We start from the raw sequence: 245,101 nt of genomic DNA, 5'->3' as shown, positions 1-245,101 counted from the left end.
TCAATGAATGACATACACTTAGTATATACCAATGGCTACCTATTGATGGTAGGAAAATACATATATAAACTATACTTAGCACAATGCTTACCTGTGTCATAACTCTTTTTATTCGTAACATTTCATATGTGAACATGATATAATAATATGATTTGGTCAATACTGTTTTCTGGTGTGTGTGATAACTCCTAATGCAACCCCTAGGCATGAGGAGCTCAGCGCTATGGCCAGACTGTCCTGACGCCACTTTTGGCATCAACAGCTGAGGGAAGGCTTCATGGTGGCCACAACTCAGGAGGTTTCTGAGGGCTACTGGGTGATGAAGTGTTGTTTGGTTGAATGACTCACATGGGGAAAGTGCTGAAATGGATTTCGGTGGCTGTCTTTCTCCCCCTTTCTGGGTGCAGACAAATGTTAAAATAAATCACCAGTTAGCTGTTATCTGAAGCTAAAAAGTATTAAACAGACTACACTGCTTTCTCTTCTCCCCCTCCTCTTGTACCTTCCTCCAATTGACTGTGAAATGGGCTAGGTGGTCTTCCTACCTGGGCCCAAGCCCTTGATGCACATGATTTCTTTTGAATTAGGTTGGGAGATGCTGACGTGTATAAATAAGCCTTTGATTTGATTTGAACAGAGATTTCATTGTATGTAGTAAATGTAGTTCCTTATGTGGGCAATTGACAGCTGTTCAAAAGCAGGTTATTAAATGACTTGCCATTTGTAATTGTGAGAACTTCTGGGATAGCTTCTTGGCACAGTCACAAAAATATCAGTGATTATCCTGTTAGAATGGGAAGTGTTCTCTCAGCCTTTCCATCGGCCTTCTCAAAAAATTCAATGGTCAAAGTGTCAGCACAAGACAACTGTTTTTTTTTGGCGGGGGGGGGGGGGGGGGGAGCAGGTTTTGTTTTTGTTTTGTTTTGAGCTACATCCTCAGCCCTTTTTATTTTACCTTGAGACAGGATCTTGCTAAATTGCTGAGACTGGCCTTGAACTTGCAATCCTTCTGCCTCAGACTCCCAAGTCACTGGAATTTTAGGTGTGTACCACCACATCCACTGTCTGCATTTTGAGCTAATCTGTTTTATGGCTTTTCCAAGATTAACAATTATAATACCATAATTTGCCAGTCCTTGGAATCTTTTAAGTCATTCAAATCAACAATTCAATGATTCTAGAAATTTGAGGAAAATTACAGAAGAAATAAATACTGATCTTTTTAAATAAAACTAGAATTGATTAAAAACATTGGAACAAACTCTAAAGTCAGGATTGGATTATATACTTTATTTTTTAAAAACTTTAAATAGAAAACAACCACAGTGACGTGTACCCATGTGGAAGAGAGGCTGCCTGGTGCACTTTTTATTGAATCATAATGTTATTTCAATCACCAAGAGAGTCTCAGAGAAAATGCAAATCCTCATTGCACTCCATCACAAGAAAGGCAAAAGAAACTGGCTTTCTTCCAGCCTAAACCAGAGATTTTTTCTGCATCTAAAACTTAGTGGAAGCATTAGCTACCTAAAGCGTAAGACTAGACTTTTTCAGATGTCATCTTTGAAATGTTAGAGATGAATATAATACATGAACAGGTGCTGGGGCATGGTGGTGCATCTCTATAATCCCAGCAGCTTGGGAGGCCAAGGCAGGAGGATGGCAAGTTCAAAGCCAGCCTCAGCAACTCGGCAAGACCTTAAATAGCTTAGTGAGAACCTGTCTCAAAATAAAATATAAAAAGGGGCTGGGATGTTGCTCAGTGGTTAGCGCCCTGGGTTCAATCCCAATATCCCCCCCCCCCAAAAAAAAGATACAGATAGGTCCCAATTAACAGTTTGGCAGGGACTGACAGAACAGACAACAAGATACTTTTAACATAGATGACAGAGGATTTTAGAGCACGGAGATGGAATAGGAGCTTGCTCCATCTATTCCATTCATTGACCTTGTATTGCAGTACCCAGGAACAATGCACCCTTCTCCACAGAAAAAAAGTAAATGAAGTAATAGGATACAGATGTTCCTTGGCTTACCATGGTCCAATTTACAATTTTTTTTTTTCTTAGAGATGGTATGAAAGCAATAGGTGACCAATAGAAACTATGTTTCAAATTTTGAGTTATTTTTTTCCCCAGGTCAGCAATATGCAGTTCAATAATCTCTTCTGATGCAGGGCAGCAGCAGCTGTCAGTCACCCAGGTGATCTCAAGGATAAATGACCAATACTCTGCAGTGTATTGTGTTGCCAGTATTTATCGATATTGGGGTGGTTTTTTTGCACCCGTCCTGTATAAACTGCCCATCTGTGTGTATACACAAGATATTGAGCACTTTTTTAACAAAATGGGCTTTGTGTTGTATGATTCTACTCAACTGTAGGCTAGTGTTAATGATTGGAGTATGTTTAAGGTAGCTAGGCTGAAATATGATGCTTGGTAGGTTAGGTGCATTAAGTGTGTTTTCAACTTAATGATAACTTTTAACTTACTATGTACTTATGGGCATGTAACATCATTGTAAGTCTAGGAGCATCTGTATTTCAATTACATAAAAAGCGTTTACTTCTACAAACATTTACTGTATGAAAATAACTGGCAGGCACTATTTGAGGGACATAATATTCATTACTATGATTAAAATTCATGGAGCATTTAATGTATGTCAGACACTTCACTAGGACTTTTCTTGCTCTATTTCTTGAACAAGAAGAAGAGGAAGAGGAAGAGAAGAAGAAGAAATTGTTTCTACCCTGGCAAAGCTGAGCCAGGAGGCAGGACTAGGGTAAAGTAAGGAAGCAATGGCCTTGGGCTCAGAATTTAGAATGGCACCAAAAAACTCAGTGACAATTAAAAGTAATATTTTACAACAATATTTTAAATACTATAGTTAATACAAGAATATACATGGTGATATGGAATAACAGGAACACTCTCATTCATTGCTGGAGGGAATACAAAATGCTACAGACATTTTGGAAGACACTTTGGTGGTTTCTTACAAAACTAACCATATTCTTTCTGTAGGATGCAGCAATCATTTTCCTTGGTTCTTACCCAAATTGGGTAGAAATGTATGTCCACACAAAAACCTGCACACAGATGTTTATAGCAGATTTCTTCATAATTGCCCAAACTTGGAAACTAAAGGTGTTCTATAGCAGGTGAGTGAATATAGTGGTTAATTTATTTTGTCAACTTGGCTGGGTCATGAAGTGCCAGATATTTAGTTAAACATTATTCTGAGTATGCCTGTGAGGGTGTTTCTGGATGAGATTAACACTTTGGTAGACTGAGCAAAGTAGATTGCACTCCCTTTGAAAGCATGAACAGATCAAAAAAAGGGTGAGGGAGAATTTGTTCTCTGACCATCCTTGAATTGCAACACTAATCCTCTTCTGCCTTTGGGCTCTCCTGGTTCTCAAGCCTTTGGATTGAAACTTTACCATCATTTCTCCTGTCCTGAGTCTCAGCATGCCAACTGAAGAACCTCAGGCTTCTCAGCCTACATAATTCCAGGAGACAATTCTTTATAATCAGCACCCCTTCCCAAAGACACACATACACGTGTCCTGTTAAAAAAACCCAGACTAATAAAACCCAGTGGATAAATAAGCTGTGGTACATCGAAAGGAATCTTACTTAGCACTAAAAAGAAATGAGCTGTCAGGCCATGAAAATCCATAAAGGAAATTTGAATGCATATTACTAAATGAAAGAAGCCAATCTGAAAAGGCTACATATTGTATGATTCCAACCATAGAATATCCTGGAAAAGGTAAAACTCTTGAGGCAATTAAAAGAGCAGTGGTTACTATTGGTTACTAAAAAGGGAGGGATGAATAGGCAGAACACAAAGGATTCGTGGGGCAGTGCAACTGTTTCTTATGATACTGATTATAAAATGAGCTATCAAATAGTGTATTACATTAAGGGAATTGTTGTAGTCTAAAAAGATAAGTGTGAAAGAGGATCCAGTAGAAGTATGGAAAGATAAGATATATGTACATGATTAAAATATATATTCTAAAATAATAAGGCTTACTAATATTTAATATTAGGTTTGACAATATAACCTTTACTTGGTTCATGTGTCAGCGGGGGACATGTCCCATTCAGTTTACAAGCTACCTCAAAGGATGGCAGGGTCAGAGAAGGGGAATTGACCATAGCAAATTGTGATGTGTTGCAGATTGTATGCAGGTAAGGCAAGTTTCTGTATTAACCTATCCTGACTTTAGCCCTTACCAATTGTACAGGTATCTTAAAAATCTTCTGGTAATGGAGCTGGAGGTAGAAGATAATACTAATAAAGCAAGCATAAGCAATTTTAAAAAATGCCAGAGCTGACAGTTTTCCTTCTTGGAATGGTTGGAACTCATCATTAGCCAAATTAAGAGGTTAAAAATATTGAGGTTTTCATTAGATCTAATAAGAAGTTTGTCCTGAAGAAAATTCCAGAATTATCAAGATGATGGGGAAAAAAACAACAGGATGTTTCATCCACTCTGATTGTGGATGCACTTAATCTAATTGTTGGATTCTTTTGTTAAATGATCAGAGGTGGGAAATCTTTGTCTTCTTCCCCGTCATCTCACCACCAGATAATGGAGTTGGTCATTATAAAAATGACTCCTGTGAATCATCTCCTGTGGCAGAGTCTCTTTGCAATATGACATTGCTGCGGGTCCCATCACAGGACAGGATCTATTTTTCTGCCCCCTGAGTTTGTGCTGGCTTTGACTTGCTTTAACCAATGGCATATGTCAGAGTGATGTGGAGCTGGTTCCTCTAGAGACCATTTAGCTTCCACTCTTGGAAGCATGAGGTCATCATGCTGTGACAAAGCTTGGGGACTGACATATGGTCCATCTATTATATGTAGTGTAACAGAGGTGCCCCCATCAACAGCACCAGTAGCCAGGCAGGCTAAGGACAAGTCAGTGATCCAGTCAACAGATCAGCAAGTCTTCTAATTGGATGGGGCAACTAGACAACTCTGTTAATGGGGTCATTTAACCACATGGGGTTCTGCAACTGGGATACTACAATGAAGATATTGAGCTTTGGCATTTCTTGGGTGTTTATTGCTTTATTCTTGCAGAATAATTCTGTTGTATGTTATGGTTTGGACATGAGGTGCCCTGAAAACTCCTGATAATGCAGGAATATGCAGAGGTAAAATAATTCGATTATGAGAGCTGTAACCTAATTGGTCCATCCTAGTTTGAATGGACTGCCTGGGTGATAACTGTAGGGAGGTGGGGCATGGCCAGAGGAGGTGGGTCAGAAGTTGCAAACCCTGGTCGGATGCATCTTCCCTGAGGCCCACCCTCCTTCCTGATCACACCATGAGTTGAGTAACTTTCCTCTGCTGGGCTCTTCCCCTATGATATGCTATCTTACTTTAGGCCCAGAGCAATGGTGTCATCCATCTATGGATTGAAACCACTGAAATCTGGAACCCCAAATAAACCTTTCCTCCTCTAAGTTGTTCTTGTCAGATATTTTGGTCACAGCAATGCAAAAGCTGACTAAAACTTGCATAATCATAGTAACCAAACATACCTCTTGAAAACATTTGTTTTCCTCATGAAAAAGTTCAATCTAGCATCCCAGTGTTAACTAAGGAACCCTCTGGTGCTGAAATAGATGATAATATTTGGAGCATCTGCAGAATCTGAAGAGTGGACTTCAGTCTAGAGTACTTTACTTCCTAATTATCTATCCCTGAGTGGAGATTCCTGATTAGAGTTTGTGTTAACTCCCAGTTACCAGGGAGACTGATGTTAACTAACATATGTGTGTATCACTGATTTTGTTTCCTCTCTCTCTGGGCAACAACACTAACATTGTCCTATACAAGGCTGGTGAGCTTAAAGGGGATAGGAACTATTCAAGGGGGACAAGCAAGATTGATGGAGGAGGGGCCTGTCACTGTAAGGTAGTCCCAGGAGGGTTCTCCAGAGGTAGAGGAGACCTCTAATAGACCTCCCAGGCTCTTACCATGTTGCAGGAAAGAATTTAAAGAAGGATCAGATATGCGTAAAAGTGAAAAACATTTACTATAAAAGGAAAGTACACACAAGAATGGGAGTGCAGACAATCAGAGAGAGAGAGAGAGAGAGAGAGAGAGAGAGAGAGAGAGAATGAGTTATCTTGGTCTGAGATCTAACATTTATACAGGGACAGTAACTAGGGGACTGAACTAGAGGTGGAGTCAGTGCAGAATTACACAATTTTTCTCCAGTTTTCCGTGAGCATTGAATGATCTAATCATGCTACTTCCTACATTGCACATCTCATTAACATCTTAAGTCTCCACCCAGGGGTATACATCTTACTATTATAATGAGCCTAGAATCATTTCTGGGTTACCAAAGTCTTTGATGCATATGATTCCTAAAAAAAAAAAAAAAAAAAAAAAAAGAATGATTTCTTGTGACTTGTTGTTTGTTTGCTTTTTCAGCCAATCAGCAAGTTGCAGGCAAGAATGTGAGCACAAGGACATTTGCTGGGTTGCTTATGAGTTGCTTGTTCTGCAACTCTGCCAAGGGTTCATGGGCATTTCTCTTTTGTGACTCAGTGTTTTCTCTGTAACCTTAAGCTCCTTTCTCAGGCCCACCAAGGAGAAGCCATGAAAATAACAAGCAGGCCTGGGCTGTCTTTTGACTCTCAATCTTCTCTAGGTCTTGGCACAGCCACAAAAGGAAAATATGTGTGAGATTGTTCTGATTTGGATGTGAGGTGTCCTCCCAAAGCTCATGCGTGAGACAGTGCAAGAAGTTTCAGAGGAGAAATGATTGGGTTGTGAGAGTCTTAACCCAATCAGTGAATTAAACTCCTGATAGGATTTAACTGAGGGTTAACTGTAGTGGTTGGGTGTGACTGAAGGAGGTGGGAATTGGGACTTGGCTTTGGGGTATATATTTGTATCTGGCAAGTGGAGTCTCTCTCTGCCTTCTGATCACCGTGTGAGGTGCTACACTCTGCTACACTCTTCTTCCATGATATCACCTTGAGCCCCTAGAAATGGAACCAGCCGCTTATAGACTGAAACCTCTGAAACTGTGAACCCTAAGTAAACCTTTCCTCGTCTACAGTAGTTCTGTTCAGGTCCTTTAGTCACAGCAACAAAAAGCTGACTAAAACAAAAAATCTAATGGGGTAATAGGGCTAGGGTGTAGCTCAGTAGTAGAGCATTTGCCTAGCATAGGCAAGGCCCTGGGTTTGATGCCCCATACCTCAACAAACAAACTATAGAAAATAGAGACTACTGGTACTGTGTATCCAACCACAAAGGGCTGTTTTAGATATTTGTCTTTTATTAAAGAGTTCTAATTTATAGGTTTCATAATTAACTAAGTGAAAGTTAATTGTTTCAATAATCTGTAGGAAAATACCTCTTAAGTTCACTGGAAACACTCTATGCAGAGCACAGCCTAGTCTGTGGGTCTTGGATCCAACCAGATTTATTTGCAAAAATACTCAGTAGGGATGAGCAGAAGAGTGGAAGAAAGGAGACAAGTCTAAATCCATGGGAATTTAAAATTCTGTATTTTTGACAAAAGATTCCTTTATTAGTTCCATAAGCTATAAAATAGATGCAAGAACATAAGTAGCTATTCATGAGTTAAGTGAGAAGTTAACAAAAGGACATACAAATCCTAATTAAATCAGAAACAAAAATCTCTGAGCGTACCCATTAGCTCTCTCAAATTAGGTGGGTCTAGATGCAACTCAATCACAAGGGTAAGGATGAGTAACTGCTGTGTTCCAGGGACTTCTACTCATTCCCTTCAGCATGCTTTTTATGATGGGACAGTAGCCTGTCCCACCTCCCATCTTTTTTCTTTCTTCTTCTTCTTTTTTTTTTTTTTTTTGGTACTGGGGATTGAACCCAGGGGTGCTTAACCACTGAGTCACATCCCCAGTGCTTTTTGTATTTTATTTAGAGACAGAGTCTTGCTGAGTTGCTTAGGTTCTCACTAAGTTCCTGAGGCTGTGTAGTCTTGTAGTCTTGAACTCACAAATCTGCCTCAGACTTCTGAGTTGCTGAGATTACAGGAGTGTGCCACTGTGCCTGGCCCATCTCCTATCTTAAGACTCAAACCAAAAACATAAAACCCAAGTTCCAGAACCAAATCAAAACAAAATTTTTCTAAACTCTATGGCCCCCAGGGCACTGCTGCATTAGTCTTCTGATGAAGTGAGATCTTTTCAGAATAATTTCACCCCTCCGTTTCTTCAATCTCTGGAGTTAATTCAATGCATTTATCAGGCTTTTAACCCCACTCTTGCCATGGATGCTGCTCTTGAGAAGGTCTCCAATGCACTCCTTGCCAAACTCACTGGTCAATTCTTTATGATCTTCTTCAAGAATCTTTTAAAACAAGTGATGAGACTAGCCTGCTGATACCACACCCTTTTCTAGGCTACGGAGACACCAATCCTCCCCGTTTGCCTCTTGTCTCTCTGGGTTCTGACTTATCCTCATTGACACTTTCTCATTTCTTTGCTGTGTTCTAGCAACACTTGCGTCTTTCAGTTTCTGAAACATGCCAGTCCTTTCCCCTTCCAGACCAGCACTGTTGCACATGCTGTCCCCACTGCCTGGTGCCACATGGAGGTTCCGTCTCGTGATTCAGCTGAATACCATGACCTTATAGTGTTCCTGCTCTCATTATTTAATGTCACTCATCTGCCTCATCCCCCTTTTTACATTATTTCACATGTGTTTCTATCTGAAGTCCTTATTTGTGAACTTGTTTACTGTTTGTTTTCTTCCACAAGAATATGAAGTACTTGAAAACAAAATACACTCTCTGTAACAACCCCAAGGTGCATGCTGCAATAGCCAGTCTCCAAGATGGCCCTGGTGATCTTTGCCTCCTGTAATCATGCACTTGTGTAGTCTTGTTTCTTTGGTGTCTTTTTCTTTTTACTTTTTATCTTTTTTCTTTTTGTAATAGGGATTGAACCTGAGATTCTTTGTCACTGAGCTACATTCCTTGACATTTTTTATTTTTTAATTTTTAGACAGGGTCTTTAGCTTCATTGCTGAGAGTCTTACTGAGTGCTGAGACTGGCTTCAAACTTGTGGTGCTTCTGCCTCAGCCTCCTGAGTCACTCAGATTAGAGGTGTGTGCCACCATGCCTGGCTGTCGCTGAATCAGTGCTAACCTATGTGACCAGTAGAATACAAATAAAATGACGTAATGGGACTCTGTCTTGGTCTCTTAGATTGCTTCCTTTAGGTGGAAGCCATTGCCATGTTGGAAGGAGCCCTGTGGAGAGGAACTGAGGTCTTTGCTAATAGTTAGCACTAATTTTTTGGCCATCTTAGAAGCAGGTTCTTCAGGTCCAGCCAAGTCTTTGGTTGACTTCAGTCTGCCAATATCTGACTGTAAACTCATAAGAAACCCTAAGCCAAGACAGAACTGCCAGTTTTGCTGGTCCAAAATTCCTGGCATATAAAAACCATGAAGGGTGAAAAATGAATATTGTTGCTTGAAGCCACTAAGATTGTTGGTGGGTTTTTTTTGTGTGTGTGTTTGCAGCATTAGATAATTAATATAAATACTTATATTTATTCACTTGAGAAGGATGCTCAAACTATAAATGAATTCCTGCATATTGATTGATTGAATTTGGCTTCAACATAATATCCATCAGCCTATCAAGAAATGTCTATTGAGCACATGCCATATGACAAACACTACTAAGTTGGAGATACAGAGCAGAACAAGGTGGTAGCTTGATCTCAAGTAGCTCTTGATGAAGTTTGCAGGATAAGACAATATCTATTGATATAATTTGGAAGGCAAATAAGAGCATATGAAAGTTAACAAGAAATAAAAATATAAGAGATGATGATTTTAGCTTGACATGGGTGGTGAGTGCCTGTAAATCAGCTAATCAAAGGCTGAGGCAGAAAGATTACCAGATAGAGGCCAGCCTCAACGACTTAGTGAGATCCCTGTCTCAAATTAAAGTAGATATATAAAAGGCCTGGAGATGTAGCTCAGAGGTGGAGTGCCTCTGGGTTCCCAAGTATGGCCACTTCCCAAGTACTACTAGTACTAATAACAACAACAACAACAACAACGGGGGAAATGATGATTTAGAGGAAAGCAACAGATCTTAGCATCTTAGGGTTTGGTTAACATGAAAAGTTTTCATGGTAGAGATGGACAAAAACCTATGTGAAGTCAATCTAGGTGTAGAATATTTGTGGTTCTTAAACTTTGGAACACATCAGAATCACCTGTTAAAACTCATGGATCCTATTCCCAGAGTTTCTGATTCAGTCTGTCTGGGTTGGAAGTTCAAAAACACATTTATGACAATTTCTCTGATGATGCTTGTCCAGCGGCCCCACTTTGAGAAGCCATGCTCCTTTATTTGCCAGCTACTCAAAATGTGCAGTATCTCCTGGAACCCTGTTAGAAACGTACCCTCTAAGGCTCTACCCCATATCTACTAAAATCAGAATCTGTAAGTCAACAAGAAGTTAACCAGGATTCCTGGATGACTCTTGTACACATGAAATCTTAAGAAGTCCTGTTACATACACAAGGAAGTTGGGTTATGCTCTCTTCAACACAATTGGACACAATACCTTTATTTAATTTATTTATTATTTCTATGTGGTACTACTGAGTGTTAAGAGCTGGATTTGCCTTGCACATCCGCAGTCAGGCACAGACTGTAAAGAGAGAATTTTTCTCTATGGTCAGCCCCACTTGGGTTTCATTGATTTTCTTGGGCACACTTTTTTTCCTCCCTAACTCATTGATTTTTTTCTGCAGCCTGTGTCTTCCTCATCAGTTCTCTGTGTGTAGTTTCAGTTCATTTTGATTCACTTCCTCACCAGCTTGGCATTTCTCCACCAGCACTTGGCAGTACAACTAATAGTGCTTGCCTTCGAGTGACTGGATATGACACAATCATGGAAAATTGCAAAAGGTCAAGGGGCTACTGCCCTGGACAAAAGCAGAGAGGCCTGGCTTCTGGAAAGCCAGGGAATTTGAACCTGGGCCAGGCTGGGGAGCCCAATGATGTTCATGCTGTTGGCTAAGTGTGAAGCAGGTGACACAATGAGCCTGCCTGTGGCAATGCATGAAACACACTGAAGAATTCTCTGCTAACTCGAGGCAAATGGGCTGTCTTCCTCTGCTGATTTTGAGATAGATGTGGTGACATTAGCTGCTCCAACTTCAACCAAGGAATTTTATCTTGTGCCTTTTGTGCTGACAGGAAGTGGCCTTCCCACAAGCAGAGGAGGTGACTGAATCTGCTAGGTCATGTCAGGACACAGGGGAAGCCCCATTCCTCAAATCTTCTGATCCCAGATCTTCCTTCCCTTTTTCTTTATTGTGGAGTTTCACATTTTTGACATTTTTATCCCATTGACTGGAATCACACACGGGTTTCATTCTTCTGGGAATAACAAGCTCCCTCTTTAAAAAGGAATTTATGTTGGGCATGGTGGTGCAGGCCTGTAATCCCAGCTATAAGGGTGGTTGAGGCAGGAGGATTGCAAGTTTGAAGCCAGCCTGGGCAACTTAGTGAGACCTTATCTCAAAAAATAAAATAAATACTGGAGATATAGACCAGTGGTAGGGTGCTCATCACTGCAAATAAGTAAATAATTAGAAGAAGAGAAAAAAATAAAGCAAAAAATAAGCCATTTTCCCTCTTTGTTCAACAGTCTTTTTACTGGCTTTGGACAAAGCTAAATAAGACCATCCCTTCCCTCAAGGAGAAGAGACATGCTTATTTTTAAAAACTGCAAAATAGTATGCTCTATAGTATATAAATTCTGAATTTTTGCAACCATTCCATTCTCTTAGGTAGAGGCTCCCAAATGTTCTCTTTTGCAGAACACAGTAATTTTTAAAAAATTTTTTAGTTGTAGATGGACACAATACCTTTATTTAATTTATTTATTAGCATAATTGTAGCCATCTTCCTTTTCCCCCACCCCCCTTTATGAATACTGTTTGTATTCCCAAGAAATAGAACCTAGCCCGAGATAAAAACCTACCAGCCTGGAGACATACCAGTTTCTCCCTGTTCTTTCATTGAGAGATAGGAGACAACTCACAGGGCCCTGAGATGGGGACATACTGGTTTCCCTATTCTCTCCTTGAGAAAGTAAAGGGACATGCCGGTTTTCCTGTTCCCCCTCTGAGAGATAGGAAAACTGCCTGTGTTCCCAAGAAACAAACTTGCCTTCCACAAGATCAGGGGATGCTTACTATGTCAGTTAAGACTAAACCCGCCCCTGGTATGCAGCCATGATTCTAGCATATAAATGGTAACATTCAAGGGGGAGTTGCTGCTGCTGTCCCTCTATTTGTGCAAAGCAGCCTTGTCCGGCTCCTGATAATAAACCCACTTCTTATCCAAGGTGTGTGTTTGATCAGTCCTGCGCCACTTCTTTTTCACTAAGGATCAAACCCATTGCTTCCCATGTGCTAAGCAAAAGTTAGCACTGATCTATATTCCCAGCTTCACAGTAATATTTAGATGATACCAGAAACCTTAAAGAACTTTCTAATAGCTCTGCTTATTAAGTAGTTAGGCCCAAACAACTTAATCATACCCATATCTATATACTCGGTAGATGTTTAAACAAATACATATAAAATGACAGAAAAAAATTAGATGACCACACTTACTAATGGGATGTTCCTATTAGTTGGGAACTTAACAACGTCTTCAATTTTGGAAGCAGATTGTGTACCACATCCCTCAGTTTCTGTTTCATGCTAACTTTTGTGACCTAATGTTAAAATTGTGAACTAGCTGGAGTGAGCCTTTGATACAATGTCTGGCAGATATTGAGTTTCTCTGCATTTCCCTTGAAAATTTAAAATATTTAAGGGCATCCCTGGGAGTCCCTGGGGTGTTTTAGGGAACCATGAGGTCTTATGTAAATGTGGGTGCCCCCCTATGGCTCTGTCTCTTTATGGACTTAAATTTAGGGGAAGCAAATTTCAATTAACATGGGTAGCTATAAATGGAGTACATTTTTTTCTGGTGTTGTTGAGATTCATTATCCCAACAAATTCAAAATTTCACCTATTTTAAGGTCTCTAATATTACAGAATAAATAATTTTGTTGGTTCAGAATTATGCTTTGTCATGATTTTTTTGTTATATGTATAGTAAAAAGAATATATTGGCGAGTGTCATTTTACTGAATGTTTGCAGAGGTGTTCATGATTGACATTTGGGATGGTTAATTTTATTTTTGTGTGTGGGACTGTCTGTGTAGTTCAGGACTTTTAGTAGCATCCCTGGTCTCTACCCTATAGGTGCCTGTATCATGTCCCCTTACCTCTAGTCACATAATGTCTCTAGACATTGCCAAATATCTCCTGGGGCAAAATCATTCTCAGGTAAGAATCATGACCCTAAAGTTATGAGATTCAGCCAGTAAAAATACAAGATAACCAGTTAACTTTGAATTACAGATAAACAACAAATAATTTTTTATACCAATGCATCCTCAAAATTTGGTGGGGTGTCCTGTAGTTTATTGGGCAAGACTACACCACTAAGCTCAAGATATGGAACATTTCCAGAACCTTAGAAGGCTCCTGTGTGACCTTTTCAGTCAATACTCATGCCAAGGCAGCTGCCATTTTGAATGAAGTCCATCTTTATGTTCTTGTGAAACCCATAGCAGCATTTCTCAACAAATCCTTCCTCTATTGCCTAAGTTGTTTCTCCCCTGAATGATCACAAAGCCTTTTACTTCTGAACTTCAAGAATCTCCTAGACCCAACCTATGTACCTTTCTGGTCTCCCTCTCCTCTCTCATTCTCTGTGACCCACTCAGCTCTTTTTTTTTTTTTTTTTTTTTTTTTTTGCTTTTTCCGCCCCACTGATTGATTCCCTCTACAGAAATTAGGAAACAAGAGCTGACCATGCAAGCAGATATCATTCTGCATTCCTGTTGCCTCTCTCATGCTGTTCCTGCCACATATTTTCTGGATTCTGCATGACCACAAGACAGAGTTAGGCTGACAAAACCAGAGATCTCTGGAGGGAAGAAAGGGGTTTGGAGGGCATATTTGGGAAACCTGGTTGATAGTCCTCACCAGATTGTACAGCAGCTGTACAATATAATTGTTGATATAATCTTTAGAACTTTGAAAGCAATTTCCTGTCTCCGTCCATTAGGTTTCTATCTGATATCTATGGGGTGAGACTAAAGGATAAGGCCTCAGGGTCCCTTGTTCTAGGAAAAGGAACAAGCTCTCAGCCTTTATGTTGACTCTTCTCTATCATATATTCTCATTTTATGACACTTATTCACACCCTGAATTATTTTGTTTTTCTTGTTAATGCAAAAGTGTCATGTCAGTCACTTTTTATAGGTGATTAATGGGATAATTTAAATAGGGCTGAATTTGCAGAAATGAAGAGAATGTTTCTGAGAATCACTGTCATAAACTAAGATTTCGACATCAACTAGTGAGGAATGACCTTACTTGGGTGGATGTGATTCAGGGAAATTTCCAGAGGAGGTGATGCTAGAACTGAGGTTTTTCAATTAAAATTTTTATATTTTTGTGGTACTATGGGGTCCTCTTATCACTAAGCTACAGCCTATTTTAAAATTTCTATTTCAAACAGGGTCTTGCTCAATTGTTGCTCAAGGTTGGCTTGGAACTTATTTTCCTTCTAGAGTAGCCGGGATTACACAGGCATGTGCCACCACACCTGGTTTGACTTCAGATTTTGTTAAATGGTCACTGGTGGCTTTGGGTTGTAACTCAGTGGTATAGTGCTTGCCTAGAATGCATGGCCCTGGGTTCAATCTCCGGTTAAGGAGAAAAATAATATGTTGTGATAAAGGAAGTGTGCCCTAAGTTAAGAAAGTTTAGAAGGAAGGTAAATGCTTCAGTTTGTGTTCAATGACAGGAAAAAGAAGAAGTTTAAGTCCTGGGCAGATGTGTACCCAGATAGGGAGGATGGGATGCAGGTGGATTGAAGGTGGGGACTTGAACATTTTCTTTAGGTCACAGGAAACCACCAGAATCTGATCATGCTTTCATTTTCAACAGATCATCCTATTTGGCTCTATGGAGGTGGCCTAGAAGGCATGGGTCAGCTAGGAGTCATGCAATTTAGGTCAAACAAGTCATATATATGTATGATATATATATGACTATCAAAACTCTAGTTTTAGAAATGGACCAGTGGATATCGTTAGGTTGTTCAGGCTTGGTGGAGGAATGTCCCTTGCTGCAACGGTGCCTGCCCTGAAAACTTTCAGTCACTGAACACATAAAAGTTGGGACAAGGAGGTTGGGGTGGGACTAAAGGAAGAGTGGAATGGACCAAGGTGTCCCGGGTCATGAGTCTGTCTAGGGTAGGTATCAGCTCCATAAGTGGTTATGTCAATATGGGACTATGAAATACTCAGAATCCAGGGTGACAAAGGGGTGGTGTCCCCAGAACTTTTGTTCTGGTATTTATCAACATGTCCAGGAATGAGTACAAGATTAAGAGAACAAATAGTTTGGAGATTAAGTAATCAAGCACTGTTAAGGCAGTCCCCGCGGTGCCTCGTTTGATCAGTTTAGCAGAAGCAGGAGACAGTGGTTTACAACTGCAAAGCATAAAAGCTGCTCTTCCAGAAAGTTCTGAGTTCCTGGTAGAACAATGAGTTTGCAGGCTGGAAAGGTCACAAAGGGAAGTTAACCCATAGCGTGGAAAACTGAAAAATGACTTGCTACATCCCTTGTCACGGGTCTAATTTGTTTAAAATCAAATCCATCTGTTCATTTCACACCCTTTGTTCCATTTCCTTGCTGCAATCCACAGTGGACTGCTCCATTACTTTAAAAACTGGCTGCACTTACAATAAGCTAATAACTTACTTTGTGGTTAACTGCATCAAGATATTCTGGAACATGACCAACATTCATTCATTCTCTTTCTTTCTTTCTTCTTCCTTTTCTCTCTCCTCCTTTCTCTCCCTCTCCCTCTTCCTCTCCTCTGTTAGTGTGACACATTGACAGGGAAAATCCTTTAAGTCTCCTTCACAAAACATACTCTTAACAGGCTCTGAAGTGCCACAAGTAGGGGAAAAGATTCCTGTCGCTCTTTCAGACCTTTCTCTTACTCCTCAAATAACCTACAAACGCCTATTTACCTCCCATGGGCCATACATTACAAAGGACTTCTTGGCTCAATTGATTCCATTTATGATCTCCAAATCTTAATTTCAAATGAAGCTTGCTCCTTTTCAGGAAAGAATTATCTTCTGTGCAATAAACCAGAGTCCCCTGAGGCATGCATTTGAGATGCATTGATTCCCTTAAGGTCTCCTAACCCATTAAAATATGTACAGTATTTCTGGTTAACTAATGGATCATTGGAAAAATGGGATTGCATGCAAGATATAATTCAAAGAAATACACTTGGGGTTGTTGGCCAGTCCATTCATAGGAACATTTGCTGATTGGGAAAATATTTTATTTTTTGGCTTAATCCTTTGCCAGACCACACAAACTAGTAAAGGTCATTATTTTTTATTTGTTGGACCTAATTCTGAAGACAGAGCAGCAATGGAATTTGTGATTTTGTCACTGCCCCTCATTAAGAAATGACTGGCTTGCATTTAAACATAGTTGGGTTAGCACAATCCATGGACAGTACCTTTTTTTCCCCTTGTCAGGTCCAAATTCTAGCTAGATGTTATTGTTTACTCACTCCTGTTTTGCTCTGAAAGGCCAAACATTTTGGAAATATCATATTTATCAAACTGAATTTTAAAATGATAAGTGGTTTAAGCTGAGGAGTGGGTGTTGTGAGATCCCAGCACATGCACTAATGGTGATTTTTACATTTTCATTACTGAGGTAATTAAAAAATTCCTTGGGGCTGAATTACAGTGAAATTTTATGTATCCTTATACTAAGCATAAACTAATTTTCTTTCCCACTGGACAGAGTTAATTTAAGTAGAAACTATTTTTAATTCTATCTCACTTATTCTTATCAGGAAGAAATGTATACCTTACTAATCTATTAAATATCACGTCCTTCTAAATATCCTAGAACTTAGTAATATACATATAACATTAAAGGTTAAACATAAATGAAAGATGTATTTTTTTTAGATGTATTTTTTTTTTGTCTTACCAGTGACGTTTACTAATTTATTCCTAATTCTTGGGTGCCCTCAGAGAACTTATAGGGTCTAAACCATTTGTTCCTAGGTTTCTAAAAATGTGGTCATAATGGTCATAATTTTTTTTTAAATTTTAAGATTGTGGAGTATATGAAATGCTGTGTGATCTTGGGCAAGTCTTTGATGTATCCTTATGAAAGAAACTTAATGAGCTAAATTCTCTCCCATAATTAATTCCTGGTCTTCAAGTCGCAAGTACAGCCCTCAGTGAGTCAAAAGGGGGCTATTTTGTGTACTGTTGTTTCACTGGCATTCTCTCTAGGGCTAACTTTTCAATTACTTATAGAAAGAGAGAAGTGAATGCAGCATACAAGAAATGATACAGAATCTGATTAAAAACCATTATACCTACAAATGACAAGAAGGAACTGGAGGCATCTATTCACGGAGCAATAAAATTCCCTAATGGCTTGCTCTTTGGAAGATGTGCCCAAGAGAAATGCAGTGACAGAGGGTGGGTGGAGAGAGCGCACTTTACCTAGAGCCTGTGGTACCTGAGACCTGGGAGAGTCATTGTACTTTATAGTCGGGGGTGGCTGGGCCAGGTGAAATACCATTTCTAACCTGGGAGAAGGAGGTAGAAGGGAGGATAAGAGGTAGATAAAGAAGAAAATGGAAAGGAGAGGAAAAGGAAAAGGTGGAGGAAATGGAGGAAGGGCTTTTATGTCTTGTAAGCATTCCCTGTATACAGTGCTCCGCCAGTGCTGGCCATAATGGGGTGAGCTGCAAAACTATTGCCTCCTGTAATCGTTACGACCACCTGAACTGTAACAGATAAGGGAACAAAGTCTGAGCTAGGTCACTTGGCTAAATTCTCATAGCTCATAAGATAAAGTGGGGCTTTGAAGTAAGTGTCCATTGCCACGCTTGTTCTACAATGTGAACCTGCCATCCTCAGGGACTTGTTATGGGTGTGCGTTTAGTGGCCATTCTTCTCTTTACCCCATGACTATCCCAGGGGTTTTCAAACGTAGCTCTACAGCAGAAGGAACCAGGCAGATACTGGGGCCATTCCCCTGACCTACTCAGCTGGATTTTCCTCCAGTGGGGGTGCACAGGTAGTGACTGGCTTATATTGGAGAGTACAGTCAGTCCTTTGTATCTCCAGGGTCCACATCCATGGATTCAACCAAGGGTGAAACATATTTGGAAAAGAAAAATTGTTCTTTAATGAACATATACAAATGTTTTTGCTTGTTATTCTCTACACAATATAGTATAACAATTATTTACATATCATTCACATTGTATTAGGTATCATAAGTAAGTTAGAGATGACCTGAAGTATGGGAGGATGTGTATCGGTTATGTACAAATGGTACACTTTTTTTTCATAAGGGAACTTGAGCATCTGTGGATCTTGGTATCTGCAGGGGTTCTGGAACCAATCCCCTGTGCATGCTAAGGGATGGCTGTATTAATATTTTAGTTAAGGGACTCTTCATTCTCTTCAGTCAATCAATGTATATGGAGGATTATTAGAGGCTTAGCTCTGGACACTTTGAGATTAAAAACACTCTGTAAGACTCATGATAATCAAAATAAGTCTTCAGAATGTGAATAAGTATGGATGATGAAATTTAAGATCCCACAACTGGTGAGTAGAAGAGATCTTTTGGGGTAAGTGACCTTGCTGAGACTCCTTACATTTCTACATCTTGGGCAAATCTCTCTGCCTTCCTCAAGTGAGGCAAAATGAGCCCTGAAGAGCTCCTTGAATCAACCCGGCAAATCACAAGATTTGAAAATTTCCATAATTTCCATGCCAAAACTTGTTTCTTTTTCTCTTTGAGATGATTTTATTTTTTTGGTCTAATGTCATGCATACCTGGTATGATAATAAACTAATAAATAAAGCATCCTCATAGTACTTTTTCGACATATCTGCTGTATCAGCAAATATAGCAGAGACTACATGCTCCTTCTAGCAGCCAAGCCATCCAGAGAGAGGGGAGGTGTTTCTGCCTCATTGTTTACTAATCTGAAAAGATTAGGTGCTTCCTAATCTTTAGGAAGTGATTAACCTTTCTGGAGTCTTTCCCCCCCCCCCCCCAGAATTAAAGTTCTTTGGAGATAGATATCAGTTGGGAATGAGGTTTACAAGATTAACTAGGAATTCTGCATTTCTCTCTGGCACACAAAGGTTCTTAACCCCTAGCTGTGTGGACTCCTGTTACCTGAAGTCTCAATCCAGCCAAAACTTGTTTCTTTTTCCTCTCTGAAATGATCTTTTTGGCCTCGTGTTATGTATACCCAGTATGATAATGAACTGATAGATAAAGCATCATCGTGACACTACACCAGAACAGGTGTGTACAATTGCCGTAATGTTAGTGCAATCATCAGAGCACAGATTGGGCTGTCCAAAGCATTTGTTTACATGCTTTTCAAAGGACAGTCTCTAGATGCAAATAATCATAGAATGCATTGGTTACTACTTCCACATTAGTCATCTCAAATAGAATAAGGTTAGAAAAGCTGAGATGATTGAGTCTCGGTTGTTGATTTACCTGCCGTAGCTTCATCTGAGCTCATCAGCCTCCATCACAGTTGACTTCTGCAGGTGTCTATTCCCCCTTTCTTCAAAAGTAGCATTCAGGCAAAAGCCACCACAACATCTTGCAATTTATCTGTTTACAGGCCTGTCTTCTTCACTAGACTGTGAAATCCCAGCAGCAGGACTCCTCTCTTATTCAACTTTGCAGCTTAGGACTTGTTTTGCCTGCCACAGAGTAGGTCTTCTATAAATTAATTTTTAAATAATGCTTGAGTTACTATAATGACTAGATTTTTTCTTTAATCAGAACCATCCTCTTTAAATCTTTTAGATTCATCATGGATTATTTAAGCAATAAAAAAAGAAAAGATTTAGATCTGGGAGCGTAGCTCAGTGATACAGCACTGAAAAAAAAAAAAACCAAACTTAAATAAAATATGGACATTTCCATTTAATTATATGAAAAAAATCTCTACTGTTACATTAAACTATCAGCTTTAAAAAAAAACAACAATCTAGGCAAAGTGTAAATCAGTGTTGCTAACACATTCTGCAAGCATTTATATATATTTTTTTAAATGCATATATATAATATATGCCCACTATACATATGCCCACGGACCTACTACATGTAAGAACAGTCTATTTGACAGCCAAAGACTGCAACCTGCTGTCCTGTTCCGCCTTCATTTCTTTTTGGATCTTCTTTCCAACCTTCCTATACCACTGCTTAAAAATTACTGGCTTAGCCTTAACTTTGTAAACAGAAATTATTGAATGCTAATTATTTCTGGTAAGCATTCAGGAGACATTATACACACACACACACACACACACACACACACACATACACACACGCACACACACATGATCCCTCTTTTTATTGCAATTTCCAGGGAAAGTGCTACAAAGTGATATGTGGCAATAACAAATTCAGTAGGAAGGGAATATGAAATTCAGCGAGCAGCGTGAATGATTTGCTGTTAGCATGGGGCCCAATAACACTACAAAGCTATAAACTCTGTCGATCTAGATTGCCCAGTTAGGTGGCAGAGATGCAATTTGTCTTTTCTGAAGCCGCCTGCTGCTTGCTAGCTCCATCTCCTGTCACAGCCTATTAGCTCCCCAAGAAAATTGGTGGGAAATTGCCTGCAGATTGTAGGAAATTGCATCTCCAGGCCCTGGAAAAAATGTAGGATAGCACAACACTGACCCTCCCAGAGCAGCTATTAATACAGCAAAAACTGACCTTTGACTTTCCGGGAAACGACTTTGCTATTTGCTGAATAAAGACTGTATTATATGTGGCTGAAGGAGGGTGCAAATGATTATCCTAGTGAGACTCGTGGCCAACCTGCTTTTGAAAGCTTAAATATTAGAAGTTTGTCGTTACTGTTGTTTGGGTTTGGTTCTGATTTATTTGTTTGTTTTAGGCGGAGAGGGTTTGAGTGCTGGACCTCTGCAGGGGAAAACAGCCCGGTTAGCTTGTTTTTCAAAGCACCTTTTCCCGGAGTTAAAAAAGCAAGAAGTAAATTATCTTAAGGAAATGTTCACGAATCTCTGAGGCAAAAATCCAGGAAGTCAATCTTTCAAAGAGGAGATTAAAAAACAAGGATGAGCACATTTGAGCACTGTTCCGGTTCTCCCTCTGTTCTGCTGCGCATACACCTGGGGCTTTTCTTCCCCTCCCTAATTGCGTTTTACAATTCCATCTATTTCTTCTCACTTCTGAATTATTTTCTTTATAGACCATCCCCAGAAGTTCAGACATCAAGATAATTCAGTGTTCCACAGGGGTACATATTGTGCATATTTTAAGCATCATTAACTTTATGTTACAAAAAAATAAAGATCCTGACATGGTATTTACAGGCCTGCATTTCTACCTGGAAGGATCTGAGCTCCCTTTCACAGGTGATATTTTGGACAGGGAGAAGAGCAGCTTAGCGGCTCCTCAGCGGGGTAGAATGCCCTCACTGCTGCCATACCCTAAATATTGTCCCCTCAGCATCAGCCCCACACCCTCCCTGTTATTGTGTCATTTATTCTCAGTACCCTTGAGGACAAAGCTGAAATGAGGTGGCAGGATGAAGATGGTTACAGCTAGAAAGCAGGAAGATATAAGCCATGTTGACAAGAAGAAACCCCACTCAGGCAAAAATGACTCCAAAGGTAGCTTCACATGGACACGTGGTAGAAAGCCTTGTCCATCCATTCCCGTGCTCATGATTTTAGATCAAAATTACTCCCAGTTTTGGTTTTTCTGCCTTTGTGAAGTGCAGTATCATCCCCTTTATCATTTACACAGATTTTAAAAAAAATTCTGGGCAGAATTCCTGTCTACTTTTCCAGATCTATAGGTTTTCTTGAGATCTGCTGCCTTCTTACAATTAGTTTTTGCTTCTGGAGAGAAAAGTATTGGGTACCATGTTGTATTAGATGTAATGGATGTTGATGCTGTAGCTGTGATAGCTATGATCCTGAAAAGTTTTTTTTTTTTTTTTTTTTTTTTAACCTTCTAAGGCATCAGTTTGATTACTAGGGGAAAAAAAGTATGGGCTTTAAGAATTTTTCCAGATTCAAAATTTTGTGGTGAAAGGTCGAACCTGGTGGGAGAAATGAAGATTGAACTGGTAATCCTAAATCAGGCTCTGCCACCCTGCAGCTGCCACTTCTCGTGTTTGACTGACTGTCCTTGGAGAAGGGTTTCTGTTTATCCAAACCAATATATTCAGGAGCCTATGGTACCCAACATGCAACCAGCTCATTTACTAGTCATTATACATCAATGAATCCTCTTGTCTAACTCAGAAGAGTCCCAAGGAATTCTTAAGACATGGCCCCTGGAGACATTGACTTCCACAGTGAACTGTTTGGGTATAGAATTTAGGTACAGAGTCAGTCTATACAGCTCCACGTTACAGAATATAGGAAGGAATATCAAAAGAGGTCAAGTTAACCTTAACCTTGAAACATACGTTTAGTGAAAGAAGCCAGACATAAAAATGTCTCAAACTGTATGATTCCATTTATATGAAATATTCAGAATAGGTAAATCTATAGTGATACCAAACACGTCAGTGGTTGTCTGACCCTAAGGTGTGGGGGTGTGTGGAGACTACTTAATGGGTTCTGTTTTCTTCTGGTGCGATGATAATGTTTTGGAAGTAGATAGAGACAATGATTGAACAACATGGTGGGTTTACTAAATGCAACTGAATTGTATACTTTAACATGGTTGATTTTATATGATCCAAATTTTACCTCAATAAGAGAAAGCACTCTAGTTAAATTAATGATCGAAGAAACAAATGCAAGAAGGTATAATTATTTCAAACATAAACCAGAGACTCTGGCCCAGCAGTGTAACTCTTGGCGGGATACAAACTACCCTATCACCTTTCTTATCTGCCTTTGTTCCCACTCTCATCTTTGACCATGACAATAATGTGAGAAATGACTGGAAATTGTCAGGTGTCAGGACCTTCAATAACTCCACAGCTTCAAAGGCCAATGCTAGGGCTGGCTCTGAGATATTTCAATTTTCAGATGATTTATGGGCATCATTTTTCCTACAAGCTCCTTCAAAATCCAATTCCAGTGGCACATCTTTTCTGAAAAGTTTCCAATCCTTCCAGCTGAAAGAGATCTCAGCCTTCTCTGAACAAATGGCATTTATCGACCCTTCTAGGGCTTTACTCACTTCCTACTGTGGATTAGGGCTGTTTATTTTTCAGACATGTCTTACCTCCCCTACTTGAGGGCAGAATCAAATTCTCCTCACCTTCTTATCCTCCCAGCCACCAGGGCAGTATGTGCTCAGTAAACATTTGTGTTTTGGCTCTTGTTTTCTTTCTCTACCTGAAATGTGCTTCGTAGGAGAATTTCTCAGCAGTCCTTTCCCTCCTTCTGCTGACCTGCTGGATTTTCAGGCCCCGATCCAGATTGGGCTGATTGCCTCCCTGTTTACACCCTGTTCCTCCAAACCATCTCCATGGGTGAGCTCATCAGCAGATTCCAAATCTGAGACACTTTCCACAGTGATGGCAAATTTTGGGCCCACATAAACCTTGGACAGGCAAGTGACCATTTGCCACGGTGTGGAAAGATCCTGCCTGGGAATAAGACCAACATGAAGAAAAGCAGGGCCAAGCAATGGAGAGAGACTGGTTCCAGAAATATTGCTCAGATCCAGGATCCTGCAAACCGAGAGCTAAGCTTGCCCCTGAACTTCCTATTTTTATGAACTAACCATTTCCTCTTCTTTGCTTGAGCCAGCTGATTTGGCTTTCTGCCACTTGGTATTGAAAGACTCCTCCGATCCTATACATTCTTGGTAGTACCTCCTCATCACGGTACAAAGATCCTCTGAAACTCAGGTGAGGGCCAGTGTTCTCTGGGAAGCCCTTAGCATCTCATTTTTAATTTCATACACCATGTTATTCGTTATTCTACTTTCAACAGAGATTTATTAAGCAATAGAACAGAAGTAGATATAAAAATAAGATTTTTTTTTGGTCTAGGGAATCATATTTATAGGAAGCCTTATGTTTTGTCAATTTTGTATAATTTTTATCTCCTTTAATCCTTATATTAGTCTTGTGACATGAGCAGCACATCTGCACTTTATAAATAGGGAAACTGAGGATCAGAGAGGATCAAAGGTTATAAGATTATTCAAAGGAATATGACAACAGTTTGATCATTTGGACTCCAACTCAGACATCTATTTCCTTTGTTCCTATAGTCAGTCTGCCTTGCATTGTAATTTAGGTATGTTTTTCCTCTTCTCTCCTAGGCTAGGTTCCTTGAGGACAGGGACTATGGCTTACTTATTTTTCAATCAATCACAACTCTTGGCACATTCAGTGATGATAGAGTTCCACAGGAATTTGGGGGTGACTTGATAGATGAGTAAACCACAGCTGAGTGAAAATTTGTGTCCTCTGAAGTCCAAACCAAAATACACATCTTCAGATTCAAGAAATCTAGAGACACCAAAAAAAAAAAAAAAACACCCCATAGCTGCAATCCACAACACTGTGTACCTGTTCGACATGCATTTCCTGTGGGCTTTCCCCTGCTCCTTCAAGGGGCATCGTGGAGCTACGAGAACTCAGGATCGGGAAAGAATCAACCGCTGAATGAAAGATGCTTGAACTTCAGGGCTGCTCACTTGTAAGATCTCCATAAAATTGGCAAAAGTCAATGACTTTAAACAGTGTTTAAGATCATTCCAACTTTGCCGCCACTGTTCTTTCTCTTGTTCGAGATGGCATTGGGATGACCGTGAATGCTGGCGATCTAGGTAAGAGGAAGTTGAGTTTAGCAGAAGTGTTTCTGTGATTCACAGTCACTTCTGAAGACATAGTCAGTGTTTACCTAGAAGGGAAAATAGGCCAACTGTTCTGTTATGGGAATCTTCTAGTAATACTTTCTATTGACCTAATGTGCTAGAAAGATATGGGGAAGAATTATTGCACTACGAGTGTGTCTTGTAGAGCCCAGCATTGTAAGTATGGGAGAAACAGATGCAAAATGATTTGTTGTGCACTGGGGATTGAACCTAGGGCTTCATATTTAAGTGCTCTACCACTGAGCTACATCCCCAGCCACCTTCCCCTTGATTCTTCCTTGTCCCTGCCTCTGTTTTTTCTTCTTTGTTTTTATTTTGAGACTAGATCTTGCCCAGTGGCTGAGGCTGTTATTTAACTTGTAATCTTTCTGTCTCAGCCTCTGAGTAGCTGAGGTACTGGTATGTGCCACCATTCCTAGCTAGGTAGAATGAAGTTTGAAACATAGAGTCAGAAGCTGGTATGGAGAATTTGTCCAATCATGGGCTCTAAGTAGAAAATTTAGTTCTCCCTGAAGCCTAGCACATGGAAATTCTTTTTTCTCAAGAATACCATTCAAAAATGCAACATGCAAAATTATTGGGACACGGAAAGTTTTTTTTTTTTTTTTTTTTTTGTTCTTTGTAGGATTTAGGGGAGCTACAAGAGTAGTATGGAACCTTGCAAAGGATCCATGGGCGTGAGGCGCTTTGATGCTAGACCTTCATGGTAAATCCACCTCTGGAAAAAGTCTTTTTTTTTTTTTTTTTTTTTTCAAAATTGATGTGCTATGAAGACATGGATTGGGAATTTAGACAAAAAAATGTAGAGAAAATATAATAGCATACTACCAGACAGTTACATATATTAGTATCTTCGTGTATTTTGTGATATTTGTGATATTTTCTATTAAAAGTTTATAGTGTGTTGTGACTTTTTTCATTCTATAGACAGTCATTAAGTATTCCCTTTACTAAAGAGCATCTGCCTTTTTCTCACAAAAATATAAAGGCTTTAGATCTCACAAAATCTGGACTTGTCCCTGAGGGGAATAAGTATCAAACGACTTTTGTTAGGTCATTCCCCAAAACACTTGTGAAATTCAACTCTTAGTGTTTCCTCCCAAGAAGCATTCCCTTTCGGTTTTCTTCAGGGACAGGGACAGACAGGCTTGAGATCTCTATGTTTTCAATTCCAGAGTGATAAGGTTCCTCTTGCTTTCTAATTGTGTGGCAGTTTCTCTGGGATCCAGCTTTGGAATCTGATAGGGCATCGTTTTTTGCCAGTGAGCAGTACACAAGGCAAAGCTTTTGGGTTTGCCCCCAAAATGCTAAAATTGTATATTTTAGTGGAGTATTACTAGCTAAAATTTATGCCCAAATAGTCTAAGGCCCAGGGGAAAAATTTTGCTTTACCCAAGTTCATGGGATAATGAATATCAGAGCTGCAATTATAGTTTTCTGACTCCCCAACTGTACATGCAATTTGCAGGTTTACAATCCTGTATAAAAAACCGACAGAGAACACAGATGGGCTTCTAACCCCTGCTAATGAGAGCATCACTCTTCATTGCTGGGATAATTAAGCAAATATTTAGTGGTCAGAACCCACCCAGAGTTTAAATAAAATCAATCAACCCCAATCCCCTGGGAGATGTTAATTTTGGAATTTTTTTTTTTCCTAAACTCTGAAATGTGACTCCTTGTGTGTGTGTGTGTGTGTGTGTGTGTGTGTGTGTGTGTGTAGGTAGTTCTTATTTTTATTATTAAGAGCAGAAGAGGGTTAATCCAATAACCTATGTCTATTGAAAAGTCACATTGCCCAGAAAGGCCTTGCTACTGACACTCAAAAGACACAAGGTCAGGAGAGCATTTCTCTTTGTTGATTGTGCTTTTATCCCACTGAATTTTCGTTCTTCCTTATGGAATTAAACCCTTTAAGTAAATTGCAAACATTCCCCCCTGGTGTGGAGCGATGTCTAGCAGCTCATACTGCCTGACACAATCGTTGACATTTCTCGTGTAAATAACAGCAGCAAACTCAGCACTTTCAAGAAAGGGGGGGGTTGAAAAAATAATGAACTCGTGTTTTTCAAGATAAAATGTACTATGCTCTTCGGAAATCAGAAGGGTCCGAGGAAGGAAACAGGAATAGGTTAATGCATAATTCTTGTGCTATTTTTATTTCAACCTGTTCCTTCTGCTGTTCCAATTCTTTGTTCTCAGCTGTACTTCTGCTTTTTTTTTCCATGGGGCTTATCACCTTTGGACAAACTGTAGACCATATTTATTTATTGTGACTACGGTCTATTATCTGTCTCCACCTGCTAGAACATCTAAGGGGACAAGAATTTTTATCTGGGTGTATCCCAAGCACCTAAAATAGCACCTGGCATATAAGAGGAGCTTGGGAAATAGTTTTTGAATGAGAATATACTGTGTGTCAGCACTTGGAGAATAAAAACTGAGTATGACATTATACCCTCCCCTGCGGAGCTTAATTACTTTCTCCATGGATTGAAATTCTAGAATCAAGGCATTCAATATTTATGACATTCTTTCCTGTCCTTACTCTCACAATCTTGATTCTTCATTATTAATAATTTTTTATGAGCACTAGGATTGAACCTGGGGGTACTCTACTGCTGAGCTACATCCCCAGCCATTTTTATTTTATTTTTTAAATTTTGAGACAGTATCTTGCTAAGATGCCTAAACTCAACTCAAACTTGTCATTCTCCTACTTCAGCCTCCCAGCAGATTCTTTTCTTTTCTTTCTTTTTTTTTTTTTAAGATAGCAAATCATTTACTGCAAACAGCCCATTTCCTCAAATTTCTTGTGGTTTTTCTCTCACTTTATCAGCAAGGCATTTGTCAAATTTTGTTTGGAGTATCTGATAAAGTTTTTTTTTTTTTCTGATAAAGATATTCTCATTTCCTCTTCATCAATTTTTTTTTTCTTCTTCCTCCTTGGAATGTGGATGTGATGCCTGGAGGAATGACTGCTATATTGAAACCATGGGGATGAAAGTAAACTGCTAAAAGTGGCAGAGTAAAAAGAGATATAGAATAGGATGGCATGCACATTCCTGGACTTGTTATGAGAAACATTTAAATTTTCTTGGCGAGGACTTTTTATGTGGACCTAAATTACATTGACTGAAAACAAGCTTAGAAAATACACCCATGTCAAATCATGCCTTAGTTAACTTTAGTATTTTTCATAATTCCAATTTTTCAGAAGTTAAGTTGACTGGAATAATTGTACATCTTGGTGCCTTATTAATATGAACCCAGGTGTTCTCAGAAATAGAAGGGAGAATGCCTAGAGTGCAGAGGATGGCAGTATTATCTGCTTCAAGGCATCAACTTAACAAAGACATCTGGATTCATTTAAAATGTAGATGACGAAACATATCTACCATACTTGCTCTTCAAAAAGCAACCTATTTCTAGCAGATTTCTTTTTGTTTGTTTCCTCCCCTCTTCTGACACTAGAGTATGATAGATTTTTTTTTTTTTTTCCTGTGCATGTTTAGGGACCAAGAATAGTTCTGATATCTGAAATAGTTCTGAAATTTCCTATAATAAAGCTGAATCATCTGGAAGTTTTTTGTGCTAATATGACTCACACATGATTTACATATACACATGTATGTTGAGTGTGTAAGAATGTGAGAAGGTGTGAGAGTCTGCCACAGTAGACATTTCCTCCTTATATCCCTGAATCAACTCAAATATTTAATTCTTTCTTGAAAATAACCAGGATAAGCCGGGCACTGTGCACATGCCTGTGATCCCAGCTATTCTGGAGGCTGAGGCAGGAGGATCTTAAGTTTGAGGCCAGTCTCAGCAACTGTATGAAACCCTGTCACAAAACAAAAAATAGAAAAGGCTAGAGATGTAGCTCAGTAGTTCAGCACCCCTTGACTCAACCCCAAGTGCTGCCGAAACAAACAAACAAACAAAAAACCTAGGATAATTATTACTACATCACTGTCATTTAATGTGTACCACAGTGCATTTGGATTTTTCTTATAAATTACCATAAGTGCCATAGAATGAATAAACCATATCCCTGATTTCTGAGAAATCGTGCATGACCATATTGTGAGCTTTCTGATTTGTTGCTCTGATTTCTTTTTTTATTGTAAAGCTAATCCTGCAAAGAGAAATTCACAGACCCTTTTCACCAAGAGCATTTAAAACATTAACTGTGTGTTTCTTTAAAAGATGCTCCCTTATTACAGAACACGTTCTTTTTCAAACCTAAAGAATTTAAGATTGCATTTTTCTATTCATTAGTCAGAAGCCTAAGAGAAAAAAAACAAAAAACCAAAAAACAACAGCCCACTTTAAAAAGAAAGGAAGGAAGGAAGGAAGGAAGGAGGGACGGAAGGAAGGAAGGAAGGAAAGAAGGAAAGAAGAAAACCCTGGTTGATGATTTCCTTGTTTTTCCAGCTCTGTGGGAGGGCCTTGCCACCGTCCTCTTTTGAGGAAACTTGTGTTATAAGAAGCAAAATGAAAGGAAACAGAAAAAAAAAAAAAAAACAAAAAACAAAAAAACGTCAAGGCCGCCTCTGTTCTGATCTGCTTTGTCTCTCCTAGGGACTTCAGGTTCCCTGGAAAAAGAACTGTAATTTAATTGCAGCCTATATGATTTCTTGGTTTGGATTCTTCTCTTTTTCTTACTATTTAAGAAATTAGAAAAAAAGAAAAGAAAGAAATTGACCCCTCTGATTTCAAATATTTTCGAAACTTTTAAAATGGAACATTGAGAACAAACAAAATAAAACTGATTTATTTCACAATATGTCTACAAAATCCTATCTTACTCAGCAGAAAGATGTCCTAGGGACAAGCATTACCTTGATTCTCTCTTTGGGAGTCATCACAGGGTTTGAAGATAAAGGCAGAGCTTACTCCCAGTTCCCCACTCCCATATTTATTCTTCAGTTTTTCTTCATTAATAGAACCCTGGAACTTAGAATAAAGAAACATTTCCCAGCATTCTTGCATTCTTTTTTTGGAGGGGGAGTTGTGGTATTGGGGATTGAACCCAGGTGCTCAATCACTAACCACATCCTCAGTCCTTTTTACTTTGTATTTTTTTTTAATAATTTTTTTTTTGGTAGTTGTAGATGGACAGCATGCCTTTATTTTATCTGCTTTTTTTTTTTTTTTAATGTGGTGCTGAGGATTGAACCTACTGCCTTACACACGCTCAGCAAGCGCTCTGCCACTGAGCCACAGTCCCAGCCCCTTACTTTGTATTTTGAAAGAGGCTATCACTGCATTTCCCAGGCTGACCTCAGATTTGCAATCCTTCTGCTTCAGCCTCCCGAGCTGCTGGGATTACAGGGGTGCACCACTGTGCCTGGCCTCCCAGTATCTTTAATAGCTAGATTGTGGCCAGAATTGATACATAGAATTTCTGGGAAATAGAAAGGGCTCTTCTTTTTCCTTTTTTTCCTCTTGTATTTTGGCTGTACTATCTGAAGAAAACTTTTTTTCTAGAATGTCTTTCTTTTGGGGGAGCCACAGGGACAGTGGGAATTCTGACATTAAACCCACATAAATACAACTTATACTTAGAAATTCTTGAGAAGCTTTAATTTTTTCCACCCTACTTCACCCAACTCCAAGGCAAGGCCAACAGAAGCACAAATGCCAAACATCTCCTCTGTAACATGTGTATGTGGAATAGGTTTCCTCCTGGATTGAGAATGTGCATATCTGGGTGAACCAGCCTTGTGCCCAAGCTCTCTAATCAGACCTGTTCCCTTGCTAGAGCTTCAAGTTGTACTGGGCACAGCCCAGTAAACTATGAGCTGTAGGCCCCTTGAGGGTTGTTAGACAGCTTCTCTACTGTTAGCTTATCTTTTTTAGATTCACACTTCATCTCTGGCCTCCAATCCATCCCTATATTTTCTTGCCAGCCAAGTCATGCATTCAAATGACATTTTAAATATTTTATTCAGCATTTTAGTTCTGCCTGGAGGGATTAGTTTGCCATGTTTCTGGAAATAGAATTCTAAATCTTGTTTTGTCTCATCTTCAAAAATAGTGCTTACTTGATCACTTTGTATTCATTAGCATTATCAGACTAGTCTCTGTATGTCGGACACAGCTATGGGTCTCCCTTAATTTTCTTCCCTCCCCTCCTTTTCTCCATTTCTCTTTTTTTTTTCCTTTTAAGGAATCTAGAGCCCCAGAGCCCAAGACGCCAGTGTGTTTTAAGGGAGAACTAAAATAATCATTGTCTACTGCTCCAAACAGAAATAATAGTGAATTCTCAATTTATGTTCATTCATATTACAAGATGTCTTGGTCAGTGTGGGCTGCTATAAAAAAGGACTGTAGACTGGGTAAACTATAAAGAACAGAAATTTCTCATAGATCTGGAGGCTGGAAGTCCAAAATCAGGGTGCCCACATGATTCAGATCTGGTGAGAATCCTCTTCTGGGTAAAAGACTACCATCTTCTCATTATATCCTCACGTGGTGAAAAGAGGGTGAGAAAGCTCTCTGGGATCTCCTTTACAAAGTTACTACTCCCGTTCATGAGCTCCCACCTTCATGACTTAATTACCTTCCAAAGTCCTCACATTCTCTGAGAGTTAAAATTTCCGTACATGAATTTTGAAGGGACACCTTCAATTTATTCATAAGATATATTGTGTTTTATAACTTTGTATAGATTAAAGAATATGATTTATTTAATACATATCCATAAAGTATCTGCTATAAACCAGTGACGGAGGACCCAAGAAAACATGAGGCTTGGACCCTGTCTATGAAACCTTTACAATTCAGGGACATACACTACTTCAATCACTAAGCATTTGCCTCCTACAAAGTGTGTCTCTCACCTGGCTTCAGAACAGGGCCAATGATTAGAGACAGGAAGAATAGGACAGATAGCCTCTTGGCAAAGGAAATGAGCCTTCTTATCTCATCACATTGGGCTTCACTAGACTTTAAGTATCCTTGCACAATTGCCTGAGACTTTGTCTCATTTATATATCCAGCACACATTTATTGAGAGCCTACTATGTGTGAGGCACCATGGTAGGCACTGGGACTCCATTGTATGAGTAAGTTCCTGCCCCCAAATAGCAAGCTGCATGTTGTATACAGTGCACAGATGCTGAAAACCATAATGGGGGAAGCACCAGGTGCTAAGTGAACACGGAGGAGGGGCAGAAGAGGACATTATTAAAGGTAATCTGTTTATGGGTGTTCCTCTTTAAGAAATCCCTTCTCCCCCATGTGCTAATCATGAAGTTTAGGAATGAGTGACGGGCATAGTCTGATCCCTGGAATTGGGATTTTATCTGGGAAACAAACATCATCTAATTATTGCTTTATTACATTTGTATGAGATTGTTTTTAGCCTAAAAAAGAAAATCACAAAGCGTTTTTCTTGTTGGCAGTACAGTTAAGCTTGCTTTCACATTCAGGGAGAACAGAAGAATCTGCTTTGAATGATTGTGTAAACTGAGCAGGGAGCTCCGAATTAAAAAAATAAACCTTCAGTAAGTCAAAATGCAGACATCAATTCAAAGAATAAAAGAACTCTCCATGGGTTCTTTACAACCACAGCTTGCTGACCTCAAGTAGCTCTTTTTACAAGAGTTGGCACAGGCCATTACAAAAAGTATTATCTTACACTTCAGTATTTGAAGAGTTCTGAATTGGGATGGATAAAATAACAACCTAGAGATAGGACTGTTTCTACAAGCTCATTTTCCATTTAGCACAATGTAAAGTGGAAATAATTGTTTTGTTAATATCCAGTCTATTAGGATCATGCTTATTCTGGTATCCCATTACATGTGAATTTTTATTAGCATAAAAGTGCAAAAGAAGACCACAGATAATTCATAGAACTGTAGGTGGGTGGGCATTTCCCCAGATGTACTGCCTCTGTTCTTGGTATACCAGTTGGCTAGAGCAGGGCCCAGCCGATGACGTACTGCATGTAATCTTGGTTGTACATCACAGCTGAACAAACTGCTCTGGAGTCTGAAGGGTCAGCGCACTGTAAACAGAAATCAGCAATGACCTATGGAGTCGTCTCAAGACATAATAAATACTGTCTTCATGCTCCTTCCACCTTCTGCTGATTCAGGTATTCTCCTGCACCATGGGGCTTGTCTCTGGAACAATATTTCAAATCCAGCAGACCATTGTGTTTGGAGCAGATTTTCTAACTGTGCTTTTAATTTTGGCAAAATAGCTTCTAGCATCCTCTGAAAATGTCATCATGCACATGGAGCTTCATTGAGAAAGCATAAAACACTTTTTTAGAACACTCCATTAGCTTTGGCTGCCATTAGTTTTGCTATTCTGGAAGAATTTCTTCAAGGTTTAAGGGATAAAAACAGAGTTCATTTTTCAGTCCAGAATAAAATTTGTGGCAGAATCATTAACTTTTCATCTCCTTGAAATCCTTCAGTGATCCTGTATACCTTTATTAAAGGGTATCTAGGCCAGTATTAGCTCCTGCCAAAGTAGGGCTGGCGCATATCCATCCTGATCCCTTGCCCAGGACAGCCACAGATCAGCCAGGGAAGGTTGTTGTACTAGTCCCTGCCCATGTTGGTTAAAATGACTTTTCAGATTATGTTCAGCTACAGGGGATTATGCTCACCTATGGGGGTATTTTAAGACAGAGCTGCTCACCTGGGCCTGCTGACTTGATCTGGTGAGAAAACAACATATCTCCATGTTTCCTGTGCACCTCAGGGAAGAGGAGAAAAGGTTTAGGAGGCTGTACGAATCTACCTGAGAATATTTTCTGACTTCCACCATGGGCAAGATTCACATAGATTTGCTTATCCAGGGGGAAGCCCTGTATAAGGACTAAGTCTGTTCTCAGAAGAGTAATATCAGACGCTGTACTGCTAGACATAATGTAAAAGGGAGATGGGAAGAAAAACTTCCGCTACCCAAACCAAACAGAAAGCTCAATCCATAACCTACAATAACTTAATCCAGATGGTCATATTTTCTTTAGACTGTAAATCATTTCCAGTGAATTTACTGTTTCTTCTTTTCTATTCTTATAGTTAACATTTTGGCTTGCCAAGTTCTAGTCATCCAAGAAGAGGAAAGATCAGATGCTTAAGATTAAACAGTTCAAAGTCAATGATATTTGGTTAAGATAAACAAGTGGAATAAAATGGACTGCAGACACACAGGCCCCAAAGCTGAAACTTGTTGACTGGGATTTATGCTTATTAGATAGTTGGTTTTTACTTGGAAGTCAAATGGTTATGAAAGATTAAGCTAATGATAGTGGCACCAAGAAAAGATGGATGCATTATACTAAAGAGATGGTCTAAACTCACCGATAGTATGGCCTCATTTAAAATCCCAGCAGAATTTCCCAGTGAAATCAAATGACAACAATAAGAAATTAAGAGTGGCCTGGCATATGTCGATCATTCACATCTTGAACATAGAGGCCTGTGATCCTGAGGTAGGAAATTTTCATGAGAAGAAATGAAATTAGAAATTTTAAAAAGAATGAAAACTCAGAGAAGCCTGACTTCTGTTTACATTTTAGCAATTCTTCACTTTGCTCGAGATGTGTTTAAAATGAAAGCTGAGGGTTTTGTATGAACGGGTAAAAGTAATTTTAAGCTCATTCATCAGTCATTTTTACTGAACACCACTTGATTTTTAAACTCATTGCTTTGCTTGGCAAATAAGGATATTTTTAGCCTATTTAAAAAAAGAAGAAGAAAACGTATTTATTTTTATTCATTCATTATAATTATGCACAATAGTGGAATTTGTGGTTATATATTCATACATGCACTTAACATAATGTGGTCAATGTTATTACCCATACCTCTCCTTTCCCGACTCTCTTCTTACCCTGGATCCTCTTCCTCTACTCTCCTCTAGTCCACTGGCCTCTCTTCCATTTTCATGTGTATTTTTTATATTTTATATGTGGAAGTTGCGGGGGGGGGGGGAGAGTGGGAAAATAAAAAGGGTGGGAGGACTTTTTAGCTTACTTTGAATACCATTTCTTCTTTGGCCTTCCTGTCTACCCTGTGCTCACTCCCTTCACTTCCCATGCTCCCCTCCCTTGGCTTCTTTACAGCATTGCTTAAATGTAGCACCCGCCTAAAATGTTTCCCAGTTTAGAAGATTCTACTTATTCTTCAATACAAAAGGCCACATATCTTTCCTGGACATCCAGACATCATTCTGCACATGTCCGTGCGGTCTCAGCTGGCATATGCTGTGGAAGGGCAAGAACCATGTCTTTTGTAAGCTTCTGTGGTTTCTGCTCCTGTGTCATGACCCGTGTGGGTGCTCAATAAATGTTAAATCAAAGTGAATTGCTTTCCAGGGCATTTATTGGCACATGTACTCCGGTGGGTCAAGATCCATCTCTTTCTGCAGTGCTCAGTGGATTTTCTTTTTGAATGCATTCCCAACTAGGCCAGAATTGTTGGAGGTCTCTGAAAATTGTTCACAGCTTGCTGAACAAGGAGGCGACATGACGGTATTACTGTATTGCCTCCATGCTCCAGGTTTTACAAATCAAAGAAATTCCACTTAGGTCGTACAAATGGTTGTCCTTTCTCTTTTGTTCCCATTTGCTTCTTCTTCCTCCTGGCCTCCCTCCTTCTCTCCCTTGCTCCCTTCCATCTTTTCTTCCCCTCTTCCTCCCCTCCCTCCTCTCTTTCTTTTACTGTCTTTCTAACAAAGCTCTCTTGTGAAGCTCAGACACTCCTAACGGGATCAAGGGCAGTGAGCTGTCTTTTTCAGCCCCGCACAGCTAGACAAATGCATCTCCAGAAGCCGGGCCTCCCACCTCAATGGAGGAAGGAGTCAACAAGTCTGAGCTGCCTCAAGGTTGGCCCTGCTCTCTGCCGGGGTGGCATTGGCCCCATCAGCGGGAACACTGAGTTCCAGCTTCAGGCTTTCAGTTCTCCCTATAGCTTAATGGCTCACAGACCTTTTCTGAGACAGCCGGATAACAATGTACCTTTTTGATAGCCTGACTCTTTTTTCCCCCTGTTGAAATCTCAAACTGTACTGTATAAAACATTCTGTCTCCCATTGTTCCATCAACAAGGCCTGAATAGCCAGGCAAGCTCTCCTGCTGTATTCATGTATTTCCTTGGATCCCCCCCCCCCACCCCCACCATGACAATAAAAGAATAAGGGGAAAAGACTAAGGTTCAGGGTTTGTATGATGGCTGGTAAAAGCCTCTGTGTGAGGTCCTTGGCCAGATAATCTCATTCTAAAGATCTGGGTGACTGGAATTTCCCTTCCTCCCATCCCCCGCAGACATCCCCTCCCCAACATCCTGCTAATACAAATCCTTAAGCATTAAGTCAGGCGGAAAATGAGTCTACTCTACATTTATCTTCCTGAATGGCAGTCAACTCCTGCTTAATCTTTCAACATATATTTGTTCAATGGATCAACAGATTGTGTAAGCAGCATGACGGTTGGGTTTAGCAATGTGTCTGCTCATGTTTGGTTTGTGCTGAACCACTGACCATTTTGTTTGTGAATCCATCATAAATTATATTTCTGCGTTACCCAGCACCAGGATGGGGACAGAGGGCAGTGCTCATACAGGCAGAAAGGCTGTTTTAGTCACTGTCATCTTCCAGCACTGAGAATGCTGACTTGTTTTATTTTGTGAATGCTTCCCCCCTCAACTCCCGCAAATCTTTTTAAACTAGAAAATCTTAAATTTGTTTCTTTCTTCTTTTCTCAAAGATGTCTCTTATATATTCTTCTGCTGTTCTTTCTTCATTAAAATAGACTTTTGGGATACAGAGTAGGTAATAAGATAGTATGAAATATGAATAAGAAGGATAAGAATTAAAAATCTATGACTTTCCTAATTATAATTTCCTGATTCCCTATATGGATATATTGATTCAAATCCTTGCTTCTCAAATAAGAAGAATTTATTAGGGTGTTAGGAGATTGAAGAGTTGATCATTTGATTCATGGCATGATTGATTTGACCGTGTTCTTTAGAATAATAGTTGTTTTGCTGAATTTTCAATCAGCCATTATTTACTGAGCATAGAAAGACAAGAACAAATTTCTTGGCTTCAATAACTTAGAAAAGTAAAATCATATATATATATATATATATATATATATATATATATATATATATATATATAACAATATTAAATAAAAATGAGAGGAAGAGAAAATTTGTGTTATAGTAGCTCAGTACACAAGAAAGAAGTTTTCAAGAAAGCTTTTATACTCATTTAAACAATGTTCGGTAATATTAATTGAACACCAGTGTTTTTGATCATGGGGCATATAGTGTAAAGTAAAATAGATTTATCTTCCATCCACATGATGCTTAAGTTTGAATTAGGGAGACCAGAAGTAGAAGTATGGCTGAGGGGGAAAAAATTGATATCAACCATCATGTCCAAGTCACGTCCAGATCAGACCTGAGAGCAGGAACAGCAAGGAGATCACACTTTCTGATTATGAAGAGAAAAATTCACATGAAGTGGAGACTTACTAGATAAAAGGATATTCCTATACATTTTGAATGTCACAGTCTTGCATGTCAAAATGGAAGCACAATCATTACTTTGAAATAATCAAGGCAGAATTGTACCCAGACCAGTAAATAATACTAATATTATATTATACCAGTAAATAATAATAATAATAATTTTAAAAAGCCTGTTATTGATATTGTGTTTTAACTATTCAGTTACCTCTAATAACTATGTTAACAGCTTGGGAAACTATTGTTATCCTCAATAGAAAGGTAAGGTAATTGCAAGTACAGGGGGACAATTGCTAGTTAATGGGAGATTTGGCACCAGAGCCTAGGTCTCCTGATTCCTAGTTCTGGCCTTCTTCCTCTCTTCCTCTTCTATATACACCATTCTTCTACTAAGCTTCAAAATGAAGGATAAGAATATTGATTTTAAAACTCATTTATTGATTCTTTATTCTGCTGGGGAGCAATGACCAGTATTTTTCTAAAGAAAGGTACGTTTTATTATTTATCAGTGAATCCATGTACAGAGGTTAAGACAAATTCTTTGCAAATGGAGATAACCCTGCTATGATGATATAGCACTGACTTGTGCCTACAAACACATCGATTGTGGAGTAAGTAATAAAAGAAGTCACATGACATCTAGTAAACAAAATACCAACAAAAAAATCCTTTAGGAGGTATTGAATTGAGAGTCATTCAGGAATTGGTGTGTTTGCCTAAATTTGATGGCATTGAAAGAATCACAAAAGCTGAAGTTTTAGACCCAGAATTGGTTGTGATAGTTCCCTTGAATGCAGAAAGAGAAACTCACTCTAGCCATCCCAAGAAAGGAAAAGGGGTTCTCTGAGGTTTCTGAAGGTATGTTAGGAAATAGAGCTAACAATATGAACTTCTAGGTCCTATTTCTGGGAAGACATGGGAATCTTGGCCTTCCCTTGATAATGTGTTTGGGTAAACTTTGGATCCATTGGGTCCAATCATGTAAAGGTCCCAAGGAATTGTATATCACTTTGTCTCTTCAGAGGAGGGTGTGGGCAGAGTGATCTCTATCCTCTGTTAGTGATAACCTTTCTATTCTCTTTGTTTTACACCACAGCTGATGGACTTGATAGACTAAAACTTCCTCCAATTTGATTAAGGTTGATCTGGTTACTTATAATTGCGAGAAGCATAACATCATTTTGCTTGTACTATATTTTATTATGCAATATTTGATTTCCTCTAAAAATAGAGGAAAATTGTAATATTCAAAATGACCATATTAGTCAATGGCAGGGACAGAAATTAGAATGCTGCATACTCTGGCCATATGGACAATGGTTATGCCAATGTTTCTTAATACAAGAAAAGAATAAAATTATCCATTATTTAGTTATCTCTGATAAATAAAGTATCTTTGCTAATAAGGGAGAAAGGACAGAGAAAATATATGAGTTAAGTTTTCTCTTTCTCTACTCTGTTCTCTTCTTCTTTTTCTTTAGTAGCTTAAAAACCATGACCAGTATTTCCACAGTTCACAGATCAGAAATGGTGAGAAATGAGAAAAAATTAAATGTATCAGCAGGAATATGTTCTTTCTAGAGGCTCTTACCTCTAGACTCAGGGCATATAGAGTTGGAGGAACTAGAATTGAGGACTCTAGTAGAGTATTACATTTACCTTTCATCTTCTAGAAGCTTCTTGCATTCCTTTGTTAATGGCTCCTTCTCTATATTCAAAGCAAGCAGTGTAGCATCTTTCAGTCTATCTCTTTTCTGACTGCTACATCTGTTCCACCTATTCTCTTTTTCACAGAGAATTTCCCAAAATAATACTACTTGATTTAGTCTTTTCTACCTCTTCTTATTCCCATGTACATTTTAATGGAGGAGTTCTCATCATGGAATCAAAATTTCACATTCTTTTTTTTAATCCCCTTTTTTGGTACTGCGGACTGAACCCAGGGCTTGCTAGGCAAGCACTCTACCACTTAGCTATACCCCTAGTCCTTCTTATTTTATTTTAATCATAACTAAGTTTCCAAGGCTGGCCTCAAACTTGTGATCCTCCTGCCTCAGTCTTATGAATAGCTGCAATTGCAGGTGTGTGCCATGTGTCTGTGGATTCTAGTAAATCCCTTAAGGTGGGTGTTGTAGACTGGATTGTGCCCTTCAAAACTCAAGTTGAAACTCTAACTCCCAATGTAATTTTTCTTGAATAAAAAGCCTTTAAATAGGTAATTAAAGTTAAATGAGGTGGTTCCCTAATCCAACATGAGAAGAGAGAGACACCTGGATGCTTGAGCACAGAAGAATGTCCACGTAAGAACATAGGGAGAAGGCAGCCATCTTCAAGCCAGGGGGAGGGGCCTCAGGAGACAATAATTCTGCTAGCTCCTTGATTTTTAGACTTCTAATCTCCAGAACTATGAGAAATAAATTTCTGTTGTTTAATCCTCCTACTCTGTGGTACTTTGTTATGACAGCCCTAGCAGACTACTATAGAATGGGGATTTTGGAGTTATGTCTATTGGTTGAAAACATAGGCTAACACATGTCATACAATTAAACAAGTCAATTGAATATTTGCATTGATAGCTCATATTTTATTACTTATTACCTATAGCACATTTTTAAATAGAAAAAAATATAATTTTTTTTTTTTTAAAGTAGAACAAATAGAGTAGCCATGAACATGTACCTCTCAGACTTCAAGGAGCATAATCAACAGAGAACCTAAGCTGTTATACACTGAAGTCCATCACCAAAATCCTACTTGTCCTAGCTGTTCCCTGCCATTGACTGGGGTAGAGGTGCTAAGTCAGACCCATTCCGGGTGGAGACTCCTGTGATAGGAAACCTTAGCTCTAGCATACCCATCTGCTTTGCTACAATTTTCCCTGAATGGCATGGCAGTCTAGGCTTCCTCCTCTCTACTTTGCCTTTCTTTCCTCTTTACTTTATGGAGTCAAACCGACACGTGGTCTGATGGTTCTCAGCTTCCTCTGGCAAAGGGGAACTTTGTTATAGTTTGGATTTAAATATGTCCCCCAAAGAGCTCATGTGTTAGGCAATGTATAATGTTCACAGATAAAAAAATCAGATTTTGAGTGGTAAAGTTCATGAGTGGATTAATCAATTTGATGGATTAAGAATGTGAAGGGGCTACTGGGTGGTAACTGTAAGGCAAATGAAAATGGCTGAAGGAAGTGTATCACTGGGGATGTGGTTTTGGACTCTATTTGCCCCTGGCTCCTCTCTCTCTCCCTCTCCCTCCCCTCCCTTTGATTCCCAAATGCCAAGAGCTGAGCAGCTATCCTCAGTCACTCCTTTCTATCATGTTGCTCCTTTCCACCTTCATCCCAGAGCAAAGGAGTTGACTGACATGGACTGAACCTCTGAAACCTGAGTTCAAAATAATCATTTTTTCCTCCTCCAACTTGTTCTTGTGAGATCTTTTGGCCACAGTAATGATAAGCTGACTAACACATTCTTGCTTTCTTTCATAGGTGGCTTGCTTAGTAAACCCATCTCTTATCTTTTTTTTTTGGAGCGGGTACCAGGGATTGAACTCAGGGGCACTCAACTGATCCACATCCCCAGCCCTATTTTGTATTTTATTTAAAGAGAGGGTCTCATTGAGTTGTTTAGCCCCTCACTATTGATAAGGCTGGCTTTGAACTCAAGATCCTCCTGTATCAGCCTTCTGATCCACTGGGATTACAGGCGAACGCCACTGCACCTGGTTAGTAAATTCATCTCTTGCACATTAATTCTGTCTTGGTATCTGCTTCTTGGAGAACCCAATCTGACACTGTATTTTTCAAAACACAAGATTCATGGTTAGGGTGGTGATTAAGAAAAAACCTTGTTGGGAAAGTCTTCTCTTTTTCTGGAATTTTTTTTTTTATCTTTACCTTGATAACTCTTACTAATCATTATAAATTCCCTTTAGTATCATATCCTCTGGTAACACCAAGAATATAATTTTATTTTATTATATTTTTATCCTCTCCTACTTCTCTACCCGAAAGACATCTGAATTCATCGCCCCTCTCCTGTGCTCCCACAGTACCTCTATCAGCAGGAACATTCTGTGCCTTCACCGTTCTGTCCTCTTACACAGTGACCTCCTTCCAGCTTGTGACCTTGACTTTTTCTCTGAACTCCCAGGGTCTAGCTCAGGGAGTGATAATTACTGATCAAAAGGTGAAATGAATGGTGGTGGTGGTGGTGGCAGCGGGATCAACCCCTAAGTTAATTCATCTCAAAGAAGAATTACAAAGGACCATAGAAGAATAATCAAGTAAAGATGGGTTTTCAGCTCTTCTGGCAAAAATCTAATGAAGAAAAAGGTTTTGGTGAAGTGGTTTGGGCCTGTGGGCAAAGGCTGCTTTGAAGAAAGGTCTTTCTGAGAGCTGCAGGTCTTATCTCAGGAATAGCACCCTCAAAATGCACCAGCCAGTTATCAGCAGCACAGAGGTGATGACAGTTAGCTTCTTCACTTCCTGAGTGAGCTTCTCAGTCACTTAAAGACCAGTGGGGAATGTATGGCTCCACCCCCCACCTTGAACTTCTTTTCACTTGGGATGAAATGAGTGAATCTTGCAGCTCTATGATCTGAACTATTATTCACTGTTATGGGGCAAAGTGCCTGTTAAATATAACTACCTTGCTTGAAAGGGAAAAGGAGCTAATTCAAGGTAAGTACAAGGTCCTTGACTTACTGTTCTATGTTGTTCATAGGTTGTCTCATTTACATATTATACATACTTTGATATTGTTGTCCCATTTTTTTTAAATGAGAAGGCTGAAATGCTGAGAGACTAAGTAATAGATCACAAAGATATGAAGCAGAAAAATCAGAATTTGAAAACAGATCCTCTTTCCTGAATTATAAAACGAAGAGCTTATCCTACCTAGTCTAGCTACTTAGTACTCTCAGAACTTTTGTGTTGAAAACTGTTAGTGCCGTCATTGTTACAGGAAAATAAAAAAAATTTGACAAGGCCACTAGTAGGTGGTGAAATGCAGGATGAATAGGGTATGGTGATGCACACCTGTAATCCCAGAGATTCAGAGGTGGAAGTAGAAGTATCACCAGTTTGAGGCCAACCTCAGCAACTTAGTAAGACCTGCAAGTTAGTGAGACCCTATCTCAAAATAAAAAAAATAGAAAGAACTGGGGATGTAGTGGTACAGCACCCTTGGAATAAATCTCCAGTACAGAAAGAAAGGAAGAAAGAAAGAAAGAAAGAAAGAAAGAAAGAAAGAAAGAAAGAAAGAAAGGAAAGAAATGCTGTATGAACATGAGGCCAGACAGAGAAGAATAATAAGAAAATCCAGAACCTGCTGGCTATGAGGATGGAGAATTGGAGGTCCCTGGGAACTGTCCTCCAGGCAACATGTGATGTGGCACTGAAACTCCCTAAGGAAGTCACCACTTCCAAGAGGAGCAAAGAAATAGGACCATTTTAATGGGAGTTTAAAATGGAATTGGGGAAGACAGGAGGAAGCTCAGCGACCTCCTCCTGTGTTCAGAACTGAGGCTGCAGGAGCTGTCCAAGAAAGTAAATCTCTCCTGGAGGGGGCTGAGTTAAGAACAGAATTGGCAACAACATTGCTGTTCAGGAGATTTTGAAATGCTGCCAGTTAATTTAACAACAGTCTGCTTAAAAAAAAATATATTGCATGGGTTTACATAGCCTTCATCTGTATTTGCTAAGCAAAGCTTATCATCACACTTTCCCCTTAATTTTTTATCTTCCTGGTACAATGTTCAATGTTGAATTTCATCAATATTTTCTTTTTTATCCTTGGATGATGGAAACCTCCATTTCCCCCCCTTCTTTCTTCTTTACTTTAGAGAGAGGAGGAACACTTAGAATTTGCCCTTGAGATACAGTGTCTTCCAAATATTAGCTCAGGGAATAGAAAGGCTCTAAATTGCCATGTGCTGTTGTTTGCTGGAATAAATAATCATACAAAGGACTGGCTTTTTTCATTCCTCTTTCTTCCAGCAGAGTTCAAACCAGGGTTATTTGCAGGTATCCTGTTGAATCCAATTGAAAGACTCTGAGTATCTCAGCTTACAATCTTTTCCTTCATCACAATCTTTTTTTATTTCTTTATTTCTTTCAAATGATCGGAGCTCTCCTGTGTGTGAGTGCATGCATGTGGGCTTTTATGGGAATGCATGTATCTTTGTGTGTCTATATTTTTGTGTGTGGACATATGTGTCTGTGTAAATGTGTCTGAGTGTGTGGTGTTTCCTTCCTTTAAAGGAAATGCTGATTGCTTCACTGCTGAATTTCTAAAGCTCTGCCATCCACAGTTATAATTTAACAAGTATTCATAAACTGAAAGTCAAATGAATGGATGAACTGGTATATACATGAAGATCTTAAATATTCATTCTCCAAATTCATTGCTGTTTAGAAAGTTAAATGCACAAAATGCCTTGGGGTGCCTTGAGGGGGTAGAGGTCATGGTAGTCTGGGCTCAGCGTTGTCAAATGTTCACTTGTGCACCTGCTTTTTAAAAAGCAGGTATTTCTTTCCTTTTTGAAAGTGGGAACACCTTACAAGCTGAAAGTCATCAAAATTCTGCCTTTCCCTATTCATCATGCATTACACTCGCCAAGCACAGATTAAGGTACATTATTAACCTACTCAATTACAATGGAACTCCTATGGAAATGTCTATTACAACCACATTAATATCTCATTAGTTCATCATGTTAATGTTATTACAGTGGTTATCAGAGGAATTGGCACTGATTGGTACCTAATTTTGAAGGGTTGTTGCCCCAAGCATCATTGGAGAGGGAGGCTCAAGAGCAGGGGTGGAAATCTGCTTTCTGTCTTCCTCCCTTGAAAGAAAGGAAGAAGGAAGGAAGGAAAGAAAGAAAGATAGATAGATAGATAGGGAGGGAGGAACAAATGAACATTCTTGGCAAAAACATGCTTCAGAGGCTAAGGTTCAAGATATAAATCTATTTTGACAGGTGCAGTCATTATTCTTATCAGCTAGGATAGCATTATTCTTTTGTTTTAATGGCAGAGATAGCAAGAAGACAAAATTTATTTTCACATGAATGCCTAAGAATGTAATAACAATTAGTTAATATAATTAAATTATTACTAATGGTGATAATATCACGTCTGTGTCTTTACAATGAACATGCTTATTTACATCTTTCCCCAGAGGAGTTGAAATAGATTTACAGAAGTTAAACCACTCCTATTTTCCCATTAATCTGCATACATTAAAAGAAAGAAAGCACAGGAGTTGATTATGCCATTTTATAAGGCATAATGACTTGCAGTTTCAAGCCATTCATTTGGTTGGTAATCTTCCAGGCTTGAGCAGTGAAGTTTGTATAATGCTAAGGAAGTGAAACCAAGAGTCCAGGTTCCATGATTTAGGGGTGAGTTTTAATCTCCATATCTGCAGGACTTCTTCCTGGGGTGTCTCACTCGGTAAATCAGAGCTTACTTTCAAGATGGAAAGAAGAGAAAGTCTGTTAATGATGCTGCCTCTATTCTATATTTTCCCATCTGTCTCCTTACTTTTCTCAGGTATTCAGAGTGCTCTTGGTTTTCACAATGACATTTTGAGATGTGGTTAACCTTTTGGTTTGCTTTTATTTTCTTAGGAAAGAAAAAGAAAAAAGAAAAGAAAAAAAGAAAAAGCTGATAGTAAGGAATAGAGATTTGTTAGAAGTTTGTAAAGAAAGGAGATGATCAGTGGAGTAGAAGAGGATTGAGCCGGAGGGGGAGGGAGGATAGACAGGAAAAGGGGAGAATGGTGAAATGAAATCGGGCTTTATTACCTTATATGCAGATGACTACATGACCAGTGTAACTGTGCATCACATACAACTAGAAGAATGAGAAGTTATACTCCATTTATGTATGATGAGTCAAAATGCATTCTACTGTCATTTAGAACATTTAGAACAAATAAAAAGTGGTACCATATGTCAAAATGCATTCTACTGTAAAATAAATAAATCAATCAATAAATAAAATATAATTAATTATGTTTAAAAAAAAAGAAAATAAGAAAGATGCCTTGAAGGCATTGCAGCAATCAAGAGAACTCACCCATTCCAGGACTCAAGAGCCTATCCTATAAACTCATTTAAAAGACTCCCCAGCACATTTTTTTTTCATTGAGCTATCTAGGGAATTGTTTTTTGGATTAATTTCCCCTTGTTCAACTACCCAAGCACAAATAGGTGGCTGCAGCTGTGATCCAAACAGACTCAGCTAATGGAAGCAGACCTTTGTGTTATCCATGTGATGCTGGTTTTTATTTCATTTCGTTTTGGTACCAGGGATTAAACCCAGGGGTGCTTAACTCCTGAGCTGCATCCCAGCCCTTTTTAATATTTTATTTAGAGACCGGGTATCACTAAGTTGCTTAGGGCCTCACTAATTTGCTGAGGCTGACTTTGAACTTACAATCCTCCTGCCTCAGCCTCCCGAGTTGCTGGGCTCATAAGCCTGGCATGATGCTGGTTTTTAGGTAAGCAGAATGCAGGAGTTGGGTCATGAAGGATTCTGCAGAGATTTCAAAGGAAAGTGTGGGAAGCTAGGCAGAGCACGGCAGGGTCAGAGAGCTTGCAATTAGTCCCTAAAAGGGAAAAAAATGAAGTCCTGAGAGTAAAACTGAAGCTGAACTGGAGACCCCAGGAAATTAGAGATATCAGGAATGTGGAGCATCTACCAAGGAAAGCTTCAGACAGAGAGCAGAGTCAACCAAAAAGAGAGTTCATGTGGGCTTCAGCCAGCAAGGCTATAGGGGAAGAGCTGCTCAAGCCTTCTGGGGGGGGGTGGGGCGGGGAAAGGAATGGTGAAATGAACCTAAATTTTCCATACATATACGCGCAAGCGCACACACACGTGTATCTCACAGCAACTTCCACCTTCATGTATGTCCACAAGGCACTAATTTAAAAAATATATAAATAAATATCTATTCCCTTCAGTACAGGGAATAGAGGGAGGGAGGAAGGGTTAGAAAGGGGAAGTACCGGGTACTGAATTAGAGCAAATTATATTCCATGCATGTATATAATTATGTCAAAATGAATCCTAATATTATGTATAACTAAAAGGAACTAGTAAAAAAGAGAGGGAAAAAAGAAAAAAGAGACATGGCAAAATGGGCCCCCTAAAGTGTAGGAGAGAAAATTGTGTCAGGAGATTATGAGGTTTTCTTCTGCAGTGCTCAGGACATAGGTGCAGGCCTGTTGTTGGCTTGGGATTTTGCTAGGCGGGTACAACTAAAGGAGAGGGCACAAGGGCACAGCAAGTGTTTGCAGGGGAAACATGATGATGGATTGTGGAATCTCAACAGCGTGAGAAGACAAATGAGGTCATGAAAGGTATAAAGGACGCTGAAAAATGATAGGAGCGGCCAATGGGAGATTCCAGTGGCAGTTGAAGAATATTGAATCAAGATTGTTGGAGGGATACAAAAAAAAAAAAAAAAAAAAAGGAAAAGAAAAAGAAAAAAAAGAGATGATGATGGTGATTCAGGTTGACTCTTTAAAAAAAATTTTTTTTTTTTTTAGTTGTAGATGGACACAATACCTCTATTGTGCTGAGGATCAAAACAAGGCCTCATACATGCGAGGCAAGGGCTCTGCCATTGAGCCACAATCCCAGGCCCCAGGTAGCCTCTTAAAGTGAAAATTTTGGAGTTAGTAGAGGAATGACATGGTCTAGAACATTCATGAGTGGTAGGTAGATTATTGCAACAAGGGCAAGTTAATCTGAATATTTAATCTGCTAGTGAATGTTTCTATGTAACTGAGCAGGTTTAGAGATGGGGGCATAGTTTAGAAGCAGAGGTAAGGAGCAAGGGGAGAACCTACTCATCTTCAAGCCTTGTTGAACGTTGGGTGTGAAACACAAGCAGCCATTGCTTGAAAAGGCTGTCCTTGAAGTGGAGGTGAAGGCAACTTTCAGAGAAAAGGCTGCAAGCATAGGGGATTTTGAGTTGTACGGGGAACAGGGAAAGGTGTTAAGGAGTTATGAGAAGTGGTAGAGTCAGATTAGAGGAAGCACAGATTCCCATGGGGATACAGCGTAAGGAATGAGACATGAATCTGAAGAGTGGACTCTGTCCAGACTGCAATGGCAGAGTGCAGTCCATGATTCAAGTAGTTCTGATAATTTTGAGGAGCCATGGAAATCAGATCTTATCATAGCTTCCACTTTGAGAATGATGAAAGTCAGCTTTTCATCATTGTGACAAAAATACCTGAGAAAAATCCACTTAAAGGAAGAAAAATTTATTTTGGCTCACAATTTCAGAGCTTTCAGTTCATGGTCAGCTGGCTCCCTTGTTTTTAGGCCTGTTAGGAGGCAGAGACATCATGGCAGATGGAAATAGTGGAGGAAAGCTGCTCACTTCATGGCAAAGGGGGGGGGGGAATAGATAGATAGATGCGGCGGGGAGGAGTTAAAAGCAAGATATATCTTTCCCAGAGCAGGTCTAGTGATATACATCCTCCAACTAGGCCCCACCTCCTACAGTTTTGACTACCTCTTGATAGTCCATTGAATTATCAACCCATCAATGTATTAATCTACTGATGAGATCAGACATAATGGTCCACCCCCACTCCCTGTATTCTAAACATTGCTGCATTGGGGATCGCATGAACCGTTGGGGACAATTTCATATCCAAATTATAACAGGAACTATCTGTTACATAATGTGTAATGTGAGGTTGGAGTTGTGCCGGAGTGAGATGAGATGATCTTGAGAGGTACACAAAAGTTTCTCTGGATGTTCCTTACATTGTGTTATGGAAACTTTAAGAGTGGGTGAAGCTTTGCCGCATCTACTGCGAGAATGAAGACCATTCTCAGCAATCAGCCTGTTGACAGTTCAGAAAATGTCAATATTACTCTGAAGGGACACACAGTAATTGTGAAGGGCCCAAGAGGAACCCTCTGGAGGGATTTCAATCACATCAATGTGGAACTCAGCCTCCTTGGAAAGAAAAAGAAGAGGCTACGGGTTGACAAATGGTGGGGAAATAGAAAGGAACTGGCCACTGTTCGCACCATCTGATCCAGCCCAACTGATCATGTACAGAATATGATCAAGGGTGTTACATTGGGCTTCCGTTACAAGATGAGGTCTGTGTATGCTCACTTCCCCATCAACGTTGTTATTCAGGAGAATGGGTCTGTTGTTGAAATCCGAAATTTCTTGAATGAAAAATACATCCACAGGGTTCGGATGAGGACAGGTGTTGCTTGTTCAGTGTCTCAAGCTCAGAAAGATGAATTAATCCTTGAAGAAATGATATTGAACTTGTTTCAAATTCAGCCGCTTTAATTCAGCAAGCCACAACAGTGAAAACCAAGGATATCAGAAAATTTTTGGATGGTATTTATGTTTCTGAAAAAGGAACAGTTCAGCAGGCTGATGAATAAGACCCAAGAGTTGTCCAGTCACAGAAACACGTTCTGGAGTCAATTTGATATTTCAGTGATGCAATAAAAGATCTCTATTGACTTTAAAAAAAAAGAGTGGGTGAAATAAGAAGTCTCTCCAAATGATGAATTTTGTTTAGAAATTTAGAGGTAAATATTCAAAGAAGAATGATAAGAGACAGCTAAGAGTTATTTGAATTTTTTTATAATAAGCTTTTGGAGTTCCTTAATTGAAAAAAACTATATATTTTATGCTATGATAAAAAGCAAAGAAATAAAAAAACATTCATAATTTTTAGAGAGGATGTGAATTATTTTATGGAAAGAAAACTGGATAAAATGAAATGAAGCATATCTGCAAAGACTGCCAATTGCCCATCATAACATCCATTCACCTCTTCCTCCTTAATAATGGAACCTCAATATTTAGCAGGGCACATTGCTTTTCAGGAAGTATTTTCCCAGCTTCCCTTCAAACTAGATGGGGCCAAATTATTCTGGCCAATGGTGGATTCAAGATGGCCACAGATTCTTTGGCCCTCCTTCAACTGAAAGATGGTCTATAGCCCCCACCCCCTTTGTATTGGTCAGATGAGAAACACAAACTATACACAGAGGCCATGCACAGATGTCCTAGTTAAGAGTCCCAGGTGAGCTCTCCACTGACAGCCAGTTATGTGTGGAAAATGTCATAGACATCCAGCCCAACTGAGCCTTCAGATGACACAGCTCCATCTAACTGTAACTGCTTCTGAGTGACAACTTCCCAGTTGAACACAGTCCAGCCACAGAACTGAAGATAATAAGAAGGCTAAGCCATTATGTTCTGGTACAGTTTCTACACAGCCACAGGTAGCTAGCTGGAGTCTTTGTGGTAGATGGCACTGTTGTTTTCATTTTTAATGTCTTTCCTTGGAGAGGATTATACATTCATTCCTATCGCCACATTACATACAATGCCTCCCTCTAGGAGAAGTATTCCCTGCTTCTCAGTTAATGTAAGTCTAGTCACATGGTTGGCTTTGGTTAATGGAATATGAGCGCAAGTGACAAATGGCCCACTCAAGTAGATACTTTAAGAGAAATTGCGTAGATCTGCCATTTCCTTCCTGTCATCAGACTGAAGGCTGCTCTTCAGTTTGGGTTCCTGTCTGAGTTTTCTGAAGTTGATCAAATACCATTGAGTAGGTGGCTTAAATCGCAGAAATGTATTTCCCATAGTTATAAAGAACAGAAGTCATACATCAAGGTGTCCTCAGGGTTGGTTCCTGCTGAGAGCCACGAGGGACGGATCTGTTCCAGGCTTATGGAGGCTCACCTCTCCCTGACTTCATTCTGCACCTGTGTCCTAATTTCCTCTTTTTATAAAGATATCAGTTACATTGAGTTGGGGCTGTTGATGGAATTTAATTATTTCCTTCAAGACCCCGGTTCCCTAATATGGCTATATACTGAGGTATTACATGAATTTTGAAGGGACAAATTCAGCTTACAGCAATCCTCAAATAGGAGTAAATATGGAATAAAGTGAGGGGAAAAAAAGACATTGTAAGCCCCTAATATTTTGGAGTTTCTTGTTTCAGTTTAGTGTAGCATAAGATAATCAGTACAGTCTGGTAAAAAGATGAGCACATTCTTCTGTCCCTCTTCTTCCTTCATGTTGCTTGGGATGTGGACAAGAAGGTTGACATTCTTAGCTTGCACTGTGAGGTACATGCTAAGGATGGCTGCTATGTTTACTGTCTTGCCTACATGGGAAAAAGAAACTTCTATCTAATTTAACACAGAAGGGAAAGATAGGACAAAACTTCCTTAATTAGGATTGTGCTTCAGAGAGCTCTGATTGGACAAGGGGTGTGGGGAGAGGCAAACAGGTAGGGAAAATGCAAAGAGAGGATAAAGAACTCCCTTGTTGTAAATTTGTCTGTAAATTACAGTGGAACATGTGTATTCTGAGGGTTCTGCATCTGTGGAGTCTGCCAATCTAGGATTGAAATATTTTGAAAAAATAATTATGTCTGTTTTCAAACAGGTACAGACTGGTCTTGTCATACTCATTAAACAATACAAAATAATTTATATAACATTTATACTGTAATAGTACTATGAGTGATTTAGAAATGTATCCAAAGTATATGGAAGGGAGTGTGTAGCTTATGTATATACAACATTTTATATGAAGATGTTAGCTTAAGCAGATTTTGGTATCTTCCTGGGGGTCCTAGAACCAATCTCCCATGGTTTCTAACAGATGATTGTGAAGCCAGATTTAAAGTTAGGTAGTCAGTGTAGTTAGGTAAATTGGGTCTAATATCGAGTGAAATCTAAAATGGAGGCCATGCCCGGAATGACTCAGGGAAACGCAGGACAACTCATGGAATGTTAATGAAGTCCTGAAAAGGCCCTAGGCCAAAGTCCACCTCAAAGAAATGTTAATGGAGCTCAGAAAACAGCCCCAACAGACTTGGAGATAGCCCATCCCCAAAGGTGCTGACTCAGAAGTCCTTCCTGACCAGATTACTTCTTTGGCCCACCTGTGTCCCACCCCTCTTCCAACCTACATTCCATCACCAAAACTATAAAAAGGGGAAAGAACAGCCCTTCCACGGATTCCACCTCTTGGGTCCCCTTCTTCCTCCGGGAGAAGTCTTTTCTGCTGTCCTTTAATAAATTTCTAATTTCTACTCTGACCTTGCCTCGGCGTGTGCTTTCTGGTGTTATTCTTCAACATTGGGGAAGCAAGAACTCGTCACCGGTCAACAGCGGTTTCAATTGTATAATTCAACGTCTTATAAAAGACAGCCTTGTAAATGGGATTGTTGAGTAATCCCAGCAAACACAAGGTACACTAGAATCAGATATGGTCCCATGCCATTTTGTCATTCCCGTTTTCAAAAAGAGGAAGAGATATTGTGCAAACTATTGAATTATGGGCTTTATTTTATTTCCTGGAGTTCCAAGAAGAGGAAGTGGTTGGATCATCACTGGGGAGGCCTCATTTCCTAATGCGACAGATATATTAGACTAGGGTGCCAGGGCAGATGTGGTTGTGTGTACTTTGAAACTAAAGTACTGCATTTGAAAGGTTTCCAAGATGTCTCCATAGATCAGTTAGAGGAACATCCGTTGGATAGAAGATGGAAAGGGTGTGTGAAGGAGAGTTTCCAGCACGCTAGCTCTCCCTCATCCCTTGTCATGGAGCCCTCTCCATGGTAAGGGTTGGCTCCCCCTTGTGGTTGAAAATGGTTGATACTTGCCATGTGTGTAGACGGGGGTCCTCCTCTGGGAGCTTCCTTTCAGTAGTCAGGAAGCTTCTACCCCACACTGTGATAACAAAACTTTTCTCATATTTTATTGACTTCCAACCAGATTAAGAGTCCCTCTCTGGGTCAGTTTCTCTGCCCAAGGGAAAAGAATTTTAGCTTAGCTTAAGGCTGATTAACTAGGGCCTGAATTGTCTTTCTCCAAAAACATATTGGCTTCCTGGAGTCAGAAGGGTGTGATTATATTCATATATATGCATTTCTCAAAAATATAAGTAACAAGAGAAGAGGGAGTGTATATTTGGTAGGCAAGCACAATATTCACCATTATTGGTTTTGAGAATGAGTTTCTTTAATTCTACCATGTAAAAATTTAAATTTTGATGAGATAAACATTCAGGTAGATTTATTAGGATTATTTCAGCCACAAAATACACTACAGTTAATTAAATGAGCAAACCCAAGGGGTAGAATTGTTTAGTATTATCTATTTTGTAGCTGAGACATCTTGGCCCAAAATTATGATTTTGGTTTAATTATAATCTAAGTTAACACTCTACCTGATTATAATTGACCAATATGTTTATCTTCTTTAAAACATTAGAAGAGGATTATGTTTTCAGTCTGGATAAGAATGAAAACGATTCTTTTTTAATTATAGGAGAGCGCATATCTAGTTTATCTAAAGATTTGTATCAAATTGCTGTGGTATGAATTTAAAAGGAAGTTTTTGGAATGCAGTCCTTTAAAAACGCCATTTGAAACATTACTTTGGATTACTTAAACTTCAGTGTTGTTCTCAAGGTGATAAATACAAAAAAGTCTCTTGGAAGGTCCTTAAGTGTCTTGGAACATTTTATGAGAGAAAGATTCTATTAAGAAAATGTCCTGAGTGGCTACTGTGTTTAGCCTGTTCTTTTGTGTTTCTTTTTAGGACAGTACTGGGGTCTGAACCCAGGATAGCACACATGCTAGTCAAACACTGCACTACTGAGCTACACCTTAGCCCTGATAAATCAGTAAAGTGAAGTGAAGTATAGTATACCAAGGGTCCCGGGTAAAAAATTTATCTCAAAACTAGGTTATTCCTTATGCTGAATGTTTAATTGAGAAGACAGTGTGTGCAATGTATTTTAAAAAAGAAACTAAAGAGTTTGAGCCCATATTTGGTGAAACAACAGATCTGTAATTTCTGGGAAGTTGTGAGAAACTCCTTTTGTAAATAAATCAGGGTGTGTTCTAGAAGATCAAGGTCAAAGCAAAAAAAAAAAAAGTTGAAACCTGTCATTCACAACAGGGTATAATGAGTTTCATCAGCAGAAGATTGCCTCTGGAGGACAGCATCCCTTGAAAATGATTAAATATTCTGCAACTCCTTGTTACTCAAAGTGTGGTCCATGGACAAGCAAGATCACTATCATGTGAAGCCTGTTTGACCTGCAGAACCTCCCCTCTATCCCATACCTACTGACCTGAAGTAACCTGAATCTGCCCTTTAACAAGGCTCCCAGGGGACTCATGTGCTCCTTAAATTTGATCACAGATTGCTAAATCTCAATTAGAGAGATTTGCACAGTTCAGAGTATTGCCGCTGGGGGTGGGGACGGGGGAGTTAGCAAAAGAATCTGGATTTCTACAGGTTCAGTCAACCCAAGTCCTTCAGCTTTCTCACAAAAATTTCAATTCCTTTTACTGTGATAGCTACTCATGAAGTTGAGCAACTTAAGTTTAAAGTCTGGATCTGCCACTTACCAGCTATATGACTTCAGGCAAGTTACTCCAACAATTGCAGACTAGTTTTTCTTATCTCTAGAATGGGGATGATCTTAATCTTAATCTGTTAGTAAGAATTGAGATGATAGGGAGCCCAGGGTCTGTCACATATGAGGAAATCAGTGAATTTTTGTTCTCTTCCTCTTTGCTGGAACATGCAGTCCATCGAAACAGAGTTATCTACTGTAAGTGATGCAGAGACTACAGCAATTCTTCCCTACATAGCAAAACCGCAATGTGGTTCCTATAAAACAGATTTAAAACAGCTCTACTTGCCAAGTAAGTGGTTCACAAAATGATATTTAAATAATTAAATAGAATGGAATTGTTTAGTGTGGTCCATCTGGATGCCAAATTGCACCCGCCAAAATGATAATTTGGATTTTAACATAATTGATACTTTACTGTTCTTGAGTCTGATGTGTTAACAAGCTTTGCTGCTGCTTTGCTACTTAGCTTTTACTCAGTGGCTGCTTCTGAGTCTTCGTCTTGTTGCATTTCCTAGCCTTCTTTGCAATCCTTGACCAATGAGGGGTCAGAAATCCATTCCCTAGTTCTTTCCCTGCCCTGGTACCAGGGATTGAACCCAGGGGCACTAACCATGGATCGATGTTCCTGGTCCTTTTTATTTTGAGACAGGATCTTGCTAAGTTGCTGAGACTGACCTTGAACTTGTGATCTTCCTGCTTCAGCCTCCTGGGTCTCTAGGATTACAGGCACATGCTGCTACTCTAGGCTCATTCCCTGGTTCTCAGATGTGTGGCAAGGGCAGGGGGTTGGGTGGGTTTCTAATGGGTTGAATGGTTGAGAATCTGTTCCTGAAAGACACTCTGGGCTGAAAATTCTAAACTCCTTGTGCTATCAATAGTTCTTTATAGTTAAACAATTGCCCTATCTTAAACTCCATGATCAGGATAAGAAGACTACATAGTGATGGATAGACTGCCTGGAGTGGCTGAGAACTAAGGGTGATGCATGGGCAAATCCGTGTGACTAATGATGTGGTGGCTGTTCATGGATCCTCTCCTTTTGTGGGCTGCAGGGCTCCATGATTCCTGTCAGTGCAGAGAACTTTCTGAATCATCTTCTCAATATGGGATCCTTTATTTTAGAAATGTTTTAAAAACCGAATATTATTATATTCTCATTACCCAGAATTAACTGTTAATTCACTACATTCCACTTTTTTCAATTCTGCAAATATTTTAATGAAATTATCATGGTTCATTAAAATAGCTAGAAAATCACAACCTACAACTTATTATATAATTTATTATCACTAATAATATTCAAGATCTCTATCAATAATCATTCATCTATTTCTTTTCTCAAAAGAACAGAACTCTAAAAATAAATATTCATTTCAAAATTAACATAAGTAGTATATTTGTTGCTCAATATAAGTTTTTTAGGTGTTCCATAATTGGGATGATGGGACATAATGGGTTAATACTCTGTTTAGGCATCATTTCCTGTTCCATGCCCCCTCCCAACCTCTCCAAAGGCAACCAACCACCAATAGTTGGGTATGTGTCACTATATACCTTTATGAAAACTTATTTTCTCTCTCTCCACATACATAACCAAGATGTATTATTATTTTGTGAGTTACTTTTTGAAGTATTATTTATGTAAATGATATCACATGGTGACATTGTTTTTGAAGATCATCTCCCTTTCTTTGACCTTGTGCTTTTGAGGTCAGCCATGTTGATATATCTAGTTCATTTTTTTTTTAAATATAGAGCTAATAAACTTTATTTAAAAGCATCAAAACATTCAGTCTTAGAAATAGATCACATTTTGCTCCTCTCATTTTTGCATTTGTAGATGTGGCTAATATCTAGCAGCTATCAGTAGATCTGTGAATGCCCAGCATTTCTATTTCTACCCCAATGATTTGCTTACTTCACCACTATCTGACATCTTCATCAGAGATTAGCACATTAACAGGACTTATCCTTCCAGATAAAGTGACAAATTTGTGCTTTATCCTTTTTTCCTTTAATAAGCTTAGAGGTGATGTTTGTACCCTCTGGCGAACTCAGAAACCCTAAATAAAAAACATACATCAAACAGCTCATTTATCAAGGACAGGGTAGCCCATGTGTCTACCTTAACTTGGTTGGCATTGTTAGACACAAACCAGAACAGACATTATTTCCATGTTTAGGCTTCTGTATTCATAGCTTGCCTTTCACTCCATTGGCTGTAGAAGGAAGTTTTTGTGGCTCTGTCTGTCAGAGAAAATGTGTTTACCCTTATTAGCAAAGTCAACAGAGTAATGACACTAAGGTCTTTGAGGTCATCTTCCTGTCACACTGAATGGAGCAGTTATTTTAGTTTAGTTATTTTAATCCCCCATATAAATGGTCTTGTCCAGTTTCTTTAAGACTCTTCATCTTCTGACACCCTCTATTAAGAACTTATTCCAAATAGTCAAATAAAAATGTGTCTGTGTAAAGTTGTACATCAAAGCCAAATATACCACAAAGCAGTTAATAGTCCTAGAAGTTGAGTTAGGTTTTAACTTTGGTGAAAATGAGCCCATAAGCATGACTAAGGGAGTGTGTGTGTGTGTGTGTGTGTGTGTGTGTGTGAAGTGAAGGCAGAGCCACACTTGTGGCTGGCGGTATAGATAAACATGTTTCAGAGGAGCTATGTTCCAACTACCCTCTCTAATTACTGATGTTTCACTTTTCATTCCAATTAGAATTTTTTCCCCCTGCAGCTCCATGGATTCCTTCTGGTTGAAGTCTCCAGTGGCTATGTATTTGCCAAATTCTAGAGTAAATACTCAGTCTTCAGTCTACTCTAGTCTTAGAATATTTGACACAGAAGAAATGCCTTCTTCATCTGGCTTCCAGGGACAACATAGTCTCTTTTGTGAAACTAGACCTTCATCTTCTCAACAAATGATATTTAAAAAAAATCATTTCTTTTTTTTTAATTGGTGCGTTATAGTTATATATAAAATCAAAATGCATTGTGATTCATTCATCTATGAATCACCTTCCAGAACTTTAATGCCAGTGTACCCAAGGGTTCAGTCCTCCTGTTTCTTTCCTTTTCCTTTTCCATTTCCTTTTTTTTTTTTTCTTTTTTGGTACTGGAGATTGAACCCAGGGACACTTTACCACTGAGCTATATCCCCATCCCTTTTTATATTTTATTTTAGATAGGGTCTTGAAAAGTTGGTTAGGGCCTTGCTAAGTTGCTGAGGGGCAGGCCTTGAACTTGTGATTCTCCTGCCTCCTGAGTTTCTGGGATTACCGCACTTGGCTCTTCACTATTTTCCATGTTGGCAGATGTGATCTCATGTAATGTGTTCCCTTAAGTACCATTAGTAATGCAATAAGTCTAAATTATACCTCCACTCCAGATCTTTTCCTTGGCCTTCCAATTCTCGAGCCCAATTTGCCTTTTTGGCGGATCCTCTTGGAAATAATTTGATAACTCTGCCTTAAAAAGTGTAGCACTGAAATCATGAATTCCATACCTCAAATGTTTTTCCCATTTTAAAAAATGAAACCTACATTTATCCAATTGTTCAGGCCACAAATTCTGACTACTTTCCCTACCTTTGTGTTCCATATCATTCAATCAGAAAATGTGCTTTTATCTTTAAAATATATCCAGACTGTGACCATCTATCAGCATCTCCATCCCTACCGGTTTAGTCCAAGTTGCAATGATTTCTTCATGGTCTGTGCCAATAGTTTCCACTAGCCTTTGTTTTCCCGCTACTGTCCTATAATACACTGATCACTGCACAGTAGCCTCTTTTTAAATATTATTTTCTTGCTTTAACCCTTAAGTGGTCTCCTATCATGGTTGGAACAAAATAGAAAGCACTTCTAGGAGTCCACCATATTGGAGGCATGGCCTTTTATGGAGCCTATGCACCTGATATTCTTAGCCTGAGTATTCTTTGCAGATATTTTCATGGCTTACCCTCTTACTTCTCTCAGATTTCTGTACAAGACCCAGTTTTTAAAGCCCTTTCTGATCACCCTATCTATATCTTTCCGCTACCCTCTTTTTCCTGAATCTGCTTCATTTTTCTTTCCATTTCTTTGTGCAGTATCTATTTCATTAGAACATATGTTCCACATGGGCAGGGACTCTCTTTAATTCACTATTGTATACCCCAAACCCAGGCTAATGCCTAGCAGATGCATTTGGTAAATTATTTAATGAATGGATTCTATGCCATTCTTGTGGCTCTTTTATGTTTTCATTATAGTTATAATTATTGAAAAAGTGTCATTTCAGAGGATGTTGTCCAAGAGTCATTTGGTTTCCTTGCTTTTATCCCCACTGTACATGAGCCATTACATATTTTCATAGGCATGAAGAAATTGCTCAAGAAACACTAATATTCTGTGGACATTTTGGAAGCCATGACATCTCATGCACTTTTTTGGGTTCCAGCCTTTCCACTAAATATTTTGTAAAACTTCAAGAAATTGTAAGCCAGACAGATATAAAATCAGAAATATTATATATAGCATACATTTGCTTGTTGAGAGCAATAAAAGATGAAGAAAAAAAGGTGCCTAAATTCTTGATCTTGCATATGTACATATATGCACACATAGCTTTAAGTATGTCGTTCTCTGTTCAAAAATCTAAAATAGAGTTTGCCAAGAAAATCATGGATTTCCTCAATGATTACATATGTAACATTTATAATTGGAATATTACATGCATGCAAATGAGCACAAAATAATGCTAAGAGTAAATTAAGATGGGAATTTCTTTAGTAAGCAAGTTTGTTTTTCCTCTACTTGGTACGTAGTAGAAAGAGAGCAAACATTAACCCTATATATTTAAATCACTGCAAATGTTGAATTAAATGTTTTTTTTTTTCTAATTGAGAAGGTGCTACTGTGATTTAACTGTTCAAAGCAAGGGCTGAGACCCTCATTTTCTTGATCCAGATGTGAGGAAGATCTTTAGGTGATTTCATCTTGACCATTGTGAGGATTAAACCGTTTCCTCATAGAATCCACAGAAACCAATTAACTCCCCAATTTAGGCAGAATTCCAGAATACAGCATTGTCTTGCTTACCCTGATTGACTTTTGAAAGTGTGGCCAAAAAGATGGCCTAGGGAAAGATCTGTTGGACTAATGGATTGTTGAAAAGGACTTTCTAAACCATCTCTAAGTTCAGTAGACCAAGAGATGGTTTAGAAAGTCCTTTTCAACAAAGGGAAGGAAGGGCACAATGATTAAATGTCACATGCTACAGTCATACAAACAGAAGCATTAATCCTGTGTGAAGTCAGATGAACTCTGAGGTGTTTATCTGAGGGCACCTCAAGAGACTAGGACAGTAATTCTCCATCTTCTGTGGTGGCTTCTGCCTAGGCCTCTGGCTCCCAGGCTTGGGGCCTGGGACTGAGGTCTGGAGATGAATGGCTGTGATTACTAGGAATGCAAGTCTAGGAGAAAGTACTGCTGTCTGACAACAGATCTTTAGATCATGTGTGGAACAGAAAGGTCTTTGCTGTCATAACTTTTCATGATAAGCCAACTGCCATGTAAACACATAACCCTAGAAACTGTTGAAAAGATATATTTGCAGCATATCTCACAAATCTCTCTTCAATCCACCTCCATCCACTCTGAAGGTTTTCTCTCTGGGCACGGTTGTTACTATGTTTTCTTTTCTCCAGGGTTCTGCTGTTAGGGTCAGGGAGGGTGCAAGGGAGTGGAAAAGGCTTTGTGGGTCTGACTTGGCAGTAAACAGTTAATAACAAAACAATCAGGCATCCTGTACATGCTGGAGATTAATGTACCACAAGGATATCTCCTGAATCTTGTTGTAAGATTGTCTGTCTCCCTCCCAATTTTGAGTGACATTATTAAAACTTCTTTTTTTGAGTGCCTGCATGCAACCAGGTAGTTCTGAGGAATGTACCAGTCATATTGAAGAGGATGGATATTTGCACTGGTTATTTTTTTTTAGCAAGAAAGGAAGAAAAGGGGATGATTTTACCAAAGGGTAAAGAAATTCATGCTCAGGACCAAAGTGGTTTTGTGCATAGCTAAATACACTCATCTACTGAGAAAAACAGAAGTGTTCAACTCCATGTATTTTATGACATCTCTTGGGATACTTCCTTCCTTATTGTGTACACACTTTTCCCATGCCAGATAAACTCTTCTGAATCTTGTTCATTAGTATATTTTGGATACTGTTTCATGGTACATATAAGGCTGCCTCACACTTTTCAATGGTGTCATAATACTTCATTATTATGATGTACCATCATGTTTTAAAATATAATCCTCTATTATTGAACATTTGGATTACTTCCAATATGCAAATATGGCCTTTTTCTGGGGAGCACTCTAAATAAATATCTTGTGCATCCATCTTTGTGTTCATCTGTAAGTGTATTAGTAGCATAGTTTCCTGGAAGTGCAATTGCTGGGTCAAGGGTATGTGAATATTTTAATTTGGAAAGATACTGCCAAATCAAATTTCAATAAGAACATGCCAGTTTACACTTCCATTTACAATACACAGGAGTGGCTGTTTCCTCGTTTCCTTTGCCAACATGGGATGTTACCAAGTGTGTTGATATTTGCCAATATGCTGTGTACACCATGGACTCCTGTTATTTGTATTTCTCTTATTAATTATATCTAATATATTTTCAAATGTTTAAAAGTCATTTTTATTTCCTTTTCTCCGAGCCATCTTTTTCATGTCTTCTATTGATTTGTGAATGGTTTATTTGTTTGATTTGCATTTAAGTATTAGTATTACCACCTGCCCCACCCCTGTATCCCAGTCATTGATTTCTGTTTTCATCTACATTGCTTCCTCCCTCCTCACCCCCTCCCCCCACCAATTAGGTTTGCTTTTGCCACTCTGGAATCATTGTATTAGAGGTAGCTCTTGAATAATGCTAATGGTAGAGTTTTGTCTTGTTACCTGAGTATCTGAATATATTTTGAGTATGCAAGATAAGCCATTTACAATTTTTAATGACAGACTTCTTTTTCGGGGGGGGGGGTGGGACTTCTTATTGGCACCATAATGTATGTTGTGCAATGTTAAGTTTTCTTTGCTAATTTGTTTCTCATTTATTCTCTGCATTGTTTGTCCTTTTTTTTGCTTGATAACTGATGATTTGTAAGTTTTGAATTGTTTCATATGTGTATAGTTAATCCTCACTATTGTGAACACTGATAAGTATTCCTGTTATTTTTCTACCCACCTTTTCTTTTGTCCACCCCTGATTTTATCTGCTTATATTGTCCTTTTGTTTTCCTAGTATTTACTATAGATTTTAATAATAAGACTATTGCTGTATTCATCAGAATAAAGTAATATGTTTAATTTCAGTCAATGTAATTACACTACATTCTCGTGTTCTCTTTGCTTTTATTTTCAAACTTTTGTTATTAAATGGAACCCAAAGAAATTGCCATTTTTAATAGGTTAAATTGATAATATTTTGGTAGTTTCATGGTTGATATTGGATGGCTACCCAAATAATTATTTCATTAACTTTTAAATTTAATTATTTTCTTAGAGTATGTCTTGATATTTATTTCTCTGATTTATTATTTCTTAGGGTATAATGTAAGCTTTAATCTGCGGTTTTAAATCTGCTTTCATTTGAGATAGCTATCTTGAATTGTATCTTTGATTTTTTCCTTTTGTTCTTCAATCAAGTTTCTTTTTTTTTTCCAAAACAAAAATTATTTGTATGTAGGATTTCCTTTATTCCAAAGCTACAGTCATCTGCTGCACATCATCAATATGGTCAAGCACGGAACACGAATACAACAGTGGTTCTGCAGGATTATTATAGAGCTGAACAATTCCTGTCACCTGGTGACATCATCGCCATTGTAATGTCATGGTGCAACATGTAACTCACATGTGTGTGAAAATACTAGTGTAAATAAACCTACGGTGCTGTCAGTTGTTTAAAAATATGGCACAAGCAATTATCTACAGTGCATAATACTTGATAATGACTGTAAATAAGGCAGATACTGGTTTTGGCATTTACAATGTTATATATTTTTTAAGAGTACATTATTACTTATTAAAAATACAGTGTACTGTAAAACTGGCAATGCCTCATATAGCCTGGGAATTAAGAGGCTGCATTGAAGTTGAGTGAGTGGCACAAACCTGTAACCTCAGAGACTTGGGAAGCTCAGGCAGGAGGATTCCAAGTTCAAGGCCAGCCTCACTAGCATAGTTAGACACTGTATCATGATAAAAAATAGAAGGGCTGGGGTGTGGCTCCATGGTAGAGCACCCCTAGGTTCAGTCCTTGGTAACACACACAAACACACACACACACATACACATACACACACACACACACACACACACACACACACACACGAGGCCACATTGAACAATTGGCCTATACTATGTAGATTTGTGTAAGTACACTCTGTGATGTTCACAGAATGATGAAAATGATTAGTGATGCATTTCTCAGAACATTTCCCCATCCTATAAGACTGTATTCATATTTATTTTATTTCCTCAGTCCTATGTTGTCTGCAATATATATTCTCCTTTTTTATTTTCTCATACTGGCTTTAATTTCTAGGATGGTTTCATTTTTCTCCTCTATTTCCTTTCTGAGCTACAGGCACTTTATAAATCATTTTCTTCCAATGTTTCATCATTTTTTTTCTTGAGCTTTTGTGTCTTGTCTTTGTGTTCTTGTTTTAAAATGACATTTATTTTACTTAAGTCCCTGAAATCCTGGATATGTGTTTGCTATTTCCATCTGTTTCATTGTAATAATTTTTAGCCTGTTTTTTCTGCTTCTTTTGTATTTTATTATAATGTCTTTGACTAGATATTTTTGCTAATTCGTTTATATTGTCACTCATCTGTGAATAATAAACCAGATATTTGGAGGTATTTTATATTGGCAGTATTCTGGAGTAGAGGAAAGCATTGATTGTGCACAGTGAAATTCCTTATGACTTGTGTATTTGAATGTCAGTTAATTAACTACTACATCTCTGAAACTGACAGAGTTCAATTCTCCAAACTTCAGAATCTCTTCATTGCCTGGACAACATACTATGCCAAGGAATGATGTCAAGTCTAAGTGTTTCTTTCCTTGACCTGGTCTCTCTTGTGATTCTTTGTTGCTAAAAAGGATTCAGGGTAACTCCCACCCTCTCTGAACAATCTTAACCTGTTGCTGCACAATGAGAATTCTTACTTCTAGATTTGTAGGGATAGGCACCACCTATCCCTACAGCATGATTCTTAACTTTAGGCTGCTACTCATTAAGTTTGGGAACTCTTATCATACAGTTTGGTTCTCAATTACAATTACTCAGGTTTCATTCAATTTGAAATTTGCTTTTCTGCGTTTGAGTTAATTTAAAAGAGGAATAGAGAAGGAAGACTTTTTTATTTATTATTATTTTTTTAGTCCTTTTAACACTGGAAGTCTCTGTACCATTCTTCTTTTTGTGCTAGGAATTAAACTCTGAGGAGCTTTATCATTGAGCTACCTTCCCAGCACTATTTATTTATTAGTTTTGAGACAGGGTCTCACTAAGTTGCTTAGGGCCTTGCTAAATTGCTGAGGCTGGCCTCAAACTTTCTATCTTCCTGCTTTGGCCTCCCAGGATTATAGGCATGTACTACTATAACAGCTTTACCATTCATTTTAAAAATTTGTTATGTGAATTTAAAATGGGATTAAAAGGGAAATTTAGAGTCATTCTAAACTACTTCAAAGCGGTAACCATTGAGGGGCTGAAGGTGTAGCTCAGTGGTAAAGCTTTTGCCTAGCATACACAAGGCCCTGGTAAAGCCCAGAACTTAAAAAAAAAAAAAAAAAAGGTAACCATTCAGAAAAAGAAATAGGTTAAGTAGGTCCACATAATTTTCAACTTGAATATGACCTGGTGACTAATTCTAGGGGGGGCTGGCACACTTGCATTTAATGAAAGCATAAGGAAACTTGTATTTTTTTTTCTTTCTGAATAATTTCATTTGGGGAAGCCAAATGGTTTAATTATATTTTGTTCAAGTTCAATTTAGAAGACTTTCAAAAGATTTTAATTTCTTAAAATTGTATCATCCTGTGATACTCAAGAGACTTCTGATTTAAGTGCCTAGACTTAAAAAAAACTTATATACAACTTTTAAAACTGGAGCTGTGAGATATATCCAAGAAAGTCTAGCTACGCCCTTATTTTGTAGATGAGCAAACAGCCTGGAGAGCTTAGTTTTTGTATCTTGTGAATATCAATCAGAGTAAGTTCTAGATTAGCATGTTCCTGATTCCATTGTATGTATCAGATCCATAATTTTTGCCATATCTACATAATATTTTCCTCTATTCTACCTCATTTGTTTTATTAAAATAAATTTATTTAAAGAAGAAATTTTGCATAATTGCTCTGGTGATTCTAGCATGGCCCTTTGAGCGGTGACATTAACATTATGTTGGAACCACAAAAGAGATGCAAATTCATGGGTCCCATTCTGACCTGGTGAATCAGAATCTCTGGAGATGAGGCCTAAGAAACTGTGTTTTAATAACCCTCCATGTGATTTATTTTTTTTTCACATTCAGGTTGGAGCCCACTGCATTACTGTTAATTGAAAGCCAGCATCATTTACTATCAATGTAAAGGAGCTATATAAACTGAAAATGGATGAACAATATTAAATTTCAGCTACATACTGTTGCCTCAGAGGTTCTGCCCTTGAAGCCGGTTTTCTCTTCATTAAAAAGAAAATTAATAAAAGTTACAAAGGTGTTAAATGCATACAAACACCAAATGGAGGCTTTCTCCTTGACTTATTGAAGCAATTAATTAAAAAAATCACATTCTTACCATGTCCTCCACCATGTAAAATAGCTTCTCTTACTATCATTGATAAATGTTCTACATGGTAGTAAATACTGGTATAGAACCCAGATATGGGGTGAGGTTTGACTTCCAAAATTCCACTGTTTCTTCCATATCCAGCTTTCTCAGAATCTTTTCTCTGAATTAGGGTCTGATTATTCCAGTCTTTAGTCACCTTGATTTTTTTTCTTTTTCTTTTCTTTTCTTTTTTTTTTTTTTTTTTTTAGATCCTGTGAGTACAGAAAGGAGGTTTTGTGGGGGAGAAATATTGTCTCTTTGAAACTGGATTATTTTAGTTTTTTCTTTGTCTAATCAAATAATTTCATCTCCACAATTTTATTTCCCTTCAATGGCATTTAATCCTTTTAACATAAGAGATAAAAGTTTTCAATTCCCTTTATATTACCAGTGTGCAAACTTGTCAGAAGGTTGAATTGTCAGTAGGGGGTTACATAGCCTTGAACTTAGAGTTGGGGGTCAAGTTTGATCATCTTATTAGAATATCTACAGAATTGAAGTATTATTTCCTTCACCTGTAAGGTAAGTGTAATGATAGATATTTTAAGGGGCTTTGGTGAGAATTAAAAAAATAGTGAATGTGAAACATTTAGCATGAAGTTTAATAAACAATATTTGATCATCATAATTCCATTGTGACTCTTGTTGTCATTGTTATTATTAGTACTATTTGTATTTCTAGAGCTACTATTGAAGGTCTCCAAGTTAGTGTTAAAGCATTCTACCATGCCAGATAAGCAATACTTGCTTGATCAATCATTTAAGAAGTTTATACACCCTGCTTGTCACTAGCCCCTGTGGTTAAAACTAAAAAGAGAGACCAAAAAGATATACCTACTTACCTAATCTGAAGCATATTAAGATCAGTACTACATAGAGGAAAAATGTGCATCTGCCAAATGGTGTGTTTGAAGTGTCCACAAATATATCTTCCACGCTCTCTGCACCAATTTGGAAATTTTCATAGACCCTAGAGAGGCAGTCAACAGCTAAGACTTAAGAGTCTGGAGGTGGCCTGCATAATTTCAAATCCTGACTGTTTCACCTGACTAATTGTTAATATAGGCAAGTTACTTTAATCCTACTGTGTCTCAATTTCCCTATTTCTGCATGGGGGAAATGATAACAACCACATCATTATGTTTGAGGGATTAAGTGAACATAAAAGCATTCAGACTAGGTACTGGCACATTGTGTACTCCATCTTTGTGTTATATCTCATTATTTTAATTATTACACTTTCAAGGTAGGCTAGCAGTGTGGAGATGAGGTTAGTCACTGAGGTCTTAGTTTGGTTTAGATGATCAGTTTAGATAGGAAGATCAAGGTATATGGGAATAGGACGCAGAAAAATTTCTGCATATTTTAAAGATTTAATTGAATATTTAAACAGAAGAGTATATGCTCATATTCTCATTAGCACACATATGTGTAAATGGGTGCGCGCGCACACACACACACACACTTTTTACTTTAATGAAATTTTGCTAATTGCAATAATTCAAAGCCAGTGGTTAGGAATGGTCTGATTTGATGAAGTGACAAAGGGTCAGGAAAGGGAAGAGCTTGGGCTTTCAGGGAAGGCCCAAAGGGCCAGGCAGCAGTTTCACAGACTAAATTAGGGTGGACTGGAATAGATGACATGGGAAGAAGAAAGATAATGGGATATCAAGGTAGTAATAAAATGGGTAATTCCTTACATTGCAGTGGCAGTTGTCATTTTTTTTTAGCATGTTGTCTCCATTTACATCTTGCAATTACCCTGAGAGATAGGGAATATGGGAAAAAGGAAAATGGGGAGAAAATGAACATGGAAGTAAAACGTCATCTCCTTCACCATTTCACTCAATGACTCCTGGATATTCTGGAAACATCAAGGAGTTTTGGGCCTGAGGTGTTTGTTTGGGCTTTTCTTAAAAACTGGTTATTGATGAAACATCCAAAAGGATTTTGAGGAAGGAAAATATGAGCATCTCTTTTTTTTTAAAAAAAGTTTTTATTGGTGCATTATAATTATACATAATAGTGGGATGAGTGTCTCCTAAGCTATGCATAGTTTGCTTCCTGTCTGTGCTCATCAACTTGCCATTTTTAGAGAGCAAATCACTTTATTTGAATTCTGCATAAGTGGGTATCACATGAGTATTGAGGCCTCACATTGCCTAGTTGTGTGAATAGATTAAAATAGCCTGTCCATCCCAGGCCCGCTGCCTGCCCTGTGGCTTGTCTGAAGGTACACCATAACACACATAATTATGCAGGGCAAATCTTTAGGGGCAATCGAGGTTGTAGTCTAGTGCAAAGCAGGGCTGCTGACCCTTCCTCCACCATGATCTTTTCAGCCAGGGGTCATTGCAGTGTTGTGGAATAAAATGGCATGGCTCTGAGCCAAGTAAGCCATTCTTGGTAACTTATTAGTCCTGGTATCCTCACCAAGAGGGTTTACCTAAACAAGGAGCACATAATTGAATCTGTTGTTTTAACATCTTGGTACTTCAAAAATACTTTGATAGAATATTGTATCTGCTTTCACTAAGTAGTAGAGCGCTTGCCTAGCAGGCACAAAGCCTTAGGCTCAATCTCCAGCACTGCAAAACAAAAACAAAAACAAACAAACAAACAAAAACAAATAAAAAAACCCCAACAACAAAAACCCAGGAAGAAATCCTTAGTAAGTAGTCACGCTCCTCTGCCTGCTCCTCTGCCTCTTCCCACCCTTTTCTTTCCCAGTGCCTCCTCTTGGCACAGGATGATAGAAATATCCCCAAACCTTTACACACTTCAGAAACATGCTGTACTCTGAATAAGTCACACAAAGAAAATGTTGACAGGCTTTGCATCAGGCCCATAAAACTCAAACCTAAAAAAATTATGGGCCTAGGTCAAAAGAAGCTATTTCCAAGAAAACAGTTGGATTCTGTGCAAAGGATTTTTGACATAGAACATACTCTTCTTTTAGACCATCAGTGGGAGACTAGCTGGTCCCTAGCCATGCATAAATCTGCCCATGTGCAATTGGTAGCAGTTCCTAATTGGGAAAAAGGAGGGTGAGAACGGACTGAAGCAGAGGAATCTGAGACTGGCAGGTGGGGCAGAGCCAGGAGGGAGAAGCCCAGTGTTCTCTGCCACCTTTTCTGAAAGTCTCTATGGCAGGGCTGCACTGAGCATATACCATCCCCTTTCCTAGGGCTTAGAAAATAAGACAATGAACAACAAATTGATGCACCCAAGTGCATTGAGGAATGACTGGAAATGGAAGGAAGAGCAGGGAGAGCACCAGTAGAGAACAGGGCAAATAGAGAAGTGGTTGCTGAATATCGTGAAAGCTGAGAGGCCCAATTAATTTTTATGAAAACTCCTCCCTGCATCCCGGCTATCCAGCCTGTGCTCTCCAATAGCGCTAAAAATTAATGCTCTTGACTCCTGGTGGGCAATAAATTGTAAATAGCCTTGCATGGGGGACATTCATAGATACTGTAAGGCTCATTTCCAGAGGCTCCATGTGCTCTCCAGACTCGTCCCCATGAACTGTCTTTCTCTGGGTTGGAACACTTAGTGCCACCATTGGAAAGCCTCTTTTGTAAATTTTTACTCCATTATGTTGCAATTTTAACATCTCATGTGTTTGGCACTTAGAGCATTTTTATAATGGTCTTTGGTTTATTTTTGGCTCAGTTTTACGGCTCTCTGCCAGCCTCCAACTTCTGCTGTGGAGCTGACCCAAAATAGTTTCAAAGGCTCAGATGCAACTTGATACCAAAATTTTCTCCACAAGTATTAAAGTTAGCCCTGTAAATGCTGAAAGCCTCACAGAAGTTTCCCTAAGTGGTTATTAGCCTCACAGAACATGTTGTACTTTTGATTCACGAGACGGGAAAGACAGGTGACTATGTCATTTGCAGGTAAATCCAAATAAAAGATGCCTCTGAAGTGAGGTGCTTTCTACAAGTCAGAAAATGTTTTCAGATGCACACCTGACATTTAAACATTCTAAATATGCTACATCACCAGCTAGGTTGATGAGGGTCCTCTTGAATCTGCATTAGCTATTTCCTTATGCCTGTATTACTTTCTCACCACCTCCAACTAACAATTATTCTCTGATTAGTGACCATGGCCAAGCCCTTTATCATCTACAATCTTGTTTAAGAGTCTCATTAACACTCATAACTGAGACTGTTTTCAACAGTGTCTTCCAGAAAAAGAGAATTTGTGATTTAGGACAATGGTGTCCAAATGTGGTTGAAGATTCCCACGGGGGAGCTGTCAACAATCCCAATGCCTAGGAAGCAACCGAATCCATTATATCACAATATGTGGGAGTGGTTGTCACACATTAGAATTTTAAGAAAAGCTAAATAAAAAAAGACAGGGGGATACCAGCATGAAGCCTTGTTTCAGAACCAGTGGCTTAGAAATTTAAAAGATTAGCCTGAAGTCACTCAGCTGCTAAGTGGTAAAATGAAGGGACCCTTTGATTCCAAATCTTGTACTTTCTCTAATATACCAGGCTGCCTTTCATTCTCCTGCTGGGTAAATGACAAAATATGTATAAAATAAAGTCTGTGGATCCTGCTCTCAAGGGACTTACAGCTGGAGGAAAAAAGTAAAGACCAAATCAGTGTTAACGATGTGGTGCTGGTTATAAAGTCAGTAAAAGTTGGAAAGTTATTGAGCTCACCAAGCACATACTTGGGTTTGGGGCCTTATGTAAAAGACATACTGAAACCACCCTCTCCAACAAAAGTTGAAGAGGTAGGTTAAAAGTCAGAGGTAGAGAGTGAAGAACACTAAGGCTGATTATCTTACCAAGAGGAAAACTGGATCTTTTGAGACTTACAATATGTTTTCATTTATCAAGTAATAACTTAGCATTATTGTATGATATTATTAATTTAGACATACTTAATTCTCAGAGAGGTGTTATCACCCCTATTTCACAGATTAAGTTTACACTAATACTCAGTGAAGATAACTCGAACTCATACGACTAATATGTCTGACTTGCGACTCACATCCAGATTTATCTAATTAATGTTACAGTTCCCACTATATGCCAAAGGGGTAGTTATAAGGGTAAGTAAAAACAGTCCTTGATCTCATTGACCTTCAAGTCAAGTGGGGACATTGACCAAACCTTCATACAAAACCAAAGTGTGAACATATTCTAGTGCATAAAGTAAGATGCATAGTAGGTATTAATTAGGCAATTAAACAGACAAAAGGAATAGCTCATGACATTTTTCTACAATAAGAAGGAGTATGGAAATCCAGAGGAGTTTAAAAAAAACGTATGCAGCTGGAATGGAGAAAAAGAGGGTGAATATGTTTAAGATGGGATTAGGGCTGAAGGAGGTAGCCAGCGTGGGTTGTCAGTGGTGGGAGAAACTACTGGAAGGTACATCAAATTTGTGTAATGAAAGAATTGCTATGGTTGTGTTGAACAGTATTTCATAGGAAGACCAGAATAGATTTTGTCAGAGGTTATCAAACATTTTTTATAGGTAGTCCCCTGTAAGAAATATATTTTATTCTGTGACCCAGTACACACACACACACACACACACACACACACGAAGTTAGAAAGTGTCAAGATAAGACTTACCCTTTCTTATGGGTGGTTCAATTTCATATACAATTTTTTTTTTTGCAGTGCTGGGGATTGATTGAACCAGGGACATCCCTTTTTTATTTTCTATATTGAGACAGAGTCTCATTAAGTTGCTAAGGTTGGTCTTGAACTTGAGATCCTCCTGCCTCAAACTCATGATTCACTGTGGATTACAGGCATATATCAACATGCCTGGACACTTTCATATTTTATTTTCTACTTTATCTAGTCTAATCTATTTTGCTAAGAAAGTTCTGCTTGTCATCATTCCACTTATTTCACAGTTCATGTATGGTTTGCTGTTAAACAAAACAATGGAGGTATAATGGCTACTAGTCTATTATTGTAGGCTCAATGAAATGTTAGTAGTGATAAACTGACAGATTAAAAAATGGGAGATAAAATGATGGGGAAGAGGGAATGAGGTCTATCAAGGATGGCTTAGATCTCTAACTTGAGAAGCTGTTAGATAGTTGTTTCTTAAATGGAGAAATGAAACCTTGGAGAAATATCATAGTAGAAAAACATGGATTTAACTTTGGACATTTTGGGTCCACAGTGCCATGAGACACCTGGAGGCATTTGTTATTTGGAGGGGTCTGGATTGGAGATGTATATTTTTGTGTCATTAGAGAGTCATTGAGGGATAGTCATGGATAAGATTGTGAGGAGACAAGAGAAACAAAGAAAGATGAGGAGATGATATAGGATGAAGTTTTTTTTATTATTAGTTGTTCAAAACATTACAAAGCTCTTGACATATCATATTTCATACATTTGTTTCAAGCGGATTATGAACTCCCATTTTTGCCCCCTATACAGATTGCAGAATCACAGGATGAAGTTTTGAGGGACTCCAAAATTTAATTATCAGATACAGTAGCTGAACCTGTAAAGAGTATGCGAAAGAGAGTCTGCTAGAAGAAAACAGATATATTTTAAGTCTTGAAGCTAAGAGAAGAATGTTTCTAAAGGAGGGAGAAGTTGATGCTGCTGTACAGGGTCAAGTGGGATGAGAATAAAAACACTTGTTGTTTTGTGAACATGTATGTTAGTAGTGGCCCCAGAGAGCTGTTCTGATGGATTCATGGAGGTAGAAATCAGACTTCAGTAGCTTGAAGAAATGTAGAGGGAGAAATAGACACTGACTTCCTGAGATCGTCAGCCACAGTGGTGACAGGGAGAAAATAAAATGTATGCTTCAGGAAAGGCTCTCGGTAGCAACAGGAGAACACCCAGCCTTCAGAAAGGATCCCTACCCTGCTCTCTGGAAGCTCAGTCTCTCAGGTCATCTGCAGGCTAAGTGAGTTAATTCCCCAACCTAAAGTCTGAGCCGTGTGTAGGATCAGTATAAATGTACTTGTGGAGATGGGAAACTTGAAGGAGAGAATGGATTTAAAATCTGGGGCACTGAGTAATTGAAACCACTGACATTGCTAGATCCCGAAAGAAGGGCCTTTGAGCATCTCCCAAGTGCCATTCCACAGGCCATACACTCCTGTGTTAAAGAAATGAGGCTGCTAAAAGGTAAGGAACTGGTCTCCTGTGGCAAGTGTCAGAACTGGCATTTCCACTGGAGTCCTCTTCCTTAAGTCCTTTGTTCTCTGGTCTACAGTGTCTTGTCCCCCTCAGGTAAGGGTGTATCTGTGAAAAGGCCTATCACGGAAAAGGCTTCTCTTTGTCCTCTGTAGGTCTGCAGAAGAGGGCTTAGCATACATAGGCCATTGCTAACAGGAGGGCTTCTTGCTAAGTGTCTGCTTCCCTACTAGACATTCCTCATCCATTCACAGACTGTCGTACAGTTCTGTATAAAGTGGCCCATTTCACCATAAAGAATGGATATTATATTTCCCTGAACCATGAAAACAATATAAGGCTAATAACAACAGGAAGAAATCAACAGGGAACAGTAGAATAGGGGCATTTGCTATATACTTTATCTTGGAAAAATGTTGATATTCCAGGAAAATTTTATTCCTTCATTCAGTTCCTATCAATAAGGCCAAGATCTGATCATGGAAATTATTAGATGTGTTTTCCATCACTCATTCACTAATAAAGACTAAATGTCAGATATTTTATATTCATTTTATAGAATTCTCAAAACAGTCTTATAAAATAGGATTTCCTTTTGTCTTTATTTTACAAATGAGGAAACTGAATCTCTGGCAGATTAAAAATGTCTGCAATTTGTTAACCTTCCATCAAGAAGTGGGATGTTGTCTCCCTTTCCTTGGATTTGAGTAGGCCCTTTTGACTGACTTGACCAACAGCATAGGGTAGAAGGGATATTTCATGTTCTGGATCTGACATTTAAGAGGCCTAGTAGTTTTTGCTTTTGGTCCAGCTGTCACAAAAGACATTCAAGTACCGCAAGCTAGCCATGTAGAGAGGTTACCTGGGGAGAGGAAAGGTGGAGAAAGAGACAGACAGATGGACATACCTGGCCAATACTAGCTCTTCCAGGTATCTTAGCCCAGAAATGATCTTGGATCTATTCTAGCCCCATTAGATGTTGTTTGGAGAAGAACCAAACCAAACCAAACCAAACCAATCCATCCCAGCCCACAGAAAACAAGTATAAGCCAACATGTAGTCCCCAAACCTACAACTAGACTTGGTTATGCAATCATTTCCAGGCCTCCACAGACTTTGTAGAACAGAGACAATCTGTCCCTGCTATGCACTGCCCTAATTCTCAATCCACAAATCTGTGATGATGGTAAAGCGGTTGCTGTATCAAACCACTGAGTTTTGAGATGGTTTGTTATGTAGCAATAAGTAACTTTTACAGTGTTTCATTAAGCAATTTTGCCCAATGACAGAGGAAGGAGCAGAGTCTGGATCCTAACCCTCATCTGTCTGATTACAGAGCTGACCACTTTCTGCTACTCTGTGTGGTTTCTTCTTTTGGGACTTCCAGATTGGTGTTTAATTTTCCACTAGGTCCCCTGGTAAATTTCTCTTAGGTTAAAGCCTGAACACAAAGAAAAGGGAAAGAAAGGTTTGTCACGTTCCTTTAACATAACAATAAAATATCAAATAACAGGCAAACAAATTTGGGAACTAATTCTGGGTCAGGCTGTTAATTCATTTTCTTAGACTTTAGGATATGACTTGGTGGGAAAATCAGAGGAAAATTCAGAACAACCCTCGCCAGGACTTCAGCCTGCTTACTCTCCACTTTTCAGTTGTTAAAGTATGACCATATTTTTCCTAATTCTTGATTTTTAAAAAAGTTTTGAAATGAAACATGATGAAGGTAACTGCTAGAGGAGGGGTACAAAAGAATTGTATGAAACAACCGCATTGCCCCGCATTACAAATTACCACGAAATAGGAGCCCATGGAGTCACTGTGTGGGATCTTTGGGAAATGGCAGGAATTCTGCTTACAGGATGAATAGTGGATGTTTCTGCAGAAGAGGTTCTGTTTCTGCGGTAGCAAATACACTATGTGATGATAGCCCTGTGAATAGCTGTGTTTATCAAATTCCAAAGCAAATACTCAAGTGAAACTCCACATAAAAGACCAGACCACAAACTGGAGATTCCCCATGGCACTGGCAAGTTTGCAGAAATGTCTGTGGTTTGTGAGCCTGTACGTGTTTAAGCTACATGTTGTTTATATATCCATCTAATCCTACTGATGGCAATGTACAATGAACAGAGCAGCTTATCTCTAACTGAACTCTCTAATATCTTGTTATTTTTCTTATCTAATCCTGAGTAGGCATGGTGGGTAGACCTCAAACACGTTTTGTTATAATAGACAACGTCCGCATCCAAAATATGTTATCTCACTCCTAATTCTGGGCAAGGATGACGTCAATATTGAGATGCAGGGAAATATTGAGTGTATAAGAAATCAAGAGCTGACAAGTACATAGGTGTTGTAGATTAGATTATTCATTGGCATATATTCACTCTTTCCCCATTACCTCCATGGGAAGTGGGTGATCACCCACTCTATGATGTGGATGTGGCATTGTGATTTGTTTTGGTGAGGAGAATATGTAGGAAATGATAACATGTAAGCTCTGACCTTAGGCTTTAAAGTCCTTTGCATGTATCCACTACATAAACCTCTGGAGGTTCTCACTTCTTCCCTTGATAGTCTTCTATCTGAATAGTCAGGGGTTGAGAATGAACACTTGAGGAATAGAGTGGTCCCAACTGATCTCCAGCTTACCGCAGAACCTTATGGTATAGTCACAAGGAATTCTAGATTGGTTTGTTACTTAGCATTATTGTGACAGTTGCTAACTTCTACATTAAGCATGTTTCAAATTTTATACAGTCTTCCCCCAGAGTTTGTGCTTATGACTTGGGGTGGCAAGTTGGGTCAAACTAGAGTAAAACACTAAAATCAGGCCCTTTAAGTGGTGAGATTGTGATTAGACAAGATAAACTGTCAGTTAGGGGAGGGCAGGAGACTGGACAATTGGGCAACTGAGTATGGTCACAAGGGAAATGGGGTAGATTTTCCATTGCTGGGGATTTTCATCTACTATTTGAATTAGGCATGTGGCCTGATTGGACATACTCAACTGAGGAAGAACCCCTTCACAGGTCCCAGAGAGAGGGAGGTGAGGGAGGGTGCTGCCACGTGGAGTGGAAGGCCCACTCTCTTTCCTGGCCTTTCCTCCTCTCCCTTCCTTTTTGCCTTCCTTCCTTTCAACAGATTTTTGAACTTAATTTTAATGCATCTTAGTCTCAAATTTGTATACTATACATTTGTAAAGAATGCTGTAAATACACACACACACACACACACACACACACGTATATATGTGTCTATATCTTTTTAGCTACATCTTGCAAAGTTAAGACATCTGTTTGGTGCAGGGCCTCGTGCTCATTGGAACCACTGGAGCTGCAGGAAGAGAGATGGTTTTCCATGCAGATATATGAGTCATATGTAGAAATGAGGGGTTTCTAGCTTTTCTGAATTTCCAATGCTCCTCTCCATGGCCTGATATCAGAGTTTCCTCACCTGCCCGCCTGCCACTTGAATGTTCTCATTGAGACACTACACGGCCAACATTGTCCAGAAGTACATCCTTTGTCTAAAAGTAGAGTTCTTCCTCCTGACTTCATTTGCTGCTTCATATTGCCTGCTCTTTAATCCTCCCCACCCAACTGCATGCCTCTCTTTTGTCCTTACCTTCAATTGCTTTTCTGTCTCCATCCTGAAGATCCACTGACCCAGAATGCCTTGTGAGAAGAAAGGGGGCTGAGTTTCCTTTGGAGGTGGTTGAAATCACCTGCATGAGGCGGCACTGCATGGCTGACTCACTCTACAAGCTTGAATACACAGAATGAAATATTTTCTGTGATGCCGTCATTTTCCCTGGACCACAGGAGACCTCCAGGGAAAGAGTTTGTCTGGGCGGACAGTCAAATGAGACCACATAACAGCTCTGCCTTTTTTTTTTTTTTTCCCTAGATGATATGTTCTGGAGGGTATTGGCAAACATTTAAAAAAGCATAAATGTATTTGCCTTTAGTGTGGACACATCAACATCCTAGGAAATGTCCAGAATTCAGTCACAGACCTTCCTGGCTGTAGCTGCTCTTGCTTTAGCTGAGTACCCATTCCAAGCAAATCCTGTAGGACTGTATTGTGAGATTGAATTAAATATGAAAAAAATAATTCAACCAATATTTACCAAGTGACTAACATGTCCTGGGATATTTTAAGTTCATTTGCTCCTCTTGCAATAACCCTATGCGGTAAATATTACTATAGTGTTTTATAGATGAAGAGACTTAACCACGTAGAATTAAGCAATAACTAATTGATAGAATTGTGTTGTTGACCCAGGTCTTTTGACTCTCAACCTGGTCCTCTTTCCAGCCTGAAACTTTTATCACACTTAAGTTTTGGCTTTGAAGATGACATTTAGTGGAGAGATGATGGTTGACGAAACACAAGGCTGTCTCATGGACAAAGGATAAGACATCTTTGGAGCCTTTGTCAGGCAGATAAAGGAAAATTTGGAGACTTTTCCTTTAGCACTAGGCCTTCCGTAGGACCTTGAAACTGAATCAAAATGGTTATTTTTATCAGGTAGAGAGAGGGCTGATCTGCTCTGGCCTGGAAGCCTTTGTCCACCATCTGGTTTATGCCACTGAGTAGACTCTTGGCTTCTGACCTGCAGTGGCTTACACTTGATGCCAAGAACCCACATTACTGCGGACACCAAGCTAGCCCTGAAGTACATCCATTTTTTCCTATTGGCATGTTTGTTAGTCTCTTTCATATGAGAAGGAGGAAGGAATGGACTGGGCATCAGGAGACCTGAGTATCTGCTCTGCTATATGGTTATGGGCAAGTTACTTAGCGCCTTTCAACTCTCTCTCTTTCTGGAACATGAGGGGGTTAGAGGGTATCATTGCTTTCTTCTTCTTCTTCTTCTTTTTTAACAGCAAAAATCTTTTGAGAAAATAAGATCCGATATAGAATCCTAATACATAATATAGACTAAACTCTTCTGGATAAAGAAAGGATTAGATTGGGAGCTGCTGCAGTCTGAATGTTTGTGTGCTACCAAAATTTATATGGTGAAACCTAACCACCAAAGTGGTGGTATTAGGAGGTAGGTCTTTGGGAGGTGATTAGGTCAGGAGGGCAAGACTCTCATGAATGAGATCAGTGCCCTTATAAAAAAGGCCTCAGAGAGCTGCCCTGGCCTCTTCCATATGAAGACACATGATTCACACGAATAAATCAGGAAGCACTCCCTCACCAGACACAGACATTTTTTGCCACCTTGCTCTGGACTTTCCAACCTCCAGAACTATGAGATGTAAAGTTTGGTTATCCACAAGCCACTAGCTAAGGTATTTTGTTGTGGCAACCAAAATGGACTAAGACCTGTCCAATTGCATTCACCCCTTGGGAACCCCGGGAGATGTCTCTAAAGCCAGGGGCTTTAGAACAGAGTCGAAACTGAAGTTGTCAGTGATCTCTGGGTTCTTCTCCAGAATTAACAGCACAGGATTGCAGAATGTGGTGGGGTCAGTTGCCTTGTAGTTATCCTCCCAGTGTCAGCCTCTTAGATTTCCCCCAATCTTCCAGCATTTGTTACATATTCATAGTTTCCTTTAACAAAGAAATGAACTGGTTCAAACCTTTTCCCCTAAGTTTTTCCCCTACCTTCTCCACCTGTATCTGAGGGTGTCCAGTCAATTGTTGCTTTGGTTTTCTGCTTCTACTGAACACACACTCTTCTGCAGCTCTCTCTTCTTCTGCCCATGTGAACTCAACATGAATAGCAGCTTTGACTTGCTTTTGGTTCTTCTCCAAGAACCACTCACATTGGGCAGTGTGGACAGTTGCTTTTACTGATGTTCTGGCAAGGACGGCGCGTTGGGGGTCATATCACCTTACAGTACAGCAGTTACTTCAGAACTGAGTTTTAGACATTTTTGTTCTAAGTAGTCCCATAGCTATACCCAGCACTGAACATTTCTTTAAGTCTTTCTTTTCTGGAAAGACTTTCTCCTGTGGGCTTGGTCCCTTTACTCTCCACACTTCCTTATGTCTTCTCCCCTTTCTTCAGAGGCCACTCACCCCTTAGCTCTCTGTGTGTGTTCAAAATGTACTCATTTTTTCTAAAATATAAAAACATGCATTGGTTTCTCTTTCTTCTACTCTCATCTTCTAGATGACCACCATTGTTCTACCCAAATCAAGACATTTTGTTTAACAAAAGATAATTCTGTCCCTAGAAGAAATTCTGCCAAGATCCCTTAAAATAACATCCCTCCCAGATTCCTCATCCCTGCCAGCTTTTGGTTATGAAATTCCACAAGATAATGAAATACCTGTTTTGAAAGGTAGAAAGCAGAAATAGGCAAAGGCGGTATATTGCTTTCCTAGGATGGTAAGAAAATGAACGTTGAAACTCACTCTGGAAAAGACCAGGACTGAGTTTTAAGTTCCATGATCTGCCTGGCAGGGTCAGGGTTAACTTGGCCAGCCTGTTCCCTGGCTCAACAATTTCTCAATTCAGCTGTAAGATTGTTCAGTTTTGTTCCCAGCCTTTAAGTTTACTCAGAGAGTTAAGATACTTTTAAATCACAGGTAGATAATTTGGGGATACAGATGTTCTGAAATTTTAAGCTCTTTATTATCTTTACACACTAGGGGGACAATAATACAACCCCCCCATATTCCTATTGCCTATCAAACTATTTTCAACTCATGGCAAATCTTGTTCCATCAAACTCCCTGCCACTACCAATAGATAGATCATTTTGAAGCAAATATACAACACTGAATCATCCTATTCATAATATTTTAATACAGATCTCTAAAAAGTAAGGACTCTCTTAAGACAATATAATCACATCATCATCATTATACCCAGAAGATTACTAATTATTCCTAAATATTATCAAATAGTTAGCTGGAGGTCAATCAAATTTCCCAACCTGTCTAAAAAGCCTTTTTAAACAATTGTTCAAGTCAAAATTCCAATAAGTTTTGTAGATTACTGTTGGTTGATACATTTCTTTATTCTCTTGTAATTTATATGTATTTCTCCTCCCTTCTAGGTCTTTTCATTTGCAATTTATTTGTTGGAAAACTTGACTGATTTGTTTTGTAGTGTATGTCACATTCTTTTTTTTTAAATATATTTTTTTAGTTGTAGATGGACACGATACATTTATTTTATTTATTTAGTTTTATGTGGCATTGAGGATCAAACCCAGTATATTCCATGTGCTAGTTAAGCGCTTTACCACAGTCACAACCCCAGCCCCATATATCACATTCTTGATTTTTCATTATCTATTAGAAACTTAAAGTTAGAACCATAGATGTTGTGTCTATTTCCGGTAAGAGATATATATTTGGTTCTCCCTCTTTTGGTGGTATTAGGAGCCAGTAGTGATAATTTTCTAAATTCATTATTTTATTAGGACTTGCAAAATGATGATACTATGACTTAATAATTCCTTCCAAATTTATAACCCGGAATGTTTCTATAAAGGAATACTTTCCTTCATAAACTACTTGGTTATTCTCAAGTGCAAGTAGTACAGGAAAAAGATAAACGTTTCATGTTTCCTTTTTCTTTTTGAAGAGTAAGCAGTATACTTTTAGTTGATCTTTCAATCAAATAGAATTGCATAAATTAAAAAAAGCATTCTCTTTTCTGCTTAAGTACTACAGACAGCCTCATTTTGTCACATCAGACACTTAGAAACAACACACTGAATCCACCAGAGGAAACTGGGCAAAAAAAAGCATCAGAAATTCAACTCAACAATGGAAGATTTTCTGTTAGCTGGAAGCTTTCAACTCTAAGGAGAAGTGAGCCAAATCTATTTGGCTTGACAGAAGTTTCTTAGAACTGGGGAGATGGGAAGGTGGATTCTTTTTAATTCTGTTCCAAATGTTTTACACAGGGAAATTAAAGTCAGTACATCTAATAAAAATCCAAATAAACATTTAAAAACTTGTTTGACTGGTATTCAGTAGGTGAGATTGACTAATGATTTGTCGTACTTCAACTTGTACTGGGGAGAAAAAAAATATATATATAAAATTTGTAATATTTTCTGACCAATGCCAAGCTGCGTGAAAGACCTTTTGACACTGATCTCATCTTTTCTCTACTTGCTTCCTGTTGTAGTTTGATCTTAAATGTCCCCAAAGGCCCCTGTTCTGAAGGCTTCATTTCCAACTTATGCTGCTCTTGGAGGTGATGGACGCTTCAGAAGGTGGGGCCTGGTGGAGGAAATTAGGTCATTGCGGGTAAGCTCTTGAAGGAGATTTTGGGACTTCAGCCCCTTCTTTTTCTCTTTGTTTCTTGGATGTCATGAAGTGACAATTTTGCTCCACCACATTCCTACCACAATGTTCTGTCTCACCATAGGCCCCCAAACAATGCAGTGACCCGAAAGTGACCTGAAAGTGACCCGAAACCTCTGAAACCACCAGACAAAATAAATCTTTCCTCCTTTAAGTTAATTATTTTAGGTATTTTGTCATAGGAGGAAAAGCTAACTAATACCCACCTCCAGAACACTGTTTGGGATTCAAGGATAGACTGGAGTTTGCTGTTTCCATCAGGACCTCAACGGTCACATCCCAACTGGTGTTTTGGTCAGGCATCCTGAAGAAGTCACTGTAGGAGCCCATCATGATGCCACTGTCTGACACTTGCCGTACACATTCAAATCCATCAAAAATGCAGTCATTTTCATAGAGGGACTAACAGATTGCTTTGGAGGTGTTTGAGAACCTGGCAAGTCTCAGTAGAGGGTTTCTCCATGTTAGGTCCCAGATTTTAATTGCTGAATAGTCCCTGGTCGGGATATATCTCCTTCTGTGGCTGAACTTCAAATCCAAAATTTGACAGATAATTTCAGAGAAGTAACCCATTCCTTGGATCCTCTGGCTTCTTCAAAAAACTTGATGTGTCTCTCCCACAGAGATGATGCCCATAGGTCACATGACCTAACTGCGTCTTTGCTGCTACTGCTGAAATGTGAAGATGCTGCAGCAATGGGGGTGGACCTTGGTCACTGTGATCACTTCCATAGGTGCTTCCATGTTGGCCAGATGGAAGTCCACAATGTTAAAATTGTGGCAGGTGCTTTCAGAGTTCCATGTGTCAATCCTCAGGTCATCAGCAGACCCATAGGTTTCAGTCACTGTTGACTGCTATGTGGTTGATGTGTAAGGGGGTACATTGGCAAGTGGTCCATGGGTCTGAGAATAGGCATCTACAGGGTGGTGGTGGTGGTGGCCGGATGCTGGAGTTGGCCCTCCTCGTCTTTCAGATCTTTGCCTTCTGGCCCTGATTACGCTCTCTGACTTCCCACAGCTGCACAGCTTTGTCAGTAGTAGATAGAAGAAAGTATGTTGCATTCTGCTTAGGAAGACATTTTATTGATTTTCCCCCTTCTATTTCTAGGCTCTTCAGGTTTGATTAAACTTGTGTTCATGGCTCTGGAATGTGCTATAAATGTTGTATTAACCCCTATGATGAACCTGATGGTTACTCTCTGCCTCCAATGAAATGTTATGACTCAGCCTTCCTTGTTCCCTGTTGGCAGTAGTTCTCCTGGTGTTTGAATTCTACTGTGGAGACATCAACTTTATTTCCCTAGTTGCCTTCACTTAGGTAGTTTATGCTTCATCGTTGTGTCACTATTCTCTCTCCTGGATTCTCTTTTGATTCCTTGGAAACTGAAAAATCAACCTTTGATGCTTTCTTTATGATTACCAGTTTTCAGAATGTTGAATTAGTTTCCTAACACTATGAGTACTTATTTTAGCATCATGACAATCTAAAGTGATATAAATACAATGTGCTTTAATTCAATGCAGTTATAATTAATATTAACTGATAATCAAATTGCTCCTCTTCTAGCAGAGGAATGTTTTTCAAGTTGCCTCCCACACCTTTTGACAATCATGATAGTCTTTGATTGTTTCCTTCCTCTCTAGTTAATATTCCAGGCTCATTTGATACATTTCATGCCATTGACCTAGAATGAGCCACCAACAAATACTTTGTTCTTTTTGGTGAACAAAGTATTCAGAGACCAAAATCTAAATGTTAAGAAGAATGCTCCTAGCTACTGTAATGGTGATTATTTTTAAGCCTTTTTCACCAGACAGAGGTAGGAAATATATTTGTGCATTTTTAAATGAGAAAATGCATCATAAGTTGATGCAGGTAATTCTAATTGATGTTTTGATTTACAAAGTTTTCTTAATTTAAAAATTAAAAACATACTGTTTCTCTTTGCTGAAAATCTTGTATTCTAATGATATTAAAATGGTTATTTCACAGTTTTATCTTATAAATACTGTTTTCACAATATTAATATTAATGTTATTGCTTAACAATGTGATTATTTGTCTTTGTCCATTTAGGCTCCTATAACAAAATATCATAAACCGGATAACATATAAACAACCAAAATTTCTTCTCACAGTTCTAGAGGCTGGGAAGTTCATTGCTGGTGCCTGCCCACTGTGTCCTCCTGTGGTGGAAGGAGTGAGGCTCCTCTCTGGAGCCTCTTGGTTTCTTTTATAAGAGAACTAGTCCCATTCATGAGGATTTCACTGTCCCGAATTTAAGCATCTCTCAAAGGTTCCACTTCTTCATACGAATTTTGGGGGACATAAACATTCAAACCATAGCATCACTGAAAATAGTTCGAATATTTCCCTCCAGGTACATGCAATCTAATTATTATACTTTAACTGGTTCTTTGAAAAAGTAAAAAAAGTTTGATAAACCCTTAACTATACTAACAAAGAGAAATAGAGAAAACTCAAATTACTAAAATTCATGATGAAAATGGAAATATCTTGACAGACACTACTGAAATACAAAAGATAGTTAGAAACCATTTTGAAAATTTATATTTAAATAAAACAGAAAATCTCAAAGGCATCGACAAATTTCTAGAGACATATGATCTACCCAAATTGAATCAGGAGGACATACACAATTTGAACAGATCAATTTCAAGCAATGAAATAGAAGACACTATCAAAATCCTACCAATCAAGAAAATTCCAGGACCAGATGGATTCTCAGCCAAGTAATACAAGACCTTCAAAGAAGAATTAACACCAATACTCCTCAAGTAATTCCATGAAATAGAAAAGGAGGAAACCCTTCCAAACTCATTCTGTGAAACTAGTATCACCTTGATACCAAAATCAGACAAAGACACATCAAGGAAAGAAAACTTCAGACCTTTATCCCTGATGGACATAGATGCAAAAATTCTCAATAAAATTCTGGCAAATCACATATAAAAACATATTACAAAGATAGTGCACCATGATCAAGTGGGGTTTATCCCAGGGATGTAAGTTTGATTCAACATACAGAAACTAATAAACATAATTCATCACATCAATAGAGTTAAAGAAGAGAATCATCATTGCAATAGATGCAGAGAAAGCATTTGACAAAATACAGAACCTCTTCATGTTCAAAACACTAGAAAAACTAGGGATAATAGGAACATACTTCAATAGTATAATAGCTGTCTATGGTAAGCCCAAGGCCAACATCATTCTAAATGGAGAAAAACTGAAAACATTCCCTCTAAAAACTGAAACAAGACAGAGATGCACTCTTTTACCACTTCTATTCAACATAGTCCTTAAAACTCTAGCAATCAGACATATGAAAGAAATTAAAGGGACACAAATAGGAAAAGAAGTCAAACTACCAGTTTTTACAGATGACAAGATATGCTATTTAAAAGATGCAAAAAATTTCACCAGAAAATTCTAGAACTAATAAATGAATTCAGCAAAGCATCAGGATATAAAACCAATACTCATAAATCAAACACATTTCTATGCATCAGTGATGAATCCACTGAAAAATAAATCAGGAAAACCACCCCATTAACAATAGCTTCGAAAAATAAGTACTTGGGAATCAATCAAACAAAAAAGCTGAAAGACCTCTACAATAAAAACTACAGAAAACTAAAGAAAGAAATTGAAGAAGACCTTAGAAGATGGAAAGGTCTCCCATGATTTTGGATAGGCAGAATTAATATGGTAAAATAGTCGTACTACCAAAACTGCTATACAGATTTAATGCACTTCCTATTAAAATCCCAATGACATTTTTCATAGAACTAGAAAAAGCAATCATGAAATTTATTTGGGAAAATAAGAGACCCAGAATAGCCAAGCAATCCTTAGCAAGAAGAGTGAAGCAGGAGGCATTACAATACCAGACCTTAAACTATGTTACAGAGCAAGAGTAACAAAAACAGCATGGTATTGGCACCAAAAGAGACATGTAGACCAATGGTTCAGAATAGAGGACACAGAGACAAACCCACATAAATACAATTACCTCATACTAGACAAAGGCACCAAAAACATATATTGGAGAAAAGATAGCCTCTTCAACAAATGGTGCTGGGAAAACTGGAAATCCATATGCAGCAAAATGAAAATAACCCCCTATCTCTCACCATGCACAAAACTCAACTCAAAGTGGGTCAAGGACCTAGGAATTAGACCAGAGACCTTGCACCTAACAGAAAAAAAAGTAGGCCCAAATCTCCAACATGTCTGATTAGGCAAGGATTTCCTTAACAAGACTCCTAAAGTACAAGAATTAAAATCAAGAATCAATAAATGGGATGGATTTAAACTGAAAAGCTTCTTTTCAGCAAAGGAAACAATCAATAATGCGATGAGATTGCCTGTAGAATGGGAAAAAATCTTTACCATTTGTACCTGAGATAGAGCACAAATCTCCAGAATATATGAAGAACTCAAAAACTTAACACCAAAATAAATAAATAAATAAATAAATAAATAAATAAATAACCCAATCAATAAATGGGCCAAGGAACTGAACAGACACTTCACAGAAGAAGAAATACAATCAACAAACATATGAAAAAGAAAATGTTCATCATCTCTAGCAAAAAAAGAAATGCAAATCAAAACTACTTTAAGATTTCATTTCACTCCATTCAGAATGGCAAACATCAAGAATACAAGCAATAATAAGTGTTGGCAAGGATGTGGGGGAAAAGGTATACTCAGACATTGTTGGTGGGACTGCAAATTGCTGCAACAATTATGGAAAGCAGTATGGAGATACCTCAGAAAACTTGGAATGGAACCACCATTTGACCCAGTTATCTCAGTCACTGATTTATACCCAAAAGACTTAAAATCATCATAGTGATACAGCCACATCAATGAGAAATTGTGTTCCATTTGTGTACAATGTGTCAAAATGCATTATACTGTCATATATAACTAATTAGAACAAAAACAAAAGTCAAGCTAATTATTATGTTTTAAAATCAATAGAAATAAAGTGGTTATTTTATTGTTATTTGACACTTAATTCTTATTTGATGCTAAATGATTATTTCCCAGTTTTATCTTATAAATAATAATTTTAGAATATTAATGTTAATGTTATTCCTAAAAGTATGATTCTTTGTCTTTGTCCATTATAGATTGCTATAATAAAATATCTGTGTTGTAACTAGTTTACCACAAAATTTAGGTTCATTTACTTATTTTGCATTATACTTTTAGAAAAACTTTTATTTAAAATTTATTTTGTAATCCTATAAAACAAAATTCCAAATCAAATAGCTTCACTTTCCTTCTCTAGCCCTTTTATTCTGCCCTTGCTCCACCTCCCAACATTTTAAAAAATGTAAGTAGGTATGTGAGTATGTGTGTATCTATATTCTGTTTTTCCTAGATAAACAGCATCATTTCATATACATATATATATTTTCATATTTCATTTTGCTTTTTCTTAGCAATTATTTTGTTGATAGTGTTGTAGATTTGGTGATATATAAATATATTTGTCATTCATCTTTAGATCTACATAGTAAGTATTAGACATTATTACATTGCATGGATATACTGGTACTTATTCAGCCAGTTCTCTGTTTATAAAAATTTGGATAATTTTCATATTTTTGTTATTCCAAGTTGTATAGCGATGGCCTTGTGTTAGTAATTTTGCACTCTCTGATTAATAGTAATAAGGCCAGCATATTTTTCATAATATTCCTAGAAAGGGTTTCCTGGGTCAAAGAGTTAACATATATGTATCCTTGCTAGGCTTTTCCAATTATTCTCCAATGGGGTTATGCCATATTGAATTTTTACCAGCATAGGTAATATGTGGCATCTTGGTATAATTTCAATTTAGATGTAATAAAAATTGGAGAAATTTAGAAACTTTTGCAATTGGGAGAATCATGGTCTTCTCTCTAGAAAACTGTCAAATGTTGATTGTCTGGATTTATACCATTTTTTATTTATAAAGAGATTAAACTTAGCCTTCTTATTCAGACTTTCTTTAACCTTCTTGCCTCTTTTTATATATGCAACAGAGATCTTTCTCTATTAGCTTTGATCCAGGATTCTTGGTTTAATATATGTATAAATTTAAATATTTTTAAAATTTTATTGTGAATTGAAATTTTTCTATAGCTAGTCCATCCTGTTGATACTTTTGTTTGTGACTTTGATTTTGTTCTGTATTTTTGATGATAACATTCTGATTGATTTGAGATTTGAATACTTAGTATATCTACTTATTTATCAATCCATCTATTCATTATCCAGCCTAGCTATTGCCAAAATAGTGTTGGCTTATAAAAAAAGTATAAGTAAAATAATAGTGAAAAAGGAAAACTATCAGGTTAACAGTTTAAAAAGGTGGTAAATTGATAGGAAACAGGGGAAAATCATAAAAGTTGGAGCTAGAAATCTACAATTAAGCTCTGACTTTTCTAGCACCTAGGCTCAGAGTAAAACTTGAAAGATTCTGTAACTCTCATTGTGTAATAGTAACAATCATACCAGCTCATTAGAAAAGGATGCAGGATTCTCTTTGCCATTGAAGAAAAGTTTAGTTGGAAGTTCTACTTCTAAATAGGAGCTAACTAGCCTGTTATAGTCAACCTTTGTATAAGCTGCACATGCTTCACATGTATGTATGTGTATACATATATGCTTGTGTATGTATTCATCTGAAGTTTTAAAAGGTTGGAGAGCTACCAAAAATTGAGAACTCACAGGCCAAAATTATCAGAATGAAAGGAAGGATAGAAAGGACATTTGGTCCCATGTGACATTTCCACTAGAGATATTTGCTGATTTGCAAATAGCAGTGGAGAGGCTGAGAACATGAAGAGAGATTTTGGCATCTCATGAGGCTGGGATGAAATAATTGGAGTTAAGGATCTGCCAAGGAGAAAAGGTCTTAGTCGTCAGCCCAGACTTTCATTTGGGTTCCTGCAGGTCCAAATCTTAAAGATAGATGATTGAAAATACATCATTTACCACAGGGACTGCCTTCCAGCTCCGATCATCTCTATCCCTGATGTATTAAGAGATTCTGCCTCATTCCCTGGCAAAAGCACAGAGTATATTTATAACACTGAATGCTGTTCAAAGACTTGTATCCAAAGTATATTAAAACACCTACAAATGAGTAGGAAAAATTACAGACAACAGAAAAGTGGGGAAAATACTTGAACAGATACTTCACAAAGGAGGATTGCCAAATAGCCAAGAATCATAGGAAAAGTTTCAAATTTTAATTATGATTAATCATGAAGTTGCAAATGAGAATCATAATGATATAGTATGACACACCTTATGGAATGTCTAAAATTAAAAAGTTGGAAAACACCTCAAGTTGTTAAGAGTGTGAAGAAACTGAAACTTTTTTTACAGAATTGGTGGAGATATAAATTGGTTTAACCACATTGGAATACCATTTGGCAACATGTGCTTAGTCAGAACAATCCACATGTCCTCTGACTCCAATCCTTCATTCCCAGGTGTGCTCAACAGCAATTGGGCAAGAGAAGCATATGGATGATCCTTAATAAACTATAAAAATGTTCAAAATGGCATTATTTGTAATAGCCCCAAACTGGAAACAATCCAGATATCCATCAACACTAGAATAAATTATAGTACATTTGTATATTATAAAACAATAAAATAAGACTACTGCTTCATGTAACACAAATGAACTTGATAAACATTATATTGCATGAAAAAAGGCAAACACAAGAGTACATAGTGATTCATCTGTATAAACTTTAAAAATAGTCCAAGCTGGGCTGTGGTGCTGGAGATCGTAATGAGGGAGGAGAGTGAAATTAAGAATTACAGGAGGTGTGTGAGATGACTCTGGATATTGATCATAGTTTATTCCATTACTTGGGTGGCAGTTACAGAGGTGTGTCCACTTTGGGATTGAGCTGAATACTTAATTATGTTTGCTCTTTTCTTTATGTGTATTATACTTCAATAAAAAGTCCCCTTAAAAGAACATTATGATCATTTCCTCCTTTGGACTCTGTTCTATTTCCAAATCATTAATTTTTACATCTATTTTTTAGATTACTCCATTTATATTTAGGATTTGGACAAGCAACATCTTCCAAAGAAAATTTTGTTAGTTAATAAAGATGTGGAAAGTTAAGAATTCAACAGAGAAACCCATAGCAGAAAGATGTAAGTCACCTGGAGATAAGTAAAAATTATAGGAAAATAGAAGAGTAATGGCAATTTATTTAAGTTCCCACAGGCACGTACTTTTCTTTAACAGCAGGTCAAAAATAGTGTTGTGTTTTTTTCTTTTATGTCATAAAAAATAACAAATACCTACTGCAGAAGACTCAAGAACCTATCAGAAAAAGAAAGGAAAGATAGCTACAAAAAATGAATAATCTTGTTTTCCTAAAACAACCTTTGTAAACATGCTGTTGAATGACCTTACATTTAATAATTTTAAAATACATTTACAAAACTTGAATTATACTTACAGGTTTTTCCTAAGTTTCCTTTTGCTTATGTCCAATCACATGTGTACTTAAGCAATGCATCCTGCTTATCTAAGTTATCTAAACGGAGAGCAGAGATAAATCAGTTGTGATGAGCTATGGGTTGAAGACCTGGCTACTATAAACCCATAGAGAACAGCTGCAGAGAATGGAATGAGGGACTATCTGTATCTATAATCAGAAGACAAATTCCCCTGAGATAAACATATTTTCCTGTGTTGTTCAAGCCTCATAGTCAAATGCTTTGGAGGCTAGTAATTAGATAGTTAGGGAATTCTCTGAATTCCCCAGAAAACAGCTTCATTTTTGTCCACGTTTTTGCATTCTAGACAGCATATAAGGAAGAGCTGGGCGGCATTAAGGAGCAAGGGCACTTTTGTTTACTTGCTCATCCTGTAAGGACATAGTGCCTGCTCAGAGGAAAATTTTCTTTGGCATTTTGTCTGCTTTGGAATCCTCTTCTCTGTTGGGTAGGGTTTACATTACAAGATGCATGCCTCAGTCATTGCCTGCCAATCCGTGAAATGTCTGGAGTATGGGGGAGGTTTAGTCACCTAAAGCCCAGTGACATTAAGGGACACACACTGTTCAAACCTTCTTCTCACTTTCCTCTCCCTATCTCACCCAGGGTACAGGGTAACTTGAGATGCTGCACTTGGCATCTTTCCTGTTCACACACTCTAGCACTATCTGTGAATTCAGCAGGAGGGGATGACTGTGAAAGCTGCCTGGGGAGTGTATTTCTTCAGGATTCTTGCACAAGGGAGACAGTTTTTTAAAGTGTCAAGCACTTTAAAAAAATTTGTGGTAAAATAAACCAATCACAAAATTTGCTATTTTGATTATTTTATATGATAAATCAGTGACATTAAGTCATCACCATCACCACTATCTATTTCCAGAATTTTTTCATCTTTTGAAAGGAAACTTCTTACTCTTTAACATTGCTTTTCATTCTAGGGTACTCCTGTACCCCTCCAAACCCTGGCAACCACCAACCTGTTCTGTGTCTCTAGGGATTTGACTTTAATGGGTATTTCATATAAATAGAATCATATAATATGTGGCCTTTCATGTTGGACTTCTTTCAATTGCTTCAGTGTTTTCAGATTCATCCTTGTTGTCATGTGTATCCGTACTTCCTGACTTTTAAAAGCTGAATACTATTCCATCATATGGATAGATCATGTTGTGCTTACCCATCCATCGGTTGTTGGGCTTTGTAGTTGTTTCCACCCTTTGGCTATTATAGATAGTGAGGCTGTGAACATGTGTGTACAAATATTTGAGCACTTATTCTTTTTTGGGTGTTTAGGAATAGGATTGTTGGATCATTTGGTAATTCTGGCTTGAATTTTGGGGGAATTGCTATTTTTCACAGTTAGCAAAAGAATTTACGTCTGGAAATTTTCAATACTGGGATTTACTTTAAGATAAATTAGTAAGGAGTTTTAAAACTTCTCTTCTCCATTGTTTGGTTCCCCTCACTCTCCTCCCAGTGTCCAGTTTCCTCATGTCAACACTTAACTTCTGGTTTTGCCCAGTGAGTCACATGTTGTGGAGGGGGGAAGCTCAGTATGTGTGTTGATGATTCTCTTGTATACTTCTGTCAATGGACTTGTGTGTTGCCTTCATAATTTACAGTTTAATATGTCATAATGCTTCACTCTGAAAAGTAGGACTAATGATATTTCTGATGTTAAAGGCATGTGAATTGAAAGAGCCTTTGACAGTTCAGAGTGAGTAGAGGACTTGAGATACTTTATTCACACTGAATAAGGAGCAGGTGCATTATAGGACTTATTCTAAGGGGCATATTGTCAGTGTGATTGACCATAAGCTGCTCCCTTCCAAAACATATCCCAGAATCTTGCAGAGTTGGTATAAAGGGACAGAGTGGGTTGATTGGAAATTGCTGTAATTTGGTTGGTATAAGATAAATTAGGGATCCAGAGAGAGCAGTGACTTGAGTGTGCTTCTGGAGGAACTAAGTGGAAACCAGCCACTTTGCGTATGTTATGTATTCAAGCATTCAATATATTCTGGGTCTTTCACGTATAGATCAATTGACCCGACACATAAGCATGGGAATTGGCCCAGAGACTGAGAGAGCATTGTTAATGGTCAAAAGATGAGCTAGAAGCCTATAATCTTTTAATTGAGAAAGTTGTGATTATTTGGCATTGCTTAGATTCTCTGTGTTAGATAAGTTAATTTTTAAATTTTAAATGTTCATTTTATATAAATATAACATTTTCCAGTGATTTTTTTCCTTATCCTACATCTGGTTATTCTTAAATTGAGTGTACATTCTACTACTTGCCAGAAGCATCTATTGTAGGGATTTATTCACAAGGAGGGAACTTTAAGAATGTGGTAAGCTACAGCATCTTAAAGCTGATATCTTAATCAGATCCTGATCCTTATTCCCAATTGCATTCCCATCTCTTAATCTATACAATGGACATAAGGGAATATCTCATGGGGACAGTGTAAAGATGAGGTTGCTAATTTCGGGGAGGTTCATGGGAAATTATATATTTCTTTGTTATGAGCAAAGAGAAAAATCTCAATACTATCTCCTTTGAACACATATCAGAAATAAAAATATTTAATATAATTCAGTGTATCAGTCAGTTGTTGCTCACTTGATATCCTGGGAGGAGAAAACAGGTGTGTTATGCTGACAGTGTTGCCAAATTCACACATGGCTGAGATATGAATAGTGGTGCTAATTACACTTCGCAGAATGGGTACCCAATTAATCTAATGGAGAATCCCACCAAACTTAACTTCATATCAAATGTGTTAAAAATAGTATAATCCCCGCAGGGACTGATGTGCTGATTTTATTTGCCTGTTTAAGTATCATAAGAATATAGTATGTTATGTTCTCTGACCCTACCTATTATTGGAATTAGGATGCAATAAAAAGGAAATTGAAGAAAAATAGAAAAATTTCTTCTATAATATATATTCTAAAAATCTAGGTTTGGTTTCTTTATTTCATAGGCTTCAAAGGATGGGCTATCTGGTTAAGTAATGTTGTAAGTAAACTAGTTCAATGCCACAAATGAACAGATACTAAATAAAATGCCTTTATTTTGTATATTAATTTAGAAGCTTACAGCTTGAAGTATCAGCTGGCTAAACTCTTGGAATATGAAATATACGAGTGTCCTCTGCCATGAGGATTTAAGCAGAGTCAATATGGCTCCATCCAAAAAGCAAGTTGCTAGCTACAAGCCAAAAATCTATGTTCTTGGGCCATGTTTTCCAAATATAATGAACACATGTGCTCACTTTGATGGAAAAAAAGTTTGATTGGTCTCCTTTCATTAAATAAACATACCATCTTATAATAATGGCACTTATATTTTGTACTTATATTGTGCAAATGTAACTAAGTATAAGCTCATTATGCTTAGAGATAGTAAACCATTATCAAATCAAAGCAAATTAACAAATATCAAGAAAATTACTAAACTTCTGGGTGCAGTGGCACATGCCTGTAATCCCAGTGACTCAGGAGGATTGTAAATTTGAGGTCAGCCTGAGAAACTTAGCAAGATCCTATCTCAAAATAAAAAAATTAAAAAGGGCTAGGGGTGTAGGTCAGTAGTAAAGTGCCTCTGGGTTTAATTCCTGGTATCACCCTCATCTCCGCTAAAAAAAAAAAAAAAGGGGGGGAAGAGAGAAAATTAGCAAACTGAAATCCAAATTCTATGCTGATTTAGGAAAACTTAGTTGCCAGTCATAATGTGACCCTAAATTTTTAGTTCTATGTAGTTTTGGTATCATGAACTCAATCTCTCTATTTCTTTGGTCAGGCCATTAAGAAATCTTCATTCATTTGACTCGCTGATTTTAATTTGGCCTTTAGTTGACACAAATATGTCACTTTTATATTGGTCACTCCTCTGCCTTCTCCATGTAAATTAAAATAGTATCGTTCGGTGCCAATGCAGTAGAAAAATGAAAAACAGGTACTAAAACAGAGAGGAAATACTCATTTCTAGGTAGTTATTCACGTGACCCAAACTTATTCTTTCATAAGTTTTAGATTTTCATTTTAAAAATATAAAATAAAAATTCTATTCTGAGGAATTTGACAAGATTTTCTTTCCAACTCTTCTTCTTCTTATTTTTTTCCAATGACTTGGTGTGTGCTGGTCCTTATTTTTCTAGTTCTCGGAGTTTAGCTCTGCAACTTGACTTCAGCAACTTGACCTTCAGGGACCTCTGGCACCTCCAGATTTTGTAGCTCTCTAGAATTTGCATCTATAATTTTGTACCAATGAATCCCTTCATAGATTTTGGCTTTTCTAACTCCTGTATCCTGAAAGGGAAGAGAGAAAGAAAAATCTGCACTACCACTCAGACTTCCCTCTGTTCACTGCAGTCTGTGGGGAAGCCCACTGATTATCTCATCTACGGAGTAAGCACGGTCCTTCCTCTGCCTTCCTTCTTTCCCCTTCTATTCCACTGCATGCGACTGCCATTGTGATATAGATATTCAATTTTTCTCAATCGTCCACAGACGAGTATAAACCCTTTTACCATGCTTTCAAAATTCTTCACAATTTAACCTCAACTTACCTTGGCATCTCAAGCACCACCATCCCCTACAGTACATTATGGTCCAGCCAAATTGGATCACTGTTTGTTCCCTGTGCTTTTCTACTTCTGGCCTTGCGCATGCCATCCCTTCTGCTGGTAATGCTTCATCCCCCATCTGTGCCTTCTGAAATCTGACTCGTGGCTTAATGCCCAGTTCAGCTGCCTCCTCCTCAGCGGTGAAAGCATTCTATGATCATCCCAACAGGAAGAGAGGTTCCTTTTGGATTTCTAGGGTCCTCGCTCCTTCTCCGCAGGAACCCCACTTTAGGGTGCCTTGCATGGTAGCCACTGTGGGCATGTATCATCTATGGCTCTTTGGACCGAGTTAGATTCCTGGGTGTAGGAATCAAACCTAATTAATTTTTTTTTTTTTTAATTTTCTCCACCATCTAGCCCAGTGCTTTTGGCATTAAAAAAAAAAAAAAAAGAAGAAGAAAAAGAAAAACAAAAACAAAATGCTATTTATTACTGCATAAATAGGAAACTGAAAATCACAATTCTAGAAGAGGTGTGAGTAAACAGATGGATACAGCAGTAGGTAACGGGTGGTATTTTGCCTTCGAAAACAGCAAATCAACTTGTAAAGTCTGATAACTTTTTCCAGGTTTCAGGCCAGAGAGTTATTTTCATGCATGATCAATAACACATTTAACAATTTGTTCAAAAGTAAATAAAAAAGATCCATATAAAGAATAGGCAGTCAATTCCTGTTCACTAAAATAAGGAGACATATTTATGCACATGCAGGAGACCTAATGGGAAAACAGAGCAATGGCCCAAGACTCTGGTCCAAGGACATGTTGTTAACCGCCTAGAAACTATGTTTACTGAAAACAGCAGACTTTGGGCATCGCCGGGCCCCTGTAGTTCCTGGCAATCATTTTTGCTCTGAACTTTAAAACATGAATAACTAATTCACATCAGTTCATTGACTTCACTGACTTAGTTTTTACTTATTTATTTTCTCTTGGTGTAGCATATATTCATGAAAAAATGAAAATACATAGAAATACATTCTTTGACTAAACTCTGACACAAAACTGGGGTCAAACTTATCATTTACAGAAACGTTTTGGCTTTTAAATAAATAATTTTCTTTAACTGGGCCCTATTAGTATAAACACCATTATGAATGGGCACATTTTTTCTTTTGGCGGTGTTTATTTTCAGTCGCGTCTAAATACATTACTTCTTATTCCAACACTATTGGTTGCCAAAGTTATAATAATAAATTTATCAAAGGGAAATGCCTGCCCTGCAGACATTCTCGGTTACGAGAAGGGCAACACATGTGTTAGTCAGGAGGAGGGCCGTTGCTTGAAGTTGTCATGTAACTAGTTGGTAAACCAGGGCATCTATAGGTGTGTAGATGATTGATGTAGATGATTGATGTTTGATTCCTGGACACTTTTTTTTTTTTTTTTTTTTAGTGTCACAGTGTACCCAAGTGGTGCAGAAAATTAGAAAATTCTTTCTTCTGCAAAATTTTAAGCTCAAGGGATAGTAGTGGAGATATATAGGCATCTGAGAGGGACAACTTTCCACCCAGGACTGAATCCTAGTTTAGTGTCATAAAATAAGGAAAGAAAAATATTGTTTTTCAGGAAGAGGGGGTACTTTGTCATCCAGGGACTTACCAAGGAGCACTAGTGAGGCACACATGGACCAAGGCCTTTTCAGCACTGTGTGGGAAGAAACATCCCAGCCAGGGACTGCTTGGTTCATTGTGCTGGTTTTGCATTGAGCATGTCCATGGTGAGGTTAGCCTTAATGTGGAGATGGAGCCAGATAGTTGTAAAACTTTGGATCCCATTGGTGAACTGCTTCTATTGTCAGAATCAGGCATCTGGCCTTCTTTACCTGTTATTTACTTTTAATTCATTTGATGGATACCTTCTTTGTGGCCATTACTTGGCTTCCTGTATAATTTTGCTTATTATTAGGAAATGTGCTCAATGTGCTAGCACAGAGAACTTTGTTATTTTTTGTTGCACCTATTTCTCTCAAGTCAAAAAAGTTAAGTTCAATAACCTTGTGACCTAGTTAAAGCAAGTGAATCTGTCCCCAGTATTAACAAAATCTCCTTTCTGAGGCTATGAAGCTGAGAGCCAGTCCCTGGACTGCGATGAAGCACATTCACAAAGGAACAGCCATCTTGTAAGGCTGCACAGACATTTCACCAGATGGAGGCAGGAAAGTGATTGTTCTGAGTATTCTCTGACAGTGGAACCACCGGCCTACGTGTTTGGAGGTTTGTGCCATGCTAGGCAAGTGCTCCACCCCTGAGCCACAACTCCAGCCCTGGTTTTTACATTTCTGAAGGAACACTGAGACCCTACTACAAAGATAGGGATTATTAAGTTTCTCAAAATGTTACTATTAGCTTCAATGATTTTTTTTTTTAACTGCTTTTTTTAAAAAAAAAAAACCCAGTTGACCAAGTCTGTTGCAGTAACTGGTCATTGAGGCAAATATTTCCTGCTGCCCTGACAGGTTTCCAGAAGTTTTACTTCATTATCTTTGATCACTTTATCTGGATGTCAGTTCAGGGTAGCTGGTGATAGAACTTCACTGCCTTTCTGCTCTATCTCTAAAGTTTTATAGTATTGGCACCAGACTCTGTCTGGCAGAGTGATTCCATGAAGAGGATCAATTAGCCTGGTTATGACTCCAGAAGGTCTGGACTCCAAAGAGACAGAGCTCTGTATAAATAGGGCTAACCCCTCCGAAGTTACTGGAACTTCAAAGCTCACTTTGCGTTTTACTGGAAGGGTGTTCTTCAGAGGCCAAAGGAGTGTTCTTTATATACACAGGAAAACTTCTCACAGGAAAATACTTCTTGTTCCTGATAAGAGAAAATTATTCCTGGGGTTAGCATGATTTAAAAAAGTGATGTAAAGTACAAGGAAGAGCATCTTATCTACTGAAGGAAGTCTGTCCCTCTAATATTTAATGCTTACTAATGTTTGAAATGCACTGATGAACTTTGGCAATTATTTCAGTTGACCATTTTCTCTCTTTCTATTCAATGCTGGAGATTGGACCCAGGGGTGCTCTACTACTGAGCTACATCCCCAGACCTTTTTACATTTTTGTTTTGAGATAGGGTCTTGCTAAGTTGCCACGGCTGGCTTCAAACTTGCAGTTCTCCTGTGGAGCTTGCAAATTGCTGGGATTTCAGGTGTGCATCACCACTACTGGCCAGTTGCCCATTTTCTCTCAATGCTTGGCACTACTTTTAGATATGCCTTTTATTCTTTCTCAGAAACACCAGCCATCTCATGGAAATAGACACAGGAATCATAATAGAGGCCCAATTACACACCATAGACTCGTGAAAGAATTCTCATTGGTAAAAGACTGGAATAATCACTGTGGTCTACGACAACTATGTGTGAGTATGGCTGGTAAGGATTTTAAGTGTAAAGAATTGATTTTCATGTTTTCCACTGAAGTGCTGAATTTTAATCACACATACATTTTTGTACACTTGATATTTCTCTGTGTGTGTTTGCAAAGTGCTTACCCACATATTTCATCTTGATCCTTACAATATCTATGTATTAAGAAGGTACATATTGTTATCACCATTTTATTTATGAACAATCTATGAGTCTCCCAGAGGTTAAGTGGTTTGCTTGATGATAATAAATGGAAAAGAAAATTCCACTAAATATATGTATATATTTGGCTGCTTCTTTTATGTGTCTTCTTGGATCTTTAACCAACTTAATGTCCAAAATGCCTACTCATTCACCAGTTGGAGTACCACCATTTTTGCCTTAGGTGTTGGAAACCCATGCATCACTCTTGAAGGATTTTGTTTTTAGTAATCTTCTACCTCTAAAACCTACTCAACACAAATTAGTCACCCCTTTTAAAATGTGTATGGTCTCCACTTCTGTCCATCATTACAGCCAACATCCTGACTGAATCATTGCCATCTCTGTTGGGCTACAAAGTTGTGTCCTACATTATACTCACCTCCAGTCAATTCTCTACTCATCAGATAGTTGATTAAATATGTGAAGCAGATAATCTTTCACTCTTGTTAAAATCTTACAATGCTTCTCATTGCTCCTGGAGTAAAATCTAAATTCTTTATCCTGACCTGTATGATCTGCTCAACCTCATTTTGTGCTTCCTGTCCCTTGTCCATTATATTCCATCCACTCTAATCTTTCTTTCAGATTCTTTTTAAAAAATATTTATTTTTTAGTTGTAGTAGGATCCAATACTTTTATTTTATTTATTTATTTTTATGTGGTGCTGAGGATTGAACCCAGGGCCTTGCACATGCTAGGTGAGTGCTCTACTGCTGAGCCACGACCCCAGCCCTCTTTCAGATTCTTAAGCATGCAAACTCTACTCTGTCACTTTAGCACCTTTGTACAGCCTATTCAATCTGTCTGGAATGTTCTTGACATGCCTGGATCCTTACTTTCTTAAGGTCTTAGCTTAATATTATTCTTATATAGAGGCCTTTAATAAAAATCTTATCTAAAACAGCCCACTTGCATTTTCTATGTAATCACTCATTGTTTTCTTCACAGCACTTACCACAATTAATATTTTGGAATTTGTGTATATTATTTCTCTTTTTGAACATAAGCTTCACCAGGGCAGGGGCTATATTTTACTTGTTTGCATTATGTCCTGAGATCTTAGTACACCATGTTAAGTATATTAGATTCTCAATAGATATTTGTAGACTAAATGAAACGCATAATTCAAATGTCTCAATGAGAAATAAAGATACTTTAAAGTGAAGTGTTTTACCCAAAGTAGAAACAAGGAATTAGTGACTGGATCCATCCCTTTCTATTTTTGGTATTGGATTTAGTTTGACAATGATGTAAAGATATTAAAAATAGCTGGATCATTCATTCAGTTGTTGGGTGAGACTGGCTCCATTTTAAGTTGCTTGTTTGCCTTAGGTAGGTAAAATGTCATAACTCTGCAGTTATAATGTAATCAAGATCTTTTAGCCTATTTCTGAATGTTAGGAGTCTGGTTTACCTACCAATGCACATTCCTGATGACTCATAAGAACAGTATAAACCAAGAAGGAACTTAATGACTAAAGGTCACAATTGTTGCAAGGATTGTTCAGTGTGGTCAATGTGGGAAAGGATATTCTTGAAAAATGAACTTTTGTTTTCCATTTTCTATTTGGATCTTCCTTCTTTAGGGCTTGCAGAAATCCTTACAGCGATCTTTTCTAGTGGAAACAGAGGTTGTCCTCAAGGGATTGCCCATGACAGGACCAAACCCTGTGTCCAGCCTTGGAGAGATGTGGGTGTGGAAGATGGCACTGAGTCAATGCCTGTTGGGATCCAGCCTTGGATCCAGTTTTGTTTCTAGCCATCACATCACCTTGGCTCATTGTTGGTCCCCTTCACAGATTCCTTTGGGCGTCAATGCGCCTATCTGCCACTGTTGTGAGGGTTGACTGCTAACACTTCAGCATTTAGAAATGCTCACACATACTTCTCATCACCAACCCAAGGGCAGTGCTTAGCCAATGGTTGACGGATTACGTAGGTAAAAATTCTGGGTTTCTTGCTTGAGGCAGGAAAACTCTGTGGTTCTCTTCATGCTCCAAAGTCCTCTGTGACAGCAGACAAAAAGTAAACTTTGTCTAAACTTTTAGTCTCCCCAGCTACTGTTCTATTTCCCATCACTCCATCACAGATTTTATAGGAAACATGCCCTACATAACTCACTTGTATACTCTTCCCAGGCCCAGACACTGAGGAAATCTGACCTAGAACACTTTGGATTTGGAATCTATTCTAAGTGACAGAGTTGAGGAATTCTCTTGGTGGCTCAGTGCCGCTGTCTGGCTGGGCACAAGATCACGAGCCACTCAAACAGGAACAAACTTTATTTGAAAGAACCGCCAATAACACGTCCGCCCGGGAAGCTTCCCGATCCACCCACACGGCGTTCTGCTGGTTCCTTCCCGGAACTCTAGCGCAAGCGCCTCCCCGGAATTCCCTCCTACTGCACTTTCCCAACCAATGGGAACTCTCCAGGAGTCCCGTAGCAGGAGTCCGGTATCCATATGAATGTACTTTTTAACATAATCGTATCATCTCAATGGCTAGCTGGCATCACCTTTCAATCAAAAATGCCATGCATCATATTAATTGGCTGTGGCTCCCAGCATCTCCCCCTTTCTGTTTAATTAAGCAACAAGTAATGTGGCTAGGGACCGTGCCTGTTAGGTTTGTCCAATTCAACATATGGTTCTTACCCGTCATTGGAAAACTGACCTTTAGGCGTCAGCCTCCTGTCTTAGGTTGATACCATTGCAATTGGATCATACCCGTCACTGACTACCGATCCAGCATATAGCCATACTTGTGGATAGGCCTATGCACCAGTGGGGGGGTGAGGTTCTTTGCCTCACCTCTGTTGGCCCCCAGATTTGGCCTTGGTGCCAGTGGGGGGGTGAGGTTCTTTGCCTCACCTCTGTTGGCCCCCAAAATTAGACCATCACTAGTAGAAGGGAGGAGGATACAGAAATGCCACAACACCAAATCAATTGACGACTCCTAGGGAAAATTGCATCACTGGTGACACATCAGCAAAGATACGCCAGCATTACCATAATTTGTTGTATCAACAGATAGATCACAGTGCATACAAGTGATACATAGTCCAGGCAAGTTTTGTAAGCAGTTCAAAGTGGAGGAATCTATCAATATGTCCATTTCCTCCCAAGATCATTGATGTATCAGTTTATACAGTTTGTTGTGATAATTATCGAAGAAGTTGTAGTTTGGTTTCATCTTTGTCTTCACCGGCACTGGGATGAAAAATAAGAATTCTGACAATGATGTTAAAGAGAGAAAGAAAAAAAAAAAAAATGTAACATTTTAACAGGTACTAAGAAAACATTTTTTTTTTTTTTTAGAACAATTTATATTATCTTGAACAGAATTATTAAATATAATGAAAAGGAAAGATGAAAATAAACAAACAGATTTGTTAACCTGCTTATTTGTACACATATTAAAATAATTTTTAACAGCTGTTTACCCAATTTAAATTAAACCATTAAAATTACGTGAATAATAAAAAGTACTTGGATCCATTTTTTTTTTTTTTTTTTTTTTTTTTGAGCACTCCTCATATATGATCTATGGACATACGCACATATAGACACATAACACAAAACAGAAGTGTGCACATATAACATACAACACATAAGACAATAGTAAAGGCCTTGTAGTTTCACCTAGGTGAAATCTCCATTGCAATGTTAAAAACTCCACAGTTAAAAAATAAAACTGATCAGAAAAACATCAACCTAGGTCTGTATGAGCTCAAAAATAAAATAGAACCTATGATATGGAAAAATGCAATAATAAAATAGATATTGAAAAAAGCATCCTGGTTAATCAGTCGCAGATGTAAGAATGGCCAAGCTGGAGTTCTGGATATCAGCTGTTATGGATTTGAGTCAAATTATCTTCTTTTTGATCTGTAGAAATCGTTTTAGTTAGTCTTTCTGGAATCCAAATCGGCTGCTGTTCTCCCTGTGGAAACACGCAAACAGAGCCCCGACTCCAGACAATTACTGGGTCAGGACCTTTCCATTGTCCTGTTAGAATATCTTTCCAAAGAACTTTAGGCTTATGCACATTTTTTGGATACATATGCCTTTCCGCAGCACTAAGTCCTGATGAATCCAAATTTAAAAAGTTTAGAGTAAAGAGGGTTATTTTAAGTTTATCTTTGGGGGATATATACCCCTTTCCAATTCCCTCCTTTTGTTTTAATAAGTACATTTTAATAGTTTGATGAGCTCTTTCAACTATGCCTTGTCCCTGTGGATTGTATGGAATTCCTGTTATGTGAGTAATGCCAAATGATGAGCAGAATTGTTTAAAAGAGGTAGAAGCATAACCGGGACCGTTATCTGTTTTTAACTGTTTTGGAACGCCCACAGTGGCAAAATTTTGTAAGCAATGAGCTATAACATCTTTAGTTTTTTCTCCGGCATGAAGGGAGCCCATCAAAAATCCAGAAGAAGTATCAACTGTAACATGCAAATATTTTAATTTTCCAAATTCTGGCAAGTGTGTGACGTCCATCTGCCAAATATGGTTAGGTATCAGTCCTCTAGGATTGACTCCAAGATTAACTTGTGGTAAAAATGTCACACAATTTTGACATTGTTTTATTATATGTCTGGCTTGTTCTTTAGTTATTTTAAAACGTTTTTGTAAAGTATTAGCATTGACATGAAACCTTTTATGAAAATTTATAGCTTCTTCTATTGTGGAGAAAATATGTATGTCATGTGTAGATTTATCTGCTAATTCATTGCCCAAACTAAGGGCTCCAGGCAATCCTGTATGTGCCCTGATATGTCCTATAAAGAATGGATCTTTTCTGTCCCAGATTAGACTTTGTATAGTGGAAAACAAAGAGAAAACAGTAGAAGAAGGGGAAATCCTACCTGCATCTTCAAGGGATACTATAGCATTAACTACATATTGACTATCAGAAAATAAATTAAATACGGAATCTTTAAACATCATAAAAGCTTGTAATACTGCATTAAGCTCTACCTTTTGAGCTGATTGTTTGGGTACTAAAAATGTAAAAGTTTGATCAGGGGTAACTACTGCTGCTGTACCATTATTTGACCCATCAGTGAATATATTTGGAGCATTCATGATAGGGGTCTTTCTTGTCATTTTTGGAAAAACTACAGGATGCTTAGACCAAAAAGACAACAAAGGATTAGATGGCAAGTGATTATCAAATGAAACATTAGATTTACACATGATTATTGCCCAAGTATTTAACTCATTGGCTAACTCATCAATTTGATCCATAGTATATGGAGTAATAATTTTATTGGGAGAAATCCCAAACACTCCCTTTGCTGCTTTTATTCCTTTGAGTATTAATTGTCCTACAGCCTCAGGATATCTAGTAAGAATAGTATTAGGAGAATAAGATAAATGTATCCACAATAATGGACCTTCTTGCCAAAATACTCCTGTAGGAATATTTTTTGTTGGTAGTACAATAAATAATAAAGGCAAACTTATATCAATTCTATCCAAGTGCATATTTTCCATATATGTTTCAATGATTTTTAATGCCTTTCTTGCTTCAGGCGTTAGCATGCGGGGTGAATTTGGATCTGATGGACCTTTTAGGATATCAAATAAAGGTCCTAGCTCTCCTGTTGGTATGCCTAGATAAGGCCTTATCCAATTTATGTCTCCCAATAACTTTTGAAAGTCATTAAGTGATTTGAGTTGATCTACTCGTATTTGAATTTTTGGTGGACGGACCATGGTTGAGGATAACAGGACTCCTAGATAATTAATTGGAAGATTTAATTGTACTTTATCTATTGCTATCTCTAGATTATAATTTTTTAATAAGTTTGTAAGTGTGGCATAACATTCCAGCAATATGTTTTTATCTTTATGTGCCAATAATACATCATCCATATAGTGAAATATTTGTAGTTCAGGATTTTGATTTCTAAGTGGTTGGATTGCTTTGTTAACATAAATTTGACACATAGTTGGACTATTAGCCATCCCCTGAGGGAGTACTTTCCATTCATATCTCTGATCAGGACCTTCATGATTTAGTGCAGGGATAGTAAATGCAAAATGTGGACTATCCTCAGGATGAATAGGAATTGAAAAAAAACAATCTTTAATATCTATAGCTAAAACATACCAGGTTTTTGGTAAAGCAGACAATTGGGGAATCCCTGATTGAGCAGGTCCCATAATAACCATCTCATTATTAATGGCTCTTAAATCTTGTAATAATCTCCATTTACCAGATTTCTTTTTAATAACAAAAATGGGAGTATTATGGGGAGATATGGAAGGTTGTATATGTCCTTTCGCTAATTGTTGTTTAACCAGATCATGGGCTACTTGTATCTTTTCTTTAGTCAGGGGCCACTGAGGAACCCACACTGGTCTTTCTGATTTCCAAGTAATTTTTATTGTCTCAGTGGCCCTTTCTGAAAATCCAACCCATGTCTGTCTGTTCCTTGATCTATTTGAATTGGTGCTGCTATATTTTGTCCTTGTTTTCCTAATCTTTTTTCTTTTTTAAAACCTTGTTTAGCCCTAGTAGTGGGCGCATTAGGATTGATGTTATTTGTTAACGTTAAACCTAATTGATCTAGGACATCTCGTCCCCATAAATTTATAGGAAGATGATCCAATACATATGGCTGTATAGTTCCCTCACATCCTTCAGGATCCTTCCAATCTAATACCATTGCACTTCTATGGGGATTAGTAGCCACTCCTAGGCCTCGAAGCGTTTGAGTGGCTTGTTGTAATGGCCAATGTTTTGGCCATTCCTGACTAGATATGATGCTAAGGTCTGCACCTGTGTCCAGTAGCCCATTAAAGTCGTATCCTTGAATATTTAGTTTTAGCATGGGGCGAGAATCTAAATTTAAAGACAGCATAGCCCAATCTACACCTGTGGAGCCCAATCCCCTGGTACCTCTTTCTACAGTACGACTAGAAAATTTATCATGTAGGCTGGGTATTATTAGTAACTGTGCTATTCTATCCCCTGGTGAGATAACTGATATGCCTCTTGGAGAACTAGCTATAATTTTTATTTCACCTTCATAATCGGGATCAATTACCCCGGGACTTATCATAAGTCCTTTTAGTGTGGAAGAACTGCGTCCCAATAATAAGCCTACCGTTCCTTGGGGAAGAGGTCCTTTTACTCCTGTGGGAATGATTTGAATTCCCATCTCTGGAGTTAGTACTGCTCTTGCGGAGGCGCAGATGTCCAGCCCTGCGCTCCCTCTAGTTTGTCTGATGAGGGATTTAATGGATAATGTGTCCTGGGCACTACCTTGATGGTGCTGCTGGGTTCCTCCATTGCCCCGTATATTTGTGGTTTTGGGCCCCGGAGCATTGGGCCCTCCAGTCCGTTTTTTGGCAATGGAGCCTGATGCCTTTCTCCACGATATCGTGGGTAAACACTTGATCCTTGTCCGTTTTTTGATAACGGAGTGCCCTCTATGGTGGTTTGAGAACGGCATTCATTAGCCCAATGTCTCCCTCTACGGCATCGTGGGCAAATACCTGGTATTCTATTCCTTTGATACCTAGCTTTGTTAAACCCTCCTCCTATGGGGCAATTCCTTTTAAAATGTCCTGTCTGATCACAATTGTAGCATGTTTTTGGCCTGGCATCTAAAGCCTGTTGTACTGCTGCTAAGACTTGTCCTTGTTCATTAATGTCTCTACATAATTTAATATATGTGTTTAAATCTTCATGTTTCCATGGTCTAATGACCTCTCTGCAGCAACGATTTGCTTGGTCATAAGCCAGTTGTTTTATAAATGGCATTGCTTGTTCTACATCTCCAAATATCCTAGAAGCTGTCTGAATAAGCCTATCTACAAATTCAGCGTAAGGTTCGTTAGTTCCTTGTATTACCTTAGATAACTGTCCTTGTAAATCTCCATGCCCCTGTAAAGTTTTCCATGCCCTAACTGCATCTGCAGCAATTTGTGCGTATACACCAGGATCATATTCAATTTGTTGCCGTTGACCCTCATAAGGTCCCTTTCCTAACAACATCTCCAGATTTCTTTGAGGGTAACCGGCTGCTGTATTTCGCCTAGCTGTCTCCATGCAGAATTCCTCATTGGCAACCTTCCATAACAAATATTGTCCTCCATTTAGCACAGATCGACACATGTTAGCCCAATCTGCTGGTGTCATGTCTAAGTTGGTAATAGATTCAACCATGCTTATGGTGAAGGGTGCTTGCGGGCCATAGGTTGTTACAGCCTCTTTTAATTGCTTTACTGTTTTGAAATCTAGAGCGCGATGAATTCGTTGCCCTCCTGCCTGCTCAAGTACAGGGCATGCTAGTCTTTGGGATCTTGCCTTAGGATTTTGTGCATTAACTACAGGAATTGAGGGCCGCTCAGCTCTTACGCCCTCTGGTGATAGAACGGAGTTAGTAGCAGCCTCCTGTTGTAACTCCCCAACTGATGGTCGTTTTTCCTCTAAGCTTTCTTTCTTCAAATTTTCCTCTGTCTGACTAGCTGGAGAGACCTTCTCTTTTGCTTGACCTGACATGTTTTCTACCACAGTTTGGACCTCTAACAATTTACTTAACAGTTTTTCGGTTTGTTTTTTACTAGTTTCTAATCTACTATAAAGGTAACGCAACCCAGTAAGGTAGCATAAAACAAAGCCGAAACAGAATGAAACAAAAACGGAGCAAAGAATAGTTGTATCAATTTTCTCTTTCTCCGGGCCAAACAACTTCAAGCCTTGAGCCAACCATTTTTCCCAGTTTGCCTGAGAAAATTCTAGGGATAGGCAGCTTGAAACAAAAACAAAATAAATCAAAAGAAGAACACATTGTTTTTTGAAATGGTCACCCATTCTGTCGCCTTCCCTCAGGGGCGAGCAATTTTACTCACCTCCAAGCTTCAGGCGCTCCCCGTACAGGGCCACCAGTTGCCGCTGTCTGGCTGGGCACAAGATCACGAGCCACTCAAACAGGAACAAACTTTATTTGAAAGAACCGCCAATAACACGTCCGCCCGGGAAGCTTCCCGATCCACCCACACGGCGTTCTGCTGGTTCCTTCCCGGAACTCTAGCGCAAGCGCCTCCCCGGAATTCCCTCCTACTGCACTTTCCCAACCAATGGGAACTCTCCAGGAGTCCCGTAGCAGGAGTCCGGTATCCATATGAATGTACTTTTTAACATAATCGTATCATCTCAATGGCTAGCTGGCATCACCTTTCAATCAAAAATGCCATGCATCATATTAATTGGCTGTGGCTCCCAGCAGCTCAGAATGCCAACATCCTTATTATCATACTCTGGAGTACCAGTGACAGTCCTCAGGAATGGGGTGTGCCCACGAATTTTCCATTTTGAATTTCAGTCTGACCCATCTCAGCTATGAAGGGAATGGGTGCTACTTGTATGACAACACCACAGTCTTCAGGGCTGAGTAGAAATGGAGTGCTATTTCAAGAACTAAGCATCCTTCTGTGCCCACCTGCCAGTTAGTTACAGGTTAAGCACCCTTGGCATTTCCATTTCAACTATCCCCAAAGAAGCTCGTCTTGTAAGAAAATAATGTGTTCAATGTTCATTTGCTTACCATGTCTTTAATTCTCCTTATCTTCCTTCTTGCCATCTTTTGTTATAGTATGGGCCAATTTAGCTCTAGACAACTTGATTCGTCCCACAAGAGGCAGGTCTTCTCCTAGGAAGTATAGTAATTAAATATTGTCACAGGTTGAGCTGCCCAAGAAACTGACTTTGGGCAGAAATGAGCACATGACACTTATGTAGAAATGCTAAACAGATCTGTAGCTCTGGGAGGGAAGAGGAGGATGCAGGACTAGGCTAAGGGAGAACTGAACAGCAATGCAGTCTTGATAGAAGTCTCAAGTCAACTCATGGGGAGGTTTGGGGATGATCATTCAGAATCATCCTGGCCTGGGCCAAGGAGCTGGGCCTGCTCACTACAATGTCAATTATTCATCAACCATGGGCTTCCCCAGGAAGGGGGTGATCTTTAGTGTTGGGACTTTCTTCAGTAGAGGAATTCTTGCAGGTGGCTGACAGTTGAGGGTGGGATGTCTGCCTGCAGCACTCCCTGGGGTGGCAGACTAATTCTCCATTCCTAAAGAGGAATATGAGTGGTATAGGAACATGTGTAGTCCCTTCTGTGCTTAAAAAATCCAAGGGAAAATGGAGACCCAATCTACTGCTCAAAGATTGACTTTATGTGGCCTCATTCCCTGAGGTCACATTTCCCTCAAGAGTCTGACTCAAAGAATGTAACAGGAAAACTCATCCAGGTGTGTTAATTGTGGGCTCTGTGTACTTCTAGGTTTAAGTTGGTTGGGGCTGGATTTGAGTGCAGACTTATTTCCATAGTGCCTTCTACTTGTCAGTCCAAGAATAAAATAGAGTTGTTTGACATCCTGGTTGTTCTACTAGAGGATGGTGTTTTTGTAACATAAGATCATGAATTCTATTTCTGGTATCGTAAGATTTAAATTTAGCTGGGAGCTGGACTGGCTGTGTGTCTTTGAACACATATCTATTAAAAGAAAGCCCTGGGCTATGAGAAAAATGCTTATCATAGCCTCTCCCAGTGTTTTGGCAACTTCGAAAGAAGGGAGAATATTTGAGAAGTGAGAAAGTTAATAGAAATTTGAGTAGACACGGGATAACTAGATTCAGGAAAGTGTCGATAAAGTTAAAGATGTCAATTAATTGACTTGATCAAACTTCCAACACTTTGCATTTTTATAAACATGCATATTTCATTATGGGTTTTATATTTTTTCAGGTAAAAGTATATATACAGTGAGTACTTTTTTCTGTAAAAAGAAATGATAGCTGATCAGTTATGACATTTTAAAATTATGAGTTATAGGACATTTTACAAATTACTACTCACACATAGTGCTTGGATAGATGGTACATGTTGGAATAGTCTATCAAATTGTAGAAGGTTTAGTCTAAACTCCAGATTTTCTTTAACTCTCTAACTAAACGTCTGGTAGGCCAGCACACGTATGAAAACGGCTTAGAATGCTGCCAAAACCTAATGAAGGATTGGTGTTACTGGGATGCAGAGTTAGCATTATGGATTTCATGAGCTTCTCAGGAGAAGTGAAGCCTCTTCACTTTAATTTAGGCAGTACCTCTATCAGTAAACAACTCTGATAAAACTTTAATCCCATCATGGTTTATAGTCCTGCTACTGAAACATGGTAACAAGTCATTTGTCATATGAATAGAGTTTCAAAAATGGTCTAAATGTAGCTTCAGGGTACCTGTGGGAGGGGTTGATTCTGCTCCTGGATGCTGTTATTGCATGAAAACTCTAAATAGGAGATTGTGTCTTTCTTAGTTTCTTTTCTTTCTTTTTTTTTTTTTTCAATTGGAAAATGTGGTGGAGAAAAGAAGGCAGGTTTTTTTTTTTTTTTTTGTCCTTTTGCATATCCGTATTGGGGAACCAAATAAAATCCAGAAGACCTAATAAGATTTAGCTTTCCAGCAATATAAATAATTTAATCAGATTAATGACATTGTTCTACCTGAGGGGTTCCATAATTAGTGGATTATTGAAGCCACGTGAAAGTTATCTGCCATTAGCACCTGGAGGAATTCCTGTTGTCTTAGACCATGGAATCGAGTGATATGAATATTCCTGTCATGCAAACTGTAAAGATAATAAGCCCCTGGCATTTTGTAAGCTATATAAATCCACAGATTTCACATTAAATATTTAAGGCACAGGAGGTGTTATTTGTTAGACTATAGATAAAAGGAGTTCAAGGCTTCAGCCCTTATTTTTCTTTTCAGGAAGTCTCTCTCTTTGTTGAAGGTACTTTCAAGTCTTCATTATTGTGTTTTTTTGCTCTTTAGTTTGTGGATTGCTTCAGTTCCTCTGGAGATATTCTTTGGATTTTGTATGAGAAACATTCACAATCTTTTTACAGGTTTGTCCTTTTTATATAAAAAGGAAATTCATACCAGGAGCGCAAACAGATATGAATCAAGCAATATCTCAATATATAGCAAATACTAGAAATCTGTGAAAAGATCATCTCATTACTCTTTCCCTAAAATATCTAAAAACCAAGTTTTTCCTCCTCAGCTTTAGAGGTTTCATTCCTTTTGTTTACATGTTATTTAGCTATGGGAAAGAGTCTGGCCTTTAAATGTAGACCTATTATTTAGCTTTTAGATCTTTGTAAGACATTTCATATAAAAAAATAATAAATCATAAATTAAAAATGCTATGTGAGATTGCATGTCTAAGTGGCTGATGTAGAAAATACTGTCGCCATATCTTTTATAGAGAGAAAATAGAACTGATTTGGTTTAGTAGGCTACACCCCAACATGTGATTTTCAGATTCAAGCACTTCCCATTGGGAAAGGTGCTGTTTCTTTAACTGAGTTTCATTTACATATACACCTATATTCAAATGGGTGAGAGGAAGAGAGATGGAGGAAGGGGCTGCCTGTAGACTCAAAGGCAGGTTAGGGAAATGAGGAGTCAGTGGGTGAAGTAGCCCAAGGCTAGCAACAGAGGAGAGCTCTCACCACACCACATCTCCTGAAACGAAATGGGAGGAGATGGTAACCAGTCTCTTACTGTTGCAGAAAAAACACCGCCTAGCAAGAATTAACATGAATTATCATCATCAGCAAGGGACCAAAGCTGCTGGCAATTCATGCTGGCAGGAAGTGGCTGGTGGAATAAATACCCCCAAATCTCTTTCCTCACAACTTCCAGGATCTTACCTCCCATTGACTGAACTTAACTGGAAGCCAGAGAGCAACAGAGCTCTACTATTGCTATCTGTAGAAGTCAGGACAATTGGGATGGGTGGAGAATGGACGTGAGTGGGACATAGTCTGTGAGAGTCAGTGTAGGAGAGAACATGACTTTCAATCAGAATTTTCATGTTAGGTGACGAGATTCACCATCCCCATTCCTGCAATTGTCCTAAGTTCATAGATCAAATATATAGTTTCATAAATAGCTTGATAGTGTTGGCTCTCTTTGTTTTTCATGTGTTACAATACAGATCAGTGTAATGTTAACATTCAGTGAAAATTTACTCTCCAACATGTCTTAAAATTTTAAAAGTGATTATAGCTATCCCTACCTATTCTCTTCAGGGGTAACATAAGAGTTTTTGTTTGTTAGTTTGTGTTGGGATGGGGCCTTGTACATGCAACACAAATGGTGTGTATATTATTTTATGCTTATTCTATTTTATGCCTTCTGAAAGGCATTGATGCATTGTTACAGATTTTTTTTTTTTTTGGAAGAGGAGAAAGAAGGTACATTTTTGCATAGTCGCAAAGGGTCATGCTTAATTTATACTGTCATTTTCAGTTTTCCTTGTATGAGGAAGTATGAACATATAAAGCTGAGGGTTAGTACCTAGACTGTCGTTTTTTTTCTATATGGCTAAGTCCATATCTTTGGTATCATTTGCCAATTGTTCTGTGAAGTTAGCCAGCACAGGCAACAAGGAGGAGTGAAACGCCTGTGGGGCATTAGCACCCTCTATGCAGCTCACAGGAACAGCAGAGGACCTTTTGCAACTCCTGAACGTGTGATGTTTTTAACTGAAGAAATTTAAGATTGCCACACTGTGTTAAAACTTGAGTGGAGATGACCAATGACCTTGGCCTACTTAAGATGAGTTGTGTTGTGTGTGTTTAAGAGGACAGTGCAGTTAAAAGTATTTATGTAATTGCTCTGTAGAGAGCCCTGGACATTAGCATGAGGTTATAAATTACCATGACTTTCTCAGAAAGTTCTCAGTGGGGTGGTCCTGGAACTTACGCACGTAATTGTTGCATGCTCATCAAGTATGGAGTCACCAGGAGGACAAACCAGGCCCTAAGTTCCTGGTAGGCTGCAGAATCAATTGAATTATAATATACACGTAATTCTTCCCTCAGCAGCAGTTATAAAACATATGTCGGAAATTTATCACCTCCTCTTTAGAGAGACTAAATAACCAGCCAATGCTGTCTTTCATCTTCCTGAAGTCAGTAGTGGTCTAAATAAATCAGTTCTAAACAAATACCTTTTAAAACCTTTTACCCTATTTAAAATGATAGACTTTCCTAAGCCCTTATCAAATTATCATGGTGCCTTTTGCCCTGTCTCTGTCTCCATTAGAAACCCGTCTGTTTAGAGATTTCTAACTCAGATTTCCTTGAGGGAGAAAACTTGGCATTGAAGTTGTGAGAGAGAATGAGAGTTATTCATTGTTATTACTTTCTCTCTCTCTCTCTCTCTCTCTCTCTCTCTCTCTTTCTCTCTCTTTTTAGGGCCACATCTCCAAATTGAATTATGGGAACACAAACAAAAGTCTGAATTTCGGGGCTGCTGTTTTTCACTAGTAGTTTGAGCCTTAATGACACAACTAAAGGATCAAATTATATATCTCTGAGAAAAATTTACCCCGTCTGTCCTGGATTTGGGGATATTTTTCTGACCCTTCTCCTTATAATCAACCAAATCTCTTTCCTTCTCCCTCTCCTTATTTTCCTCCCTCTTTCTCTTTCACAAGGCCTGAAGTTCTTAAGTCTATTTCACTTGCTTTTTCCTCAGCTCCCTTTATAATCTGTATTTTTAAATTCTTTTGTTAATCTTTAATATGTGGGTAAAATGTTTCTATTTAGAACATTTAAGATAATTTATAACAAACAGTAATTTTGAGTTAAATATGGAATTATTTGCACATTACAATTTGGAAATTAACTTTTATATGTTCATCTTCTATCTCTTGGACAGTATTGTATATGGGGCAGGAGTCATGGATTTGGCAGGCTGATCTAATGTAGTCAGGTGCGATTTTACCTGTGGGATGCTGCTTATTCAAGGCCATAGAGTTGGGCCAGAGGAAAAATAGCAGAGATTTTTTTGTTTTGTCCTGGGGATTGCACCCAGGGGCACTTTACCACTGAGCTACATCCCCAGTCATTGTTGTTATTATTATTATGGTGCTGAGGCTGGGAGGGAATCACAAATTCAATATTTAGAATGAAGTTGAAGTCCTAATTCCTTGAATTAGGACAATTGCAAAAGTAGTACAACATATTAACATATTGGACAGAATATCATTTAAAAATCTTGTAGGCAAGGGGAACAAAAAACAGTGAAGAATAGCTGGGTTAGTATCTGTGGGAGTAGAGAGGCCCAGAGTTGAGCTTTGGGCTACATTGCCTCTGGGGTTGTTTGTTCTTTCTGGAGGGACTGGTAGAGCAGCTTGCTGTGTTTTCAAAGTGTCACATGGTGAGAATGGAATTGGAGTCCTGGGCCAGAGAGAAGGGGTGGGTAGATTGGTGAGCCCAAAGAGCTGAACCCTAAGAATAAAGGGACTTGGAGGTCATGCCTTCTTGAACTGCCTTTGTAAATAATTTAAGATCCTGAAAGTAGAATGAAATAAACCCATATTGCTAATTCCTTTAGCTATATGCCAAAATTGACCTTAAATTCTCTCTGGTGAAAGATATTCTAATCTTACACTTCAAATTATTTCTGTAAACCATGTTACAAATAAAATGCTTGACAAACAATAAAAATAATCAGATTGATAGTTTTGCCAGAAAGCAGGAATATTATACACACACACACACATACACACACACACACACACACTGAATGGAATTTCTAAAACTAAAAATATACAACTAAATTTGTGGATTTGATACTATCATGGGTTTGATTTGTAACATCCCCCAAAGTCTTATGTGTACAGAGGTGGGGCTTTTAGGCTGTGATTGGATTGTAGGAGTTCTGACCACCTTTTTTTTCTTTTATTAATCCATTAAATGTGTTAATCCATAGATAGTCAAAAGGTCTACTGGGAGATGGAACCTAGTTGAAGGAAGTAGGTCACTGCGGGTGTGTCTTAGAAGGGCTTATCTTCTTCCAGCTCTCCCCTCCCACCTTTTCAATATATTTTTTTTTAGTTGTAGATGGACACAATACCTTTATTTTTAATTATTTATATGTGGTACTGAGGTTCGAACCCAGGGCCTCCCATGTGGGAGGCAAGCATGCTACCATGAGCTATAACCCCAGCCCATCTCCAAGCCCTTTTATCTCTTTCTTTCTTTGCTTCCCACCTGCCACGAGCTGAGCAGCTTTCTCCTGTCTCACCCTTCCACCATGGTGTTCTTTTTCACCTTCAGCTCAGAGCACTGGAGCTGGCTGACCATGGACTGAAACCTCTCAAACTGAGCCAAAATAAACTTTTACTCCTTTAGGGTATTCTTGTCAGATATTTCAGGCACAGTGTTGAAAACACAAGTACTGAACATGATAGACCCTGATGAAGAGAGATTCACAAACTGGAAAGTAGTTCAGAAGAAAATTTTCAGAGGGAAGTAATGAGTGACAAAAGGATGAAAATACTGGAAACAGATGTGAGACATAAGGTTATGGTGACAATCTAATATACTTACAGCTGAGTTTTGAAGGCAAGAACATTGAAAACTGGAAAAAGCAATATTTGCAAAGATAATGGTCAAAAAATTTCTAAGCCTAATTAAAAGACACCAAGTCACATATCAGGAAGTACTAGCTTAGCAGGATAAATAAAAATTTCCTCCCTAAACACAAAGAGAAAATTCTTATAAGCAGGAAGAAAACAAGAGATTAGAGTCAAATAATTAAACTCTCTCAAAGGATTAATAATTAAGCTGGCAACTGACTTAGAAAAATCTAATGTGAAACCAGGAAAGAAATATAAAATTAGACTTAATGTATGAGGGTCAGAAGCTAGTGGGAAGCTGAAATAATAGATGAGAACAGGTATAAGCACTGTGTAAAGATAATAGAAGCCCTGAAGTAAAAAAATTCAGTGGTACAAGTTGGGGAGTACATATGTGGGATGGCATTTTTGGACTCTTTCTAACACATGTTCGTATTGGTTACAGATTTCAGAAATTGACTTTTTATCTATGTCTCTGGTGCTTTTTGTTATTGAAGGAAAAGAGAGACATTACATAGACATTACATAGCGGTTCTACTTCTAAAATGTTATTGTTTGGAAATGAGGTGTCTCTGAAAACAGCTCATGAGTTAGACAATGTAGGAATGTTCAGAGGTGAAGTGAACATTAGATTATGAGAGCTATAACCTAAAAAAGTGGATTAATCCATTTGATGAATCAATAATTTGATTGGATTATTGGGTGGCAAGTGCAGGAAGGTACGGATGGAGGACGTAGGTCACTGGTGGCATGCCCTTGAGAATTATATTTTGTCCTTTTTATCTTTTTCACACTCTTGCCCTCTCTCCCTCTACTGCCTGGCTATCATGAGTTGAACTGCTTTCCTCTGCCATGGCCTTCCTCCAAGATGCTCTGCCTTACCTCTGACCCAGAGTGATGAAGTCTGCCAACTGTAGACTGAACTTCTGAAACCATGAGCCGAAATAAACTTTTTGTCCTCTTAAGTTGTTTTTGTCAGGTCTTTTGGTTACAGTAGTTAAAATCTGACTAACACAGAGATTATACTGGTTTACATGATTCTTTTCATAGTGTTTGATAGAGAAAGTGATGACTAAGCCCTGCCTTGCTTGATGCCAAAAGGCCCACTTGGGTACTGATACCAAGTTTCTCCAAAGCATTTGGTGTCATAGTATTCAGAATTCCAAGAGAGTAACATATGACTATGAAAAAATACTTTATAGGTAAAAAAACCAACAGGAAACTCATACTCAAATACCTGAGTCAAAAATATTTAATATGAACAAACACTTAAAATATTTTGATTTGTACATTTCTAAAAAGAAGCAAACCCTTGAATTCAATAATTCTTGAAATTGATTGGTTCTGTCTAAATATTTGCCTATCTAAAGGAAAATGTTCTCCTTCCTGTTAATGGAACCAATGACTTGCAACCATATTTTAAAGAAAATCTTTCAGCTGTCAAAGTACTAAAAGCAATTTCTCAAAATTTCCAAGAAGTCATTTTAAGAACCAGTGTGCTATGTTCCTACAATGTGTCTCAAGTAATATCGTGCATATTTCCAACCTTTTACCAATTTCCAACTGTATCTATTATCATCTGATTGACAGCACAATTCACATGATGTGGCCTTATCTATTTGATATCAAGATGAAGAAAGCAAGCCAAAGGAAAAATTTTGGCAGATGAAAGACTGAGATTAATGAAGGTGTTTATGATGAGTCTTCAGACAACATGACTATGAGAAGCTGTATCTGAAATTCAAGATGTCTTGAAATAAAGGTAGACTCTGTGAGCATTTTCCAAATAAAGACAGTTCAGATAAGGACAAACGGTTAATGCCTGAATCCATCACAGCAAAAAGATGACAGGTTAGTAGGATATATGCCAGTGATTCAGTCATGAGGAAACGTGGTCATAATAATTGTAGAAATGCCTTTTGGGGACCTTGCTTCCCTGCCTTTGTGACCCGTGAGGAAGACCTTTTACTCTTTTGAGGAATGCTGCAGCTTCACGTGGAAACACTTGGCTGGAAATAAAGATGGGGACAGGGGGAGTGAGGAACAGCAGGAAAGGGGAATGAAATTCCAAATCACATTGTTACATTTTGAGCTTGTACAAAGAGGTAACAATGAACCCCACTATCATGTTTAATTATAAAGCACCAATAGAAAGTTTACAGAATAATAGCACTTACCCCATAGTTTTGTTGCATGCTTTAAATAGGTTTATGTGTGGTTATATATGTGTAGGTATAGCCATGGCACAATTCTTGAGATATTACCAACTCTAAATAAATGTTACATCTTCTTTTTAGCACACAAAAAAGAAATAAAGATGGGCATATATTAGTGTCTGAATTCCATTATGTAGTTAATTAACTGATTTAGAATAAAAAGGGAAATTACTGAAGCAGATGACCGCTTATCATAGCATTCCATGACCTATCTATCCTTTCTTTCTGTAAATCCTTAATGCTAAATGGCTCAAAGTTAGAAACTGTTCTATGTTGATTATCAAACCAAGTGGTAATCTTTATAATCCCTTGGAATATAAATTCTATGAGATGTAGGGTGATGGGAAGCAGAGAGGAAACAAAATTCAAGTGCTCTTTGAAGGCCTTGGCTTTTTACCATCTGCTTGTTGATTCATTGGTCCCATTTCTTCCTCATCTGTTTATTTGCATAGCAGCACCAGCTGCCCCCTCAAATTTGAATTGCCTGACTTAATCAGACAGGCCCCTGATTGAGAACTGAGTTACAAATTGGCAGATGAATACCAAATTGTTTTTAATAAGACACAGAGTTCTGGGTGCTTTGTGCCCATGCTATAACTGTTTGTTGGCAGCTACAATAACCAGCAGAGTTCCTTTCATCTTGAAGAGAAAGGCAAAAGGCATTCAAAGGAAGCCTTTGAATTTTGTACTCAGAAATTCCACTCATCTGCCTAATGTTCTTTTTTTTAATTAGAAGGATACACATATGACTTAATTAATCAAGCCTGTCTTAGGGAATTATGCATTTATTAATGGTTTCTGCACTCAAGCACATTATTAAGGGATTTGTGCTAAGCACCTGACATAAAGCAGACTAATTTTGCTTGCTTTGCTTAATGTATTGAGAAACGGCGTGTTGATCAGATTTCAAAACATTCAAGCTATGAACTAATGTCCTATTTAGAGGGTTTAAAAATTCAGTGCTTTGGCAATCTAGCCTTATAATGCTTTCTGTACAAGGCACTCTGCAACTGGCAAGGAAGAGTAAGTTGATTGTGGGGGTGGGCGGGCACAAAAAATGAAAAGACAGGAAAGAGCAGAGGTGGAAAGCCCCTGAGGGCAAGGCTGAGCAGGGCAAGGTGTGGTCTTTGGAAACTGAACTGGTTTTTGCTCTAGTCTTCCCATAGTTTCTGATACTTGTGTCTAGACTGACTGTGCAAAGATGCTCTGCTGAATGCCTGAGGGCTGAAAGGCTTGTTTGCACATACCATATCATATCCACACAGACATTGTCAGAGCATTGTGTGTGTGAATCCATGTTCTCATGGGTAATCTAATTGAATTCTGAACTCCTTAGATTACTGATCATCTTACAGTTTTCATGCATGACGGTGATTAAAATATATTATCTGGCATCATCAATATGATTATTAAAAAGACATTACAAGTTGAATCAGGAATTCCTCCACATGGACCACAGAATTTAATGGGTCACAATTCTCATTATCATGACTTTAGTAACGAAAAAATAATATTAGTGTATTAAAGAATGCTCTTTGTGTTATCTATAGTGGAAAGAAACATGGTTTGACCAAATACAGAACATTTCATGAATTCAGGGAATTTTTCAAGTGTTTCAGCCGTACCAGGCAGTGGATTAGATGATATTTCCATGAGCTGCAAATAATAAATTCTTTCCATTCAGCATTGTCCTAGAGAAGTAAAGAGCACAGAAGCCCTGTGATGCCTAAGAGAAAGGTCTCTTGGGCCAAAAGGTTATACTGGATTGGATTCCTGGCCCTACCACCAAGCAGCTTAGCAAATGGTGGTAATAGTATCTACTATATAGACTTGTAATGACTGAATGGGATAATACAAGCAAGCGTTCAGTGTGTGTTTACATGATTTTTATTCATTAGTCATCAGTCATCATGGGCTGGGGTGAATACATCTTGATATTTTTTTTTCTTTTTTCTTTTTGGTGGATGTGGGGAGGTGGTAGTGCTGGTGCTGGTGCTGGGAATTGCACTTATGCTAAACAAGTACTCTAGAATTTATAGCTCACCTCTGGCAATTGTTTAGAACTTTGCTGCATGAATTCTATACTATAAAGTTGGCTTCTACTTTATTGTCTTTTCTTTGTTAACCTTTTACTCTAATTTTCTTTCTTCTTTATTTAATATGGATTGTATTGAATCTATGGATTGCTCTTGGTAATATGGCCATTCTAACTATATTAATTCTGCCTATCCCTGAACATTGGAAAATGTTCCATGTTTCAGTGTCTTTCTTTAAATTAAAATAAGCATTGATATATTGTTTCCTTTTTCTGAAATGCCTCTCATTTCTCCTATTGTTAGTTGACTTCTATTCATTCTTCAGCTAGATCAGGAAACCTTTTTCTTATCTGTTGGACTGGGTTACATCCCTTGTTATACACTCTGGTAGTACTCTATTTTTCTTTCTTATCTTGTTACCATTTTATAAGGAAAAAAACCCCAAAAAACAAAACACACACACAAACACACACACACACACACACACACACACACACACACACATACACACAAAACAAACCAAAACCAAACCAAAACAAAACAAAACAAAAAACAAAATCAAAAGACAAAACTCATTGCTTTAATAAGTAGCAGTAACATTGCCATTGGAAAGCTAACTATTGAAAAAATATTTTAGTGTGCTGTTGGAGTAAAGCAAGAATCAACTCCAAATCAGAGGAATCAGAGTTGATATGTATTATTTACTCATCAGAGGGAAAGTCTTCCCCATGAGATGGCAGGAGAAGAATCTGGAACTCTCACTGAACTACCATATTTTCAAGTCCATAATCTATAAATTTTACTCATAGGAGAAAAATGAGGGGCAATGGAGGAGGTGGTGAGACCCAAGCAAAGTTGTGTATTATGCATAGGATCCCCTTCTTGGGATCCAACTGAAACCTTTAGTAGTGATTACAATTTTACAAATGCTTGGGTTAGGTAATTTTGTTATGCAAACTGAGTAAGGTGTATCTAGTTTAGTGGATGAATTAAAATGGTGCCTAACCAAGCATATGTAAGAAAGCCCATGTCCCCAAAGTCAGGAAACTATAAAACCTTTCTCTTTCATATGGAACTGGGAGACATCATAGGAAACACTTCTATCAGTCATAACCATGGAACGGGGTGGTAGGGAAGCAGTTCAAGGTAATTCAGAAGGATCTCAAAGAGATGGACAGGGCCAGCTGCCACATGGACTGGTTCCATTCCTGTGACTATTATTTAATTTTTATTTCCTCATAATTACTGAACTATTCTGCATTTCTTAGTAACTAGCTCATTTTTCTGCATATACTAAATTCTCAATAAATACTTTACTGAGCTTGTTGTACATATCCTTAGGTTCTCTTGGGAGCATTTGTAAGAAGGAAAGTTTGAAGGAAGGAATGAAGGGAGAAAAATAAATTGTCCACAGATACGCAGCAGGTAACTGCAGAGTCAAGATTTGAACATAAACTATCCATGAGTCTGTTCTGTTATACAGTTTTATAATATTATTACCCTATGGTTTGAGACCAGGATGTTGAGATTCAAGGAAGTTCAGAAATAGGTTAGTTATAAGGTTGGAGAGATGGGCTATGAATCTTAATTTTTGTGATTCCAAATTCTCTTCTTTTTACTACTTTATTTTATTAGGAATAATTGAGCTATAAGTGATAGAAACCTAAATTAAACTGGCTGTCTCATTCTGCCTAGAGAAAAGGGGTGCCTGTTTGAACAGTTTCAGTCCTGTGCCAGATATTTTGGCACATAAATTAAAGTCCATATAGTCAACCCCACCATAATCATACACATTGAGGGGGGGGGGTAGGTACTCCTGAAAGTTAGGAGTGGATACAACTGAATAAATGACAGATGTTTACTCCTGTTTGATTCTGATGCTATATAGCAAAATACTTAAGCAAGTGGGTTTAAAAAAATTTTTTTTTGTTTAAAAATATTTTTAATGGAACCCTGATTCCCTGTCAGCCATGGTCATAATGGTAGAGAGTTTTTGGGTTATACACATGCAACCATTTCTCAGTTACTTCACTTTCTACATGTCTCTTGAGTAAGTTATTTACTCCTGTGATCCTTGGTTATTTTCTTTCATAAAAAGATCTTACATATTGTATAGTTATGATGAATAATTGAGTCAATGCATGTAAAGAATTTAACACAATATCTAGTTTTTAGAATTGCAGTTTTATTATCACCATGAGAAGTGTGAGAGAAGATATCCGTGGTGGTTTTGAATAGTTGTACATATGGTGGATGAAAACTTTGAGATCGAATTAAGTTAAAGAAATAGTTATTGTGGAATCTGTTCAGTAAACCTTTTTCATTAGTTTTATTGACTCCTAATTATGATCACCATTTCATCAATCAATTTAGCAATTATTTGTAACCTTAAATCACTTGAGAACTAATTAATCATCTACTCCATCATTTCTGAGACTCTTATATGCTCTTGGATTTTTCCTCTTGGTCTATAATAATAATTTACCTTCAATTACCTCCTTTTAAAAACAAAAGCAACAACTGCAACTATCACACTTGCCTTTACCCAGTCTTTGGATGTATTGTGCTTTTCATCCTCAGCCTACTTAGAAGTGCAGCTTCTGCAGACATCACTAGGTCACTTCAACTGCTCTCAGGAGGATGAGGGATAACTGATCTGGTGGTCAGGTGACACTTTTTAAAACTTTTTTACTTGATTTCCAAACCTGTGTCTCTGACAGATAGACTTCTCTCAACCCCAAGTTGGTGTATAAATGAGTGTCTAATACACGTGCCACTGTGAGACAGGTACTGCAAAACATGTAATAGACTGGCATGAAATTTGGCCTTCCTAATATTACCAAAGGTGAGTTCAAGGATGATAGACAATGTTTTACCTTCCTGCTAAAAACTTTTGCTAAGCGGCTTTGGAATCTGAGTCCTACCATTGGTCATTATTTCGGATTCAGGCAAAGAAATAGGTGCTGTAAAGGAAATGAATTCATATGGCATTATTAGCCATATTATCTCTCAAGAGAGTTACGTTATGGTCCCAACTGAATAAGGTATACAAAGATACATTTGCGTAATTCAGCCTAGAGGAGTATTGGAATAATTAGAACATGTTATAGGTAGTGGGATGTCAGTAAGGATACTGGAAAACACGATGGGTGTATTAGTCAGCTTTCTGTCCCTGTCACACAATACCTGAGAAGAACTTAAGAGGAGGAAAGATTTATTTTGGCTCATGGTTTCAGTGCATGGTTGCTTGTTCATAGTGCTGTGGTGAGCAGAACACCATGGCAGGGAGTGCGTGGAACCCAAGCTGCTCACCTCATGGCAGCCGGGAAGCTGAGAGAGACAGGAAGGCACCAGGGTTTCCATGTCCCCTTCCACAGCAACCCCCCTCCCCCGCCCCCCGCCCAACACCTAACTTCCTTCCACGAGGCAAGGCCTCAACTCCTGAAGCTTCTACCACTTCCCAACAGCATCTTCAGCTGGGGACCAAGTCTGCAACATTTGAGACTTGGAGGGATTTAAGATTCACACCATAACAATGGGGGAAGTAAACTCAGTGATAACATCTTGCCATCCAGTGATAACAAGAAAAACAGGAGCTACTACCTTGCCTCCACTCTTGATTGAAATCTTTCCATATTTTAGGAATCTTTTCAAATGTATTACATGCAAAAGCTAATTTAATCCTCCCACCATCCTTGTAGGGTCAATAAAATTAGACCCCTTACAGAAGAAACCCAAATTATAACTGTTTGAATGTTTGGAGGCAGTTCATGGAACAGATAAGTGGCTAATCTTAAGTTTGATTCATTCATTTCCTCATTCATTGAAAAATACTTTCCCTTCCTCCCTCACTTCCTTCCTTCTTTCCTTCCTTTCTTCCTTCCTAGGCATCCCTTTCAGTGTACATTCCCCAGGCCCTACGCAAATGCCTTTTGAGTAACTATTACATAAAAGTCACTGTTTTAGTTTTGGGATATAATAATGAACAGAGCATATGCTCTCAAGGGGCTTATGTTCTAGTGGGTGAGAGTAAATAGACTTCTCACAGTACTGGCTTGAAAAAGACTGTTCATAGCATCAGACCAGTTTTAAAACAGTCCACAACTTGCATCAATAAATATACTTTTTCAATATAACTTACTGTAGTTTCTCACTTCTGAAAGTCAGCTAGTCATAAGCAGATTTATTTTATTAAATACATAAAAACACCAGTCTCCCTTGAATACTCATGGCTTTACAGGTGATGTCAACTGCTTTCAATTCCTGAAAATCTGCCTATCCCTGAATACTTCTCAAAAATTCTATCGAAGATAAGTAACAAGCTTTGCACCTGGAGATTGGGGTTGGCCCGTACAGCTCTTATTTTCAAAAAGGAATACTCCCATTACTAGAGACGATGACAGCTAAGCTTAAATGCTGGGTTGGTGTTGCATTAAGAACGATCAGAAAATAATTTATATCAATATAGTGTATTGATGATGTTTTCTTCTTCTTGGTGCTTTGGCATTTTGTGCCTGGGTTCTGGAGAGACTGCCCTCCTAGGGCTATTCCTACAGACAGAAAATGACTCCCTTTCCAGAGGGCTTTCATACACTAATCAACCAATCCAGAGCTCATCCTCCCCAACCTACTCCTTTATCAAAAATCAATACTCCCTCCAGAACACCTCAAGACCAGGGACTAGACAATTAGGGAATGTCCCTTTAGCTCAGAGCACTCTGAAATAACTCTATTTAACCCTAAAATTACGCAGCATACTCATCCTGCCAATTCTCCCTTCGTTTGACAACCCCAGTAAGTGCTCTGAGTCATGTGTTCTGCCCCTTCTGCTTCCTGACCTGGCTGTTTCCCCAGGGGACCCGAGCAGCTGTTGCACCTTCTGTTTCTAGGGATCTGTGAGTGTGAACTTCTTTCTTCATGACAATTATTTCTGTACATGTGTCTTATCATACCTTATCAAAGCATGTAATATAATCAGGAATATTTGTTGCAGAATTCAGGTTTTTTAAGAAACATAATAACTGTCTTCAAATAATAGATTTATACTAACTAGTTCACTTATGGTTATACTCTAAACAGGGAGAAAATGGTTAAAAGAAGCAAGAAGGAAAAGACCAGGAAAAAATTTAAATAACTAAATTGTGCACAACTTAAAAATCAATCTTGAAAGAGTTAAGAAATACAAAACTGCACTAAACAGGCTTTTCCTTAAGCATGATGATTGGACAAAAATGTAAAATTATAAGTACAAACAAATCATTATGTAAGTTTAAAATAGACTTCAAGAAATTTTCCGACAAGGTTCTGGGGTAGATTGTACAGCTGAAGCAAAAGGAGGTTTGTCCTCTCTTTATTTGTAAGTGGGCTCAGAAAGGAAAAATAAATTGAAATGGGAAATTGCCAATTTAGATGATCTCTAACATGTGGTAAACATTTTCAAAGAATAGCAATAAAACAAACAAGCTAGAAATAAAAATAAACTGCTGACTCTTTGGATAAAACCACTAGCCCCTGAAATAAAAATGAGGACAAAAAGTCTTCTATTTTCTAAGAATCAAGAGCTCATAAATAAGGACACCTGTAGATACTACTAGGAAAAGGGTTATTGGAGAAGAAAATGTCCCACATTATCTAAGAAACACATGATCAACCCCCCAAAATATGTCCAATGATATTACTTTAAGGGAAGCATTAGTGCCCTTGCTTTTAACTCACAAGCAGTGTGTTCCAGAAATAGAAATGAACAACACTGCAGTTTCTTGTTGATTTGGTACAAGGATAGCTGTCATTAATCCCAGTACCATGGAATGTCAGCTCCCTCAGGGTACTAAAACCATTTAAATAATGAGAACTTATAACAACACTAAGCCTTTCTCATGTCAGAAATTTTAAATATTACTTTGGGACCATTATCAGAAGAATATCCCTTCTCTGTGACTCATCCCCTGAACATGTAATAGAGATTTACTTTGCAAATGGGAACTCCAGATACAATGTACTCCAAAAGGACTTTGGCAAAAGTCACAGAAAAGTCCTCCTCACACATTCAAATGACAGCTTATTTGGATATACAGATAATACACCTATATTATGTATGATTCAGGAAATAGCTGGAGAATTAGCTATAACGAGACTCAAGAGGAGCAGAGTCTATGGACACAGGAAAAATAGGGAACATAAAACATAAGAATTCAGACTGATTCTTCTAATCCTTTACCCCAAATTCTTCAATATCCTCTTAAAGCTCAGGCCAAATAGGGATTTAGGCCAATTGTGAGCAGCTTAATAGAGAAAGGACTAATTATTTCTTGTTTCAGTTCTTATCACCCTCAATCCTGTGGAAAAGTATAATGGACCAATGGAATATTAAAGTTGATACTATCTAAACTTTCAAATTCCCTTGAACCTCCATGGTATAGAATATTATTCTTGGAACTTAGCCCTGTGCTCTGCTGCTTCAGGAACTTGGTGGTATCTTCTTATAAACGGTTTCCTATCAGACTCATATGAGTACTGCCATCTAATTTTTATTTTATTGTGGTAAAATTTATATAATGTTATGTTCACCACATTATCCATATTTAAAATGTAAAAACACAGTGACATTAAGTACATTCATAATACTGGGCCGCTATCCTGACTATATAGTTCTGGAATTAACCTGCAACAGAAACCCTGTAACCATTAAGCAATAATCCCCATTTCTCCCATCCCCCACTTTAGGCAACTGCATTCTACTGTCTCTATGGATTTTCCCATGTCAGATACCTCATAAAGGGGTAACCATGCAATACTTGTCCTTTCTGTTTCTGTCTTCTTTCACTTAGCATAGTATTTTTCAGGGTTTGTTCAGATAGTAGCCCATGTCAGAACTTCATTACATTTTTATGAGCGTGAGCTGGGATGTAGTTCAGTGTCAGAGTACTTGCCTAGCATGGGCAAGGCCTTGAGTCTGATCCCCTGCACCACAGTAAAAACAAAAGAAGATGAGTTTTTATGAGAGAATAATATTCCATTTTACGTATATGTCACATTTTGTTTACTAATCTTTGTTGATGGACAGTTGGGTTCTTTCCACTTTTGGCTATTGAAAATAATGCTGCATTAATTTTGACTTAAAATATTTGTTTGGGTTTCTATTTTCTGTTCTTTGAATATGTACCTAGGAGAGGGATTGCTGAGTAATATAATTCTGTGCAACTTTTTGAGGAACTGCCAAACTGTTTTCTACAGTGACTGCATCATTTATCCATCCAGTGTTATATCCCCATCCTCCCGTATTTGATAGAAATGAGATGATTCAGAGTATTAGAGAAGACTGAAGAGAAATGCTGCCCTTGAATCTCCATAGGGATCTCCTAATCAAGTAGTAACCACCTGTGCTGCAATTAAATTGCTAGGAAATAATCCTTGGGTGTATGTTTACAACCAGAATAATATCATCAGTCCAACAAGATGTGGAAAGTTATTTCTATTAAAGTTCATAAAAAGATATTCTCTTGGGAACTTTCAGAAGCAAAAGTCCCAGAAATTGGCTTTTCATTCCAAAGTACTATAAATTAGCCAGTGATGATATGAAACAATTTCTGTCCAAAATCATTAGAGAAAGATTCTCCTATGTGTCATACTCTGTTTTGCATGCACTTGTTTATTGTTTTCTTGGTTTTAGGTTTCCTTCCTACTGGCTTAAGGTTCTATGGTGCTATGCTTTCCTATCAGGCTCCTCTTAGTAATAATTATGACTTACCTAAATCTAGGCTTCATTAGAGACAGTTAATGCTTTCTCTACCACCATCCCACTAAAGCTTTTGCAAATTGTAAACATTTGAAAGTCTATTGGATACCCCTTGCCAACTTCTGAAGAAAAAATATAGGCATGTCAGCAATTTATACTGTTAAAGCTATTTTTACAATTAAGATTATTTTAGTCAACAAATACCTTTGAGAGATGTTAGATTTACCTCTGTCCACAAGCTTGTAGGAAACATTTTCTAAAACATCTTAAGACCATGACTCTATGTGATTATATCAGTTGTGTCAAACCCCAAACATATTTCCCCATTCTTGGTGCTCATGGTGTTTTGTTGTAGTACTACCCCAAATCAACTCCCAGAAAATCCTCAAATATTTAAAACCATGAGTTATTTTTATGAATGATTAAATATCCAAAATATTCAGGTTATAAATAATAGAGGATGATGTACAGCATATTAAACTAACATTACCAAAGAGATACTTATGATAGAAAATGAACAAAGAAAAGTTTTTGTGTTAAGTAGGGGAAGAGGATATATAGCACCCCCTGCCATCACTACCAGGGGTGGTATGTGTAGTAGAAATTGACCAGCCTTCCCCTATAGGCAATAGATATAAAGCTCCAAAAGTTAAATGCATCTCCTGGGAAGTTGGATTCCTATTCAAGTGAAAAGATGCTCATCTGAGACATGACTTATTGTATTTTGAACTATCAATTAGAACATTTCAGTGTTATAATCCCCTGGTATTTTTATTAGGTAATGTCTTCTTACAAGAGGTTCAAAGAGATAACACTCTTTCTAGGAGCATGGATAATAATGGTTAGAACAGACCTCCAAGTTATCAATTCCTGTAAGAGGAGTTACAAAATTTGAGGTGGTCATCAAAACTTTGTCTGTTTTGACAGGATAAAAGTAGTGCTAAGAGGAAACTTTGTTGCATTGAGGGCTTATATTAAAAAATATAGATAGATCTCAAGTAAATAACTAACATATATTCCACCTCAAGGCCTTAAAAAAAGAAGAACAACTAATTCCAAAATCTGTAGAAGATAAGAAATAAGATCAGAGTAGAAATCAATGAAATTAAGGATAAAAAAATATACAGGATCAACAAAAATGTTTTGTTCTTTGAAAAGATAAATGAGGTTGTTAATCCCTCAGTCAAGCTAACTTTGAAGTGAGAAGACACAAATCAACAAAATTAGAGATGACAAATGAGATATCATGACAGATACTGTTGAAATCCAGAGGCTCATTAGAAATTATTTTGAAAATTTTTACTTCAATAAACTGCAAAATTTCAAAGACATCAACAATTTTCTAGACACATATGACCTGCCCAAATTGAACCAAGAAGATATAGAAAACCTAAACTGACCAATATCAAATAATGAAATTGAAACAGCAATCAAGAGCCCACCAACAAAGAAAAGCTGAGGACAAGATTGATTTTCAGCTGAGTTTTGCCAGATTTTAAATAAGAATTAACACAAATTATTCCATGAAATAGAAATACAGGGAACACTCCCAAATACATTCTATGAAACTAGTACAACCCTGATATCAAAAACAGACAAAGGAACATCTAGGAAAGAAAATGACATACCAATATCTGTGATGAACATTGACACAAAAATTTTTATAAAAATTCTATCAAACTGCATTCAAAAACATATTAAGAAGATAATACACCATGATTCAGTGGACTTTATTCCAGGAATGCAAGGCTGGTTTGACATACACAAATCAATAAGTGTAATTCATCACTTATATAAAATGAAGGAGAATCATATGATCATCTCAATAGATGCAGAAAAGGCCTTTTATAAAGTACAGCAACTATTCATATTAAAAACACCAGAGAAAGTAAGGATAAAAGGAACTTACTTCAACATTTTAAAGATAACATATGACAAACCCAAAGCCAACATCAAACTAAATGGAGAAAAAAAAAGAAAGCTTTTCCTTTAAAATCAGGGAGAAGATAAGGATTACCACTCTCCATACTTCCATTTAACATGGTTCTTGAAACTCTAGCTGAAGCAATCGAACAAGTAAAGGAAATTAAAGGGATACAAGTAGGAAAAGAAGAAGTCAAACTATAACTGTTTGCTGATGACATAATCCTATATCTAGAAGACCCAAAATATTCTACCACAAGACTTCTACAGCTGATAAATGAGTTTAGAAAAGTAGCAGGATTTGAGATCAATATTTATAAAACAATAACTTTTCTGTACTCTAAAAGTGATTCAGCAGGGAAAGAAACTAGAAACACCCTCTCCTTCAGAATAGCCTCAAAAACAAACAACCAACCCCAAGCAAACCAAACCCAACAAACCAAACCAAAACTAACAAACCCTAAAACCTGGGAATTAATCTTACCAAGGAGTCAAAAGAACTCTACTATGAAAACTATAGGGCTGGGGATATGGCTCAAGCGGTAGCACGCTCGCTTGGCATGTGTGTGGCCCGGGTTCGATCCTCAGCACCACATACAAACAAAGATGTTGTGTCCACCGAAAACTAAAAAAAATAAATAAATATTAAAATCTCTCTCTCTCTCTCTCTCTCTCTCTCTCTCTCTCTCTTTAAAAAAAAGAAAGAAAACTATAGAACACTGAGGAAAGAAATTTATACAGGAGCCCAGATGATGGAAAGACCTCCCATGAATTTATTAATTCATATGAATTAATTTATTAATTCATTAGTCAAAATGGTCACACTACCAAAAGCAATATACAGATTTAATGCAATTTCCATCAAAATAACAATGTATGCATTACAGAAGAAAAAGAAGAAGAAGGAAAAAAAATAGTCCTAAAGTTTATTTGGAAGAATAAAAGACCCAGAAGAGCCAAAGCAAATCTGAACAGGAAAGTGATGCAGGAGGTATCACAATATTTTATCTCAAATTATACTAGAGCTATCGTAGCAAAAACAGCATGGTATTGACATAAAAATAGACATGAAGACAAGTGGAACAGAATAGAAGACACAGAAACAAATCCAAATATATACAGCCATCTGATATTTGACAAATGTGCCAAAAATATATGTTGGAGAAAAGATAGCCTTTTTATAACTGATGCTGGGAAAACTTGATACTCACATTAGAAGAGTGAATTTAAATCTCTATCATTCACCTTGCACAAAAGTCAAATCAAAATGGGTCAAGACTTAAAAATTACACCAGAAACTTTGCAGCAGATAGAAGAAAATAAAGGATCAACACTCCATCATATAGGTTCAGAAACCAACTTCCTCAACAAGACCCCTAAAGCTTAAGAACTAAACAAGAATCAATATGTAGAATGCATCAAATTAAAAAGCTTCTGATAGCAAAGGAAATGATTAAGAGAGTGGGAGAAAACACAGAATGGGAGAAAACCTTTGTCAAATGCTCCTCTGACAGGGGATTAATATCCAGAATATATAAATAATTTAAAAAACTTGATGCCAAATTAAACAGAACAAAATAAAACAAAACAAAACCTAAATAGCCCAATCAATAAATGGCCAAAAGTTTGGCTTATCTTGTTTAGCATGATATTCTCCAACTCCATCCATTTACCTGCAAATGCCATAATTTCATTCTTCTTTAATGCTGAGTAATATTCCATTGTATATAGATACCACATTTTCTTTATCTATTCATCTGTTGAAGGGTATCTAGTTGGTTCCATAGTTTAGCAACTGTGAATTGAACTTCTATAAACATTGATGTGGCTGCAATCATTGCAGTATGCTGATTTTAACTCCTTTGGGTATAAACTGAGGAGTGAGATAGCTGGATCAAAGGTGGTTTCATTCCAAGTTTTCTGAGGAATCTCCATAATGTTTGATTATTATAGTATATTTTATAGTATATTAAAATCAGAAAGTGTGGATGTTCTTGGCTATGTTTCTCCTTCTCTAGATTATTTTGACTGTTTGAAGTCTTTTGTAGTTTCATATGAATTTTAGGAGAGTTTTTTCCTACTTCTCTGAAAAATGTCATTGGAATTTTGACAGTGATTGCATTGAATGTATAGATCACTTTGAAAAGTACAAACATTATAATAATAAATATTAAGACTTCCAACCCATGAATACAAAGTATCTTTCCATTTGAGTCTTCTTTAATGTCTTTTATCTTTATATCTTTTAACAATTGTTCATTGTATATATCTTTTGTCTCCTTGTTAAATTTATTCCTAAAATTTTTATCTTTTTGAGGGTATTGCAGATAAAATTGTTTTCTTAATTCCCCTTTCAGATTTCAGGTTATTTAAAGCTAGTATATGGGAATGCCACTAATTTTTGTATGTTGACTTTTAAAAATTTTCTCTTCCTCCTCCTCCTCCTCCTCCTCCTCCTCCGCTTCTTCTTCCTCTTCCTCCTCTTCTTCATCCTCCTTCTTCTTCCTCTTCCTCCTCTTCCTCCTCCTCCTTCTACTCCTCTTCTTCCTCCTCCTTCTCCTCTTCCTCCTCCTTCTACTCCTCTTCTTCCTCCTCCTTCTCCTCCCCTTCTTCCTCCTCCTTCTCCTCCTCTTCTTCCTTCTTCTCCATGCTGAAGATGAAACACAGGCCCTCACACATGCTAGGCAAGTGCTGTATCACTGAACTACATGCCTAGTCCTATTGATTTTTTGTCTTCCAACTTTATTGAATTTACCCTTTAGTTCCAACAGTTGTTTATGTAATTTTTAGGGTTTTTTAATGTATCAGATCTTCTATCTGCAGCTAGAAATAATTGTACTTCTTTTCCAGTTTGGATGCCTTTTTTTGTTCTTTTTTTCCTTTTCTTTTCCTTATTACTCAGGCTAGGACATCTAGTACCTGTTGAATGTGAGAATGGGCATCTTTGCCTTGATCTTAGTGTAAAAGTTTTCAGTTCTTCATCACTGAGTATGACATTAGCTATGGTTTCTCATATATGACGTTTATTATGTTAGAGAATTTCTTCTATTCCTGGTTGTTGTGTTTTAACTATGAACATGGGTTAAATTTTGTCAAATGTTTTTCTCCATCTATTGAGACGATCTGTCATTTTCATCCTTCATTTTGGTAATATGAGTATATCACATTGATTGATTTTTGTATTTTGAACTATTCTTATATTCCAGGAATCAATTCCACTTGGTCATGGTGTATGACATTTTCAATGTGTTGTTTTCTGTTAATATTTTGTTGAGAATTTTTGCATCTATATTTAACAAGGGTATTGACCTGTGGTTTTCATCTTTGGTCTCTCTCTGGATTTAATGTAGGACAACACTGGTTTCATAAAATGAATTTTAAAGTATTTCCTTCTCTTTATTTTTGTTTTCTTTTTTTGGAAGATTAGGAGAGGGACGGGTGTTAGTTCTTTAAATGCTTGGTAGAATTCACCCCTGAAGCTCTGTAGATCTGGACCTTTCTCTGTGGGAGATTTTTGGTTATTGGTTTAATATACTTTTAGGGTATAGATAGAGTTATGGGTCTGTTCAGATTTTTTTATTCTTCATGACTCAGTCTTTGTAAGTTTTGAACGTTTCTAGGAGGTTATACATTTCTTTTAGCTCTTCGTTCAAAATAAATTACAAGTTTAATTTTCTATCAGAATTTGAGTTTACATCGTTTTACTTCAGTCTCTTAGACATTTTTGTAAATGCTTAGAAAAAATAAAAAAGGAAAACTTTAAAAAATCTTGTACTTAAAGTATCCTTCATATTAGTTTGTAATTTGCCTGTATGTACACTTACTTTGTTTAAAATAATAACATCACAATATCAGTTAACTAACACCAAACTCTTGTTTGGTAATAGGTTTGATTTGGCCGTGATGTCTCATATTTGATTTTAGTTTAAGATTAAGAATTGAATAAAGTATGTTTGTTTTATTTCTCCTGAAAACAAAAAAATAATTTCCAAGCCATTAAATTATAAATTAGTTGTCAATTAGTTTAAAAGATAAAACTCCATTATTAGATTCTAAATCACATCTGTTTTTGGAACAATCTATTTACAATTTCATCTTAATATCTAAGTTCAGAATTCCTCTTAAAGGTAAAATGAAATCCTATATGGCTTGACTAGAATTATTTAAATAGATGTCATATGTTTTTAATTAACATTTTTAATCTTACCAAGGGGAAACCAAAAAATGTCTTGGAGGCCAACAAATATTCATTATTCCACTTTTTATAGAAAAGTGTATTTGGTTGGACGTAACTTTAAGAGCTGTTTGTCATTCAGCAGCTATCAAATGTTTTGTGGACAGGACACATGGAACTTAAACTTTCATAGCATCTGAATTATTATGTCAAGACTAAAAATAGCAGTATAATTCCATTAGGAAATTTTCTAAGACATATACTTATAAAATGATTGAAATTTTAATCATGACACAAAATTGATGACTCATAAATTATAGATGTATCTGAATTATTAAGAAAAGTTGTTGCATTTTCTGTGCACTTAATGTTCTCTTAGTATCTGTAAAATACATTTTATTTCAAGAGGAAGTCAAAAGTTTCAAAAAGAAACCGTGCATACTCCATCTTCATGGAGAGTCTGTATGCTTCCTTTTATTTCTGCAATAAAAGAGGTGATGACAAATGAAAATGAACAGATAAAGGAAGCAATGGTTTTCTTATTTCTTTCAGTCCTGAGGTAAGGACTTTGCATAGCAGCAAGAATTAAATTCAATGGTACTGTGAACTGTGAAATTCAGGTTTGGAAAGAAATTTAGGAAAGCACCAGCTTTCAAGAGAATCTCATCTGAACCGATAGCTTTTTCTGGAGGATGTTTTCTTTGGAGGACATTCTCACTTTTCCCTCCTACTTAAAAATGGAGAATGGGTCACTAAGTCTTAACCTATTTAATATTCCTGACCATGTTGAGAGTCTACTGAAATCTGTGGTCATTTTTTTTTCTAAAAAATGTGCATAATTAAATATATAGGCATTTAGTTATTAAAAATATATATACACATTATACATACGTTATTTTTTTAACCAATAGTGTTAGAATTCACGTTTATGAATCTTAAGTTTCTACCTCAGATAGATAACACTTGTTCTTGGACTGTGAGGGATGCTATATCGTTATTTACAAGACATAAATGGATCTAAATTAAATTATTTGAAGCAAAAGTATAAAAATCTTGAATTTCATTATATATGTATAGTCAAGTATAATTCACATTATAAATGTATAAAATAAAATATATAACTTCATCATTCATAAAATGTTACAGTGGATATAATTTATTTTTATTTTCTCATGGCCTTTATCTCATTTCCTTAAACACTAGTGATGTGTAATATTTATTTTATATATAATTTCAATGCTCTAGAGATTTTAAAGAGGTCAAATAACTTGTCGTTGAAGGGTCCTTTGGTTGGTGAAGTATGAGTGCTGATTGTGGTGGACATAGTGGGCTGTTGACATAGACATTCTGAAGGTGATAATGAAAGGTCTAGGGTTTGTTCATGGATGGGCAGCTGGAGAACAGTAAAGGATAGCCATGTTTTACATGAGAAATTCAAGAAACTGAGGTTGAAGTTCATCCACATGAATGTTGAAGCAGCTGAGAATAATAGCAAATATGGTTGTTGAGAGCCAAAGGAATGACAAGATCTTGGTTGGTGTCAACATCGACATGGGTAATGGGGAGTAGAAACAGATGGTATTGGTGTCAAAGAGTTGGCTTATTGTTTTGTTTTTGTTTTGCAGTACTAGAGGTTTAACCCAGGGTCTTTCACATGCTAGGTGAGTACTCTGCCACTGAGGTGCAAGCTCAGCCCTTTTTATTTTATTTTGAGACAGAGTCTCAGTGCCTAGGTCAGCCTTGAACTTGCCATCCTCCCGCTCAGCCTTCTGAGTAGCTGGGATCGTAGGACTGAACTACTGTGCCCAGCTTGTGGGATTTAAAAAAAAAATGGATTGAAAGTGGCAATGGGGAACAAAACCTAACTACTAGAAGTAAAACTTGTCTACTTTAGAGCAGTGTCCTTGGGGAGCACTGAGGTTTCAATCAACAAAAACAAGGAGCAATCAACATCTATTAATTATCCAAGATGTGTCAAGCATTGTTCCAAATATTGTATAAAAAGTTTAAAGTTGTGTCCAGTGAGAGTTTAAAATGGAATCTGTACATCTTGTAAAAGAAATCGCAAATGGTGCAGTGAAAATGTTTGAGAGCGAAGGAAGGATATTAGATGATATTGGGGGGTGTATGCCTACCTATGAGGGTTAGCCCTTATGACTAGTACTTGCTACTCAAGGTGGGGTTCATGGAACTGCAACATCAACATCACCTTGGAGATTACATATTACAAAAGCAGAATTTCATATCTCATTACAGACTGGCTGAATCAGAAGTTGCATTTTTAAAAATGTACCCATAATTGGTGGATATGCATATTTACACCCGAGAGTCATTGCTTCAGAGGTGGGAAACTTTCAATTAATATGAATAATCCAATAAGAATTAGGAATATAGAGGATGGAATTTTAGGGAGAGTATGAATACAAGTCTGACCTTAATAAAATTGTAAGCGAGTAGATCTTTATGTAGATAATGTCAGTATGTACTGGGCATGAAAGAAAGGCATAGTAAAAGCATATTGCAATAAATCTAATTAAACCTTTTATGCTACTGTAATGGAACTGCTGATTGACATGACAGGTAATTGGCATGGTGTGGACATCTTCTCAGCCACAGTATTGCCTTGTGGTTTGGTGAGTGCTTGTGTTGGACCTGAGTAGGATTTTTAAGATAAAAAATTGTCCATATGAAAATATGTCCATAATTTAAGGCTTGGAAAGATTATGATGAACATCATTTAATATTATATTATTATATATTATCATTTGTTATATTCTTTCTTCCTGACTTATCATCTAGACTCATTTTGGGAAGCCTCTCTGAGTGTAGAGAACAGAGTGAGAACTTGCCTTAGATTCACTTTTGTTTTTAGGGTATCTAACATAGAATTTTGGCCTTATATATACTTGCTGAACATTTCTTTAGAAGAATATAAACAAGAAAAAATATTATAATTTTTTTCTATCTATGTCAAAAGCATACCTCAAAAACTTTAATGCTCAATCTGAGAGCATAACTGGTAAAAATGAAGTAAGTCTGGTTTTATTGAAAGGAATTATAAGCTAATGAGATATTATAATGAAGTTTTTAAGATGAAAATGACAGATAAGGCTACTACTACACTACAAAACACTTTTAAACATAAGGATAATGCCAAATAACCTGGACATTTGCTGAAAATTATATAGTTTTGATTTTTTTATTATCAATGATACAGTCAGATTTTTTAATGGGGAAGACAATTTAAGATTTAGAAAGTAGTACATTTAATCAGAGGTGATCCATTTTATGTAGGATTGAGTGAAAAAAATGTAGAAAAATAGAAATCTGTTAGTTACTGATAGACTCTAGAATTTAAATTATTTAAACATGAGCATTAATGACACAAATATACTACATTTCAAGGAAGAAACATTTGTCAAATTTGAAGCCCTAGTGATTGAGATTAAGATAATGTAGTCCAAGGAAAGGAAGTGCTGAAATTTATGAAAGTGCAGCAAGATTGATCATATCAGTGGCTCCAGTTGATGGCCTCCCTATATCATGCTGTTTGCTTTGTATATTTGTGATTCCCTCTTAGACTCTGGGTTTGGCTCAATGACTTGCTTTCGTCAATGGGACATTTGCATGATTTGGCTTCCTGTCTCTTGCTCTTCTGTATTCACCATAAAAAAAATTACTGAACTGGGAAGACGAATCATGAACTGAGAGTAGGAATAGAGCCGAGTCAGCCAGTTGCTCCAGAAGAGACCCCAGACACATAAGAAAGCCTATCCATATTTAGCAAAGCTGCCTATCAACCCCAAAGTGACCACAACCCACAAGTGAGCCAAACACAGCTCAGTTGAATATCAAGAATACATAATATTCAGCTAATTAATAAGAGTCCTGGGCAAAAATAAATACTAAGGTTTTGTGTTTTCTTATTATATAGTGTTTTTGTGGCAATAAAGCATCAATACACAAAGGATAAGTATGCTACAGTTTATTTGCAAGGTATTACACTTTTCCTTTTGCTTTAGTTTCTGTTCATAAATGATGTATACAAAAAAATGCCAGCATACTGATTTAGGCTGAGTAAAATTATGCTAAAGCTTTTTCAAATGCATATGAAAAATAAAGTATAATACAGAGCATGATGAAAGTAAGGAACTGGCTTCATTCAATACAAACATAAAAGAAATGTCTATTTCTCATGATTCTTCAGGTTTCAACATTGCTTACATTCATATTAATATATACTTCCTGTACAGGGAAATCATATGCTAATGCTATTCCTAAAATACTTGACATACTTGTATGCTAAAGAAGTCCAATTAATAAAAAGTCCAAAGTATCTGATTTAGATTAAGCTTATTTGATAACAGATGTTATAAAATTTTACTGATACAATGAAACAACAATAGCTAACATATATACACTTATTATATGACAGTCACTATTCTAAGTTTCTTACATATAGTAACGCCTGTTATCCTAATAGAAATCGAGTTTGTGGCTATTATTTTTATTGTTATTAGTTATTTTCCTTATCTATAGATGAGGAAACTGGAATACAGAAAGATTGAATAACTTGCAGAAGTTCACACAGGTTATAATTGGTAGAATTAGAATTTGAATCAAGGTACTCTGACTATAGATCCCACATTCTGAACATACTAACTTTCAAGTTTGTATGAAGTAGAGTTATCTTTTTATTTACTAAAAAGTACACCCATGTGATGACAGAGCTCAGGTAGGAAAAAAGTATTATCAATCATATTTACTCAAAATGAAACAGATTTTTTTCTAAATTTCTCCTATGTAATTTGGAAAACGAGAGCATTATAAATGAACTTAGTAAAAGAGGGCCCTTAAACAGTTTTCTTTAGAGTAATATCTGTTTTTTGTTTGGTCTCATTACTGCAATTAGGTCTACCCATTTGAATAGTTCAATTATGAAGTGTGATTTATCAGACTGGGTGAGAATAATAAACAGGAACAAAGGAGAAAATAATAAAAAAGCATAAAATATTTAGGATTAAAACCTCAGACTTATCTTAAGTACTTCATTTTCTAACTCATCAGTTTTCCATATTTAGTGTGTGTGTGTGTGTGTGTATATATATATATATATTTCACAAATATTTTTAGTTGTAGTTGGACCCAATACCTTTATTTCACTTATTTATTTTTATGTGGTGCTGAGGATCCAACCCAGGGTCTCACACGTGTGAGGCAATCGCTATACTGCTGACCCATAACCCCAGTCCTATTTACCGTATATTTGACTCTCTCTTCAGCAGCCTAGATTTCTAGACAATAGTCAACTTGATTGCTGAGAGTTGTATTAGCCAGGGTTCTCTAGAGGAACAGAATCAACAACAGGAAGTATAATTATTAAAGGGGGTCTTATTAGGTTGGCTTACTGACCAGAAGCTGCATAGTCCACAATGGCCACTTGCAGGCTGGAGAGCTGAAAGAACCAGTAGCTATGTAGTCCAAGAGGCTGAAGCCCTAGAACAAAGGGGATCAATGGTGCTACCCTAGTCCGAGACCAAAGGCTTTTGGAGAATCTGATTTGTAAGAGTGAAGAAGTGAGTCCAATATACTCAGATGATCTGCAGTAGCAATCAAGAACCTAGTCAAGAAGAAATGGAGCTTGCATCTGCTGCTGCTGCCTTGTTCTTCCAACTTTTATTCCATTCAGGCCATCAACCTATTGGATGGTGCTATCCACGCTTGGAGAGGGTGTCCATTTAAGTTGGCTGTCCCACATGCCAATCATTCCTAGACACACCCTCACTGACACACCCATAATCCTCTTAATCCTCAGCATCTCTTAATCCAATCAAGTTGACAATTCAAATCCAGCATTACAAGAGCCTAGTCCCACATATATAGAGAGTTGATAAATCTGACAAAGAACAACACTTCAATTGAGAAACCAAAGTGCTAGTTAATTTTATTTTAATCTTAAATAATTTGAATTTCAACCTTAATAGCCACATGTGGTTGTTGCTTTTGCTTTGGACAGCTCTAGAGCATGAGTCAGCAAACAATAGCCCCATGGCCAAATCCAGCCATGCCCATATATTTTCCATATTGTTTATAGTTACTTTCACTCTATAAAGGCAAAGTGGATAAAACTATAACTGACCATAGGACCCATAAAGCCCAAACAATGTTAACTATCTGGCACTGTAATGGAAAGGTCTGTCTACCTTTTTCTTTAGGGAAAAAGATGACCTAATAATTTGGCTTTTCTTATGAAGGCATTGGAGAACCAAAATGATTCTTTTGTAGAAAATAGTGAACTAATTGAATAATAGTATCCAATTTAGAAGACTATCATGGTTTCTTTTGGCACATGATATTAGAATCACAATAACCAAGGCCCCAGAGAACTGGTATTTATTTCAGATATTTTTTTTTTTTTTTTTTTGTGTGTGTGTGTGTGTGTGTGTGTTGAACATCCTTGGGCATATTTACAAAATCTTAAAAGTTATAAGAATCTCGTCTGATAATTTCATCATCTCCATCATTCCTGGGTCTATTTCTATTGATTAATTTTTCTCCTGAATAGGGGTGTATTTTTGTTTCTTTGCAAGGCCTAGTAATTTTTCAATGGATGCCAACCATTGCGGGTTTAACCTTCTTGTGTACTAGTTTTTGTTGAATTCCTTTAAAGGCATATAACTTGGGATCAGTTTTATCCATTTGAAATTTGTTTTAAAGTTCTATGGTGACTGCCCCAGAGTAGCTTCTAAAATAGGGATAATTCATCCCCATTACACAGGGACTCTATCTTAGGTCACACATCTATGAAATCTCTTCACTGGTGAGGTACAAAATTATTCCCCATCATGTTTTTTTTGCTCTGGGAATTGTTTGGCTGTGGGGATTTCCCAGTGGTTCTTCTGCAGCCACATGAGGGTTTACCTAATGAATTTTACCTGCATGAATCAGTACTTTGGCAAAGACTAGAAGGAACATCACTTCAGGTCTCCAGAGTTCTGTCTCTAGGTTGCTTCCTCCCCTCCATTACTCTGTCTTGCAAATTTAGCTGCTTCAATATCTCTGAACTCTGGTTTTTGTTTTCCTAACTCTAAATGAATTGATGAATTCCCCATCTTGGTATTGCAACCTGGACAAAGACTGCAGGCAGTAAACGGGGGTTATATAATTTCTGTCATTTCACTCAGAAATTAATTTCTCATGCTACCTGTTGTCAGTGTCTGAAAATAATTGTTTCAACAAACATTTTTTGTGTGTTTCTAAATATTTATGATGGGACAGAAATTCTTGTTACTGTAAATTTTTCATGGGCAGAAATGAAAGTAAAATAATTAATATTTAAGTTAATTTTTAAAAAAACTATATTAAAATTTAGATTAAGTGAGTTAAAATCTTAATGTAAATTAAAAATAAACCTTTTTAACCAAATCAATAAGAAAAATATGAAACATCTAATTTGTCCTTTACTCTCTTTTTATATTTATTCATGATCTGGAGGAAAAATGCATTCTCTATTAACTCAAACTATTTCTCAGCTTCATGAACTTATCTAAGGAAAAGAAAATCCTTTCCATGGCTGCAGAACTATTCTTGGAGAACCCCAGGCTTCCATAGGAATATAGTAAGAGTCCAGGAGTTTAGTGAATGTAGATATTTAGACTTCCTTCTGTTTATTAGTTATTCTCTTCAAATCTCATCAGCACCTCTTTATTTCCTAAGTGACTTATCTCTAACCCTCAGATCATAATGAATAAATTATTTTTGGAGGTTTATGTTTCAGTGAGTCCACATTAGTAATAAATTTGACTGTGAAAATAAGTGTCAGAACTTTGGCAAGACAATCAAATGCATCACATACTTGTCTTGCCAATTTATCAAAATTTTCTGGAATATCTTCTCATATGCCATTTTATATAACTAGGAGGCAAAAGCATAATTCAAGAATCACATTTTGAACTTTAGCATATTTTTTTTAGAGAGAGTGAGAGAGGGAGGGAGGGAGAGAGAGAGAGAGAGAGAGAGAGAGAGAGAGAGAGAGAGAGAGAAGTTTTTTTAATATTTATTTTTTAGTCATTGGCGGACACAACATCTTTGTATGTGGTGCTGAGGATCGAACCCGGGCTGCATGAATGCCAGGCAAGCCCACTACTGCTTTAGCCACATCCCCAGCCCACTTTAGCATATTTTTAAAAAATATTTTTAAAATTGTAGATGAACACAATACCTTCATTTTATTTATTTATTTTCATGTGGTGCCAAGGATCAAACCCAGTGAGTGCTCTGCCACTGAGCCACAATCCCAGCCCCAGAACTTTAGCATATCTTAAAAATCTCTTTTAATATGATTCAAAATTTTAATAAACTATTTTAAGCAAAATCAATAAATTTTGAGATAGAAAGCATTTAGTCATAATGTCTCAGCCAACTGGATTTGTTTTCTCCTAGGCATTTTGAAGGAACAAAAACGATGAAATGTGTCATCAAAACAAATTTCCATTTTGGAGATTGAGGAGGGCTTGCCAGTTTAACGCCTATGACTAAGGAAACTGAAAGGGATACTGTGGCTCAAATGGATCAACAAATTGGAGACTAATGGTTCATTCAAGATGCTGAAGTCAGAGATTGGACACTATTGTGAGTTTGTAGTGGCTATAGCTACGTATCCTGCAACAGGGAAGGGAGATTGGGAAGAGGAGGAAATGACACAATAGATCGAGGTTGGGTCTTAAAGACTTTGTCAAGGACCAAGTGAATGACAGAAACCTATTTCTATGGGCTGGGGGGTGTGGCTCAGTGGTAGAGCGCTGGCCTCGCATTTGTGAGACTCTGGGTTCGATTTTGGTACCACACAAACATAAATAAGTGAAATAAAGGTATTGTGTCCAACTACAACTTAAAAAAAAAAAAAAGAAGAAGAACCCCATTTCTATTTGGTTTTCATCAACTTAAAAACTCAGATGACCCCAAATGACTACTGAGACAATATATTTTCAGGGAATGATCATTTCACAGGGTGGACCTCTATAGTAGGCTCTTTTGGACATTGCTTGTAAAACTAATGTTTATAACATGATGGTGGTATAAAATGTCATTTTTATAATTATCTCTCTAGCAGAAGAGAAGGGTTTCAGGAGAAATTTTCTAACATGTTGATCCCTCAAAAGTGCTGTCAAGACGCGGAGAGATCAAGTCTCTGACCTCTTCAGCTGCGCGGGCATAGGGAGTCAGCTGCGCTGGCATAGGGAGTCGTAAGCTGTCTAAATGCTGTTTGCTCAGGATCACTAGGCAATGCTGAGCTGATGAGGATCTGGGGCGAACAGTCTGGGCCTCTCAGAGCGCACACCGAGCCCAGATCGGCTGCATTCAAGCTCTGGTTCGCCTGCTTCTCTCAGCCATTCCGCTGTGACTCAGCACTAACGACCCCGCTGAGACAACTGGTCGGCCCTTCTGAACTGTGGAGGTAAAAGCCAACCGAGCCTTCATAGGCAGTGGCCACAGGATTGAAATGGGGCTTGGGAGAGACAATAAGGACCCACCCGTTGCATTGGTCACCCGGCAAAGGGAACAAACTGTCACCATTTGCATGGGATACCACCATGGCAGAGAACTGACGCCACCAAAATGCAGCGGAGGAGATAACTTCATTGAAACCAGCGGTGACAGGTGTGTAACCCCCTAGCCCTTCCCCTCCACACAGCGGGGAAACCATAAGGGCCCCTCCCAGCTCTCCCGTGAGCGCGATAGCCAGACCGAGGGAATCAGGACTGGCAAGGGACTCATGGCGCGGAACTCCTGCCTGCTGCTCCCACCAGTGCTGACAACTGAGGTCTCTTGCACCAGCAACCGGGGGCGTGGCTGCTGGAGGGCAAGCAAATTCGCTGAGGGTTCTCAGCCCCAAGCTCTACAAACTTGGGGTCTGAGGGAATGGAAAACAGGGAGAGTATGCCCAGGAGTTCATGAATACGGGGCTCCCAGGAGCAGCAGATCTGGCGTGTAGCCAGTATTGTGGTGAGCGTCACCGGTGAGCGGGGCCTGGCTTGAGGAAAAGTGGGGAAGTGACTAGACACAAGAGAAGGCCCTTGGCACTCAGGATTGGAGACCCGCCCAGTCTGGAAGGAGGAGCTGCTGCACCGTGATTGGTTCCCACGTATTGAGAGGAGAAGCTTGGCCCAGTGGGCACAGCTCCACCTACTGGAAGAGAAGTTGATCAAACTCTAAGATTGCACTTATTAATTTTTTTTTAATTTGGGTTTTTTTTTTTCATTTTCATTTTTGTTGTTGTTGTTTTTTAACTTTTTAAAAATTTTTTAAATTTTTAAAATTTTATTTTATTTTATTATTATTATTTTTAAAATTTTAATTTTCATTTATTATTATTATTTTTTTTTTAAATTTTTTTCTTTTTTTCTTTTCTATTTTTTTTGTCTTTTCATTTTTTTTCAATTTTCTTATTCCCCCATCCTTGAATTCTACCTGCTTACTCTCATTCTCTTTAGTAACTTCTTCCCTTCCCTTCTAATATCTTTCCTCCCAAGCATCAAATAAATTTATAAGAATAAACAGTAACTCAGCAGTCAAACAGAACAAGAAGTAACATGAGCAGCATGAAAAAGCAAGGAAGAAAAGGAGTACAAACAATACAGGACAGCCTAAATAGTCAGGAGGACCTAGAGGCATCAGAAAAATGGTCATATAAAGAACTCAAGGAATACCTTAGACAGATGGAATGGAACCTTAAAGAGGATATGAGACAGCAAATTCAAACAGTGAAAGAACACATTGAAAATGAATTACATAAACAGATAAAAGAAGAAGTTAAGCATCTTTATCAGGAGATAGAGATTATAAAAAAAATCAAACAATAATTCTAGAAATGAAGGAAACTATAAACCAAATTAAAAACTCAAATGAGAGTATCACTAACAGAGTGGAGTAAGTAGAAGCCAGAACGTCAGATAATGAAGACAAAATATATCATCTTGAAAAGAGTCTAGCCAACTCAGAAAGGCTGGTAAAAAATCATGAGAAAAGCATCCAAGAGATATAGGATAACATAAAAAATCCAAACTTATGAGTCATCGGGATAGAGGAAGGTATAGAGATTCAAACCAAGGGAATGAGTAACCTGCTGAATGAAATAATTACAGAAAACTTTCCAGAAATAAAAAAGGAAACGGATATACAAATTGTAGATGCATACAGGACACCGAGCACACAAAATCACAGTAGACCAACGACAAGACACATTGTTATGAAGATATCCAATATACAGAACAAAGAGAAAGTATTAAAAGTTACAAGAGAAAGGAGGCAGATTACATTCAGGGGTAAATCAATAAAGTTAACAACGGATTTTTCATCACAGACGCTGAAAGCGAGAAGATCCTGGAACAACGTATTTCAAACACTGAAAGACAATGGATGCCAACCAAGAATTCTGTATCCAGCAAAATTAAGCTTCAGGTACAACAACGAAATAAAAATCTTTCATGATAAATAAAAGCTAAAAGAATTTGCAGCCAGAAAACCAGCATTGAAAATCATCTTGAGCAAAACACTACACGAGGAAGAAATGAAAAACAATAACCAAAACCATCAGTGGGAAGTGCCTCAGTAAAGACAGAGGGTGGGGGGAAAGCTAATCATGGAGAAACAAACTAAATTAAAAAAAGAGATAAATAGTCAAACATGGCTGGAAGTACAAACCATATATCAATAGTAACTCTAAACGTTAATGGCTTAAACTGTCCAATAAAGCAACATAGGCTGGTAACATGGATTAAAAAAACAAATCCAACATTATGCTGCCTCCAGGAGACACATCTGATTGGAAAAGACATACACAGGCTGAAGGTGAAAGGTTGGGAAAAAATATACCACGCACACGGTCCTCGTAAGCAAGCAGGGGTGGCCATCCTCATATTGAATAAAATCGACTTCAAGACTAAGTTAATCAAAAGGGCTAAGGAAGGACATTATATACTGTTAAAAGGAACCATTCACCAACAAGACATAACAATTATCAATATTTATGCACCAAATAATGGTGCTGCGACGTTCATAAAACAAATTCTCCTCAAGTTTAAGAATCAAATAGACCACAACATAATAATTATGGGTGACTTCAACACACCTCTCTCACCATTGGACAGATCCTCCAAACAAAAATTGAATAAAGAAACTATAGAACTCAATATCACAATCAATAACCTAGACTTAACTGACATATATAGAATATATCAACCCTCATCAAGTGGATATACTTTTTTCTCAGCAGCCACATGGATCCTTCTCAAAAATAGACCATATATTATGCCATAGGGCAAACCTCAGTAAATATAAAGGGGTGGAGATAATACCATGCATTTTATCTGATCATAATGGAATGAAACTGGAAATCAATGATAGAAGAAGGATGGAAAAATCCTACATCACATGGAAAATGAACAATATGTTACTGAATGATGAATGGGTTACAGAAGACATAAAGGAGGAAATCAAAAAATTCTTAGAGATAAATGAAAATACAGACACAACATATCGGAATCTATGGGACACAATGAAAGCAGTTTTAAGAGGGAAATTCATTGCCTGGAGGTCATTCCTCAAAAAAAGGAAAAACCAACAAATAAATGAGCTCACACTTCATCTCAAAGCCCTAGAAAAAGAAGAGCAAAACAACAGCAAATGTAGTAGAAGGCAAGAAATAATTAAAATCAGAGCGGAAATCAATGAAATTGAAGCAAAAGAAATTATTGAAAAAATTAACAAAACGAAAAGTTGGTTCTTCAAAAAAATAAACAAGATCGACAGACCCTTAGCCATGGTAACGAAGAGAAGAAGAGAGAGAACTCAAATTACTAACATATGGGATGAAAAAGACAATATCACAACAGATGCTACAGAAATACAGAAGACAGTTAGAAATTATTTTGAAAACCTATATTCCAATAAAATAGAAGATAGTGAAGACATCGATAAATTTCTTAAGTCATATGATCTGCCAGACTGAGTCAGGAGGATACACACAATTTGAACAGACCAATATCAATAGATGAAATAGAAGAAGTAATCAAAAGACTACCAACCAAGAAAAGCCCAGGACCGGATGGGTATACAGTGGAGTTTTACAAAACCTTTAAAGAAGAATTAATACCAATACTTTTCAAGTTATTTCAGGAAATAGATAAAGAGGGAGATCTTCCAAATTCATTCTAGAGGCCAACATCACCCTGATTCCAAAACCAGACAAAGACACCTCAAAGAAAGAAAATTACAGACCAATATCTCTGATGAACATAGATGCAAAAATCCTCAACAAAATTCTGGGGAATCAGATACAAAGGCACATCAAAAAAATTGTGCACCATGATCAAGTAGGATTCATCCCTGGGATGCAAGGATGGTTTAATATACGGAAATCAATAAATGTTATTCACCACATCAATAGACTTAAAGATAAGAACCATATGATCATCTCGATAGACGCAGAAAAAGCATTCGACAAAGTACCGCATCGTTTTATGTTCCAAACATTAGAAAAACTAGGGATAACAGGAACTTACCTCGACATTGTAAAAGCTATCTATACTAAGCCTCAGGCTAGCATCATTCTGAATGGAGAAAAGTTGAAGGCATTTCCTCTAAAATCTGGAACAAGACAGGGATGCCCTCTATCACCACTTCTATTTAATATAGTTCTTGAAACAGTGGCCAGAGCAATTAGACGAAAGAAATTAAAGGCATAAAAATAGGAAAAGAAGAACTTAAATTATCACTATTTGTGGATGACATGATTCTATACCTAGAAGACCCAAAAGGGTCTACAAAAAAACTACTAGAACTAATAAATGAATTCAGCAAAGTGGAAGGATATAAAATCAATACGCATAAATCAAAAGCATTTCTGTACATCAGGGACAAAACTTCTGAAACGGAAATGAAGAAAAACACTCCATTCAAAATATCCTCAAAAAAAAAAAAAATACTTGGGAATCAACCTAACAAAAGAGGTGAAAGATTTATACAATGAAAACTACAGAACCCTAAAAAGAGAAGTAGAGGAAGATCTTAGAAGATGGAAAAATATACCCTGTTCATGGATAGGCAGAACTAACATCATCAAAATGGCAATATTACCAAAAGTTCTCTATAGGTTTAATGCAATGCCAATCAAAATCCCAACGGCATTTCTTGTAAAAATAGATAAAGCAATCATGAAATTCATCTGGAAAAATAAAAGACCCAGAATAGCAAAAACAATTCTAAGCAGGAAGTGTGAATCAGGCGGTATAGCGATACTGGATTTCAAACTATATTACAGAGCAATAGTAACAAAATCAGCATGGTACTGGTACCAAAACAGGCGGGTGGACCAATGGTACAGAATAGAGGACACAGAGACTAATCCACAAAGTTACAACTATCTTATATTTGATAAAGGACCTAAAAGCATGCAATGGAGGAAGGATAGCATCTTCAACAAATGGTGTTGGGAAAATTGGAAATCCATATGCAACAAAATGAAACTGAATCCCTTTCTCTCACCATGCACAAAAGTTAACTCAAAGTGGATCAAGGAGCTTGATATCAAATCAGAGACTCTGCATCTGATAGAAGAAAAAGTTGGCTCTGATCTACATATTGTGGGGTCGGGCTCCAAATTCCTTAATAGGACACCCATAGCACAAGAGTTAATAACAAGAATCAACAAATGGGACTTACTTAAACTGAAAAGATTTTTCTCAGCAAGAGAAACAATAAGAGAGGTAAATAGGAAGCCTACATCATGGGAACAAATTTTTACTCCCCACACTTCATATAGAGCCCTAATATCCAGAGTATACAAAGAACTCAAAAAATTAAACTATAAGAAAATAAATAACCCAATTAACAAATGGGCCAAGGACCTGAACAGACACTTCTCAGAGGAGGACATACAATCAATCAACAAGTACATGAAAAAATGCTCACCATCTCTAGCAGTCAGAAAAATGCAAATCAAAACCACCCTAAGATATCATCTCACTCCAGTAAGATTGGCAGCCATTATGAAGTCAAACAATAACAAGTGCTGGCAAGGTTGTGGGGAAAAGGGTACTCTTGTACATTGCTGGTGGGACTGCAAATTGGTGCGGCCAATTTGGAAAGCAGTATGGAGATTCCTGGGAAAGCTGGGAATGGAACCACCATTTGACCCAGCTATTGCCCTTCTCAGACTATTCCCTGAAGACCTTAAAAGAGTGTACTACAGGGATACTGCCACATCGATGTTCATAGCAGCACAATTCACAATAGCTAGACTGTGGAACCAACCCAGATGCCCTTCAATAGATGAATGGATAAAAAAAAATGTGGCATTTATACACCATGGAGTATTACGCAGCACTAAAAAATGACAAAATCATGGAATTTGCAGGGAAATGGATGGCACTAGAGCAGATTATGCTTAGTGAAGCTAGCCAATCCCTAAAAAACAAATGCCAAATGTCTTCTTTGATATAATGAGAGCAACTAAGAACAGAGCAGGGAGGAAGAGCAGGAAGAAAAGATTAACACTAAACAGATACATGAGGTGGGAGGGAAAGGGAGAAAAAAAGGAAATTGCATGGTAATGGAGGGAGATCCTCATTGTTATACAAAATTACATATAAGAGGTTGTGAGGGGAATGGGAAAATAAACAAGGAGAGAAATGAATTACAGTAGATGGGGTAGAGAGAGAAGATGGGAGGGGAGGGGAGGGGGGATAGTAGAGGATAGGAAAGGTAGCAGAATACAACAGTTACTAATATGGCATTATGTAAAAATGTGGATGTGTAACTGATGTGATTCTGCAATCTGTATTTGGGGTAAAAATGGGACTTCATAACCCACTTGAATCTAATGTATGAAATATGATATGTCAAGAGCTTTGTAATGTTTTGAACAACCAATAAAAAAAATAAAAATAAATAAATAAAAAAGTGCTGTCAAACAATATTTAGGGATATTGCATTAAGGGAGGAGCTTGTTTTTGTGTTACAGCATACACATATAAACATGTAAGGTTGAAAGTATGAAATTGCTTATATTCAACCATTTAACACCTACAGAAACAGCTATTTCACACAGTTCAACTGAATATCAATACCTGAAGATGCTTACAAAGACATTTACTTCCTATTTGAGTCTGAGATGGTGCTTTCTAAGCAGGGCTAGTCGCTTGCTTAGTTCTTAGATCTTGCTTACATGTTGGACTAAACTGAGTGAGACCCTGGGTTTGATCCTCAGCACCCCATAAACATAAATCAGTGAAGTAAAGGTTAAAACACCTCAAATAAATCACTCCCCCAAATATAGCAGTTTCACAAACCATTTCCACTTTGGAATATGTGTGGCTCTTCCTTACCTGTCTTCTAAGGAACTGCTCACATGTCCATCTAAGAATCTTTTTCTGGCCAACAGTCAGATAGAAGAGGTCAAAGATTTCCACTCCTCTCCCCACTCTCATTTTTTCTATTTCTTTGTATCTTGAATAGATTTGTGGGAAAAATTAAATAATATTTAAAAATTTGCATTTAAAATCATGAATATTTAAATTTCTTTATTTTTCTTTATTATGTCAGCATGTATTTTATGCTTTTGAAATTGTTATTAGGTGCACATGTTTACTATTCCTATATCTTACTGTTGAAATAACCCTTTTATCATTTACTTCTTGTTACTCTTTTTATCTCTGATTATACTTCTTGCCTTAGAATGTATATATGATTGATTTTATATTTACTATCTTGCTCTTTGTGTGTGTGTGTGTGTTTTTAACTTTTGAATTAGTCTTTTCTTCCTTTTCTCCTGATTTCCGGCCTTTAAAAAATATAACCAATTTTCTCATTGCATTTTATCCCTCTATTGGCTTTTAAAAAATTGGTTCATTATAATTCTTTATAATAGTGGGATTCACTATGACTTGTTCATACATGCACATCTTCTATTTTGGGGGGGGCATGCTGAGGGAGTACTGGGGACTGAACCTAGGGGTGCTTAACCACTGAGCCATATCCCCAGCCCTTTTAATTTTTTATTTAGAGATAGGGTTTTGCTAAGTTGCTTAGGGTCTCACTAAGTTGCTGAGGCTGGCTTTGGATTCTTGATCCTCTTGCCTCAGTCTCTGGAGTTGCTGGGATTACAGGTGTATGCCACTGTGCCAAATTTGGTTTTTGATTTATACAATTTTTTTGATATTTTATTTAGAGACTAATACACAGATTTCAACACACATCTTTTATTTTTATAATCTACCTTGAATGAGTACTTTACCACTTTGCATGTGCATGCACGTGTGCATGTGCACACACACACACACACACACACACACACACAAATGGTAGAAACTTACCGCAGTATAATTTCACTTAATCCTCATGTCTTATATTTGTCTTTTATTTTTTCTGTTATAAATTTCTAAATATTTTTCTATTATTGTTTTAAATAGTAAATACCTCTTTAAAATATAAAAATATTGCTTTTCAATATTCTCCCACATAATTACCCTATCTGGTGCTTTTCTATATTTACTGTGTTCCAGTATGTCTGTCTGGAAGAGTTTTCCTTCATTATGAAGGACTTCAAATTTTTGATGCTGATGGTGAATTGTTCTGTTTTTTTTTTTTTTTTTTTTTGTCAGAAAATAGTTTTATTTTACCTTTAATGTTTGTATTTTTTTTTCTGGGTATAGATTTTTAGGTTGGAAGTTTTTCTTTCAGCATTTCACAGATATTATCCCACTGTTCTCTATGTTTTATAGTATTGTTAAAAAGTCAGCTGCATTTCCTGTTTTCTTTTTTTCGTCCTCAAATCAAACATGCCTTTTTTATCCTTTTGTTCACTTTTATGATCTTTTTTTTTTATTTACAGAATTTCAACTCAGACATGCCTTTTTTATCCTTTTGTTCACTTTTATGATCTTTTCTGTTTTTTTTTTTTTTTTGATTTACAGAACTTCAACTATGATGAGCTATTGTAAGTCTCTCTTTGTATTTATCCTTCTTGCATTTGCTGAAGGTTCTTGAATATGTGGGTTGATATTTCATTTCAATTTTGGAAGTCTTGATCCTCATTTTTTGTCTATTTCATACTCTTTCTTCTCCGTGTGGAAATTTAGTTAAATAACATTTGGATAGTTATTAGGGGTTGAATTTTTCCTATCTCCCTAGGCCCCTCAGAAAAAATGTTGAGATTCCTTTTGCAGCACTTTAGTATGTGGAAAGAGGGTCTCCGCACATGTAGTTAGTTGAGATGGAATCATGCTGGAGTGAGGCCTGTCAATTGTGCTGTCCTTATTAGAAGAGGCCATGAGGAAACAGACATCCGTGGGGAACATAGCGTGAAAGTGAAGGTAATGAGGAGAAGCTCTTATCTAGTAGTGCCAGGAGGAATATTAACCTGGGTATCTCAGCTTATTTTCTGCTGCTAATAATACACCACCTCAAAAGGTTAAGTTATAAAGAAAAGGGGCTTATTTTGGTTCATGGTTCTGATAATGGTCTTCTTGCCAGCCGAGTCATGAGGTGGCACATGTCATCACATAGAGAGATACAGGGTGCATGCATAACGGAGGAGACCTAGACCCACTGGATTTTATAGCAGGGCTACTCTTGAGATAATCCATCAACCCACTGATTGATTAAGCACATGAATGAATTAATACAGTTATTTGGGCAGAGCTTTAATCTTCTCATAAAGGTCTCGCTCTATCCCTCATCTTAACATATTATAATCAAGATTAAGTTTCAACATGAGTTTCAAAGAGGAGGACCCATATTCAAACCATTGCACTGAGGAAGATAGGAGACATATATTCTGCGGTCATTTTAAGCGGTTTACATTGTTCATTTGAGTGATATAGTGAAGTGGGGGCAGGGAGGAGGGTACAGCAACTTCTTGAGGACCAGCTTGGCTCCAGGCTCTTTGCTTATGATATCTTCTTTAATCTTTATGAAATCCTATCAGGCAGGTTTCATAAGCCATTATAGAAATAAAGTAAGATCTAGGATGTTAATTATTAAAAACTGGTCTAGGGTCAAAGAGTTTCAAAGTGACTGTTGACTTTCAAAATCAGTTTTATCTGATTTCAAAATTTCCACTCTTTCTAAGGAAAGGTTTTAGTTCTGCTTCTGGAATTAAAATAACCAGGGTGAATAAAATGAAAGCATTCTACACCTCTTTCTGATGACAGAAACTTTATTATCATAAATAAGTGTTTTTAACTGGGCATTCTTGAATCCCTACAAATGGATCATAGAATCTCTGATATTCTATGTAAAATCTCATGTGTGATCATGCATGCTTAGGTGTCCAGGTTCATAATTAATCACACATGAAATTTCCTAGGAAATTCAGGGAACTAGATTTCCTTAAGTCCTTGTTGACAGGCCAAGCGTTCATACAGAGATGATCAGGATGTGATTATTTCTCCCATGAAGCTCACTGTTTAGTAGGAAATTGACATATAAACAGATTTGTAGACAATGCATAAATGTCTTAGAAAAAATGTGAACAAGACTCTATAGAACACCAAAGGAAAAATCATTAATTATGTCTGTTGTTGGATGGAAGTGTCAAGAATTTTTTCTCAGAGAAAGTGATGATGAAACAACAGTATTAATTAGCCAAGTGAATTTTGTAGGGAGATGGAACTACTTTCGTCGAAGTCCCAGATACAGGGAACATTCTGTATGGTTAGTATCCACAGTGGGGTGGTGAGCAGTGAGTCTGGAGAGATGGCCAGATCTTGGGTGATCTTCTATGCAAACCTAGAGTTGGACTTGATGTGGACTTTTGCTTTTAAGCATAAGAACCCCTTTGACAGCCTAATGACAGTTTTAGTACCTTATTCAGAAAAAAATCTTTATATATACAACAAAATCTGCATGGAATTTTAGGGGTTTCATGGAAGAGGAACTTTGTAGTATACGAAGGAATACCTCCAGAAAGCTTAAAGAAGGTGTTCTATTCTGGTGTTTATGTAATAGAAAGATGATGTGGAAGTTTTAGAGGGGGTTGGTAGTTGAATAAAGTGACCCTCAGCAAGTTGCAGAGAGAAATGGTAATGGCTTAAATGAGGGCCTCAGTGATGTAAACAGAGAAGACAGGATAAGTTTGAGACATATTTTAGTGTGTGTGGGGGGGAATCTACAGAATTTGAGGCTGGACTAGAGATGGGAACTGAAAAAGAAGTCTAAGGTAATTACTTTTGTTTCTTCTTTTTCTCAGGGGTTGGTCTTCATGTTCAGTGGTCTCAACCTGAATATACTGGGGTCTTTTTTAACTTTTCAGTTGAATTTCTCCCAGTAGCGTGAAGGCTCAACTCAATACTTGACATCTGCCCCACTTTGATAGCCAACCTGTTTAACCCTGGCAGAGGCGCCTCTTCCCTCATAGATCCACCGTGATTAGAGGCCTGTTTCTAAGCTATCACTAGTGACTTCCTCTTTAACCGCTTACAGCAGTACTGAGGAGACAGATTCTCTCAGATGTCTTTGGCAATCAAATTGATATTCTTAAAGAGCCTTCTCCCCAGAGATTTATTAATCAAAGTATTGTATCAAAGGTGATTAAATGCAACAACTCCAAATTGCCTCAGGCAAAAGACAATGGAATTCAGTGTATAAATGTGTGTGTTCCCTGCATGAGTTTGTCCAGTATATAAAAGGCTAATCTGTCAGCTGTAGCTACACTTCCCTTGGACCCAGAGACCTGCAGGAAACCAATGCAGGACTGGGCAAGGCTTCTGATTTTATAAGAAATCTTATCAGGGAATTATAAAATATTTGCTTTCATAAAAACATTAGTAAATTGTTGAGTAAGGCTGGAACCAGAAAAAATATTTATTTAATTTTATTTGGAGGTTTTATTTTAATTTATTCTCTCCATTTCCTTAGGGTTCCCTGACTCAGTATATATTATTTATACTTAACACCAATAAAATAAAATTTTTAATTTTTATTTAAATAGATTGTCATAGAGTTTTGACCTATGAAGACATTTGTATTATTTTGTAACATGGACTGAAACAAATGTAATAAAACATTGCTGATTTGATTTATACGTGTGAAATTCCTAAGGAATTGATAATTTCCTAAGAGAAATGAGTGGTGGAATAAGCCCCTCTCCACACATGGTAATGCTACCAACTTTGTCTTCAGAACAGAACTGGTGTTGCACAGTGAAATAAGAATCAAATGGGTTCATGTGTTTTCAAATAAGCTTGAGTGAATGCAGCCCTTTTTGCGTGTTTTGGTGTTATGTAGATGAAGTATCTGCTATGTTAGACAGAAAACAAATTAATGACTCAAATTATGTGAATGTGTTATACTTGTCCAGAATTCTTGGATGCAAACTGTAGAAATTTGCTACTTAAGTTTGCCCAAGTAGGAACTTATTGAGAGTATACAGGAAAATTTCACTTTAATTGAATGACAGGAGCTATAACTGGATTGGACTGGAACTCAGTGGGCTGGAGCTGCATTCTTGGAGGATTTAGAGCTGGCGGCTTCAGGTTATGGGATTTCATGTTTGTGTTTGGCTGTTGATATGAATTCACATTCATTTTTTTAGCATGTACTTTGTATATCTCTTAGACCTGGTGCAATCATACCTGAGATAGGAGGTAAGCAGAAGAGCGAGAGTTATGGCTAGGGGAACTCAAGAACGGCTAGGGGCAGCACAGGCAAGGAAAGATTCTATTATAGGTTTTAATTGAGATACGTTGCTTTTAAATAAATTAATTTAGGTAACAGTGATAGTAATTCCTATGAATGAGGCATAATGCTATACATTTTTTTCCTATTTTTATCTGTTTAATTTAATCCTAAAGTAATTATTTAAAGTTGAAAATATTATACCTATACTGTTGATAAAGAAACTAGAGTTTTGAGAGAAATGAGAAAAGATTGACCCAAGGTCATATCTCAAGTAAATTGTGCTCCAAGATTTAATTTCATGTCTATCTGACTCCAAATACTAAGTTTCTTAACCCCTATGCAGTGTGATGAGATCATCTTAATTAAGAATTTACTATCTTCTTTAGATTTTGAGGGAGTTTTTCTCTGCACATCCAAAGACAGCAAGGAGAAGTAATGCAAGAGACTCAAATTATAGTCTTTTGATGTCCGTCCCAATAATACTCATTATGGTTTGGATGTGAGGTGTCCCCCAAAACTCACCTGTGAGACAGTGCAAGAAGTTTCAGAGGAGAAATGATTGGATTGTGAGTCTTAACTCAATCAGTGAGTTAATCCCTGATGGGATTGAGTGGTAACTAAAGGCAGGTGTGGCTGAAGGAAGTGGTTAATTGGGGGCGTGGCTATGGGGTATATATTTTTTATCTGCAGCTGGAGTCTCTCTCTCTGCTTCCTGGTGTGAGCTGCTTCCCTCTGTCACACTCTTCTGCCATGATGTTCAGCCTCACCTGGAGCTCTGAGGAATGGAGCCCCCTTCTATGGACTAAGTTAACCTCTGAAACCATGAGCCCTTGAATAAACCTTTCCTCCTATACACTAGTTCTGGTCAGATCCTTTAGTCACAGCAGTGAAAAAGCCAAGACAATATTGAATGGTTAGGATAACAGGATAAGTTTGTACTAGCTGCTACGACAAATAGCTCCAACATCTCAGTAGCTTAAGTAGCATTTATTTTTTTAAGTAATATTTATTTTTTCATGCTCTTAGAGGCCAATGGTGATATTCCTGGTTGGGTGACTCTCTAAGGTAGCTACAAGTCTACAAGAGGTGACTTGAGAATCCAGGCTTTTTTCTTCCTGTACCTCTGCCATCTTCAGTGGGTGAGTGGACAGCCTAACTTCTCCCAAGTGCTTTGTACTGGAAATGACATATTATTTCATTCTCACTGTGAACTAGGCATATAACTTTACCTAGAACAGATTAAGTAAGTATATCATCAGTCTCTGCTACACCATGTATTTCTTAGAAGTGTGTTTCTTAATTTTTAATTAAGAAATAATTTAGTTACTTCCAATTTAGTTACTTCTACTTTGTTAGTTTTCTGGTCACATTTTAGTTATTAATTTCTAAATTAATTGAATTGTATGCATAAAATGTAGTTTGTAAAGATAACAATTCTTTGAAGTTTATTGACTTTAATGACCCTGTATATAGTAATTTCTCATAAATATTCCACATATGCTAGAACAGTATGTGTATTTCACCATTTTTGGCACTGATGTTCTAAATATGTGCATTAGTTCAAGCTCATTAATTGTGTTGGTGATACTGTCTGTATCCTAATTAATTATTTTTGCATGCTTGAGAAAATTGTGTGAAAATCTCCCACTGTGGTGTAATATTTGTTTATTTCTCTTAATAGTCCTGACATTTATTTTTTAAAAATTTGAGTTTATGTTATTAGATATATAAATTTCCTGGCATTTAAAACATATTTTCTAGAGTATTTTACGAATTAAAGTGGATTATAAAAATTAACTGCTTATGGAATAAATACTAAATTTAGATTGGAGGAGTCTAAATTAAAAAAAAACACATAATGACTTGAAGATATTGAAAGTCAATTTCTCTTTCACATACTAGTCCTGGCTTGAATGGGTTGGTTGGCAAGGTGGCTCTATATAGTCACTTAGGGACTCAGGTTTCTTCCCACTTGTTTGTCCAACACCCCAGGGTATTGTCCATCTGCAGGGACAAAGTGTGGGTGGTGGGCATGCCCATATTTTCATTTCTTGAAAAGGAAAAGGAAATAAATGTGTATATTTTACTTATAACACATTATTATCAAGCGGTTGGTATTTGACTGGAATTTATCCATGTATTTAATACCTTATATTCTTTTAATGTTTTCTAAACTCTTCATTTTTTTTTCATCTCAGATTCTCCATTTGTGAAACCTTTCCTTCTGTCTGATGAATACTTTTGAGAATTTCTTTTAAAGAGCATCTGCTTTTTAAAAATCTCTATTTTTATTTGTCTGCAAAGGTTTATATTCACGAGAGGTGAGGTTTCCTGTTTGTTGTGTCCAATTTAGCCACAGTTTCCACTCTTGGTGGTGTAGAAGTCCAGCTGACAATTATTTTCTCTTAGTAACTTGAAGGTATTTCCTTCTTTATTTCCTGATTCAACTTTGATGTTGAGAAGACAGATCTCAGTCAAATTGTTGTTCCTTTGAAGGTAATCTTTTTGTTCCTGCCCACCTAAAATCGTTGTTGTTGTGTGTGTATTTGTAATTGCTGTTTTGCTCTTGATTGTAGTGTTACATAAATTCACTTTGATGGGATTAATAAATTTATTTTTCTTTACCTTTGTTGGGTGCTATTGGACTTTTAAAACTTGTAGATTGATATTTCTTAGCTGGTTCTAGGATATTCTCAGCCATTCAGTAATTACCTCAGCCCTATTTTTAAATTTCCTTCCCATCTCCAAAATGGCAATTACATATATGTTAGAAATTGCAAGTTTATTTCTTTCATTTAAATATTTTTTTGTAGTTTCTATGCCTTGTTTCTGTATTTCTGGATAATATTTTCAGAAATATTTTCCAGTTCTATAATTCTCTCTTTAGTTTTATCTGATTAGCTGTTAAATTTATCTTTTGTGTTTTCACATGTTGAATTTCTAATCCTTGGTATTTCAGAATGTGACCATATTTATAGGTAGAATCTTTAAAGAATTAATTGAGGTAAAATGAGGCCATATAGGTAGACCCTATTCCAACATGATCACTCTCCTTTTAAGATGAGATTTAAGACATAGACACTCAGTGAGGGAAGACTATGTGAAGATATCAGAAAAAGGCAAACATCCACAAGCTAAGGAGAAAGAATTCCAAAGAAACCAATCCTGCCTACACCTTAATCATGAACTTCTATCCTTCAAAACTGTGAGGAGGGTTAAATAAATTTCTCTTGTTTCAGCCACCCAGTCTAAGATATTTTGTTATGGCGGCCCTAGCACATGAATATGCAGACCATTCAGTGTATCGAACATGGTTTGGCCTTTTAACTTTCTTTAAAAAAGTCCAAAATGAAAGTCATTGTAACACATTCCTGGAACCAAAACAGATGAACAAAGAAGTCCAGAAAATTTTAATCTTTGTGAGTCCTTGAAGAATCATTTAAAGTTAGTTATAAGGCCATGAGTGTTATATTATTTGAATATTAGATCTTCTCCTTCATCTCTAAGACTTGACTGTCCTTTCTATGAGACTCAGTCAGATTATGCATAGCATAGGTAACTGGCAGATCATAGATGGAACAGGCAGCCACTCACATGCAGTAATTTCAGAAGTAGTTCTTGTTCATCTGTTCCCTGATGTTCAAAAGTTTATTAAAGAACCAATATTTATTATTTGTTATTTGTGTACTTATCTTATTTGGAGAAAGGGATGACATTTATTTACAGTTGGATATGAAATTTCCAAGTGCCCTTTCTGTCTAGGAAGAGCTTTGAGCTAGTTACTCTCATTCACTTGGGTTTAACCAAAAGACCAAGGAAATACCCCGAGAAGATTTCATCTATGTAATTTAAAATCTTGAACACGGAGCATCCAACCCCATAGCAGCATGAAAGTCATATGGTAAATCTTTACAGCAAGGGTCTTGTTTTTTGCCTCTGTTTCATGGTATGTATGTTGGGTGAAGACTCACACTTACTCACTTTATCTGTACCTTGTAATGCGTGTCTTCATTTATAATGGATGTCACTGTTCAAGGTGTACATTGTCTGTCTTTACTTTTGTGTGTGAATGTGTGAGGTTTCTGAATCTTCTGACACTGTTGATCTTTCATAATGCAGTGGAATTATGCGTGGCGTAAGCTTTTAAGCTCAAAGGCATGTGCTAGAAATCATTTTCTCACTTAATTACTGAAATAGCCCTTCAAATGTAATTTGATATTAAATTCCTATACCATATTGTAGGTTTCACTTTTAAGAATACCAACACAATGGACAAATGTTTTCCATCAAATATGTTTGATGACAGATATTTTGGTTTGCCAGTATAATGAAATGAGATTAGTGCTGCCAGAATTGCTTCTCTCTCTTTTTTTTACCCCCTCTTCATTTTTGTTTAAAGAAACGACTGGTTAAATTACTAGGGTTGGAGAATGCAGCTGCTTTTTTTATGTGCTGCATAATTTTGCTCTCTTGATTTCCTGGTTTACTTGGCAAGGTTTCTAAATCAATGTTTAAATAGGAAAATGTCCTGACCAACTGAAAAACCCTTGTGGTTCTTAAATACATTTATGAAGCAACACTCGATAATTTCTCAAATCACAGTATTACAGTTCCTTGAAATATGTAACTTTTGCTTCGCTGAAGATCAGGACATTTAAAAATTCTAATTGTTTCCTTGGTGGGGTTAATTTCAAAATTTAAAGCCTATGTATTATCAGCATATTTGGGAAATTATAATTTCCATAATAGGCAATTTTTCAAGAAGACCTCGTAGCAATTGTTAGGAAAGAAGCAGTAATGCTTGGGTGGAGGAAATTTCTTAGAAAAATTAAAGTTGGTGTTTTGACAACATGTCCTAGGCTAACATTTGTCAACTATGTTTATTTCTGCTCCTCAGAATCCACAATAATAAACTTCCAACCAACATACCAACCCTGACATTTTCATTTTGACAGCCAAATCAATTGGTTGCGCTGATAGAGTTTCTTTTTAGATGGAGGTTAGCCAAATTTTTCTTTTTAACGGTTGAACCAGACAATCCTAACCAGCTAAAAAAAAATATGAAGTCCTAAAACTATGGGCCACTTATTTTTCTCTGCTGACTCAGTAGAGGGTCACTCAACCACAAACTCTGCGCACTTACTATGCCCCTTTCCGTGTTCCCTTGGGCAGGTTGGGCATTTGAATCTTTTCCTCTCTTGGCCACTTCTGCTGTCACTGTCCTGATTAACTTATGTCAAGGAGGAAATATGAGCAGGTTACCCCTGCTGGAGCTATGTGACTGGCCTGCTGGTTGGACAGAATCAGAAACAAGTTAAAATATCTCTTACTCTACCAGCGACTCTTGCCAGGCTGCCTGAAGAGTGCTGGAAGGCTGTAAATAACCCTTGGCTTGTACTCGAGTTCTCCTTCTTTTAGGTCAGACTCTTGGCTGAAGCAGAAGTCTTGCTGTCAACATAGAATCATGAGCCTAACTCTAAACCCCTTGATATGAGAGGAGCTCTGCCCGATGGCCTCAGTTTCACTGAAGGTGGCATGACTATCTGCTGAGGCCACAGGATGTTCCGCACTGATGAGAGTCTGGGCTTGTTATGTGTGTCAGCTGTGGACTTAGATAGAGCTTAGCAATTAAATTCCGGGAGAGGATTCACTGTGGAAACTATGTTGAGCACGAATACTCCCGAAAGCCCCTTAAGTCAGAGTTTTATTACATGATATGTGTCCATGTGAAAGAGTTCATGTTAGACAGAGAGGAAAGAGAGGGGGAGAGGTGTTTGGTGAAAGGTAGCATGTGCGTGCTTTTAAAGTAGAACATAAGCTCTGGTATAGCCCTGGCTTCCAAGTGTGCTTGGAGCGTTTTCAGGCCTTGTGGATGAGGGTAGAAATAAGACCACAGACACTGCCTTTTGCTTTTTACAACACAATTGAATAAGCACTGGATAATTGGGTGGCTTGTGGTAAGCTATAATTATAGGCTGTGGTTCCATTTGGAAGAGGAAAATATTTGGATCTGATTGGATGCCCAACATATTTAATAAGTTACTGAACAATAAAAGTGACTTCCAAAGATAACTGTTAAAACTTTGACCCATGTCACAAGAAAATCAAAATCGGCAGTTCAACTTAATTCTTTTTCTTATTCTCACACCTTCATTATTTACTTAAGTCTGATTAAAGATGAGGCTTTCAAGTGTGAGAACTACATGTTAGAGTGAAGGCTTAGGCCTGTGCCATTGCTACATGGAGATAGTCCTTGACTAACAAAACCTGTCATGTTGACATTCTCAAATGCTGGCCTTTCCTTGTCTATGTTCTTGTGTGCTCAACCTCGGACCCAGTTCTAGCCTCTTCCCCATCAGCTCCCTCGACTACCACCTGTGTGGGAATCCCTGCCTCTGGTCGAGGGCATTACTATCAATGGGTTGGAACTAGGCGGGTTCCTGGCCAGGACTCTATTATACAGCTTGAGGAGGCAGAGCCTGTGTACAATGTGAAAGTTCCTCCCTGGTGTTTCCCAGTATCTGATCCTGCTCTCACTCCCGCTCTCCCTGGTGGCAGAGAGGCATGGAATGGGCATATCTGCTGCACTGGGAGGAGGCTGGCCCTAGCTTTCCTAGATGGAGCTAAATTTCCTATGGAAGGTCTAAAGCACTCATCGTAACATGGTCATGCCTCAGTACGCACAGGGAAGTGTTTTTAGGCCATCCCTCACACCTAGCAGGTACCACATTCTGTGCTTCAAACTTCCTGACAACTTCCTGTGTAGTCAAAATCATCTCTAGATTACCGATTATACCTAATACGATGTAAATGCTAACGGGTAATGACAACAAAAAACCTGTTCATGTTCAGTACAGGTACAAATACTTTTTTTTCAAAATATTTTTAATTGTGGTTGTTGAATCTGTGCACTGGGAATCCAGGATAGGGGGCTGACTGTATGTAGTCCAGGGACATAAGGGGTTTAGAAGAATTGTGTGTGAATCTGTGTGTGTGTGAGTGTGTGTGTGTGTGTCTGTGTGTGTGTGTGTGTATGTGTGTGTGGCGGGTGTTAGTGGAAAAATTGGGTCCAAGTTTCAAGCAACAAATGTATGATGGAGCTTTTGGAACATCCCTCTTTAGTAATGTGATTTCCTATGCTAAATGTATCCAGTTCCTCTTCTTTCTGCGTGGTTCTTATTCCTTCTTTCTTTTTTTCTCTTTGAATTTTTATTATGACTCATATACATATGACATTTTGCAGAAATACATAAATGTGACATTATCGTATATACTACAGATTTTTTTGCAGTCTTTTTAAAAAATATGCTATTTTAATTGAGCAAATAAAGGAATTTTTGAAAAACATATGGTTTTGCAGTCTTTTCTTTCTTTTCTCTTTTTTGGTTCAGCTTTCCTCTTCTAATCTCCTACTCCACCTTTACTAATATCACTCCCCTTCTTCTCTAAGAACCCAAGCCAACACCTTTACACCCTTCTTCCTTATACTTCTCTGTGCTCACATGATTATAGAGAAATACATGAGACCCACCCCCACATGCATACGACGATGACAATAAAGATGATGATGATGAGGAGGAGGAGGAGGAGGATATTTTGGAGGTATTGGAAATTTTACCTCGGGGCATCCTACCACTACACTACATCCCAATCCAGTGTTTAGTTTTTGAGACAGGGTTTTTCTAAGTTGGCCAAGCTGGCCTTGAACTTGCAATTCTATTGTCTCTCCCTCCTGAGTAGCAGGAATTACAGGCATGCACTACCATGTCTGGCTAAATATACTCTTATGCAACTAAATATAACACATACTTATAATTTTTGGTCAATATTTTTCTTTCTTTTGAAAAGATAATATTAAATACACCTTTTTTTGACCTTGTTACCTTTTAGAATTCTTGCTGTTATGGTTTCAATATTGAGTGTCCCCCCAAATGCATGTGTGAGACAATGCAAGAAAGTTTAAAGATGAAATGATTGTGTTATGAAAGCTTAACCCAATCAGTGTGTTAATCCCCTGATAGGGGTTAACTGGATGGTAGCTTTAGGTAGGTAGGGTGTGGCTGAAGGAGGTAGGTCTGTGAGGGTGTGCCTTTGGGGTTGAGTAGAGCTCTCTCTATGCTTCCTGGTGCCATGTCCTTAGCTGCTTTCCTCCACTATACACTTCTGCCATGATATTCTGCCTCCCCTTGCACCCCAAGGAATGGAGGGAGCTGGCGGTGGACTGGGACCTCTGAAACAGTGAGCCCCCAAATATACTTTTCCTCCTTAAAATTGTTCTTGTCAGGTCATTTGGTCACATTAATGAAAAGACTGACTAGAACACTTGCCAAGTCACCAGGTATTTCTTTTTAATGACTGTATAGTAGTTATGGAGTGTGGATGCCCCACAACTATATGACCATACCCTATTGATGGGCTTTTACTTCGTGGTCCATTTTTGTTAGTTCAGTGTTACAATAAACACCCTTACTCAGATTTCCTGTGGTTAGAGCTACTTTCATTTACGTAGGAATAGAGGCCTGGGAATGAACTGACTCTGCTGAAAAATATGAAGATTCTGAATTTAAGTAAAGATATTGCAAGATTGTTTTTTTTCCAACAGTTTTAGTAATTCATTCACATTCCCACCATTCATATGGGGAAGTGCTTTCCCTTACATCCTTGGCAGAATATGCATAACCAAATTTTTTCATTTTTGCCCAATATCTCCTTATTATTTTAATTTTGACTTTTTGAACTCCTGATTTACTCTAAGATATTTCTTGGTATTACTTTTCTCTGACTTTCTGTGTTCTCTGTCTGCTCCCTATCTCTACTGGGTTGTTTTTCTGCATTGTAAGTTTGGAAGACATTATCTGTTACAGATAAAAACACTTTGACTATCCCCTTTATTGCATGTGCTTTCCCCCATATTGATTATTTAACAAATATTTTTCTGCCTTTTCCTGCATATTTTAAAAAAATCTATACAAAAGGTTTATCTTTTAAAAATAGTTTCTTAGTATCTAATTTTAGTAAAAGAATTTCCTCCACATAGATTGTATAGCCTATATCCTCCATTTGCTTAGAGAGTTTTGTTTTATTTTTTACCCTTAAGTTTTTAACAAAGCTAGTATTTACTAAACAATGTCCTATTTTGTCCCATTAAATTCTCAAATATATTGACATATAATTTTGAGCTTTGTTCTGTACCAATGATCTTTTGTCTATTCCTAGGCTAGGAACTTGTTAATTATAGTTGGCGTACTAAGATGGTCTGATATCAGATAGGGCATGTCTCCTTGTGCCAGGTTTCTATTTTGAAACTTTGACTCTTCTCTGGGATTGATTTTCTCTAGAAATTTTTAAGATTGTTTTCTCCAGTTCCAAAAACTCCCCAAAGTATGTGTTTATTTATATTAGTATGTACCTATGTGTATATTTATGTGGGCAGGAACACATGTGTAATTATATATATATATTATGTATATGTTTATTATGTGTGTGTGTGTGTGTGTGTATGTATTTATATATATATATATATATATATATATATATATATATATATACATGTTTATAATTTTGAAAAATTTGGTAGTAGTATTCTTTATTACCTTAAAGTGATATCCTTTCCTATTTTTCCTCAAATATATAATAAGAATGTCTTATAAGATACCATATATCTGAATTTTAGAAAACTTTTTAGTATCCTTGATATGATTATTTATTTGCTTTTCTTCCTTTAACAATCAGTACAACTAATTCCACTGATACATTACTGATAATGATCTACCCTTGTGTTATTGAATTAAAACTTTCTTGAACAGAGTAGACTATTAATTTTCTATCAAACTGGATTTTCTTAATATTTTCTCATAAATTTTGCATTTATATTCAGAAAATTTTCTTTTTTTGTGTCATCTTTACCAGGTTTTGAAGTAAAAGTTATATGGTTTTCAGAAAACTTTCTTGCTTTTAAATTTTTTTTTTTTTAGTTGTATAAGGACATAATGCTTTTATTTTACTTACTTATTTATTTATTTTTATGTGGTACTGGGGATTGAACCCAGTGCCTGGCATGTGCTAGGCAATCATGCTGCCACCGAGCTACAATCCTAGCCCTTAAAGTTATAGTTTTCATAAAATGGATTAAAAGAACTATCTATATTTTTCTGTGGTCTAAATCAGTTGAATTAATATTATTTTCCTTTAATTTTATTTTGAGAAAAACACATAGTAAACTTCATTTTTTGGTGCACAGTTCTATGAATTTTAAAATATGTAATTCATGTGATCACAAGTATAAACAAACAAAATATAGAAAAATTTAATCCACACAAAACTCTTAATTTCTAACCCTTGGCAAACAATGATTCTTTCTCCAACACTATAGAGGGAGTCTTTCCATGAATGCCATGAAAGTGGAACTAGAATATGTGAATTTTCAAGACTGGCTTCTTTGAGACTATCTTCTTTTACTATGCATAGTGTCTTTGAAATTCATCCATGTTGTTGCATGAATCAATAGTTTGCTTGTTTATTCATTCAGCTGTTGAAGGACTTTTGGTTTGTTTCCAGTTGTTGGTGATTATTAATAGAACTGCTGTAAACATTCATGTACAGGTTTTTGTGTGAATATGTTTTAATTTTGGGGGGTAAATACCAAAGTGTGGGATGGCAGGGTTGTGAGGAAAGAGTATGTTTAACTTTATGAAATACTGTCAAACTGTTTTTGAGAGAGACTGTGTACATTTTACATTTTCATCAGCAATGTATGAGAGATCCATTTGTTTGGCATCCTTGCCAGGACTTGGTATTCTCAGTATTTTAAAATTTTTCCATTTTAACAGGTGTGCAGTGGTAGCACATCATACTTTTAACTTGCCTTTCCCTAATGGCTAATGATATCAGAAATCTTTCATGGCTTATTTGTCATCATATATTCTGTTTTAGTGAAGAGCCTGTTCAAATCTTTTGCCCATTTTAAAATTAGGTTGTCATACTTTTCAGTTAAAAATCCTTTATGGATCTTTAACTTGAAAATATTTTCTCCAAAGACATAGCTTACCCTTTGTTCTCTTAACAGTGTCTTTCATTGATTAAAATTTTTAATTTTGATGAAGTATATATTATCAATATGGTATTCCATAGATATTGCTTTTGGTGTCATACCTATGGACTTTTTTGTTATCCCAACTCATGAATTTTTTTTTGTTTTCTTCTGAAGAGTTTATAGTATTATGTTTCATGTTTAGCTCTCTGATCTAGTGGATCAATGATCCATTTTTGGTATATTTTTATAAAGTACAATTAAATTTTTACTAAGCGGAGTTGTGTATTTTTTGCATATAAATGATTAATTGTTCCAACACCACTTGGTGAAAAGACTATTCTTTTTCTATTACATTGACTTTGCACCTTTGTAAAAAATCAATTTTCCATACTTGTGTGGGTCTATTTGTACAATTTCTATTCTAATCTGTTGTTCTGTGTGTCTATCCCATCTGAGAGCACCATGGTCTTGATTAGTATAGTTTTATAGTATTGTTTTAATATTGCTGTGTGTACAAAAAAGTGTCACATCTATCACATTTTATAGATGATAAATAGAATAATTTGGGTGAAACCAGATTTGCAAAAATCAAGTGAATGAAGTCAAGACTCATCATCATGATCTAGAGAAGATTTTGGTGCCAAGAAGTGAGTTATGTGTCTCTAACTACAGAGCAATAGTAACAAAAACAGCATGGTACTGGTACCAAAACAGGCGGGTGGACCAATGGTACAGAATAGAGGACACAGAGACCAATCCACAAAATTATAACTATCTTATATTAGACAAAGGTGCTAAAAGCATGCAATGGAGAAAGGATAGCATCTTCAAAAAATGGTGCTGGGAGAACTGGAAATCCATATGCAACAAAATGAAATTGAATCCCTTTCTCTGACCATCCACAAAAATTAACTCAAAATGGATCAAGGAGCTAGGAATCAAACAAGAGACTCTGCGTCTAATAGAAGAAAAAGTTGACCCTAATCTCCATCTCATGGGATCGGGCTCCAAATTCCTTAATAGGACACCTATAGCACAAGAGTTAAAATCAAGAATTAACAAATGGGACGAATTCAAACTAAAAAGTTTTTTCTCAGCAAGAGAAATAATAAGTGAGGTAAAGAGGGAGCCTACATCCTGGGAACAATTTTTTACCCCTCACACTTCAGATAGAGCTCTAATTTCCAGAGTATACAAAGAACTCAAAAAATTAGACAACAAAAAAACCCAAATAATCCAATCAACAAATGGGCCAAGGACCTGAACAGACATTTCTCAGAGGAGGATATACAATCAATCAACAAGTACATGAAAAAAAAATGCTCACCATCTCTAGCAATCAGAGAAATGCAAATTAAAACCACTCTAAGATACCATCTCACTCCAGTAAGAATGGCAGCCATTATGAAGTCAAACAATAACAAGTGCTGGTGAGGATGTGGGGAAAAAGGTACACCTGTACATTTCTGGTGGGACTGCAAATTGGTGCAGCCAATTTGGATAGCAGTATGGAGATTCCTTGGAAAGCTGGGAATGGAACCACCATTTGACCCAGCTATTCTCCTTCTTGGACTATACCCAAAAGACCTAAAAAGACCATACTACAGGGACACAGCTACATCAATGTTCATACCTGCACAATTCACAATAGCCAGACTGTGGAACCAACCTAGATGCCCTTCAATAAATGAATGGATTAAAAAAATGTGGCATTTATACACAGTGGAATAATACTCAGCACTAAAAAATAATAAGATCATGGCATTTGCAGGGAAATGGATGGCATTAGAGCAGATTATGCTAAGTGAAGTTAGCCAATCCCTAAAAAACAAATGCTGAATGTCTTCTCTGATATAAGGGGGGGGGGTGTGTGACTCAAAACAGAGTAGGGAGGAAGAGCATGAGAAGAAGATTACCACTAAACAGGGAAGAGACATGGGAGGGAGAAGGGGAATTGCATGGAAGATGGAAGGAGACCCTCATCGTTATACAAAATACATATATGATGGTGTGAGAGGGAAGAAAAAAAAAGAGAGAAATGTGTCACAGTAGATTGGGTAGAGGGAGGTGATGGGAGGGGAGGGGAGGGGAGGGGGAATAGGAAGGGCAGCAAAATACAACAGACACTAGTACTGCTCTATGTATATACATGGCTGTATAACCAATGTGATCCTGCAATCTGTACAAGTGGAAAAATGAGAATTCATACCCCATTTGAATCAAATGTATGATATGTCAAGATCATTGTATTGTCTTGAGCAACTAATAAAAAAAAGAGGCCAATTAAAAAAAAGCAAAAAAAATTAAAAAAAAAATAAAAAAAGAAGTGAGTTATGACCTTCGTTGGGAGGGGGAGATTTAGCAAAGTTTCTAGGATGTGATGCTTGAAGTAAACTTTTGGTCTTGGATTTTGCTAAATTTGTTTGTGACTGAGGAAATATATCCTAAATTGAGGTAAGAGATTTCAGAGGAAAAGTCAAATTTTCAGTATGGATTCTGTGACAGAAACAAGAAAGAGAAGAGTTTAAGTCCTGGATAGAGATGATGGGTAGAGAAAACATTCATGGAGTGAATGTGGTTCTAGTATACCTCACAGATACCAAAATCCAAGGATGCTCAAATCCCTTTTATAAAATGGAATGGTATCTGTGGTTAACTGTATGTTTTCTCATAGTCTTTCAAACATCTCTAGGTAACTTGTAATACTCAGTACAATATATCCTATGTAAATACTTATTATACTATATTATTTATAGAACAAAGACAAAAAAAAGTCTGTGTATGTTCAGTACAGATGCAATTTCCCCCCAATTTTCTTGGTTTGTGATTGATCGAATCTGTGATATGGAACTGGCAGATATGGAGTGCTGACTGTTTTACAAAGGTAGATATTGTAATTTTCCTAACTTTTTAATTTTCAAAAAATTGGCTTTTCTAGTTCCTTTATTTTATGTACAATATACGACCAGTTCATCTGTATCTAAAATAAAACAAAGCAAATAAAAATCCTAGCTTGGGCTGGGGATGTGGCTCAAGCGGTAGCGCGCTCACCTGGCATACGTGCAGCCCAGGTTCGATCCTCAGCACCACGTACAAACAAAGATGTTGTGTCCGCTGATAACTAAAAAAAAATAAATATTAACATTCTCTCTCTCTCTCTCTCTCTCTCTCTCTCTCTCTCTTAAAAAAAAATCCTAGCTAAAATTTTGATAGAATTAGGTTATGTTTGATTACCAATTTGGGGACAATTAACATTTTTGCTTTGTTGAACCTTCTAATTCATAAACATAGTATGTCATAACATTTTTATATATAATGTCACATTTAGTTTGCCCATATTATATGAATATTTCTATGTCATTTCAATGAGAGATATTGATCTGTACTTTTCTTTTTTGTACTTTAGTATCAGGAAAATCAGCTCATAGCATAGAAAGGAGTGTTTATGAGAAAGCTTATGTAAAATTGTTATTTCTTCTTAAAATGTTTGATAGAATTCATCAATGAAACCATTTGGGACTGAAGACATTTTTTTCAGAAATAATTAAAAGTGCTTAATAATTATAGATCTGTAATGGGAAGAATTGAGTATTCCTCAAAATTCATATGTTGGTCTTTACCTTCAGTATCTTAGAATGAGACCTTGTTTGGAAATAGGGTTATTGCAGATGTTATTAGTTAAGATGAGGTCATACTGGGATAGTGTGGGCCCTGAATCCAGAATGACATATATTCTTATAAAAAAGGAAAGTTGAACATAGAAATGTACATGGACAGCCACCATGTGAAGATAAAAGCAGAGATTGGAGATATGCTTTTATTAGCCAAAGAACAAAGGTGCCCAGTAGACCACAAGAGTTTGGAGAGGGGCATGGATGGAACACACTTATTTTATCAGTCAGGAGGAACCAATCCTGCTGGACTGCACCACTGTTGATCTTGGAATTCTAAGCCCCTAGAACTGTGAGACAAGAAATTTCTATTGTTTTAGCTGTGTACATTGTTACATAAGTCCTAGCTATTTTTTTTTGTAAATTATTATTTTGTATGATTCAATTCTTCTAATTTTTTAAGTTTTGTTGTTAAAATGTACTATTGCATTTCTAAAGTAAATAAAACTGAGCAGTAAACTCATCTGTTCACAGTGACTTTTTCTAACAACAAAATAAATACATTTCTATCAGACTATCTAATACAGAAGAGTGTAGTATGGATGGATAGTCTGAATGACAAATAATGCGTGTGTGTATTACTTGAGATAAAGAAAAATGCTTACAGAGCTTTCACCTGGGAACAGACTCTTTCTTGAATGTATTATTGAGCAAAAATGGAGTTGAAATTTGAACACTCTTCTTTTGACATGTATTTAGAGACAGATAAGAGGGCACTATTTGACTTTCTCTTAAGACCTGACTATAGAAGTGTGAACACTGTAAATGAGTCCACCATTACTAGTTGTCATATCTGTGTCACCTGTGTATTCTGAGCTCACACCCATATCTGCCAATATTCTAGGAAGGATTGCTACATCACAGCTACATTTGAGTCCTTGGCAGATAGAACTGAGAAACCATAATATGGTAGAAGTTTTACATCCCACTTAGAAGAAAACACTAGTACTCCCTTAAATAATAGGTTATAATAAATTCTGCTTAGAAGTTATGTTTTCACCGATTCATTTTTAATTTTTGTGATTTATGGAGTTGTTTATTTTGTTTATAGTATTATCTTACCACAAAGTGCAAGATAACTGTTATTTCTTCAACATCTACAATATACTCTAGTATATCCTCAGTATGTCAACAGTTCTCAAATATCAAAAAAATAAATGGGTAAAATTATTCTAAAAATGCAGATGCTTATAACTACAATGGTACTAGATGGGCATCCCTTCTCCTTACCCCATGCCTATCCTCTAAGTTGGCCGTCTTGGGCTGATCTGGCCACCATGATGCTTTTTTCAGTGACTTAGTAATCACATTTTAATGTACAAAATGGAAATCTATTTTAAAAAAGTTTTTTCATATCTTCTTGAGTCAATTTTGACAGCTTTTTAAAAATAAGTTTCCTATTTCTTCTCAATTTTCAAATTGTTACCTGCAATAGTTTCTTAACAATTCTTTTGATCTCCTTTCTATTTGTGATTACATTTCCTTTTCCATTCCTAATCTTACATTTCTTCTCTCTTACTCTTCCTTATTTAGATTCATGAAGGATTTTTTTTATCAGTTGTTCTTAAGAACTGATTTTTGAGTTTATTTGCAATGACTATATATTTTTTTCTTTTTAATTTTCCTTGATTAGATCTGTATCACTTCTTTGTTTCAGTTTGTTTGATTTTTAATGTTTTAAGATGAATACCAAGTTTATTCCTATTCTGTGGTATTGAAGGCTTTTGGGGCAATATTTTCTTCTCAGTAGTGCTTTTGTTTTTTTGTAGGGGATGTTTTTTCTTTGCATTGTTTTCCAGATAGTGGGTGATTTCCCTTTTGATTTTTTTTTTTTTTAACTGCAAGGCTTATTTAGAATTGTGTTTTAAATTTTCAGATAAGTAGACTTTTTTTGAATCATTAAAATTTTTTTGTATCTAATTATATTGGCACACAGAGAATACACTCTGCATAAATCTGACATTAAGTTTTTATTACATTTTGTGATAAGTACATGATTAGGTTTTGTTTTGTTTTGTTTTCGGTACCAGGGATTGAACTCAGGGCACTTAACCACTGAGCCACATCCACAGCCCTTTTTTATATTTTATTTTGAGACAGGATCTCACTAAATTGGTTAGGGCCTTGCTAAGTTGCCTAGGTTGGTTTTGAACTTGTGTTCCTTCTACTCAGCCTCCTGAGCCACTGGGATAACAGGGGTACGACAATGTGCCTGGATAATACATGTTTAGTTTTTAAGAATGTTTCACTGACATAAAAAAATGAATAATTAGTATTTGAAGAATACTCTTTTTATACATGTATCAAAAAATCATATATCACACATATATATATGCTGAATACATCTAACTTACTAATTACGCTTTTTGATTTATTTTTGTCCTTTCCAAGTTTTATTTAACGTATCTGTCCTATTCTTAAAATATATTAACTAATATGCTTCTTTGTCATATTATCTGTAAATATTGCACTTTAATTTCTCAGATGTTAATATTTTGCCCTTGATTTTTTCCTTTGTATTACTTGCTATTTGGTAACTCCTACTTTCAACTTTTCCTTATTCCAGTGAATTGTTTATTTATAAATGGAATATAGCTTTTCCAAGGTCAATTAGATGGTCCCTCTTTTATTGGAAGAATTTAGTTCATGTATTGGCTAACATACTTGCGTTGTACCTTCCTCTTTACCTTAAGATCATGTTTTCTTTGTCTTTTCCTCTTTCATTTTCTTGTTGATTTGATCAAGTCAACATTCTTTCTATTTCTTAAGTAAATCTGATAATTTGACATATTTTCCCCAGCCATTGACATCTTTACATTTGTTTTTGTTGGTACCTGATTATTATTCATAACAGTGGGGTTCATTGTGCCATAGTTATACATGCACATAACATAACTTGATCAATCTCATTCCCTACCACCTTTTGCTTTCCTCCTCCCTCCCCTGGTCTACTTGCTCTACTCTACTGATCTCCCTTCTATTATTTTAATTGGTACATTATAATTGTATATGTGTATATGTATTATTTATTGTGAAATATTTGTACATGGACATTGCATAATTTTGTAGTACTTCCTGATGTCCTCTTTTTCTCCCTCTTCTCAATCCCTACACCCTATTCTATTGGTTTTACTCCTATTTTCCTGAGATTCCCACCACCACCTTTTTTATTTTAAATTTTCCCTCCCTTATAGCTTTCACATATATGAGAGAAAACATTTGACTGTTGATTTTCTTAGTTTGAATTATTTTTGCTTAGCTTAATCATGTTCATTATTCTAATGATTTAGCTGCAAATGATATAATTTCATCTTTCTTTATGACTGAATAAAACTCCACTGTACATATATACCACATTTTCTTTATTCTGTCTACAGGCACAGGGGTTGAGTCAATAATTTGGCTAATATAAATTTCATAGCTATAAACATTGATATTTCTGTTCCAATATTGTATGCTGACTTTATGTCTTTTGTATAAATGATAAAAGGTGGGATAGTTGGGTCATATGGTGTCTTTATTCCTAGTCTTTTGAGGAATCTCCATATTGCTTTCCAAAGTGGTTGTACTAATTTTCAGTCCCACCAACAACATATAAATGTACCTTTTCTCTACATCCTCACCAGCAATTAATGTTATTCTACTGACATTTAATTTCCCTCTTCTTGAACTCTGATGAATACATATTTCTTTATGCCATGTGAAAACAAGATGCTATATTTACCACTTAAAGGTGTAGTTTCCCTCATTAGAATATTTTGTACTCTCCCCAATAAAATAAAATCTTAATAATATTTTTTCCTTTTTTCCTCTCTTCATTCCATTTTTCAATGTTTAGAATTTCCCTTGAGTATATTTCTACTGCTTTAGGATTTCTAACACTTTTTTTCATTGAATCTATTATTGATATTTAAGGACATGTAGATCATTGAAATGTAGGTAATACAAATAAATATGATGTGTGTATGTGTGTGCAAATATATGCATAAATCATAAAAATATACATGTATATATGGGACTATATCTTCATATATCTATTATATATATATATATATTTTTAATTTTTTTATATATTTTTTTATTGGTTGTTCAAAACATTACAAAGCTCTTGACATATCATATTTCATATATTAGACTCAAGTGGGTTATGAACTCCCATTTTTACCCCATTATATATTTTTTAATAAGTTTTATGACTTACCATACTTTCTTCTATTATTTACTAGTTGTGAGAATAAGTTCAGGTGATTTTTTTTAATCTATGACAAAGATTCTTTGGCTAAATTTTAGTAAGGCTTCTGAAACTTTTCCTAAGTTTCTCTGTGCAGTTCCTTGTAAAATTAAGTTTTAATGAAACAACCCTGCTATGTGACAGTTTAGGCAGAACTAATGCTTATCACACTCCATATCTGATTGGGTTCCTTAACCTTCACTGCTCCCCAGGTGATCACCTTGACCTGTCGTCAGCAAGAATCCTGTTACATCATGTTAGCCAGAGTCCCCCTTTATCTGCTGTTTACTTTTGAAAACATCTGAGAGGGTGGCTGTACATTTCCACTTGCTCAACTGTGTTTGGAGTTGATCCCAGAATCCTTCACTGCAAGACCCCATCTCTGTGCAGCTATTTGGATTGTGATGGTCCTGAATAAAGTCTTCCTTATGGTGAAACATGGAATTAATCATTGAATAATTTTTCTTTAACATTTGAAATCAAACTTATAAGACTTAAAAAGAGAATTATAAATTAGCTGCGAGTATAAACTCATTTTGGCCTTTCTTATAATTTGGTTTATTTTTCTCAGAGAAGTAAAGTTTGTGGTGTACTTAAAGAGGAATTTTTATGGGTACTTCTTTTGGGGTTAGATGTCAATTTAGGGGGTTAAGAATTTTGGTCAAAGAGTTGGTTTAGAAACAATTAAAAAACGGTTTTTGGTGGTGCTGGGGATTAAACACGGGGCTTTGTATATGCTAGGTAAAGTCCTCTACTGCTGAACTACATCTCCAGTCCTATAAACAATAAAATTAAGTCATTTATATTTATCTTTTGTTTCCTATGAGTATCTATTTAGTTTTGCCTCCATAATGTCTTTTGTGTACCTTTGTTTCTGTTAATTCCTTTGAGTGATGTAGGTGATTTTAATGGGCAATGATAATATAATCATGAAGTGCTAGAATTCTATCCAGATAGGTTTTATTATAATTAAAGACATAGAAATGAATATACTAAAAAAGTCATAGTAATTGACATAAAGCATGGCATATATGAAAAGGAATTCCTGAAGTTTAAACACAATATCAGTGTGTTCTAAAGTTCAATTAGAATTTACATTGATCTTTAAAAATGTTGTATTATTCTGAAATAAAGAGAAATGCAGTGAATTAGGAAATCTATAGGCTTCTCTAAAAATATCAGTAGTAAAAAAAAATGAACAAATTTTCATCTGAGCAAAGCAAATTTTGTGTTTGTGTAAAAGTGTAGGTAGTAGCAATTCAGAGGCAAATAGAACTTCCCTCTTTGTAAACACCTTTGGTTTGCATAGAACTAATCTGAAGCTAAATAAGGAGAGACTTGATTTCTTTCTTTTTTCATTCTTGTGACTTTTTAATAACCTTTGGATGCCAAATATAGACAAAGAATAATCTGAAGGTTAAAGAGAAATTCCTTGGGGTATGTGTGTGTGTATGTGTGGGTTTCAGGTATGTTTTTGCCCAGTGCCTAACATCACTGCATTCTCAGGTCTTACACATTTTCATGACACAGGACAAGCTCTAAATGCAGGTGTATTCCTTTAACTGCATGTATTTATTTAATGAATTTCCTCTCAAGTCTTCTAGTGTCAGACACAGCATGACAGTAGTTAAGGATCTGTCACCATTACCGTTAAAAACCTTATTGTTTAGGCTTTGCTTCCTTGACTGTTTCAAATTACATCTAGCTGAAACTTGCCAAAGAAGTTGTCAGCTTAGATATGACTTTGATTTTGAAAAACTGTTGAAAACAGGAAAGCCATTTATAGTGACAGAAAAAAAAAAAAAAGAGAGAATTTGGTTGGCATCAAATGTCTTTTCTTGCTGAAATATACTTGCTCATGAAGTTTCCCAAACAATTGCAGTAAGGATTAGTACATTTTGACACTTCAAAAATAAGCATGCTTTAAAACAGGATAGATAATTAACTGGAAAAATATATGTCTGCATGTACATTAGAAATGTTTCCTGTCTTCACTTTATCCTGGGTGTCCAATATGTCACCATGATGGGGGTGAAGAGGTAAGAATTATTTATGCAGAACATGAATCAAGAGCATCTCCAGAGGCATCTACTACAAAAAAAAAAAAAAAACATATGCATAAGAACCTGCATTTTCTTCTCTGAGATGTATTCAGGGGATTAGGTTATAACTATAGGGTTTTTGTTTTGTTTTAGTATAAAACATAATCAGAATACAGTTAAATTCACAAGATAGGTTGATCAATAATTAGACTTCCCCCCAAGAAAAATATTTTTCTGGGTTATAAAATTTAATAAAATCACCCAAAATACAGTTCAGAGTGATGAAGAGAAAAATGGAAAAGAAATTAGAAGACATAGAGGAAAGAATTAAAAGCTCCAAAATTTACTTAAGAGTTCTAGAGAAGAATAGAGAGAAGAAGATATTATGGCTAAGATTTTTTTTTTTTTTCCAAATTGAAGACAGGCTTCTGGGTCCTCAAATTTAACAAGCAACATTGAGTTGCAAGCAAGATTTGAAATACACCCATAACTAGAAAATCTAAAAAACTATCAGAAAAAGAGTTAAGGTTGTTATTCTTTCATAGGTAATTTTGCTGATGATAGACTTCTTATAACAAAAAGTAAATGCTAGATACTATACGTGTGTGTGTGTGTGTGTGTGTGTGTGTGTGTGTGTGTGTATTTTAAGGTCCCATGGGAAAATAAGCTGGATATCTAGTACCAGCCAAAGGGTTGGTCAAGAAGAAGTGCAAAATACAGACTAATATAGATATATGAAGACTGGGGTTTACTATTCAGTTTATTACTTATAGATTTTATCATTCATTTATTATTTTTTTTCTGCTGAAACACTTCTATTTACTTCAAGTAAGAAGCCACCTTAAATTGAAAAGGAAAAAATGACATGAAAATTAAAGAGGAAAAATATGGGTAAATGCAAACATGTATTGATGGCTTGCTCCTTAACCCCTTTAAACAACACAACAATGAGAGGAGGCTGGCTGTATAGAATAAGAACAATTTTGATTAAAAGTAGAGTTTTCTAAAAATATATATTAAAAAGCACAACCATTGAAAGAGCAGAAATAGAATTAGGAATTGGAGCCAAATCAACCTCTAGACTGTATAATAACTTGCAGTTTTCAGATTGATTGTTCAGTCTTGACATGGGTGTCCCGGTCAAGGTGCAGACTGATTTGACCCCACTTCTCTCACGAAGACAGTAGCTCACTTGATCGATTTAACCCACCCTATTTCCAGGCAAAAGAAACTAGTGTCTTTCAGGACAAGTTAGAATGCATACACTTCTGTCAGCTATCTATAGATACATGGTGAGGGCCAGGAGGATATTTTGTTAAGTTCCATCTGACTAAAGAGATGTGGGGTGGCTTTGGGGAGGAAAAGGAAATGCTAAAACAATGTAGTTTCTTTAAAATAACAGTATTGATAGATATGGTTTATTATCAACACAGTAACTCATCTCAGTTCTCAAAACCACCCTACCCTTTAGATGCTATCAACCCCATTTTAAAGATATACCTGTGTAGCAGCTTATAAGTGGGGACTGGAATTTGTTTCCAGTATCTCTGATTGATTCTACCTCCTATCCTTTCTCTACTTCATTCTCTTGCATTTTATGTAATACTCTCAAATATACCTACTTTCTAATGCTTGATATGTCTTGATCTTTCGATACCAAGAGAAAAATCAATGTATGAAATAGATAATAATCAGTGTTTTTCCTCTTCTATAGTGTTTTTCACTTTGTGTCTTTTCTACATCTAGGTACCGTGTATCATTTTCAATGAAAAAGCATAAAATCAGGTTTGTTCTGCAGTGGTCTAAATCTTTAACTCCTTTAAGAGTATTAGTGGAATTTTTAAAGGTCTCTGCACTGTTGTTTGATGTGAACATTCTTTAATTTTTTTGGTTAGGGGAAGTGGTTGGTGCCTGGCAAGTTACTTAGGCAGGGAAGGGGGAATTTTAGTGATTTCTAAAAAAGAATCCTGTTATGGAAAACCGAATTATGAATAGGACATAACTGATTCAAATCTAAAAGCAAGGTTTCCTCTGTTTAAGAGGGTGAGTCATGGTGTTATGTGGCTTGGCTTTGAATGCTGCCAATTAGGGGGTGCTCTACCCCAGTCTGTCCATCTCTGAATTCTAACAACATAAAAGTGGATGAGATAATCTGACCATGTTAATAAGCTTGAGCTGCTGTTGAGAAACGGTACCAAGCTGGGAGGAAACTCTGTCCTTGTGAATCCCATGCTACCTGAGACAGGCTCCAGGGTCTCCTAGATGCGTTGGCTGCTTTCTGATGGCAAAACACATGTGAATTGTGTAGCCTTCTCCCCCAGCAGCTTCAGGCCCTCCAAGCAACCTCCTGATTAGAATTTGGCTTCCCTTGTCAACTTCAAGCCCTTCAAGCAACCTCCTGTTCAGAATTTGGCTTCTCATGTCAATTTCACCACAGGGAAGAATATACTGAGCAACACTCAGGCTGTTACATTAGTCTCTTATGAATTGAAATTATGTTCTTTTGTTTCTGAGAAACTAATCTCAGCCTAGGATATTCACTGAATCCAATTTCTGAGACTTGACACTGAAGAACCATGGCTGAGTTGGGCTGCTGCTCTCTGTGGCCTCTTGGCAGCTGTCCATCTCAGCTCTCCGGAGTGATGCCTGTGCTCTGCACACACCCCTCCAATCTGCACATTTCCTCAGGCTCATCTGGGTTTTATTGTCATCATTTTGTTTGGTGTGTGTTCACACTTCTCTCGTATGGAGATTGTTATTTTTAACCTCACGTTCTCTGATTTTGTTGGCATTTCCTGAATCAAGATTTATGGATAATCTAAAAGGAGTATGATTTCCATTGAGAACCAAAGAAAGCTTACTTTTCCCACTCTAAAACAAAGCCAAATTTATTTAACCTATAACCATGAACTTTAGAGTTCAAGTGCGTGTGACAGTACTGATTTCTAGTCCCCATATGACATGTGTATGTTGCTTTTGATTTCAAAGAAGTGAGGCTGCATATTTACTTTTAGATTTGATCTTTGAAGGTATTTACAATGGAATAAATATCTGTGTCCTCCTCAAATACATATGCTGAAATCCTCACCCTTGTGGTGATGGTATTAGGAGGTGGGGCCTCTGGGGAGATAATTAGGTAATGAGGATGAAGCCCTCATGATGGTACTGGTGCCCTTTTAAGAAGAGGCAGGATGAAGTTTTACCTCTCTCTCTCTGTTACTTGAGGATGCAGCAAGAAAGTGACTGAAAATCAGGAAGAGGACCCTCTCCAGACAGTGGATCTATAGATACCTTGACCTTATGTTTCCCAGAACTGTGATAAATGTTTGCTTTTTAAAGCCGCCCAATTTATGTCTTCTTTTAGAGAAACCTGAACTGATCAAGAAAGTTTTTCTTTCAGAATTGTCAGAGTTCTAAGAATTCAGGAGCTAACCTCTGTATTTATGTGTGAGAAGAAGATAAACCTCTGGCAATTATAACTGACCGATAATAAATGGATAAGAATAAAAGTAGCAGAATAATGTGGCATTTATTTTGACAATAACATGGTATAAAGAAACATTAATAAACATATAACATGAAGCCTGAAATACTAACTTCTATGACACTTGCATTTTTATAGAGAAACAGAGACCCAGAGAAGGTCAGGGGCTTATGCCAGTCACTGAGGCTGGCTACAGAGCCAGGAGTAGAACCTCAGTCGTACCACGTGTGCCCTTCTGAAGGGGTTCTTGACCATAATCCCTTGTAGAGTCATTCTCTAAGGTTATTACCTCTGAAAGAGTTCAACTTCAAGTCTAAAACAATGTGAAAAACACAGACAGGACCTAGGGATCAGAGAGCATGGAAAATTAGACAAACAGTCCCAAGGAACAAAGACGGGTTACATTGGTTTTGCTCATAAAAATCCCTCCCTCCCTTTCCAGGGTGGGGTGCTTTCTTTTCTTTCTTTCTTTTTTAATTTTTTTTTTTTTTTTAGTTTAGATGGACACAATATCTTTATTTTTATTTATTTTTATGTGGTGCTGAGGATTGAACCCAGGGCCTCATGCGTATAAGGGCAGCGCTCTACCACTGAGCTACAACCCCAGCCCCTGGATGGGGTGCTTTCTGTGGAACAAATTTTCACCGCCATTGGATCGGCAGTACAGTCACATGATACAAATAATGAAACACAGGTTAGTGTCACCATAGTGACAGCTTTCTACCATGAACAGCCAAATGTAAAGAACAAGCAAGGCCACAGGTATGGATTCCACTTCTCTTCCAACTTCCCACTTTGTACTTCCTGTCTGGATCTTGCTGATCAGGGAGTTCATATGCTCTCACACCTCATACTAGCTTTGGCCCTCTGGGGATTCCTACCATCTACAATGTGAGAGTGATGGCATCTAACTCCAGGTTCTTGAGGGTCAAACGGGTCAATATACACAAGCATTTAAAGCAGCTTCTCCATCTCCTTCTCAAAACCCAATTCCTTTGGTGAAAAAAAACTAGGTTTCTTTTCTCTGCCTGGAAAACAGGCCGAGTTAACGCCAGTGTCATTTCTTTGTTCATATCCCCTATCTATGCGTTAGTTTGCTTGGGCTACTGTAACAGAACACCACAGAACGGATATGTCTGTCGCTGGGCATGTTGTCACTCACCTGACAACAATTTAATGTCTCACAGTTCTCTCAGTCTTCAGTCTGTGAGTTCAAGATCAAAGTGCTGGCAAGTTGGCTTCTTTCGAGGCCCCTCTGGCCACCTTCTTGCTGTGTCCCCTCCTGGCTTTTCCTCTATGCATGTGCATTTTGGCATCTCTTTCTCTTATAGGGACATCAGTGTTATTAAACTGGGTCTGATTCTTATGTCCTCATTTAAACAATATTACTTCTTTAGAGTTCCTGTCTCCGAATACAGACACAATGGACATTAGAGCTTGAGCAGATAAACATGGGGGGACTCAATTCAGTTCACAACACTTTATAGGACATTTTGAATCTTGTAATTAGGTGAATGCTATGGCCTGTTACCACTCATGGACCTCACCCTTCTTGAGGCTATTTGTCAACTAGTTTTTGACTTCAATGCAGGTAGATACAATGCTCTGAAAGCTAGGTTTTAGGTCTGTGCAATCACCCCCACCACACTTCTAGAACATTCCTGTGTTGAAACGAGCTTCATTTCCTCCCTCATGAGGTGAAAGACAGACTATGCTATTGGGGCAGGTGTGATCAGGCTCAAAGGCCTAATCTGCCTACAGAGCATGAAGGACTTACAGGCCAAATTCACTCTTTTCTATATAGGAGTTCAATGGATCCACCTCGTTTTTTAAACTCCCTATCCTTTCCATAACCATCACTGTAGTCTTGGCAAACTGGAGATTTAACTTATTCACTTTGGCCAGAGAACCTCCTGGTAGATGGAGCTAGAAGCTTGCATGGAAGCCAGTAGGGGGACTGAGCATACGTGGTGCATGAGTACTTCCCATGACACCCAACTAGATTCAAAGTCATGGTTTTCCAGTTAGGGGTAAATTGATGTCACCTGACTAAGAGTCCAGAGATAGAGAAGGCCTATTAGATACTGAGATGAAGTCACCAAGAATGTATGAAGAAGGGAGACTCATGGGATGGCTCCCATCCATGTTAGGTCATAAGAGAAAAGGGTGATTTTGTATCTGTGAGAAAGTGGGTCCAGAATTCCCTGGTCAAGTCACTCAGGTGGCAGGTTCAAGTTTTGGAGACTAGCTATGTAAGGGTGTCTGAGAAGTCATGCCCCTCTGTATCAGGTCAAGGTTAGTTTGGGGCACTACTGGCTGTTAGTTTGTAGCACCAAGGAGAGTGTTGTCATTCCTTCTGTTTAGAAACCCCTGGGACAACCATATTTTTCAGATGCTGTCTTATCTCATTTTCTGTTGCTCTATAGCTGCATACCTGAGACTGGGTGATTTATAAAGAAAATTGAGCCTCACAGTTCTGGAGGCTCAGAAGACCAAGAGCATGATAGCAGCATCTAGTGAGGCCTATCTTGCTGTATCAAAACATGGCAGAGGACATCATATGGAGAGAGAGCAAATGTGCCAGCAGCTCTGTTCTCTCTTCTTATAAAGCCATTAATGCTATCCTAGGGGCCCCATCTTCATGAACTTATCTAATCCTACTTACCCTCAAGAGTCCTGCCTCCAAGTAAGAGCTTGGGGAGTAAGTTTCCAACACATACACTTTGGGGGATATGTTCACACTCTAGCTGATGCCAAAGTCTTTGCTATATCTGAAAATTCTCAGGTTTGCTGAGATCACTACCTCACTGGGTCTCGGGATGGGCAATGTGGTAACTAATTCAGAAGCAACAGCTTCTGCTGGGTGACTGAGGACAGGGACTGGGTTCTGGAGTGAATATGAGGGACACTGAAAACCACTCAATCCCCGGGCACTTCTTGCAGGTTTTAGGGCAAAAAACATCCTGTAATCTAGGTTCAAGGAACTAGGGAGTTGTACTGTACAGCTGTACTATTAGTAGGGACACTAGTCCCATTACTCAAATCAGAGATGCACTTTTCATGGAGGTGTAGGTAAGGTAGGTACACACACTAAACCATAGTATGCTCCGCCTAGCCACTCCATGGTTTTCAGGGGTCTTTCTAAAACTTAAATCATGTTACCCCACATTGTCTTTTCATTGTCTCCCAGTTCCCACACTTCAAAATGAAATCATCATACCATGGGCTGGCAGACAAACCCCCACCCATACATCCCTTGCCTGTTTTTGCCCAGTTGTACCTTTTATCATTAATGGCTCTTTCTAAACCCCTGTTGAAAACACCTTTGTGGTTTTATACTATTTCAGAGAAAGCTGTCCCAGCCTCCTAACCAGGTTCCTACTCATCCTACATGACTTAGGGAAGGATCTTCTGGGGACATCTCTGACTCACACAAGGGATTGATCATTTCCACCTTTGTTCAGTATTGGTGGTTCCCACCTCAATTATAATAGTTATCTAATTTTTTCATTGTTGCTTTTTGTTCTTTTTTTTTTTTTTTACTAAAGAGGGCTTCCCATAGACTTCAAGACCCATAACATCTAGATCCACCCCAGTATATAAACCCAGGCGGAAAAATTTAATCACAATACTACAGACTTGTAAAAGAGACTGAATGTGCGACTTTGATATGTCTCCTAAGCTAAAACCAGGGCCTTTGCAGGGAGTAGTAGATTTTACTCCAGAGAGTTTTTCACGTATCTGTTTCCTTTGTGTTCATCAGGGTTTTGTCACTGTGATCAAAATACCTGACAAGAACAACTTAAAGGAGGAAGTTTATTTTGGACTCATGGTTTCAGAGGTTCTGTCTATGGTGTACTGACTCCTTTGATTTGGGCCTGAGGTGAGGCAGGACATCATGATGGAAGGGCATGTTGGAGGAAATATAGAAAGGAGAGAGAGAAAGAGAGAGTGTGGGAGGGGGGGACCAGGAATAGCAATGGCATGCTCAACCTTCTACAGTTATCAACCAGACAGTCCACTCAAATTATTAGTCCAGCAATGGATTAATCCATTGATGAGTTAAGAGCTCTCATAATCTCATCATTTCACCTTTGAATATTTCTGCATTGATTAACATGTGAACTGCTTGGGGGGCACCTCATATCCAAATTGTAACACTCCTCTAAATGTAAGATCTTTAAAAGTGAGAACAATGTTCATTTTCTTGTTCCTTCCATCAAGCATACAGCATGGCACACTGGAGACCCTCAATAATGTTTTGCAGACTAAACAGATAAAAAATATTAGACATTGAGAGCCATGCTGCCCCATGGAACTATAATGGGGACTATGCAGCGCTCCTGTGTTTACACTTAGGGCACCAGCAGTTTGGACTACCCTCATTTCAAGTGCTCAAGCATCATCTGTGGCCTGTGGCGACCACCACATTGTATACTGTCAATAGAGAGCACGATTTGCAAAACAGCGACAGGAAGAAGAGAATGCTTTGGATCCAGTAATGGAACAATGGTGATTCCAAGTTCTAATTATGTTTCCTGCCACATAAAATCACACTAATTTTATGTTGAAATGCCCTCCTCACCAAAACTTAACAGTAGATTGAGAGTAAAGAGCACAGGGTATCAGCATTTAAATGTAAATGTGCAGGCCATGGTGTTTTGAAAGTCACAGTAGAAATAGATGCAGCCTCCCAGGGTCAGGTGTTTTTAACATACAAATAGCACTGTGACGTCCTGGAAAAGATAGTGTTCTCATTTATGAAGCATCATAATAACACCAAGACCTTCATTTCACTGCAGAGTTTCCTGGGCTCATTATGTGAAAAGAAGCATGTTGTTTAGTACATTCTGTCTCCGGAAGCTCATCTGCTCCAGCTCCAGTAGATGTGAAAGCTATATGTTTATATGAAAAAAAAAATCATTAGATGTCCCCTGATGGTAAATTTCGCAGGCAGGGAGCCTCATGTAAATCACTGGTGTGGCTTTGCTGACTTCCTCCTCAGGCTTGGGTTGTGTATCACTGCTCGCAGCAAATTAAATTTCGATGAGCTTGGGAAAGTAATTGGGCTGTGAATGTAACCCGTTACTCAGAGAATTATAAATGTCCGGAAATGAAACCAAATGATGTAAAATCCAATTAATGTTTTGGGGGCAACCAGGGCTATAGAGATATAGAACAGGCAGGGACCTAAATCTAACCCTTAATTTTTCAAATTAAGAAAAGCAAGGCCCTGAGGAGTTTGAGTGACACAACCAAGGGTAGGAGAGTGATCCTGGTTACAACTGGGACTAGGACCCCTTTGCTCCTTGTTCATTTCCCTTCAACACACTGACACCCACGTTTTCTTCCACCTCCATTTCTCTGAACTTTGTTATCTTCAGGGAGAAGAGGGAGAGAAAGAAAAGCCAAAAGCTGTCAGCACCAGCTCCTTCCATTATTATGTAGTGTATGATAATGGCTCCTATTTCCTGCTATAGCAGAAAAGAAACATATGATACTATGTATGCATGTTAGCTTGGGAGAAAACACTTATTTTCTGAGCCAGAAGTTAATGGAGGTGAAATGAAAAGAAGAAAAAGAGAGAGTGTATGTGTCAAAGTGATTTGAGACTGGAAGGATAATTCTGGTTGGAACTCAAGTGTTTGAGTTCCCATTGTGGCCTTTCCATTAGAGAAAAGAAAATAGGTACTTGATACATATTTGGTTAATTAAGTGAGATGGAGAGGAATTGTTGGGGTTTCTTTCTCAGGGCTTGGGGCCTTCTTAATTTTGGAGGAGTTTGGGGTTCCCGGGAGCAGAATCTGGGATGCATTCAACAAAGCAGCAGGATAGACAGGTTGTCTCATGTAGACAGACAAGGTGCACAAACCCAGCTGGGTATGTATTTCCCCATGTGTGTGCTTCAAATAGCTTCTTGCCCTCTTTGAAGAAAGTGTGCCACCCCACATGACTTTTTGGAGTTTCTAGCAGGCTCTGGAGGTTGTGTGGAGCTAGTAGTGTTCCCTTCAAAGAAAATACAAGAATTCAACATGCCTCCAGAAAATGGGTTCATCATGCTATCTTTTCCCCGTTCGATTTAAAGAAATTGGACCTTTTCCACCTGTTTTGGTGACTTAGAATCATAGGCTGAGAGGGACAATGGCACCCTAGGTAAGGGCAACCCCCTGGGTTAGATAAGCCTTCCTCTCTCTCCCAGACAAGCTCCAGCATAGCTCTCCTTTTCTCTCACATTATGTTCTGCTTGAGAAACAAAATCATCCCTGCGCCTCCGTGCATACGTGGTTCCTGTAGCATTCATTTGGAGCGTGTTTATTTTAAGTCTCTGACTTGGCGGCTGAGGAGAGATTGAAAAGCACTAGCCTCAGGCACTCTTGATCTCCTGCGCCGTGTGAATGCCGTATTCATCACTTAAACGTAACATATTTATAATCAGGGCCAAGGCAGCATGACCTTGTTTTATTCTAAATAGATCACAGGCAGCTAGACCTGGGAGCTTCCGGCTTTAAATCAGATGCAAGATGTGTTAGCGTCAAGGACTTCGTTATGATTCAGTTGATCTCTTTAGGTTTGATCCATTTCTTTCTTTGCTGTTTAAGTAAAAAGAAAACAGGAAAAAAAAAAAAAAAGGTAGTGGGTTGAGGGGATTTGGTAGGGGCTCCCCATAAAACCGAACTTCAGGGGAATCAAGAATTGCCCCATTGTGGCCTTTCCATCAGAAAGCTGTGGGTGTGGGACAGGGGGAGGAAGACAGGATGTCTGAAGCTTAGATCTCCCAAACCAAGGTAATTAATTTCTAAGCCACGTTCCCCCCCCCTCCCCCTTTCTGGAAACATTCATCATGGAAAAAAAAAAAAAACCCTAAAAGCAAAAAACAATGGAGTCAATTGTTATTTATTGCTTCTCTGCGCAGTGGTGTTTAAAGAGCACTCACCAGGAATGTTCAAAGAGCCTTTTTTCCCCCTCCCAGGTCTTAGTCTGGGGCTAGAGCCCTGTATACAGATATCCGTTTAGGGCAACAACTCTAGTCTCCTTTGGTCTTTCTTCCACCCTGTTCTGCCTTACTTTGCTTTAATGGTTTCTACAAGATGAAGACACAACCCCTTTCCGTAACTTAAATTGTCCTTAGAAGTCACAACGCTTGGAGTTAAGCAAGTACTGCTTATTTTACTGATTGTAGCAAGTGGAACTCTGCGGGGCATTGTTGCTTTAAGGCATCTGGTTATTCATCCGCCTACAGCTGGTTCCTCCACTCTCCCACTCCACCCACCTCCCCACCCACCCACCCACCTACCCACTGTTTCCCCTTGTTACAAGGTATTCTATCTTGGAGACGAAACAAGCCAGGGCTAAACTAATTAACTAACCAGCAGTGATCTACAGCTTCAGCACCTTGCATTCCTGAAGATTTATCCCATTTCGAATTCATTGCCATTTCCCTCCAGGGAAATAAAGATTGCTGCCTATTAAAGATGGGGACAGAAAAAGGCACCTTCACTGGAGACAGCCTGTACAAGAAAATAATACTGTAATCATTCCCTCCAATCAGCTGAAAAGGATTAAATCTTCTGCTTCTAAAGTAATGTTCCAATTGAGCCTTGGGGAAGAATAATTCATGATTAGGGAGAAGGCTGGTCTAGCAAATGTGAACATTATGTCCATTACTTAAACACACTTCCTGGGCTGACTGCTAATGTACCCAAGGGACTCACAGCCCCAGCAACTGATAGGCGCAATGAAACAGGCAGACAAGGACAAGAAGTATTATCATCTGCATTCAACAGCACTACATAGACTTTACCACTGCTAAATCACTGCCTTTGGTAAATAGCCCAGATAACTCATTTTAATAGAAGAATTCTTCTCTTCTTTATGTGTATTAAACAACAGACTCTTATGAGCGGTGGCAGTGTATTGATTCCTGGGAAAGGGCCGTGTGAATACCAATTCTGTAATTTATGCTGTTTTGTGGCTCTGGCTGTATTTGTTATGCATAGTGTATTAAACATTCAATAGCTCAATTTAATCTTTGCAGCCAAATTGCACAGCACATCATGCCAGATAGTGGTTGTTTCATATACACAGCCCATCTGCTTCCTGTTCTATAATTCATTCAGCAGGCAAAGTTTCTGGCAGCCTCAGGCTACCAAAATATATATATATCCTTAGGGTACCAGAAGTGCTTGGCACTCAATTAGTTTTCCGGGTTTCTAGTGCTATGTGTGCATGAGCAGGGGTGTGTGTTTCCACTTTTATGTGAATTAAAGATGGGAATAGTTTGCTAAGTTCTGCATCCTCATCTGGACAACTTTTCATAAACCTGTGGGGTTTCACAAAACCAAAAGGGGAAAAAAGTTAGGAATGAAACACAATGATCCTTCTCCCTTGGGAAATTATCTACAGCAATAAAATGTGTTCTCTCGACCATCCCTATCTAAATAGATTGATTTATATCTTGTGGGGGGGAAAATAAATAAAACAAACCAAAAAGTACTATAAACTCTTGGCTCCCTTCTCTGAATGAACCACTGGGGATTGGCTCTCTTACTGTGAATGTTTATTTTCCCTACAGTCCCCTCCTTTCTTGGAGCCTTGCCCCTGTCTCTTAATGTGGATGGTAACTTTGTCCTTTCCTCATCTCTACTTTCTATTTACTTTTAAAGAAGGCAGTGCCTAAATGTTGCCCAGTGGAAAACTACATTTGCACTTTATTGAAGTCTTTCTGCAACTCCCAGTGCAAATGCCTGATTTTCAGGGCATTTTATGGACTTCATAATGCACTCAGGGGACCCGGACCACCCTGGGTCTGAGATGATTATTTTATACCTTTTTGGGAAAAGTGACCCAAAAAATCCATCTTATGGACTGGAATTATAGCCTCTTAGCGGAAGCAGATCATCCATTCCAATGACCTCATTTTACAGGTAGTAACAGCCAACATTTGTGTAATGTTTTAGAGCAAGGTCAAACATGCAGATGCCAACAGGGTCCAGCGAGGTTTCACAAACCACTCAAAGGGAGCAGGAGCTCTCCAGCCTGCGTCAGAGGAGGGCAGTTGATACGGAGCATTAGAATGCTGTTGCTGTGCAGAGTCTAGGCCTGATGTTTCCCAATCTTCTGATTTTTCAAAAGAGTTTAGGAATCTGGATCTTTTTTAAAAAGTGGGAAATAGGTTTCTCTTTTCAATGTTGGCATTAAATGATAACAAAATACATCCACATGCAGACTTTTCTGCTCATTCTTCACTAATAACACAGTTTCACAAAGAGAGTGTTGCAAAGAGAGTGATTTAGTCATTTGAATGATCAAACCTGAGGAACAATCAAAACTTCCCACCTGACTCAGTGTTTATGGTAGGTTAGAATTCTATGAATGAATGACCTATAGTGACCTTCAGTATTATATAATCCCCTTCTTTTGGAGTATGGGTGATATTTGCAAATATGAGATAGCATGGTCATGACAATATTACTTTATATGGCAAAAAGATTTGGGCCACTCAAATCACTTAAGGCCTTTAAAAGCTGGGATTTTCCTCTGGCTGCTAGCAAGGGAAGGCAGAGAGATCTTAAGCCTTAAAGGCATTCAATGTGCTATTGTTGACTTTCAGGATAGATGAGGCCATATGCAAGGACATGAGAGCCATAAGAGGTGGAAACTGTTTACTGGACAATAGCCAGGAAATGGAGACCTCAGATCTGTAGCCACAAGGAATGAAATTCTGCCAACAACCTAATGAACTTGGATGTGGATTTCTTCCTAGAATCTGGAGAGTCTTGCTGGCCAACACCCTGATTCAGCCTTATGAGACTCTAAGCAGAAAGCCTCCCTGAGCCATGTAGGACTTCTGACCTATAGAGCCATGAGATTATAAACTGCTAAGATTGTGATGATTCATTACACAGCAGTAGCAGACCAAGACAGGCTTAAATCTCCCCTTCTCCAGGCCATGCCTTCATGCTGAACAGGAGCCTCTTGGCTGGCTTCTGCTCTTTTTTCATGCTCACCTTTTACCCCCATGATCCAGCTGCTGTTTCCTGTTTTTCTCAGTGTGGGAGGTGAGCAGAATGGGAGAGGTTGTGTAAGGGATAACACAGTTCTTACCTGGATTCTTCCCTCTGGATCTGCTGAGCCCTCAAGCTAGCACTTTATGATCAATTGTGCAGGAATTTCTGAAGTCCTTTGTTGCCTTTCTCTTCTCTGGCTCTCTTGACCTAGGCTGATGCTTTGTTATTTTGCATGACCACTGAGTGACCTAAAGTTCTTATGTGGGCTTGTTTTACTACATGATCTACTTCTGGCCCACAAGAAATGCCATACTCCCCGCCCCCACAACCTCTCTTAACTGCAGTGTATGCTGGGGTCTCTGGTAGATTCCATGCTGTAATGAATTTCTGGCCTTGCCACCAAAATGGTCAACTCTTCCTTCCCTCGTCCCTTTATTTTGTGGACTGGAGTCAGACCCTAGTCTATAAGACCCTAGTCAACAAAGCTTTGTCTTTGTTGTTTTTAGCAGGAGGACCAAACCATTTAATTGAGGGGCTTAGAGGTGGGGACAATGAGATCTGATGTCTTGCCCTGCCAGATCTCCCTGGCCCCAAAGATACTGCAACTTTGTTTTTCTCAAGCACAAATCAGGCACCTGTTCTTTTCGGTCTCCCAACGGCAGGCAAATATTCCCAGTGAACCTTGAAGATTCTTTTACTAGACATATGGACAGAAGACAGTGTTTCCTACCTCTTTACCTAAGGGACAGGTGGTGTGGTGGGACAAGGCTGTGGTGTTTCAAATTTCTGCAGAAAGCATTCACATTTCACTCTATGTATCCAGCAAGTTCTAGAATTCCAGAACATATAGAATGCAATAAGAATGGTGCCCTGAGCTGAGCAGTAAGATTTCCCTCATAATGGAATTTATTGTGGGATACAGCCTTCTTCCAAGAATATCTTTTGTCAATCTTCTCTTCCTATTTTCTTTTCCCTTTTATAGTCTCAAAATGGGTGTCTGTGTTACAGATTGGTGGAAAAGGACCTCTTACCCTGCTATTGCCAATTCTGCTTATGGGAGGTAGTGTCTCTCACTAACTGTTTTATCTTGTCATATTATTGACAAATGCAATATGAAGGTCCCATTCTAAAACCCTCTTTACTTGTCTTTGTGTCTAGATCAGAGGCTAACACCCATGGCACTCATGCCAAGGAGGATACTGAGAACCTGAATTTTAAAAAATTGCATCTGGATCGGGTGTTCCAGTCTTGCTGACCCCTCTTTTTACTTGCTGGCCAATATGTTTGACTAGTGGTCAGGACCTGGTCACTTGTGCCACATCTCCAGAGATCTTTGGGCTCCTATCAGAGGCCTCAGTTAACTTTTTGTTGGCCATCTGTCCTCCTCACTTAGTTCTTTTGCTGCCTGAGGTTATCTTGTTCTCCGGGTGTGTGCCTGTGCGTGTGCACGCTCAAGACTGCAGGTGTGTGCATGCATGTGTCTGTGTTGTGTGCATGTGCATGTGTCTCTGGGTATTAGCCAGAGAAAGATATCCTCTTCTAGACGATCACACCTGGATAACTTGCCTGAAGGGCATCTGAGCATTTTTCTTTTCCTACCTGAGTCCTAATCTATTGCTCTATGACTCCGACTAGATTGATGGCACCTGCTGTTCTTTTCCTCCACACTTGGTCGCAACAGGCTTAGGAACCATACGATCCTACATGCCACACTATGATATAAATGATGGATGGCTTAAGATGCTAGCAGTCCCCATATGTTCAAAACCTTTAGTAACATAGCTTTATAGTTTCTGATAGAATGATATGGGAGAAATGGATTGTGTGTGTGTGTGTGTGTGTGTGTGTGTCTTGGACTAGAATTAACACCTACTATTATGCAAATCAAGTTTAAGTTGCCTTTCTCTCCTGTAGGGTTGGTGAGTAGGTCATTGCCTTGGTGGAAATTAAAGAGCCTTTCTTCCCAAAGAACCATGATATCTTCTCTGGCTGCCAGATGCCTGTGGTTTCTGTCGTCCTCATTGCCTAGTTATGTTTCATCCACAAAGTATGCATTGAGTTCTCCTGGGGGCTGTGGGAGAAACACAGAGGGATGAGATGGCCACAAAAATACAGTCTGGTGCTGGATGACCACATGCACCATGTTCTGGATGGAGCCTTTGGGGGTGAGGGATATTGTGCCTGGTGATGAGATGGGTAGATAAGAGGAGAGTGCTGGACACCTGAGCATTGCTCAGTGTGATAGGAGGTGTGTACAGAGGAATGGAGAAACCACAGACCATCTTGGCCTTCTTTATAATTTTGTCCAGGACTATCTTTTTATGCCTGCTTTCCAGCCTCCTCTGTTCTTCCTCCTCCCATGTCTTCTTAGTATAACTACCTCTTTTCCTCCATCTCAGCCTGTTCCTTCACTACCCTCTTCCCCATTGTGCTTCTGATTTCTAATCTTGCTATTTCTAGAAGGATAAAGAGGAATGGAGACTTAATGGAATATATATTTAATTTCCTCCATTTGATGGTCTGACTTTGAAAGAAGAGAAGAAAATGTGATCTTAGATGTTAGGCTTTATTATTATTTTCCCCTTTATGCCATTCCAAAGTTCACTGAAGACATTGATCACACTCTGGAGTTGAAAAATGAAGATGCAGAGGTTGGTGACAGAGGTGGGATTAATAGTCTATCTTCTCCCAGGCTGGTTCTGCTGCAATCTTCAAGAGTGTCCCAAGTACAGGACAATTCACATGGGGAGTTGATAGTGGACTCAAAGCTTTAAACTTCAGGAGGCAAAAGTGAAAATTGTTTTACTTGTTTATGACTGTTTCCCTGTTGTCTTTGTTCTTGCTTTTCAAACTGGCCTGAAAATGAGTTCCCTATGCTATCACTGGTCTTCCGCTGGAATGTGAAGAGGCAATGTGGAGTTTGTTGCGTAAATTAATCCCTGTACTCATTTTGCACCCTGTACTCATTTTGCACCCTGTACTCATTTTGCATTCCTCATTGGGCTTACACCCCTTAACTTGTATGCTCTACCACAGGGCACAAGAAAATGGCTTTTAAATTAATATCCAGTGATGAAACCAGAGGCTGGGGCTCCTTTATTTCATAAGTCATTCTCACTGTGAGTGCTTTGAAATATTTCCAAACAGAGAGGAATTAAAATTGGGGAAAATAAACCTAACACAAAAAAAGATTATGAAAAGCAATCATAATGTCAGTGTTAATGGTTTTCCACATGGGGATCTGAAATCTTTGTACCACTTTCCTTAGAAAGGAGAGATGGTTTTGATAAATTAAATGGAATTGGCATTAACCAGACTCCTTTACAATGTGTTTCTGTGTGAAACACACAGTGAATGCTTCGGTAAAGACTATCCCCAGAAAAGGCATAAACTCTCAATGCATCATAAGGCCAAGGGCTGTGGGGAATAGTCCAATAAAAGGGAAAAAAAATCTCTGCTCAATGAAAACACTTTACAAGTGAATATATATTCAGCCTAACAGAGATATCTTAAACAAACTTCCGCAGAGATATCATTCAGGAAATAACAAGTGGTGGCAATAGTTAAATGCATCTTTCTGTTCCTAAACTTGAGCCAGAATTGAAAGTAGTGCTATGTATGGGAAATTATAAGCATTTCATTCCTTCTTTAACTAGATTTTCTTGTTCTGTAAACACATGGGCATCTGATGTTCCCACACTGGCTATTCATTCTAGGGGGAATGCACACGCTCTCATACTCTTACCATTTTGTCACTCAATGAGAACCTTTGCCATTACTCTGCTCCACCCATTTAGCACCTCAGAAAGTCACTAGATGGATTTAGTGATTAGTGATGATTGATTTTTCTTGCCAGCTTAATCGTCACACTTGAGTAGGACTGATGTAGACCCAGCTGTGCTTAATTAGCCCAGAGGACTTAGAAACCATATTTTAAAGATGGGCTTGTAATGGAAGAAACCTTCTCCACAATGCAGCCTGCTGAGGTAAACGCAGACCTGTGGAGAACACAGTTTTTCATTAGACCCAAGGAGTAGGGTTCAGGAAATGGATGGTGCACAGGACAGGTTCTTACATTAGATTTAGGAAAGCTGTCTTCTAGAACATGAATTATAAAAGGCTGTTCAATATAAATTTCTTTCTCTATGGCATGGTTTTGGCTAATTACTTAAGATAATACATTTGCTTTATTGTAGAATGTAGATTTTATAACAAAATATTTCACATAACATGTTTGTTTTTATATTTTTGGTGACTTTAACTTTAGTTAGTGTCTGCTTTAAAATGTGAATTTCTTATCATCCTAAAATGTTCCATGTTCATAAGGATATTTTCTTACGTTCTAGATCTAAAGAACCAAACATCCCTTCCTTCCTTCTTTCTTCCTTTCATCCCTCACTCCTTCCATTGGACATATTCTCTTTGGTCAATTGGAAAATGCTTTCTAAGCACAGCACATTCCCTATTAGTTTGGAGGCGTAATACAGACTCCTGTTACACAAGCATATGCCCAGAGATATAGTGCCCAATCATGCCCTTGTTTTATATACACAACAGAAAATTATTCAGAAGTGTCATTAGAGCTTCAATTTCAGTTTCAGATAGTATCTGGATTGAGTCAAATTTGAATCACAATGCAGCCTGACATAGGAAAGCCATTTACTAGTACTTCTTATAGCATAAGAAACCCAGAGGAACATTATGAACATGAGATGTTCAGGGAGTTTTCAAGGAGTATTTGTAGGTATACTTGTAGGTGTTTTTGGGGATTGTGTAAATGTTTGTGTGGAAGTCTAAAGGAGAGAGAGAGGAAAGCCTTGTTGAGAGGCTTGGTGTCTATTATTGGGCTGTTGATGTGGGAATCCTTGATGAGGTTGCAGTAAAGGGAAGACTAGTGCTAGAATGGGGAGTGGAAGTGGCCACTGAGGAGTCCAGATGAGGGGTAGAAGCTGGAAATGGATTGCTAGGAATGCCAAGTGGCAACGTTTTGGTGTCAAAATCAGTATTGTATTTATATAGAATGCTATATTGTTCAGAATTCTATGGGCTCCAAGTGACAGAAAATCAATTTAAGTAGTTTAAGCAAAAAGGGATATTTGTTGGCTCACATCGTTTGGAAGGAAATAGATGCAGCTCACAGGACTGAAGTTATAGTCTGCTACCCACACAGGGCCTCAGAACTGGAGCCAAGCACTTGACTCTGAATGTCTTTTTCTTTTTCTTGCCATCATCTTCATTTATCCATCCATCCATCCATCCATCCATCCATCCATCCATCCATCTCTCATCTCTTATCTGTGCTTGATTTTGTTCTGCAGATAGAACTTCTTCAAATGGCAAAGTTCACCAAATGCAGTAGAAACAGCTTCTTTGCCCAATCATGCATATGTTGTCAATCTAAAACAGGAATGTTGTTTGGCCCTGTTGGGTTATCTGATATACCCATAACTCAATTTAGGGAAAGAAGTATTATTTGGCTGGGCATGGGGCATGTGTCATATCTGCAAGTGTTGTTCTGAGGTGAGAAGAGGGTGGTTTTTATTTGGCAAAGAAAAAGTGGAAGGAATAGTTTGCTAGGCACACAAAAATAATGATCACCCTCGTTTCCTATAAATTCCACTGTAGAGTTTTAACTAATAAGCCTTGTAAAATGCTTTTTTCTCTGAATAACATAAAAGTATTTTAACTTACAATTTATTGAATTTTTGTGGGGGGTTCAGTGGTTAGTCTCACTAGATTGATAAAAAAACTCAGGTTTGGACTAAATAGAAGTATGTGCATAGAAGGACACAAAATGTACTGAAATTTCATATGTACATTCAATAACTAGAAGATCTAGTTTTCCTTCTAAAATAGGAATGGGCTCAATATAGGGCTGTCTACATATGAAGGGCTGACTGTTCATGAACAGTCTGGTGATGAGGCAATTTAAGCTCTGAGGCTTGGACAGTCTGTGTTCTGAAGGTTTAGATTAAATAGTTGGTTTCAAGTTGATTTTATGGTTTCAGCTTATCAACTTTTGCCATTTTTGAACAGTGAAAGTTTTCCTAGCATTAACTAACTGTAAGCAAGAAGGCCCTGAGAAGTCCGCGAATGTTGCAGATGGCAGTAATGGTCTTCATCCAGTTTCTATCCTTGGGGCTTAACTCAGTTAATTGTAACCCCAGACCTCAGGTCAAGTCTCCTAAGAACCACCGGGGGGTTGCTATGGTAACTGCTTGTTTGTCTACTTTTCCTTGTCTCCTTCCTCTTCATCATTCTAAGCATGAGCAGACACATTTCTGACTGTATCTTGTATGCTTATCTTGGATCCTGGGCATGGATAAAAGTAATTCTCACTTCTTTCTTTTCCCTCTCTCATCCTCACTCATATGCATGTAAGTTTGGGCAAGTCTAAATTTCCCTTTGCAGTAGCAACCCATTCTTTGCATGATGATCTATATTTACAGTTAATTAAAGTTTGATTTCAGTTAGAAGTCATTGTATTATGACCCACTTTATGTGGATCTGCCAAAGTAGATGCTATGTGGCCTTTCTTCTTTTAATATCAGCTAATTTTCATCATCTTTGTATAGTCAACTTTTCCCCCTTTGCAGCAATTTCATGCTCAGAATTTAATGTGTCCTTCATTTAACATGGATTTAAGCATTTTATAGAAGAATGCTTTAAGGTCTAAAGAAATAAATTTCTGATAACAGATTAGTAAAGAATATTTCTTTTGGCATTCAAATAATAGTATGTTTGTTGGACTTTATCTTCCCATCTTAACTGTAATTTTATTGATAGCTACTAAGGGGAACTCTGCCAACATTGGAGTCCTTTTTTTTTTTTTTTTTTTTTGAAACTACCAAGTTCATTTATTTAAGTTGATAAGTACTCTACTACCCTACAAATTAGATTTATCTTATCAAAGATGCATATTTTAAAATCTATAAAATGATATTGAAGGAGATATAAGCCTATACCAAATCTAGGTTAGTATAATTATTGTAATTGAGTCTTATCTTTGGTTTTGAGCTTCCTGACAACAAAAACATAAAGGGAAACTCAATTCACTATGCAGAATTCTCCATGAAAGAATGTTAAGATACTGTTTAGGATATCCAGTCAATGTTTAAGATATTCAGTACTTAGAAAGTATTCAGGGGTACGAAAATCCAAATGTTGATGTTCAGAATCTTTCTTTCAGCAAAACATTACAAGGAAGTAAATATTGAAAAATAGTAGTATAGTAATATGTACTATTATGTAGAGTGTTCATATAGCAAAATCTTGTGATAGTGTTAAAAAACATGCTGAAAATGACCATTTTTTCATTCTTTGAAAATATTCATAATAATATATAAAAATGTATATATATATCCTATAATAAATTATCAACAGTATCTTTGTCTTTCATGGATCACTTTATTTATTTTACTTGCTTTAAAATTTTGCTTATCTGCTTTTTCTCATGAGAACACTTTTTTTGGGGGGGGGTGGGTAGCCTTTCCTCTACATTTTAAAGAGAATAATGTTCTTCATAAGTCTTTAATGCAAGAAACATTTGACAGGCTAACAATGATTTTACTAAAAAAATAGGAATATTCTTCAGTAGACCATTAAAATTCAATTGTATAACTTAGCAAAAGTTATTATTATTATTATTTTTTTGCACTGTGACGCAAATTGGTGGCGATTCAATGAATGCCAGGTCCATTGAGTATCATTTGAGTATCATTTGCATAGCTATGCAAACAAATTAGAGCAGTGCGTCTCCAACTTTAATGTTCATACATAGCACCTGGGCACCTTATTCAAATGCAATTCTGATTCTCTGGGTCTGGGGTGAAGTCTTTGGGTCTGCATTCCTGACAATGACAAAATATGGAGGTCAGTCCATAAATAGTTTGCATAGTAAGGACCTAGAACACCCAAGGAACAAATGGAACTTTTAAACATATGGATTTCAGGATCCTACTTCAGATTCTGTGAATCATTAGTTCTGGAAGAACTCGGGAGTACATATTTTAGAATACCTCCCAGTTATCATGCTAAAGTTAGTTCATAGAGAAGGTGGGTGTGTGGTTCATTTCTTAAGACAGTCACTGATTGTCAGTGGTGTTCTGATAGGGGCAGCCAAGATGCCTACCTGGAGTGGGCCTGCCTGTCTCGCTCTTTGTAGGAATTAGCTCCATGTCTTATGTAGCATGCATTTGGGTGTCAGGTTTGTGCATTCCACTGTAACTCAGAAGCCAGGTTGGTATTGCTACTCTGTGTACTGTGGGCCATGGTGGATTTTAGAAGCAAGGTATTAATTTTCCATAATTCAATGAAAATTTACTCAAATAAATATATTGCCAACTGCATATTATCTAACTCTGTCAATGAGTTTATCTAGTCACACAATCAACAAGCCTATTATTGAAACAGTTGTGATTTTGTAATTTCATTTCCTCCACATATAACTTCTTAGGTAGAAAATCACATAGGTGATACCGCAGCTGTCTGTTCAAAGGAGACAGATTAATTATATTTGCATGAGGTCCAGGTTGGGCTCTGATTATGAAATATACTGAGCAAATACCCACATGGGTTCACTAAGTAAGGTTTTCATGGAAACTGACAAATTGTGAATTGGCAAGGAGGTCAGTGTCCTTTGGGATGTCTGGTGCATGCAAATAGCAATGTGTGACAGCACAAAACATGTCAGTTTGTCCTCTGGTGAGGTCAGACCCAGCAACTAATATATGCAACCTGCCACTCAGAAACATGCTTGTGCTACTGATATAAATATATGTATCTACATATGCTTGTATTTGAGAGCAGTAAAATCCTGGCTTTTGAGTTTTAATAAGGCATACCTAATTTCCACATAAAAATTGAAGGTTAACCATGCTAGCATGTGGTGGGCAATTTCCATCTCCTGTGCAAATTTGCTTTCCACAGACGTTGCTTTCCAACAGGTTTATGAGAAGCCCATGTAACTGTGGTGTGTAGGATAGTTAATGAACAATTCTCTGATTAATTGATTAACAGCAGCTTTGTAATGAGCAAATCAGGGCCTCTTATGAGAATGTCCTACACTACATTCTGACTGTCAGATTTTTTTTTTTTTCCTGTTATCAGAGTTAGACTTTGTACTGCAAAAGGCAGTGTGACCTGGCTCCCTATGGTAATTTCTTTATGGTGAATCAAACCTTGGTTTCTCTTAGATGTTTTGTGTATTATAATCCCTATTATGACAACCTGCTGAGGTAGTGGGTTATATAAATGCACAGTACAGCTGTCCAGGAATGATTACAAGATGAAAAATTTTACTTCCTGGCAAAAGATAAGAGTTTTCTCCATTTTTTTTCCCCCTCGGAACATCTTGCTTCTTTTTCCTGGACTCCACTGGAGGAGGCTTCCTTTCTTCTTAGCCTTAGGCACAAGTAATTATTCACATCACTGTTAAAGAAGAACTATGAGCTAAGGTTCAAGACCAAAATGATACTGATGAGCATCACTCAGCTTTCCTTTTGGAGTCCTTTCAAGTTTATTTTTCTCCTGACTGCAGCTGCCCTGCGTCTGTGGTTTCACCAGGTCACACAGCATTTCCTCTTCAATGGTTACCATTTACAATCAGGCTGCTGATCTCTCAGCATTTCCTTCTTTCCCAACCTCTGCTGCCTTGCTTCCTTCTCTGCCCTACTCTCTCTATTTCCTTGATTCTTTTTCCTCTTCCTTCTTTCCAGGTTTCTAATAGAGTCGGGAGCCTGGCTCCTGCAGGGTCAAATGCATAATGTAATGGCTTACCTCCTGTTTGATTTCAGCCCTGGTCCCCGGGGAGATAGAGCGTTATTGTTGTGGCCCAGGCTTGTAGCACCACAGGCTAATGGATCAATTCAGCCTTCAAAGCATCCTATGGCTGTCGATATGAAATTCTAGCAATTACTGAAGTGGGAAGGCTGGGAAACGGCTGAAAAACATTCCCTATTGATTGGCTCGTTGCTCTAGAGTATGATGAACTTGTTTAAGAAAAATTGATCTGACAAATTGATTTTTTTTTAATCAGAGAATCTCATGAATGCAATTTAAGTCACAATATTTCTTGCCTTGCAGAGTTGTCCCCCCACTCCCACAATGAGAACCTGTGTGACGGCCAGCCAATGAGAGAGGCTGGGAGAATTCTGAAGCTTCCCAGGCCTTTCTTGTTCTGTCATCTAAGACAATGTTTGTGTTAAACTGGTTTTTAAATGTAAGGTCTCCTTGCCTCTGTGTTTTATATCCTTCAACCCTCTCATAAACCTTCACCAATTCTCCCTTCTCTCAGTTCCTTGTTCCCTCTTCAACTCCAAATTTGAGGTTTTCAGTTGAGGTACAGGCCTTGCAATACAGCAAACACCATCTCATTTATTGCATGAAGGACTGGTTTTGGAAATCAAGCATCTTAATTATGGCCAAAGGCAGCTCAGTCCCTTGACATTTCTAGGAATGATTTGGGAGGTAGTGGTGACAGAATGTAGACACCAGGGTCACTTACTCCAAGCAGTGACACATCTGTAGCATGGACCTGGGCAGCTCTTCTGTTGAGATTGAGGAAATCTTGCGAACTTCCAAATACCTTCCCTGCACAAATTTCTTACTGGGCAACCCTTTTCCTTCTCTCTACTTATGGCCCAGGTCAGGGAATTCCATATATAGATGATCAGAAGCATTACTTGAGGGGTTTCCCAAAATACACATTATTTGGCTTCATTTCAAGAATGTTGAATGAGAATCAAAGAATGGAGCTTAGAAAATTATAATTTGAAAAGCTCCCTTGTTGAATTCAATCACCAGCTATAGCTGACATAAAATAATATTACATAATTTTAACTGGATTATATTACAAAGGTGTGTGTGTTTGTGTGTGTGTTTGTGTGTGTGTGTGTGTGAGAGAGAGAGAGAGAGAGAGAGAGAGAGAGAGAGAGAGAGAGAGAGAGAGAGAGAGAAAGAGAATTAGAAGAATGGGAGGAGAAAATTGCCTAAACCTGGGTGTGACGGCACATGCCTGTAATCCCAGTGGCTCAGGAGGCTGAGGCAGGAGCATTGCAAGTTCAAAGCTAGCCTCAGCAATTTAGTGAGGTCCTAAGCAACTTAGTGAGACCCTGTCCCAAAACAAAAATTAAAAAAAAAAAAAGGACTGGAGATGTGTCTCAGTGGTTAAGCACCCATGGGTTCAATTCCTGGTAACACACACAAATACACACACACACACACACACACACACACACAAAGCCCCAAAACACAATTTACAATTTATCTTTTAAAAATCTTTATCTTTTTCCCGTAAAAGCAGGAAAAAAATAAAACAGATAAAACTAAACAAAGCAAATGAAAAGAAAACTTTTCCTCTACTATCCTAGGTTCTGTGTCTGGGGCACTAGAAATTAAGTAAACAAAAGACAGATTAACAAGAGAAAACCAGAGTTTATGAACACATACAGTGTACACATAGGTGGGAGAAACTCAGTGAGGAGAAACTGAAAGGGGTGGTTATAACTTGGGTATCATGTAGCATCTTAGCAAAGAACAATAAGTTTATAGAGAAGTGGCATGGCAAAGGAAAAGGGGTTGAGGCCTTTAGTGGTGGCAAACTGTGAGAAGGTAAATATGTGAGGGAATGAATGGAAGACAAGAGTTATTTTAGTAAGGTTTCATGTGCTTCCATCTCTGGACGGATAATAGTCTACCATGTTAAGAATCTTAGGGAGTTGTCCTCTTCTCTCTGGGCTGGGAGAGGGAAGCACCTTTAGAAGTGGAAATATTTGTCCTGCTTGTAGGTAAGTTGGAGGAGTGAAGAGAGCTTTTTCTGGCATCTTCTGTTTATCAATTGTCATCAGCTCAAAATAACTCTCTGTTACAGTGGCACATTTTGGGGGTAGCATGTTCTGATCCCCTAGAGCATCTTAAATCTGGATGTGCTTGTACAAACAATTGGTTGATGAGATGATACTTAACTATCCCATCTCGGGAGAAGAGATAAAGAACAGAACAATTTCAAGAGAGGGATGCACTGAGGGTAGAGGAGAGCACAGAAACACATCTGGCACTTCAGAATTGGGTCCAGGAGGAGACTCCCAGAGAGGCTGCAAGTCTGTAACTCAAAGGAAAAAAGAACATGTGGGATCCAAAGTTCTGAAGCCTTGCTCTTACAAAATCCTACACGCGGCTCCTCTGACATGCATGAAAAGCACTGGTTTCTTTGCAGCCTAATATGTTGTGTGCAAGTGGAGACCCATACCTGGACCTTTGAACCAGACTTCAGAATCTGTATCTTTCATAATGTTGCGAAGCCTCACAGAGAATGTTCTAAAGTGATTGAACCACCAGGGAAATGCAGGTTGCCTATTTCAGAATACATCTAGGAAATCGGCTCCCAGATGATTTTCCATCCCATTATCTCAAAGACCTGCTTCCAAGGGTGAAATTTGAATCAACCTTGCTTGGTGAGTTTGAATAAGCTGAGATGGGTAAAAAGAATCTTCTGCAAGTCATTAGATTGGCGATGTCCCAGGGAGTTGGACAATAATCTAAATTTTAATGCAATCTATTATATTCAACTTTTAACTACTTAATCCTTCCCTGTTGTCACCTTTCGGTCTGAACTCCTACAACGTAGACTACACAATTTGTCACAGTACTTTCTAGTCTTGACTGCACTTTTGAATTACCTGGAGAGCTTTTTGAGTACTCTGGCCTGGGCCTACCTCTAGAAATTGTGACTTAATTGCTCTGAGGCTAGTCTGGGCATTGCTATCAAGCTCCCCTGGTGATTCTAAACTGTGGCCAAATTTGAGAACCCCTGGTTTATTTAGATTTGAAGGTAGCAAATTGAAATGTTGCTAAAGTTCAAAATCTTCCTTTCAATTTTCTGCCACGACACTTGTGGACTTCTGAATACGACAATACATAGCAGAGAGGGAGGGGGTTCCTGTTTGCCAAATTTGTGATGAAAACAAAGACCTCCTGTTTCAAGTACTTCTCAGATAGCATGTGGGCTCTCTTCATTGCTCGGCTCTGCTTTCAGCAAAATTGTTAATTATAGATCATAATAAGCTGTTAGGAGCAAAACACACACATAATTTGAAAGTGAAATGAGGCACAGTACATAGATAAAGCAATTGTTTGTTTAAGAGGTGATTAGCAGCCGCAAAACAAGCAAACTGATACTTGAACCTGAAAGAAATTACACCCATTTGGAATTGTTAGACTCTTCGGTTATTTGTGCATTGGAGCCTAGTGCAAAGGTAACCGTCTGTCAGTGTTCTTTTCTTCTGTGTGTGATGCTGGGAAAGTAGAGTCTATGCCATCCTAGAACTAAGATGATATTAAAAGAATAGCCTGTCAGAAGGAATAAAGAAAGGGAAGTGTCTCCGTTTCTCAAAGGAGCACAACTGAGATTTAAATTGTTCTGAGCTATGATAAATTATAAGGCTTTAAAACCACTGTAATCACTGAATGAACAAAACAGTTTGCCTTGGGTAATTATGCCTTTTTGGTCTCCTTCACTTTCAAGTTATTTTCCCCTTGTAAATGTTACGCTCTGGCACTGTGTGCTGTGTCAAAGAGTGTTAATCTCAGTGTGAAACGCTGGGGTTGTCTTTAAGAGTAAGTGAGCCCAGAAATATTCGCAGTTCAGACCAAGTTAGATGAAAACACCATTAGCACTTGAACGTGACATCTGGTGATACTAGTTTCTACCTGGGGTGCAGTGGAGCTGGGACTTCATCCACTGATTCCCATGAGGGTTTTACTTGAGTGAACAATCTTGCAGGCTCAGCCTCAGCACTGAAAATTCCCAGGATGGAAACTTCATGTGGAATAGATGCCAGTTAATGAACATGGGCACACTGGCTAAGGATAAATACTGTGTTATTAGGCTAGATTATAGCACTCAAGATGGGAGGTTTAATAAGCAACTGAGGTTAACAGGAAATGCTTGGGTTTTGTTGTCTGATAATGCATTCAGATGCTGCAGCCTGCCACTTGCTAAAGCTGAGGAACAACCTAATTGGTACTTACCAGTAGCAATGCAGTTAAGAGCACAGGTTCCCATCCCAAGCACCCTAATTCCAAAGTTGGCAGCAGAACCTAAAGCTGCTCAATGCGGCTCATGTGGGAGGTATTATCTTTGGAAAGTTCCAAGATGAGAGCTTCTATTTGATGTCTTGAGTGGGAAAGTGGAACCAACAGGAAATTTTGGTATCACCACCAACAATTTCAAGTTTCCTGGATCATGTAGGTTAATGTTCCATCTGCTTGGGGGCAAAACTTGAACTTCCAGTGTCCTTGGAGATTACAAAGTTGATGTGATTTGGTGCGTGGAAAAGTCATATTAATGATAAAAGCTTACATACTTTGTGCATGTTTTGTGCCAGGCCTCATTCTCTGTACCTGTATCACCTCCTTGAACCTTGACACTGTCAATGTGGAAGGCACTTTCTCTTTCTTTCTCTCTCCATGGTACAAAAGAGGAAAAGGAGGTGGGGAGTGGTTGGCCAACTTGCCCAAGGACACAAATCACAGAAATGGATTGGACCAAGGCAATTTGACCTCTGAAAACTCATAATGAATCCCCAAATCACACTGCTGCAAAGACTCAGATCCTCTTGTCCCTCTGTGCTTCCCAAATCCCCAGAGTGACATTCAGACTTGATTTACCCCCTACTCAACCCTGGCCTGCAGTCTCCTCACAACCCTAGGACAAAGAGCAAATAGCCACACAGTCTCTTATTTCCCCTCAAGAGGGACTCCTGTGTCTTTGCTTCAGTAAGTCAGTCTTTATCTGACCTTGTGGCTTCCTATACTTCGGTTTATAAAATGCTGGGATTTATGAAGTTGTTCTGGAGAGAAGTCCTTACGGGAGAACCTAGGAACGGGGCACCTCATAACTTCTTTAGATGACATCATAATGCATCCTAGCCCAAGGACTGCACATGAGCCTCCTGCTAGCTGTAAACAATACAACAGACCAGGGGATTTTAAAATCCAAGTGAGATTGCAGATGGAGCTGCAAATGTATAACCCAAAACTCAGAGAGATGAAGTATGATAGAGTTGCATGCAAGAATTAGAGAGGGCAACAATCCTATACACATAATGGGATGTTTGGATTGGTGAGGCAATGAAATTATTAGTCTGTGCTTTTTAATGCAGCCTAAATGGCCATATCCAGGATTACATGCATCACGGATTTCTCTGAGATTGATAAGTCTGATGGGCCAAATTTTTTTTTTTTAAATTATTCCTTCTGGAGTCGCTTCTTTATGTAGTTTGTTGAGCATGCTCAGCAATCCTGGCTGCTGTCAACCAATCTTTGTTGTTGCTCTTGCTCCTGAATGTGAAATGGCCTCGCTTGTATATAAGATCAGCTCCTTCCTGGTTCCTCTCTTAAGCCCCCTTTTGTGCTATTTTGAATCTAACTTTGCTTCCTCCCACTTCTTCCAGTTACTAATGAGCCACTCTGGGCTAGAGCCTGTGACATCTCAGGGCCTCTGGGAGCAGCAGAAAAAACTGCAGGTCTGTCCATAGAGGAGTCCCATGGTGCTGACCATTTATCTGGTGACCTTGTGGGCCCAATAAACAAAGTGAATCTGTCCGACTCTCCCTCCCTCTGTGGCTTTTGGGCCTGTGTGCGTGCATTTCCCAGGACAGTTGGAGGAGACACCAAACTTGTCTTCATTACAGCTCTGACTCATAACCCAATTAATGGTGTCAAGAAGTGAAACATGGTCCCCAGGCCCAGCTGCCTTTTGAAAGCAAGTCCCAGCCTGTTCAGAGCAGTAACGGATGGTGCTCCAGAGAGAACGACTCAGAATCTGTTATGCTGGCCAAAAGTGAAGGGGGGTTTCAGAAAGGTGATGTGCAGTGTTGATTCTCAGTTTTAGGGTGGGATTACAGTTTGTCTCCAAACTGAGTGAAAGGGAGGATGGAAGGGGAAGGATTTGATGCGACCCCTTACTTTTTTTTTTTTTTTTAAGAGAGAAAGAGAGAGAATTCTTATTATTTATTTATTTATTTTTTAGTTTTCGGCAGACACAACATCTTTATTTGTATGTGGTGCTGAGGATTGAACCCAGGCCGCACGCATGCCAGGCGAGCACGCTACCGCTTGAGCCACATCTCCAGCCTGACCCCTTACTTCTTATTGCATCTGCTACCTCTTCCCTGGACTTCTCTACTTTAAGGCCAGCAGACTGTTACCCCATGCACTGCTTCCTTGTTCACATTGACTGAACTGTCTCTATTCCCCCCAGGGCCTGTACACAGTCCGTTAACAGATGCCTTTCCTTACAACACTGTGACTGGTTTGTGGGTGAAAGGACAACACCATGTGCCCATTTTTCAACATGCATTACAAATATCAATTTCGTAAATTCAGACCTGTTCATTTTTTGTAAAGGGGCGTGCTAGAAAGGGCTTTCAGCCAGACCGGAGCATACTGTTCCTTCAAATACCCGAATGAATGCACAACTTTTTAAAAACAGGCTGACTATGACTACTCGGTCTCAGGCATGATTCTTCTTTCTAAAAATCTATTGCTTTCTTTCTGGAAGAAAATCAGACCCTTTTACTAATCCCCTTTAACAACACTAACAGGAGCAACTGTTTGTTGAGCTGGTGTCAGATGCTGCGCAGAACACTGTTTTTATTGTCCCTAATCCTCACAGCGATCCTTCCAGGGGGAAGTCAGTTCCCCGTTTTTCAAATGAGCACCGTTTTCCATTTGGAAGAAAGGCAGGAGAAGCAAGCAAAGTGAACATGCTACAACTTGGAGGGGAGACGGGAGCTCCAGGTTCCTGCAGTTAATATCGTTCCTGTTGCTTTCTGACCCCCTACAAGTTGCCTTGCAATTTTGATATCTCACGTGGTCTTCATATGATGTCTCTAGGAAAGAAGGTAGCTCTCCAGGATAGTGGATCTCCCAGGGAGAGGTTCAGAGGGGAGAGACAGACCTCTGCGGCAGCCCCAGACACCTGTGGCATCTCCCATCTCCCTCAGGGGTCTCTCCCCAGGCCTGGACCAAACCCAGCTTGCCTAGTTTGCAGGATCCTGACAAGATGACAGCTTGTGGTGCCTAGGGAGGCAGTTGGATACCCAGCCTCCAGCTTTCCCCAGGGATCTTTCTTCTGTTGCAGCCAAATGCTGCTCAGTTAAGAGCTCAGGAAACAAAACAGCCTTTGTTGCTTAAACTGAAATCATTCCCATGGCTGATTATCCCAGAGGTCTAGTTGTTAACAATACTTTCTCCTCCTCCTTCTCTTCTCCCTGAGCCTCCTCCCCAATCTCTCCTCCCCTTAGCCCCTTCTCCTCCCACTCCCCTGCCCTTTATGATTCTTAAACATTATACTTCTGAAGCATGACAAACCTAACAGGATCCTGCCAAAGCCAGAGGCCCTGGGGAGTTAGTACAAAAACTACAGCAAGAGCCAAACCCATTTGGATGAGTTTGGGTTTCATGGGAACAGTTTGGCGCATCAAGACGGCGGGAGGAGGGGAGAAAGAGGAGGAGGCTGCCCCACAGATTGTCTCCTGGGACGGGTGCCAATAGAGTGGGGCCATTACACGGGATTAGGAATTCTTAACCTATTTTGGATCATGGATATCTCTGAGAATTTGAAGAACACACATCACAAGGTTTAGGCTCATGATTGGATTTTTTCCCCCCTGCGTGCTAAGAGCAAAGGCTGGTATTCTGTATACTTCCTGCTTCTTCCTACTGGCTTTATTTCTCTTAGTTATAATCCCAGTAGACAGACATCTTTAGGAGATATGCTTATGCCATTTACTGTCTCCTCTGGGATGCTTTTGAGAATGACAGAGGCACTGCCAAGTAGCTGTACAACTGCCATCAAATAAGATAGTGCAAGGCAACCTAGGGAATAGGGTATCTCTGTTCTGATCCTATATTTGGTGGTAAGACCTAGAACTGGGAAGTGGGTTTTATAGGAACTATTTAGAATCTCTGGGTGACTCCTGTCTTACCCAACTATAAAAATTAAAGAATTGGACTCAATCTTCATTGTTCCTTTGGGTGCTAGTGTTTTTAATCCTTCTATCATTTTGCCTGCTATTGATAGGTTGAATCAATGCATGTGCTAAAGCATCTGGAAGAAAAAATGTACTGTCCTTAAACTTGTGAGAATCATACCGAGCAGAAAACCCAGGACATTCCTTTTCTGAAAGAAAAGGGGAATGATCTTGTAAAATGCCTCCTCCTTGCTCTAAGTGACTGACCATGGAATTGAATACTAGTCATTCAGAATCACCCACTACTTAGGCCTTTGCAGGAGCATCTAAGAAGGAAGGCATTCCCTGGCTCAAGGGCCTCACCACTCAAATTCAGAGAAAAGAAACAGAATTTGCTTAAAAATACAGCAGCTGGTAAAGTACTGAAATAACAATCTCCTTGAGTCACTGGGTAAAAGGTCAATTTTGGGGAAATTCTAGTGTTAAAACTTCCCTAGTTATCTTGTACATCTTGAATAGGGAGGAGCCACAAATATTAAAGTGCACCAAGGGCTCCTGACAGGTGAAATGATCCAGAGCCACTGCATCGGGAGGCAGACTTGCTTGCTGTCCTGGGTCACCCATAGATTTCTAGGATGTCCACATTCAGATGTTCCTTTTCTAGGGTTTTATTTTATCCCCCTGCTGTCCATTTGAATAAGAATTGATACCAGAACACTCACACTGGTGTCCGCTCTGGTTTCCTCACAGTGCCCTGAGGCACTTCCTCTATCAGTTTGTAGGAAGTTTTAAAAAGTGCTGTGCTCCATTCTGATGCACCCTTGCAACCAGGCTCTAGCATGGAGAGAGAGGAGCAAAAGCTGGGTAGAAATTTTTCCTCTTCCTTTGGTCTCATGCAAATTACCCATGTCCTGCCCTCAGATTCCTACAGCTTGAAAACCACTAAACTTGTTTTCCTCTTAGGCTCCTTCCAGGTCTTCTGTGTAATAAAAAATGGCCTTTATGATAGAAGACTGAACCTACAGTGCAGTTAACCAGGTGGAAACCAGGAGCCAGAAGAGAAGTGTTTGCCCATCAAGAAGCCAGGCTCTCAGTCTGTGCCATGTCCCTGAGACATCCACCTTGCTTCAAAACCAGGATTCCAACTCTCTGGTCACAGTACCTGCTGCTCTCTCAACAATTCTGGTGCTCCGTTTGATTGTTTATCCAAGCTGGTTATCTGGGACTGTGAAATATGATTCTTGAAGGCTACATTGAATTGAGTGGCCCTTGGGAACAAGGCACCTTGGGTTGTAAATCAATCTTCTCCCTACAGAAACTCCAGCTGTTAAACATTACAAGGTGAAGAGTGGCCCCCTTGTGGGACAACCTGCAGCGATTGCCATGTTAGCAGAAAAGATTGTGTTTCTGGAAATGCTCTGATGGAAGATACAGAATCCCCTCCTGGGACCATGTTTTCACACATGGGAGTATCTGTTAACAGGGGATGAGAAGATCTTGGCACTGGAAATGATTTGGGGAGTTTTCTCTCTTTCTCCCTTTTGTATACAAAAGGGATAGATGCTTGGATAAAATGTATTTCTTAATAATTCTGTTCAATATTTTGAAAAAGCAAACAATTAAATTCTACCGATCGGAGAACAGTAGATATTCTGTAACCATTTGAACTTCCTCAGAACCCTAGCACACTGATAACTTATTTCCTTCTAATTTTTTTTTCTTATTTCTAAGCCATCAGCTAGATTACTTTTTGTTATGTTAGAGTTATCCACTGGAAAGAGTCACCAAGTGACTTGGATTAATGAGCTGATGAGGCCACGTGCTGTTCCGTGATAATATCTGAAAAAATTCACATTCTAAAAGGCTGAATCACTGTCGAACCTAAGTCCCTCAGTTTGGAAAATGCTCTGGTTTGAATATGAGATGTCTCCCAAAAGCTCAGAATTGTTCAGAGGTGAAATGATTAGAGAGAGCTATATAATTATGAGAGCTATAACTTAATCAACGGATCAATCCATCTGATGGATTAATAATTTGAAAGGACTATTGTACTGCATGGTAACTGTAGGCAGGTAGGGTGTGGATATCATTGGGCATGTGCCTTTGGGGTTTATATTTTGTCCCTGGTACCTTGCTTGCTCTCTCTGCTTTCCAGTTACCATGAACTATGCAGTTTTCCTCTGTCACACCCTTCCTCCCTGACATTATTCCTCATATTAGGCCCAGAGTAATGGAGTTGGCTGACCATAAAATGAAACTCTGCAACTGAGAGCCCAGAATAAACTTTTCCTCCTCTAAATTGCTCTGGTCAGATATTTTGGTTACAGTGGCAAAAACACATAAGATGAAAAAGTTTTGAAAATGCAGAGTGGAAAATTTTGCACAATAATGTGAATGTTCTTAATGTCATAGAATGACACACTTAAAATGGTTAAAGTGATAAATTTTATATTATTTGTATTTTACATATTGGATCTAATAACTAAGATTGTGTCTAAGTGACTAATGGGTGGATAGCATCTATAGAATAGATAGTTTGGACAAAGGAATGATTCACATTCTGGGTTGGATGGAGCAGGATGTTGGGAAATTTTATCATGCCACTCAGAATGGTGTGTAATTTAAAACTTATGAATCATTTATTTCTGGAATTTTCCATTTAATATTTTCAGACCATCGATGTCAATGAGTAACTGAAACCACAGAAAGCAAAACTGCAGATAAGGGGGTACTGCTACATTATCCATTCACTGTTACACTCATAGACTCTTAGAACTTTAGAAGTAGATTGTACCAAACCTTATAAATCATTTGGTCTTCCCTCCCTTACAAGGAAAAAGAAGAGCTGATGATGAGTTTCTTCCAAATTTTCTATCATGGGGACTGTAAGAATTAGCCCAGAATCTTGCCTTCATAGTTCCATACATTCTGCTATAGCTCCTCTGGGGTAAGTCCAGATTATTGCAGAACATACATGGCCTTGAAGTTTAGAAAAATGCCTCATATTTCAACCCTCTGTCTCCTGAACTCAGTTTGCCTTGTCCTGTACTTTTCCAGGTCTCACCTTACATGGCCGATGGAGTATGTAACACTGCATATTCCTGTCTTCTGGAACTGTTTCTCTGGTCTGACTTCTGTGATACCATTTTCTTTTGACCTTTCTAGCATATCCATGATTGCTCCTTCTAAGTTTCTTTGCCTGGCTTTGGACCCCCAGTCCAGTGCCAAAGGCCTGGTGGGTATGCTCACCTGTGTGGTCTGTTAGAAGGCCCATTTGGTCAGAAAAACAAAGAGCCATATTTTCCTTCTTGGATTTTTATGGTGAGCCAAATAAATTTATATTTTTCATAATTTACTAAGTCTGTGGTATTCAATGATGGCAACAGAAAACAGACTAAGACACCCCATAAATGGCAGAATGGACAGAAATATAAGATTTACACTAGAGTCACATAAATCTTGATACACATATTAAATGGTAATTGTAATATTATTGCTGATTATTGATTTCTCAAAAGATCACAGAAAAAAGACTTTTGATCAAGCTAGCTAAGTTTATTAGACCTACTGATACAGGGAGAAGTCCACCTTCACTGAGTCTTAGTAATGTTTCAAAATAGGGAAAAGAGAGAAGGATATTTATGGTGTCATAGAGTTTGAACTGTGTGAATTTAAGTGGGATTTTTCAGGGAAGGGGATTGATTGGGATGGGTAGTGTCTTTAATAAAATAACCTCTGACTGGTGGACACAGCAAGGCAAAGCTCTATAAACAAGACTTGGTGAGCAAATTTAATTGTGAAGAGTAAACCATTCCACTGGGTTCCCAGTCAGATCTTCCAGGTGCAAGTCTTTTATGGAATGAAAGTATTTCCTTTTGGTTAGTCCTAGTGTTTTTAGCATGTAAACAGGAAAATATTGACCCAGATATAAAGAATTCTGTAAGGATTGACAGATTTTAATGCACATGAAGTATCTATCACATAACATACATAGCATGTTCTCAGTAAAAGAATTTATCATTATTACTGTATGTATTTTATTTCTCAGGACATCTACAATACTTTATTCCAGTGTTTTATTTTATGATTTCTTAAAAACTGTGCTGGAAATGGAACTCAGGGCCTTGCTTATGCTAGGCAAATGCTCTACCATCCCTTGATGTCTCATTTTAATGTTTACCATAGGCCCCCAAGTACCTGGACCATGTTTTATTCATTTTATATCTCCAGCTCTGGTACAGAGCTTTGTGATTGAATGCGTTCTCAATAAATATCTGTAGAATGAATGACTGGATACACAGGGTATGTTGTTTGACACAGGAATACATTAGCTATGTGGTGAGTAGCATGAGGAAGGAACAGCATGAGAGACAAAGTCTTTCTTCCTAGAATGCAAGAGGTGAATGAAGAAATTGAGAAAGTTAACTTTCTTTTTTAATGCATGCTAAGGAGTAACTCCTTTGGACTGAAGTTTAATACATTCAGCAGATAGCCATCCATCATTCCTTGTTTGCAGACAAGAGCAAGTAATAGCTCCATTAACTCTGCCCACAAAACTCGTGGAGCACAACCTCCAGGGTTGGTTTGAATTGGGACCTGGAGCTAGTTGATGTGGAACAGGGCAGAGGGGCTGAGAAAGACAAGCATGGCTGGTGACTATTTCTCATGTTTAATGGGAAAATCTTGGCACTATTGCAACCCTTTGCACTAAGAAGGTAAAGATGACTTAAGAGAAAACCAGGACCATACAGCAACAAAATGAGACTGATATTTCTTTCCCTACATACAGTGAATGATACTGTCCATGTTTAAATACTAACAATTTTGATTTTCCCCCCTATTCTGTCTATACTTTCCTTCTGCTAGGGAATCTATCATACATAATAATTTTTCAGACCAGGTATTATCTCCAATCAGACCTTACACTGAGTTAAGAAAGAGTTTGAATTACATAATCGCTGCTTTCAGGGCATTGAGTATAAGGCATCACACTTGTTTTGTAAAAGTCTGTCTTTGCCCCTGGTGTGACTTTTCTAGTCATACTCTTATAAAACACCCAAGGGCTGGGTCAGCATTATTCAGTATTGTATAATTACCAGGTCCTCTTCGTCATGAATTTCAGTATTGGTAGTGCTTGGCACATAGTAATCAAAGTAAACAATTTACTTTAAATTTCTTTTAAGGTAATACCAATTTTTATTTACTCAGAATTATAAAATGATGTTTCATTAGCAAATGCATGATTAAAAATAAAGTTATAAGAAAGGAATAACATTTATTAAACTCAACACTATTTGCACCCCGGTGACTCACTTTCATACATATACATACACACAATATACACATGTAGATTTTAAAAAGTATTTGCATGCCTATATGTATACATGAAATATATTTATACATATTTGTATTTATGGAAATATGTTACATATATTTAAACATGTATGTATGTTTATGTTTGAAATTGGATTTATACTATGAAACTAACTTTCAAAAAATTATTATTTTTTCTCCATAGTATTACATAGTGAAGGATTATCATGTCTTTAAATATTTTGGGGGACATTCTTATTAGCTATATAGTTTTTCATCTTATAGCTATACATTACTCAATTTTTTTCCCAGTCTTCTAACCCTATTAGGAACAATTTTGTATACTACATGTTCATCTCTTTAAAAGAATTTCTAAATATTTAGTAATATTTTGGCTGAAAGAATAAGAACATTTTTAAGGATTTTTATATGTGTTACCAAGTTGCTCTTCATAAAAATTATACTGATATGATTCCCTCAGCAAATCATGGTTTTTCTTTCTCCTGCACCAATTCCAATTCTAGATTTAACATTAGAGAAAAAGCTGATGTCAACTTTAAGGAAAAAAAAATGAGATTTTATTGTTTTGATTTGCATGTGTCTTCATTTTTAAATGCTTTATTCATATTTTCTTCTACTTCTTATGAATGGATCTGCCAGTAAAAAGCCTCTTATATTTTGAGGATATTGTCAAATTTTTAATTCCCAGAATGTTATTCATCTTTTATGTTATGGTTGATACACTTATTAAAATTTGTGTGAAATAAAAAAATATGTTTTTTTCTGGTGTTTTTTTTTTTCTTTTTCTGTTATACTCAGAAATTTTATTACAAAGTCAGATAGTTATTAGTTTTTCTTGCATTTTGATTTCATTTCTTATTTTACCGCCTTAGTTCTTCTGGTGCTTTTTTTGTATAACATAGGCGATAAGATGATATAACTTTTTTTTCCTCCAAATACTTTTGTAGTTTTCCTTTTCTATTTCGTCACATATTTTTCTCTTACCCATTCAGTTGACAATATGCTAATATCTAATGTAATGCATTTTCTCATGCGTCAGCAGCCTGTGGGTATTAGTTGTGTCATTTTCATAGTAACTGCTAAAATTTCATGAGGGCATGTTTGATCAAGAACTTCAGTTGTTCATCCCTCAAAACCCATCACCTTTCAAGTATTTCTGAGAATTCTTAGGGGCTTGCTCATTTCTACTCATGTAAGTCTGCATTGGAAATTTGGGGAACAATGGCTTGCTGTCTGAATTATAGCTAATCAAAGAAAGAATGACAGAATTAAAATATGCCATTTTACACCCTAAAGGAAATAATGAATCTAAGCAATGAGACCATTAGAAAAGAGCTTTTTAAGGGGTGACTATGACTGGTAACATATAAACCCACGGACCAGTCTTAACATGATAAAAAGAGACAACTAAATATTATATATTTCATGATAAAATTTACAACACAACTTTAAAGTATTCTTACTAGAGATATCCAACTTGAATCTGCTCAGGCTTCGGGGTCTGATTGTTAGTTTTCATGAAACTTAGGGGATGTTGGAATATGTTAAAAAATATTATGAAATTAGCAAAATTCAGAATGTAAGGAGCTTTACAGGACAAATGATCCATTTGTTCAATGGTTAAACTGTGAAGAAAATAAAAAAGCGGGGGAATCCATAGATTGAGATGGCACAAAAAGCATAATAATCAAATGTTTTCCAGTTTGAAATCCATTTCCAATACAAACCAATTTAATAAACATCTGGAGACAACGGTGGAAATTTAAACACTGAATGAACATTTGATGATGCTAAGGAACAATTATTGTTAGTTTTAGGCATGATAATGGTTATGTTTTGAGAAAAAAATTCTCATTTTTTTAGAGAAACATACTGATATAATTATGCATGAAACAATGTGTTTTATTTGGAATTTGTTTCAAAATTATTCAGTGTGGGATGGAAGGAATAAGGATATAAATGAAATAAGATTGACTGTAGATAATAAATTTTGAAAAAGGTTCTATGAGTGTGTTAGCTCTTCATTGCTGTGACAAAATTCCTGAGATAATCAGTTTAAAAAGAGGAAAGGTTTATTTTGACTTCAGATGTTTCAGTTCATGATTGCTTAGCTCTGTTGCTTTGAGCTTGTGGCAATATGGTACATCATGGCAAGAGGATGCAGCACAAAGGGCTGTTTACCTTGTGGCAGCCAAGGAACCCAGGAAGAGGATGGCTAGAATCCCAATGTACCCTTGAAGGACATGCGCCCAGTGACCTAACTTCCTCCATTAGACCCCACCACCTGCAGGTTTCGTCACCTCCCCAAAGCACCACAGGTTGAAGACCAAGCCTTCACTGTAGGCCTTTGGGGATATTCAAACTTCAAACTATTTCAGTGTTTATTTTACTACTTTAATTTCTTTTCTTTTTAAAATTTTTTTTTTAACATTTTGTTTAGTTATCAATGGATGTTTATTTTATTTATTTATGTGGTGTTGAGAATCAAACTCAGTGCCTCACACATGCTAGGCAAGCGCTCTGCCAATGAGCCACAACCCAGCCCCTACTTTAATTTCTTTTCGTGTGAAATTATTTTTTATTGTAGAAATTTGCATACAACATAAAATTTATATATGCAGTTCAGTGGCATTAAGTATATTCATATTGTTGTACAACAATTACTACTAGATAGAACTTTTCCATCACCCCCAGAAGAATGTGAAAGTTTTCATAATAAAAATTTAAATAATTAAACCAAGGCCTATTAAGAAGATGAACGTTGCCCAGTTTTTCATTTAATCCCCTTTGTCTTTAAGTCAGGGAGATTAGACAATTTGGAAGACACAAAGTGTTTTTTTTTTTTTTTTTTTTAAATCAAGGTGGGGCTGTGTTTTCTGAGCTGAAGCTTGCTTAAATTTCTCTCAAATTCCTTTGGAATTAATGTTCATTGAATTTGCTTCCTAACTCTGGCAATAATTTATCTTAGCATTTTGTTTTAAGAAGTTCTCCTTTTCCACGTAGATATTTTAGCATTTAACTTGGGAAGGATCTGCTAGCTGTCATTTTTTAAATGAAAGTACAATTAGAAATTTTTGATTAGCTACTGGGAACAATCTTTTCCTTTCTACATAGTTGTAATACTGTGAAAAACATTGAGAGTTACCACCATATATAGGAATAAGATAATTGTTAGGTAGAAGAGCCTGGTTCTTCATTCTAAATAGCACTCTGGATTCCCAATACATATTTTCAAATTTGGTAACCTGTTGTCTTAATTTTTTATATTTAAATCTCACCTTGCTAATACATAATACTACATTTAAATATCTCTGTGGGAATAGAGAGAATTGGTGGCAATTCTCCAAAGTGCCATAACCAATTGTTTTTGCAATTTGAAGTTTCTTCTTTTTAAAACCCAAAGGCATTTTAATTGTTTAATAATATAATTTGTAGTAGGAAAAATTTATTCATTATTGAACTTTTAAAATATGAATATTATTAATATTTTTGGCCTAAACTTCATGTCTTTCATGAATAAGTATGTATATATATTTTTCAAATAAAAATGGGATAATAAAATTTATAATCTAAAATTTCTATTGAATTGTAGATAATGATATCACTATGCTTCTATAACATAGTTTTTTTTCTTTTTAAGGAGGACTCCTTAAGGGATTGCCTTGGTTTATTTAAATTAATATTTGATTTCTATAGAACAGTTTTGGCTCTAAAATACATCTTAGTAGAATCAATGACAAATCTTTTGGACAATAAAAGGTTCTGGATGGATTTTTCACTTTCATTCTTAGACTTTAATTCATTTACCTTCAACCTCCCCAAATATTGTGAATTCACTTTATAAAGATAAAGCGGGCACTTTGCCCAGGGGCCACTCTTCACATTGAGAAGTAAACTGCCCTTTGCAACGCAGGCTGTTCAAGTGAGAACCAACACTTCTTAGGCTGGCTTTCAGTGAGGACACAACATGATCTTGTTGCCTTTTGTGGCATGCAAAAGTGATGCCACCTTGTTATTCAGCAGAATCTGTTTCTTTCCAGGATGAAACCACCTTTTTATTGTAGTCAGGATTCCACGTGCCATTAATAGTGACGTGCCTGCTTCATGTATCGGAATAGCACCAATGCCAAAGAGGGATAGCATGCACCAATCTGGAAAACAACCTAATTCATCTGCCAAATCAATGCTCCAGGTACATGGCAAATATATTAGCCAGGTTCTCTGAAATGGCAAATGTCAACAATTCAATCTCCACCTTTTCCTCTTGTTATCCATATTCTTCAGGTTAGCCTTGTTTCTTGCTATTTTCTAAACCCTGATGGTGTTGTGGGTCAGGCTTGTATTCTTATAGTTCCAACATTCCCTGGATCTTTGCAAAAATATCTTCCCCACCAAGATTTCTTCCCCTTCCCTGCAAAATTAACCTATCCTTGGAGTACAATTTCTTCTTAAAACGTTTTCCAGGATTAGAAAGCCACACTCATTTCTCGTTTTCTTGCAGCATTGACTATCTGTAACACTCATATTTGATTCCTTACTTTCCAGCTCATCAAAGTTTCAGTCAGCCTTGAGTTCCTTGAAACCAAGAGTTTCCATTGTTCTTTCTATCCCCAAGACTAGGCGATATTGTAGGAATATATTAATTCATTTAATACTAATGCCAGCAAAGCTCTAGGAACTAGATAGAAAAGTTCCATGTATGTGGGGGCTTGTATTGTATAAGAGAAGTCAGTAAAATAGTGCACAAGCTTAATTAATGGTGAGTGCTATAGAGAAAATTAGCAAATCTGGGATGCAGGATTCAAAGGGCATGAAAACCAGCAATCCATTCATTCAGAGATCTTCTCCATCCTATTCCCAGGTGATTCTTCCGAGGGTATATGGTGTGGGGCAACGGATTGGATTTTTTTATTCTCTCATTTCCATCACTCCATGGCAGGCCACCAGGGAGGATTCTGAGGGGCCGATGCTGAGATGCTGAGGGCTGTGCTTGCAGAGAGCCCAGGGCAGCAGGTGCTATGCTCCAAGCCTGCACTCACCAGGGGGCTTTCTGCAGAAAGCAAGGCCCACAGGTTGAGCGAGCAACCACGTGGTTGTTACTGGGCCAGAGACTGCTAGTACCTCATCCAGGGAGTTGGTGGGGGGTTGTGATGGGGGTCCTGCCGTGACCAAGGGAGTGGCAGTGAAAATGCCTTTCCCTGACGACCCGACATGGAACTTCCGATTGCATTTTCTTTGCAGGGCATCCAAACTACATTTCTGAATTCAGGGTTTCAACAATTGTGAAGAAGGGAAGCAGACAAGATTCTTACAATCAAAGAGGTTATGGCTGTTATTTTTTTCACAACATTCAGCCTCATGTGACAATTAGAAATAAAAGGTTTCTGGTTTTGACTCGTCTTTGACAAGAAAGTACCTCACTGCTGAGTTTTGAACTCAAATTACTGGAAAATGTGGGGTCACAATATTTCTGCCAATTAGGCAGCTTCTGGAACCAGACATGCAACTACAGAAAGGACTCCTAGTTTAAGCAGTTTCAAATTCGGAAATTCTGAACTTTCCAAGGGGCAGCAATTTCGGAGCACATCGGGTGTCCAGTTTCTTGAGAAGCAATTTCCAGTTTCTACAGCTGCTATGGTATGAACTGGATCCATGGCGGCTGACTCAGCTGCACAACTGCAGTCTCCAGGTGTGCCAGCTCCTGCCCAGGCTTCAGGAGGCTGTTGGCCCTTGTGGTTCAACTGGCTTTCGGATTCCATTGGTTTTCTGGTTCCCTCGCCTTGTGGTTCAGGTGACCTTCCGCTTCTGCTCCTCGATGAGGCCTAGAGCTCCTTTACCAAAGTGGTGGCTCTCTGCTTCTGCTGCTGCCCCTTGCTCAGGTTCAGAGCTTTTTCTCATCTCAGGCAACCCCAGGCTGCAGGCACTGGAATGCCATGAGTGGTAGGCTGTAGGACTTGTGGCCTCCCTAAAGCATAAATTTTCTCAATAGTTTTGTAACTTTTTGAATGGATCTTATAGTTGACTTGATCAGTTTCCCAGTATTGTACATTTTGATCATTTCTCTCTCTTTTTTCTATTGCAGATAGTGCTATAACAAATATACTTTTAGATAAACTTGCTTTCAACATTACTTTTATACACGTCCGGGAATTTATTTTTAAAAATTTCTGAACTAAGGTGCATATTTTAAGGAATCAATTTCAATATAATTGCTCATAACTCACTAAATAAATACCTTCTGCATCTGTTAGGTAGGAGTTCAGGGAGACCAAGATGGAGGAGGCAGGGTTTAAGAAAGATGCCACCGGAGGACAAGACAGAATGGTGAGTCATGCCCCTGTTTAAGGTAAGTCCCATTACCATGACAACTCCTACCATTGAGGATTTATCACCATGACAACTCCCGCCACAGTTTTAGTATTTTAAAATGACCAATGATGAGTAAAGTGGACAGTATTCTAATTGGGTTTTCTAAAATAACCAATGGAGGAAATTGGATAATATTCTAATCAGGTGTCATAAGATAACCAATGGGAGCAAATGGGGTAGGATCTTCAATCTGGTTGTTATAGGAAAAGGACCACCTCAAAGATCAGCTTATAAGACTAATTTCCAGACATTGGGGCCTTGATCCTCTCTTTCTTGCTTGACTTACTCTGCTCTATTTTATGGAGTGCTACTCCCACCTCCATTTTCAATAATTCTGTACTTTGCCTGTTACTTGTGTGTGACTTGCTCAATTCTTTGTTCAGGACACCAACAATAACAAATCCACAAGGGGCAGGTCTGTTTTGTCAAGACCAGAGACCTGGCTGAGTGGATAGCCCCCAGAATTTTGGCTTCCCAACCTCCTTTAAGTCCACGGAGGAAGAAGTACCCTGTCTTCCATCAAAAAGATCTGGCACAGCCAGGCACAAGGATGCATGCCTGTAATCCAGTGGCTCTGGAGGCTGATGCAGGAGGATTGTAAAGTCGTGGACAGTCCCAGCAATTTAGCAAGACCCTGTCTCAAAAAAAACAAAAAAAAACAAAACAAACAAAAAAAACAAAACAAAAAAAAACCTGCCATGCTAGGCCTTCAGTGTTCTAAACTTTCAAAATTGTTGCAGCAACTCAACTTAAAATGCTTCTTTTTTAAGTGGAGTCACTCTCTGCTTTACACTTAGTTTTTCAATTATATGACTTTCCTCAGCTTTCCATTGTCTCTCTGCATGGCAATGAATTAGTTTAGGAATAAGCATCCATTTCCACTGTTCACATATGTGCTTTATCTCCTCCCTAACTCCTGGAAACCATTGCTTCTTTTTACTGTCTCTATAGTTTTGTATTTTCTTCCCTGACTCTTGAAATGTCAGAATGATTTCACCAACCAGTGTTTTCCACCCACCAGAACATTCTCTCAAGTCACACCAGTTAAAGTTATAATAATTGGCCATCCACCCGATGCCATGAATTATTGATGTGTCCATTCTATCATTTGGGAATGAGTCCTTATGGCCAGTTAGGTGGACAGTGAGCCCTTCCTCAGACCCCAGCTGACTGTTCATGGATTCACTCATGGTAACAACTCTGCCATTTAAATTACTGGCAAACCAGTCTTGGAAATAGAGTTCAGAGGACAACAGGTTTCATGGGAGTTAATACCTGATGGATAGATAAGGTGGAGAGGCAAGATTGGTCAGGGAAAGTCTACAGACCATGTTGTAGAACTGACAAAATCGAAGACAGACAAAAGAAAACTCTGGAGCTAAGATTATCTGATTCCGTGTTGGGCAGAAATTGCCAGGTCCTATAGCTTTGCTTGCTCTGTAATTTACTAGAAGTTGTCTGGGAAGATTGCAGTCTCAATTGGAAGGTTGAGGTCTGTTCTGAAGGTGGACTATCAATCACTCACCTGCCCTCTTTATCTTTTGTAGCTCAATAACAAGTTCTCTCTTGATTGGAAAAATCTCAGATTGAAACTCTGTATTGATTAAATACTAACTCCTCCATCCCTTCCTCAAATCCCTGGTAACCCCTATTGTGCTTTCTATCTGTAATAATTTGCCTAATCTAGGTAACTGTGTAAGGAAAACCAGACAACATTTGCCTTTTTGCATCTGACTTGTATCACTTTGCATTATTTTCTTCAAGTTTCATCCATGTTGTAGCATGTATCAACATTTTATTCTTTTTTTTTTTAAGGCTGAGTAATGTTCTACTTTATGTATAAACCACATTTTGTTTATCCATTTGTCAGTGAATATTTGTGTTGTTTCCACTTTTGGTTACAATGAATTACATTAAACCTGTTATAAACAATTGGTATACACATATCTGTTTGAGTCCCTGCTTTCAATTCTTTTATGTATGTATCCACAAATGAAATTTTTGGATCATATGGTAATTGCATTTAATTTTTTGGGAGGTCTCATACTGTTTTTCTTGGTTTTACATTCCTACTCACAATGCATGAGGGTTTTAATATAAATTTTTGTTAATACTATTTTTTGTTTGTTTCTATTTTTGAAAATAATTATTTAATAGGTGTGAAGAGGTACTGTCCTTTCATCTGGTGTTGGCCTCCTTGTTGACCATTTATGACCATATGAAGGTTAATTCCTGGGTCCTCTATTGTATTTCATGCTATGGAGTTTTAAAATATAGTATATCAGACATTCAAGCAAGGAGGTTCTTCTCAACATCCTTTCCTTGGGAGACTGTATCCCTTTTCAGTGGTTGCTAGTGAAGGCATTAAGTGTACCAACCCAAAATATGTCACTTGGGCATATTGGCTATTTTAAGCTGAAAGCAATTGAGTGGCAACAGATATAAGAAAAGCTTTCTGAACTCCTCTTATTTGTCTGGAGCAGCATGTAAACTTGTAAATATGTCCCTGACCCTCTGTCTTCCAGGAAGAACAGAAGTTAATCACTGGGCAGAATTCTAGATAATTTTCAGCTCAGAAAGGGCACCAGAGAATCAGTTTGACAAACCTTACTGACTAGTCCTTATCTTCCATGAGATTCCCAATGTGGTTGTTTCCCCATAAATTGTACCCTGTAAGTAGGAGGCCTTTTTTCTTTGTCCTGTCCAATCTCTAAAAATTGATCATTCTTTCTTAATATGCCAATCCAATTTCTAACTGCCCCTTTTAGTTACTCATCATTAGGGATCCTGCAAGTACCTGTGATGCACATGTTAATGAACTTCTTTGCTTTTCTCTTGTTAATCTGTCTTTTGTCAGTCTAATTCACAGGGCTTCAGCCAAAGGACTTAAGATGGGTGAAGGAAAAAAAGGATTTTTTTCCCCTCTCTTATACTCTTATGATATAAAATATTTTTGTCCTTTTATAACTATGTTGAAGGCTGAGGATACTACCTGATGCATTCCCCAGTTGTGTTAGTCAGCCTTTTGTTGTTGTGACTAAAATAATCACCACCACCACCAACAACAACAACAAAAAGCTTTTTTGAGCTCACAGTTTCAGAGGTTCAGTCCACGGGTTTGGCTGACTCTGTTGCTCTGGGCTGAAGGTGAGGCAGAAGGGCAGTGGTGGTGGAAAGCTGTTCAGCTCCTGGCAACTAAGAAGAAAAAGAGAGAGGGGGAGGAGCCAGGGGAGTATGATATAACCCTGAGGCACATCCCCAGAGACCTATTTCCTCCAGCCATGCCCCACTTGTCTACAGTTATCACCCATTAAGGTGATCTTTCAAATTATTAATTCATCAATGGATTAATCCACTGATCAGGTTAGAGTTCTCATACTCCAATCATTTCACCTATGAACAATAACATAGGAGCTTTTGGGGGATACCTCATCTCCAAGCCACACCACCAGTGATGATAACTCTTCATCCTTCAGTGGCACTCTGATTTGGGGGAGCAATTTTAAGTTACCTGTGGCCAATCTGGTTTGTAAACTGAATGATCAGGGTAAATCCATGACTGTTAAGAGGAATGAAAGGAGGTTCTAAGGTATTGGAGTGAACTTCTCAATGTGCCATACAAGTTGATATGAGGCCATCTAACCTCTTAAGACAGTCCTTTAAAAGGAGAATGCTGGGCTTGGGATGTGGCTCATGCGGTAGCGCGCTCGCCTGGCATGCGTGCGGCCCGGGTTCTATCCTCAGCACCACATATAAGCAAAGATGTTGTGTCCGCTGAAAACTAAAAAATAAATAATAAAATTCCCCCCCGCCCTCTCTCTTTAAAAAAAAAAAAAAAAGGAGAATGCTTATCTTGAAGATTATTGTTGGCATAGTTAAAAAAACAATAGAAGACCTATTCGTTATTTTACTATCATTACCTATAGCCCTAATTAATTTATTTTCTGAAATTATCTATTCCGTGTAAAAGTGATAAAAACATCATAGAAAAAGAAACTCAAGGAGTAAAGGCTATCCAAGTTATAGAATCAGTGAGGCAGCTTTGGAAGGATCTGTTCTCATTTACAAGTGAGCTCTGGAGAAGTTATTTGTTCTGGGTCACAAATTGGGTGAGGCACACACACTGCTTTGACTAAAACAGTCCTCTGACTTCTGGCTCAGAGTTCTCTTCACTACAGCATGATAGAGACGGGTCACCAGGAAAGGTTGTAAGCTTCTCTTCCTGATTATCCATAAGGATAAACTAACTTCCTTTCTGCAGAAGATAATTTAAATGTGATCTCATCTCTAAAAGACAGCTTTTCTAAGCCAATGATTCTATACTCATCATCTTAATTATCTGTTAAGCACGTTTTAACCCTGGACTGCCTTTAGCATATTAAGACCTGGGAAGTGGATTTTCACAATTCCTTTGACCAAAATATTTTCCAAAGTGATCACATTCTATTATAGTCTCTATGTGGCTTTTTGGAGAAGAAAAGAAGAAATTAATTTTGATCATGTGCATTATTCAGCTGGTATAATTTGATTTTGTAATGGATACCAGAAAAGTCTGTGTGTATATTTACATGTGGAGAGAGAGGGGTAGGGGTGGGGGAGAAAGACTGTCCTCTAGGCAAGTGGAAGTTCATGAGGCTCACAGTAATTCCTCAGGATGCAGGACACATGGGTGATAGATCTGTGACCATCATTAATTAGCCTTGTGACTTGGCAACCCGTTTAACCTATTTGACTCTGTAGTTTTCAAGGGAGTGTTTTTGGTAAAGTGGGCTTGAAATATCCTTTTGGTTTGAAAGTTCTTTGAATCTAAGAAAGAATGTTGGATTAAAAATAGTTAGCTAAAATATTGTGAGCTGACAGCAGAAGATTGGATTTTTGGCTTAGTAGATACTAGGCTGGAATTAGCTTCCATGTGAATGTGAGCTCTAATTACAGTTGTTTGAAAATGCATAGTTAAGTTGACATGATAGTTACTTTATCGAATATGGTAGAAATAAAATCCTGGACCTTGAGACCATATCACAATTTGCAACTAACTGTGAACTTTATATATACTTGAGAGAGAGAGACAGAGAGTGAGAGAGCAGGAGAGAGAAAGTGCTTTAAGTTTTCAGTTTCTCAGTATCAGTCAAAGTCTGAAGAGGTTGGTTTTTGGTTACAAATGAAGCCTTTTCAAATATGCCACCTGGGACTTTTCTGTCAACTTTTTCTTTGTTCACTATCAGAACAAAAGGAGCCCAACTATTCATGGTGTAGTGAAATTTTTGGAAGATTATTCATTTGTACCAGGGCAAGATGAAATAAGTGAACACCAGAGTTTCTCCAACAAGGTGTCTTGGAAAAATAATTTCACTTTTCTGAAAAATTTCAAAAGCTCCTAACTTTGATTTAGTAAGTTGTTCCCCTTAATCAACTTTGGAACTGGTCACTCCAAACCTCTCCACACCACCACTACCAACCTAGCAATCTGGGTTCAGGGCTGCAGACTGCGCTGAAAAGATCAGTTAGCACTATTGTCAGCACTATGCCATCCTTGCTTCTTTTCTGAAAATGAATCACTGTCTTTAAAGGATGCTTTTTGCTCTGCCCTTTGTGGTTTGGTTTTATTTTAACCTACAATCTAGCTTGAAATTCATCAGCCAATGGGGTTCGAGCAACAGAACAAGGGGTGCAGCGCCCAGGTCCCTGGGGGATGGATTGGAACCTTCATTAGCCCAGAACCTTTAGCCACAATGAACTGGAAATTACTGATGTTCATACACAATAGCCTAGCCGTCATGAGCAATTAAGGAGCAGTGGTGTAATTGACCTGATTTGAAGATGCAGGGCAGCTGAGTACTTCTCCCTGGGGCCAGCTCTCCCTCGTGAGCAGAGCAGATGGCCATCTGAGGGATTACAATAATAAGGGCAGCTGAATAGTCAAGTGACCAGTCAGGGTAACCAAGGGGACAGGACAGTCCGATCTCTTCTGGATGGATGGGCTGCCTAGGCTAACTAGGCTGTGCCATATGTCCCTGTCTGTGGCACCCTCCCGCCCCTCTTCAGGAGTGTTCCTTCCAATGCTAATTGTAAGGATGAGGGATGTGTTGCTTCAACAAATTCTTACATTTTGGCAGTGCTAAGAATGCTGCTAATGCAGAGCCGGAGAAGGCACTAGGAACAACCTCAAGGAATGTGTGGTCTCCCAGGGTGGAGCAGACATGAGCACAGGTGACTAGATACAAATCCTGCTCTTCCAAGTGTGGCCCTGGCACATGCCATATGTCAGGTAGAAGAGAAGGATATTTCTTAGTAAAGATGACATTGAGAACAGGTAACTATTTTTACTGTATCATCACTGGAAAAAAAAAAAAAGGGCTCTGACTCTGCATTTCAGGAGCATTACATGAAGATCTACAGCATACATTAGCATGTATGGTATATTCTAAATTTTGTTTTCAGAATAGAAATTGCATAAATCTGAACCAAAATTTAAAATTTCCTACCCAACATAGCCTCTAGATACTCAGTTTGCTCATGAGCTGTTGCTCTTACTTTTTCTAGGGGGCTTTCTGGGTTATGCTTATATCTGGACAAAAATGAGCATAAATGTATATTTTTCATCTTTTCCCCCCTTACATAAAACCTTGATTTTTTTTCACTTAATATATATTAAATATAATATAAAATATATAAATATAATAAATATAATATAAAACCATTCTTTATTAAGTTTGCTAACTTTTTGTATGGGAAGATTTTCCATTATTTTTTCAGTTTGTTACCTTGTTGAACTTTTTCCTGTTACATGTACTATTTCAGTGAACATTCATGTAAATTATTAATTTATGTACAAGTTTAACTCTAGGATCGTTTTATCTAGAAGCAACATTGCTGGGTAAATAGCTATATTTAAAAAAAATTAATTTTTTTTTTTTACTTAACGTTGGACTTTGTTTATTTATTTATATATGGTACTGAGAATTGAATCCAGTGCCTCATGCATGCCAGGCAAGTACTCCATCACTGAGCCACAACCAGCCCTTTTTTATTTTTGAGAGAGATATCCTATTTGTTTTTATTGAAGTTATTCACAACCACCAATGATTCATAGCTCTAGTTGATTCCTACTTTTCCATTAGTTCACTGTTATCAAAGTTTTTTTTTTTAATTTTCAATGTGATAAGCATAAATGGTATTTCATCATTTCAATTTGTTTTTCCTGTGAGTAGCCTTGAGAAGGAAAATATTTTTCTCTACCCTTTTTAGTTCAGTGGTAAGGGCCTACAAACTAATCTGACAAAGAAGAGATTAACAGGAAAAATTGCATATAATTTTTATTGTTATTAATATTTTTATATGCATAGGGACTTTATGAAAAAGAAGTGAAAACCCAAATAATTGGTTAGACTTAGGAGCTTATATACCATTTTAACTAAGGGCAGTAAATTGTGAAGTGCTTAGACAAAGAAAAGAAGGGTTGGACTTCTAGGGCTAATAAAGTGTGGGACAATAATTAGGAAACATACAGGAGAAACTAATGGAACACAAGGTTACTGTAGCAAGGTCTGTTTGTGTAGACTCATCTTGGTGTTGATTCCTCATGTCCAGGAATAAGAGTGCTTTCCTCTTTCTTGTACAAGAGGGAAAAAGAAGGAGGACAAAGAATGTTTCCTGTTTCTGCAGTTTCTAAATTGCACTCAGATCAAAATAATCAATATGCAAAGTAATATATTTGTGTTGGCATATTCTGATTCCCTTCAGTAGGATCAATAAATTTTTTATATTTAAGGCTATTTATTTATTTATTTTTAGTTGTCAATGGACCTTTATTTTATTTATTTATACGTGGTGCTGAGACTCAAACCCAGTGCCTCACACATGCCAGGCAAGTATGCTACCACTGAGCCACAACTCCGGCCCTAAAGTGCTATTTTTATGTCCCGTTTAAATTCTTTGTATATTTTCTTATTGTAGTATAATCATTTTCTTGTGAAACTAGATGCCCTCTATGTAGGTTGAGGAGATGAGAAATTAGACCAAGTTGAAATTAGCATCAAATATTTGTCTCAATTTGTAGTTCCTCCTTTAAAAAAAAATTAGTTCATTATTTTTTTTGCCAGGTAGGCAATTACAAACTCTTTTGTATTAGTCAAAGTTATCAATCTATACTTCTAGGGCTTCTGAGTTTTGCATCTTACCTAGAAAAGCCTTCTTCCAAAATTATGAACAATGTTATCTTATAATTTTATGTGGTATTTCTATTCATAACTGAGATTTGGATATTTGATGTATCTAAAATTTATTTTTGTTTAAGTATAAGGCAGGAATCCTGGTAAGCAATGCAAATATCTCAAATATCTCTTACTGAATAATTTATTTTTTTCTCACTGAAATGAAATATATTCATCATATACTAGATTATACTTAGGTCCAATTCTGAACTTCCCATTCTTTTGGAATGATATATTTGCTTATATATCAGTATTCTAAACATTGTAATTTTATAAACGTTAGCATAGAGTAGGACAATTTCCATTTCATTATTCTTTCAGATTTTTTTCTGAATTTCTTTGCAAGTTACTGTTTTTATATAAGCATCAGAATTAGTTTGTCTTACTAAAAATAGACTGTTAATATGGAGGGGCTTCCATTAAATACAGACAAATATTAGGAGATTGAAAACCTTATGATGTCTGGTAAATGTATTGAAGAACATAATTCCGTATGTTCATGTTTTTGGAGTTCCTCAGTATCATTTTAAAAATTTACACTTCTCCTTTTTCTGTTTTAATTTTTATGTTCTAAGTATTCTGCTGATTGCCCTTTGATTTCTTCTTGGATTTAAGAGTTGCTCCTGAAATTTTCATTTGGATTTTGTTTCCTAACTCTCCTTGCATTTTCTGCAGCTTTTGCTTTATGAAGAAGCTGTGAATTATTTGGTGCAGAGATGTTTGTAATTTTCAGATCTTTCCTATGAATCACATCCTTTTAATACTATTGAACCCTAAATTTGACCTTATCTGAATTTTCTGCCTATGTGCACTTGTCTGATAAGCCTTTGCCAAGCTGTTTTATTTTCAACTTCTCTGAGCTGCATCTTTTGAGAATGTCTATCAGTGGCTCACAGTTTTCTTGTCCCGCTTTTTACTCCAGCTGTTGCAGTAACAGAGCATGTGGGTGTAACTCAAGAACAACCCCTCATTAACACCATCTATGTACCTGCATAGACCTGCTCAGCCATTACCATGGGAAGAATTTGTGACTAATAGGAGTCAGGAGAACAATAGATAAATATTATCCCGTGCATCTCTTCAGGGGACTATTCTGAGCTCTGTTCACGTGACTGCATATCTATCCCTACTGGGTGCATGTCCACTTGCCTGTGGACAAGCTCCACAGGTTACTCTTGGAGTGGCCTTTTCTGTTTCACCCTTCCTATGCCTCTATTCCTGATCCCTTAGATCACTTCCTATAGGTAACTTTCTATGTTAAGCTGCTTTTGTAGGGGAAATCCCAGATTAGGAGAGTATATCTTTTGAATGCTGTAGTACATTATATTTACTTTTCTCTCTTAACATAGTTTATCTATAAAACATATGGTATGCTTATTGATATGAGATTTGTTTTTAGTTTTGTTATTGTAATATTATACCATTGGAGCAAAGACCTTTTTCTTGTTCAATGCTATATATTCAGTGCTAAGAATAAACTTGGCACATAGTGCTGCAATTTGATTGGTATATTTCTTTCTATATTTTCAGAAGTTGTACTTTTGTTTTAGCAATTCTTTTATCACTGTGTGGGTTTTGCTTCTCAGTGATATTGGAGAATTCACATGTTCAATCACTGAGCCAATAGACAGCTTAGCTTAGCTTTTTGATTGAGAAATCATGCCTGTGTTTTCTGATGTTCATAGTCTTGTGAGTAGCACAATACCTTGTGGACTAGAGGTTCTCAATAGTTAGCTGTTGGCATATTGGCACCATCGATATTTCACACCAGATATTTCTTTGTTGGGAGGCTTTTCTGCGCATTGTAGGATATTTTACAGGAACTGCAATATATAATACAGTTGTGACAATTAAACTGTCTTCCAAATTGCTCAATGTCCCCTCATGGGGGTGGGGAATCATAGAGCATTTGTGGTTGGGAATGATTCTTTTAGACAAAAGGTGGGAATATTTTCCAGGTCCCCGTCCCCAAAAGGGATACAGCCCCCTGGAATCCTGTGACTTTACGCCATGAGCCTGGCTTCTGTCTCTTACCCAGCTGACTGTCATCATCTTCTTTAGGCCTCTTTGGTGCCTATCTCTGATCCAGCTGATCAATTTGTCTTTTACATCCATGAGATATTTATGTTGATTTTTGAGTTGTCTCTAACTTAAAAAAAAATTATTCTAATTGTATTTTTATCCTTGTTTGGGGTGGAAAGGTTGCATTAGAGTGAGAACCAATCAATACAGATATTTTCATTGGAATTCTGTACCATTGTTATTTTCATAGAGTAATTAGTATATTTGTATCCCAATTAAGTCATCCCCAAAACAGGGCATAAAGCAAAAGAGAGGCTAATCGATACTAATCTCATGGTGAGTTCTGATGCCCTTTCTGTTCACCATTGCCAGTTTGTCCTTCTGTGATGAATCTTCCTATTAGTACACAAACCAACCATTAACCTGACTCACCAAAACCCCAAGTAATCTGGCTCCTCCCTAGTTCTCCAACATTATCTGTTCCCATCTTCTGGTCGACCATTTTCATTTAGTCTCAGTTGGTGTCTCTTTGTTATTTTTTTAAAAAATATATTTATTTTTTAGTTGTAGTTGTCAATATCTTTATTTATTTATTTTTTATGTGGTGCTGAGGATCGAATCCAGGGCCTTGCTTGTGCTAGGCGAGAGCTCTACCACTGAGCTGCAAACCCAGCCCCCATCTTTATTCTTTAACAAGCCAATCTTTTATTATTATTATTATTATTATTATATTTTATTTATTAATTTATATTTTTATTTGTTTTAATTAGTTATACATGAAAGTAGAATGCATTTATGCACTTTGATATATCATACATAGATGGGATATAATTTCTCATTTTTCTGAGCATACATGTTGCAGAATCATATTGGTCATGCAGTCACATATATATACATACAGTAATAATGTCTGTTTCATTCTACTATCTTTCCTATCCTCACATCCCCTCCTCTTCCCTCCCTTTACTTCCCTCTACCTAATCTAAGGTAACACTATTCTTCTCTAGTGCCTCCTCCTTATTGTGAATTAGCATCTGCATATTTAGAGAAAACATTCGGGCTTCGAATTTGAGGGATTGGCTTATTTCGTATAGCATGATATTCTTCAACTCCAACCATTTACTGGAAAATTTCATAATTTTACTCTTCTTTAAAGCCTAGTAGCATTCATTAAGTATTTATACCACATTTTCTTTGTTGATTCATCTATCAAGGGACACTTAGGTTGGTCCCACAGTCTAGCTATTGTGAATTGAGCTGCTATAAACATCGACGTGGCTGCGTCACTATAATATGCTGATTTCAAGTCCTTTGGGTATATTGACCCAGCTATCCACTCCTTGGTTTATACCCAAAGGACTTAAAATTAACAAGCCAATCTTATTCCACTTTAGAACTCTATGATTTCTTCCCATATCTTTATTGCATTTACTTTTTCTGGTCTTTTTTCCCCGACATTGTTTTTTTTTTTTTTTTTTTTTTTTGGTGCCAGGGATTAAACCCAGGGGTACTCAACACTGAACCGCATCCCCAGTCCTTTTTATTTTTTTATTTTTTATTTTGATACTGGGTCTCACTAAGTTGCTTAGGGCCTTAGTAGGTTTCTGAGGCTGGCCTCAAACTTGTGATCCTCCTGCCTCTGCCTTCTGAGTCACTGGGAGTACAGGCATGTTATGTTGATTTTTGACTTTATGAGATGTTTATGTCGATTTTTGAGTTTTATTTTGATACTGGGTCTCACTAAGTTGCTTATGGCCTTAGTAGGTCTTAGTAGGTCATCTCATAAAAATTGGTTTGTTAAAAAGTCACTGCATCTGGCTTTTTTCCCCCACATTTTTAATTGGTGTATTATAGTTGTACATAATGATGAAATTAGTTGTTACATGTTCATACATGCATATAATACAACCATATAATTTAGCCAATATACTTGTTTTGGTCTTTTAAATATCAGTTAAGTATCACTTTAAACTGAGGCTTTCCCTGACAGCCCATTCAAAAATATCTACACAGTTATTATCTTATATTGCATTGTTTTAGTTCCAGTACGCAAACATCTACTCTCCAATATTATTTTAATTTTTCCATGTATTTGTTGTCCATTTACAATTATTGTAATATTATACCATTGGAGCAAAGACGTTTTTCTTGTTCAATGCTATATATTCAGTGCTAAGAATAAACTTGGCACATAGTGTTGCATAAAAATATTTGATTAATAAAAATATAGGTAAAAGACATGCTGTGTATACATATGGAAGCCTTTTGAGTACAACATCATAAAAATTGAAGACATAACAAAATAATCACAATAATGCTGAGTTAGCTAGGACATTAGTGACCATAATTTCATGGGTGGTTTTCTTTCTTACCTTTTGTGTGATGGACGATGTCATTGTCCTGAAGATTTGGAGGAGTCAAAACCCTTGAGATGCTCTGTGTATATTGGACACTGTTCAGTGGGCCAATATTTGGGAATGATAACCATTTGGCCATTAGTAATATCTTTTCCCCTATTATTTTCAGTGGTGATATTTATAGTTTTAAGAATGTTGGTATGCAGTGGTGGAAATGCTTCAAATGTCTATTCTTTTCTTTCTGTCTTTTCTTTTCAGCAGTGTGGATGTAGGGTAACCTAATTTATGCTAGAGGTTTTGAGTGAATGTCAATATGCTTAGATTTAGTTTTGGAACTTGGACAAATAAACCAGATTAAAAGGCATTATGAATGAAAATGTTAGTGTGGATCATACCTGCAGGAAACTGTCCAGATGTGGACTGTGTGCTCACCATGGGGCTTTTATAATGCAGAATTGTTGGAGAGAAAGGGAACCTGAAACCCTGTGTCTAAGGGCTACAGTTTGTTTTAAAATTTAATGACATGTTCATACAACAACAAAGTGAGTTGGTTTGTTAAGCAATACCATGAAAAATGGCAAAATATCAAGTTTTGTAAAGAGATGACATTAGTGAATTGGCTTCTTCTTTGATGTTCTATTTTAGTATATATGATTTTGCACAGATACAAACACACACCTAATAATAAGTTAGCAAGGCTTAGTTAAAGATGAAAACATCTTTCCCCCACCTAAAATGTTCTTTGAAGAGGTCAAATAGTAAAAGACGAAACAAATTATCACTCAGTAAGTCAAAATTTATGCAGCTTCAATAGAGTTTCAGGTTAAAAAGTTGTTTATCATGATAAATTTTAAGGAAAACAATTTGTGTTTCTAAGAAACTAATTTTTAGTGCATAAGGTAATTATTTTATATATTTATTGATACAATGTATTGCCCCCTTTCCATATCACCAAATAGATGTTGACAATGTTAGATTGTCACCTTGTGATGGTGATTTTTTAAAAAAAATTTTTTAGTTGTCAGAGGACCTTTATTTTTATTTATTTATTTATATGTGGTGTTGAGAATCGAACTCAGTGCCTCACACATGCTAGGCAAGCACTCTAACCACTGAGCTATGACCCCAGCCCATGATGGTGTTTTGAAAGTGTACAATTCAGCAGTCATAAGTGTGTTTGGAGTTGTGCAGCCATCACCAGGATATAATTCCAGAGCATGACAGCACCCAAAAAGAAACCCTTACCCGTTGGCAGTCACTCCCCATTCCCTCCTTCCTTTGATTCTCGTAACCACTGATCTATTTTCTTTTTTTGGATTTGCCCATACTTAGGATATTGATTATAATTTCTTCAACTTTTATTAACGTGCCTGCTAGTTCAAATAGTATATTTTTGCTGGGTGTATTCTTAGACTATTCATGTACAAGAGCTTGCCATTTTGGGACAGATACTGATTTATGTCTCCTTTCTCAATCTGGAGGCCTTTATTTCTTTCTGTTGCCCAATGCCCCAGGATAGAACCTCCAAGACAAAGAAACAGAAAAGGGGAGAGGAGCCCACCTAACTCCTTCCTGATCTCTGGGGGGAAGTATTTGGCTTTCACCATTTAGTGTGTTGCTGGCAGGGGCTTTTGTACATGGTCTTTTTCTTTGGTGGAAGAATTTCCTTTTATTCCTCACTAGGTATTTCATCATGAAATAAAGTTGGGTGATGCCGTATGATTTTCCAGAGTTTATTTTGTGATCATGAGGCTTTTGTTCTTTATTCTGTTAATATGATATTTACATGAATTTTCATAAGTTCATTATACACACTTGGCATGGTGTTTATAATTCTTTTTATATGTCACTAAATTCGGTTTGCTAGTATTTCATAAAGGGTATTTGCATCTTTACCTATAAAAATAATTTTTAAAGGTTTCCTTTTCTTGTGTCTTAGTCTGGTTTTTGTATCAAAACTGGGTGCAGAAAAAATACTTAGAGGTAAATAAGAATAGCAGTATCCAAATCTCAGGGACACTATGAAGGCAGTTCTAAGAGGAAAGTTCATTGCATTGAGCTCATTCATTAAAATAATAGAAAGTCAACAAATAAATAACTTAACATCACATCTCAAAGTCCTAGAAAAGAAGAACAAATCAGCACCAAAAGTAGTAGAAGACAGGAAATAATTAAAATCAGAGCTGAAGTCAATGAAATTGAAGCAAAAAAGATCCCAAAATTAACAAAACAAAAAGTTGGTTGTTTGAAAATTATAAAATTGATAAACATTTAGCCAACCTATCAAAGAGAAAGAAAAACTCAGATTACTAAAAAGTAAATATTGCCACAGACACTATAAATATACAGATGATAATCAGAAATTATTTTGAAAATGTATATACTCCAATAAAATAGAAAATCTCGAAGACATCAGCAAATTTCTAGAGACATATGACCTACCCAGATTAAATCAGAAGAACATAGAAAATTTAAACAGATCACTTTCCAGCAATGAAATTGAAGATGCCATCAAAAGCGTACTAACAAAGAAAAGCTCAGGACCAGAAAGAAACTCAGTTGAAACCCTTTCCAACTTATTCTATGAAGCTAATATCAACATACTCATAACAAAACCAGGCAAAGACACATCAAGAAAAAAAAAAAAAAACTTTAGATCAATATCCATGATGAACTTAGATGCAAAATACTGGCAAATAAAATACTGGCAAATCACATATTTGACCATATTAAAGGAATTCTAGAGGGAGAGCCTGCCCGCCCACTTGCACTGTGCTACATTGGCCCGGAGTTCCAGAGGGAGAGCCTTACCCACACTGGGGTTCCTCGTTCATTAAAGCGGATCCAAAGCCCAACATCAGGGTCACGAAACTGGGATGGTGCCACTTCTATCAAGGGACAACAATAATGACCTGGTAAGATGTCACCAAGGTCCCTGTGGGTCTGGCTGCACCAAAAATTTCTCTACTAAGGGTGCTAATGATTGTCCTGTTGCTGAGGTAACAGAGAGTCTTGCATGGTGTTGCCTATCTCTTGTTTCTTCCACTGTCAGCCAACTTCTTATGCTTACCCTCTTACTAGTCACATAATCTATCACCTCCATATTCTCACATCCTACCTTGTAAATCTCAGCCAACTCCCCATACCCTCCTTCCACCATCAGAAACTGTAAACCATTATGCAAATTTATTGATTATATGGTAGAAGATAACTGAACTCATCATTTCTGATTATAGTGACAAAACTATAAATGTAAAAATAGAAGCTGATATGTGACTGCACATAAAAGTGAGGTATTGGTAACCTGTAGGGATACTATAAGACAATAGGGCAGAAGCTTCAATACCTCAGATCTACACTATAAGAGAGGAAGACACAGAGTCATCATGAAAAAAATCAAGGGAGGAAATGCCCCAAACAAACCAAGACACCACAACAATAGAATCCATAGATGATGCAGTAGGTGAAATGTCAGAGGATGTCAGGGATGTAAAGTTGGTTTAACATATAGAAATCAATAAATGTAACTCATCCCATTAATAGACTTAAGATGAGAATCCCATGATTATCTCAATAGATACAGAAAAAGCATTTGACAAAATATAGCTCCCATTCATGTTCAAAACACTAGAAAAACAAGGGATAGTCGCAAGAGACCTCAACATTGTAAAAGCTATATATACTAAATCCAATGCCAATATCATTCAAAATGGAGAAAAGTTGAAAACATTCCCTCTAATGACTGGAACAAGAGAGAGATGCCCTCTTTCACGACTTCTATTCAACACAGTTCTAGAAATTCTAGCCAGAGCAAATAAACAAAAGAAAGAAATTAAAGGGATACTAATATGAAAAGAAGAACTCAAAGTATCCCTATTTGCTGAAGACATGAGTCTACAGTTGGAAGACCCCAAAAACTCCACCAGAGAACTTCTAGGACTCATATATGAATTCAGCCAAGTAGTAGGATATAAAATTAACACCCATAAATCAATTGTGTTCCTATACATCAGTGATGAATCAACTGAAAGATAAATTAGGAAAACTATCCCATTCACAATAGCCTCAAAATAAATAAAATATTGGGAATCAATTTAACAAAAGAGGTGAAAGACCTCTACAATGGAAACTACAGAACACTAGAGAAATAAATTGAAATGACCTTAGAAGATGGAAAGATCTCTCATGTTCTTGAATAGGCAGAATTAATATTGTCAAAATGATCATACTACCAAAACACTATGCAGATTCAAAGCAATTACTAGAAAAAACAGTCATGAAGTTCATTTGGAAAAATAAGAAGCCCAGAATAGCCAAAGCAATCCTTAGTGAGAAAAGCGAAGCAGGAGGCATCACAACACCAGACCTTAAATTTATTACAGAGCTATAATAACAAAAATGGCATGGTACTGGCAATAAAACAGACATAAATACCAATAATACAGAATAGAAGATGAAGAGATAAACTCACATAAATACAGTTATCTCATACCAGACAAAGGTGCCATAAATAAACACTGGAGAAAATATAGCTTCTTCAACAAATGGTGCTGGGAAAACTGGAAATTCATGTGCAGCCAAATGAAATTAAAATCCTATCTTTCACCCTGTATAAAACTCAATTCAAAGCAGTTTAAAAACCCAGGCATTAGACCAGAGAACTTGTGCTTCTAGAAAAATTAGGCCCAACTCCATCATGTTGACTTAGGAAGTAAATTCCTCAACAAGACTCATAAAGTGAAAGAAGTAAAATCAAGAATCAATAAATGGTATGATATCAAACTAAAAAGCTTCTTCATAACAAAGGAAACAAGAATGTGAACAGAGAGCCTACAGAATGGGAAAAAGTCTTTGCCACCTGAACCTCAGATAGAGCATTAATCTCTAGGATATATCAAGAATTAAAAAAAAACTTAGCACCAAAGAAAACAAGAAATAGCCAGTCAATAAAAGGGCAAAGGAACTGAACAGGCACTTCACAGAAGAAATATGATTGGTTAAAAAATATATGAAAAAATGTTCAACATCTCTTGCGATTAGAGAAATGCAAATTACATGTACACTGAGATTTCATTTTCTCCAGTCAGAATGGCAATTATCAAGAATACAAGTAATGATAAATGTTGATGAGGATGTGTGGAAAAAGGTGCACTCACACATTGCTTTTGGGACTTCAAATTGGTGCAACCATTATGGAAAGTGGTAGAGAGAGTTCTCAGAAAACTTTAAATGGAACCATTATTTGACACAGTTATCCCACACCTTGGCATATACCCAAAGGACTTAAAATCAGCACATTATACTGATGTGGCCACATCAATATTCCTAGCAGCTCAATTCACAATAAACTATGGAACCAATCTAGGCATCATTCAACAGATAAATGGAAAAAGAAAATGTAGTACATATACACAATGGAATATTACTGAGACTTAATTTAAGAATGACATTATGGCATCTGATGGTAAATGGATGGAACTGGAGACTATCATGCTAAGCGAAATAAGCCAATTCCCCAAAACTAAAGGATGAATGTTCTCTCTGATATATGGATGCAACTCACAATGAGCGGGTGCTGAGAGCCATAGCCTAGTTGGAATGACTCATGGCATTTTTGCCAGAACGAGTGCTTGAGAGGTGACCCAGCAAGCCATTGAGATGATGATGGTTATGTTAAGCTGTGTATTCAATTGTATGTTAGACCCCTGCTGTCCGCCTCAGGTGCCTGGCTACTTTGGAGTTCTCATAGGGATTCCTGGGGAGTTTGAGTTGGTCGGGGAAGTGCCGGAGGAGGGATTTCCGGTTGGTGTGTGGTGTGTCCCGGGAGAAGGCTGCGCGTGTGTGGCGTTTGCGGGAGTTCGGAAATAAAGTTTGTTCCTGCTTGAGTGGCTTGTGATTTGTGCCCAGCCGGACTGCAGCAAGCGGGACCAAGTGGAGGATGAGAAGAATAGAAATTCATTGGATTAGACAAAGGAGAATGAAGGGTCTTCATTCTCCTTTGAATGAAGGGAGGGAATGGAAATAAGAACAATATTAAAATGAATCGGACATAACTTTCTATATTCAGATATGAATACATGACCAGTGGAACTCCACATCATGTACAACCACAAAAATGGGAAGTTATACTCCATGTATGTATGATATGTCAAAATACATTCTACTGCCATGTATAACTAAAATAACAAAAAAATTTAAAAAAATAAAAGGGTTGTTTGGACAATGTCATAAAACTAGAATCTTAAAGGCAGGTACTCTCTTAAATAAACACTATATAACCTACAAACAAACAAAAACCAAAAAATCTTGTAGCTGTAGCACATTCCCAGCAATTGGGGAAGCTGAGGCAGGAGGATTAAAACTTTGAGGCTTGTCTGGGCAGCTTAGTGGGACTCTGTTTCAAAAAGAAAAAGAGCTGGGGATGTAGCTTGTTGGTAGAGTGTCCCTTGGTTCAACCTCCAGTATCTAAAACAAATGAACAAAAATCTTATGGAGGTAACACTGGCCTCACAGAATGAGTTAAATAGTGCTTTTTCCTCCTCTGCTTCTTAAGTAAAATTCATGAAGTGCTGACGTTAATCCTTTAAATATTGGTAGACTCACTAGTCTGGGTTTTTATTTGTGAGAAATGTTTTGATTACTCATCATTCTCTTTGCTTTTTGTAGGTCTACCCAGATTTTTAATTTCCTCTTGAGTTGGTTTCAGTGATTTATGTCTTTTTAGGAGAAATTGCTCATTTTATTTAGGTCATCAAATTTGTTGGTACAGAATACATTGACGTAAAGTCACTTTATTTTCTGTTAAAAGGATTTCTTCATTCTGGAATTTATAAATTTGAGTCTTCTCTTTTTCTGTTGCTCAATTTACCTTAAAATTTGCAATTTTATTGATTATTTAAAGAAAAGATATTTTGATTTTGAGAGTTTCTTTATTCTTTGCTATTGTATATTTGACTTATTTCCATGCTGACAAATATCACACTCTTTCTGCTTGCTTTGAGTTTAGTTCACCATTGCTTTTTTGATTTCTTCAAGTGGAAAATAAGTTGCTGAAATGATCTCTTTCTCTCTTTCTTCTCTCTCTTAAACAACAGCATTTATTGCTATAAATTTGTCTCTAAGCATTGCTTTAGCTGCACTCCATAAGTTATAGCACATTTTGTTTACATTTTTATTCATTTCAAAATATTTTCTAATTTACCTTGTGATTTCTTCTCTGACCCACTGGTTGTTTAGGGTTGTTCTGTTTATTTTCACTTATTTATGAACTTCCTATGGGATAATCTTTTGAATAAAATATATTTTCAATTACTTTACCTCATGGATTATACATTGTTTGGTCTTCTTTCAAAGATTTTAATTAGGCTCTTGTATTCTTTGAAAGTTTTTAATCTGTAAACTTCAGAAATTGATAATAAATAAATCTTTCTCTCCTTTAAAATTAAGTAACTACAATACTCTGGATACAACACATCTGGAATGGTAAATCTTTTTTTTTTTTTTTAATAATTTTTTAGTTGTTGATAGACCTTTTTTTATTTATTTATTTACATGAGGTGCTGAGAATTGAACCCAGTGCCTCACTCACACCAGGCAAATGCACTGCTGCTGAGCCCCAGCCCTAGCCCCTGGAATGGTAAATCTATTAAAACTATTTTGCCAAATTAAAAAAATAGTAGTGACTGATTTACTTTTCAGTTTGTCTGTGAAGACAAAATAAAGGATTTGGAGCCACCAAAATAATTTTATACTTCTAAATGCATTTTAAATTAATCTTTATCAGTTTTAAGAAATACTATGAAGGAAAAAGTTTTATCTTCAGAAAATTTCCATTGTATGGGGGGTGAGTGTATAAGAACATGCAAAGATAATTTATAGTAATTAGTGCAAGTGCTGAAACAGGAAGCAAGAAATAAAAGGGAACACTTCTAAATGTTGTTGTTATGGAGGGCTTCTGTGGGTGTGAGGAATTTAACCTGTACCTTCAAGAACTGGCATGATTTGGACAGGAAATAAGAGGAGTGGGCTTTCTTTGCAGGGCAAACTGCTTAAGCAAAGCTGTCAATATAGGAACTTAACATGACAGTCAGGGTGTAATATTTAATGAAGAAGTTCAGGCCAATGTGCAGATAGAGGATAACATAAATCTAAGGTTCTGGTTTCTGGAGTGAGGCAGGAACGAGACTACAAGAAGTTACAGTAAATAGAAATAAATAATTTGGTAGTAGATAGGAATCGAAAAGACTAAAATAAATAGAATTCAGAGAAATTTCCAGAATTGACTCATGTTTCTATATTTTCTAAGACAGGTGACTCATCTTCAAGTTTAAAAGTAGAAGAAAAGGAAACTTTGGAGACCTAAGAATAGAATTCATTTTGAAGTAATGATTATAAAATAAATGACAGCTATATTAGAAATCAGTCACTTTTGGCAAAACCAAATTTATTATTAAAAATAAATAAAGTTAGAAAGTAGCTTAGCACAAATCAGTGTTGTGATCTTTTGACTGACTTGGTTTCTGCCCAAGTTTGTTTATTTCCAAGCCTACTGGAGCCCACAACGTGATGCAAAAAAATTTAAAAGGGTTTGATTTGTGCTAAGTTGATAGTGAGCTCATTATCACTGTTTTAAATCTAGTTTTAGTCATTTGCATTCCATTATACCCAGAGAAACAGAAAAAGCCAAGAGTTTTAAGAAATTGTTAGCATTTGAAAGAGACTTTGAAACAATTCACCTAACATCTTTGCTCTTTTTGGAATTTAACTTATTAGTATACAGTAAAAGAGTATAAAGTACAAATTAATATTTCAGTCACTTTGTAGTCAGAGCTGGAAGTGATCTTTGTAATCACTGTTTTTAGTATTCCTCAAATTGTGGTCTTTGAATGTCTTTTTAGAATTGATTCTTTTTAGTTATACATGAATGTAGAATCCATTTTCTTTTTTGCAGGGTGAGGGGGTGGGGAGGGTTTACCAGGGATTGAATCCAGGGGCACTCAACCACTGAACCACATCCCCAGCCCTGTTTTGTATTTTATTTAAAGACAAGGTCTTACTAGTTGCTTAGCGCCTCAGTTTTGCTGAGGCTGGCTTTGAACTCTTGATCCTCCTTCCTCAGCCTCTTGAGCCCCTGAGATTATAGGAGTTTTCTACCGTGCCTAGCTTAGAATCCATTTTTAATATCTTAATATATCATACTCATTAGGAGTAGTGTTTAAACTGTGATGCCAAATTATTCCTTCTCCCAATGTGCTTTCCACGTCCTCTAGTGCATATCCAAGGAGACCTGAGGTTTATTTATTTCCTGGCAAAATGGATCAGAGAGAATCCAGATTAAGGGACAATAATTGTAATACAGGATGTGGGAGTTAAAAGTATTAAATAGAATTCTTTATATGACTTCTCTTAGAGCCTACTAGTTGTCCAACCCAGGCCATGGACACAAAGAGTACATTACTCTAAAATATAAAGGGGATAACCAAGGATTGCCAGATATTTAAAAAGCAATTCTAATCAAAAGAAAGAGACTAAAATAATTAGGGTGGAACAAATTAAAAAACAAAACAAACAAATAAATAAACAAAAACCCAGACACACTAGAGGAAAACAAAGTAGAAAATAATGTGACTATAATTAATATTCTCAGAAATAAGAGAAAATACATTTCATCCATTAAGTGACCTCAGATGACTTTGAAAAGGCAATGATTGGAGAAGAAAATAACCTCAGAAAGCGTATTAACTCCAGTTGAAAATTTACAACAAAAAACTAAAAAAATAGTTGGAAAATTTTCCAGCATTAAAAAAATATGTCTAAATGTTGAACAAAGGATACAGAGTTTTAGTTGGATAGGAATAAATTCAAGAGATATATTGTATATGATAGTGATGCTATAGCTAATAACGTATTAAATACTTGAAAATTGCTGAGAGCAAATTTGAAACGTTTCCACCATAAAACCAAGTAGGTAAAGTAGTGTATATTTTAATTAGCTTGATTTAACAATGGCACAAAATACACATATTTCAATATCATGTCATAGCCTATAAATCTATATAATTCTTGTTAATTTTAAAAGATACATTGAAGAAGGTCAATAAAGCTAAATAGTAAAAATAAAAAAAAATAACATAAAAATAAAGGCAATAAAATAAGAGAATATATATAGGAGGTTCACATTTTTCTATAATTATAAGTTCCAGAAAGAGTGAAAATTGAGAGGAAAAAAATCCTTAAGGAAATACTGCCAGATATTTTCTTTGAACTAAGGGACACGAGTCTCCAGATTGAAAGGGCTCATTGAATGCCCTGCATAATAGATGAAAAAAATGACCTCAATGGGACCACTTTCACACTTGTCATGAAGCATGAATTGGTAGAAATTACTTTAAAGAGCAATTTGGTAATATCTTACATAATTAAAGATATTCCTATTTTAACATCAGACAGCATTACTTGTAAGTATGTATATGAGAGAAAATTATCCACTTGTGGAAGAAAATGTTACAAGAATCTTATATGGATCATGAGTTTATAAAAGATGAAAATTGGAAACTACCCAAATGCCATCAGTCAACTGGGACACTCATAGACATTTTGAGACATGAGAGGTCTCAAACACTTAATGCCTGCCAAGTACACTTTTTCAGGAGGCTGATGGAGGATATTTACCATTAAAAAATAAATGAGTAAATGAAGAAAGAGGAAACCATGGAATGGATGACCAAAGAAACCCAACATAGGAAAATGAGGAAAAAAGTTAAAGAAAGTTTTGAAGTTGGCAAAAGGAAAACAGGAGGGCAGCTCTGCTCACAGCCTGGATCATAATCCCTCAGTTATAGGAGGAGGACAGAGGGCTCTAGGGGAATGCCCAGACCAAATTAAGTAAGTAAGTAAGTAAATAAAGGAGTGGGGAGAAAGAGAGAGAAATAGAGAGAGAGGGTGTGGGAAAGAGACGGGCTCTATTATGTAATATATAGAGAAGGGTCATAGCTCTGCAGAAGCATATGGTGAGAACCTGTGTGAAGTAGGTAGAACTCTATGGGAATTTAAAAAAATGTTAGACAATTAATAACCCTGGGAAAATCATATAGATATACAAGAAGGCAATATAGTGTATTAGCTGGTTCAGCAGTAAACAATATTTATATGGTTATGATTATGTAAATAGTGAATATTTTAGCAAAAGTAAATTTAACTGTATCTGTAGAAAAGAGGGGAAGCAAAAGTGGTCATGAAAGAGAATGATATGTCTATCATATTAGGTAATAAATAATTCCTCAAACTCGTACAAAGCAAGATACAGCAGTTCAATCATGTTAATTACAATATGGAGATAAACCTCAAATGAAGTTGCAAAAGAACTGAAAAGCAGCTTCACTGAGAATAAAAACTGGGGTGAGAGAGATGGGCAGGGTCAGGTCTCACTGCTTCTTATTTGAACCTTGAAGAACTAACTAGCTTCCTAAATTTCATAAAGCTGCTGTTTATGATAAAGCTTGTAGAAAATTTTCACTTTCTAAAGTACAAATTATATATAAAAAGTTCATCATAAATAATGTGCATTCATTTCTACCTTCTTGCATTTGAATTTTTGATAGAATCATCATCATCATCATTATCATCATCATTAATAAAATCCGTATAACAACTTACAGACATAATATTTTTGCACATTGATTATCGCCATTTGTCTTCATTAATCTGTGACTCAGGTAGAACATTTTTCAATATTTCCCAGTTTTAACAATAGAGAAACTGCCCAAGGCTTAACAATTAGTAAATGGGAAGTTACTAAATAGTAAATTGGAAGTTCCAAATCAGAACTTGTATTTTCCAAGCCTGAATACTTTCCTTTGGGAAAATGCTCCTCCAGAATCTTTTACTCTAGTGTATAGAAATTGATAGTAGAAATTTAATTTCCCTAGGAGGAGTGTGAGAAGTTCTCATCAAGTTCTTAGGTAAGAACTTCAATATGTTACTCAGTTCTAATGGGTAAAAACGGCATAGAAAAAGGTGTTTTTTTGTATCTCATATTTTTTCCTTTCTTCTTTATTCTCTCCCAAATTCTTACCACAAAAATGCACTGGTGATTGATGTCACAGATTTTCTTAAAAAATTCACTTTAGAGAACTTTATTATTTCTATTAATACAACTACTATTAATAACAACCATAATTCGTACTGTGCCCTTCTTTAGTGCCTCTCATCCAGGGATCTTAGAATGCTTTTCAAACATTAATTAAAAATCCTCTCATCATTCCTGCGGGTTCCTAGGGCAAGGAGAGAGGAGGAAATCCTACCTGCTCTGACATTAATTAAGCTCTCCCTTGGCTTGCAAACGAGGTAAATAGCTTTTCTTCCCCCCATTAACAAACAAGCCGCTCTCCATGATCATTATCACAGATGTTCACAAGCGAGGGGAGATTGCTTCTGCTGGGCACTGAGGAAAAGAGACTGAGATGCTTGCCAGACCTGGCTGCGGAGGTTTTGCTTTATAACAGTGGTTTCCAAACCTGGGCAATCAGCAGTATCACCTTAGGGGCTTTGTAAATATACCTGTATCTGGGTCATTGACATACCCTTCCTAGAGTGTCTGATTGTAGCTGGAGAATAAGACCTGGGGATTTGTGTTTTCAAAAAGTTCTGTATTTCGTTTGAGAGCAATCACTTTAAAATGAAGTCTTCTGAGGGCATGGTATAGGCTTGTAATCCCAGCAACTTGGGAGGCTGAGGTGGGAGGATCACAAGTTCTAGGCCAGTCTCAGCAATTTAGTGACAACCTGTCTCAAAACAAAGAGGACTGATGTGGTTCAGTGGTAGAGTGCCCCGGGGTTCAATCCCTAGTACTGAAGAAAACAAGTTTTATTACTGATTTCTATATGTTTTACAAAATCAATAAATAGATACATGTTTGTTATTAAATATCTAAGAATACAAATAATCAGAGGAGATCATTAGAATTGCTTTTCCCTGCCTTTCTCCTTCTTTCTAGTTAATAGTTTAGAGTATGTATTGCTACACTAGAGTTTCTCAAATTACAATCCTTGGATCTTTTCTTTTTTTTTTTTAAATCTAAATAAGCTGATGATATAGATTGTTGGAATGCATGATTTTTACACATGATACTATGAATCTCAGGGAAATAAAATTTATGTCTACTTTATTCCCCACTGGGAGTGGGACCGGACTAGAAAGCACAGAGACCAGGGATCTGAGGACATCAGAAGTGCATACATTACCTCCGAGTTACATTTATCTCCTGTTTAAAAGAAAATTGAAACTGTGTTCTATCAGAGCCATGAGAAGGTTAATGAATCATTGGACTGATGAATCCCTGAATACGGTGAATACAAGGCATGTGTGAATGTTGTGATGTTGTGTGTGGCCTTCTATGTATGTTATTTGGGACTCATAGACCTCAATGCTAGTAAGCACCTTGGGGACAACTTACTCCTATGCTTCTTATTTTACAGAGGTGAGGGAATGGAGTATCAAAGAGCTCACTGGCCTGCGATGACCACACAGCCCAAGGGGAGTGGAGCCGGACTAGAAAGCACAGAGGCCAGGGCTCTGGGGACATCAGAAGGATACACACTACCTCTGAGAACATTTGTCTCCTGTTTGTCATCTTGCTTTAAGTTCCTTATTTTTAACTGTGTGGAGAGAAACATGTTGAAGCAAAATGTTATTCTTTATATCTCTGAGAAGCAAAGAAACAATCTGAGATAAGACATTTGCCTTATTGAAGTTCTTTTCTTTTTCTACTTTTCGCCTCTTTTTTCTTCCCCTTTGACTTCTATAGATGTTCCTGCTGGTGGTTGGCCAGAGGCCCAGTGGCTGGAGCAGTAGGCTCAAGTGACTATTTAGAGAAGTAGAGACATTTGGGTATAACATGAAAGTCTGCTTGCAAAAAAACAAAAACAAAAACATCACAGAACTTAGTCTGTACACTTTATATTCAGTTGTTTATATATAAATCTTCCCAAGACCCACTGACTTTCTTTTTTCCTTCCGTTTCTTTCCATCACTGGGATTTGAACCCAGGTCCTGGCACTCTACCATTGAGCTTCACCACCAGCCCTTCTTAGTTTTTATTTTGAGACAGGTTCTTGTTAAGTTGCTAAGGCTGACCTAAAGCTTGCAATCCTCCTGCCTCCAAATATCTGGGATTAGAGGAGTGTACCATCATGCCCAATCAAAGACCCTTCTTAATTGTGCCCAGAATAGTCCTTGGGACAATTTGGTTTACTCTGCTATTGTAGGAGGAGACACACTATTAATTATTCATTTCTTAAGGTAGAGTTGGTTCTTAGCAAGGCTGGAAGTGTTGATTCCAAGAATTTTCAATTCCATGGGATAATTATCTATCCACTTTGGTAGCCTTGGTCCTTTTGCACCAGGAGATGTGAATGGCAGAAGTCTTGGGAGTAAATAATACAGTATGGGGGCAGGCAGTTCTTTATTTTGCTTTCTCTGCATAGGGAGGAAGAAAAGGGGAAAAGATACCAATTAACTGAGCAACCTCAGTGGGGGTAACTACCCATATAATCCTTGCAAGAATACCCTTAGGAAGTCTTATGAGTAATATTTTACATATGAGGAGATGAGGACTCGGAAAATTGTACATCTTGCAATTAAATGACATAACTATGAGTGGAACTGATCTTATATATCTTATCCTTTCTGTACTTTCTTAATACCCTGCAAAATGTTTGCTCACAAAATGAAGATAAGTGTCTCTTACTTCAAAGTCCACACTTTCCCCATCTACCTCACTGTGGCCACACAGAATTTTCTTAGGTTGTTTGTTGAAATAAATAGAACTCTCTTTTATCCAATTGCATTAGCACTGATAGCAGTGAATTGTTCAGAAAAGAGAATGCAATCACAAGTGTTTTTCATCTTTTCAGAATAAAAACACAAAAACAAAGCAAAGAACCAGTGTGCTTTAGTAAGGCCCAGTAGCTTCATTCTTAGTCCTGGAACT

At 37.6% G+C, this 245,101-nt stretch overlaps 2 pseudogenes; one reads left to right on the top strand and one right to left on the bottom strand.

The window, feature by feature from the left end:
- The first annotated feature begins 48,428 nt into the window (after positions 1-48,428).
- On the top strand, positions 48,429-49,018 carry LOC143390989 (large ribosomal subunit protein uL6 pseudogene; annotated as a pseudogene).
- Positions 49,019-80,586: 31,568 nt separating this feature from the next.
- On the bottom strand, positions 80,587-208,991 carry LOC143386448 (serine/threonine-protein phosphatase 2A 55 kDa regulatory subunit B beta isoform pseudogene; annotated as a pseudogene).
- Between the last annotated feature and the right edge of the window lie 36,110 nt (positions 208,992-245,101).

Source organism: Callospermophilus lateralis, chromosome 2 (assembly GCF_048772815.1).
Source record: "Callospermophilus lateralis isolate mCalLat2 chromosome 2, mCalLat2.hap1, whole genome shotgun sequence".
Taxonomy (NCBI): Eukaryota; Metazoa; Chordata; class Mammalia; order Rodentia; family Sciuridae; genus Callospermophilus; species Callospermophilus lateralis.
The sequence above is the reverse complement of the archived record's forward strand: the minus strand, read 5'-3'. Positions and strand labels throughout refer to the sequence as shown.